The sequence below is a fragment of the Eretmochelys imbricata genome, chromosome 8, assembly GCF_965152235.1.
Source record: "Eretmochelys imbricata isolate rEreImb1 chromosome 8, rEreImb1.hap1, whole genome shotgun sequence".
In the NCBI taxonomy this organism is placed as follows: Eukaryota; Metazoa; Chordata; order Testudines; family Cheloniidae; genus Eretmochelys; species Eretmochelys imbricata.
This window is the reverse complement of record NC_135579.1, coordinates 63,859,720-64,148,077: the sequence shown is the minus strand read 5'-3', so window position 1 is coordinate 64,148,077 and position 288,358 is coordinate 63,859,720. Positions and strand designations below refer to the sequence as shown.

At 43.0% G+C, this 288,358-nt stretch overlaps 5 protein-coding genes across 6 annotated transcripts in view; 4 read left to right on the top strand and 1 right to left on the bottom strand.

Moving 5' to 3' along the window:
• ZBTB41 (zinc finger and BTB domain containing 41) overlaps window positions 1-5,643 on the top strand; it is a 25,200-nt gene extending 19,557 nt beyond the window's left edge. The window contains exon 11 of one of the 2 annotated variants that reach the window (XM_077823781.1): window positions 329-5,643. In XM_077823781.1, coding sequence (XP_077679907.1) covers window positions 329-894 — 566 coding nt within the window. In that variant the 3' untranslated portion in view covers window positions 895-5,643. Of the gene's footprint in view, window positions 1-244 lie in introns of both variants that reach the window. The other variant, XM_077823780.1, reaches the window with a different exon arrangement.
• Window positions 5,644-15,769: 10,126 nt separating this feature from the next.
• On the top strand, window positions 15,770-52,960 carry ASPM (assembly factor for spindle microtubules). The gene is made up of 28 exons (XM_077824918.1): window positions 15,770-16,072; window positions 18,244-18,387; window positions 18,996-20,349; window positions 22,306-22,395; window positions 24,730-24,876; window positions 25,468-25,713; window positions 25,892-25,959; window positions 26,603-26,744; window positions 26,832-26,962; window positions 27,765-27,940; window positions 28,023-28,168; window positions 28,255-28,340; window positions 29,600-29,815; window positions 30,819-31,023; window positions 31,144-31,289; window positions 31,393-31,521; window positions 35,355-35,549; window positions 36,582-41,201; window positions 43,196-43,362; window positions 44,098-44,257; window positions 46,883-47,092; window positions 47,311-47,460; window positions 48,561-48,752; window positions 49,202-49,394; window positions 49,899-50,053; window positions 51,208-51,384; window positions 52,406-52,578; window positions 52,658-52,960. Exons 1-28 carry the CDS (start codon window positions 15,770-15,772, stop codon window positions 52,761-52,763), a joined length of 10,227 nt encoding a protein of 3,408 aa, XP_077681044.1. The 3' UTR covers window positions 52,764-52,960.
• Window positions 52,961-58,596: 5,636 nt separating this feature from the next.
• LOC144269570 (coagulation factor XIII B chain-like) lies at window positions 58,597-99,908 on the top strand. The gene is made up of 12 exons (XM_077825352.1): window positions 58,597-58,660; window positions 68,293-68,493; window positions 70,623-70,808; window positions 80,249-80,425; window positions 80,599-80,775; window positions 85,795-85,974; window positions 86,408-86,593; window positions 95,524-95,706; window positions 97,051-97,257; window positions 97,645-97,827; window positions 98,215-98,422; window positions 99,374-99,908. Exons 1-12 carry the CDS (start codon window positions 58,597-58,599, stop codon window positions 99,906-99,908), a joined length of 2,487 nt encoding a protein of 828 aa, XP_077681478.1.
• A 9,153-nt stretch (window positions 99,909-109,061) lies between these two features.
• Window positions 109,062-122,300, bottom strand: LOC144268960 (complement factor H-related protein 2-like). Its single transcript, XM_077824342.1, has 7 exons — window positions 122,241-122,300; window positions 121,957-122,035; window positions 119,069-119,221; window positions 117,409-117,585; window positions 116,529-116,717; window positions 114,185-114,367; window positions 109,062-109,255 (listed from the first exon to the last, which is right to left on the bottom strand). The coding sequence occupies exons 1-7, from the start codon at window positions 122,298-122,300 to the stop codon at window positions 109,062-109,064; spliced, it is 1,035 nt and encodes a 344-aa protein (XP_077680468.1).
• A 20,573-nt stretch (window positions 122,301-142,873) lies between these two features.
• Window positions 142,874-284,639, top strand: LOC144269569 (complement factor H-like). Its single transcript, XM_077825351.1, has 20 exons — window positions 142,874-143,111; window positions 146,785-146,973; window positions 147,440-147,622; window positions 147,764-147,976; window positions 157,202-157,372; window positions 159,946-160,125; window positions 174,845-175,027; window positions 191,737-191,913; window positions 204,312-204,488; window positions 208,227-208,409; window positions 209,907-210,107; window positions 236,737-236,913; window positions 243,139-243,317; window positions 266,577-266,625; window positions 275,515-275,685; window positions 279,391-279,579; window positions 280,046-280,228; window positions 280,370-280,582; window positions 282,285-282,458; window positions 284,071-284,639. The coding sequence occupies exons 1-20, from the start codon at window positions 142,874-142,876 to the stop codon at window positions 284,637-284,639; spliced, it is 3,999 nt and encodes a 1,332-aa protein (XP_077681477.1).
• The last annotated feature ends 3,719 nt before the right edge of the window (window positions 284,640-288,358 follow it).

Below are 288,358 nucleotides of genomic sequence, written 5' to 3'. Positions count from 1 at the left end.
TTGGCAGAAATCCGAACTAGTTGGATTTGACGAGAATGCTATACTGATATCATTTCAAAATAACTTTTCTGTTTTCACTTAGTGAATTGTTTTCTCAGATGCCAAACATATTTTTCCAGTACAGCTACTTGAGAACCGTGTTTATTATATAATATAGCACCCCCATCCCCAACCATATGATTTCTACACAGTGATACTTGACTTCACATTTTATCTATTAATGCTGACTCCTTTTCTTCTATAGGTGAGAAACCATACAAATGTCAAATTTGTAGCCAATCCTTTAGAATTAAGAAGACATTAACAAAACACATGGTTATTCATTCAGATGCTCGACCTTTTAACTGCCAGCATTGCAATGCAACATTTAAACGAAAAGACAAGTTGAAATACCATATTGACCATGTGCATGGAACCAAGGCTGCAGAAGAAACAGTAACCACTTCTGAAGAAAAAGTAATCTCCTTGCCAGTACAGTACACCCCTGATGACAAAGTTTTCCAAATTGAGTCTAAACCATACATGGATCAGCCTGAAGTTTACGAAACAGAAGTCAAACCTATGCTACAGAATGTACCAGCAGAAGTATGTGTGCCAGTAACACTGGTACCAGTTCAGATGCGGGAACCTCAAGCTGATCTAGTACAACATAACACTACTCTCTCACCCCAGTCTCATGGTATTCTTCCCCCACAGGCACAGCAGCCAGATTATCAACGAACGGATTTGGCATTTCTGGAAAAATATACTCTCACTCCCCAGCCTGCAAATATAGTACATCCTGTCAGACCTGAGCAAATGTTGGATCCTAGAGACCAATCTTACCTTGGAACTTTATTAGGGCTTGATACAGCTCCAACTGTACAGAATATGTCAAATAATGAACATTCATGATTGGACCCCTAACATTCCACCTAACTTACTAAGCCATTAGCCACCAGAAGGCTAATATGGCTATTAAGTTTTGTAGTTCATTTGGACTTCTAGTCTTCTGAACAGTTTTGTTAAGTGCAAGGAAAAAATAGATTTGTTTACATATATGAACATTAAGACACATTTTAATGTATATTTATAGTGTTTCTTGTGGTTTTAAAGGCTTTTAAAAATCTTATAGCAGATCTTTTGAAAATAGGTTCTCAAATATCTTTTAAGAATACTAGCTGCAGCAAACTTTAATCCCATACCTGGCCATTAATAAAAATAATTGTTCATATGTCTGCATCTCACTTTCCAAATAAACCTTTCTGTGGATAATGGAAAATATACTAGAAGGTTTAAGGGTTATGTCGAATTCATTAGGGTCACGATCGGAAAAAACATGAAACTAAACCTCTTAATGATCCCTCACCTTAAAATAAAATGTAACTTAATCCCAGATGAACCTGGTTACATTTTTTTACTGTAATTCATATCCGAAGAGTGGAATTATGAATCTGAGAATATAAAAAGTACTTGTGCTCTCTTAACCTTGGTTCAATCTTCTATAAAGTTTCCAACATTTGGGCCTTGAAAGGTTGAGAGATGTGGTGGTAATATACTGTAACCCTCAGGCAGTAATAAAAGACTGGACTACTTCATCCTTGTTTATGAGCACAGAATCAAACCAAGCTGAAGCCCTTACTGGTATGCCCATTTCTACAATACTGATATGTAAAGTAATTTTAAAAGCTCTTTTCAGAAAAGTAATTTGCTTAAATTTGTTAAAAGATTAATGAAATCAGTAATTATAAAACTTCAGCTGGCTTCTGGAAAAGAAAGTGAAAGGAAGTTATTTGTTTTTTCACCTTATGTGATATACATCATATGTAGGTGACAAATAATTAGGAAGAGGAAGGAAGATTAGAATATGTAATGCCTTTAACTATTCTTTTACTGTTTCCTTACTGTTTTTCTAATGTGGAACCAAATCAAATCCACTATCTAGAATAATTTAAATTATTAAATCCCTCAAATTCTCTTCTAAGTAGAGCCCTGCAAGTCCATGGACATCTGCGGATCATTTTTGTGGATTGCAGATTAGATGCGCATACAGACTTTGTGTTCGCACAGGGCTCTACTTCTAACCTCATTCTCGAAATAATCCTTTCCTTGTTGTAGGCTCAGTCAATCTTGTGCCAAAGGAAATACATAGAATCATACTTGTTTCTCAATTATGTCTCATTAGAGATTACATTTTAGACTAAACTTTCCCTACTTCCCATAAAAACCTGGTTTTCTCACTTATTATTATTGTAAATTTTTTATATCCAATTTCTAAATTATGAAACTGGAAATTCATTTGCCACAGTGAGTTATTAAACTTCTGCATTTGGTAGGAGCATAATAGTCTCTGAAAAAATGTCAGCATCCTACTGCTACAAACTCTTAATGGCCCTGTCTTGTAAAATGCTAATCACTTTCTGTGAGGTGTTTGAGTGCTTTGCAGGATTGGGCCAGACCTGGGTGTTTGGTCATGTGTAGAAGCTTTTCAATCTAACTGATTCTCATCTAAGTGCACCAAAGACTTCTGTTAGCAGTTGAATAGTACTAGCATGCATAGAATTTAAATGTATCATTTAAATAAGGACTTGTCCAAAGAAGCACAATAGAAGTCCTAGACTTACAGATCTTTAAAATTCAGTTCCTATAGTAGGACCAAGTGTATGTTTAACTGTTGTGTTTATATGTACAAAGCAAGATGAGAGAAATACTCTGGGAATGTTCATACTGAGATGCTGTATATATGTCACGTAAAAAGATGAGTACTAATTAAGATTATACAACAATATTCAGCCCATTGAATGCCATCTTCTAAAAGGACACTGTCAAGTACTGCGCTTCCTGCTTGTCCTCTGCAAACAAAATTTTTAAATCACCACCATACTTACGCTCCAGTGCACAAAAGGACTATTTAGTTTGTACCTTTCAAGTTGACAAGCACTGGAGTTTTTACCCCTCTGTATAGCTTTCCAAAGTTTATGTTCATACTGACAGAGATAAACTGACATCAATGCTCTCAGCACAGTTCTGAGACTGACATTCTACCTTTGCCTTCTTTACTGACTTTCTTCCTCTGCAATGAGTGTGGAGAGGATTGCAATTAAACAGTGGCATAAAAATATTGGTGGTTAAGTTCTGTTTTGTTTTTTAAATCCAATCAGTCTGGAACACACTTCACATTATTTAAATGTTGAGATTGAAGTTGGGGCATATATTACTTAATGTTCTTTTTAAGTCTGTCATGATTGTGCCTATTTATACATTGGCTGATCACTCTAGTTGATTAATTATTAAAGACCATATTAAAGCAAATATTTTCAAAAGTGCCTAGTGATTTTTGGGTGCTCAACTGGAGCCACTTTAAAGATGTTTAAGTTGGGTACCCCAAATCACTACACTCTTAAAAATGTTGGCCTAAGAATTCATCAGTGCAGTTTTACAGTTAACCAAACTAGTTTGCATCTTTACCTGCTGGTCAGGCTCAGTCGTTGCCTGAAGGGAAAAATAATTTATGTAGGAAAACTTACATAAAAGTGCTAAATTATTAAATAGTATAGCTTTTGAGGTTTTTTTATGTGCTGGGTTTTGGTTCTTATGCCCTTATGGGTATAGTGAATTTGCATGTGATCTCACCACTTAAAGCTGAAGGAGGAAGTGGGTCTCTCTTTAAAATGTCACATTGTGATCAGTGCCAAATATTTAAAAGTTGTTTGTTTTTCTTCCCACAAAAACAGCTGTGGAAGAAAAATTGAACCTTCGTTTGTGCTCTTCTGTCTAAAAGGTTTCAGAGTAACAGCCATGTTAGTCTGTATTCACAAAAAGAAAAGGAGTACTTGTGGCACCTTAGAGACTAACCAATTTATTTGAGCATAGGCATATGCATCCGATGAAGTGAGCTGTAGCTCACGAAAGCTTATGCTCAAATAAATCGGTTAGTCTCTAAGGTGCCACAAGTACTCCTTGTCTATCTAAAAGGGTTTTTGTGAAATTTTCTTTAAATCTTAAACTCTTGTGTAGCTCTGCAAAAATTACTGCATCTGTGTTCTGTTTACATATTGCATATACCTTTCAAAAAACCTTTTGATATTTTTTTTTGCTTGTATTTATCGGGTCACTGGTTATTCCAGGATATCATATCTTTGAATGGTTTCAGAGTAGCAGCCGTGTTAGTCTGTCTTTGCAAAAAGAAAAGGAGGACTTGTGGCACCTTAGAGACTAACAAATTTATTTGAGCATAAGCTTTCGTGAGCTACAGCTCACTTCATCGGATGCATTCAGTGGAAAACACAGTGGGGAGATTTATATACATACATGAGAACATGAAATAATGGGTGTTTCTGTACACACTGTAACAAGAGTGATCAGGTAGGGTGAGCTATTACCAGCAGGAGAGTGGGGGGGAACCTTTTGTAGTGATAATCAAGGTAGGCCATTTCCAGCAGTTCATAAGTACGTCTGAGGAACCGGGGGGGGAATAGTTTTACTTTGTGTAATGACGCATCCACTCCCAGTCTTTATTCAAGCCTAAGTTAATTGTATCCCGTTTTGCAAATTAATTCCAATTCAGCAGTTTCTCGTTGGAGTCTGGTTTTTTAAGAAATTCTTCCTGAGCGTTACTACTTTTTTTTACAGTAGTATCGTTTTCCAAGGCTGTCCTTATTCTGAACAGCAGCAGTAGTAGTGATAGTGGTATAGCTTGGCTTATATTGTGGTGTACTTTGAAGATAAAATATGATTTTACTTTTAATTTGCATCATTTTATTTTTAAAGATGAATCATGTCTCAGAAACAAAAGACAAAGTGTAAAGAAAACTGATACACTGTAGTGAACAATCCTGGTGAGAAACATATTGGGAACAGAATTTTTCGGACAGGTCACTTGTTCTGAAGCATTATGTTTTGGATATTGGAACAAGTCAATAACTTCTTCATAATATGTTTTGATCAGGTATTAAATTCATTATTATGTAGACAGGGAATGAATTAACCCCCCCCTCTTTTTTTTCCCTCCCCCCCCAAAGGTAGAACTTTCATGTAAAGCAGATGTGAACTGTGAGAATATAGTTGCAAATCAGAGCTTTTTTCCTTCTTGGGTTGGGGATGGGGAATCCATTCATGAATATCTGCATAATAGTAACAAAAGCAATTCAAGATCAATTTCCATAATATATATCCTTATGATTGCGGTCATCTTTGACCTTGTTTATAAGATCAGGAGTATCTAGGTCATGTCATCATGGGCCTCTTCTTTAACAAGCTAACCTGCATAAGTATTATTACTGCTAAAAAAGAAGGGGGGGGAAGACACTTTGATAAAACGCATAACTGTCCTTTCTCTATATTTTGATGATGGTCTGGTGCATTAAAGGTAACGATATTTTAAAATTGTTTGAAGTCTCCCATAACAAAGTATTTCGTTCATTTTAAAATGTTCAACTTTTATATAAAAAAGAGCAAAGTAAAAAAATAATAATTTGGCAATATTTTGCAACTGTTACATGAAATACTGTGTTTTTAGTATGGTCTGTAATAGGTTGCTATTTTAGGTGGAAGTCTTTTAAAGTAAATTTTTTTTAAGGGAAAAATCTCTCTGCTATAAGGCATTGTAAATGTAGAATAACTCAGTCCTGTGTGTAATTCTTTGATATTAAAAATTTAAAGTTCCTTTGTCCTAATGTTGCTTGCATTTCAACATTTCTTGCAGGAGTGGTTGTTGCTCTAGATTTGAACTGATTTTAACAGCATGAAAATGCAGTATTCTGCTTGTCTTTCAGATTCAAAGATAATGGAAGATAAACTATCTGGGTTTTTTTGGAAATTTTGTCAAATTTGTGGCTGTCTCATGATCTTACTTTTTATTTTGTAAACTTAAATTCAGTTTAGGAAAAAACCCTTGGTTTGATCGGATCTTTGAATGTGGGAAGCCTTTTTTTAAAAAAAAAAATCTTAAGGCTTATCAAAGCCATTTGTAGTTGATCTATCAAAGGAACTGCACTTATTGTGCTATTTAACGTAAAATTTCCAAAACTGAAACAGGAATAGATATTCATATACCCAGTTATGCCTGATCTCTTAAACCATGTGCAAGCAATAGACAGGAGTAGAGAAGGATAATGCATTAGCCATTCCAATGGGAAGTTATGGGTGAGACTTTCAAAGACTCAGTGGGAGTTGGATGCCTAACTCCGGTTTGTGCCTTTGAAAATCTCCCCCAGCATGGACAGCTTTCAAAATGCCTGGGTGAACTTAGAGAAGTGAAATTGATTTTATGTGCATAAAAACACATTAGCTGTTTAACTGCCTCAATTGATAAACTAATGAACCTTGGAAGGATCAGAAAGTTTGGATGTTGCAGTTTTTCTAGGCTTTGGACTAGACAGGCTTGATAATGGAACATTTATTCAAATCCTGCCCAGGTTTGCACTAAGCAAAAGTAGTTGCCATTCTTGGAACCATCACAACTGGCCATCCCTTTTATTTTTTGACACTCCCAACATGGGAGAGGGAAACAACTGCTTTCAAACCTCAAAGGTGATCCTTCTCACTCTAGATTCAGCAAACTAGCCATTTTAGATTTCTTTTTGGGGATGTTAAGAGTCAAATACAGGCCTGTGGTTTGCCAGTGACGTAATTTAAAAATGTCTGCCATTGCCTCTATTTTTGTAGTCCCTCTTCCCCAAACACATGTTAATCTGAGTAAGGAATTAAAACTATGCATCCCTATTCATTGAAAGTTACCAGATGAAAGTATTCACACTATTACCTGTGAACATATTCCAATTCTGTGCAACCTTATCACATTACCTTGTGACATGCCTTTCATCAATTATCTGACAATAACATAGTTGGGTAACTAAGTCCAGCAGTGGAAGTGTGAAGAAACTGGCTTGGAGAGGAGGGGAGTCAGTAGCTCAGTGAAAATCTCAGTATGCCTACCTGAAGGTGTCAGCCTTGTGTTTATCTGATGTTGCAAACAACTGTTTTTTCCAAAGCCATTAGCAAAACAGTTTGTGAGATGGTAATCTAATTTTGTTGAAAATCCATTGCAGGGAATGTTTATTAGCATACAGTGTGTGAAGCCAGAATGATTGGCACCAAGGATTTTTAAAATACATTAACTGTAGTTAACATCCCACATTCTTTATGAAAAGTGAGTCAGAGATGGACTTTCCAGCATTCTGTTAACTATCACCATTTGGGAAAGTGACTCCTTTATGGGCATGGTTTCTTGTATTTAAAAAAAAAAAAAATCACTTTCTAGGCTGACTTTAGCTTAAGAAAGATTAGTTGTGTTTTTAACATGTACTGACTGTGGAATGTGAGACCTAAAGGATTGACTGCCCTGAACTTTAAGTGGGGGGAGGGGGTGCATCTGGCTGGCTGAGTGAAGGGAACAGTGCTTTATGGCTAGGGGCAGGTGGATGAAAACATTTGCAAAAGGGGCCCCTGTGGTCGCTGACTCATCCCCTAGGAATGCAGGTTTAAAGGGGGCAGCCCTGGGCCAGAAGCCTCCCCTTTACAGGGAGGAATCTAAAGCAAAATGTCCTACAACAACTGAGCTGTGGTAATTGGGCTAGGGCAGGGGTGGGCAAACTTTTTGGCTGAGGGCCACAGCGGGGTGCGAAACTGTATGGAGGGCCAGGTAGGGAAGTCTGAGCCTCCCCAAGCAGCCTGGTCCCTTCCCCCTCCCACTTCCTGCCCCCTGACTGTCCCCCTCAGAACCCTTGACCCATTCAACCCCCCCTGCTCCTTGTCCCCTGACTGCCCTGACCCCTATCCATACCCCCACCCCATCACAGGTCCCCTGGGACTCCCATGCCCTATCCAACCCCCCCCTCCCCATTCCCTGTCTTCTGATTTCCCCCCTGAACCTCCGTCCATCCAACTGCTCCCTGTCCCCAACTGCCCCCCCCGGACCCGCTACCCCTTATCCAACCCCACCGCCGCCACCACCCCTTACCATGCCACTCAGAGCAACAGGAGCTCGCAGCCCCACCACTCGGATGGAGCCAGCCACACTGCCCACGTGGCAGCATAGCTGCGGAGGAGGAGCCGGGTCTAGCCTCCCCGGCCAGGGGCCAGGCAGGATGGTCTCGCAGCCTGGATGTGGCCCGCAGGCCGTAATTTGCCCGCCTCTGGGTTAGGGGCTGGTTTCAGGGTTTTTGTGTGGGGTGCACCCAGAGAATTTTCACTTCTCCCTTTTCTGTTGGGCTCAGCACTAACAGTGGGAGAAGCGGGTAGGGATTCAAAGGCTGCACAGGGCATATATAGTGAGGTTGTGGGAGTCAGGGGTAATAGCCATGCAACTGGGACATGGGGCTGGTGCTAGGCCAGGGGCAGATGGACCCCGGGGATTTTCTGTTTCATTACCAAAGGCATTCCTCCCCAGGTTCATGGCTTGGGGGACTCCAAGGGAAGCAAAATTCTACCTCAGTCAGCAGGAATTTTCATGCAAGTGGTTAAGACTGTTGTTTCTAAGGTTGTCTTCACAGCATTTGGTGTTTCCAAAGTATATAGGATCACCTGGAGCATTGATGTTCTTTCGTCTCAACTGATTACAAGCTGTGAGGGCAATGCTGAAAGCAGGGGTGTGTCAGGGCAGCAACAAACGCATGTGGCATTTGGTGTTCGCTTCGGAAAGGTGTATACGTCCATCATGGCAGGCGTGTTTATGGATTATATTTTGGGGCACATGCAGTATGTTCTTGCCACAGCAGTAAGGAAAGGGTCCAAGGGGAAACCAGCATAGGGGTTAAATCAAGTGCCACCCAACTCAGCTGCAGATGTTATGGTTGCTAATTTGGAAGTACCTTAATAAAGCAGATGGGGGTACATTTCTGTGGGTTTAAGATTCTGTTGATGGAGACTATAAATAATACGCTTGTGACACCCTGACACCACCCCACTATTCACCATTGTCATGTAATTAGGATATGTTTTGTACAAAGTATGTTTTGTAGGTATCATTTTAAAAGTCTTGATCAGCTAGACGTTAATATCTTGTTGGATTGTATGTGTTATCTTACGTGAAGTTATGAAGTTTGGCTATGTATGTATTACTGGACCATGATGTAAGGTTGAAATCACCCACAAGCAGCCTTTCGGGTATGACAGTAAAACGGCCAAACAATGTTAATGGCTTATTGAGGAAATGCACACAAGCAAAAGGATTACCCCAGGAACTGTGTACAATAGAAAACTCTCACAGATAGCACTACACAATGGGAACTATCTGACTCAGGTCACAACAAAAGAGCTTTCGAGCAAGTGGGAAGAAGCTATAAAAGGAGGACAATGACATCATCAGGGGACCTTAACTCTACCTGCAACAAGACACCTGGAAACACCTGAGGGGCAAGGACTGAAGTTTTTGGGAAGTGATGGTCCCAGACTAAAAGGATCTTTAGCTTTTGTAAAGTCAAGGCAACTTGTGCCTTAAGAATCTGACAGCCTGTTTATCTCTCGGGGTGAGAATTTGCTAATTTCTATCCTACCTATGTAATTTTGTTAAGGTTAGTTTGTGGTTTTTGGTTTTTTTACTAAATTAATCTGCTTTGATCTATTTGCTATCCCTTAAAATCTAACTTTTGTACGTAATAAACTTGTTTTGTTTATTCTAAAACCCAGTTTGTGGAATTCATAAGGGGGGGAGGAAGGCCAAAAAGCTGTGCATATCTTCTTCCACATTAAGGGAAGGAGTGAATTTTATGAGCTTACGCTGTACAGTTTTCTATTCAGTGCAAGACAATACAGTTTTGGATTTGCATCCCAGAAGGGTGTGCACTTGCGTGCTGGGCAATCCTCTAGCTGATTCTTCCCATGCTGAGCTGATTTCAGTGTTTGTGTCTTTCTGCAACTGGGCGTGTCCCTGTGTGTGTGTGTGTGTGTGTGTATGTATATATATATATATATATATAGGCTAGAGAAGGCTTGAGGGACTAGGACAGGGTGATGGAGCCAAGACTGGTGGAATGGGCGGCCTCAGTGAGCATCCAGTACATCAGGTGGCAACCCAGAATGGGTGGCAATCTGTCAGAACACTGTCAAACAAAACCACTATGAGTCATGGATGGGGTACGTAATGTGCTGTCAAACAAAACACATTAAAAGTCAGGGACATGCTTGGTCTACATGATTTAAACAAAAAAAGCAGGGGGAGGGGAGGGATTCCACAGGAATCAGTTGAGGGCACGGTAGCAGGGCCCTTCACACAATGTCCCGCACATAACTTGCAGATCTGTCTCCTGGGCCTTGGGCCACAAATAGACTCCAGGACAATATCCATTACTTTATTACCTTTCCTGGGTTTAGTCGGGCATAGCCGATGCCTTGCCTCGCTTTTACATAACAGGATTTGGAAGCTGGCACCAGGAGCCAGCCAAGAACCTGAGTGAATTCTGCTAGCTACATGGAACCTGGGGGTAGGATTGTTAGCAATGTAGCATGGAGATCCACTGCCTCCTTTCTGATGGCACAGCTATGGGACAAGTCTTAACAAATTCATGTAATTACAGGAGTGGAAAGGCTGATCACCAAATGTCCCATTACAGTGCAGTGGGTGCTGCAGTACATGGGGTCACGGGCAACCTGTCAACTGGAATCCTCAACAATCTTGGAATCGCCTCTCACCTGTTACATTTGTCAGTGGGCTAAATGGTTATTCATATCCACACAACAGTCTTAACTCAAAGATTGCTGGCAGAGTGGCTGTATTCCAATGCCTGGATGCAGCAGTCATGTGGGCATATCACAGTTAACATTCTCAGGGATCTAAATGGCCTTGCTCAAAGCAGCATTCTTAAAGCAGTTTTGGCACTTTCAAAATCAGCAAGCTGATGCCTGGGTTACGTAGGAGCACTGTCTAGGGGGGGCTTGGAACTGGCTGTTGTACACCAGGAGGGGCAAGCAGGGATATTAAACTTGTGATGATCAACGACTGATCAAAGAGACTGGGCAGCATTTGTTATCTTCCGGAAAGACTAGGAGCTTGGTTCTACCCTATGGAATTTGGTTCTTAGTCATTCACAATCAGGGGCCACAACAGCAGTGGTGCAGCGGGGCATAAGGGCACAGGCAATTCTGACAATTGGGTGTTCACATTTGGAAGCATACAATATGGTGTGCAATATCGGGTGGTCAGTCGCAATTAATGTGTTGTGATTCCATTCCATATGTTGGCAGCCAGGCCATGGAGGCAGTGGTGTGGGTCTGTGGGCACAGGATTATTTTTCTTATGCACATAGGCGGACATCCTAGTGGCTTTAAGGATTGGTAATCAGGGTCCAGGGATGGGGAAAGTCTGTGTTGGTATGGAAGGAGAAGCATGTTATTGGACCAGCTCATGCCACTGCTGTGTGCCAAGGGGCTTGTCAGCAGTCACTGACATGATGTGGCACACATTGGAAAACGCTATTTGAGAATGTGTAAAGGAGTTCAATTATTGCTCAGAATAAGAAGGGACTTGATGCAGATCAGTGTTGTCAGACATGTATTCATGCAGGTTCTGGCTGAGAGCTTTGGAGCGCCACCTGGGTGCACAAGACTTGACAGATTCTAAAAGGGGAGGTGGCAAAATTCCTTGGGGTCATAAAAGGCTCAGCAATTTGGGTATCCTGGGGTACCAAATTATTCAGGGAGTACAGGGTTCCCTTGTAAAGCTTTGGAGCCCATTTGTTTTGGCCAATGTAAAAGGGGAGGGAGGGCAGTAAAAGATGTCTTGGAACCCAACTGGATTTGCGGGGTGGGGGAGGCAGCCAGCTAATTGCTGGAGCCTCCTTGTGGCAGATGTCCAGTGCAGGTACTCCATAGGAAAGGTATACAGTGACCGGAAAAAGAAGCGTTCGTTAAAGGAATGAATGGGGGGCGGTTGGGGACTCCTATGATTGGTATGGCAGGGAGCCAACCCTCTAGTCTTATACCCCACCTTAACCCTCATATGAGGGTAAGGTCCTGGCAATGAAGTTGCTTGAGGGACCTGGAAAAATGGGGGAGCTGGTGGGAGCCCTCTGGGTATGGTAAGGACCCAGCAATAACTTTGCTGGAGGAATGTGGATGGAAAAAGGGGAGCTAGTGGAAGCCCCCCAGGTATGGTAAGGTCCCAATGTGATGTTATTGACATGAACTGTGACCATATAGATCATTGGTGCAACCAAGGTCCTATAGTTGCACCAAATCTCATACAAAGGAGGTCAAGTAAGGTGTCTATGGAAAGATTGTAATTTGCTGGTTATGATTATGCTGTCTGTATGTGTGTATCATTTTTGTCTTTGAAGTTATGAATATTGCCTATGTACTTGTATCTCAATGTGTTTGATTCTAAGTAGCATCAGTGAAGCATTTAGTCAGCTTCTTGAGAAAGGACTATTCTGAGTAAGTGCCCAACCAAGAAACACTTAACTGACAATGGACTTTGAGAGACGCCAATCCACATCTGAGCTTTCCTGGGAACATTCAAACGAATATGTAAACAATGGTGTTGGCCTGCAAAAAGCTGAATCATTCATGGATCTATGACTTTCCCAGGTGGCTACAAACTCCATCTTGTTGCTGTGGTTTTGCACAGAAGAACAAAGGGGTTCCCACAAGAGAGAGAATATAAAAGGCCCTGGAAGCCTCTCCATTTTCTCTTCAGCTGGCTCAAGAGATGGCCTCTCCACCACAAAGAAAGAAACTGGAAAGAAAGAAAGAAACTGAAACAAAGGACAGTAACTATGGGTGTGTAAGGGACTGCTGGACCCACACCATAAACTACAACGTTGGTCTGTTTGCTTATTAATTAACCCAACTAAGTAATTAATACCTGGGGGAGCAAACAGCTGTGCATCTCTCTCGATCAGTGTTATAGAGGGCGGACAATGTATAAGCTTTATACAGAGTAAAACGGATTTTTTTGGGGTTTGGATCCCATTGGGAGCTGAGTGTCTGGATGCTAGAGACAGCAGCACTTGCTAAGCAGTTTTTAGTTAAGTCTGCAATTTTGGGGGCATGGGTCAGAACGTGGGTCTGTGTTGCAGCAGATTAGTGTATCTGGCTCAACAGGGCAGGGTTCTGGAGGCCCAAACTGGCACAGAAAACGAGCTCAGAGGTAGTCTCAGCACATCAGGTCACAGTGCCAAGGGGGTCTCTGTGACCGAACTTGTCACATCCAGCAATAAATTTGCTGGAGGGACTTAGATGAAAAAAGAGAGGGAGCTGGTAAAAGCCCCCCTGGTAATCACAGAATAAACATGGGGTTACCTGCACTGTACACTTTTGTCTGCTGGATAGTCCCAGCCATCTAATAATAAAGCTGTGGCCTGATTAAACCCATGTCAAATGTCTCCTGTCCTCCTTTCAGTATAGGCAGACAATACAGTATTCTCCTGCTTTGTGGTTTAACCTTGTCTTATAGTTAGTTAAATTAACCTACCTTTAGGCTCCTTAGAGCAGGGATCTGTATAAAATGGCTTATAAAATGTCATGTGTATCTATGGTACTATAGACTTTAATTATTTTAGCTTCTTAGTGAGAGGATATAAGGAAGATCCTGCTTCCATTGAAGTTAATGGTACTTTGCTATTGTAGGATTGGGCCAATAGTAATTATATGGCAAACGAATGTTGCCTCCTGTTGCATTAAAAACTAGAGGATAGGGTGGATATTTGCTGCTTTAATAGGCACAGGCGAGAATTAGTATGTTAATGTCATGCAGACCATAGCATGGATGAAGTTGACAATTACAAAAATATATCCTCTATCATAGTAAAAACTAGGATGTTCTGATGCATGGGTGTATTTTCAGAATTGATCAGTATTCAGCAGCTCCTAAATCAAGTGGGCAGATGTTTTAAAAAACACTCAGTATTCAACAAGAAAAGGAGTACTTGTGGCACCTTAGAGACTAACCAATTTATTTGAGCATAAGCTTTTGTGAGCTACAGCTTATTATATAATAAGATCTTCAAAACTTTCCACAGTATGCATCCGATGAAGTGAGCTGTAGCTCACGAAAGCTTATGCTCAAATAAATTGGTTAGTCTCTAAGGTGCCACAAGTACTCCTTTTCTTTTTTGCGAATACAGACTAACACGGCTGTTACTCTGAACTCTGAAACCTGTCAGTATTCAACAGCTCCTACTGTTTCCACTAGGAGCTGCTGAGTGCTTTTGGAAAGCTGGCCTCAAGTGTAGGTTCCAAGTATTTCTGAATATCTAGATGGCGTTCTATAAAGAGGACTACACAGTAGATCTGTCTGCAAAAAAACCCCAAACCCTATTGTATTAGCACAGCAGTTTCTTCTGTGGAATGGCTGAATTTCAGTGTATATAACTGTGGCAGGTGCTTAGGTGAGAGATGTAGAGAAGTTTTCTAAGCAACTTGTAGTCACTGCATGCCCATGTGTATGCATGTACAGACTGACAATAGATTTCCTTATGTGTACTTGGAACTCTTGCAAGTGTTAGGGGAGCTATTGTGAGACACAGTCTGACTACAAAATACTTGTATTACATTGCAAACTCTGTATGGCAGAGATTACATTGTGCTCATCGCATTTTACTTGCCCTAAACCAGTTCTCAACCTGTGAGCCACTTGCAGCCCTATCAGTACACAGTTGCAAACCATGTGATAAGGCCATAACTAGAGTGGGGCAGAAGATGCACCTGCCCTAGGATGCAGAGCTGGGCAGGGGTGCAAAATGGGGTGGTGTCAGCCACTCCCACCCCCTGCAGGATCAGGCCCAGCAGCATTGGCAGGAGGGTGCTCAGAGCTCTCCCCTCCTCCCCCATAGGATCATGGGTCCATTGACCCCGGCAGGAGCAGGCTCCCTGGCACTAGGACCACAGTGGCAGGCAGGCTGCACAGCTGAGCTATGTGCAGCCAAGGTAGGAGACCAGCAGGCACAGGGAGGGGGATGCAAGGGGCTAGGACCACAGGGAGGGAGGTGCAGGGGGCTGGGGAGCAAAGTGCAGCCAGTGCGTGGAGGATATACTGTAGGTGGGGGAACTGATGGCTCGGGGTAGTCTCTGGATTGGGGGCTAGATACTGGGAAACTGGCTTGGACAGGAGGGTAGCGTAGAGGTCAGCCATCGCAGTAATTACATAACAACAACATACGTCCCTTACAGGCTGTGGTGTAAACGTGCCCCCAGACCAGCCTGCCCTCCCGAAGAAAGGCCTGGCTCTTGCAGCGACGCGTCCATTACACACGGGAGTGGGCTCAGGCTGGTTGTCAGCCCGTGGGGCGGGGGCAGCTTCTTAGGCAGGCAGGAGTAGGGAGGGGCGAGGCGCCTCATCCCTAACTGCCCCCAAACATGGCGCGCATGGAATTCTCCCCGGGGAATCCTCTTTCCCTTCCCCTCTGTGCTGGGGGCGGTGGCGGCCGAGGGAGGCGGCCGAGGGAGCCAGCCTCCTGCCCGGGCTGCCTGACCCTGCCAAGTCCCGCCCCGTGAGCGAGTGGCTCGCCCGCCAGCAGAAGTTACCCTGGGGCGCTCACCTCCAGCCAACTAACTCTGAGCTGATATTTAAATAAAACGCCGCGTTGTGATTGGCGGAGAGGCTAGAGGGCGGGCACTGTATGGCGATTGGTGGCCGGAAAGAAACGCTGCGCCGCTGGTTGGTGGGCGGGTTGGGCCAGGACTGTGTGGGGATTGGCGGGCCGTGGGGGCGCTTGGGGATTGGCGGTGGCGCTGGGTTTGAATGGTTGGCCGGGTCGGTTAGTACCGCGCTGCCTGTTTGTCCGTCTGGCTCGTGCGGGTCTTCTGGCTGCGCGGGGACTGGGCCGCGCTGAGTCCTGGCAGCAACAAGCCGGCGATGGCTGCAGAGCTGCTGTGCAGGGGAGCCGCCGCTGCCTGGGATCTGAGCCCGGCCGAGAGCCCCGGGCGGCGGAGGCGGCGCTGGGCTGATAGGGAGGAGGAGGAGGACCCCGCCGTGCTGACTCTCACCCACTTCTCCCGGCCGCCCTTCCTCAGCTTCGGCAGCCTCCGGCCCGGCGCCTCCTGCACCCGGCTCCTGGCCGTAGACAACCCCAACCCAGAGGAGGCTGATGTGGCTATCGACCGCTTCCCGGCTCCCTCCACAGGCTTCAGCCTGGAGCGCCGGCGCTTCCTCATCCAGGTAGGGCCGGGCCCGGGGAGAGCCTGAGCTGCTGCCCCGTGCGGCTCCGCGCCCTCTCGCCAGATCTCTGCGGGCAGCCCCCCTGGCTGGAGGGGCTCGTGGGGGCGGTGTTGGAGGCTGGGCAGAGCCGCCCGCTCCGCTGCTGCCCTCCCCGGGCGACGGGTCTCTTCTCCGGGAGCAACGGGCCGCGGGTTACCCGCGTTGTCCGTGCAGCCTCTCGGCATCTGCGTCCTGCGCTGACTGCCCGGTCCCTGGGGCGCCGGGCCTCTCAACCCCTGTGCTGTCAAAGATGCTGGACAGATAGTTAAGGGGGAGAAACTGACCAGTCAACCCTGCAGAGGGTAGGTGTGTCTCGAGGAAGCTTAGCCTCTGTCTGTTTCAGAATGGTTAGGCTTTAGGTAAGATAGACATGTGTCGCCTTTTGTGTGTTTGGAGAATTTCTTATGCTTTGTTGTTCCTACTCTTAAGATAAAACATTCTAGAGTAGGTCTCCTGTATACCAGAACAGCGTCCTGGCTGTGGAGCATTTTGAGGTGGGTCTTTCTCAATCTCTTGTATGTGTTCTTTGGGGTTCCTACTCTTAAGATAAAACATCATACAGTTTAATCATAAGGCTGTTTTGGTCACTGCTAGACACAAACTCCCAATGGGAAGAACCACAGATGAGGTTATGACGTTATCTGATATGCCTAGTAAGGAATCTATTTGTCAAAGAACATTTCCTGAATCTTTTTTGTTGTCTGTATTGTTACAGACATACTTTCTGTCAGGTATCTTGAAATAAATGACCAAAAATAATTGAAACTGGTGTGATTATATTGTGCTATTTTGACAAATATAATATGCAGAATTTTAAAATATTGTGTGTGGAATCTTTAATTTTTTGGTGCAGAATTCCCCCAGGAGTATACAGTACATCTTTGTAACAGCAGGTAGCTAATTTTGACAAGTACCTTCCTGACAGCAATATTTATCTATACGGTACTTAGTATAGGGAACAGAATCTGAGGAACTGATAGCTGCCACAATTTACTACCAGTAGTGCAAGTAAATGTGTTAGATGAGTTAATTGTGTATGGAACCTCTTTCTAATATTAAAGAAGCATAAAAAAGATGTACGGTCAGATTTTTATTTCTTTATTTTTTTTTTTTGCTACAAAGACCAGTAAAGTATAGTGAGATTTTCAGGCATTACATAATGTCAGTCTTTGGTTTTTGCAGTGCTGTCTTGTTTCTCTCCTTCTCCATCATCAGCTGCCTGTTTTGCTGCTATATTGATTCAAATATCCGAGTGAAACGACAGAAATGGTAATGCTAGAAGTGCACAGCTTCAGATACTGGCATTTTTCACTCTACTGGTGTTAGTGTCAGCAGAGCAGCAAAATGTACAGTAGCTCACCTACTGTTTGGCAAGAATCTTCCCTGAGTTCTAGCTGTTCAACAAATTAATTCTAATCCCCTGCAGCATCCCAAAATTGTGCTACTGGCATGTAAGAAGGACACTACCTTCATTATTTTTCAATGACCTTATTGGTCTATCTGCTCTAATCAACACAAAACTTAGAACTTGGGTACTTGAGCTAAATGAGAACAAAATTACTGAGAAAATCTAAATATGCTTATTTAAAATTTTGATTACATTCTGATAATTATTTTGGATATTTAATAATATTATTCTTGCATGTCTGTAATTCACCTTCTTGCTTACAGTACTCTCATATAGCCCTTTTCACAAGCATTCAAATATACGTACTACAAAATATGAATGAAGTACTGATCTTTTTAACAGCTAGTAATGTAATGAAATAATTTTAGCAGGTTTTCCTGTCAATGAAAATCACATCCTTTTCTTTTTTCATATATCCATTCTATCTCCTGACCTCATTGTCTGTTTTGCACTTTCTCACCTGTGCTCCATCATAACTGTAAATTCATCTAATAAGTAAATTTATGCACCCAACTTTAAAAATGGTGAGAGACCAACCCATATTTATGCATTCAGTGGCTGAAAATGTAAGCCATGCTATTTAGCATTTATATAGCACTTTACTTAAAAGCATTCACAGACACTAATACTTTTGTTCACTGCTTCTTTTTTAAATAATCGATTCTCTTAAAAATATTTTCATGTCCTTACAATGTTTTTGTTTTAACACTTCATTCTCTTGTAGTCTGGAGAAAGAATCTTTATTTCTATAACATGGATGCCATTAGAAGAAGGAAAAGTTCGAGAACTGGTAACTTTTATTGTTAATGGAATTGTAAAACATCAGGCTGTGTTGTTGGGTGTTGCTGAGCAGCCTCTGAAGAAAAAGGTAACAAATGTATTTTTAATTGACACTAATTATTTTTGTCTTATTTGTTTCTTGCTTGTGAGTCAAAATTTTGCAATGTAGCAATTGTTTCTACTAGTGTAGGCACGGATGAATTGTTGACTGGGTATCCTCAGTGGGAGCCCCCAATAAACTTGGAATTTGCTCTCCTTTGACCTGAAATAGCCCAAATATGATGAACACTTCAAAGTTGTTCTTTTCCCATTTGAAAATGGTAGAACATCTTAAGGGTGAATTATTGGAGTAGAAAAGTGGCTTTAGCTTATTTTCCTGGTTGGTTTGATTATGGATTATATTGCATTGTGTTGCTGTGCTTCAGCTATGTTGGTGTGTTGTTTCCAATGTGGGCATTTCAAAGTTTATGGTAAGTGCATAGAGCATGTGGCTACATATTACTTTTTAATGTGTATCTATTCAAAATAACTTAAAAAAACCCACCAAAATTAAAAACTTAGTATTTGTATGTGTTAGCTATCAATTCATTATCTGTGTGCATAAATATATGTGTGTATTATATTTTTAAAAAAGCAATTACTTTGGAAACTCTTTAATTTTTTTTTTTTTTTTTTTTGGTGTGTGCGCTTTTTCAGAAGAGTCTTTGGGATGCTATTAAAAAGAAAAATACTTCAGAAGGATCAGTTTTTACAAGAGCTAAGCAAAAACATTCAAATGTTAAAAATGTAAACAAAACGTTTCGTGTTTCCAAAAAAACAGATACAGTTAGAAGCCCGCTCCAGTCCTGTGAAAATTTGGATGTGGTAGGAGGTAGCATGTCCCCCTCAAAAAACTCGCTTATCACTTTAGAAAACAAACTGCCTATATCTCCTATCAGTCCTGTATTGCAAGAACAGCATGATACCATTTGCACACCTCTTTCAATGAGAAGATCTACTACATACTCAGTTCTTGGTACAGTGGTAAATGATGAATTATTGCAAGAAATAGACACATGTAACATCAAGAAACTTCATAATCCTAATGAGCAAATAAAATCCTCAAGTATACACAGTTCTCCTTCTGGATTAGTACAAGCACACAGATCAAATACACATGTTTGTGCTCCGGAATGTACAGCAGCCTTGTACTCTTCTTTGAGTCAAAGGAGAATTTTAAGTCCAGATTCTTTTATAAATGACAGTTATCAACTTAATGTAGAAATTGTAGCAGAGCAAGTTGCTCCCATATTGTCACCCGATCAGTTTGTAAAAGACAACTTAGCTATAGAATCAGTGTCTCAAGTCCACGTATCTGTTTCACCATCCTCTTTATCCTCCAGTGTGGAGACTTGTATCACAAAGAAGTCGTCATCTTCAAAATGGAAAGAAAATGAAAAAATGCAGTACATAAGTGTATCTGTAGAACATAAGTTTCCAAATGATGTCCTTAATGAGACGCCAATAGTGAAATCTCAGTTACTTCATTGTACCAAACCTGAACAAAATCATTTCTGTTTTCCTCTTTGTGATGAGGATCTTCAGATTCGCAGTTGCTCCCAAAGAGAACAACCAAAAAAACGTCCTGTGCTTTCTGCTACTGTCATCAAAAATAAGTTGTCTGCTGCTGAAAGAAAAGGAATGGAGACAACTAAGCCAAAATCTAGAAAATCTCTTAATAATATGATACGGGAAGATGTAAGTATAATTCCTAGACATTCAAAGTTAGAAATACTCCAGAACCTTCCGGTTATAGATCCCATCTCAGGTGAAACCAAATGTCACAAAGATGAAATACATTCCTGTTCCATTGGATCTACTTTACGTAGTCGTAAGAGGAAAAATGAAGTATACTTAGAGGATATTAAGACTACAGCTACAGAATATGTGGAAGAAACAGAAACCAAAAGAATCTTTACATCTTGTGTTGACAGTAAAATAAAAACTACTGTAAGACCACTGGTCTCTAAGCACATAAGCAGAGAGAAACTACACCACAGAAAGAGAGCTGGTGAGCATTTTTTATTTGTGTTCTCTAGTGAAAGAAAATAACTTAAGTGTCTCCATATTTTGCCAAAATGTTGTAAGGGGACCCCTAGAACTCTCAGCATTTCAGTACCTCTTTCTGCAGCAAGTATGATGATACTGTAGCAACTTCTCAAGTTGTCTGGTAGCAATAAAGCGTGGCTATAGAATACACTGTCTGCGTTCATTTAGTAGAAGCCACTTAACTGGTATCGACTAAATAGTCTTGTAGTATGCTAGAAGACTTGCCATATTTAGCAACATTGCTGGGGAAGTACTAGATTTGTCTCCTGTGGCTTTGTGGAGCAATGCCCTGGTCCTGAGCAGCTTATTTCAACAGGCAAGAAATGTGGGTAGAGGTGGTAGATGAAGGGGATTTTAAGATGGGCAGAGGAAGTGCTAGATAAGCTTTGGTGGGGCTGTGGAAAATCTAGCATGGAGTGTGATGTGCTGCCAAAAATGCAAATAATTGGTATTTAATGCATTTCAAAAAGTTTGCTTAAATGTCTCACCTGGTATTCTCTAAAAGACTATTCACAATAGCTCATAGGTGTGAATGCATTTCTGGTGCCATCAATTTCTACACGTGGTTCTCTGCTCACTCTACATCTTACAATTGGCTCATTTAGCAGTCTCACATTAGTATAACTCTCTTTGGTGTGCTAACACGATAATTTTCTTAAAATATACGTCTGCTCTGAAAAGTGACCCTTGTGATGCCATTTCTTAAAAAAGGAGTCCAAGTTTTATCAGTTGTGCAAACTCACCGTGGGAACTGAAAGCTAGGATGCGGTTTTCCTGCCCTTGTATAACTGCCTGTAAAGGTTCTTGCAGGTGGAAATCTGTTCTATTATACCTCTGTAATCTCTTTGTCTTCCAAGTATGTTCACCATTGTCTTCATAGGGTTATACCGATATAACAGCACAGAGGCAGGGTGACGAGATAACAGTACACAGTTTGCCCCAGCCCTAAATATAGCTACATTTCATTATTGAAATGTAATTTTGAAACACTTACACCCAATTTAACTTTTCTGAGGCCTAACATTGTTCTACTTGAGCAATGTGTTCACATATAAATGCTGAATGGTGCCTGGCTGTGGAACAGCACAGGAGATCAGAATGAATTCATATCTTGCCGCCTCCAGTGATGAACACAAGGTAAAATCCTATTTTATAATGGGTAACTGATCCAGAGACTAAATGACTTGCCCAAGATTGCATAGGGAGTCTGTGTCACAACAGGGAGTTGAACCCAGGAGGTCTCATGAATCTCAGGACACTCAGGTCTCGCACGGCCCGGGCTAGGACCCTACTCATTAGACCATCCAGATAGATGTCAGTGGCTTAGAATTTTGAACTTTGGAACTTAATACCTTGTGCTGGTAATAGACTTTAAAGTGGTAGTCCATTAGGATGTGCATCTTCTGAGAATAATTACAGGTAATACTTTTTTCTCAGTGTGGTGAGGAAGCATGGAATGTAGTAGTGTTTTTTAACTGGCAGCTTACACTTCAATTTTTTTCTTCCACTCTTTTTGCAGTTGCCAAGCAAAGCAATTTATCTGCATTCTTTTAACATTCATTAGCCAGAAGATTTATATATAATTATGCTTACATAGCATCTAGAGAATTAATGTTTCTCCATCACAGATGACATTGAAATATTGTTTTTGACTTTTCCTGAAACACACTGAAGGAAGGTAATTTAAAGATAAAAATAAAACCTCTAGTCAACCTATATCAGCTAGATTTAAGGAATTTTCTATAGCGATGATCTTTCTTATCATGTTATACTCCTCCCCATAATTGATAGGGTTGGTAAAGAATGGACTCAAGGCTATAATCCTTAACTATACCTTGCTTGCTTGTTCGTGGTAGTCTCACCTTCAGTGATAAATAGGTTTTTTTGCTGGCATCTGATATTTTGTTAACATTTTTAGGTTCTTTGTCTAAAACTATCATCAAAACTACTAAGCCCATTGATGGTGTGGCACAGTCTCAGCTGACCTTCATAAAACCATTAAAAACAGGTAAACAGAGGTTTTCAGTATCCATGAAGTCAGAATTTTTCTTGAATTGAATGTCAGAATTGAACTGGGAAAATTTTTTGGTTAATAGTTTTTGTTAAAAGTGTAGTTCTCGTTGACCCAAAACTGCTTGCCAATTCATGTAGACTTTGCCAGATAGTTATGACTGAACCAAAAAATCAAAATGTTTTGGTAAGAGGAAAATGAAACAGTTTGTTTTGATAATATGAAACAGTTTTTTGGGGGGTGGAGCCATAAAACGGTGGGGAGGAGGTGGTAGTGTGGTGATGCCCTCCTTATAAATTTTAGCTTAGTGGTTAGGATGCTGTCCTGGGATGTGGGAGACTAAGGGTCAAGTCCACATTCTAGAGTAGGTCTCCCGTATACCAGGACATTGTCCTGGCTATGGGGCATTTTGGGATGGGTCTTTCTCAGTCTCTTGTATTTAGACTGTTTCATATTGTATAAGATATTAATTGGAGCAGGGACTGGAATTTGACTCTCCCACATCCCAATGGAGTATTCTAATCACCAGGCTGCAGAGTCATTCTCACTTTCTGGCCCAATTAATATTTAATTAGTAATGCAAAGTGGAACAGCTTCAGCAGGAGAGATTGAGAATACTCCTTAACGTAGAATACTCCCATACTCAGTAGTTGGGGCGCATACCTGGGATATGGGAGACCTGGGTTCAAGTCCTTGCTCCACAGGGAGATAAAAGGGGTGGGGCTGTCTGAATGGTGCCGAAGCTTTTGTCTACACTACACAGCTTTTAGCAACACAGTTGGTGTTGCTGAAAGTTGGGCAGTGTACCTGCTGGTTGTCAGCACTTTTGCTGACAAAATATTTCCACCCCCAATGAGCAGTGTTCGCGGTGTCTACGGGAGAGTACTTCTGCCAACAGTGCGCTGTTCACACTGACACTTGCCATGGCAAAACTTTTGTCTCTCGAGGGGGGCGGGTTAACACCTCTGAACGACAAAAGTCCTGCCGCTCAATTGCCTGTGTAGACCTAGCCTAAATCCCCTTGACAATGTAGCCCCTTATTCCCAGATTTTTTACTTTTAGTAAAAAAAAGAAGTTGGATGCCTAAAATGTGTTGTTTTGGGATCAACGAAACGTTTAGTTCAACTTGAAACTTTTTTTAACAGCAAACCAAAAAATCAATTATTTGTTCACCTCTACTAATAACTTGTGATTCTGAATACACTCAAGGAGCAGATATGCGGAATCAAATGGTGCTGTATTTATGGAGGTAGAAATGTGACAACAAATCATGCTTCAAAGGTTTTTCAGTATACTTAAAAGCACTAGGCTACTTAACATTACTGTTAATATTGATAAAGCACTAGATAATAGCATGAACTATCATACCAATAACTGTCCTTGTCTTTAGAGTGGTAGTCAAGTTAGTCTGTATTAGCAAAAACAACGAGGAGTCCTTGTGGCACCTTGGAGACTAACAAATTTATTTGGGCATAAGCTTTTGTGGGCTAAAATCCACTTCATCAGATGCATGGAGTGGAAAATACAGAGTTGGGTATAAATACACAGCATGTGAAAAGATGGGAGTTGTCTTACCAAGTGTGTGGGGGGTTGGGGGTCAGTGCTAACGAGCCAATTCCATTAAGGTGGAAGTGGGCTTTTCTCAACAGTTGACAAGACAGTGTGAATACCAAGGGAGGGGGAAAAAATCACTTTCGTAGTGCTAATGAGGCCAGTGTAATAAAGGTAGCCCATTTCAAACAGTTGACAAGAAGGTGTATGAGCAAGGGAAAATTAATTTTTGTAGTGACCCATCCATTCCCAGGCTGTATTCAGGCCTAATTTGATAGTGTCCAGTTGGCAAATTAATTCCACTTCTGCAGTTTCTCTTTGGAGTCTATTTTTGAAGTTTTTTTTGTTGAAGAATTGCCACTTAAGTCTGTTATTGAGTGTCCAGGGAGATTGAAGAGTTCTCCTACTGGTTTTTGAATGTTATAATTCTTGATGACAAATTTTTGTCCAATGTACATGGCAGAGAGGCACTGCTGGCATTGCATCAAATGAAGTGGGTTTTAGCCCACGAAAGCTTATGCCCAAATAAATTTGTTAGTCTCCAAGGTGTCAGAAGGACTCCTCATTGTTAGTCCTTGTCTTGAAGAACTTATTAGTTGAAGACAACAGCAAGTACAATAAAAGTGGCATGTGGTCTATAAATACTTTCCTCATAATTCCATTTTTGTGCAAGTCATTGAAGTTAAAGTGAAGAACTGCATATTTTAAGAAAACATAAATAATTTTAATTTGAACTTTGTCTATTTAGATAATCTTTCTCTTCCCTCCAACCCCTTTAAGTCATTCCTAGGCATCCAATGCCTTTTGCTGCTAAAAACATGTTCTATGATGAGCGCTGGAAGGAAAAGCAGCAGCGAGGCTTTACCTGGTGGCTGAATTTCATACTTACACCTGATGACTTTACTGTAAAAACAGAGAGTTCACAAGGTAAAGTAGGTAACTTTGAAACAGTGCACTCTTGCTAAATCATGGGAACACTGTAATGTCAATATATAAAGCAAAACTTGCTCCAGGAATTTTTTTTAAGTGAACTCATATATGATGAATAAAACCACTAGCTAAAAGCTAGTATCAATTAAGCTTTCATTAATTTATCTGTATGTATGTAACTAACTTTTCAATAAGGGTAATTTTTATATTAAGAAGTGGTTGGTTCCCCTCCCCCATCACCCCCTTCATGAATTTCTGTCCTGAGATTGGAATGAAAGGAAGTTCAATTTGCATCCCTACAGAGCTACTTTGATAATTGTAGAGCTAACGTTTGGGTGTCTGTTTCAGTAGAGGTTGCACTGAAGGAAATTCTGAATGCTATTTTGAAATTTTATATATTTGTGTTTTTTCCATGTTCTTTAACTGAAAGTGTACAGTCTTGAGAATCTGTGTATTAGTATGCATTTAAACTAAAAGTAAAATGATAGCAAAAATAGCAAACTCCTATAAAACAGATGCTAATTTACCTTTATGTCGGATATATAGACCTATTTTTCTTTTTTATTCTCTCTTTTTTTTTTCAATTAGTAAATGCAGCTGCACTTATCTTGGGAGCAGAAAATCATCATAAAGCCAGTGTTCCTAGAGCACCAACAAAAGAAGAAATGTCCATGAGAGCTTATACTGCTCGATGCAGGTTGAATAAACTACGACGTGCAGCTTGCCGTTTGTTTACCTCTGAAACAATGGTTAAAGCTATTAAGAGACTGGAGTTTGAGATTGAAACTAGACGTTTGCTAGTTCGGAAAGACCGGCATCTCTGGAGAGATATTGGTAAGAATGTACAAAGGTTGTTGATATTTAGTATTTTTGGTAAAATAGCATTGAGTCATATTATAAGTGTAGCAAGTAGAGTAGAAAAACTTTTAACCAGATGGCTTTGTAACAATGAAATATGGTTTAAAAGTGTTTGCTGAATTTAACATTTCACCGTACTTTACATTCATTGCAGGAGAAAGACAGAAAGTCCTCAACTGGCTTTTATCTTACAACCCTTTGTGGCTACGCATAGGTCTGGAAGTAAGCAATGCTTCTTATGGATACTCTATTTTTGTAAAGCCTATGCCAAGAGTGGATCTCAAGTTCAACTATAGCTGGCAGGCAGCTCTGGTTTATTATCAGAACAGAACAATTTCCTTTTAATTCATGATTGTCTTGTTACAAAAGAGAATATTTCATCGGACAATTTAAAAGTGCCTTTCTGTGAGGAATACCCTGGAACTGGGCTGATGCTCCTTTGCTGTTGCTCAAGTAACTTTACCTTTCAGTAGTAGCTAGGAAATTGACACTTAGCGCGCTCCCACTACACTGCAGCCAGCTATGTTGGGACTGGTTAGGGAACTCCTAATGGAATCAGAGGACACTTTCCAGACATCAAAGAACCAGTAGATCCCATTGATACAAATTTTAACTTTTTAGATGGACGTTGTATTTGGGATACCTGCTGGAATAAAACTAGGATTGAAACTTTGTTTGCTGTTTTTCAGATGAATCTATTTTCAAAGAAATGGGCTAGGTTACTAATGATTTGGGCAAGTGAGAAACTCTTAAATAGTGTATTGCTATTTATTTTGAATATAGCCTACTGAAATTCTGAAGAAATAAATGATACAATTGTGAGCATTTTTTTAAATTTTAAAAAGGTTTCCTTTTTTCTCATTAGACTATTTATGGAGAACTGATTGCTTTGGAGAGTAATAGTGATATTATGGGTTTGGCAATATTTATTCTCAGTCGCCTACTTTGGAACCCTGATATAGCAGCTGAATACAGACACCCCACTGTACCTCACCTTTATCGGGATGGTAACTACTTTTTTTTTCAAAATAGACTGTTTTTAGCATTTAACTTTGCATTAATAAATAACATCTTTATGAACTTAATATTTTTAGGTCATGAAGAAACTTTGTCTAAATTTACACTGAAAAAATTATTGCTGTTAGTTTGCTTTCTTGATCATGCCAAACAGTCTAGAATCATTGACCACGACCCTTGCCTCTTCTGCAAGGATGCAGAGTTCAAGGTAAAATATGATAGCCATTTCTTTTAATAATGTTTGATTGAACATATGACTTTGTATGCATATAATATAAAGTTGCTTTTTTAATGTTAAGACTTTAGTACTATTCACACTCAGCACATCTTCCAGGAGGTCACTAGCTGTGTAAGACTTACCATCAGGACTTCTGAAGTGCATATAATTGATAGGGAGCGCGCAAAAGCCTTGTATTGTAGAGGTTTCCTTTTCTTTCTAAGACTAAATACTGCTTTGCCACATCATTTATCTGAAGTTAAATCCTCTTGCATTTTGAAAGTTTATCTGGGGGCTGTCCTACAATACTTTGTTCCAGAAAGCTAGGCTGCATGTCCTATCTGTCATGCTATATGTTTGATTAGTAAATAGCCTCATTTGTGTTGAACTAAAAACCATTTTTACTCTAGTCAGTTGAAGTCATGGTATAAATATCGTATGTAGTCTATTAGACTACAACACTGTTTAAGGAGTTAAATGCATGAATAAATAAAAAGAAAAATTATTCATGAACTAGGATGCAGAGCAGGTATGATTAACTAATGTTACGGCAGCTTGATATTTTTTGTTGTACACTAGGGAAGTTATGAAAGCTGTCATTAGGAAACCAGTTAGCTATCTGTGTCAGCATTAGAATATTGTGGACACAATTTAAATGCCATGAAGAGATATTTAAGTACTTGAATTTTTGTATCTTATGAGTAGTACTAAACGACAAATAACAAAGCTAAAGGCATTTGGGGGAAGGGATCAAAATGGTCATTTGGTCTAAGTTTATTTTATTTCCCCTTAGAATAGTAAAGATGTTCTACTGGCATTTTCACGAGACTTCCTGAGTGGTGAAGGTGACCTTTCCCGTCATCTTGGCTTCCTGGGATTACCTGTTAGTCATGTTCAGACACCACTTGATGAATTTGACTTTGCTGTTACAAATCTAGCTGTAGACTTGCAGTGTGGTATTCGTCTTGTGTAAGTTGATACAGAATGGTTTTATGACTATCTATATTTGTCTAATCCTTCTGTAAGATGAACTAAGACACTTTATTGTTAGGAGAACAATGGAACTTCTCACAAAAAACTGGAGTCTCTCAAAGAAGCTAAGAGTTCCTGCAATAAGTCGTCTCCAGAAGATGCATAATGTTGACGTGGCCCTTCATGTTCTTAAAGAGCGGGGAATTCAATTGAAAGACGAATGTGGTAAGAATTGAAAAGTAGCACTAGAATAACTATGCATTTGAAGAACAGGAATACATATTTTAATCGCTGTTGTATTTTATTTATAGGTGCTTCAATTGAGTCTAAGGATATTGTGGACAGGCACAGAGAGCGAACTTTAGCACTGCTGTGGAAAATTGTCTTTGCTTTCCAGGTATTGCATAAAGTTGTGTGTAGTTGTAAAGAATTTTAAGAAATGTTACAAACAAGAGGAGATAATGCATGGCTTGCAACAAAGAATTTGTAGTCTCTGAAATTGTCAAGTCTGGATTGATCTGGCTGGGTGACCCATGAGAATGATCTTTTGTGGATTCTCATGGTTAGACCTCATCGTGTGATGTATGTTCAAAGTGCTTTACAACTATTAGCTACATTGATGAGCTAGGCTCTAAAATGTAATACAATTCAGAACTCCTTTTAATTAGGTTCTGTACACTTGTTCATAGAATTTCTTTTGTACTTGTGCCAGATACTATAACAAAGGTTAAGTATGTGATAACAAGGGTCAGGTAATTTGGCCACAGAAATTAACTTCTTGCTGAGGAATTCTCTTAGCGCTACTAAAAATAGCTCAAATAGATGGATGTATTTAATACCACTTCCAAACACTTGAAGAATGAAATAATCTCCTTTGGACTTAGTATGGAGGCTAATTAGTGTACTTGTAATTGAGTCAAGGAGTATGTATAGCCCTAAATGGAAGAAGGAAGCAGAGAGTAGGAGAAGAGTTTGGCTTAATGGCAAGGTTTAAGAGGTTACTTGAGCCAACTAAATATTCAAAAATCTATATCCAGCTTAAGTGAATCCAATAGGAAGGAGTATACATTATGGAAAGTAAAACCTATTAGGCAGGAATTTGAAAACCAAGTAGCCAGAGACTTTTTTTTTATTATATATAATACCTGATGCAAGAATCCTAAAGAGAATACTGCTGCAGAATTATCAGGAAGCCAAAGGAGCAATTGAATGCTGAAGAATATTGCAGAGAAAATGAATTTATTCATTTGCATCAGTCAACAACAAGATGTTGAGGTAGATCTAGAGTCTCTTTAATTTAGTTATATGGATGACCACTTCCACAATTGCATTAGGTAAGATTAAAAAAAAATACATGTTGTTCAGGGTATAAACCAACCATTGATCCAGGTAGGAACACAGTTTCCCTTTAAGTTTATTTTAAAAGCATCTGGTACTGGCCACTGTCATCTAGGATGCTGGATTGGAGTAACAGCTAGTTTGATCCAGTATGGAAACTGTTATATTAGTAAATAGTGGGAGCAGTCAGTCCCTGGCACTTACTTAAGATGCTTTCTTCCAAACCATCCCCTCTCTGTTTAACCACATCAAGTTTACAAGATCACTGTAATGTCTTTTTATGTATCAGAAAAATTGATTTGTTTGTTTCCATTAAAGGTGGATGTTTCCCTTAATGTGAAGCAGTTAGAAGAAGAAATTTCTTTTTTAAAGAATACACATAATATTAAGACACAAATGGCTACTCTGGTGTCCTGCTCTTATCAAAGTAAAGTGAGAAAAAACAGCAGTACTTACTCATCTGAAAGTTACAGCAAAAATGTGAAGCTGCTGATGGATTGGGTCAATGCTGTTTGTGGGTTTTACAATATTAAGGTAAGTAGTCCTGTTTTTTGTGTATATATTTCCAGATTTTGTACATCTGCAAATACATTGTCTTGTAATGGGAAATCTTTATAATTATAAAGATGAGACTTACTGCTCATCAGAATGGCTGGCACACTTTAGGAAAGCAAAATCTAACTTAATTATTTTAAGCTTAGGAGGCTTCAAATTCATTTCCCAGGCATTGCCATTTCTGAGTCCCTAATCAATGAAGCCACTTTCGTCTCTGAACTTCATGAATTTCACTTTGTGTGTCTTCCTCTGTCTCAAGTGCATCCATGCCTACTTCTCTTTAATACTTATGTATGTGGAATGTCATCCCTGATATTGTGTCTCTCACAATCAGTCTTCATTTAAATGCCTCTCATCACAATCCCTCACACAAACCATTCTTTAACTCCCATAAATAAAAATCAAGGAACTAAAATGATGGATACTGTAACACACAAGCAACTACATAGCATTTTGTGTATTCCGTTCTCTATTTTGCTTGTCTTGCTTTCCATATACTGCTTCTCTACATATTCTTGCTTTCCAAGATAGTAGTCAGTTGGTTAAGTATGTTTAAGATTTATGGGCTACAGGTGCTATCTTATTCTGAAAATATTTAGCACATTTTTTGACAGTGGATTAAAACATCAGTAACATACTATGCTGTAGAAGGTCCTTTCTAGGATCCTTCCATAGAATTCTCCAGGTCTGGTTTCTTTAACTATTGTTGTTCTATGAGGTGCACTTTTACTTTGGGTAGACATCCCTTTATATTTCTGACTTTCAGGAATGGAGAGCCACAGCATGGACTCGGCAAATGAGCATTACTTTCAGATAACTTGAATTTCATATATTTAATTTTCCTTTGTATATATTAAAAGAAATGTGCATAGCCACATTCCTATCCAGTTACAGATATATTATGACAAATGAGACCTATTTTAAACTTGTACTAATTCATGAGTGTGAAAAACTTCAAGGTTTTTTTTTTTTTTTAAACCAGGTGGAAAACTTCACAGTATCTTTCTCAGATGGCAGAGTATTGTGCTATTTGATTCACCACTATCATCCGTGTTATGTGCCTTTGGAAGCTATATCCCAACGTACCACTCAAACAGTAGAATGTACGAAAACTGGTACAGTAGCACTAAATTCTTCCTCTGAATCTGATACATCTCTAAATATGTTGGCTGGAACATTTGACCAAAGTGAGTCATTCTTTAATATAAGGTTTTTTGAAGCAGACTGCATGTTTTTTAAAAAAATAAATAAATAAAACCCTTAATCTGACTGACAAACATGATTATATTTTTCCTTCTGTTATAAAGCTATAACTACCTCAGTCGTCTATAAGGAACTTCTGGACAATGAAAAGAGAAATTTCCAGTTGATTAATACTGCAGTTTCTGACCTGGGTGGAATACCAGCTATGATTCATCATTCAGATATGTCAAATACAATTCCTGATGAGAAGGTGAGAGACGTGTTTTTTTTTATTTTATTTTATTTTATATAACTTCATATAAACTGGACAGTCCTAACTTACCATGGTGTTTTTTTTATGTATATTTCTTTAGGTTGTTATCACCTATCTGTCATTTCTGTGTTCACGGCTTCTAGATCTTCGAAAAGAGACTCGAGCGGCTCGGCTAATTCAGTCAGTTTGGAGGAAATACAGACTGAAAGCAGAGCTGAAACTCCACCAGGTATTTTTATCAAGGACTTTATTCTTTTGTGAAGTAGTACAGTAAAAGCTGTGTTGTCCGGCCCTGTACCAACCAGAAAGCTCTCTAAACCAGCATTTCTAATATTCATAGAAAGTCCAGTTTATAGTCTGGTTGGCGTAGGGCCAGCAGGCTCCCTACATGGCTTCGTGTGGCTCTCCAGAAGTGGCAACATGTCCCTGCTGCTCCTAGGCCAGGGGTGGGCACACTACGGCCCATGGGCCAGATCTGGCCCCTTAGGGCTTTGGATCTGGCCCACGGGATTGCCCCCTGTGGTGCTGCAGGCCCCGCGCCATTCTCGGAAGCGGCTGGCACCACATTCCTGCAGCCCGGGCTGAGGGCTCTGTGCGTTGCCCTTGCCTCCAGGCACTGCCCCGGCAGCTCCCATTGGCTGGGAACGGGGAACCATGGCCAATGGGAGCTTTGGGGGAGGTACCTGGAGGCCTGGCAAGGGCAGTGCACGAAGCCCTGTGTCCCCCTTCTCCCCCAGGGGCTGCGCAGGGACATGGCTCCGGCCACTTCCCAGTGCAGCGTGGAGCCAGGGCATGCAGGCAGGGAGCCTGCCCTGGCCCCAGTGTGCACCTCTGCCACCCTGGAGCCTCTTTAGCTAAGTGAGGCTGGAGCCCGAACCCCTCCTTCACCCCGCTCCCCAACTCCCTGCCTTGAACCCCCTACCTGCACCTCACACCCCTCCTGCACCCCAAACCCCTGCCCTGAGCCCCCTCCTGCAGTCTTCACCCCTCCTCTGCCCCAATCTCTTGCCCTGAGCCCATTCCTGCACACCGCATCCCCTCTCACACCTCGACCCTCTGTCCCGGCCCTGCATACAGTTTGCCCACCCCTGTCCTAAGCAGAAGAATGGCCACGCAAGCACTACCCCTCCCCCAGATCCCATTGGCCGTGGTTCCCAGCCAATGGGAGCTGCAAAGGCAGTGTGCGGGGCAGGGGCAGCGCACAGCCGCCTGCCGCGCCTCTGCCTAAGAGTAGCAAGGACAGGTAACCGGTTGCGGGGAGCTGCCTGAAGTAAGTGCCCCCGAGAGCCTGCACCCTGCAAATGCCCCCCCGCATCCAATGTTTAGTTAACTGGCATTTTTCACTTACCGGCACGCCCCATTTCCCCAACATGCCAGATAAAAAAGCTTTAACTGTAATAATCACTCTTGGTTTGTGGTACAGTGGGGGATACAAAATCAACCAAGTTGTGAATGGATAGTCTTCAGAGAGTAGCATTTGTAACTACTTTTTGAGGACTTCATATGTTACTAAGATGGTGACACAATCTTGATTTAAAGCAAAATGCATCTTTTCATTCTCTTCAGAATGAAAAGTAGTCAATGTAAAGACTAGTGCTCTGCCAGTGTTACATTTAATATTAATAAGAGTATTTCAGTCCTTTTCCCAAGTCAAGGCTGAAGTGGCTTTACTGAACTTTATGAAGAACTCCACACTTATTAATTTTACTTCTTTGCAATTTAAAATAAGATGAAAAGAATACCACGTTTGAGCTAGGTCTTTTGCCGCTGTGCAATGTATAGGATTTGACACACAACTTGACCAAAGCATTTCAACTGCAATTTTCAACTATGTTGGTGTTCCATTTCTGACTTTCTACAGGGAATTATGCTAAATTATATGTTCATTCTGCAATATACAAGACTATACAAATTGCCAAACAACTTGTTGCCCACTTCAAACTTTAATTCAGGTACTTAAAAGTGAAAGGTAGCTGGGGTACGTTCAAGGCTGCAGGATTTCACCATGCTTCTTTACCATGTGTATAGCATTACATTTTTCTTCTTCGAGTAGTGTCACTATGGGTGCTCCACTAAGTGTGCTTGCGTCCCTACACTGCTGCTTGGAGAACTTTGATAGCACTGTCTGTTAGGCCCACTCATGCACTGTCTCTCCTTGTGCTGCCCTTGTGTGGTGCACCAACGGCATGCCTCTTGAGCCTCACCTCCTAGAACACCCCCTTGTCCACAGCATCTAGGGCTTCTTAACTGCCTCAAGAGATCGAGGAACAGGAAGCTGGTACCAAGGAGGAAGTGACACCTAGGTACATATTCTAGTCTCCAGGCGAAGCCGTCATGCCTCCCACACCATCTTTGGCAGATGACTTTCGTGTTTTCCAGGAGCTGGCAAACACCCTCAAGATACAATTGGAGGAAGTCAAGGGCACCCACCATCAGCTCTTTGACATCCTCCACTCTTCATCCTCCTCAAAAATTGCCCTCTCAATTAATTAGGCCATTTTAGTCCCGGCAAACATCTTGTGGCAAACTCTGGCATCAGTGGTGCCAACTTGCAAGTGAGCAGACACAAAAATACTATGTCTCAGCCCAGGAATGTGAATTCCTATTTTCTCACTCCTCACCCAACTCCATTGTGGTGGATGCCATCAACTCTTGCAGCCAATAACACCAATCAAAGGCTACTCGCTATGATAGGGATTGGAAGCATCTTGATCCTTTGGCAGAGAAGTGTACTTCTCAGCCACTTTGCAGTTCTGTATCGCCAACTACAAGCGCTCATGGCGAAATACAACTACATAAATTACTCAAAACTGAATGACTTTATTGAAAAGTTGCCAGAGACACATTACAATTCCTTTAAGGCCATTATCCAGGAGGGCCGATTAGTGGCAAAAACATTGCTGCAATCTGCCCTCGATGCAGCCAGCATGGCAGCTAGGTTCATCTCTACAGCTGTGGTAATGCAATGAGCATCATAGCTTCATTTTGTCAGGATTCCCGAAAGAGGGGTAGTCCACAGGAGGACCTTCCCTTTTGAGGGCACAAAGCTCTTTTCTGGGAAGACTGACACCTCCCTTCATGCTCTGAAGGACTCCAGGTCTACCCACTGGTTATCTGTACACCGGGACAAAAGAGATGATTTAGTCCCCAACCCCAGCATAAATCACACGCCACCCACCCTCCTCCACTTCAGAGTTTTTGTCAATGACTCTGTGGTAGAGAAGGAAATAAGGGAGGTTAGCATGTGCTTGCTGACGAGTGTTGTGGTACAGTACGAGGAGAGACCGCACGTGTGCGGCCCTGGCAGACACTGCTACCAAAGTTCTGATTAGCAGCATAGGGATGCAAGCACACCTACAGTGGAGCACACATATGGACCCACATCTTGAAGAACCATCATTACTGCAAAAGGTGAGTAACTTCGTTTAAGAGTTCCTTAATATTGAAGTTAAAAGCTAGCACTACTGCTAATATCTAAAGTTAAAAATGTTGAAGACCGTGAATAAAGAGGGCACGTTGTCCAAGGGGAAAAGGCAAGAACATAAGATATACCATCTATAATGACTTACCAGCTGAAATCCCTAAGATCTATTTCAGGAAAGTTTGCTTCCGGTAACAGGAGGTGAAGAAATAACATATCTTCTCATCTAAGCTGAAGAGGTGGGGGAAGGATTGAAATATGACACTACATATATTTTAACCAACTTTTGTTATTAGTGGGAAACTCTCTCTTTGACAAATCTCTAAAAATAACTATAATCAACATAGTAGTTTTACTAATTAGCTTTTATGTATTAAAATTAGCGGGATCCTGTTTTGATGCTGAAAAAGCACATGAAACTTATTTGAAAATGTGTGTTTAAGGGAGAAATAAACATTGTTACTCAAACTAAGATACAGTGAAATGTGTATTCGAGTAAATTTTTGCAACTGACACTGCTGTGATCTCCGAGAAACGATGGAGGCATAGCTTTGGGTGTCTACTCTGTTTGTTTGTTTTTTAGTTTAAAAAAACAAAACAAACAAAACCCACAACTTTCAATGGAAATTCACTCCTTGCAGGAAAAAGACAAAGCTGCTCGGATTATTCAATCAGCTGTAATAAATTTTCTGTCTCACCGTCGCATCCAGAAAAAAGTTAATGCAGCAATTTTCATTCAGAAACACTGGAGAAGATATTTAGCTGAGAGGAAAACTTTGAAATTAAAAAAGGCAAAATTGGAGGAAACTAAAAGTGAATCAGCTACAGTCATCCAGGTACGATTTAAGTTAACTGGGGGGGAAAAAAGCAATGAAGCTTTTTAAAAGGAGCTTCTTCTCTACTTAAAAGTTGAAGGAAAAGGCACATTCCCATGTCAGAGGTTTTGCTGGTGGTATCACAAAGGCTTAAAGCAGTATATTCTCTGTCTTCAGTAGCTGCAGACTAAACTACCCAGAACTCTGGACTATTCCTTTTGAAAGTGCCAAATGGGACATAATGCTGGTATTTGCTATTGTTTTTAAAGTTTCCCATTGGTGCACCAAAGGGTTTAAAATAGTGGTTCCTAAATTTCTGATCATGTGGTGCTGTTCTGCTGCTTTTCCAGCTGCTAAATAGCACTGAACCTGAAAATTCATTAATTTCTTAATATTCCTTCCTTCTCTATATAAGCAATTGCTGTAGGTGCCACAGGGATGCTTGCTTTTAGTGGGAGAAGTAGTCATCTACTGCCTCATTCCTGATTTGTGCTAATACATAAGAAATTTTCTCTATTAAGATGTGGTACATACTTTGAATACGTATGAGAACCCCTTATTGTTACTTTTAATTCAGAACTCTTATAAATAAGAATATATAAATAAATATCCAACAGTAACTTGTGGACTTCAACCCAAATGTTACTTAAACTGAGAATTAACACAAAGTCCCAGAGTTTTCTTATAAAAAGTTTATTTCTCAACCGTTTGAAAGGTAATCTTAACTGCTTTAATAGGTTCACCCTTTGGCATAGAATTGGTATGTAAAAAGGAATAGCCTTAATGCATTCTGTATTTGTGATCATGAAAAAAGTTCTGGATCGTTAGTCTGGGGATAGGGTAGGAGTGAATAAATTGGAACCCACAGACCTATAGTCCATAAACTGAGGATTAATGTTGAAAGTGGCAAAATTGGGGGATTTTTTTAATTTTTCTTATTGAAAAAGAAAAAACAAAAAAACCTAGTTCTTGGGGTGAAACTTCTAGGCTAACTTGAATATTAATATAATCTCAGTTTAATTCATAAATGTATCATTCTGTTCTCTCTTGCAGACTTACTGGAGAAGATTCTGTGCTAGAAAAAGATATCTGCAGCTAAGATACTATGTTATCGTTGTGCAAGCTAGGATAAGAATGATGATTGCTGCTTCTGCGTATAAACGACTTCTTTGGGCAACTGTTACAATTCAGAGACATTTGCGTGCTTCCTTGGTGGCAAAACAAGATCAGCAAAGATATGAAACTTTAAAGTCTTCATCACTTGTCATTCAATCTGCATTTAGAAGATGGAGAAAACACAAAATTGAGCAGAAAATTAAAGCTGCGATAGTGTTGCAAACTGCTTTCCGAAAACGGCAAGCCTCAAAATTAGCTAAGAGAGAGCGAGCTGCTGTTGTCATACAGTCTTGGTATAGAATGCATAAAGATTTGAAGCAGTATTTACATGTTAGAAAAAGTGTTATCCAGATTCAAGCCTGGCTTAGATGTGTTCAGGCTAAACATGTTTATGAGGAAAAAAGGGCTTGCATACTGATGATTCAAAAGTATTACAGAGCTTATCGGTTAGGTAAAATTCAAAGAAAAAACTATTTGCAAAAATGTGCAGCAGTTACAGTCCTCCAAGCTGCTTTTAGAGGCAGGAAAGCTCGTCTGTTATATAGACAAATAAAAGCAGTCTGTGTTGTTCAATCACACTGGAGAATGAGGCAAGAGAAGCGAAGATTTTTACTCCTGAAACAGTCTGTTGTTACATTACAGTCGCATGTGAGAAAATATCAACAACTAAAAAGATACAAAGAGACTAAAAATGCTGTTTGCATAATTCAGACTCGATACAGAGCATATGTTGCGTCCAAAAATGCTGTCTCTTCTTTCCAGAAAATACGCCTTGCTGCTATTGTGCTACAATCTGCCTATAGAAGAATGCAAGCTAGGAAAGAGGCCCACGTATTGAGATCTGTGGTGAAAATTCAGTCAAGTTATCGTGCTTATGTTGCCCAGAGAAGATTTGAACATTTAAAAGCTGCTGCAGTGAAGATTCAGGCTTTTATAAAAATGATACAAGCACGTAAACATTATCGTGCTTTAAGGGAGGCAGCACTCTATGTTCAACGAAGATACCGTTCCCAAAAATACATCCTTCAACTTAAAGAATATAGAAAACTGACGATTGCTTGTGTCAGCGTTCAAGCTGCAGTGCGAGGGCATCTGATCAGAAAACGAGTACAAAGATGGAGAGAGGCTGCAACCTTGCTCCAGGCTTACTACAGAATGAAAAGGGATAGGCAACGCTATCTGAGGGTGTACAGCGCTACTGTTATCATTCAGAATCGTTATTGTGCATACCAAGAGCAAGTCCATCAGAGGCAGAAGTTCTTGAAAGTCAAAAAGGCAGTTGTCTGCTTGCAAGCAGCCTACAGAGGTTATAGAGTACGCAAAATGCTTAAACTTCAGTATACGGCCACTGTTAAGATCCAGACAGCTTTTAGAGCTCATGCTGCAAGAATGAAATATCAAGCAATGATTCAGGCCTCTCTTGTGATTCAGAGGTGGTACAGAGCCTACAAAACTGGTTACAAAGTGAGACTGAGCTTCTTAAAAAGAAGAGCAGCTGTGATTTCTCTTCAAGCAGCTCTTCGTGGTTGGCAAGTACGAAAACAGGTTCAAAGGCAACATGGTGCTGCAGTTACAATACAGACTGCCTTTAGAAAGTTCCAGGCTCAAAGACTCAGGCTTGTAAACAATGCTGTGCTAACTATCCAGCAGCATTATAGAGCCAGCATTGTAGGTAGAAAACAGCGGCAAGAATATATGGAACTGCATAACTGTATTGTACAGCTCCAGGCAGTTTGGAGAGGAAGAACTGTGAGAAAACAAATTCAAAGGAAGCATCAATTTGCAGTAATCATACAGTCCTATTACAGAATGCATGTAAATCAATCAAAGTTGAAAACTTTGAGACAAGCTGTCTTAGTGATTCAGAGACACTACAGAGCTTACTGTATGAAAAAGAAACAACGTACACTTTATCTAAAAACAAAAGCAGCTGTCTTAGTCTTGCAAGCTGCTTTCCGTGGGATGAGAGTGAGGAAACAATTATGGGAATTCAACAAAGCTGCTACTACTATACAAGCAACCTACAGATCCTATGTAGTAAAAAAAAAATATGCAGCACTTAAAGCTATGACTATCATGGTTCAAAGGCGGCATCGTGCAGTTGTTCAAGCTAAGTATCAAAAGCAGGAATATCTGTCTTTAAAGAATGCAGTTGTTAAAATTCAAGCTATTTATAGAGGTATAAAAGTAAGACGACAAATTCACTGCATGCATCAGGCGGCTATTTCAATTCAAGCCATGTTTAAGATGCATCGTATAAACATTAGGTATCGGGCAGTGAAACTGGCAGCAATTGTAATTCAAATTAGATATAGAGCATTTCATCAAGGGAGAGTGGAACGTAAAAAATACTTAGAGCTACAGAGATCATCCCTTGTCCTTCAGGCTGCCTATAGAGGCATGAAAGTTCGAAGAAAGGTAAGAATTATGCATCAATCTGCAACAATAATACAGTCATATTATCGAATGCACAGACAACAAAAAGATTTCAAAAAGTTATCCATGGTAACTAAACAGATACAGCAGTGGTATCGTGCTTGCAAAGAACGAAATGTTCAAGTACACAAATACAGGATTATGAAGAGGGCCATACTCTGTATCCAGGCTGCGTTTCGCGGTATGAAAACCAGGAGACATTTGAAAATGATACATGTAGCTGCAGCCCTTCTTCAAAGGAGAGTTAGGTCCTTTCTTAAAAGGAAACAATATATTTCTCTTAAGGCAGCTGCTGTTATGATTCAGAGAAAATATAGAGCAACAGCACATGCAAAGCAACAGCACCAAGAATATCTTCATGTCCGTAAGGCTGTTGTTACCATACAGTCTGCTTATAGAGGCTTTGTGGTAAGGGAAAAGATGCAACAGATGCACAGGGCTGCTACAGTTATCCAAGCAACCTTAAGAATGTATAGAATGCGTGTTTCCTATCAATCTGTCAAATTTGCTTCAATAACTATACAACAACATTACCGAGCTTACAAGGAGGGAAAATGTGTGAGAGAAATGTATTTAAAACAGTACAACTCTGTTTTAGTTCTTCAGGCTGCCTATAGAGGAATGAAAACAAGACAGCTCCTAAAGAAAAAACATAATGCTGCAACCATAATACAAACCAATTATCGAATGTACAAGCAAAGTTTTTACTACAAAAAAGTACAGTGGGCAACCCAAGTAATACAGAAAAGACACAGAGCCAGTAAGCTGAGAGGAATTGCAGTACAGCAGTACTCTTCTATGAAGAAAGCAGCAACTTGCATTCAGAGAGCTTTTCGGGAGATGAGGGCAAGAAAAAAACATAGAGAAATGTGTCAAGCTGCTGTTGTTCTTCAGAGACGTTTTAAAACATTTAAAGAACGACAGAGGTATCTTTCCCTTAAAGCTGCTGCTGTTGTCCTTCAGAGAAGATACAGAGCTTTAATTTTGGTAAGATGGCACACTCAGGAATACCTTTCTTTTCGTAGAGCAGTTATTCGTATACAGTCTCTGTACAGGGGTATTCAAACAAGAAGAAACATTCAACATATGCATTTGGCTGCCAGCACAATCCAGTCAGCATTTAGAATGCATAAGATTAAAATCTCCTACCAGAGAATGAGAATGGCAGCTCTAGTCATACAGAATTATTACCGATTCTATGTTAAAGGAAAAGTTCAACGGAAGATATATCTGACCATTCAGAAATCTGTGCTGATCATTCAGGCTGCTTATAGAGGCATGAAAGCACGACAAGAACTGAAAATCATGCACGCATCAGCAACTGTAATACAGTCTCTTTATCGTATGCACAAATGGCATAATCATTATAAACAGTTACGCTGGGCAGTCAGAGTTGTACAGCAAAGGTTCAGAGCTAACAGGGCAAGAGAAGCTGAAGTAAAAAACTATACCAAAATTAAAAAGGCTGCCCTTTGCCTTCAGTCTGCTTTTCGTGCTAAAAAAGCTAGGCAGTTGGCTACAATCATACAAGCTGCACAGCGTATTCAGTCAGTATTACAGATGTACTTAGACAGGAGACGTTTTCTTAAGAAGAAGACCGCAGCAGTAGTAATTCAGTCTGCATTCCGATGCCATAGAATGAAAACTCGCTACAAAGCAATTCGGGATTCAACAGTTGCGATTCAGCGATGGTACAGAGCCTGTAGAATGGCTCGTCTACAGAAAGCTGAGTACTCTGCCCAAAGGCAAGCCGTAATAATTATTCAGTCTGCCTATCGTGGAACAGTAGTACGAAAAATGGCAAAGCAAAAACGTGCTGCAAGAAAGATTCAGGCTTTTCTTCACATGGCTGTGCATCGTAGAAAATTTGTTAGACTCAGAGCAGCAGCTGTTACATTGCAGTCTTACTACTTGATGAATAAAACCAAATTACAGTATATGACCTACAGAAAGGCAGCATTTGTATTACAGCAGCACTTCAAATCACATTTAGCTATGAAACACCAAAGAGGAGCTTACTTAAGAACCCGGAAGAGCATTATAATTATACAGTCTAGAATCCGGGGATTCATCGAGCAGAGAAAGCTTCAGAAAATTAAACAAAGCACAGTAAAAATTCAGGTATGTGAAAATGCAATGTGTTGTGCTGTATACATCCCTGGTTAATACTGTAACATCCGATGACAAACTGTAATATAAATTGTGTTTAAAAACAAGACCAGAAGTACAATACTGGTTGCCAGTACGTGATAAGTTTCTGAAGCATGATTGATATAACTGCTATAACGATCATCAACAGATGAATCAGTTATACTTTGAAAGGTGACTTTAAAAATGGCATTGTTAGTGACTTCCACATCCAAAATGCTCATTTTACAAGTAATAACTTTTCCTAAATTCTAGTCCTACAAACTCAACTTTCAGGCTGCGAAAGTCAAGTTGGTGTTTTTCCTGCTTGCGCAGGAAACAAAGTTTCTGCAGGTTAAACTATGCCCTCGTATTCAGTTGGTTTGTACAGATGTGACTAATGGTAACTTAATAGTTCTACTGATATGAGAAGGAATGGAAGCCAGCTCATTTACGTAAATGTGTGGGCTCTGGAGTGGTAAATACAGTAAAAGTAGTCACTTATTTTGTCAAAGTGAGAAGCTATGACAACATACACAGAGCAAGGGGTAAGAAGAGGCCATTTTTACATAGTCTCTGTCAGCCCTCTTTAAAAGGCTCTCTTTTAGAGTGAATAAATGGTGATCTTGATCCCTTTTAAAAAACTTGTTAACCTTAGATATTTGAGGCCCCTGACTATTTTTTTTTTTTCCCAAGAGGGGGTGGGAGGCAGCTGAACATCAGAGGGAAAATGGTGTGGTCCACGAATCCAGAGATATGTCTAGAGATGTGAGGAAAAACACTCAAAAACCCAGTCTTCCCTCCTCCGTGACAGGTCAAAAGGCTGCTGGGAGAAAGTAGAGAGCACTGTTCTTGCCTCCACAGACAGCAGTGGGGAACTAACCAGTGTGTTCACAGTAACTGGTCCTCTGAACTTCCTTTTGGTGTTTCCCACTCTTTTTGGCTGAGTGTGTCTCTCGCTACACCCATAGGCTGTTTGTTTGTGGGAAGAGCTGCAAGTGATTTTTTTTCCCTTGTCCATTTAGCTGTCTTGTTTGGGGGACAGGGAGATTGCCCCTTGGACTGCCATAGCTTCCTGGAATAGGGGGTGCCACGATACTCCTTACCTTTTTACATTTCCTTCTCCTGCACGCCCCAAAAAGGGGAGTAGGAGTTTTAGGGTTTCTTATAATGTTCCAGATTTTTTGTTTGGGAGAAGGGAGAAACCCTCCCATTTATTTTTCAGTTGCTGGAGCCCCTGGGAGAGTTTCTGCTGCCTTATCTAACCTCACTTCTTACTAATGTGCAAGTGTACCTAGACAGGGTGATTTCGCTTCTGCCTTCAAAACAGAGAGTGCATAAGGTGGGAGATCCTCAGCATCCCAAATTCCCATAATATAGATGCAGAAATCATTTGATTGACCACTTACAAAAAGTGAAATTGGTGAGTAGAGCCACAGTTTATGGTAAGAGCAGAAAAAAAGGACAGTACAAACTGAAATATGCTAGGATTTACCATGGATTTAGAGACAACAATACCTTCACTACAAGTTTCCAACTCTGTAAATACAGCAGTGCTACTGAGCACGTCACCTTTGAAATATTGAATAACAAAAACAGCTTCAAATCAAAATAGTTGTAGTTAAGTTTCAAGTTGATCCAGGATGATCTTTAAAATCTGTAACTTTTATCTTTTAATTCATTTTGGGATTTTTTTTCTCTTTGTGAAATTGACATAGATGAAAGTGTGTGTGTGTGTGTGTGTAGTATTTCCCAGCTTATACTTGCTGTGTGCAGGAGAAAGTGACTATACACAAAGTGCTATAGTGAAGAAACTGACAAGATTTTTTTTCCCCCTCCTCTCTAGTAATCTTGTGTGTAACTTGTCACAATAAGATTTAAAAAAAGACATTCAGGCAGAAGTGACTAGTTGTGGGGACGGGGAGGGTTATCCTAGTTTGTCCCATTAAATACAAAATTAATTGCTTGTTTGTTTTTATGTTTGATAGGCTTTATTTAGAGGTTTTAAAGCCAGGCAGTTGGCTGGTAAAATGAGAGCTGCACGAACAATTCAAGCCTGGTTCAGAAGATACAGAGCACGAAAAGAATATATAGCTGTGGTAAAAGCTACTTGTATCATTCAAGGTTATTTCAAAACCAAACATCAGAGGACCTGGTAATGTACTATTGTGTGACATACTTCTTTTCGTGGTCCTGAGCTATTATTGTTTCATAACTTAGTATTGCTTTGTACTCTGGCAAAGCTCTGTTATCTCTTTAGGCCCTGATTCTGCAAAGACTCAAGTATGTGAGTAATCCATTGACTCCTTGTGGCTAATGTGCATAAAGTTATTCACATGTTTAAGCCCCAGCCCTCAAAAACCTAATCTTTGTATTTGGTGTGAGTTTTGTTTGTTAATCTTGGAAGGACAGAAGGGGAGAGCCAGCTGCAGGTACTTTCTTTCATTTCATATGTGAAGTTTAGCTTTACTACACTGCTTTCTTCTCGAGAGTTATGTCTGTGTTTTGAAAACTCCAGAATTAAAAACGTGGGTTTTTTTTTGTATTTTAATTAGTCCTAGTTCCTGCTCCAAAGTTAAACTTATTTTTGTTTTCTATTTATTTGTCTTGAGACAAGATCTAAAATTTCTCAAGTCACTTTTTACTAGTTTTACTCTGTTTCATGTTTCCATTGACTTTAACTAGTCTTGAGCCTTAAGAGCTGGGCCAGTGTTCTATTTACATTCTGTGTGTGTAAACCAAAATGTCTATGGATTTGATAACTTTTCAATGAATGCCACTTGTTTTGCTAATCTTCTGCTGATGGCAATAAATAAATGCAAATGAAAACGTCTCATTTTTAAAACTCACGTTTTTGTCTTAGAAAAACTAAAATGTTCATTTGCAACAGGTTTTTGAAAGTGAAGGCCTCTACAGTTACTATTCAGAGGAGATGGAGAGAAACCCTCACTGCAAGAACAATTCTGCTACAATTCCTAGCAACCAAGAAAGCTGCAGTTAAGATTCAATCAGGTTACAGAAGATACAGCACTAGGAAACAGATTAAAAAGGTATTTTCACTCTTAAATTCAGCTAAGACATGAGTGGTGCTGAATGTTAAATATTTTCAGTGTGTGCAGTAAACTTGTATAATGTACTCAGCCAATAATTTAGCTTTCTCTCTAAAAAGTGAGCCTGTTCATTGCCTTTGATATATAACTACTTTTATTCAAGTTAATTTTTCCTAAAGAAAATCTTCTTGGTTGGGCTCTAGTTTAAATCTATACTATATTTATAAAGAAAATTACATTAAAAAAAATGTTAAAGTTGAAAAGAGAAGTACTTGAGTCAGAAAATGCCAAAGTGAAATCCCCTATCAGCAAAGACTTAAGTATGTGCTTAACTTTTGACACTTTGAATAGTCCCATTGAAGTTAACAGTGGAACACAGTAATCCTTCACTGTAGCTGTCGTTGTCTGCTTTACTTATAATTTACGGCTGTCGAGTAATCGCAGTTAACACACGATTAACTCAAAATTAATTGTGATTAAAATAATTAATTGCGACTAATTTTAATCGCACTGTTAATAGAATATCAACTGAAATTTATTAAATATTTTGGATGTTTTTGTACATTTTTCATATAGTATTTGCTGTAATTGAAATCAAAGTGTATATTTTTGATTACAAATATTTGCACTGTAAAAATGATAAACAAAAGAAATAGTATTTTTCAATTCACCTCATACAAGTACTGTAATGCAATCTTTGTTTTAAAAGTGCAACTTACAAATGCAGATTTTTTTGTTACGTAATTGCACTCAAAAACAAAATAATGTAAAACTTCAGAGTCTGCAAGTCCACTCAGTCCTACTTCTTGTTCAGCCAATCTCTAAGACAAACAAGTTTGTTTACATTTACAGAAAATAATGCTGCCCGCTTCTTATTTACGTCATCAGAAAGTGAGAATAGGCATTTGCATGGCACTTTTGTAGCTGTCGTTGCAAGATATGCTGAACATTCATATGCCCCTTCATGCTTCGGCCACCATTCCAGAGGACATGCTTCCATGCTGATGCCGCTTGTTTTTTTTTTGTTTGTTTGTTTTTAAAAAGCATCAATTAAATTTGTGACTGACAATCCTCCCCCAAGGAGTTATGTCCCCTGCTCTTTTACCTGCATTCTGCCATATATTTCATGGTATAGCCGTTTCGGATGATGACCCAGCACATGTTGTTCATTTTAAGAACACTTTGCGTTTTGTCAAATGTGCAGTCAAAGAAGGTACCAATGTGAGATTTCTAAAGTTGGCTACCGCACTCGACCCAAGGTTTTAAGAATCTGAAGTGCCTTCCAAAATCTGAGATGGACAAAGTGTGGAGCATGCTTTCAAAAGTCTTAAAAGAGCAACACTCCAATGCGGAAACTACAGAACCACCAAAAAAGAAAATCCACCTTCTGCTGGTGGATCTGACTCAGATAATGAAAATGAACATACGTCAGTCCGCGCTGCTTTGGATTGTTATTGAGAAGAACCTGTCATCGGCATGGACACACGTCCTCTGGAATGGCAGTTGAAGCATGAAGGGACATATGAATCTTTGGTGCATCTGGCACATAAATATGTTGTGACATGAGCTACAACAGTGCCATGCAAACGCCCGTTTTCATTTTCAGGTGACAGTTTAAGCAAGAAGTGGGCAGCATTATCTCCTGCAAGTGTAAACAAACTTATTTGTCTGAGCAATTGGCTGAACAAGAAGTATGACTGAGTGGACTTGCAGGCTCTAAAATTTTTATTTTTGAATGCAGCTTTTTTGTACATAATTCTGCATTGGTAAGTTCAACTGTCATGATAAAGAGATTGCACTGCAGTACTTGTAGTAGGTGAATTGAAAAATACTATTATTTTTTTTACAGTGCAAATACTTGTAATCAAAAATAAATAAAGTGAGCACTGTACACTTTGTATTCCGTGTTGTAATTGAAATCAATATATTTGAAAATGTAGAAATAATTTAAATAAACGGTATTCTATTTTTTAACAGTGCGATTAATTGAGATTAATTTTTTTAATCGTTTGACAGCCCTACTTACAATACTTTCTGCTATTTAAAAAAAGGTTTGTCACCAAAATATTATGAAGTATGGAAGGGGAAAAGAGAAGTAAAACCAGAACTAAGATTGCATTGATTTGTGAATGACACCTAAGAAATATATCAGAGTTGTTCCCCCCCACCCTCCACTTTTTGAGCTCTTCCATTTCCTTAAAGGTTCAGGTTTCCTTTACTTTGAGAGCAAACAAGATCCCAGTCACTTAAACTTTGCCAAATATTGCATTTGCCTAATCTACACATATGATAATAAGACGTGCACTTTAAATAAATGTAAAAATGGTCTATTGCTGTCATGGCCAACCTGCTTAAAATAAAATCCGTTGCCAACATTTTCAAGTCCTTTCAGGAGGAAAAAAGCCTCTAAGTTGTGAAAACTCCTACTGCTATTAGTGAATGCTGACTGACTTGCTGAGTTGAATTTAAGTGAGAAGTTTAGTGGCACCTTCATTTTATTTTTGATCCTTGGCCACTTCTTTCCATCTTACAATAGAGGGTAATGCGATAAACATGAAAACCTAAGTACTTCCACTATGACAAGAAAAAGCACACTTGACTATCAACACACAATTTATTTTCTAGATGCAGCAGGCTGCATGTTTGATTCAGGCAGCTTATCGAGGCTTCAAAGAAAGACACAAGTTTCATCAACAAAAAGCTGCTGCTTTGGTCATCCAAAAACATATACGAGCTAGGCAAAAAGGAAGACTTGAATGCATAAAATACGTCCAAACTAGAAAAGCTGCTATTAAACTGCAAGCATTTTTACGGGGGTGGTTAGTAAGAAAAAAGGTAAGTGTCTTTTTAAGTGATTATAACTACATAGACATTTAAAATATATGAGATAGGCTACAGTGGAAAAACTCTGGTTTCAGACATTACACTAACCCCAGCTATTTTTTGTGGAACTCCATTTCTGAGTTAGCATAGATTATGATTATGATGTAGCAAAGGCTACCTCTGGATTTGATTATTAATGCTGTTTCCTGACTCTGTTTTTCTTTCTACAGATTTTAGATGAGAAACAGAAGAAGCGGCTGCTTTGTTTTTCAGCTGCTGCATATCATCATCTCTCTGCTATTAAAATTCAGAGAGCATTCAGAATTCACCTTGTATTGAAACATGCACAAATGCAGATCTCTTCTATCATATGTATTCAGGTTAGCATTATTGGGAGGGAGGAGCTGTTGCACACTATTCATTCTCTTCAACTATTTTATTTAACTATTACCTAACTGGAGTAATCACCAAACTACGCAGAAGAGTTGTTGCAGTACTGTCAGCTGTCACCAGTGGCCCCACTGTGGACGTGAAGGCCATGTCCCCTCCACACTCTCAGGCCTGCCAGTGACCCTGACTGGAAACCAGAGTCCTGACCCACTCTCTTCTCTATGCTGGAGGTAGGAGAGACAAGTTCAAGGGGAATCACAAGCTGCATGAGACATGGAGTCATATCCCCTACACATGCAATAGCATGCTCAGAACCAATGTGTAAGCAACCCCAACTAGGTTACAGGGACCTTAATTGGATACTTTCTAACCCAAGGGTAATCCAATTATTTTTTGTTAAGGTCCAAACTTTTTGGTCAAGATCTAGAGAAAATAATACAAAAACAATAACAATAATAATAAGTAAATAAAAAGATTTCATAGTCTGTTCAAAATCATCTGGTGGTCCAGATTTGGTCCGTGGTCTGCCTATTGACTACCTCTGTTCTAACCTAACCAATCACACAGGGACCTGCCTAAGTTGAGACCACTAATTTAATCTCCCCAAAACAAGACTCAGGCTGTGAAATGGAAGGTGGAGAAAAAATCCACATGCCAAAACAGGCAAATTTACTATAAAGGAAAAATTCTTTCCAGACCCCAAAACTGGTGATCAGCCTGGTCCTCAGCATCAAAGGAGACCCTGCAACTGGATTAAGGATGGGGCTAGCAACTTCTCTCCCCATCCACCTCTGCCAAGTGCGAGCTAGTCACCCAGTCCCATTACTACCGTCACAGTCCAGTGGCAAATCTCCCCCTTCACCAAGGGTTTCTTTAGGTGCTCCCAGCCCTTTCAAAGCCACACCTTTGCTATTGTGGTGTTCAGTTCCTGGCTTTGCATCAATTAAATCCATAATAAATTCAGATTTTAGTCCTTACTCTATCAATTTTGAAGTAACGAGAAGTGCGTGCATACATGCATGTGTGGTGGTGTCAGGAAAAGAAAGAAAACTTAATTTGTCTCTTAAAAACTCCCATTTATCTTAAACAGAGGTGGTTTCGAGCAAGACTTCAACAAAAAAAAAGTCTACAAGATCATCAGAAAATCACTAAAATACAGCGAATGGTTCGAAGGTGGCTGAAACAGAGAAATGAGGCTGCAACCACAATCCAAAGAGCTGTACGAAAGTTCCTTTCCTACAAACACAGAAGAAAGCTGAAGAATGGAATAATTAAATTTCAGGTATATGAATTCTAATAAGTGAATTCCATCTTGCTCATGTCTGCTATTTTATAGTTCTTAGAAAAGCCTGCTTCTATTTTATTAACAACCAAAGGTGTTTCTTTAAGGGTACAGATTTTTTTTTATTTTTTTTTTTATTTTTTATTTTTTAGATGAATACTGGATTGGAAAGCTAAATACCAACTAGCCATCAAGTAATAGTAAAAGACACTGTTTCTGATAGATGTATTTTTGAACTGGGAATCTAGTATTCAAAGGACTGAATACACTACATCTGATCATAGGCTTATAACTTAGAGTTCTACAACTGAAGTATTTTGAGACTAAAATTTTATTAAACTCCTATAAGGTTGATTTTTGAGATTCTAATGAATAGTCTTTCCTAGAGCCACTCTTACTTGTAAATCTTTTCCCCATTTGTGAAATCTTTCTGCCATGTTTTCTCTCAGGCATTGTGGAGAGGATATTCTTGGAGGAAGAAAAATGACACAGCAAAAACTAAAGCGTTACGACACAGTTTGGAAATGGCTAACAAAGAGAGCAAAGAAGAAAACAAACTGTGTAACAGAACTGCAGTTGCCATTGATTATCTTCTAAAATACAAACATCTTTCTTACATTCTTGCAGCGTTAAAACATCTGGGTTAGTAGTTTCTTTTCGTAATTAAATATTGGGCACTCTCAAGACAGCAGTGGACTCCCAAACTTCTGAGAAAGGGGAGCACGTGATTATATTCAAGCTTACAGTACAATTGGGAAAAGTGACGAAGTTAGAGGACACAACAGTATGCAAAGCCATTTCCCTCTGAATCGAATACGACACTGATAACAAGCTGTCTTAAAGAACTACATCAGAACGTAGTCATGAATGCATTATTCTAGTTCCTGGCCTTCCCATGCCCAGCAGTACTACTTACTACATGTAAGGCATAAAGGGAGTCCTACTTACTTTTAATTTCACCTTATATGCAGTATCACATACACTGGATACCTTTGACTTGCCAGAATGTTCAAAATCCTAGTTTAGAAACATGGCTTGAAATTGATTTTGTTTTTGTTCTCATGTATTTGCCAAGCCTAATAAAGAAAAATGTTACTGTTTGAAAATAACTTGATTAGCATTCACAAATGAACCCTTTTATTTTAGAGGTTGTTACCAGGCTCTCCCCTCTCTGTTGTGAAAATATGGCCCACAGCGGAGCAATCTTCACTATTTTTATTTTGATCCGGAATTGCAACCGCAGTATCCCCTGTATGGAAGTTATCAAATATTCAGTTCAAGTCCTGCTTAATGTTTCAAAGGTATTTCAGTGTTTTGCTTTTTAAGTTTCATAAGCTGTGGACTGTCTAATTTACAGATACTTACTTACATTTATCCAAAGAGATTAGCATGAATTTATCCAGTGTAATAACTGATAGTGTTGCAAAAAAAAACCCAAACCCTTTTTCCTGACTTTAAAACCAGTTACGCCAAATTATTTTGAACAGATCATCAAATTATTTTTTCTTAATGTGAACAATTATTACATCCTGTAAAGTAGTCTAATTTTAATCATGGCTTTCAATGAATTAATTTTATTCAAACTAAAATCTGAGTGGTGGCAGAGGGTGCATGGTTGAAAAAGTACCAGGCTTTTTACATTATGGAATTGGAAAACCGTTTTGTACAGAAAAGAGAAATAATCATTGGTAGGGTATCACATACTGAAGTTTTCTGTAATATTTTAATTACAAATCATACATAAAACACTGGTATAGGATGCTTTTCCAAATTCTCACCTTTTCATATCTATAGCTGTGATAAACAGTTCTATAAGAAATTATTATTTAAAGCTAACTCAGCATAACTTTGGGTTGGAGATGGATTAGTTCTATTTACAGATTTAATTTTTTAATGGAAATGTTTGCAAAACCAGTGAATTTTAGATGTACCAACTTGAGTGTTGGCTATATAATACAAACATGTATAAATTTATGAAACAGTCATTTATATGTGATGTGCTGAAATCAGTAAAATGTTTAGCATTCAAGTCTAATAAATTTTCCTAAGTGAATATCTTGTATTTCATTACAAAAATAGTATATTTTAATCAGTCAAACTGATTTTTAATATTTTTTGTAGGCTTGCACGATTTTAAAAGTATACATTGCTGAAAAGTTTGAAAGGATAAAATGTTGGTTAGACAATTGAACTGCATTGTAGCTGGCTAAGAAATCTGAGAGCACAATATGTACCTCTGCTGCCCCAGTTTCTAGAAAAAAGTTTTAGAACAATTTATCATAGGGCAATTTGGCACTGTAGCTTAATGCCCAGAAATTTGTTTCATCTGAACTGCAATCCGTATAATAAAAGTATCACCCAGTTGGCCTGAATGAGTGTAGTCTTTATTTTCTTATAGCTTGATAAGGCTATATTTGAGATCTATTTACATCAGCTTTTCTGTCTTCCTTTTAAGTATGAAAGAACTACTCAAGCAGTTTATGAAGTAGAAAATTCTGTAGATACATTACTGGACCTACTGCAGATGTACAGAGAAAAGGCTGGTGACAAAACTTCAGAGAAAGGTGGAAGCATTTTCACAAAAACGTGTTGTTTGTTGGCCATTCTTTTAAAGGATTCAAAGAGAGCTGCTGTAAGTTTTAGTGCTTCATTTTTCGTAGTTTCTTATGGCTTCTTCCAGCTGGTTGCTATTGAATTATTCAGACTGCCTGTTGAAGTATATGCATCTGACTGTAGCAGGTCCACCACAGTTACAATAGTACTTGTTGCTATAATAGTGTAATATGGTGTATATTTCATCTTGAGTGTGATGCATGATCTTTGAGTTGCACAACAGGGTCTTTCCACCCCTCCTTTTTTTATATATTTAAAAACATTGACAATTATCCACTGGTACTTTCTTTTTCTTGATGACACTTTGTAAATATTGTCTTTGCCCTTGCTCTCCATTCCAATCCAGTAAGACTTATCGATGTTCTCAAATTCTACTTACCGTACAGTTGGTTTGTGAGACTTCATGTTGGCATGCACCATTGTTTCCTGGTTCGTGGCAGACAAATAAACTGTGTGTACACTAGCTGTATTTCTAAAATGATGCCCATCAGTGTAGCCCAATTGGTGGTAGCAACACTGCAAGTGTTAGTGTAGGTAAGGCTTCAGATACAAATTGCCACCAGCTGTTTATCCACATGTCATTTTAAATCTCTTCAGACCAGCTCTACGTTACTCAGTGGTAATATTGCTGGTATCCACCTGTGTCCTTGTCCAATCTAGCACTTCCACTGGTGCAGCTGCAAATGAATTAGTTAATGTTTGCTGTATCTTTGGAACCATCATTAGACAAACTGTATTCAAGGCATAAAATTACTTTCTGGAAATAGTTTAGTTGGAAATATCTGGTTATAAAGCTACTTGTGTATCTTCCAGTGTCACTGATCGTTCAAATGTCTAATGCCATCAGGATGTTGAAATGCCTACAGAAATTAACAGTCTGTTGCTTTCAAATTACATTTCAGTGTGTGTTCATGGGGAGAAGTGCTGCATGTTCTATGAAAATGTAGACTATTGAGCAAATTGAGTAGTTTTCTATTATTTATTAACTTCCTATTCAATTGCCTTTTGAGTATTGATTGTGTGAAATTTGTATTTCTTAGGACATCCGAAGCACATCTAGAGCTGCTTCTCGTATTCATAGCTTGTACAAACTTACAGCTCGTAAACACAAAATGGATGCTGAAAGAACTCTTTCCAAACACAAGATGCACACATCCATGAGTGGGAGTTTCTTTGTTCCAGTAACTCCTGTACGAACAAAAGTAGTTTCAAGGTAAGAATTCTAAATTAACCTGCTTTTTTTTTCTTGTGAAAATATACTGTTGTCTAATTTCAAGCAATTCTTTTTTCAGAATTAAACCAGACTGGGTTTTAAGGAAAGATAACATGCAAGAAATTGTAGATCCTCTGCAAGCTATTCGAATGGTAATGGATACACTTGGTACTGCTTACCACTAAAATGTAGATACTATCTTTGAAAGTGTGTGTGTGAATTCAAAATGGTTAAATGCTTTTTAGGGGGAAAACAAATTAGTGTCAAAAGCGATTACTTAAAGATGCAAATTTACTCTCAAATTGGCATTTTATTTTATATTTTGTATTATGTACATTTTTTTTAATGCTACTTTGTACTAATGCCTAAAGCAATTGTACAATAAAATACTGAACTGCTTTGAAGCTCTTGGGTGTTTTCCTTGCTTTACTATTTCAAATATACTGTTTTTATGCAGCTGTAATCTTATTAAAAAAAAAAAAACACCAAAAAACAAGGCAGCAATTTAACATGCAGTTTCTCACAAAGGCTGAATGTGTTTTGGATGTCCATTTGGCAATGAGGACTAAATATTAGTGTGCAAGTCAGCCTGCAGAGATGGTATACATGAGAGGAAGGATGGTCCAGTGATTAGAGGACTACCTTGAGCTGTTGGAGACCCAAATTTCAATTTTCATTCCATTACAGGTACCCTGGGCAAATCACTAAATCTGTGCTTCAGTTCCCTGTCTGTAAAATAAGGATAATAGTACAGGGGAGTGTTATGAGGATAGATACATAAACCTCACAATCCTTATCTCTAATTAGACCCTTTCTTCCTGGGCCATCAGTTACTGACAGGGGCCAGGACTCTTCCTGTTCAACCAGCAGTGAACATGGATACATCCCTCCAGCAGCCCTCCATAGCATCTCCCTTAAATGTTTCTTCTTTCCTGCTTCTTACCCACATCTTTCTGAAACAAGTCTAAGGAACAGCACAGAAAGCATTAAAAAGAAACCAACAAAAACTGCATAGGGAGTCTATTTGGAGGATGGAGAAATTTTCTTTCTCAGAATCATTCCATTGAGGGCTGGCTTTCTGAAACCAATTATTTAGATAGTCTTATTGGCAATGTCCAAAACCGCCTCTCAAGTGATAAAGAGAACCTAGGTGCATCATAAAGTGAAAGCCAAAGGAAGACTGTCTTTCTGGTCACTAAATCATCAGGCAAAGTTGAACTTCAAGTGGCTGTGCTTCAGATACATGCAATACACTGGACAGGTTTTTAAACAAAGTCCTGAAGGTCAAGCACTCAAAGTTTTCCAGTCTCTAAACCCCTAATTACAAACCTTGAGAAAACTTCTAAGGAGTAATCACTTTGAAAATGTGCCCAGTGCTTTCACTACAATTTTTAGTGACCTTTTTAAAAACAATGTCTGCTAGATGATTCCTGTTATGTCAGACTATTGGATGCTAGCAAATAACCCATTCATGTCTTATATGATCTTATATGGGGCTAGTCTTGCCAAAACAAGCAGCTAGCAGTGAAGTTTCTGTGGGCATATGCCCTGAGAGAAGAATGATTTTGTGTTCTGAATGTGGTCTTGATTTGTGAGTGGCTTGCTGCAGGTGTGTGGCATAACTCAGTGCTTTCTGAACATCCTGTAAGAGGAGGGCAGTACTGCCCTAGTTTGGCTAGGTTTAAAAGCCAGTCACTAGCAAATATTGGAGCAGTGAACAGCGAAAGTGGAGTTTCAGTGGTAGTTGCGGGGGCTGGGACCTCCTAGGAATTGGGTCTGGGAAGAGAAGACTGGCTACTGAGTTAGCACAAGAAGTGACCTGAGGAGGAAAGGAGACAAAGAAGATAGTCAGATGCAGAAACTTTAAGATGTATGTTGGGAAGGAATTTTCCCCCAGGTCAAATTTGCTGTAATCTTGGTGGGTTTTTACATTCTGCAGTATGTGCGCGTAGGCCTCTTGCCAGGATTATGTGGGTATATCTGTCATTTCCCTGCCATTGCAGGGGCCTATGGTATTGGTGCATCCTCCTATTCTCTCCCAGTGACAAATGGTCTAGACTTCTGTGGGCTATAATATTTGGATCTAATTTTGGTTGCTAGGTTTAGCGTGCTGGGTGGTGTTGGCGGCCTGTGAAATACAAGAGGTCAGATGGTCTGGCCTTAAACTCTATTACTCTAACTCAGTGATTCTCAAATTTATTTGCTCATTCTCCCCCTTCTTTGTGTCTGTAGTAATTTACACACACACACACCCTGCCACACAAGTACATATACCAATATATGTGGTGGCAGCACTTCACTTGAATCAGTTTCAGCTTCGTTTTTCACTTTTTCTTTTCCTTGTCTCATGAATGAGCCAAGGATCCATTGTGAGAAGAGTAAAAGCAAAATTATGATTGTGGTCCATGCTTGCAATTAAATGTGCACATTGAGTCATAGCAAACGGATTAACATATAGATGGCAATACTTTGTATAATGCTATGCAAAGTTTAACAGAAATCCATCAAAATGCACAGTGCCGTGTAAAGTCAAATGCACAGCGCCATCTGAGGCCCTGAAAGGTCTGGAGGGATCAGCTTTGCTAGGTATTCGTTGCTGTGGTAAAATGTACACAGTACATGGTTCTTTTCCCCCCCTAAAGCTTCTCATGACCCCAGAATGTATTCCATGCCCCTCCCCGGGAGCCAGCCCCCCAGTTTGAGAATCTCTCCTATAACTTGTTAAAAGCCCAAATGTCAATATTTCCCAAAGTTCCCCAGTCTCGACACAACTTTAGCAACTCCAAACCAATATACCTGAAACAACATGCTACATTCTTGAAAGTGTAGGGGAAACCAGAAAGTGTTCAATATAGATCTATCTATATATATCTATCAATATAGTTCAATCTAGCGTTTCTTGTATTTGGCCACGTTTGTTCAATCCTGTTTTCAAAATTGCAGAAGCCTGCTGTAACAAAGGTAAAGAAAATCCCCGTCTATACTTCCTGTTTATAGTTACCCAGAACTCAACTCTTAAGTTGCACCCTCAGGTCATGCACTGTATTTTTTTGTATACTTACATAAGCCATCACAGGTGTATTAAAAACATAAGCTCTGGGCTTTGTGCCCCAAAAGGCTTTCTCAATATGCAATCTGTCCTTGTGTCTGATGCATTTGTATCATTCAGAAACATGTGTAACAATGTCACTATTGAGTGATGGCAAGATCCTTGGGGCAAATTAACACAGTTCTGAGGAGTTAGCCCTTGGTCTGTACCTCATGTGTCCATCAATTGAGATCTTGTTTATATTTCTGCATATACAGAGTCCTAAATAAAACCATGTGATGTCCTTAGCTAAATAAAGGAAATGCCTGGAACTGTGGAGGTTGTAATGTTGGCAATAATGCCTACATTGTTTTGGAATTTACACAACAAAACTCAGAAGAAGTTTGCAAATCATCTAGTGCAGAGATAACTATAGGAACTGATAATTCAATACTGTAACATTTCATATTAAGCTCTTTGGTGAAAGGACTATTACTTATATGTTTAATGGTGCCTAGCACAGTGGGGTCCAACTGGGTTGAGGCCTTCATGTGTTATTGCACTATAAATGCAGAGTAATGTGACATGGTTGTGTCTACTAATAATTTTCAGTTATTTTCAATGTAGCCAATGAACTGTCTTGTGAAACTAAAACATGCTAACCACCGAGAACTTAACGACAAAAGTAACCCTACCAACACCACCATACCTCCAGCACATAGGTGGAGACAGGATTTCTTGATTTTTGGTTTTAATTGTTCTTAATCTTTCTTCAGAGGCACTCATGTAATATAATAAAATTGGTGATATGCAGGAGGGGACTCTTGGGAGCTCCTTGTTTAAAATTTTATAATTTCTTTGAAGGGAAGATTTGGGATGATTTTTCTTGTCTATAAGGGAATTGCTGTCTCTTGGGTACTGCTAACTGATATTTACCAGAAAATATCTCCTGGGGCTCATAATTATTTCTGAAGAGCATTGGAAACTCTCCAATTGCACCAGCTGCCAGGTAAGGGCTCACCATCGATGGGCTACCTGCTTTAGTATCCATATATGGTACTCTGTGTTTTTTTTTCTTTCAGTGAAAAGTATAAACATTTCTAGCAAAGGGCTTTTAATAAAATGTCTAACTGCTGTGGTGTCTCCTTGTTTGATTATAGAAGAGTATTTTTATTTAAATGGGGAAGCTATCTAAACAGATCATCCAGTTTGTTGCCTCTCTTCTACAGGAACCTGAACCCCTGGTTCATGAAGTTCTACAGGCTGAAGAAGAAAATTTTATGGAAGCTGTCAAGGTTCCTCCCCCACTCTGAACTCTAGGGTACAGATGTGGGGACCTGCATGAAAAACCTCCTAAGCTTATCTTTACCAGCTTAGGTCAAAACTTCCCCAAGGTACAAAATATTCCACCCGTTGTCCTTGGACTGGCCGCTACCACCACCAAACTAATACTGGTTACTGGGGAAGAGCTGTTTGGACGCGTCTTTCCCCCCAAAATACTTCCCAAAACCTTGCACCCCACTTCCTGGACAAGGTTTGGTAAAAAGCCTCACCAATTTGCCTAGGTGACTACAGACCCAGACCCTTGGATCTTAAGAACAATGAACAATCCTCCCAACACTTGCACCCCCCCTTTCCTGGGAAATGTTGGATAAAAAGCCTCACCAATTTGCATAGGTGACCACAGACCCAAACCCTTGGATCTGAGAACAATGAAAAAGCATTCAGTTTTTTACAAGAAGACTTAATAAAAAATAGAAGTAAATAGAAATAAAGAAATCCCCCCCTGTAAAATCAGGATGGTAGATATCCTACAGGGTAATTAGATTCAAAAATATAGAGAACCCCTCTAGGCAAAACCTTAAGTTACAAAAAAGATACACAGACAGAAATAGTTATTCTATTCAGCACAATTCTTTTCTCAGCCATTTAAAGAAATCATAATCTAACACATACCTAGCTAGATTACTTACTAAAAGTTCTAAGACTCCATTCCTGGTCTATCCCCGGCAGAAACCAGCATATAGACAGACACACAGACCCTTTGTTTCTCTCCCTCCTCCCAGCTTTTGAAAGTATCTTGTCTCCTCATTGGTCATTTTGGTCAGGTGCCAGCGAGGTTACCTTTAGCTTCTTAACCCTTTACAGGTGAGAGGAGCTTTCCCCTGGCCAGGAGGGATTTCAAAGGGGTTTACCCTTCCCTTTATATTTATGACAGAAGCCCTTGTTAAAATACTTGCAGTATATTATTGAATCAACTGGTAGCAATTGTTCTAGTATCTCAGAAACTATGTCTTTAGCTTAATTTATCAGTTGTGTCTTTGCTTACAACTTCTAAGAGAGTGTGCATGTAGGTCAGAATATGAATATGTCTTCTGCTGGAACTTGTAAAACCAAAAGATGGGATTATCCTGTCCGTTAAAGCCGGGGAATTCATAAAACAGTCTGATCATGCAACAAAGTTTTTGTTTGTCTACTAGACAAAGGGTATGACCGTTCTCCCCCCAACCCCCTCCCCGGGCCTAGCAGCGCAAACAAACTAGTAGAATGTAGCCAGTTAGGGATAGAAATAGAAGAGAAAACTAGACAAGCTATCAACTAAAGTAAATAAATTGATAACAGGAAAATGGCCTTTAAACCAGGGGGCCTGAAAATTCCCAGCATTTATGGCTACTTGTTTCCAATTAATCTATTTTACCATTTGCCAAAGTTCATTTATTTTATAGAGAAAGCAGCTACCATTTTCAGCGTTTTTCTCATTATGCCTCACTGCTGTTGAACTTCTTTATTAAAATAGAGCTACTTCAGGTCTAGTCATTCCATTTAAGGAATAAAAATCAGGCAGTGCTTTGAAATACCTTTTTTGTGTCTTACAAAACTTACTCCAAATACCTTTTTGTAAATAATTAACTGAATTTTCAAAAGAAATACTGAGTTAGCTACTAGTGTTCACAGAATGGTGAAAACTATTGTTAGAGACAACACTGAATATGGCATTTAAAAGCTGGATTTTTCTCATAATTTTGGTTGATTCAGGAGAAACTTCTGCAGAAGGTAAAAGTACTGAGGCATTCATTTATTTATAAAAGAATATGATAATCTAGAATATATAGTTTACATATTGCTCTTAGGAAAGTGCTTTATGTAGTCACTTTAATTTGATAAATGGTTTTATTAATGGGGATATATTTTTGCTAGTGGGGTTTGGATTTCTAATATTCTTGATTGAACACTTGCTATGAAGAGTGAGCTGTTGCTGTGTTGAACCTTGAAATTGACACAGATATAGCACCTCTGGGAAAAGGTTCAGACAGTAACATATGAACATCCCATTTTATTATTTCTGGAACCACTTCCTTTGAGCTCATTCTGCAGCAGTTAAAGAAACAGACTTTAGTTCCATTTTATTTGTAGACCAATCATATAAATTGCAATGGTTGAAGGTATGCAGACTTATAAAAGTAAAAAAGCACTAGGGAATCAAATGCTAGTCTGTAGCGAATATGACCTAAGATAATGCTCTGCATCTCATGTTCCTGGTCCCTCCAGCATGGGATACTGCTTCCTTCACCCTTATTTTCTAGAAGCCAAGATTTCTAACTATTCCCATCACTAGATAATATGACAAGCCACTGATATCCACCTCCCTTACCCTTTTTTTTTTTTTCTGCAGGCTGTGTCACTTCTAACTGGACCAATCTACTCTTGTCTATATTTTTAGTTTTTCCACTGTAAGAAAGTTACATGCGGTCAGTCTATAAATTCCTGCCATGTAGCTTCCAGAGTGCGGATTGGTTTACAGACTGCTCTCTTGGTAGGACCTCTTTGAATTAAAGTGCCCCCTCTTACCGTCTCTTGTTACACCTGTCAAAAGGAATTAGGAATGCAGGTATTTCAAGTTTCTTCTTCAAGTGCTTGTTCACGTCCATTCCACATTAGATGTGCGCATGCCACTTGCATGAGTGTCGGAAACTTTTCCCCTTAGTGGCTCCCGTCGGTGGGGGGCCCCCTGAGTGGCCCCACTGCGCCGTGCATATATACCCCTGCTGGCCCAACCCCCTCCTGTTCCTTCTTGCCATCCATGGTGGAATTGGAACAACCTCTCTCTCGTATGAGAGCAGTCCCTTAGCGTTTCTCAGAGTTAGATAGCTGTTATCAGTTAGTTAGCATACCTTTGTTGTGGACACTTAAGTGATTAGGTGCTTGGAGGCTTCCAGCACCTGCCCCGGGCTGCGGGGCATGCCGCAGGCCCACGGGTTTAAGGCTTGTACCACGTGCCGCAAGCCTATGCCAGTTAGTGACCCCCACGACTCGTGTCTACGTTGCCTGGGGGAAGAGCATCAAACTGAGCAGAGTAAGATTTGCAAGGCGTTCCAGCGAAGAACAAAGAAAGAAAGAGACTTTTGTTTGAAGCAGTTGTTGATGGAGGCCACATTGCAGCCACTGGGCCCAGAGCACCTGACGTCGGCTCCGGCTTCCTCGGTGCATAGTGCTCCAGAGTCGTCGAGAGACCCAGCAGTGGCTAAACACCAAATGCTGTCGGTCCCAGAGCACCAGACTAGGCCCCGGCACTGCTCGTCCTCCCCAGTGCGACCCACGGCGCAGCCGGAAGGAAGGTACGGACATTCCCAGTATAAGAGGCCAGCGCCTTCCAAGGCCCTGAGCACCGATAAGAGTGGGAAGGCCGCTGTCCCGGCCACGGTGGCTCTGGCACCCCAAGTCCCACCGAGTCCAAGCCTAAGTGACCTCAGTGCGGACGGTGGGCTCGAGGACATAATGGATCAGCCCTCCACGCTTGGCACCTTTGAGGCGGTGAAGGACCTCATTGAGCTGTCAGGGGCGAGCCACCTCCCATACAGGGAGAATCCTCTGCCACCCATGCCACGAGTGCTGTCGAGGGGTAAGCCGGCAATGGTGTGCCATTCGAGGACACCGTCCTGGAATCGCTCCTGGAGTTGGTCCCGGTCGAGCTCCGCATCCACGGACTCCCAGTTATCCACGGAAGGGGCACAACGCTCTCCAGCACCACTCAAGAGACCGGCACTGGAGAAGTCAAGACGGCCCTCGCCAGAGGACTCCCTCAGATGCCGATCCCAGTCCCACTAGTGCTGGCGCCGATCCCAGTCCGGATCCCGGTCCCGGTCCTGGGGATATTGGTACCGGTCCCGCTCCCATTGGGTTAGAAGCCGCTCGTCGATCTCCCGCCAGCACAGATCGTCGGCATCGCTGTGGCCTTTGCAGTCGGTGTTGCCACAGTCCGGCACAGACTCCAGCTATTACGGTTGCTTATACCGTGCTCCAGACAGCAGGGACCCTCAGACGAGTTGGCATCCCCAGTGGGGGCCTCCAGGTCATTGGCTCTTCTGGACTCCTTGGGCCTATCAACAGCGCCAAGGGGCCCTGTCCAGGGCAAGCAACTCGGTGCAGCTGTCCCGGTTCCTGCACCGATGCCTGACTGTGCCGGAAGCTACAATATCCAGGCCTCCAGCATCCCCCCAGGATAAACCAGCACCGAGTCCGGTGCCACCCCAAGGTCTCCCGCACCGGCCTGAGCTGGAGGCCCCTCCCATGGGAGAGGGGAAGCAGGAGGACCAGCCAGAGGGCGTTGAGCAGCTGCTAACCTCCTCGTCATCCCCGGATGAGGCGGTGGCGGGTACAGCAGTATCCGGCCCTCCACCGATAGACCACAGAGCCCACCAGGAGCTACTGCGTAGGGTCGCCCAGAACTTGGGGTTGCAGACCGTGGGGATGGTTGAGCAGAAGGACCCCATGGTGGACATTTTGAGCCCCGAAGGTCCATCTAGAATAAGGTTTCTGCTCATTAAGACCATCCAATCGAATTATAAGACTATATGGCAGATCCCGGCCTCTAGTGCTCCAACGGCCAAAGGTGTGGAGCGCAAATACCTTGCCCCGTCAAAGGGCTACAAATTCTTCTTCTGCCATCCAAGTCCATGCTCCCTGGTGGTCTTGGTGGTGAATGAAAGGGAGCACCATGGACAACAGGCCCCGGCCCCTAAGGCTAAGGAGGCAAAATGCCTGGATCTTTTTGGCAGAAAGGTGTACTCCTCACAGGGCCTTCAGTTGAGGATTGCTAACCAGCAGTCCATCCTCAACAGGCATAATTTTAACTACTGGGTGGCAGTGGGGAAGTTTAAGGACAACCTCCTGCAAGGTTCCCAACAGAAGTTTACGGCTCTGGTGGACGAGGACAAGGCAGTAGCCAAGACCTCTCTCCAGGCCTCCCTGGATTTGGCAGATGCGGCGGCTAGAACAATCGTGTCAGGGGTGGTCATGAGGCGCTCGGTGTGGCTTCAGGAGTCAGGCTTGCTGCCTGAGGTCCAGAATATGCTTAAGGACCTCCCTTTTGAAGGGTCCGGGCTCTTTTCAGAACAGACCGAAGCGAGGCTGCATGCCCTCAAGTCCTTGAGGCTTACGCTTAAGTCGCTGGGTATGCACACCCTGGCGGCCCAAAGGAAGTCCTTTAAGCTGCAGCCTCCCCCTCAACGCCAGTACCAGCCTCGCCATAGGCATGAGCCTTACCGTAGGCGAGGCAGGGATAACAGGCGACAGCGCAATGATAACAATAATGCGCCAGGTCAGAACCAAGGTCAGCACAAATCCCAGCCAGGCACTAAGCCAGGCTTTTGAAGGTGTGCTCAGGGACAGCGTACCAGACCAGTCACCGGATCCGTCCCTTTGTTTCCTGAACCGCCTGTCCCGTTTCTCCCGTTCATGTTCCAGCATTATGTCGGACCGTTGGGTCTTACGCACGGTACGGAACGGGTACTCACTGCAATTCTCTTCCTTCCCTCCCTGCCTCCCTCCCAGCCCACTTCCCCGTCCCTCTTCAGGGACCCCTCTCACAAGCATCTCCTAGAGAAGATGGTTCGCTTGCTGCTAGAGGCAGGGGCGATAGAGGCGGTGCCACACGGCCTAAAGGGGAAAGGTTTCTACTCCTGGTACTTCCTCATCCCCAAGGCCAAAGGGAGCCTTCGTCCCATTTTAGACCTGCACGGACTCAATAAGTTCCTGGTCAAGGCCCGGTTCCTCGTGGTGTCTCTGGGCACCATCCTCCCTTCCCTGGATCCGGGGGGGCTGGTATGCTGCCCTCGACATGAAGGACGCATACTTTCATATCGCCATCAACCCAGCACATCGGTGGTTCCTGCGCTTCACCATGGGCCAAGAACATTAGCAGTTTGCGGTTCTCCCGTTTGGTCTAGCCGCGGCCCCACAGGTGTTCACGAAATGCATGGCGGTAGTGGTGGCCTTCTTACGGAGGCAGAGGATCTGGGTTTACCCGTACCTTGATGACCGACTCTTGGTGGGTCGATCTGAAACGGAAGTGCAGGGCCACATGGAGGTGACCCTGAGATTGTTCCACGAGCTGGGGCTCCTGGTCAACATCCCCAAGTCCACTCCCGTGCCCATGCAGAGAGTGGAATTCATAGGGGCGGTCATGGACGCGGTGCAAGCCCGAGTAAGCCTTCCAGTATCCCGATTCTGGGCTATCCAGCAAGCGGTTACCTCCCTGCCTCAGTTTCCAACTACAACGGCCAGGTTGACCAGGGTGCAAGCAACTTCCATGGCTTTCCTGGTGCAGGTCCCGATCCAGGAGATGTGCAGAGCAGCCACCTGGTCCTCAGTGCACACCTTCACGACCCACTACGCGGTCAACCAGCAGGCCAGAGAGGACGCGGCAGTTGGCAGAGCTATTCTCCGATCAGTTGTTCTGTGACTCCTACCCTCCTCCAGAGGTAAGTTTTTGTGATTCACCTAATGTGGAATGGACGTGAACAAGCATTCGAAGAAGAAAAGACGGTTACTTACCTTCTCGTAACTGTTGCTCTTCAAGATGTGTTGTTCGCGTCCATTCCACCACCCACCCTCCTACCCCTCTGTCGGAGTTGCTGAGAATAAGGACCCGGAGGGGGTCGAGCCAGCAGAGGTATCTATGCACTGCACAGTGGCACCACTCGGGGGCCCCCCGCCGACCCGATGGGAGCTGCTAAGGGAAAGTTTCCGACGCTTGTGCACGCAGTGCGCGCACACCTAATGTGGAATGGACGTGAACAACACATCTCGAAGAACAAGAGTTACGAGAAGGTAAGTAACTGTCTTTTGTTTCGTACAGCAATATGTTAATTCAATAAGTATTAATCAAGCCTGATGTCAATAATAGTTACTAGTAAGTAGTAGTTACTTTCCTTTGTTCTAACAAAAAAAAATGCAGGGGTGCCAAACTTGCTTGGGGCAGAAGGCCACATTCCATGTTAAGTGATAGACCGTGGTCTGGAATATAACTTAGGATTCAGTTCTCCAGTCCCCAGAAATTTCCCGCTGATGTCACAGTTAGGGCTTGTTTACACTTGCAAGTTTTGTCAACAAAAACTGCCTTTTTGCAACAAAACAGCAGTGCCATACGCACTGCAAGGTCACTGTTTTAAAAAAACAAAAGAAAAAACCCTAGTTTTTGCAAAAAAAAACGCTGTGAGAGACTTTTCTTTTCCCCTCCCTTTATTGTCGACAAACAGCCAGTGTAGACACCACAGTTTTCCCCCCAATTTTATTGGCCTCCAGAAAGTATCCCACAATTCCCCTGCTGCCGCTCTGGTCAGCGGTTTGAACTCCGCTGCCCTGCAGCCAACCCACTCCCCTTTGCAGGCCCTGGGACTTTTAAAACTCATTTCCTGTTTGCTGGCTTCCCAGAGGAGCTTCCTGGGTGAGCATGGGTGGCTATTACCCCAAACGCGCTCCCTCTTGGACCACCACTGAGTTGTTGGATCTGATCAGTATATGGGGAGAGGAGTCTGTTCAGTCGCAGCTGCGAGTGACCTGTAGGAATCGGGACACGTATGGGCAAATGTCTTGAGGCTTATGCGATAAGGGCTGTGATTGGGACACGCAGCAGTGCAGAGCGAAGATAAAGGAGCTGAGGCAGGCGTACCACAAAGCGCGGGGAGGCAAACCATCGCTTCATGGTGCACCGAAGACCTACTGCCTCTATAAAGAGCTGAATGCTATCCTCGGTGGATAGCCTCCGTTGCCGATTGCCCCGTGGATACTTTGCAGGCAGCAGAAAGAGGGGGTAACCTGGAGGCTGAAATTCAGGATGAAGAAGTTGAGCTAGAAGAGGTTAAGGTGCTCCCAGAGGGGTCGCCTGGTGGGGCAAGGAGCCAGGAACTTTTCTCCACTCCAGAAGTGCTCAATGGTGACCAGGAAGCCGATGAGACTCCAGGTAAGTTGCTGTGGCTTGTGTAGGAAATCGAAAACTTGGAGGCAGGTAGTGGTGTAGCTAATCTGCATGGCCAAGCAGGGTGTCAATGGACATCGAGACCTGCAGGGAATCCTCTAGAGAGAGGTTCTGGAAAGTTTCCAAGAGGTACTTGTTAATCCTCTACCTCAGATTCCAAGGGAATGCAGTCTCGTTAGGTCCCCCATTGTAGGAAACTGTACCATGCCATTTAGCAGTCACTGGAGCTGGGACCAACGTGGCACAAAGCTGAGCTGCATATAGACTGGGATGAAAGCCGCAAGCATTCAGAAACTGAGCCCTGGTTTCCCTAGTCACCCTCATTAGCGAGTTGTCAGCCAGCAGGTGGGCCACCTGTGAAAAATTGTGGGATAATTTTAGAATGAGTTCCCTGCAAGCTGAGACCTTTTTGTCCATATGCACAACTGCCCTCCCCCCCACAACTCCCGAAACTCACCATGATCGGGGTGCTTGTGGAGCTGTGGGCCTGCCTCGAGTCTCAGAGAGAAAGTGATTTCTACTAGCAAAATCCCCTTTTTACTAAAACGTTTCAATCGTTTGTTGGAATATAACAATCCCTCTTCTGTTCAGCACAGCCCTTGAAGAACTCACCACGTACCCCCGCAGACCGGCTGCGACAGATAAGAAAAAATCCTAGGCGCAGCAAAGAAGAGATGTTCTGCTAGGTGCTGCCGCGTGATGAGAGACAGGCCAGGGCACGGAAATAGTGCTGGGAAGCCAAAAGGCAGGACAGAGAAGAGACTGCTGCTTTTGCTCTGCAAGCGACGAAGTGGATGGTAAAAGTTATGGAGGATCAGACGGAGATGCTCAAATCATTGATACAGCTGTAGACTGAGCAGATCCGAGTTCCAGCACCTCTGCAGCAGATGCACAATTCTTTGCCAACCGCACCCCCTTCTATGCCCACACATTCCTTTTCACTCCACAGCACTCCTGAGTTTCCCCATCACTCCACCCCTCTCTTACAGCTTGCACAATGATAGCTGGAGCGACACACAGTTGTGAGGTTTTACACTTTTTAACAATAAATAAAGGCGAAAGTATTTAGTGGTACAGCGTTTTTATTCTGTGTTCTACAAAAGCGTGTACAGCAATCAATTCACTCTCAGGTACAGGCTTCGGAAGCATTGTGTTGCACGGAACTTGGGCCCCAAAATTGTACATGGATGCAACAGGGAAGCAACTTCAAAGCAGATATGTGTTACTGCCCCTCGTTGTCAAAGTGGTTCCTCAAACCCTCTCTGATGTTAATAGCAGTCCTCTGGGCTCCTCTGACAGCCCTAGCATCTGGCTGTTCAAACTGTGCAGCCAAGCGCTCTGCCTCAGTGCTCCACACCTGAGCAAACATTTCACCCTTCGATTCCCACAGATTATGCAAAGTGCAGCAGGTGGCTATGACCAGGAGAATATTCTCCTCGGTAAAGTCTAGCCTGCCATTGAGACACCTCCAGCGAGCTTTCAAATGGGCAAAGGCACATTCAACTACCATGCGGCACCTGCTCAGCTTGTTGTTAAACGCTCCTTGCTGCTGACAGGTGTCCTGTATAAGATTTTATGATCCAGAGCTTGTAAGGGGTAAGCTGGATCTTGGAGAATTACTATGGGTATTTCCACATTCCCCCACTGTGAACTTGTGGCCTGGAAAGAAAGTCCCTACCTGCAGCTTTCTGTACAGGCCACTGTTCCTGAAATGCATGCATCATGCACCTTTCCAGACCAGCCTGCACTGATGTACGTGAAAAGCCCCTGGTGATCCACAAGCTCCTGCAACACCATGGAGAAGTATCACTTTCTATTAATGTATTCAGAGGCAAGGTGGTCTGGCACTAAAATTAGAATGTGCGCGCCATCAATCGCCCCGCAACAGTTAGGGAAACCCATTTCTGCAAAGCCATCCACTATGTCATGCACATTTCCCAGAGTCATGGTCCTATGCAGCAGGATGCAATTTATTGCCCTGTACATTTGGAGTAATAAAGCCCCAACAGTGCACTTTCCTACTCAAAATTGATTTGCGACTGACCGGTAGCAGTCTGGATTCACCAGCTTCCACACAGCGATTGCAACACACTTCTCTACCGAAAGGGCAACTCTCAATCTGGTGTCCTTGTGCCACAGGTCGGGGGCCAGCTCAGCTCATAGCTCCATGAGGTTGCTTTATGCATCCTAAAGTTCTGTACCCACTGGTCGTCATCCCACATCTGCATGACAATGCAATCCCACCAATCAGTGCTTGTTTTCCTAGCCCAAAAGCAATGCTCTGCCATATGCAGCTGCTCTGTGAATGCACAAAGCACTGATAAGTTGCTGCCATCCATATCTCACTTGGGTGCCTGCAATTCATCCTCTGTTAACTTTGCAAGTAACTGTGCTGCCATGTGCGATGTCCTCACGACAGCTAACAGCGCATAGGAGAGAAGTGCAGGATCCATCCTCTCTCATTGCAGATGCTGACACGCACTACAAAAGAATGACAGTTGGAAAAATGGCGTGAAAGAAAGCCAGAGACCTTTGGAGGGGTGGGATACAAAGCGGTGCATGATAGTACATTTTGCACATCTCAGGACACCTAGCGATGGATGGTGTCACTAGGCACTGTGGGGTACATACCCACAGTCCATTGCTCTCACTCTTGACAAAGGTGCCCTTTGAATGTGGACACGATCTGTCGACAGAGGGAACAAATGTAGACATGCTTTGGCGACTTTGCTTTTGTTGATTTCCCCTTGTTGGCATTAGTTTCATCGAAAAAACTTGCCAGTGTAGACAAGCCCTTAGGTCAGGGGTCTCAAACTCCTGGCCCCCAGGCCATCTGTGGCCGGAGAACCTCCCCAATGTGGCCCCTGGGACTCCAGCAATTTTGGTCTCTCCCTTCCAGAGCCTGTATCCCAATCCCCTACCCCAGACCTCCTCCCACACCCAAACTCCCTCCCAGAGCCTTAGGTGGGGAGGAGGAGTTTTGAGGGGGGGCAGGTTCTGGGTGTTAGATTTATTACAACCATAAGACCTAGAACTCTCTTTTTAGATGAAAACTGAGGTTCTAGACCATCTGAATGTGTCTAGCATGCAACATAAATAGATCAAGGGTTGAATCCATCCCTTAGGCCATAAATTTTGACATCCCCTTTCTAAATATATTACCTTTTTAGTTTCACTGAATCTGCCCATTTCTTGTAGTATAGGACAAGATGAAAAGAAATGTCTTTGGTTTTCAGTATAATTACTAACAACTAGGCAAGTCAAGTATAAGTTTAAAGGGTAAACGGTTGCAGAATTGGACCTCATGTATGAACCCTAGGTACCTACAGAGCATTCAGCCAAGCCAATTAATTTCAAATTAATCCAGAAAGCACTGTTATATGCATGGGATAAATTTGTAATGAACAAAACATAATTAAATCTTTTGTAGATAAGCCTTGTGATTTGCCACTCATAGAAAATGGGAAGATAGCTCAGTATTATTATAGTTTCAAAAGTTATTATTTTCCAATGAGTAAAGAGAAAAAGATTTCCTACACCTGCGTGGCTGGCTATACAACTGAATCTGGGAGTCAAGATGCAAGGATAACATGCACAGCAACAGGATGGTCGCCAGCACCAAAGTGTTATCGTAAGTCAATTTCATTGGCCTTTTTTGTTTCCTGTGGACACTAATGGATTTCACCAAGAGGGTGTAGTAATGAAACCATAAATTAGGGAAAAATTAGGAAGTGGAACTGGATATTGACAGTTTTTTTTTTTACCCCTCTCTCTCTCTCTCTCTCTCTCTCTGAAAATTGGTACCAAACCCAGCAATATTGCCTTTTTGTGAAAGCAGATAAATTCATAGAGGATAGGTCCATCAAGGGCTCTTAGCTAGGATGGGCAGGGATGGTGTCTCCAGTCCCAGTTTGCCGGAAACTGGGAATGGGCGACAGGGATGGATCACTTGATGATTACCTGTTCTGATTAACCTTCTGAAGCACCTGGCATTGGCCACTGTCAGAAGACAGGATACTGGGCTAGATGGATCTTTATTCTGACCCACTATGGCTGTTCTTCTGTTCAGAACATCCCTATTTATTTTATATTTTCAGTGTTTGTGTTTTCATTATTATTTTTATTCAAGTGGTACTGGATTCCCCTTCCATCCTCCATGATGAGCAAATGACCAATTTCAGTCAGATTTTAGTTCACATTGCCTCCCCTCATCTTCAGTAATTTTGCCTCTTACAGGTGGAAACCCTCCCCCAATACAGAAATTTCCTGGCTCATCAGCAGGGGTTAAACAAAGTGAAAGCTACACTTTGGCATCAGTAGGAGTTGCCTGCAGGTGACTGGTTGGCTGCTTCCTCAGACAGTAAGAGCATCTCAGAGAGTATTTAGGGTGTTACCCGGGGTTTTCAGAACCCAAAGCAGTGGTAACTTGACTGTTTCTCTTCAGGCAGTGTCAGGAATAAATCAATCGAGACACAGCTCTTCTGTCTGATAAATGATTGGTACAAACAAGAATGCTTTAACCTAAAACTACTTTATTAGCTTTCACGCGCACACAAAAAAGTGCTCTAGCAGTAGGTTCAGAGCATCCTACACATTTATATTTACCCAAAGTCTGAGATGGTTTTGAATAATCAACAACTAGAATTACGTGCGCCCTCCTTCCATCCAGCCATTAGGGAGTTTAGGTGCCAGCTCTTTGCCCAAAGAAAAGCTTCGTTGGATTGCTCCAAAGTGTATCCTTTTGCCTAATCTTTTATAGCTAACTTAAACTAAGCACATAACTCATCGCGACTTGTAGTGGGTCACCACAGTAACCCCAATGGGTCACCAATTCTCCTAATTTAAGCAACATACTCATTTATCTCTTAACAAAGCATTTTGTGTATCTCTAGTCATATCATTAAAATTTATACGTAGGGGCGCTTAAAACCAAGGACTGTTCAAACATTCCTTCCATTCTCATGGTACATTAACTCTGTCCCCTCCTCCCATTCTCATTAGCAGTAACTGCAAACATACAGCTGTTTGGGCTCGCCTCTCAAAGCCCTAAGATTATTTATAGCTATGTGGTATTTGGTTTTCAGCTAGCAGTGGCTGGACATACAAAATGGCTGACTGCAGTAATGTCAGGTTCCAGAGTTACACACAGTAATATCAAGTTCTGAGGTTATGGAGGAGTGGGGAGAACATCTGTGCCTCATAAAATAAATTGTAAAAACACTGAACTCTTTCTTGCTCTCCTTGTGCTCTCATCTGCTTATGATCTGCTGATGGTCATCAGTTCCCTTCCTGGTGACCTTTATTTGCTGCTGGGAGAGAACTCTCACTATGTCTTTGCAAGTGCTCCTATTTTACTCACTGGGAGAGAGTCTTATAGCTTGGAAGGTGAGTAATTTCTCCAATTCTCAGGACTCACTGTGTGCACTGCAGTTTCAGTAGTGATCTGGAACAGAATAAAGAGAATAGTTAAGACTGGCAAGAAAGAAGATTGTGTGAACCCCACCACTGTCTAGCTTCACCAAACTAGGTGACTTTATTATCTTTCTAATTTCAACATTTAAAATACCTATTTGATATTGGGTTTTTTGTTACTATGTCAGGAGAGTAACCAGATAGAAAAATCGTTGGGCTCGTTATCTCCTCACTGTAGGCAAATATAGGAAGCAGACAAATCCCCATGTACATATATACTTAAGTTACAGAGAAGCATAATACTCTGTCAGTTGCCTCCTTCTAATCAACCTACTTATTTTCATGTAGAAAAATGTAGGAAACCTCTCTTGGAAAATGGCATCTTCTCTGATACAAAAGTGTCCTACAAAATATGGGAACAATTGCTGTACAGATGTGCTCCCGGCTATCAAACTCCAGGAGGTAATGCTAAAGAAACAGTGCAATGTCTTCCAGAAGGATGGTCTTCTCACCCAAGCTGTGCTAAAAAGTTTGGTATGAATTTACATTCCTCTTTATAATTGACTTTCTTTGTATCTTTGCTGCTATACAATACCATTACAGCTGGAGTCTCCTTGTGTTAGGGCAGCTTTTAAACTCACTGTGGCAAATTTTCAGCTGGTTGAAATCAATGGGGCAACATCAATTTGCATTAGATGACGATAGTCCCCATTGGGACTACTCACATCACATGCATAAAGTTAAGCCTGCATGTAAAGGTGTATATAGGATCATGGGCCAAATAGGTAGATAATTGCTTAAACGATTGAAACCGTCCACATTTTCTAATGAGGTTAGGGATAGTATAAATACTGTTTTACATTTAATGCTTCTGTGTCCTTCCACTGTTAGGATATTAACTTCAGAAAGGGAGCTACTATACAAACACCATAGCATTGAATGACAGTGCGTGATAATCTCTATTGATGTCACATTAATACTAACTTACAATGTAAAAGTGTGGCAGTGAATAATTAAACTTAAATGTGTAGACTTATCTATAGATTATGTATTAATTATATTAATTACTTAATGTAACAGGGTCCATGACCCGCCCCTCTATCTGGGGCCCGCTTCTGCCTCCAATAAGTCTCAGAGAGGCTTCAGGGTTGTGCAACACCCGTGTCTTTATTTACCTACAGTTATCCCATCACCAGTGTCTATCTGTTTACAAGGCTTGCAGGATTAGTCACCTCCTTTACAGGCAGAGTCAGCCTTCAGCTAGGAGGCCTCCAGTTCCCTCCCTGACTAACTGGCTTCTCCCTGGCTGCCCCCAGCCTTCTGTCTTCCTCCCAGCCCTTATAGCCCTTGGCTTGTCAGGCCAGCAGGTGTTGCCAATCCTCAGGCTGGCATCAGACCTTTTCCATCAGCCCCAATCTGCTTCCCTTGATTGGAGCTGACTGGGCAGGGGCTAATTAGGTGCTTTTGCCATAGCATCCTGCTACACTTAAGCATTCCCAGTTATCACTTAGAGGGTTAACAGGTTCTTCGAGTGCTTGCTCATATCTATTCCAGTTAGGTGTGCGCGCGTGCTGCGTGCATAGATGTCACAAACTTTTTTCCCTAGCAGCTACCCCTCGGGCCGGCTGTGGAGCCCCCTGGAGTGGCGCCGATAAGGTGCTCTATATATGACCCTGCTGGCCTGACCCCCCCTTCAGTTCCTTCTTACTGCCAGTGACAATTGTTGGAACAGTGGTCTCTTGTTCACAAGTGCTCCACTACTCCTTAGCTACTCTACTTATCCCTCTTGTTAGTTAAATGTTAGTTATTTGTTATCTTTAGTGTTATGTATAGTCGTTAACGCTTGAAGGGGTTTCCCTCTTCAACGAGTGCCCTATGGGGCATGCCGTCCCAGGGCTTCAAACCTTGCAGCTCCTGTGGCAAGTCTAAGCCCATGGGCAACTCCCACGACTCCTGCCTTTGGTGTCTGGGAGAGGCCCATCAGGTGGATAAGTGCAGGATTTGCAAAGCATTTAAACTTTGCACTAGAAAGGAGAGGGACATTAGACTCAAACAACTCCTCATGGAGTCTGCTCTCCGTCCACCACAATACTTGGCCCTGAGCCTCCAGCGGTGCTGTCTACAGCGCTGAAAAAGGACTCGGCATGGCCCTCTAGCGCCCGGCGGTCTCCTGGGGCCCAAAAGCGCTCTCCCCGGCACTGTTCTCACTCCCCAGCCACCCGTAAGAAGCAGGCCATGGAGAAACCCCACAAAGGCCCGAGGCGGTAGTCGCACCTCCGGCAGGACACGGTGCGGACCAGGGACATAAGGCCAACAGACCTTCCAGTAGGCCTCGTCCTGCACGAGCCCCTGCCTCTCCGGGAAGCCCTGTACCGCCGGACTTCCTGCAGCTGTAGGTTGAGGAGGTCATGCTGCCTTCCACACCCAACAACTTTGAGGCCTCCAGAAAGCTCATTGATATGACAGCGCCCAAGTCTCTGGTCTCGAGACCTACACCATCTTGAGCCTTGGCACAGTCAAGAAGCAAACTGGCTATCTTTGGGCTGGCTGCCCCCAGACCAGCACTACCGTGCTGCTCTGAGTCCCGGTACCACACCCATGCTCTGCACCGGTCTGTCTCGTGGTGTCGGTCCGACTCGCCGCACTGGTCTCACAGCCTCAATCCTTGGAGCTGCTCCCGCTTGAGGTGGTCATCTGCTGACATGTCGTGGTCCTGCTCGAGGTCTAGGTCAAGGTCTGAGACCTTGTGGCACCGCTTGAACGGACACTGTTCCGTGCAGCGGTACAGCTCCCCATCGCATCACCGCACCTCTCCGTGAGACTGTTCGTGAAACTGCTCTCCCTCGCTGCACCACTCTCCACTGGCACGGCACCATTCCCCGGCACAGCACCAGTTGCAGTGGCACTCCCGTGGCTGCTCTCCACCGAGGCGAAGTCCAACATCTCGGTGCTGGTCGATCTCCCGGTACCACTCTCCACAACGGCACTGCCGATCACTGTCTGGATCTCATCACTCTGCATGGTACCCATTCCACCCATCAGGGGAAGTGGAACCCCCTCAGCACAGCGTACTGCCCCTCTTTGGCCGTCCAGCTCCCAGTCACCCTCTCCCAGGTCGGGTAGGGCATCGGGAGCATCGGAGGCAGCCCGATCACATCTGGGCAGTCTCAGACGGGATGCTTCAGCACCCTGCTGGCAGCCCCAGTGGCAGTTCTGGACTCCTTGGGTGTACCACCAAGCCCAGGGCGCCCCTCCAGGCATCCCTCCACCATCACGTTCTGGGTCCTGTATTCCCAAGGCAGCCGTCAGTCGTCGTCCTGCATAAACCCCAGTGAAGGCTACACCCTGGGCCCAGGAGGAACCTGAACCAGTGGACCAAGGGGCTGTCTCAGACCCAACCCTGCCAGTCACCGCCTCCTCATCCTCTCCTGATGAGGCAGTGGTGGGTACATCCGCATCCATCCCCCCACCCATGGACAATCGGGCCCTACAGGAACTCCCATGGCAAGTGGCCTTAAACATGAATTTCCAGGTGGAGGAGGTCATAGAAGAAGAGGACCCCATGGTGGACATTCTGACACCAGAGGGGCCCTCTAGGGTGGTGCTGCCCGTTATAAAGACCATTCAGTCAAATGCCAAAACAATCCGGCAAACTCCGGCCTCCATTCCCGCCATGGCCAAAGGGTCTGAAAGAAAGTACTTTGTCCCCAACTAGGGGATACTAATACCTTTTTACCCATTTGCCCCCTCCCTCCCCCATGCATAGTCTGAAAGATTCAAGGAACACAATTAAGTCTCTAGGCATGCATACCCTGGCGACTCAAAGAAAGCCGTTTAAGCCCCAGCTCACCCAGCAGTGATCTTTCCCCACTAGACTCAGGCAGGACTTCTCCTGCAGGAGGAGTAGATACACCAGGCTCAGACCATCATGTCCTCCCTCTGAACAGAGCCAGGGACGGTCCAAGCCCGCTCCAGGCCCTAAGCGCCCATTTTGAAGATGCGCATGAGGACGGATTACCAGTCCATAACCTAGCAAGTTATCTCTCTTCCTGAACAGTCTATTCCGCTTCTACTGTGCACGATCCCTTATTACATCAGACCAGTGGGTCCTCCGCATGGTAGAGGCAGGCTATTCTATCCACTTCTGCTCCTTCCAGCCCTCCCACACCCCCTTGCCCATTCCTCTTCAGGTATCCCTCTCACAAGCAACTCCTGATTCAGGAGGTCCAGTCCCTCCTCGCTCTAGGAGCAGTGGAGAAGGTACCTTGGGAGCTCAGAGGCAAGGGTTTCTACTTACGCTACTTCCTCGTTCCCAAGGCAAAGGGGGGGTCTATGGCTCATTCTGGACCTAAGGGAACTCAACAAGCACATCGTCAACTCAAAGTTCTGCATGGTCTCCTTGAGCACGATCATCCCCTCCCTGGATTCAGGAGACTGGTATGCCGCCCTCGATATGAAGGACACTTATTTTCACGTTTCAATCAACCTGTTTCACAGACGTTTTCTCCATTTCATAGTAGAGAAGACACATTATCAGTTCATGGCTCTCCATTTGGCCTGTGTACCAAATGCATGGTAGTAGTGGCAGCCTTTCTTCGCCTCCTTCATGTGCATGTTTGCCTGTACCTAGACGACTGGCTCATACGAGGCCGGTCTCGTCAGCAGGTAGAATCACAGGTACAATTGGTCAGGGACATGTTCGACTGCTTAGCTGTTATTCTGAATGTCAACAAGTCTGTTCTCACCCCAAAACGAACAATAGAGTTAATTTGGGGCAGTCCTGGATGCAAACCAGGCGAGAGCGTTCCTCGCAGAGGCCCATCATCTAGCCCTCACGCATGTGATCATCGGCCTTTGCAACTTTCCCACCACCATGGCGAGACAGTGCCTCGAGCTGCTGGGCCACATGGCATCCTGCACCTACATGGTGCAGCATGCCAGGTTGCAGCTCAGGCCCCTGCAGTCGTGGCTTGTGTCCATGTATTACCCGGGCCACGACAGACTGGACATGATGCTGACCGTTCTGGGACATACCCTTGATTCCCTACAATGGTGGCTGGACCCCCGCATGGTAAGCACCGGAGTACCGTTCCACCTCCCCCAGCCCACTCTGACATTGGTAACGGATGCGTCAGCACTCGGCTGGGGAGCACGTCTTGGGAGTATGACGACTCAGGGCCTATGGCAAGTAGAGGAACTGGCTCTACATATCAACATCAAAGAGCTCAGGGCAATCCACCTCTCATGCCACGCGTTCCTGTCCTGCTTGCAGGGCTACTGTAATACCACTGCCATGTTTTACATAAACAAGCAAGGTGGAGCCTGGTCATCTCCTCTCTGCCAGGAAGCTCTCCTTCTATGGGAATTTTGTTTAGCCCACTCCATCCTTCTTCAAGCCTCATACCTGCCAGATGTTCAAAACGTACTGGTGGACAGCTTGAGCAGGCAGTTCCTCACACACGAATGGTCGATTCGGCCAGACATCATCCACACCATCTTCCGCGGCTGGGGGTTTCCCCAAATTGACCTGTTCACCACACGGGTCAACAGGAAGTGCCCAACCTTTTGCTCTTTCTGGGGTCACAGCCCGGGCTCGATTGCGGATGCCTTCCTGATCCCATGGTCCGGTCAACTACTATATGCCTTTCAGCCATTTCCTCTCGTCCACAAGGTGCTTCTCAAGGTACTCTGGGACAAGATGGATGTCATCCTGGTGGCCCCAGCTTGGCCTCACCAGTGCTGGTACCCCACCCTCATGGACCTATCGATCCGGTCACCGATCCGCCTACCTCTCACTTCCAACCTTATCTCACAGAAACACAGTTGCCTCCTCCACCCGGACCTTCAGTCACTTCACCTCATGGCCTGGAGGATCCATGGTTGAACCAAGTTGAGCTCGCCTATTCGGACCCATGAGGCAGGTGCTCCTGGAAAGCTGCAAGCCTTCTACCAGAACCACTTAGAAAATCGTTTCCACTTTGCTTTGTATCTGGTGTGCCCAATGGCAGGTACTCCCACTCCAGGCTTCAATCCTGTGCATCCTGGACTATTTGGTGCACCTGAAAGATCAGTGCCTGGCATTCAGTTCTCTTAAGGTTCACCTTGCGGCTATTTCGGCATTTCACCCAGGCGTTTCTGGGCGCTCAGGGTTTACACACCCTATTGTGGGATGTTTCCTAAAAGGACTAGAAAAGATCCATCCTCCGATGAAGCCCCCGGTCCTTGCCTGGGACCTCAGTTTAGTCCTGTCTCATCTTATGGGTCCTCCCTTTGAGTTGCTAGCTTCATGCTCGCTCCTCCACCTCTCCTGGAAGGTTGCTTTCCTAGTTGCCATCACTTCGGCATGACACGTTTCTGAACTACAAGCCCTCACATGTGGGCCTCCGTATACCATCTTTCATGAGGATAAGGTGCAGCTTAGGCCTCACCCAGCCTTCCTACCAAAAGTCATGTCCCGCTTCCATGTCAGCCAGGATATTTTCCTGCTGGTTTTCTATCCAAAGCCGCACGCCACCCTCCTTGAGCAGCAGCTGCATTCGCTGGATGTTAGAAGGGCGCTCGCCTTCTATATAGACCGAATGAAGCCGTTCTGCAAAACAACCCAGTTGTTTGTCGCTCTAGCGAATCAGATGAAAGGTTTGCTGGTCTCTTCCCAGCGGATATCCTACTGGATCAGGGCGTGTATTCGTACTTGCTATGACTTAGCAAAGATCTCTTCACCTGTTGTCACGGCTCACTCCACGAGGGCTCAGGCCTCGTCAGCAACCTTCCTGGCACATGTGCCCCTCCAGGAAATCTGCAGGGCTGCCACATGGGCTTTGGTGCACACCTTCATGTCGCACTACACCATCGTCCACCAATCACGTGATGATGGGGCCTTTGGCAGGGGGATTCTCCAGTCTGAAATTCCTTGACTCCGATCCCACCTCCGAGGTAAGGCTTGGGAGTCACCTAACTGGAATTGACATAGAAGAAAAAACGGTTACTCACTTTTTTGTAACTGTTGTTCTACAAGATATGTTGCTCATATCTATTCCATGCCCCCCACCCTCTGTCTGAGTAGCCATCAAGAAGGAATGGAAGGGGGTCGGGCCAGCAGGGTCATATATAGAGCCACTACAGGGGGCTCCACAGCTGGCCCAACGAGCAGCTGCTAGGAAAAAAAGTTTCAGACATCTGTGCACATGGCACACACGCACACCTAACTGGAATAGATATGAGCAATACATCTCGAAGAACAACAGTTACAAAAAGGTGAGTGTCAGGGTTCCCTCCCCACTCTGAACTCTAGAGTTCAGACATGGGCACCCGCATGAGAGACCCCCTAAGCTTATTTCTACCAGCTTAGGTTAAAATCTCCCCCCAAATTCTTCCTTGTATCTTGGATTAGCTAACGCTGCCACCACCAAGTGATTTAGACAAACTCAGGGAAAGGACCACTCGGAGTTCCTACTCCCCCCTAATATCCTCCCCCCATAACTCCTTTCCTGGGGAGGCTTGAGAATAAACAAGATGAGCACAGACCAACCTTGGGTTTTTTTAGTACACTTAAAAAAAAAAAAAAACCAAACCCAATCAGATTCTAAGAGAAACAGAACTTTATTAGAAAGAAAAACAGTAAAAAGAAGCCCCTCTGGAAAATTAGAATGGAATATAATCTTACAGGGAAATCAGATTCAAAAACACAGAGGATTTCCCTCTGGGCCAAACTTTAAAGTTACAAAAAGAAAACCAGGAATACACCTTCCTCTCAGCACAGAGAAAATCACAAGCCAAAACAAAAATAAGCTAACGCATTCCTTTGCTCGTACTTTACTGACTCTAATGGAGTTGGATTGCTTGTGTCCAGCAAGCACACACAACAGACAGACCAAAACCTTCCCTCCCCCTTCCACCAACCAGATTTGAAAGTATCTTGTCCCCTTATTGGTCCTTTTGGTCAGGTGCCAGCCAGGTTACCTTAGCTTCTTAACCCTTTCCAGGTAAAAGGATTTTGTGCCTCTGGCCAGGAGGGATTTTATAGTAGTGTATACAGGACGGTTGTTACCCTTCCCTTTATATTTATGACAGCAAGTAACCATTTTTTCTTGTCCTAAGATCAGGTCCAGTATTATTAAAATTACTATATAACTGGGAACCTTGATGCACACAGTGGCAACACTTATGCTATAAGAACTCTTCTGTGTTTACAAATAATTTATTAGTACATTCAGGATAGTCACACACACACACTGTAACTCAATAAGGTAGACAGAGATAACACAGAAAGTACACCTGAACATCCATACTCACACCATCCCTTGCAGAACAACCTTAAATGTTAGCCATTATCTTCCTCATCACCGTCACCTTCTTCATCTTCACCAGTGGCCCTTATTCTTACATCTCTCTCTCCTATTGCCCACAGGTTGGGATATAACTTTTATAATACGTTACGCTGATGCCAGTATGTCTAATGCATATTCAGTAGGGGTATTTCCCCTCTTCCCTATTTGTGTTTTCTCAATCTACTAATGTTGAGGTGTCCTTCTATAAGTTAGTATATTAATGATTTCAACTCTTTATTATATATGTCAATTTGTTGCCATCGCACTCTTGTGGTTGGAGGTTCCTTCCAAAACTTTCCAATAGCTGGTGTTAGCTAATGCTTCTATGGTTGGCTGATGTCATTATGGACAAAATTCCCCTTTACACTCTTCCAGTTCCCCAAAACTTAGGGGTTTTCTTTGGGCCATTTATCTATGCCAAAGTTCATAGGCCTCAAGCCTCATGATAACTGCTGAAGCCAATGTCTGACAGGATACAAGCCTGTAGGTTCCTTGCATTCTTACTGAATATAAGAACGGCAAGGCAGTGAATATAGTAAAGGCAAGCTAGCCCTATGGGCTAGAAATATTGACAGTTAAGTAAATTTCCATTTTAAAAGTAGAAAATGTGGTAGAATTGCATTGATTTCCATCTTCTGCACGTCCATGCAGACTTTGGCTCACTGTGTCAAATATAAAAACGTCTGGAGTGTGGCCAACCCTTGCTTTCCTGTGGCTTGTAAGATAGTCCCACGGGAAAATACAACAAAGTATGATTAGAAGTAGTACACGCTAAAAGCTAGAGCTGACTGAGTTTTAGAATGTGAGTAGTACATTTTATTCATTTAGGGTTAATTTTTCTTTTGAGTTTAATCTGTTTGCAATTCAGAAATACTCACTGAATGGTGAAAATACAGAGAAGCACTACAGTTATTTGTAAGGTTTATCTATGGAGTCGTATTCGTAGTTCAAAATATATTTTTCTCTGACCCCTGGCTGGCTGCCCTACCCTAGAGAAACAGCAGGCATGCCTGAAGAGAACTCTTTGGGCCTTGATTCTCTCTGGTAAAGGGTGGACTCGGAAGGGAAGGTTCCATTTCTTTTGCTATTTCCATTTTGAAGAGTGCAGAATTTGTATGACCACCCTACTAGTATAATCTAAATCTTGTTGTCACACACGGTACGCTTACTGCTGGGTGGGAATGTTGGTTTATGTCTGTGAGTTGCAGTTAAAATCTCAGCTTCTTCCTATAGCACCCTGCCTAACAGGCAAACTGCTAAAAGCTCCTATGCTCTCCCACGCTACAGTGAGATACTGTGTAAGTATATGTAAAGTTGGGAAGTTGCAGAGTCAGCAATACTGAAACAAACACATGTATGTATCTGAATGTACTTATTTGAATCAGTTTAGTCAAACATGGCCGTGCATCTGGTGCAAATTAATCCATTTCCCTCCAAACTTTGTTAATAAATGTATATCAGAGGACTTGAATAACTGGTGCCCCAGTTATTTACAAATTAAGTGCAATGCTTTGTGTCAGATTTGAATAGTCTACTAAAAACATGAGACTTTAATGAGGATCTAGCGAGAAAAATCCTATGTCATTAACTTTTAATGAAATAAGCCCCAAAAGTTATGTCTTTTTTTTTTTTTTTTTTTTTTAAAAGAGAGCTGCTTAGTACCAGACTTACATCACGGCCACTACTCCACAACCCAGCAGATCCTCAAACTGAATGAAACACTGATGTATGAATGTGATGAGGGATATCACACCAGAGGAGGAAACACTACTGAAAAGGCAGTCTGTGGCACATATGGATGGTCCCTTACTCCGAACTGCACTAGTACGTTGTTGTCTTTAGAATCACTAAACCTGAATCTTCCGAAGTCTGGTATTTTTTAACTCTGCAGCCTTTGGGGTTTTTTTATGGGAGAAAAGCTTCCAAACATTTAATGGATTTATTCTGATAGAGTTGTTTTAAATCTGTTTTACCCAGTGTGTGTGTTTCTTTTCTAGAAGTATTGTGCTCCTTGTTAAGTGAGATAGAACATGGGAATTTCTATCCCAGGAAGAAAAGCTATGAGGAAGGAGATGTGGTTCAGTTTTTGTGTCAGAAAAATTACTCTTTGAATGGATCTGATTTAATTCAGTGTTACGACTTTGGATGGTATCCAGAGCCTCCAATATGTGAAGGTAACTCTCTCTGTGTATCTCTTCCTGCCCCTACACCACCCTTACTATTACATTTAAAAATATACATTAAAATAACATTAACATTTCAAAGTGAAGCCCTCAAAAGTTAGGAAATGTCAGAATTAAGGCTGCCTGTGCAACCTTAATTCAGCCTCCTTATGCATATGCATTGATAGCCTTTAATTACATGATCACATACTATTCCACCTTTTCCCACCAAGCTCCAGCCCCTGTATCTGCCTCCTTCCCTTTCCGCCTCAGCTCCCCGTCCCAGCTCTTTATCCCTTTGTATTTGAATCAGGCTGCACACTGCCTGGGTGTCAGCAGAAGAAGCATTGAAAGCACAGAAAGAGTCTCTTCCTCCTCTTGGTTTTTGTAAACCCTCATGGCCTGTAGCCGCTGGGAGCAGCAATTTCAAGGAAAGTCCTGCTCAGCCCTGGCAGCCTAGGATGGAGCATGTTTAGTTACTGTGTGGGAATGTCACGTGCAGTAGAATATGTGAGGGGATGGAGCATGCTCAGTGCAGATATAATCTTTAGAAAATTTAGCTGCCTAATTCTAAACTTCTACTTACTGTATACTAACTACAATTTTCAGAGACTGACACATTTTCAGAGAAATGGCAAAAATTTCATCACTTACCTCAGTGTTTCCCACAGCCAAATGTAAAGTCCTTTCTCCAAAAAGTGGAGGCTCTAGAGCTTATCAATAAAAGAGTTGTAAAAATAAAATTTTATAATGGTCAAAACAACATATTTTCCCCCTAGTCTTCTTGTGGAAAACTGCTGCACCATTTAGCTGAATCATTTAACAACACCACCACCACAAAAGTCAGCTTGAGGCAGACACCTAAAATGGGTAACTTCACCCTTAACGGTTCAAATTTGACTTTTATAAGCAATTGGAAAACAGCATCTTCTAATGGAAAGTGTCAGGCAATCTTTACTATAAGAATTGTTACCTGCACCACCTGTCGTACAAGTGTGATAATTTAATGTGTCAGGGTTTGACCAAGAGATAATAGTAGCAATGTGACTTTGTATGAGACTCTAAACACTTCTCATGACCGTCTCGTCCTTCTGAAACCTGAAAGTATGTTCTTGGTTAAATGTCATATTATCTATCAGAGGAAAATCCTTGTCCCCTTGAAATCAAGGGCAAAACTCTCACTGACTCCAGTGGGATCAGGATCTTTTCCTTAGCATTTTACATTCACAACATACAATCATTTGGAGCTTAAAACTGGGACCAAATCATGTGTCCCTTGAAGGCCATGGAGTTTATCACTGATGTCAGTGAGAGCAGTTTCAGGTCCCTGATTAATTTCTTAGCTTGCTCAGTTGATTCAAGGGGATCAAATGTGGAAAACATCAACACAAAGGCAAAAAATAGATCTAATTTTGGAGTGCAAGTTACAACTGAAAAGAAATAAGTAATGGTCAGAACATGGTGCAACCAAGTTGCTTGATTTGAATGCACATTAGAAGTGGGCATGGTCTTCCATAAAGAAATTAAGTTCTCTCTCTCTCTCTCTGTTCCTTTTCAAAAGCAGAATAAACACGGAGCAAATTGTACATGTTTACTGCTGCTTTAACTTGAACTTTTTGTCACTGCACATGTGGGCTTATGCCAGTTATTAGTGCTGCTGTTGGAGACTCTGGGAACCTGTGGGTTGTGCCAGAGACTTGTTGCTATTGATTCATTTTTCATCCTGAAATTATGCAACCAACGTGGATATGGTGGGATCTGCACACATCAGGATGCATATTGTTTTGTGCTCAGTTGTATGTAATAGTGTGGATGCCTCTCTCCATTATAGATTTGTCTCTGAATGGGGCAGATGCATGTCTGTGTATGATCCCTGTTCATTCTACGATGTTGCAGATGTTTTTATTATTTTGAATGTAACTATACTCTATTCTTCCAACAACAAGCACCTCAGGGAGGTGAACCCCTTCCAGCATTGACACGCATGCAGAAAGCATATATATGGCATTACTGGGTGTGCTACCTAGTAGCAGTGTTTGCACAAATTTACATTTCAGCCAGCTAACTTCTTTTACAACACCAACAGACCTTTGTTATGGGTTTTCATAGATTCCAAGGCCAGAAGGACCATTGTGATCATCTAGTCTGACCTCTTGAATAACACAGGCTATATAGAACTTGCCCAAAATAACTCCTAGAGCATATTGTTGAGGGGGGAAAAAAAAATCCGATCTTGATTTAAAAATTGACAGTGACAGAAAATCCACTGCAACCACTGGTAAATTGTTCCAGTGGCTAATTACCCTCACTGTCAAAAATGCACGTCTTATTTCCAGTCTGAATTTATCTAGCTTCATGTTATACCTTTTTATGCTTGATTATAGAGCCCATTCTTAATTTTTTTCACCGTGTAGATACTTATAGACTGTAATCAAGTCACTCCTTAACCTTCTCTTTGATAATCTAAATAGATAGACTCAGAGAGATCAATCACTATAAGGCATGTTTTTAATCATTCTCATGGCTTTTCTCTGAGCCCTCTCTAACTAATCAACTTCCTTCTTGAATTGTGGGCACTGCAACTGGACACAGTATTGCAGCAGCAGTTGCACCAGTGCCAAATATAGAGCTGTAAAATAACATCTCTACTCCTAGTTGAGAGTCCCCTGTTTATGCATCCCAAGATCGTATTAGCTCTTTTGGCCACAGCATCACGCTGTGACTCCCAAACCTTTTCCAGAGTCACTGCTTCCCAGGATAGAGTCCTCTACCCTGTAAGTGTGACCTACATTCTTTGTTCTTAGATGTATACATTTAGATTCAGCTGTATTAAAATGCATATTGTTTTGTGCCCTGTTTACCAAGTGATCCAGATCTCTCTGAAACAGTGACCAGTCCTCTTCATTATCTACCACTCCCCCAGTTTGTGTCAGCTGCAAACTTTCTGTGATTTTGTTTTCTTCTAGGTCATTGATAAAAATATTAAATACTGTAGGGCCAAGAACTGATTACTGTAGCATCCCACTGGAAACACACTTGCTCAGTGATGACTCCCTGTTTACAATTATGCTTTGAGACCTATCAGTTAGCCAATCTTTAATCCATTTTATGTGTGCCATGTTAATTTTATATCATCCTAGTTTTTAATCAAAATGTGTGGTAAAAAGTCAAACACCTTACAGAAGGCTAAATGTATATTGTGTCAACACTATATTATCTTTGTCGACCCAACCTGTAATCTTGTCCCCCCTCCCCACCTCAACCCCCGCAAAAAATCAAGTTAGTTTGACAGGATCTGTTTTCCATTAATCCATGTTGATTTGCATTAATTACATTACCCTCCTTTAATTCTTGATTAATCAAGTATTGTATCAACTTCTCCATTTTCTCTCCTATGATCGATGTAAGGCTGACAGTTGTATAATTATCCAGGTCTCCCCGTTTACCCTTTTTAAAAATTGGCACCACATTAGCTTTCTTCCCGCATATAATTGTGATATGCTCTGTAATAGTGTATACTTGAAGTGCCGGGTCCTGGGTCACAGTTTACAGTTCCATCTTATCGTTTTTATTAGGGCTGTCAATTAATCGCAGTTAATGTCTGTGATTGAGTGAAAAGAAAATTAACGTGTTAATCGCATACCTCTGGGCGTGGAAGGAGGCATCAGCGGCAGCCCCAGCATGTAGCTCTGCGTCCTGAGGGAGGCTGAAGCCCAGAGCTACCAGCCTCAAGCCTATATTTGAAAATATAGAAAACCTCCAAAAATATTCAAATAAATGCTATTCTATCATTGTTTAACAGTGGGATTAAAACTGCAATTAATTGCAATTAATTTTAATTGCTTGACAGCTCTAATTTTTGTTGGTTTAAGCCCAATCTGTAACACTCCTTTTACCATAAATTTTTGTAATGATTTCTTGCACTCAGTGTTGTCTAACTTCATCTTCATAAACATTCTTGTTTTCTTATTACTAATAGATAAATGCTTTCACTGAAACTGTCAGATTGAACTTCTGAACTGGTTCACATTCACAACTGATATTTGCAGAATAGTCTAATGCAGCTGAAGACTAAAGTACCTGTGGCTATGGGATGTTGATCTTTTAAAATCTAGGACATGGTCTGAATAAGCAGCATGTGTTTCAAGATTAAGTTCAATACTTTTTAAAATTGACTGTGAGCTTTACCTGTGGGCTCCAAATTTTAGTTTTCAGTGGAAAGAGAAAATTGCATCCAATTTTTAAATGGCATTGGAGTGAGAACTGCATTTCAGTTATCAGTAAACTGGATTGTTAAGATCATTGGGTCAAATCCAATCTCTTTTAAACTCTGTTGAACTACATGGTTGACTGAGTCTGTGGGTGTAATTAATGTCCCTTTTCTGTGGCTACAATAGAGTGACAATACCCAGTGAACCCCTAGAAAGCAGATTGGGACTCTGTAGTCCTTTGTTCATCATGGACCTAAGCTCAGCAGGGGAGGTTTGGTGAACAGTTCAGAAAAGTGAACGTGACCACTGTGTCCATCAACTACAATGATCACTAGCAACCCCCCTCTCCTTCCCTCCCCCCCCCCCCGATCAACAAAAATCGTTTTGGGGTGGATACCGCAGACCACGGCTACTCTTGCAGGACAAGAAGCTGTGGACAAGCTGCACTGATGCCCTATATCTGGATTGTGGAGGAGGATTTCCTTAACCTGTCTGTAAAGGCTTTTTTACTCAGGATTTGTGCAGACATTGAGAGTGTCAACCTATGAAAATAACACCATCTTCCCAAAAATGTCTGTTATAGTGCTGGTTAAGTGTGTCAGGTCTGACTGTGGTGAGCTAGACTCTTAAGGTAAAAATTGGAACAATATGTATCACCCAGAGCTCTCCAGGTTCTGCTTCTATTGTTTCTTCACCAAGTTTGTTTCTCTGGCATGGATGTGCATGTGTGTGTGAACCCTAGGAAACCAGTTTGCTTTCTTGATAGAGATGATCTGATCAAAGCCTCCACCACATGTCCAAATATGTGTTTTCTTTCTAGATAGAAGAAATAAATGCCCTCCTCCACCTGAGCCTCCCAATGCCAATATACTCACAGATTTAAGAACATATCATAATGGAGCCAAAGTACATTTGGCATGTAAGCTTAATTTTACAATGAAAGGATCAGAAGAAATCCAGTGTGAGAATGGAAAATGGACTTCACCCCCAAGTTGCATTGGTTAGTAGTTGCTTTACAACTGTTTGGAGCTGAAGTAAAACCCCAGTTCAAAACATGTCTTAATCTTCATGTCTGTGTCTCAGTTTCCCCATCTTTAAAATTGGGGTGATGATATTTACCTCCTTTGTAAAGTGCTTTGATGCCAATGCATGAGAAGTGTTATGTAAGAACTAGGTATTGATCATTTTGGGACAGGATGAGGGAAGAGCCAGGATCTGAAGATGGATTTAAATCTGAATCCAATTTTTATGTCTGATCCCTACTGGTCCCAACTGCTCCACCAGAACCCTGATTTATTAGCCAGCTGGACAGTTTATAAGACCAATCTTTTTTTTTCTTGTGCATTTGGATGTAGTGTCTCGTGGGGAGGAAATAGTTTGTAAATATGAATAATTTGAGAGTGGTGTTTCCAATTTTTTTGCTGTAGTTTCAGAAGCCAAAGAAAAAATACCATGTGATCAGCCCCCACCTATTGAGAAGGGTACAGCAATAACTGAGGACAAGATGTATTACACAGGAGACACTGTTAGGTACAGTTGTGATCATGGCTACAGTATAAATGGATCAAACGAAAGAACCTGTAAAATGGGCAAATGGACATCACCTCCGAAATGTATTGGTAAGTATTCTGCTTGCAGTGTTATAACTCCTCATCCCTGGGAGGTGCTCCCATACTACAGAGATTGTTGATGGAACAATCTGGATGGATAGATTAATGGTCATTATTGTCATTAATCACAATAAATTGTATACTGTATTTGCAGTTATATTTCAGTTAATTACTGGTGCTGGCACTTGTATTTAAATATTTTATAACTGTTTTCTTGTCCATGCTGCTTTAAATATTTTGAAATATTCAACCTCTGAGGCTTCATGAGTTGCTTTTTTGCTTAATGGCTTCTATATCATAGACTCATAGAAATGTAGGACTGGAAGGAACCTAAATAGGTCATCTAGTCCAGTCCCCTGTACTAGTAGTGTCTAAACCTCCAGTGACTGAGATTGCACAACCTCCATAGGTAATTTGTTTCATTGCTTATAGTTCCTTATAGTTAGGAAGTTTGTTCCCAATGTCTAGTCTAAATATCCTTAGCTGCAATTTAAGACTATTATTACTTGGCCTGTCCTCAGTAGTTAAGGAGAACAGTTCATCGCCCTCATCTTTATAACAATGTTTTTTACATACCTGAACACTGTTACCAGGTGCCCCCTCAATCTTCTCTTCTCCAGACTAAACAAACCCAATATTTTCAATCGTTCCTCAGAGGTCATATTTTCTAGACCTTTAACCATTTTTGTTGCTTTTCTCTGGACATTCTCCAATTTGTTCATCTCTTTGATGAAGTGTGGTGCTCAGAACTGGACACAGTATTCCAGTTGAGATCATATCAGTGCTGAATAGAATGGAAGAATTGTTTCCTATGTCCTGCTTACCACACTCCTGCTAATATATCCCAGAATGATGTTGCTTTATTTGAAACAGTATTACAGTGTTGACTCATAATTATTTTATGATCCACTGTAACCCCCAAATCATTTTGTATTTGTACAATTGATTATTCCTTCCTAAGCGTATACTTTGCATTTGTCCTTCTTGAGTTTCAATCTGTTTATTTCTGATCATTTCTCCAGTTTTCAAGTTCATTTTGAAGTCTAATCTTGCCCTCCAAAGGGCTTGCAAACCCCTCCAGACTGGTATAATCCACAAACTTTATAAGTGTATTCTCTATGCCATTATCCAAATTATTTATGTGGGAAATAAATAGAACTGGACCTTACTCAATACGCCCTTCTAACTTGATTGTGAACCGTTGATAATTACTCTAAATATGGTCTTCCAACCAGTTGTGTATTCTTCTTATAGTAGGATGCACAACCATATTTCTCTAGTTTGTTTATGAGAGAGTCATGTGAGGCAGTATCAAAAGCATTAGTAAAGTCAAGGTATATCACATCTACTGATTTCATCCTATCCACTGGACTCCCCACTGGTTCAAGGGTATGCTGCCACCATGGGTTCTATTACCTTGTCCTCTGTTGTGCCTTGGGCAGCTTCTGGCACCGTCACAGAGCTATCAGGCTTGTTGGCACCACAGCTTGCGCTGCTTGGGCCTTAGACTATGGAGTTGAGGCAGATTCCAGGCCCAGCACCGAAGGTCCCCCTCAACTATGGTGCATCCTTCAGCAGTGTTGTCATTCTGGTGGTAGATTTCTTCAAGTTCGGTCTCACCCTTAGCCTCAGTACCAATGCCTCTCCTGGTACCAGGTGGGATTGTGTATCATTCAGTACTGCCGGTGCTGATCCCCCATTCCTCTACAGCACTGATGCAACCCCCATATTGGGTTTCAGATGACTCTGACCATTTGTTTGCCCTGTTGGGCCTGGCTCCCCTGTTGTCTACTCAAGATCCAAGTCAGGGTTGTCCTCCCACAAGTTGTTGGACAGGCATCAGAGACTCCCCTGGGATCACCATTAGTACTGAGATCAACACCTGTCCTGCAGTTGGGACAGGGGTTCTTGGACCTGGCCTACTGGCAGCCAATGCCTTATCTTTAGGTCCAGTGGCCTCCTTGAGATGCTCCTTGATCCCTGAGGTCCCACTCCTCAACCCACTCCACAGCGAGGTCACTCATTCTGATGGTGGCTCCCACTTCCAAACCACCTCAACTGCAAGCAATCACTGAGTCTATTCCCCCGGGACCTCCAGGACTATTCTGACTGGATCTTGTGGTTCAAGGACAAGACCCTCATTGGCTGAACAAATCACCTCCTCAGACAACTCCACTGTGCTGGAATCATCCTCTCCCTTGATGCCCAAGGACTTTAAAACATATCAGGACCTCCTGAGGTATGTGGTTGCTACCTTGAGTAGAAGGTAGCATTTCCAGGTAGAAGCAGCACTATAGACTGGGATTCTACTCTGGTATTTCCTGATCTCCAAGGGATGAGACCTATCATCGAGCTCCATGAAGTCAACAAATACCTCAGATATATGAGATTCTATATGATCACCTTAGCAACTATCCTCCCTTGTTTCTTAAGTCACAATGGCTGGTTTGCTGCCCTGGACCTTCAGGGTACTTATTTCTATATAGTAATTCTTCTGATCCATAGGAGACTTATCGTAGCTGGTCAGCGCTACCAGTATGTCATGCTGCCTTTTGGCCTGTCTTCTGATTCCTTGCCAAATGCATGATTATGGTAACAGTGTACCTCAGTAAGAAGGGAATTCATATCTTCCCATATCTGGAGGATTGGTTACTGAGGGACAAGTCCAGAGAGGAAGTCCTCTGTCATGTCCACTTCTCCCTATGCCTCCTCAGTCATCTAGGTCTAAACAGAAGGATGTCAACACTGGTTCCAACTCAAAGAATCAAGTTCTTTGGGGCCTTGATACTCTCTACAAGTTTGAGAGCAGTTCAGCCAATGAAGCAATTCCAGGCAATCTGCCACCTTTTGTTTGGAGCTGCAGTCTCAACCCTCAGCCACCGCCCAAGCATGCCTGAGGTTGCTCGGTCATATGGCTGCATCAACACAGGTATTCCAATATGGCAGGCTGTGCCTATGTCCTTTTCAGATGTGGTTGAACTCAGTCTATTATCCAAATCATCATCTCTTGGACAGACTGGTTGGACTTCCTCTGCCAATTCTGGACTCCTTACAGTGGTGGTTGGCTCAGGGAAATGTGTGCCAGGATGTTCCCTTCACTCAGTCCCCTCCAACCATTACTATTGTCACTGATGTCCCTGTAATAGGTTGGGGAGCACATTTGGGGTTGTTGAAAGTTCAAGGCTTGTGGTTGGAACAGGAAGCTTCCCTGCATGTCACTGTCCTGGAGCTTTGTGCCATCTACAATGCCTGTCAGGTCCTTCAAGATTGTATCAGGAACTCGGCAGCTCACCAAAAATACAACTGCAATGTATTATGTGAACAGACGGGGGAAGCACATTCCAACATGTTGTCAGGAAGTGATCAGGCTCTGGCAGTTTTGCATGGAGGAAAACATTACACCTATGGCTAATCACTTACTTGGGATCCAGAATCACCTGCCAGATCATCTCCGCAGAAATTTCTTCCTGAACCATGAATGGTGCCTGAAGTGCAGCATCCTGCAGACCATCTTTACTGTTTGGGGCATCCCAACAATCGATCTGTTGGCTATGAGACACAAAAAGAAATACTGTCTGTTTTGTTTCTGAGGGGATGTCAGTCTGGGTTCCCTGACAAATGTTTTTCACATGAGCTGGGAATCGATACTTTTGTAGACTTTTCCTCCAATTCCAATCATCCCTCAGGTCATTCTCAAGCTGAAATTGGACCACGCTAAGCTCATTCACATTGCTCCAGCGTGGCCAAGGCCTGACTGCCCATTTCTCTTCCTCTTCATCCTGATCTCCTGTCTCAGCATCATGGTGGATGCTGTGTGGTTAGTTGAGGAGAAGAAACGATGTTTAGAGGCAGTCTGGCAAGTCCTTATCAATAGTAGGAAGCCCTCCACCAGAATGATCTATTTGGCTAAGTGGAAGCAGTTCTCAATATGGGCATTTAGCCCAGGGACTTTATCCAAAGCTGGCTTGTATTCAGGACCATCTTGGAGTACATTTTACACCTTCAGTCTTCTTGTCTAGCACTTAGTTCATTGACAGTCCATCTGACAGTGGTTTTAGAGTTTCATCTTCCCATCCATGGGAAGTTGGTGTTTTCAAACCCCATAGCAGTGAGGTTCTTGAAAGGAGTTCCTCATCGCCACCTGCCACTTAAAGAGCCAATTCCTTTGTAAGACCTTAATAGTTTTAGCAGGTCTTCTGGGGCCTCTGTTTGAGACTCGGACTATTTCTTTCTCTCTATTATTTTCTGTGTCAGAAAACTGACTTGTGACAATAATGTCTTCAGGGAGAGTGGGTGAGTTTCAGGGTTTCATAGCAGAAACCTTTTGCATGCAATTTTCTAAAGGCAAAGGCCATATCCTGAGTTTTTATCCAAAGTGTTTCCCAATTTCACTTGAACCAAGTATGTATTTACCAGGCCCTTGAGGAAGTGGACAGCCATGGGGTTGGCCAAGATGGTGCACCCTGCCACTCCCAGATGAAATGCAGATATAGCTTCTAGGTGTACCTTGATGGAAGAAGCAGCCAGACCTTGCTGCTTGAGGTGTAACCGGTATTCTGGGATGAGAGGGATGGGGGCCTGAAATGGTTAAGTGCAGCCCTGGGAGCACCAGATAGCAAATCTCTTCCACTTTGCCAGATAGGTGGCCCTAGTAGAGGGCATCCTGCTACTGAGCAGAACTTCTCTGACCGGCTGTGAACACATGAGCTCCATGGGGCTTAGCCATGAAGCTTCCAGGCCGTGAGGTTGTGTATGAGCAGAAATGGGAACACGTACAGCAGATAGTCCGACTATGAGAGGAGGAAGGCATCCGCGATGGAGCCTTGGCTGTGGTTCTTGAAGGAGCAGAACGAATAGTACTTTCTGTTGTTCTGAGTGGCGAAGAGATCGATGTGGGGAGTTCCCCATCTCTGGAAGATGATTAGGGAAAATCGGGGTCTGTACCTCCGACGTTCAGTGCAAAGGAACTGAAGGGTCAGGCTGGTGCTGTCCTTATGGCATGAGGCGGAGCTAGGGCTGCTGGGCATGAGCTCCGCTCCTATGAGTGCTGCTAGGAAAAGTTCTTTGGCTCCAGTGCGCTGGGGGTGCATGCACCTAAGTTGAAAACACGTCTGTAACACATCTTGAAGAACAACAGTTACAGCTAGGTAACAGTTTTTTGTCTTTCCCTCCTCACTAGTAATGGGCCTACCCTATCCTTGCTCTTCCTCTTTGTTCTCATGTATTCGTTTAATTTTTTTTTATCCTTTATGTCACTTGTTATTTTAATCTTATTTTGTACCATGACCTTTTTAATTTTGTCCCTACATGCTTGTAAGTTTTTTAATATCTATCGTCCTTCGACTGCTTGCTCATATTGATTCCAGTTGGGGGTGCGTGTGCCACGTGCACAGTCGTTGGAAAGATTTTTCCCCTAGTAGCACCCGTCAGGTTGGCTGTGGAGCCCCCTGGAGTGGCGCCTTGATGGCACTCAATATGTGACCCTGCCGACCCGGTGCCTCCTTAGTTCCTTCTTACTGCCAATGCATCCAATGAAGTGAGCTGTAGCTCACGAAAGCTTATGCTCAAATAAATTGGTTAGTCTCTAAGGTGCGACAAGTACTCCCTTTCTTGTTACAGGTAGGTAACCATTTTTTCTTCTTGGAGTAGATGCAGCCGAGTATTCTATTTTGGTGACTCGGAAGCAGTACTCGTAGGAGGTGGGGCTTGTACTCTATTTAAACAAGGAATGTAGGATTGTCTTCTCACAGTTTGTCAGGGACTGCATCTGAATAGTCAGGACTAGAGGTTGGAGCAGAAGTCAATGCCGAACGTAGGATTGGGACTGGGCAAGGATTGCACTAGAACAGAGATCCGGGGACAGGCCAGGGTCAGAATGGCGATCAGAGTCTGTAGACAAGCCAAAATCCGTACCGTAGCTGGAGTCCAGATATAGGCCAAAGGTCAAAGCCAGGTGTGTAGAGTCAGCAGACAGAGGCAAGGCTGGAGCAGATCAGTAACAAGGCTGGAGCCAGATCTGGGTAGGAGAAGGACAAGACTGGAACAGGGCTCAGGTAAGGCTAGGGCAGGAACAGAAACTATCAGGAGCAAGCTGGGAGTCTAGTTCATTGTGATGCTGCACGAGGGTTCCTGGCTGGGTAGTGCTGTTGAACAGACTGATCTGCAGCTCTGATGTGGTTGAGGAAATACTTGAGCCTGGGGATCATCTGAGTCAGGCTCTACTCTGGGACAAGTTGCTGCTGCACACCTGAAGGCTGAGTGACTGCAGGCTCTGTGGGAACAGTAAGTTTAGTGCAGCTGAGTTGTTGCTGCATGCCAGAATGGCCACTCACCACAGATCTGTTGGAGGGGCAGCTGAGCAAGCAGCTCTGGTTTGGCTGCAGGTTTGCCTCACTGTTTGCATCTGATCTGGAAACAGCAGTAGTGGCCTACTGATTTGTAAAAGTACGTCCAATATAGGAATGTCACTTATGAATGCTGTCAACATTGCCTGGGTGCTCATGGAATGACCTTGCACCTTTTCAGAAGGTGTAGCTTGGGCTACATTGCATGCTGCCACCATACAAGAAGTTATCCACCTGGATATCATCTGTGAAGAGACCACTTGACACTTCATTCGGTTTGCATATGTGACAAACAATCGAGGTGAGGAGCAGAAAGGTTTGGTCCTATCTAATAAAAAGCTAGACATCGCTGACATCCAGCATCTGAAGATATTGTTCCTCTGGGGTTGAATGCAGCTTAGGTCAGACCATCTGCTGTACATGTTCCCATTTCTGCTCGTACATAACCTCCTGGCCTGGAAGCTTCATGGCTAAGCCCCATGGAGCTCATGTGCTCATAGCTGGTCAGGGAAGTTCTGCTCAGTAGCAGGATGCCCTCTACTAGGGCCACCTATCTGGCAAAGTGGAAGAGATTTGCTATCTGGTGCTCCCAGGGCTGCACTTAACCATTGCAGGCCCCCATCCCTCTCATCCCAGAATACCTGTTACACCTCAAGCAGCAAGATCTGGCTGCTTCTTCCATCAAGGTACACCTAGAAGCTATATCTGCATGTCATCCGGGAGTGGCAGGGTGTGCCGGCTTTACCAACCCCATGGCTGTCCACTTCCTCAAGGGCCTAGAGTGTTTATACCCACACGTTCGGCAGCTGATCCCTACATGGGACCTCAACCTGGTTCTTTTGAAACTGATGGGATCTCCCTTTGAACCACTGGCAAATTTCTTACTCCTATATCTTTCATGGAAGGTCGCCTTTCTAATTGCGATTACTTTGGCAAGGAGGGTCTTGGAGGTCAAGGTCCTCACTTCTGACCCTCCATACAAGTCTTCTTTAAAGACAAGGTGCAGCTCAGGTCTCACTCAGTTTTCCTTCCAAAGGTCATGTACCAGTTTCACTCCAACCAGGACACTTTCTTGCCTGTGTTTTATCCCAAACATCATGCGAGCAACCAGGAGTAGAGCCTCCACTCTCCAGACATTTGACAGGTGCTCACCTTTTTATATTGAATGCATGAGGCCATTCCAAAAGTCGAACTAGCTATTCATGGTGGTGGCAGACTGTATGAAAGGTCTCCCAGTCTCATTGCAGAGGATTGCATCATGGATTATCTCCTGCATCCCCACCTGCTATGAATTAGCCAACATTCCAGCCCCGGCTCTCAATGCTCACTCCACAAGAGCACAGGCCTCATCAACGGTGTTCCTGGCCCAGGTGCTGATTCAGGAGATCTTCAGGGCAGCGCACACTTTTGCCACTCACTACGCCATCACCCAGTAAGCTAGTGATGATGCAGCCTTTGGCAGAGCAGTGCTCCAGTCTTACCATAGCTCCGACCCCACCGCCTAGGTAGGGCTTGGGAGTCACCTAACTGGAATTGATATGAGCAAGCACTCAAAGAAGAAAAAATGGTAACTGTGGTTCTTCGAGATGTGTTGCTCCTATCCATTCCAGACACGCCTGCCTTCCCCTCTGTTGGAGTAACTGGCAAGAAGGAACTGAGGAGGTGCCTGGTCAGCAGGGTCATGTATTGAGCTCCATCAAGGCACCACTCCAGGGGGCTCCACAGCCAACCCGACGGGTGCTGTTAGGGGAAAAACTTTTTGACAACCGTACATGCGGCGTGCACACACCTAACTGGAATGGAGATGAGCAACGTATCTCGAAGAACAACAGTTACAGGAAAATGAGTAACGGTTTTTTCATAGTTTGACCTAGTTTCCACTTCATATATCACTCTCTTTAGTTTTAGGTCATTGACACTATCTTGGTTCAGTCAGGGTGGTCTCTTACCATACTTCTACCTTTCCTATGCTCTTGTGCGCTTAATAATGTCTCTCTTAAAAACCTGCCAACACTCCTGATCTGTTTTCGCTTAGACTTGCTTCCCACAGCATCTTATCTACAAATTCTCTGTTTGTAAAATCTTTTTGTCTTTATTCTGCAGTTTTTCCTCCTACCATTTCTTAGAATCATAAACTTTAATCGTTTCATGATAGAGTTCATATCTTTTCATCTCTTTATTTTTTCAAGCAACCAGAAATGTGTTAAGCACCTCAGAAAACAAGTAAAGACACTCCCGTCCCAGACAAACATACAATCTAAATTTAGCATGACCCAAAAATTGAGAGTCATAAACAAAGGGGATTTGGATGGGGGAATGGTACAGGTAGGATAAGTATGGCAATGAGACTGCGTGGTGACTCAGTAAGGCATTCACATGTCTTGGTGCTTCTATTCCTTTTTGTAACCCTTTTTAAAAAAAAGAAATAGCAGCTAAATTGTTGGAAGAAGTTGCAATTTTGTTTGTTACCCCAATTTCCATTTATTCTGTAGCTTTAACTTCCTTCCCAGAAATCTAGTTACATTGATTCTGGTACTATCATCTGAGAGAATTGTTGTGTACAGATACAGATTATGGCTACGGTTCTTCTCTTAGAAACGCTGGAAACTTGCTCCTCTCCACCTGCAATTAAAAATGGTGCTAGTTTTGGACCCTTATTGACAAACTACACAACAGGTTCCTCAGTAAAATACAGATGCTATCGGTACCACACATTGGAGGGTCCTGAAATTGTTCATTGTATACAAGGAAAGTGGACAGCTCAGCCAACTTGTTTAGGTGAGTCTTGTAGAAAAACTAAATGTTGTATTCTATTATTTGTGATTGATAAGACCATGAAAAAAACAAACCCATATAGCTCTATGGGAAATGCTGCGGTCTCAGTTAAATTTCAGGTGGATAATGCCTGCCTCACACAAACAGCTACCACGATGATATCTTTCTCTGTAGACTTGCTGAGACAAGTACTTGATGGCTGAAAGAATGAATCCTTGTCTCGTCTCTTGAATTTTTGCCTTGTGGTCAGTTTTGAGGCATAGTTGTGGGGCAGTTTGCATTGTCATTTCCCAGGCTGTAGCTTTTTTTCTGGATAATCAGAGACTTTATTCTCCTGTGCTGTTTCTCAACACCTTTCATGAGAACTAAATTTGCAGGAAAAAATTAGTACATATACAGAGAGGGTAATAATGGTAGAGCAGATCCTTAGTAGTAACCAGTTTTTCTTTAAAATGTCATTATTAGAAAACTCTTTTATAGTAAAGCACAAACAGACAGGGTGCTGGAACAATTTGTATAGTGGGGGTGCTAAGAGCCATTGAACCAAACTGTAAACGCTGTATATAATGGAAACCACTTCAAGTTGGGGGTGCTACAGCACCCCCCGCATCCCTAGTTCCAGCACGCATGCAAATAGAAGACCAATACAATTATATTTATTTATTTAATGTAATAAAATGTGCATATCTATCAATTTAAAAACAACCAAAATAAAACAGACCTTTAACTCAATTTAACTCAAAAGAAAATCAAGAAAAAGCAAACACTCCAAACAATTAAAAAATACCACCCCCTCAAATCAATTCCTCAGTCAGACATCTAAGTAAAAAAGTTAAATTTGCCAGGTGTTGGCTACACTTGTCCTGGAATGGCTGACAAAATCTAGCATCTCTAGTACTGCTGTCAGTTCCGGTAGATGACTCTTTTCCTCTTAAAAAGATTTTCCCAGTTATGGTAACTAAGTAGGATTAATGCTCTTATCTCTGTCATCAGCAGAAGTGAATTATTTATCATCAGTAAACACAGCCTGAGATACCACATGCATCATTGGTACTGATTAGTCTGATTTCCAGGAATTACAGGAATTAGCCTGATTTCCCGTAAAGTTTGTGTCAAAAGGAGTTTGTCCCCTGTGATGGGGCAGTTCACATTCCCCAACTTACCTTTAATTTTACCTATTCTAATTGTGATTTCTGGTGAGTAAAGATCTAAAGAAGTTGTAGCATTTCATATAAAGTTCAAATCAGTTTGCAGGATCATTGAGTTATAAGCCTTTTTTGGCTAAGAACTTTTAAATTTGGGAATTGTTACGAAATATTTGTATAAACGTAGATGTTTGTTTTCCAGAACCATGCACTCTTAATGTGGATGAAGTTAGCAATAACAACATAGAGATGAAATGGAGACTGGAAGGAGAGTTATTTTTCCTGCATGGTGACACTATCGATTTTGTATGTAAACAGGGATACTATTTGTCAGCCTCCAGCAGGCCGTCTCAGCTAACAGTACAGTGTACCCATGGAAAACTCAGATATCCAACATGCATTATGAAAGGTAAAACAAAGCTGTTTTTGCAGTCCTATAGTAACTCACCCAGTTCAGACACACTGAGATAGCTTTGCTTGAACAGTAAAGATATAGACTCTGCTATTAATAACAATAGAAGTTTAGGGTCAAAATTGTCCCTTCCATAGCAAAGATGTATTTTAAAATGATATGAACACAGCAGAAGAACACATTTTCCTGGGGGGTAGGGATGCCTGCAGAAGGGGGGTGAGACTTGTCTTTCTAAACATTTGGAGCCCAAAGATTTGCTGAGAATCCCAGCTCCAGAATTTAAGTGCATACAAAGTAAGAAGTTCTTGTAAGGTGCCAGATTCTCCTCTAAGACACACTGTATGTCTTTTTGTTAAAGTTTTTGACACTATTTATTTTATGTAGATCCCAAAGAAAAATGTGGCTCCCCCCCTATTATTAAGAATGGAGATGTTATTGACCCACGACTGACAGAATATGAGAGTGATTCTTCAGTTGAATATACTTGCTTTGATCATCATTTTTTGCAAGGGTCCAATAGAGTCTATTGTTCCAAAGGTCAATGGACTACCCCACCAGATTGCATAGGTATGTAAGATGTGCTTTTGTTTAAAAAAAAATAAAAAGTGACTCAATGATTCAACTTTTGTTTCAGGTTTTAATTATTAATTTCCAGTATTCAAATTAAGTTCTCAATCTGAGCAATTTTGATAGATATGAAGCCTCTGGGCTTTGGTAGATCTGGGGAAACCTGCAGTTGTTTATCCTGTTTTCCTAAGCCTATAAGAATTGGAGTATGTATGCAACATCCAAAAGTACTATCATCTGATATTTGTCTAATACATAGAAGGGAGGAAGGTGTTTGTGTCTAATTTTAATATACTAGCTATAGCCAAATAATGCAGTCTCATATTAATATTAACCTGTATATTAAGTTATAAAGGAGATTAACTATGCATCTTTTTTGTGTTTAAGAACCATGCACTTTATCGAAGGATGTAATGGACAAAAATAACTTAATACTGAGATGGAGTTTTGATGACAAATCTTATTTTTTCCATGGGGACTACATTGAATTTCTATGTAAAGAGAATCATTATGCACCATCAACCTCAGAGTTTGATTTTAGAGTAGAGTGTAGCAGAGGACAGCTGACATATCCAAGATGTGTTGAGAGAGGAAGGTAAGGCTAAGGCAGTATTTAATTTGAAATTTGTACATGCATATGAATAATATTTTAATTTCCATTTATGGGCTACCATTTCCAAGATGATTAACCAGCACTAATACTGATTCTCAACCAAACTATGGCTCTGATATAGTTACATGTGGCTAATATATTTATGTGCATTTCACGTATGGCTTCTATGAGTCACATAGTTTTGTGGTTGGTCCTTTTTTGTGGGTTGGAGAGGGAGCAACAGAAGTAGTTGTTGTAGAATCTCTGAAAAAAATTAAATATCTTCCTGTGTGACGTGAGTTGAAACTGTTTGGTCTAGTGGTTAGAACCAAAGGCCTAGGAACCAGAAAGATGTTGACTGTAGTTTTCTGATGGCTGAATCAAAAGTTTTAAATGGCAGGAGTTCATATACTAGGAGTTGCAACCTCTAGATGGGTGGCACCAGTCTGGCTCGAAAGTTGTGGTGAAACTATACGATCACAGTTGCCATTGGACACAGGGAGCAAACAAAGGAGAAGTTCTTTGAGTGATTGCTCATGTGCATTCCACACTAGGTGTGCGTGCTTGCCACGTGCACTGGTGCAGGAAGTTTTTCCCCTAGCAGTACCCATAGGGGAGCACCCCTAGCAACCCCTGGAGTGGTGCCTCTAGGGCACAGTGTAAGGGGTGCTGCGTGCTCCCCCCACCCTCAGTTGCTTCTTGCCAGCAGTGAAGGTGCATTGGAACCGCTCTGCTCCAGTTTGGCTGCAGCTTTCCTCTTGAACTCTTGTTCGTTCAGTTAGTAGTACCTGTAGTTAAAGTAGTGTTTAGATTAGTGTGTGTTAGTTTAGTGCACGCAGATCAGGGCATGCCCCATGCCCTGGGCTTTAAGTCATGCAACACTTGCAGGTGGCCGATGCCAGTGAGTTATCCACATGCAGACTGTTTACACTGTCTGGGGGAAACCCATCTCAGCGATCGCGGCAAGATTTGCAGGTCCTTCAAGCCTCAGACCAAGAAAGAAAGGGACATTTGGCTTCAAGCCATTCTGATGGAGTCGGTGTTGACCCCTACTCTGGTGCGCCGCTCCGAGTTGGCACCGAGTACTGCGGTGTCGGTATGTGGCGACCCTTTGGTGCCTTCCACCAGTCGGCACCGCTCCTTGTCCGTGGGGCATGCCAAAAAGGCTAAGAAGAGGTCTTCTCCTCCGAGACACCGGAGCAAGACTCGGGGAGAGATTAGACCCAAGTTGGGCAGTTCTCAATCCCCATCAGCCTCCAGGCCTCCGACTCAGGTTAAGCGGAGCAGCCCGGTCCACTTGGCGCTGACCTCCCCGGACGTCCAGGTGCCCTCCACGCCGGAGACCCTGCAAGTGGCCCGGGACATTATGTCTCTGCCAGTAGCAGGGGCACCACCACCATTGGCTTCCCGGTCCAGAGGCAAGTCGCTGCTTGGATCTCCGCAGTCACCGTCTGGTCGGTACTGTTTGCAGTCTAGGAAATGTTCCTGATGCCTTTGGCCGCTCAGCGACCACCTGTGTGCAGTCTGCGCAGGTCCCCATTCACCCCACCAGGTTGTCTGGCTGGGTTCCAACTGGCAGGAGTTCCAGGCACTGCTCTGACTCGAGGGAACATAGAGGTCCTTGTCTCCGAGAGGCTACCGTAGCCCATTGCACTACGGGCGTCGATGCCGTTCCCGTTCTTTGTCTCACTCTAGGACCCCGCCACAGCACCACTCCTGTAGTCCCAGACGTCGATCACCGGCACCTCACTGTCGCAGATCCTCCCGTCAGAGCCAATAGTGGAGCAGCTGCTACTGGCGGTACTCCTGCTCCTCCACACCATGATCCTGGTACCAATGGGCCCCGTGGCCCATGGTGCAGCCCCCAGTGGTGGCTCGCTTGGTGGCCGGAGCCTTAGAGAGACCATCGGTCTCCCTCTCTCAGCCTCCCAGAAAGGAATCAGTGGGGCTTTCATCTCCGGTTCTGCGCCCAGAGGGCGACCAAGTGGTAGGACCTCCGGTATTGGTGGGTATGCAGAGTACCACACCCCCATTCTCATCCTCCCCTGATGAGGCAATTACGCCCCCTCCTCCACCTGTTCTGCAGGAGGACTATAAGGCCCACCAGGAACTGTTGAAAAGGGTGGCTTCAAGCCTCAACCTTCAAGCCGAGGAGGTGGAGGAACCCTCGGACTCCCTCTTCAACGTCCTCTCAGCCTCGATACTGGGCAGGGTGGCCCTTCACTCCACAAAGGGGTGGCAAAAATTTCAATCGCCTTGTGGCAAACCCCAACTTCCTTGCCCCCAGCTCTAAGAGGGCAGAACGCAAGTACTTTGTGCCTGCCAAGGGGCATGAATGTACACCACAATGACCCCAGCTCTCTGAGTCTGTCAACCACAGGGAGAGGCAGGGTGTCAAGGTTCCTCCCCCACTCTGAACTCTAGGGTACAGATGTGGGGACCTGCATGAAAACCTCCTAAGCTTACTTTTACCAGCTTAGGTTAAAACTTCCCCAAGGTACAAATTAATTTTATCCTTTGTCCTTGGAATATCCACTGCCACCACCAAACTCTAACTGGGTTTACTGGGAAACGTAGCTTTGACACATCTTTCCCCCAAAAATCGTCCCAACCCTTGCACCCCACTTCCTGGGAAAGGTTAGTTAAAAATCGTCACCAATTTGCATAGGTGACCACAGACCCAAACCCTTGGATCTGAGAACAATGAAAAAAGCATTCAGTTTTCTTACAAGAAGACTTTAATAGAAATAGAAGTAAAGGAATCACCCCTGTAAAATCAGGATGGTAGATACCTTACAGGATAATTAGATTAAAAACATAGAGAATCCCTCTAGGCAAAACCTTAAGTTACAAAAAAGACACACAGACAGGAATAGTCATTCTATTCAGCACAGTTCTTTTCTCAGCCATTTAAAGAAATCATAATCTAACGCATACCTAGCTAGATTACTTACTAAAAGTTCTAAGACTCCATTCCTATTCTATCCCCGGCAAAAGCAGCATACCAACAGACACACAAACCCTTGGTTTCTCTCCCTCCTCCCAGCTTTTGAAAGTATCTTGTCTCCTCATTGGTCATTTTGGTCAGGTGCCAGCGAGGTTATCTTTAGCTTCTTAACCCTTTACAGGTGAGAGGATTTTTCCTCTGGCCAGGAGGGATTTTAAAGGGGTTTACCCTTCCCTTTATATTTATGACACAGGGCCAACCAGCCCCTACTCCGAAAAATAAAGACTCAAGGAGGCTGGACTCATCCGGGAGAAAGGTTTATTCGTTCTTGAGTTTCCAGTTAAGGGTGGCAAACCATCAGGCCCTCCTGGGACAGTATGAGTTCAATTTGTGGGGCTCTCTGCCCAAATTCGAGGACTCCCTCCAGGAGCATGACAAGAAAGAGTTCAAGGCTCTGGTGGAGGAGGGTACAGCAGCTGCCAGAGCAATTCTGCAGGCAGCGTCAGATGCCGCAGATACGGCTGCAAGGTCTGTGGGCTCTGCGGTGTCCATGAGGAGGGTATTGTGGCTCCTGCTGTTCGGGGTGTCCAGCGAGGCACAGAACTCCTTGCAGGACCTTCCATTTGATGGCAAGTCCCTGTTTGCGGAATAGACGGACGTGAAATTGTATGACCTGAAAGATTCCCACACAACGCTTAGCACACTTGGCCTCTATGTCCCGGCTCTGGCCAGGACCAAGTTTAAGCCTCAGCAGGCTCCCACGCAGGCAACCCATTCTAAATATGATCCCCCCATAAAAAGTCAGGGGACTATAAGAAATGCCCGCAGAGGCAGTCCCAGTCTGCCCCCTAGCCTGGGCCTTCCAAGGGCAAATAGGCGGGGAAATGTCAGTTTTGACGGGACGCCCGGGGGCGACTTTACCAGTTCATATCAGGGATCCACCCGCAATAAAGCTTCCCTTCTCCAACCAGTTGTGTGCTTTTCTCCCTGAGTGGTCGCGGCTGACCTTGGACCGTTGGGTCCTCAAAACTGTCTCCCGGGGCTACACCCTCCAGTTTACCCCTACCCCACCCAACCATCCTCCATGCCCATCACCCCTGGGGGACCCCTCTCATAAGGCCCTGCTTGAGCCTAGGAGCGGTGGAAGTGGTGCCAGCAGAGTTCAGATGCAAGGGGTAGTACTCCCACTATTTTCTTATCCCAAAGGCGGGCTCAGGCTCAGGCCCATCCTGGACCTGCAAGGCCTGACCAGTACATGGTAAAGCTCAAGTTTCTCATGGTCTCTCTGGCTTCCATCATCCCCTCCCTGGATCCTGGGGACTGGTACACTGCCCTCGATCTGCAGGATGCATACTTCCACATTCATATATTTGAGGGGCACAGGCGTTTCCTCTGCTTCATGGTTGGGCAGGAACACTACTAATTTATGGTCCTCCAATTTGGCCTGTCCACTGCTCCCAGGGTATTCACAAAGTGAATGTCTGTGGTGGCAGCCTACCTCAGACGTCATGGGGTTCAGATCTTCCCCATCTCAACGACTGGCTGGTCAAGGGCAGCTCCAGGTTGCAGGTGCGGGATTATGTGGTATTCCTCCTGTCCACATGCACAACCCTGGGCCTGTTGGTAAACGACACCAAGTCCACGTTAGTCCTGGTGCAGTGCATAAAGTTTATCGGGGCAGTCCTGGATGCGACATCGGCCAGGGCCTCCCTCCCACCAGACAGATTCAAGACCTTGAAAGGGCTCATCAACACAGTCACAAGGTTCCCCGTGACTACTGCCAGAGTGTGCCTCCAGCTCCTGGGTTACATGTCAGCATGCACATATGTGGTTTGCCATGCCAGGCTCAGGATGAGGCCCCTCCAGCTCTGGTTGGCCTTGGTGTTCTCCCAGTCCAGAGACAGGATGGACAAGGTCCTCACTGTGCCTGAACCAGTGATCACCTCCCTATAATGGTGGTCCTCCCCGGGGAACGTGCCCCATGGGGTCCCATTCAGGGGCAGGCCCCCATCGGTGGAGCTGGTGTCCAACGCGTTGGACCTGGGGTGGGGAGCCTATGTGGGGAACGTTCAGACCCAAGGTCTGTGGTCCATGCAGGACTTTGCCCTGCATGTAAACGTTAAGGAGCTCAGGGTGGTCCAGCTGGCATGCGTGGCCTTCTGCTCACACCTGGACAGCAGAGTGGTCAGGGTTCTCACGGACAACATGGCCTTGATGTTTCACATCAACAGGCAAGGCGGGGCCTGCTCCTCTGCTTTCTGCCAGGAAGCCCTCAGGCTGTGGGACTTCCGTATAGCCCACAGTATTTGCCTGCAAGCCCACGACTTATCAGGTGCCTGGAACTCATGGGCGGATCACCTGAGCCAAGACTTCTCCTCTCAGCATGCGTGGTCACTACACCCAAAGGTGGTGAACAGGATTTTCCAAGAGTGGGGAACTTCCCAAGTGGACCTGTTTGTGACTTGGCAGAACTGCCGGTGTCCCCACGTCTGCTCCAGGGACCTGCTCTCCCAGGACCAGGGCCACTTCCTCCACCACAACCTAGCGGCACCACACCTCAAGGCATGGCTGCTCAATGGTTAGGCCAGGAGGAAAGGACATGCTCGGAAGGGGCTCAGTGCGTCCTCCTGGAAAGCAGACGGCCCTCTATGTGCCAGGCCTACCTGGTGAAGTGGTCTCAGTTTTCTTGGTGGGCAGACAACTGGGGTGTTTTGCCTGTGGTTACTCTGACCCAAATCATTTTAGACTACCTCTTTCACCTTAGAGCCCAAGGCCTAGCACCCTCGTCCGTCAAGGTGCACTTGGCAGCCATATTGGCCTTCCACCCACCGGTGCAGGGGCACACAGTATTCTCCCATGCTATGACTGGCCGATTCCTTAAGGGATTGGATCGTCTCTTCCCGTACGTTAGGCCCCCAGTCCCACTGTGGGACCTGAACTTGGTGCTGGCCCAGTTGATGGGTCCCCCGTTTGAGCCTCTAGCTACGTGCTCCTGGTCGCACCTCTCGTGGAAGGTAGCCTTCCTGGTGGCGATCAGTGCGTCCAGGGAGGTGCGCCGCCATGCTGGATGTGAGACGGGCTCTGGCCTTTTACCTGGAGCGGACTAAGCTGTTCAGGAAGTCCTTGCAGCTGTTCATCGCCTCGGCCGAACGCATGAGAGGTCGGCCGATCTCCACTCAACGGCTCTCCAATTGGATCACTTTGTGTATTTGTACCTGTTATGACCTGGCGGGAATTCCCCCGCTGCTGATTTGTGAGGGCACACTTGACTAGGGTGCAAACCTTGTCGGCTTCCTTTTTAGCCCATGTTCCCATTCAGGACATTTGTAGGGCTGCCACATGGTCTTTGGTTCACACGTTCACTAGAATTATGCGATTGTCTCCCAAACCAGGAAGGATTCCGGGTTCAGCAGGGCAGTACTGCGTCCCAAGAGTTGTGAACTCCTATCCACCTCCAACAGATATAGCTTGGAATCTGTTGAATGCAGATTCTGTGGATTCTACTGTGAATGCATTCTACTGTGGAATGCACATGAGCAATCACTTGAAGAAGAAAAGACAGTTACCTTTTCCTTAACTGGTATTCTTTGAGATGTATTGTTCATGTCCATTCCATATCCTGCCCTCCTTCCCCTTTGTTGGAGTTGTCTGGCAAGAAGGAACTGAGGGTGCGGGGAGTGTGCAGCTTCCCTTATACCACGCCATAGAGGTGCCACTAGGGGCGCTCCTCCAGGGTACTGCTGGGGAAAATCTTCCGGCTCCGGTGCACGTGGTGAGCACGCACACCTATTGTGGAATGGACATAAACAACACATCTTGAACACCAGTTACGGAAAAGGTAACGGTCTTTTCTCTTCCCTTCCCTCCTACATGCCTGTGCGATGGTGTGTTCCAGGAAAACTCTGCTCAAGCATAGTTGGGAGTCAGTTGCGTTTTCCCCAACTGAACGTAGCGCAGCAGCAAATTAATGATGCTTTTCTGTAGCAGTGTAGCTGTAGAGAGGAAGAGGCAGCTCCAATCCCAATTCAGTAGTTCCTGCTACCACATCCAACAACCCCCACCCCATAAAACAATCCAACACCATCTCTTGCTGCCAAAACCAGCTTCAATTTCTTACCATGACTCAAAGGATTGTGGAACTGGGACCATGACAAGATGTCCTGCATGGAGAAAATTTGAGAATGCCTGATCTAAATAATGGATGCCTTCAAATGATTGTGTGTTTTTGCTAACCTATTTTTGGATAGCTTCCTGATTCTGATCCCTAGAGAGCCACTGATTCCGTGACCTTGGGCAAGTCAGTTGGTCATCTTTATGTATCAAGACTGGTCACTTCCTCAAAGACTCTGCACTGTGGAGACCTTCTGTCTAGCAGAGGACAGCTACAGGTGCTGCTGTCCACTTCCACTGGAGTGGGAATATCAGGAAGCAAAGTGAAGTGCCTTGTTACCCCACAAACCTTCAATTTTTAGGACTGAATGCATTGCTTTGGCAGCAATGTCAGATTGGGCAGTGAGACTCCCAGTCTAGGACCCATACAATAAACTCCTTGTGTTGCAACAGGTTGTTGTAATACTGGACAAGTGGTCAGGTCAAGCAGATCCTTCATGAAAACTGCATGTAGCATCTGAGTTGAGCTATACTGCTGGTTATAGGTATTCCATATTAGGATTATTTCAGTGATGGATCTCAAATTACTGCTTCTCTCCCTGCCGCATTTTTCATGCACTATGGAGCATTATATATAACTGCCTCAGTTAGAATGGAAATAAAATGATCATATAGGATTTGTGGGAAAACCATTCCTAATAGAATACTAGATAAAGAATAAATAAAACAGTGTGATGTAGCATCATTTTATGTAAAGTTAGATACATAAGAACTGACATTCATGTCAGATGTCATTTTGGTGGACTTTTGCTTTGCCATTGTTGACACTATTCTCTCCACCTTCTACAGAACTGTGCTCAAAGATCTGTGAACTTCATATTGTAAAGAATAACAGCAGCTACGTTTGCTTTTATAGGTAAGACGTCAACAGCACTGATGCTTCAAGGGATGGGAAACAGGCCACATTTTATTTAGAAATCCAATAAAATGTTACTAAACTATTTTTAAAGACAGTGTTTGACCTTGTAGCCCACTTAAAACTTAAGAAACGTATTTACACTGGATATTTTTTGGTTTTATGAACCTTAAATAAAAAAAGTCATGCAAAAAGCTTTATTTTGTCTATTGATCTTCTTTTGGTAATTCAGACCATTTTCAGTTCCCTAAAACTGTCCTTAATATAATGCATAGACCATCTATGCATAGACTTTCTATGCAAGATTTCTCATAACATTTGAGCATTGGACTGTCCCCTAAACTGTTCATGCAGATCATGTAGCTGGGGTTTGAACCCAACACTTAAGATTTGGGGGAAATCTGAAGAAATTAGAATTTTTGCCCCAAATCCATTAAATGTGTTAGAATAAAAATGTTTAAAAATACTTTATAGAAGCTCCCGTGGCCTTCCCTCTGTTATCTTATCCTCCCCCAAATCCTAGCTTTCTGCAATTGTTGCTGAGACTTTTCTGTAAGTGATCTCCTTAATAAGAACTGTCCAGTATTGCAGCACCACTTTTCTGAGTGCTGTATTTATAAAGGAAAGCATAGGTCATCAAAAGAGATTATGGCACCTCAAGTATGGAGTTGATGGGAAAAACAGTGAGCAACAGGTGGGTTCTATGAGAAAATTTCAACATTGTCAAAAACAGGTTTTCAGCCAAAAAATTCAGTTTTTCTAAAGAAAAATCCATTTTGGGGGAGAAGTATATATTTTTTATGAAAAAATTAATGTAAAAAAAAAAAAGCTGATAGACAATATGCCCTATTCTACTAACCTTTTTTCAGATGAGATCAAGGCATTGCTTTGTAAAGTGAGAAATGTTAATGAAGGAAATACAGCAGAGAGAGAAAATCATTTAATTGAATGCAATGTATTTGGAGTTGTCCTCAAACATATGTCATATTCCAGTCTTTCCTCCCCACCATATCGTATAGGTTATTAACAGATATATAAAATGATTACTGTTCATTAATATAATAATGTAGGAAACAATAGTAGGACCTGAATAAAAGAGGTGACAGCCATTTCTAATAATTGAGTTTGTGATTTATCAAGCAGTGTACACTTCACAGTTGTGAATTTGCTGTACATCCTGTAACCGTTCGTTTTCGGTAGAGATTAGCGTAAGCCTAAAACCTCAGATCTAAACTCCAGGGACATTCAGCTTTGGATCTGAAGGTTGAGATTCTCATCTATCATTTGAGCTGGGGCTTTAAGAACGTAAAATGTCATGAGAGTGACAACACAGCTTTAGTAAAGTCTACAAGATGTGTCCTCTAGTTATTGTTCACTCTGTTAAAGCTCTATTCTTAGAGAGAAGAATCATTTTCCTGAGCCACTAGGTACCACAATATAGGTATGATGAGACAATTTTGGTCTATTTGTGCTTCTTGACTGGGAAGGCATAGGTAAGTGTGAATTCAGTGTATATTTGGCAGCTAGGATACTCTGACCATTTGGACAGCTGCTTAATGCATTCTCTCATGTAAGGTTTGTTTGCTTTCTTGCTTGCCAGGTTTGGTGTATGTAGCATATGAAGCCTGAAGTGGATGGGCCAGTGGCAGTATGAATGGGTTTTATATAATTCTGGTGAAGTGAGAATCTGCCTCAAGCAACAGAAGTGGGTAATGTTTGATAAAATTGGGGAGGGGGTCCATTTCAGAATGGTCATCATTCCTCCTGAGGAATATGGGAGATCACTGTTGGAAACTAAGCAGGGTTCAGAAAATACCAGTGAATGTATGAGAGGACAGAAAGCATGTTCTTTAAAGGTGACCTGCAATTTAAAAAAAAATTAGGTTATGCCCCCTTTTGTTTCTTTATAAAGTAGCAAGAAGGCCTGAAAGGACTCTTCTTGTTTACAAAGTTTTTGAATAGCTTTTTTTTCTACTTTAGAAATACCAGGCATATGGACTTCCCTGGTTTAGCCAGAGGACCACTGCAAGGTCTCAGAGCATGTTTATTGTACACTCTAACATACTTAATTGTAGGGGCATGAGATCTTGGTAACTGAAATTAAACTGTAATTCTTTGTGTTTTGTTTTTAACTGTCTGACTAAAAATCACATCCTGTCTTATTTGCTTAATTTTCACTCTTTATTCTTGTGATGTCACAATTACGCTCATTCTCCAGTCATCTTAGTCTTTCATTCTAAACTAGGTCTCAATTTCTAGTGCAATACGCAAGGATGGGGAGAAAAAATCCCACCTTTTAGGCTGCCATTAGCCAACATAAAGAAGCAAGAAAGAGCACAAACCCCAATTTTCATTCTAAAAGGCCTCTGGAATTTTATATTCTTTTGTTTGATCTCTGTGAGGATTGCTTATGTCTTCTACCATCTTGGCTGATTATTTCTGGAGGCATTACTCCTAAAAAGGTGCACACCCAACAGTGTTGCTATAGCATTGGTTAACATGAATTAGTTGTTGCTATTATACAATTCCTGGAGTGACTGCTATCTGGTTGTAGTTCTAGTTTGAATGATAAAACCCTGGGGATCTGTTTCAGAGGGACCACTGATAAGCATAATAATAAAGGGTACTTGCCATTCACATGTGGTGAAGTCTCCTACATTCACTCATCTCTAAGTGCATTGGGGATAAGGTATTTGGCCCACATTGCACTGCACTCTATAATTATTTGAAGAGTTCGGCAATAAACTGGATCTACACTTAAACTCTACAAAATCTCCATGTGACACATAGAGTTTTTGAGCTGAAGCCCACTTCAGATCTATGTTGTGTGATCTCATATCTTCTTGTGTGATAACACATGGCTCTGTAACAACAACAGAAATATTATTAGAATGTTATAGAAATCCAAATGGAAAAATCCTACAGTGAAATTGAAGGAGATCTCATGATAAAATAATTAAGGGCCATTGTGCCCTCTGTGGCTCTCATTGAAGCTCGTTGGCTTCAATATGTGATGTAAATGTGATTCCAAGTAGGGAACTTTAGTCCTAGGAGAAAGCAAACAGTTTTTTCCACTTTCTGAAAGTCACTTACTACAGATGATTAGTGTTACCTGAATCTGAATTTAATGGGTAATGTCACTGTTTTTAGACTATTTGCAAGAAGAGTGCAGCATTCCTTTTAGTGATGAAGCAGTAAGACAATAAAAGCATGAAACTAATGGAATGTTTTCTATCTACAATTAAGTGCCTTTGCCTAGCATAAAATAGAAATGAGGAACTATTCCAAATAAAATGTATTTGAAAAAAGTGAAAAGAAAAGGAGTACTTGTGGCACCTTAGAGACTAACCAATTTATTTGAGCATAAGCTTTCGTGAGCTACAGCTCACTTCATCAGATGCATACTGTGGAAAGTGTAGAAGATCTTTTATACACACAAAGCATGAAAAAATACCTCCCCCCACCCCACTTTCCTGCTGGCAATAGCATATCTAAAGTGATCACTCTCCTTACAATGTGTGAGATAATCAAGTTGGGCCATTACCAGCACAAATCCAGGTTTTCTCACCCCCTGCCCCCCACACAAACCCACTCTCCTGCTGGTAATAGCTTATCTAAAGTGATCACTCTCCTTACAATGTGTATGATAATCAAGGTGGGCCATTTCCAGCACAAATCCAGGGTTTAACAAGAATGTCTGGGGGGGGGGGGGGTGGGTTAGGAAAAAACAAGGGGAAATAGGTTACCTTGCATAATGACTTAGCCACTCCCAGTCTCTATGCAAGCCTAAGTTAATTGTATCCAATTTGCAAATGAATTCCAATTCAACAGTTTCTCGCTGGAGTCTGGATTTGAAGTTTTTTTTGTTGAAGAATTGCAACTTTCATGTCTGTAATCGTGTGACCACAGAGATTGAAGTGTTCTCTGACTGGTTTATGAATGTTATAATTCTTGACATCTGATTTGTGTCCATTTATTCTTTTACGTAGAGACTGTCCAGTTTGACCAATGTACATGGCAGAGGGGCATTGCTGGCACATGGCATATATCACATTGGTGGATGTGCAGGTGAACGAGCCTCTGATAGTGTGGCTGATGTTATTAGGCCCTGTGATGGTGTCCCCTGAATAGATATGTGGGCACAGTTGGCAATGGGCTTTGTTGCAAGGATAGGTTCCTGGGTTAGTGGTTCTGTTGTGTGGTATGTGGTTGCTGGTGAGTATTTGCTTCAAGTTGGGGGCCTGTCTGTAGGCAAGGACTGGCCTGTCTCCCAAGATTTGTGAGAGTGTTGGGTTGTCCTTCAGGATAGGTTGTAGATCCTTAATAATGCGTTGGAGGGGTTTTAGTTGGGGGCTGAAGGTGACTGCTAGTGGCGTTCTGTTATTTTCTTTGTTAGGCCTGTCCTGTAGTAGGTGACTTCTGGGAACTCTTCTGGCTCTATCAATCTGTTTCTTCAGTTCCGCAGGTGAGTATTGTAGTTGTAAGAATTCTTGATAGAGATCTTGTAGGTGTTTGTCTCTGTCTGAGGGGTTGGAGCAAATGCGGTTATATCGATGGATCGTGTAGTGTGGTCAGGGTGAAAGCTGGAGGCATGTAGGTAGGAATAGCGGTCAGTAGGTTTCCAGTATAGGGTGGTGTTTATGTGACCATCGTTTATTAGCACTGTAGTGTCCAGGAAGTGAATCTCTTGTGTGGACTGGACTTGATGGTGGGATGGAAATTATTGAAATCACGGTGGAATTCCTCAAGGGCTTCTTTTCCGTGGGTCCAGATGACGAAGATGTCATCAATATAGTGCAATTAGAGTAGGGGTGTTAGGGGACGAGAGCTGAGGAAGCGTTGTTCTAAGTCAGCCATAAACATGTTGGCATACTGTGGGACCATGCGGGTACCCATAGCAGTGCCGCTGATCTGAAGGTATACATTGTTCCCAAATGTAAAATAGTTATGGGTAAGGACAAAGTCACAAAGTTCAGCCACCAGGTTAGCCGTGACATTATCGGGGATAGTGTTCTTGACGGCTTGTAGTCCATCTTTGTGTGGAATGTTGGTGTAGAGGGCTTCTACATCCATGGTGGCTAGGATGGTGTTATCAGGAAGATCACCGATGGATTGTAGTTTCCTCAGGATGTCAGTGGTGTCTCAAAGGTAGCTGGGAGTGCTGGTAGCGTAGGGCCTGAGGAGGCAGTCTACATTGCCAGACAATCCTGCTGTCAGGGTGCCAATGCCTGAGATGATGGGGCGCCCAGGATTTCCAGGTTTATGGATCTTGGGCAGTAGATAGAATATCCCCGGTCGGGGTTCCAGGGGTGTGTCTGTGCGGATTTGATCTTGTGCTTTTTCAGGGAGTTTTTTGAGCAAATGCTGTAGTTTCTTTTGGTAACTCTCAGTGGGATCAGAGGGTAATGGCTTGTAGAAAGTGGTGTTGGAGAGCTGCCGAGCAGCCTCTTGTTCATATTCTGACCTATTCATGACGACAACAGCACCTCCTTTGTCAGCATTTTTTAATAATAATGTCAGAGTTGTTTCTGAGGCTGTGGCTGGCATTGTGTTCCGCACGGCTGAGGTTATGGGGCAAGTGATGCTGCTTTTCCACAATTTCAGCCCGGGCACGTCGGCGGAAGCACTCTATGTAGAGGTCCAGTCTGCTGTTTCGACCTTCAGGAGGAGTCCACCTAGAATCCTTCTTTTTGTAGTGTTGGTAGGGAGGTCTCTGTGGATTAGTATGTTGTTCAGAGGTATGTTGGAAATATTCCTTGAGTCGGAGACGTTGAAAATAGGATTCTAGGTCACCACAGAACTGTATCATGTTCGTGGGGGTGGAGGGGCAGAAGGAGAGGCCCCGAGATAGGACAGCCGCTTCTTCTTGTTAAACCCTGGATTTGTGCTGGAAATGGCCCACCTTGATTATCATACACATTGTAAGGAGAGTGATCACTTTAGATAATCTATTGCCAGCAGGAGAGTGGGGTGGGGGGAGGTATTTTTTCATACTTTGTGTGTATAAAAGATCTTCTACACTTTCCACAGTATGCATCTGATGAAGTGAGCTGTAGCTCACGAAAGCTTATGCTCAAATAAATTGGTTAGCCTCTAAGGTGCCACAAGTACTCCTTTTCTTTTTGCGAATACAGACTAACACGGCTGTTACTCTGAAACTTGAAAAAGTGTTAACTAAATCAAGCTCTGAGGTAGGTAGAATTTATTCAGGAGCTGTTCAGTGTCCTGTGAGATGTCAAGCCCATTCAACTGGGTTGTGGGCAGGCAGCTACAAGTGCTCTTCCCAGGTAGTGAGTGATGCTGTGATGCCTAATTTGAGGTAATGTTGGTGGCCCCTCTGTTGGACAGAGTCATGTGGAATCCACAGGGAGACGGAGGTGGTGGTGACAGGGAGGGGCAGACGAGGGATGGTTTTGGGAAAGGGGCAAAATGAGGGAAGCTGCCAGTTTTACAAAAATGCAGGTAACCACAAAAAATGTTGTTTTTTTCTTTTTTCCTGTACATGGCAGCCTTGAGAAGTGATAGGGAATTACACTGCTCCAAGGTGACAGGGTTGCTATATTCTAGAGGTTCCTCTATATCCTCAACCACCCTTTTTCCTGTCCCTCTCCCCAGCTCCCACTGATCCACCCTTGCCTTCCTACCCCCGCTGTGCTAGACTTCCACACCCGCACCCCAACCACCATCACTAATCCCTCTTTCAGTCTCCCTTCCATAATACCCCCCCCAACCCCACTGGCCCCTGATTCCCATCAATACCCTTGTCCCTACTGGCTCCGGTAGCATGCCAGCTACCTCGGGTATCCCCAGGCCCTCTTACTTCTCAGATTTGTGGCAAGTAAGTTCTTTCTTCCCCATTCCTACTCCCACTATGAGGGGAAATCAACAGTTTTTTCTCACTGGTGGGAAGTATCACACATGGAGCTGCTGAAAACTTTGTAGCTACAGTTTACTCCATCTGCAGCACTATGATTGTAATACACAACTGGCTATGGAGGCAGCATGTAAACAGAGCAATAGCCCATTCCTTCATGATATCCTGATCCTTACTAACTCTGCTGGTATGAATTTGGCTTCTTATAGGAACTTTTCCCCCCAACGTACTGTTCCGAGGACTAGTCTTTTTCATTTGGCATAACCTAAAGTGGTCATTTTGTAACTGGCTGCTTCTTGCTACATCTTCATTCCTTCCAGTTTGTCAATGTTCTTAACTCCTTTTTCCCACCCTTAGTTATGAGGGGATGGCACATTCTCACAAGTGTATTTAAAAATACATTTTTATTCTTTTAAGCTTGCTTCATCATCCTGCTAGAACCATCACATCAACTACCAGATAGTCAGATGGGAATGTTAGTCTGGTTAGAATGGCAGCTGGACTCCTTCATGCTGGATATTTGGCTATACAATGTTCTGGCTCTTTGCCGTAGGTAGGAGCAAATATGGTTTAATCCAATTAACTTCACTCTGTCCTTTCCTTTTTAGCTGATTTGTTAATCATAAAGCTAGTTTGAAAATTACCATTGAAACATTTTAAATGGAAAAGTGGGGAGATAAATTTGTAAACATTTTCATAGAAATATTTTCCCAGACTTTGACCAACTCTAGTTAGCTATGCTGTTAAATCTACATGTCGCTTAGTTTTTTTTTAAAAAAAGTCAATGCAATGACAGCTTTGAAAATAAATTTCAGCTTCATGAAAAAGAAATGACAAAATAGTAGCCAGGAGATCATGGTTTATAAAATTAAATTAGTTATAAATTAAAAACTTTTTACTCCTGAATATTTTTCTTACCTAAACAAACTGGTTCATTTGTCCAGATTCCATTGTAACAGTATGATTTCCTTTCTCCTTCTATTATATAATAATGCTGGCATCTGTATTCTACAGAAGAGCCAAATGCATACTCATTTAGCGATAAAGTAGTTATGTCTCCGTTCTCAATAGTAGGTGGACGGCCACACTTTTCCCCAGTTCCTAAATGAAAATATCTGTAGTTATGATTTTGTACAGATACAAATGTTTTTGGCTTTGCTATTCTATATGTAGCATGCTGATGGCACCAGTACAGTAACTCCTCACTTAACATTGTAGTTATGTTCCTGAAAAATGCAACTTTAAGTGAAACTATGTTAAATGAATCCAATTTTCCCATAAGATTTAATGTAAATGCGGGGGAGGGTTAGGTTCCAAGGAAATTTTTTTGGGGCGGACAAAAGGCATTATATACTGTACAGTACTGTGCTGTACTGTGGTTGGGAAGTGCCCCTGGCTTACCCCATACAGGCACAGCCCGCTGCAGGCAAGGACACTAGGAAGCACCTTCGCAGGAGCAGTGGCAGCTTACCCGGAGAAGAACAGGCCCTGACTTTGCCGGGGGATGCTCCAGGCTCGCCTCTTCCTGTCCCCGCTCCACTCCAGGCCTGCTCTTCCCACCCCATCTCCTCTCTGGAGTATGCTGCATCCCCGCTTCTCCCCTCTTCCCCCCCTACCCCAAAACCCCCCAAACTCCTAAGCGCTGCCAAGCAACTGTTTGGTGACTATTAGGACTTTCTGGGAGGGAGGAGGAGTGGAGATGCGGCCCTTCCCCGTTCCTCCCCCTCCCTCCCAGCGCTTCTCCTACCGCCAAACAGCTGTTTGGCAGTGGGGGAAGCGCTGGGAAGGAGGTGGAGAAGAGGACCTTGTGCAATTCTCCTTTGTAAAGTCGCTGCTCTTCCACAAAATCTTGCATGCAGTGGACAGAGCAGGCAGCCAAACGACGTTATAAGGGAGCATTGCACAACTTTAAATGAGCATGTTCCCTAATTGAGCAGCGACCTAACTTTGAAACAACGGTAAGTGGAAGGACGTTAGGTGAGGAGTTACTGTATTCATCTGTTACAATGCTCTGAATTTTTTGGCTTTTCAGGCCTAATCCAGCTCTCACTGAAATCAATAGTTTAGTCATGGGGCAAGATCAAACTGGTATACATTTAAGCAAGGTCCTAAATGCTACTCTAACACACATTTATACAACATCTATGGTCATAAGTTCCTTTATTTTGGAAATCATGGAATAAACTGCATTGAATTTGTCATTAATAAACATAATCTGCACTCTTAATCCTTTCAGTTTTGTGCACATAATCTACATGACTGGTCTAGTTCGCTGATCTAATTGAATCCAGGATGATACCAGAAAATTCCTTCCTGCCTTGCTGTTACCTAAACTGCCAGTTTTACAAAAATGCATGTAACCACACAAAAAGTTTTTCTCCAGTATTTGGTGGCCTTGAGCAGGCATGAGAAGTGATTAAGGAATTACACTGTTCCAAGGTGCAAGGTTTGCTATATTCAGTCCTAGACAAGTAGTTCCCAGATCGCTTGGGCTATAATCCCATCTGAGCTCCTACAGGGCCTTGGGTGAATCACATCTTTACACATGGAAACTTTGGATGAAACATCAGGATCTCACAGGAGGTCAAATGTTGCATTTGAGCTAAATTTCCATAGTAAACAAAGTATGTTGTTATGAGTCTGAACCCTGCTTGCCTGACACCGAACTAGTGTGAGGAATGGGACACCATGCACATGAGCCTGGCCTCTGGCAGGTAGCCTAAGATATTCAGGCTCTAGGATACTAAATCCCTGGCTATTTTCAAGTATGGCAAAACCCTCCCACCCTTGAAATGAAAGGATTGTTAGGAAAGTCCAGGTTGAAACTCCGCTTTAAGTAGGTTACTCCCTGGTAGAGAAGACCAAGGCATTTTCTATGGGTTTCAGACCTGGACTGTTGAATTAATGTTGAAACTCTCCCCCTACTTCTGTCTATTAAATAAAGCTTTTTGTCTCTGTAAAAGGAAACATATGTTTTTGAAAGAAGTGGGCTTTCTGCCCACGTTTACCTTTGTCAGTGTTTCACTGGACCAGCTTGGCTGGTGCCAGAGTTTTTAAAGCTATTTGCTTAATTAAATAGAAACATGAAAAGGGTGATTTTTTCAGGAAGTCCTGAATTACCAAGTCCCAAATAAATCTGAAAGGAAGACTGATTTGCTTAACTGTGCCCAGAACCAACATTAACCCACTACACGTATGCTCCCTTCCTTATTGCTCAAATGTATTTGAGGAAAAGAACTGATATAGAACTAAGTACATTTACCAGATATACAAGTTGGTAAATCCATGTGTCCATCTACACACTTGATGAGGTAGGGGATTTTAAGGTCAGAATGTTCACCACAAAGAAATTCCATTGTTTGGTCACTTTGAATCAATACTGTACGTCTTCGGCCATTGGACAGAAGCAATTTTTTTGTTTCCAGTTGTTGCCTTGTGATAATACATGGAGCTTTAAATAGAAAAGAGTTAAACTTTTGATCTACTTTTTGTGTGTTGCTATCTCCTCCCACGTTAACACAGTACTGCAGATTCCATACTTCTAGAGTCATCTTCCCTTTTTGTTTACCACACAGAGAATGAATGATGCTTAACAAAGAAAAAGTGGACTACTTTCAAAAGTTGTTAGAACTGTAAATCACAACTCCCATGTTCTAGTCCCACCTCTACTATTAATTTGCTGTGTGGTCTTGGGAAGTTCCTTAATTTCGTTGCCCCAGTTTCTCCATTCTTGTAATGGGGACAGTAACTTCCCATTGTTAAAGAATGTATGAAAGGTATTCTAATATAAAGTATTGTTAAGCAAAGCCAATAGGATACTGTTATCTACGCTTTCCATACCAGATAATCTGCCATTTACTATCTATCAATTAGATAGTCCTGTTCACTGATCAGTATTCAGCGCTACCTAAAATTAAATAGTGTATGATGCTTCAGCATGATCCTTTGATACCAGTGAAGTCAATGGGAATTTTGCCATTGCATTGTATGGGAGCAGGATCAGAAACTATGGGAGTGCTGGAAACATTAAGTAGCCACTCATAGAATAGTATCCATTATTAAATAATACTATGAGACAAGAGCGGGACATTATTCCCTACCTACTTTAGTCCAATGAATTAAGAACCAAAACATTATCCTACCCAAGCACTTTGGAGGAGGTGTCCATTTTTCTCCACTGCACATTATCCTTTCAGGTCCCGCCAGAGTGTATCCTGGGTAGCACCCGTAGTGAACAACATCACCCTCCTGATATTCTGCTTTCTCCCCACTGACAATTTCTGCCAAATCGATGTCAGGTGGATGTGGACACACTTGAACTGCAACACACACATGTGTTAACCTATTACTGATGGGGGTCGAGGGGGAACCAAATTGAAGAAGCAACAGTGTTACATCAATTTTATGTGGTAAGTTCTTTGGGGTAAAAATTATTTCTTATGTTAGATGCTGTAGAATCACAATGAGGCTCTGATCTTGGCTGGGGTCTTTGTGGCTAGAACAAAACAAATAATAATTAATGGGGGATATTTCCATCATCAAAATTGATGAAAATAAAAGTCTGATGTGAGAACTTCATGAATGTTCGATCGGACTTGCGGAAACACTGCTCCTCTCATTTTCTGTGTTAGAACATTATTTTCACTGACGTACATCCATAGGAAGAAGCTCCAGTTAATTGACATAAGAAAAGAAGTAATATTGTTTGTTTGTAATTAATGTTTTGATCTTAAAGTTGATACATCATTAAGTGATGAGAATAGGTGTAAGGGGATCTAAATACAAGTTTAAGCTAGGCTATGGTGATCTAATTTACACCACTGTACAACATTATCTTTGAATATGGGTCATATTCCTTATAAGCTTTCCACATCACCACATTTTCTTATATTTCTAAGGCCCGGATCTGGCACCATTACAGTTAGTGAGAGCTTTGACACTGACTTCATTGAGAACAGGCTCAAGCTCTGAATGAATAGCAGATATATTTTACGGTATGAAGAATGCCTTCCTGCCTTTCTATGTTTGGGATAATTGCTTAGAGAGGCAAGTCCTCCTCAGCACTCATGTTGATCCAGAACACCATTCTAGCCCTTTCCTTGGAGGAGGCAGAATAGCATTCCGGTATTTCTGATAATTGTAAAGTAAACCAATGATTATTCATGCTAAAATATCGGAATTTTCATTAGTGCGCTTTTTCAAAAATCCTTTATCACAACCCTACTAATTCCAGCTTTTTGCCAGCATCAGTTTATCAAAAAGACAAATGATAAATTGTCTACTTCATAAATATGAAATGCTGTCAGAAAAAGGGTGCCAAAGAGTGCGAAGGCCTGGCTTGTCCATACGTGAAGAAGTGGCTTGCAAAGCATCAATCTGCGGAAGACACAAAATCACTGAAAAAGATACCTGAAGAGGCAGCACAAGCAGCAAACTGATATCGTATTTGGGTAGACAATGAAGAATATGGTGTGCGTACATATAGCATCTTTCAGGTGTGCAATAAAAACGCACATTACTATTATAAGAGATTCTTGCTCTTGAAATTGTGTGTTCTGGCACTTCTTTTTTTTAGGATTCAAGCTCTGGTTCTTCTTCATTTTAGGTACTGTGAGAAATTTTACCTGGTTTTGCATTACCAAACTTGAGAGTTTGGTATCTGTTTTAAGAACACATTACATTCCACATTATTTATACAACTGATTGATTATTGAAACACTTGATGGTTTTTCAAATAAACACAATGTGTCTGAGGGGAAAAAAGAACTAGCAGAAGTTAATCTTAAATGAAAGCTTTCTTACCAGTACATGTAGGTACTGGAGACCAGCCTTCAGAGGTACAGGTAGTTTCATTAATTCCATTTTCAGATTTATATCCATGATTACATTGAAAGGTTGTTTTTTCTTCAACTTTGTCCACTATTTTCCCATTTTCTATCCTTCCACATTGTATTGCTGAACAAAAACAGAGCAACATAACCAAAAAGACTATTGCAGATAATATACAGGAATTAATGGTGTACTGTATACAACATATTGTACTACCATAATAGTTAGCAATGCATTATTAGTAGAGCTAGTCAGTTTAGAAAAAATAAATTTTTGACCTTTGTTTTCTCAAAAAGCACAAAATATTTTGTGAAAAAACTTGATTTTTATGACAAGTTTATTTGAAAATTTTTGAAATGTCAATGAAATTTTTTTTTGAAAACTTTAAGCATTTTTTGAACAGGGTAAAATTGTTTTTAAAGCACCTGGACTTTCTACAGTGACTTACGCACTCAGGACCCAGAGTCCCATTGGCTTTCAGTGGTAGTTAGGAGCCGAGGTGTCGAAGTCACTTTGAAATTGGGACTTAGGCTTTAACTCACGTAGGTGTTTCTGAAAACGTTACCCCAGATTCTCTAGATCTAATTAAGTCACTGACAGAAACTCAAAGTTAATTATAGCTCACATGAAAGTACTGGAAACATGAGCAGACAAAAACTCTGTTGACACTTAAAACACACCTATTTCTCAGGGTCCTTGATTAAAACATGGTCGTTCTCTAAACTGAGTACGAACATGGTTGCAATATACAGCATAAACTGGACATTATCTGTGTTTTGTAACTTTGGCTTGACTAAGTGAAGGCAAATTGAAAATTCTCACTAATGAGCAAATTCCCTTTTAAAACAGGAAGAGCATCCAAATGTAACTACCAAGTACATTAAATTATTAGAGTTTATGCAATGCTCCTGGAGACTATCTTTCTATATGTTTGTACAGTGCCTAGCATAACACAGCTCTGAACCTGAGTGGGGCTATTACAATACAAATAATAAACAATAATACTGATAAAGTGCAGAGAAGGAGCTCTCTTCTCTAAAATAGTTGCTTGATTTACTCAAGTTTTTTGAAGGATTAGGATTGAATCTGTTCAATAATGCTAGACGAGGTAATGCTGCACATTACCTGTAGTACTTAAAGGCAAATACAATGACAATAGTGCTCTGAAGTATGTTGTTTTTTCATTTAAAATCTATGGTTAAGATTTTTCAAATCTAGACAGGATTTTAGCCATAGAAACGTCCCATAAATTAATGGGAATGATGTAGCTAAATCCCCTCACTGGCTTTGAAAAATTTCATTCCATATTTTGTTTTGTTTAATCCCTTCTACAGTATCTTGCTGCCAACCTACTCACCAAAATATAGGTGCTACATTAGTTTTATTTTTATAATAGCACTATTTTGTCTAATTTTGAACATGTTTTTGGCTAATTTTTGTGCAGTCCTAATTTTTCTTTTAGACTGTGTTTGTGATATTATCAGTGTACACATATATTGCATTATCCCTAAAAGGTGACAAAACTAGTTAAGAAACTGTATGGCATAACAGTGTAAATGTAATGGAAAGTCGTACAAAGTGAAGTGTAATGATATTCAAAGAATCATATATGTACTGAGTGTGTATAATTTTCTGCTATCGTTACTGTATCAGTTTTGGTCACTCTGGAGCAGGTGTTGTGACAATTTGGAGAAGTGGGATGGATAATTTGAGTTCTGGTTGACGCTATGAAATTGTTATGAAATTGCTGTATCAGAGAATGCTTCCATATGGATGTGGAATCCACCATTTGCTGACAAGGCTGTAAGCCGGGGCCGGCAAACTTTTTGGCCCGAGGGCCACATCTGGGTGAGGAAATTGCATGCAGGGCCAAGAATGTAGGGCAGGGGGATGGGGTGTGGGAGGGAACATGGGGTGTCAGAGGGGGTGTGGTGTGCAGGAAGAGGCTCAGGGCAAAGGGTTGAGGTAGAGAAGGGGTGCAAGGTGTACAAGGTGGCTCAGGGCAGGGGTGCAGGGAGGAGTGCGGGTGGGGGCCTCAGGGCAGGGGGTTGGGGTCCAGGAAGGGTTCTGGGTGTGGCCTCCGGCCCGGTGCTGCTTACCTTGAGCGGCTCTGGGGTGGCACCAGCGTGCACTGGGGCCAAGGCAGGCTCCCTGCCTGCCCTGGCCCCGCACCGCTCCCAGAAGGGGCGGGCACCACATCCCCGCAGGCTTTGGGGGAGGGGGGTGCAGAGGACTCCGTGCACTGCCCTCGCCTGTGGGTACCTTCCCCAAAGCTCCCATTGGCTGCTGTCCCCCGTTACCAGCCAGTTATTCAAAAAGCAGCTTCCAGGGTGTATCATAGGGCCATTACAGATTCAGCCCAATCTTCTCTACATCTACAATTATAATTGATGTTAATGATGACCCTGAGGCCCTGTAAGATCTTGAAGTGCCTTCTGAATCATCAAAAATTAAATTATGTTCAGTATAGTTTTAGTATTAAGTGTATTTTTAGTGATCTGAGTGTAGGCCATGCGCTGCCCATAGTGATATATAGTGTCGTAAGATAACCTACTGTATAGAAAACGTTACACCTAAATGTATACACCTAAGTGCTTCAAGAAGCCAAGCTCTCTGCAGTGCTGTACTACTACGACTATACTTTATCCATTTTATTGTATTCTAACTCTTTGAAAATTTGGTATTCCATGGGTAACTATAGCTCATAGTTAACTGGAATTTTTGATTAACTTGCACCCCCCATTCTCCCAACATGCCAGATAACAAAACTTTTACTTTTTACATATATTGTTCTTCGTTTTTGTGATGCAGCTCATTTGGTGGGGGAGCTGTGGAAAACAGTAAGAGAGTTTGCCCTCTACCTTCATCTCTGTAGTTACAGCTGACCCGTGTTGCAGAGTTGCTTTCTGGGAACTTGGCATTGGTGTTTTGCTGAGAATTCTGAAAAAGGGGGTTGACTGAGGTGAGTGCCCTTTGTGACTGTTCTGTTCCAAGACTGGTGTATATAATGAAAGTAAATCAGCAGGATACTTACCCATTGTACCTGGGCTGCATTTCAGTACATCTCGAGTACTATAAAAACTGCAATGTATCTCTCTTTGAAGGACAATATAGAAGAAGTTAACCTTATTTAAAGCTCACTTACGAATGCATCTGGGTACAGGAGACCATCCTGAAGAAGTACACTCAATTCTGTTGTTGTCATTTTCTGCTATATACCCGGCATTACATTCAAATGTTCTTTTTCTTCTGTGGAAGAAGGAACCTGGTTTTACCCTCCCATTTTCTATGTTACCACATGAAACAGCTGAAAGCAAAGCAAATGCATAAACTCAGACATTCTGTATGTACTCTGAAATCTCTGGTTGAATATTCTGCTGATATTTTCTAGCACAGCATAATACATTTAAAGAGAATGAAAAAGGAGTTAAACTTGGTTGGAGCCATTTGGAAAAGCTGAGGAACATCTTCTGGGTGAAACAAAATGAAAACTCTCCTAGTAAAGGTTTAAAATGAAAACACTGCCATGGGTAACTAGCAGTGGAATTACTAGTGAAAGTTAATTAAGACACACAAATAGGCAAAGCAATTTATATAACATGACTTTCTTTAAATTGAGCTCTCACCATTGCTAATGAATCTTGCTTGATGCCACGATTTCCCCAAAATGCACTAATGCAAATATGGTTAGGCAGCCTGGAACATATGGACAAGCACACACGGTTGTGGTAGCGGAGAAGTTGCTGTATGAACGCTAGAGCTAAGGCAAAGAATGGATTTTTCATCTTGGTGACAAAAAATGTGTTGGATTGAGCTAAAAATATCCCCCCCCCTCCGAAAAAAAAAAATTTGCAGCCAATAAAAATACCCCCAAAATTGTTTTGGGTTGAACAAAATGTTTCATTTCAATTCTGAGCATAGTGGAACACTTTTTTAATTTTTAAAATAAAATGTAAGAATTTTGAAACCAGGTCTTTTTTTTAGAATCAAAAATTGTAACCCAAAAAAAGTCCCAAGAAATTATTTAATTTTTTTGAGACTTTTTAAAGGTTTTTTTTTTTTTTTTACTGAAACAATTTGGCAAAATCAACACAAATTTGTGAAATGTTGCAGAGTTGCTGAATCTGCATTTTTCACTGAAAGCAGTTTTGGTTGAATGATTTCACCCAGCTCTGAAGACTAGAACTCAACCTGTGGTTGGTGGAAGTGGGTGAGATGAGCATGTCAAGACTATATCACCAATAACTTAGTGATGCTTAATCTCTGTGAAATATTATGGAAAAGGGACAGCAATGATGCAAAGAATTGTGCATTTCTGGCATATTCAGCTGGTATAAACTAGCTAACAGCTAAACTTGGAGAGGAAGAATTTTCTGTATAGCTGTTACACAGACAAAGTGACAGTTACTCCATTAGCATCTTCAAAACAGTCTCTGCCCTTGAAGCAGCGTCACTGCTTTACCTTGCCCCGCAGTCGTACTACCAAGTCACCATCCGCTTTTCCTACCCCAATAGGCCTAGGTGGTGGTATGTGCTAAAAATCTTTTCCTTCTAGTTATCTCTGTACCTTTACGTGGTCTTTTTATGAGTCTATATTTTGTTCGTATCTTAACATCTTACCTAATGCAGTGGAGCACGCCCATAATACCAGAATGGCAATATATCCAAGTTGGGTCATCTCTGTGCCTCAAAAGCTTGGCCCGCAATTTTAAAGTGCTGGTGTAGTGTAGTGCTGTGTCCTGGACTCTGTCCTTACCAGTGTCTTTTAAAAGCTGACCTCTTGTTTATAATCCCTTCACTGCTGGGCCCCACACTCTGTCAATATTGCATCACAAATGTATGTAAATTTTAATTTAAAAAGCTGTCTTAGTTGTTCAAAAAGATCAGTTTCTTCCGGTATTTCCCCTCCCACGTTTCCTTGAACAAGTGAGCCCACTGACTCCCATCCAGCTGTATGGGCTCCAGGTCAGTAAGGTTCTTAGGAGCTAGGACAGGTTTTAAATCTAAGTATTATGGCATCTGAACAAGACTGATCTCAGCTAGGGTGAATACAATGATAGATCCCACTGTCCCGATCTAATGCTTGTTGAAGTCAATGGCAGATTTCCTGTTGATTTTAATGGGTTTTGGATCATGCCAACTAAGTGGAGAGAAATTCAGTGTAATGCAAAAGAAGCACTTACAATAATTTGGACTGTATTCTTCATAAAGCTCAAATAAATTCTCTCTCTCTACCTTGATATTTAAGGTGAGGTGGTGGAGGAGATTAATACTCAGTCTCCAAAAGCATTTGTTGAGAACAATATCCAGAGCCAAGTGCAACAGTACATTAGCCTTCAAAAGTCCTTAGTTTACTTTGTGGAGCACTGAAATGATATTGCTCAGCTTTAGTGTCATTCATGCATCCTAGATTTTCTGTGGTGTGCACTAAAAATGATTAAAATATTAAATGGACTCTAACTATATATAGTGAAACCTGTACTTAGGCAATCTCCTGTCTTAAGACCATCCTGAAGTATCTCCAGACATGAAGAGTGCAATCATCTTGTACCTTCATTAGGAGGTCACCCCCTGTTGAGCAACTAATTTTTTGTCAGTTACTTGAACAGGTTTTTAAAACAGGCTACGCTGCAATTTGATACTGAGATCATAGGTTGGGACTTTCATCCTTTACACAACCAAAAACAGCATGAAGAAACCACGCAAGCACAGCGGGATCCCAAATAGCCATGTTTACAAAAAATATTAAACGCATACAAGGCCTACCTACAAAGATACTGATGTTCTGACTGAATTTTGATAGCTTCTAAAAGATAACACAGTTAAGCACCACTAGAGAGCTCACAAAGTATTCAAATGGATACTACCCTATACACTAGCAGGAGCCTGGGTTCAGTCCAGGCTGGAGGCTCACCTTCCCCTTTCAGACTGATTTTTCCCATGGCCACTGTACTATACATTTTTTACAAATAGTGGGAGAGAGGAGAAGAAGGTTGATAGAGTGGGGAAGGACATGAAAATAGAGTAAAATTCTGCACCCAAGGAGGTTAATGAGAGTTTTTCAACTGATTTTAGTGGAGCCTGGGTTTTACCCTAACAGTCAAGGCTTAGGGCCAGTTGCAAAGGTATTTAGGTGCCTAGTTCTTTTTGGTTTCAATGGAACTTAAGTGCCTATGTGCTTTGGAGTATCCAAGTAGGAATTTATCTGAATCTCTGTGAACCTAAGTCCCTCTGAAACCAAGAGCAGTTCGATGCCTAAATACCTTTAAAAACTGGCTCTTAATCACTCTTTGTGAAATAGTTATACTTATGAAATACTTAGAGCTAGGCAAATTATTTTTGAAAGCTGATTCATTAATACTTTCTCAAATAAAATTGGAGTTCATGTTCGCTGTTGAATGTGTATGGTTACATTTTTGTTAACAAATATTCAGAAAGAAAGTGTCTATTTGTGAAAACATCTTAAAATCCTGCAAGCTTTACAATTTGGAACACAAATTGTGGCGGTTCAATGATGAGACAGAACACAGCTTTATGCAAGCAAGCAGGCTGGTCAGCTGAGATGGGCTGCTCTGCCCCCAGCTTTCCACCTTCCCCTTTTATTATATTTCTCCCTCCTATGCATTACATACTTCTACCGCAAAAAGACACACAAAGGAATGTATGACGTTGATTAATGTACTTGTTTACCATCTTTTTATCTACTACAATCCTGGTTCTCAGGCCTTGAGCCCAGGCTAAGAAAGCTTCCCACAGTCACCGTCTTTTAATCAACTTCTCATGGTTCATATCTAGTCCTTGTCCTTGGATAGAGCAATGTGTGCATTGCTTCTACAAAACAGTCAGGGTGTACCCTGCCTGTTTCCAGGTGGAATAACTAAACATGAACCCTTCAACAAATGGTTATGAAATTCACTTGATATGGTTTTGTTAGTTTTTCCATTTGTTACTCATTAACCTCCTTCTGAAATGTTTCAGTCATTGAATCGGTGAGCAGAAACAACAATGTGGTTTCCAAAAGGAGGTCAGGAGTTGTCATGCATGATCTGACCAATAGTCCAGCTAGCGTAACATACTGTTCCTGGCAGTGCTCAGAACTTCAGGGGAAAGTTTTAAGAAATCCCATAAAGGGCAGGCAATTACAGAATAATTTGCCCACAGAGGAAATTTCTTTCTAACCCCCAAAAGTTGGATTTATGCCCTGAAGCATGTAGGTTTATATGTGCCCAATCTAATGTTCATTGATGGAAAGACTTCTTTTCACTTCAGCGGACACTGGAATAAGTAAAAACAACAAGGAGTCCTTGTGGCACCTTAGAGACTAAGAAATGTATTTGGGCATAAGCTTTTGTGGGCTAAAACCCACTTCATCAGATGCATAGAGTGAAAAAGACAGTAAGCAGAATATATATTCTAGCACATGAAAAGATGGGAGTTGCCTTACCAAGTGGGGGGTCAGTGCTAATGAGCCAATTCAATTAAGGTGGAAGTGGCCTATTCTCAACAGTTGACAAGAAGAGGTGAATACCAAGGGACGGAAAATTACTTTTGTAGTGCTAATGAGGCCAATGCAATCAAGGTGGCCCATTTCCAACAGTTGGCAAGAAGGTGTGAGTATCAGCAGAGGGAAAATTAGTTTTTGTAGTGACCCATCCACTCCCAGTCTTTATTCAGGCCTAATTTGATGGTGTCTGGTTTAGAATAAGTGTTCTAGCTATGTAACTGTGGATGCTCTTGTTATTATGGAGGTGCTTGTCATGGGTCCATAGTTAAGGTGGTGTTGGTAGTTGTACTGAAAGCAGGACTAAACCCCCTTTGTTACATAGTCTAAATAGTAATTTTGCACTAAACTTGGCTCAGTTTTTCTTCATAGGCTAATTGAAATTTCTACATCACTTCCTTGATGACAGATATTTTCAGGTTTATTTTGAAAGGCTTTATATCTGAAAAAAAAAACCTTGCTAATATTTTTAAAGTTTGCATAATGTGTCTGTGCAGATAGAAAGAGACTATTGAGAGTTGCAAGAGGATTAGGGGAAGTGATTACAGAAGTCAGGGAATAAAACTTTTACAAGGACCGTTCCAGGAGGCATTGGTGAGTGAACGTAGCTTACAGCAACAGAAAACACCAGCTATCAATGTAAATGTGTCTGGTCTGTTTCTGAGACGCTGATACTGCAGAGCTATACTGTTCTACTGCTACTATGGATATGTGTTGCACAAAAAGGTAAGTTGTTACAATGAAAGACATGCTCTTAACTGATAGCGAGTGTCTCTTGTAAAACTTATTGTCGTATTTCATTTAAATGAATAAGTCAAAATACAAGAACGTTATTTATTATATTGATTGCAATGGGCATTCCCAAGGTATCTGTATATGATAAAACATCCATCCTTTTAGACAAAACTGTAATAATTAAAATCAACTAGCTCACAAATAATTTCAGGAGTACATTCCTTTGCCCTGTGATGTTACCCTAAACTTTTGGGCTTGGAAAGTTCAGGGAAATATTCAGCCTTTTAACAGGGTTGCTCAATGCTGTTAATGATGGATTGCTGTAGAAAGAAATTTTTTGTATAGATGTAACCACTGAGTAGTCAGTAATTTAACAGAATTGAATGGAAAATATTGTTGCCTGTTTGTTAAATAAATAAATAGATAAATAAACAAACTGAGAAGAAATCTTAAAATCTTATGAAAAGGCTAAACAAAGATAACTCAGATCTGCAGAGAAATGGAGCAGCTGTGAACTGCATATATTTTGTGGCTTGTGAATGCAGTCTCTATTCTTTACTTCCACTTTTGACAGATTAGAAATTAAATCAGTGCCATCACTGAGAGAAATTTGCAACACTCATAACCTCTGCCTTTTCAGTTTGGGTTAACTCTTCACATTCCTCAGTGCTCTCTAATGAGGAATTGTTAGGGCATTCAGCCATCAAATCAATGAGAAGTACAGGTTGAGAATTCTCTGTACAGCATATCATGTTTACAATAGCTTCTCCATTTGTGATCCACTTTTAACATGTTTATGCAAATGGTCCTGTGGTGCAGCCTTGCTGTAGGGCCTTTGTATATTGTAGGAAAGATTGTTAACCTTTGCCACAACCTACAAAGGCCCCTTCCATGAATTCTGCATTTTATACTTTTTTACAAGGGGTAACACCTTACCAAATCACCCACATCAAATGAATGAACACAGGCATTGAGATCATGCCATATTTTCTGAGCTGTTTAATTTTTAATGAGGTTTTGCTGAACAATTTCCATTATAGTCTCTAAATCTTCCCTAAACTTTTGCACATATTCAGCCTCTGGTTCCCCCTTTGCTTGAGTGCCATCCTCCCAGGGGTCTCTGGTACGATCCGGGGGACTTCTGACCTTTCTCCCACACAGGAAGTCAATTAAGACAAACCATGTGGATAAGTGGGGTACCTCGGAGTAAGCAAATAATAGAAAAGGTAACATTACATCCCAGCGGCTTGCCCTCTTTTTTTGTACATATTTCCAGCATAAATTTTAGGGTCCCATTGAACCTCTCCACTAAATAATTAGTTTGAGGGTGTTATGTGGCTGTTTTCCATTGCTTTACCACACACATCTTCCATAACTCACTAACTACCTGGGATGTGAAATTTGATCCATGATCTGGCAGGATCTCCTTTGGAAAACCTAATCAGCTGAATATAGCAAACAGTTGTAGCCACTGTTTTAGCTTCCACATTAGACAAGAACAACTGCCTCTGGGTACCTGGTGGCAAAGTCGGCTGCAACCAATATAATTTTTTCCCCCCTCTGGGTTGGGCAGAGCATAACCTAATGATATCTGTGGCCAGAGGTGCTGGAACAATTTGTATAGAGGGGGTGCTGAGAGCCATTGAATCAAACTGTAAACCCTGTATATAATGGAAACTATTTCAAGCCAGGGGGTTTTGCAGTACCCCCAGCACCACTAGTTCCAGCATCTATGGCTGTGGCCATCCTGAAAAATACTTCCTTGATTACTGGTACTGGGTGCAAGGGAGCCTTGCGTGACATAAGTCATAAGTCCTGCAGTATACCTTTACTTCATTTTGAATAATAGGCCAAAAGAAATTTTTGTTGAATTTTTCAGAAGTCCTCTCTGATCCCAGGTGACCTGCAAAAGGGCAACTGTGGGCTTGTAACATTAATGCACAATGCTTAGTGGGCACAATCAATAGTTTATATGGCTCCCTAGCACTACAGTGCACCAGAGCTTCTCTGTACATCCCTCCCTCTTCTATAAAGAACATCCTCCTGTTTCTCTGGGGCATTACTGAGGACTGTTGGTCTTCTAAGCCTGTTCCACCCTTGGGCTCAGTCCCTTTTGGTGGATCAGTCTAATCTCTTTGCTGTTTATCCTGCTTACTCATCTTATATTTTCTTTTGTTTTATCTCCTTTACCCCAAATCAGCAAACAGAAAATAACAACCCATAACCTCCTCTTTATTTGCATCCAATTTTTCTTTTGAATCTCTCAGAATCTGATTTATAAGTACTTGGAGTGTGATTTTTGGTTAGCTAGAGAACAGTGTACTGATCCTGCCAACTACACCACTGTGACACTTCATGGGCCACTCAAGACTGTGAGGCGCCTTGTTATCACCTGCCACCAGCGTGAGGGAGTCTTGCCTTTACTAGCTGGATGTTAGCTCCCTAACACTCGCCCTTGGGCTACACCAGCCCTGTCTTTGCCTTTCAGGTTGACAAGTGCACCCCAGCCCCTGAGTCCCTTCAAAGTGCTCCCATGTGGTATCCAGCCCCTGATCACTGGATACCCACAGAAATCTTAGCTCCTCTGTTTCCGAAGGAACAGTGTATGTGAGTTTACTAACTTTACCTTAGCCCACTGCTCCTGTATTACTCACAGTGCTTGAGTTCAATTATAAAACAAAAGGAAATTTATTTAAGAAAGAATAAAGATTCAATTAAAAACCAGTGTTAGAGGTTACATAAAAAAGTCGTCAAACATGCTTTCTAGAGAGTAAACCTAACTAACAAGGCATTCTCCTAACTCCTACAAGATAATGTACCCCAAGTTCTTTCCCCAGCGTTTTCAACCAGTTTGGTTCAAACCCTTTGTCATCAGATTAAGCCTGTTGCCAGAATGTCCTCACACATTGAAGGAATGCCATGGTGTCATTGTGCACCCTCCAATATACCAGCACAGACCTTTTATGTTCACCTCAAAATAGGTTTCTCCCCACTGTTTATCTCTTTCTGATAATTTCCTTCTGAAGTCTCCTCCAGCTACTCAGAAGCATTTGACTTCGAATGCTAATAGACTCCTACAGTATGTCATAAAACACACAATGGTTCACCCTGGAGATGAGTGTCTCCCACCTCCTGCCTGGAGGAGTGTGTCGCAAGACACACTACCTTTGAGTGACCTGATTTTAGCTATTGTCCTCGGGAACATACTTTTTAGCCTATATATGTAACTCCTCACATATTTTCCATACATATACCTTGCAATAATGGTGATGACCAGAGTGACACAAGCTCTCATTAGAGACCTTACATGACATTCTTTTGGTGAACTTAGGGGATCCCTATATACTCCAGTGCCCACTACCAGTTGGCATCCAGAGGTTCTTGGGTCACTCCTTCCCCCTTGCTTCAGCTGCTGCCATTCTTCTGCTCTCAAAGCAAATATACAAATAAATTCACTTGCCATCTCAGTAATTCTGCATTCTTTAAATTGTGTGTAATGGAAATTTCATCCTTAATGTTGTATTAGTTTACTTTTTTTGCAGCTATTTTTATTATTTTCTGTTCATTCTATTTATTAAATACATATTTTTGGGGTTGGACTCTTTACTTTACCTAAAAAGTTTCCACATAAATAGTCATGGAGATGTTTCACTGAAGGACAGAGTTACTGAGCGGGACTCTGGCAAACTTTGTGAAGAGGTGTCTGTCAGAAACACCGTTGTCAGCAGTAAGATTCTTAGGTGGAAGTTGGTTGATCCTTTCTTAGGTGGAAGAGTGGCTGACTCTACTCCAAACCCCAGGATAGGTTACCTGAGAGGCCTCCATGATGACAATTTTTGTCTCTCTAGCCTTCAAAACATGATTTAGCACATACAGTGCTGCTTCTCGCCAGAATTCAAAGTTCTGTTTGACCAATGAACTTCTGATCAATGTTTGATAAACACTTATGCTTGCACAATGCTATCCTCCACAGCCAAAATGTATGTCTCAAGACTTGACTTCACTCGAGTTTTTTACTGCTAATTTACTCCAGGGACTTAATGCAAGCTTAAAGCGTGGTTTGGACACTTCCCAAATGTTTGTGATTAACCAGAGGTAATGATGCCTAGACTGATACTTAGGTCAAAGCATGTTAGTATTCTGGGACAGATGTTTGAGAAGAGTTCAGGCTAGCTTTTACAGACTTTTACTAGCTTTAGTTAATTGGTAATCAATTAATTTGAGGTAAAAACTCTAGTATAGATATACCATCACTGTCCTGTCTACTGCACCTGCCAGCCCAGCTATACCTCATCCTGCTACCTTTTGAGGAGGGGAAAGCACTGGGCCTATACAAGTATCCTCAAGATCCTGCCACCTTCAGAAAGAGAGGGACCCAGCAACTTGTTAATCAAAAACTGATGTATGTGCAAGAGAAGGGGGTCTTCATAAAGCAAGAGAGACAGGAACTATATTTTGGAATCCAGGAGATCCTAGGGAATGCCATAGAGAAGAAGGGAGGTGTTTGACATTCAGGGTAATCACCAAAAAGTTCTGATCAGCTTGTGTTTTTGGCTGTTTAGTAAAACAGAACATCTGTGGCTTCTGAACATTGGTTATAGCGCAACTCCTATCTAAGGTTGAATCAGAGTTTCTCTTTATGGGCAATTTTTCAAAGTTCTCTAAAATCAACATGCATAGGGAGTTTGCCTTGAAAATTACTGTGACATTTCAGGTGTAGGACTAGAGCATATAGTGCAAATTTGGGGTAAATTCGTTCAAGGATTTCCAAGATACATTACCTCCCTCAGAAAAAGACTCTGCTTTCTAAAATGGCAGGTTCTTATTATGCTTTTTTGTGCACTGGTTCAGAACAAATGATGGGGAGGGACCACACAAAACTCATATCCCTGAACTCCCCCAGTACGCAGCTTGTTTACTGTACCTGTCTCTGAATATTAGCTGTTTAGTTCAGTTCTGTGGAGCAAGTGGTTTTTGGCCTGACAGTACAATGCTCAGGCTCAGACTCGCACATAGATGTCTCTTTGCTGAACAGTACATGGTTGGGCTAATCCTCAGTGAGTGCTCACACCAAAAAAATCTCCCTGTTCCCTTGTGGAAGAGGCATTGGTCTGAGTAACCTATGTGTTTGTCTTCTCTTGTAGTACACCTGTTTATGTTGCTGTGCATCTCTGCTGCTCTTCTTGTTTGCAGGTAAAGTAAGTGGGAGTTGGTACAAGGTCAAATCTGGCAGTGCTGGGATGATTATCAAGGTTTCTTAAATTGCAAACTGCAAACTTTCAGAGAGTCACATTGCTTTTTTGAAATGCATGTGCCAGATGAAATAGTCTGACACGATTGAATTGGAGCTGGGTGAAGAACGGATTTGGTTGGTTGGCTGGCAGTTCTGAAAAATTGGAAAAAAACATTTCAGTAAGGGCAAATGAAATCCAAGAATTTTGAAAAATTTCAGCAAATTGGAAACATTAACAAAGAGGGCATTTCAAGTCAAATGAAATGTTTTTAGTTTGGAGCAACTTCAGCAACCAAAGTCTTTCACTATGCCACATTTATTTGAAATGCTTGTGCCAAATGGCATGTTGGAATATCAGTTTAGTTATTGTATATAGTGCATGGTTCTGAAGAAAGAAGAAAGATGATTTATAAAATCTGGTAGTCACGTCAATTATTGTTCTAAATGGGAATTTTTGAAAATTCCACCAAACACTTTTTGGACATGTGGTTCTCAATCTTCCCAAAGCCAGGAAATCCCTCTTTTAACATTTGAATAAGTCATGAACTCCCTTTCCAGCCTTTCAAAATGCCTGGTCTTTGGACCCACAGAAACTGTGTGATCCCCGAGGTGAGCAGATTGTAGTCTTTAAACCCTGGTGGTAAAGAATTAATTGTTCATTTTGCATAATTAAGCTTTCTGAAGACCAACAGTGTGTCTTAAGCAACCTGTGTTTATCATGAGGGATGTCTCTGAACCCTGAGTAGTTGATACCTTGTGTTTGTCTCAGCAGAAGTATCTTCCACACCATACTGTGAGGGGAGAAATTCCATGGAATCATAGAGGGCAATGAAAAAACCCAAGTTGGACAGTATTCCCAGGGGAGTTTACACATGTTATCTCTGGTATCTTGATGTTGAAAGAGAGGTGATAGAGAGAGGTATTGAGTGGGAGTAGAAAGCATGATCAGTCTTCAAAAGCAGTTGCTGAGGACAGAATGCAGAGAAGCACAGAACTCAACATCAGCCATTGCAAGTACTGGATTTAATTGGTCAACCCTCAGAATGACTTTGCTGAGCTGTATCATCATTCAGATACTCTGGGCTTTCTCTGCTAAGGGACAAGGTAAGATGCAAAAGGAGCCAAATATTCAACAACACTTTAGCTTAACTCTTCCCTGGTGTGGGTGATATTAAATACACTCAATGCTGCACATTGTCAAGTGCTGTTACAGTGAACTCTCAAATATACAACTTGAGCTCATGTCATTTAATAGTGGAGACATCCCCAACCCCGCTTTACAAGGGCAAAACAATCAAATGTACAGTAAACAGGAGAAAGCCATTAACAACAGAGTGAATGAAAATCTTTGAAGGCAAAAGGTGTGAATTGAGTCTCATTTTTGGGTAGTGCGAGAGAATATTTCCACGTGTCAGAGCTGCTGCCTGTTGAAACAGGGCTGAGTGCATCCCTCAAAATATAGCAGCGTTCAGAGTGCAAAAGCTGGTGAGCCTTCATTGTACCTCTGTATGTGTTACTTCTGTTATCAGAACAGTTGATGAAATTCATTCATATATTCATATGTCTCTTATTTATGTCACACTATGTGAATTGTAATGATATTCATTGTTTTCTGGTTTGTTTAGAAATTGTGTTTTGTACCATTCCCAGATTTAGTGTTATACGGATGGAAGAAAACACTCTGGCATGTGGGCCTGATTTATAGATACAATGGAGACAGGAACCTCACATATGCTTATAGCGCAATAGGTCCTATAGAGCGAGTGGGCATTTTAATTTCTGACACCAGACCTGCTTTGTCCCTGCCCACGATGTCATATAGTAAAATATGTTTTGGAGTGATGACTTTCCAGGACACTGTCGGGTTCCTGAGTAGATAAGGGCTATTTATGTTTAGTGGTGGGAAAGGAGGATCCATCTGAAACCTAATTATTACAGTGGACCTGGTCTGTGGTAAATCAGGGTAGAGCAGTGAAGGAGTCTTGTTTGTAAGACCCTTGTTTCTTTGAATACTAAGGATTATGTTCAGCATTTCTGACCTCAGGGTTAATCCTGCCAGGGTCTACTCTCAATTAAATCAGCTTATCTGTTTAGAGGAAGGGGTAGACTTTCCACCTGAAATGAGCAGGGAGGGTTCTGCCCGGTCTCCTGATCTTGATCACAAAACCAGTAGAGCAGGTCCCAATTACACTGGAAATCACATCTGCATTTATGACATGGCAAGACTGTTGCACTCCTCTGGGACAATGCCATTACCAGCCTAGGAGTGTGTGTGAGCTATTAAGGCACTTTTGGTGAAAGGGTTTCAGCTGTGGGATGAACTTCCAGAAGAGATTAGACAAATCATATCTGTCCAACTTTTGGTCTCACTGCAAGACTCTCCTTTTTTGATAAAGCTTTTCCATCCTAATCAGAATGACACTTATAATAACAACTACCTGTGCCCCACCTAAACAATAAAATAAATTTATCCTAAGCAGATCTGCCCAGCAGCAAAAGTAGGAGAAGAGCTACCGACTTCATCAAGTCCACACGGATCTCACTTTGACAATCTTATGCAGAAAATGCTTCTCCAATGCAATCATAGAATCATAGAATATCAGGGTTGGAAGGGACCTCAGGAGGTCATGTAGTCCAACCTCCTGCTCAAAGCAGGACCAATCCCCAATTAAATCATCCCAGCCAGGGCTTTGTCAAGCCTGACCTTAAAAACTTCTAAGGAAGGAGATTCTACCACCTCCCTAGGTAACGCATTCCAGTGTTTCACCACCCTCCTAGTGAAAAAGTTTTTCCTAATATCCAACCTAAACCTCCCCCTCTGCAACTTGAGACCATTACTCCTTGTCCTGTCCTCTTCTACCACTGAGAATAGTCTAGAACCATCCTCTCTGGAACCACCTCTCAGGTAGTTGAAAGCAGCTATCAAATCCCCCCTCATTCTTCTCTTCTGCAAACTAAACAATCCCAGTTCCCTCAGCCTCTCCTCACTGGTCATGTGTTCCAGACTCCTAATCATTTTTGTTGCCCTTCGTTGGACTCTCTCCAATTTATCCACATTCTTCTTGTAGTGTGGGGCCCAAAACTGGACACAGTACTCCACATGAGGCCTCACCAATGTCGAACAGAGGGGAACGATCACGTCCCTCGATCTGCTCGCTATGCCCCTACTTATACATCCCAAAATGCCATTGGCCTTCTTGGCAACAAGGGCACACTGCTGACTCATATCCAGCTTCTCGTCCACTGTCACCCCTAGGTTCTTTTCCGCAGAACTGCTGCCTAGCCATTCGATCCCTAGTCTGTAGCTGTGCATTGGGTTCTTCCATCCTCAGTGCAGGATCCTGCACTTATCCTTATTGAACCTCATCAGATTTCTTTTGGCCCAATCCTCCAATTTGTGTAGGTCCCTCTGTATCCTATCCCTGCCCTCCAGCGTATCTACCACTCCTCCCAGTTTAGTATCATCTGCAAATTTGCTGAGAGTGCAATCCACACCATCCTCCAGATCATTTATGAAGATATTGAACAAAACCGGCCCCAGGACCGACCCCTGGGGCTCTCCACTTGACACTGGCTGCCAACTAGACATGGAGCCATTGATCACTACCCGTTGAGCTCGACAATCTAGCCAACTTTCTACCCACCTTATAGTGCTTTCATCCAGCCCATACTTCTTTAACTTGCTGACAAGAATACTGTGGGAGACCGAATCCTTGGAGTTAGAAAAAAAAAAGATGGATATAAATAATGTTAATTGAAGGGGATTTACAATCCAATGTCCTGTTTCCAGTTAAACTTTTTTGTCTGTTTCTCTTTAGTAATTGCATGTGATCCTCCAGCAGTGAATAATGGAAACTACCGCCCTCAAAAGAGTGTTCAGAAAAGCGGATATAATCAGAGCAGACTGTAATTGTAGATTTCACTTTGATTTGGACAACAGGGAAAAGACAGCAGAATACACAAAAAATGGCTGGTTACCTATTCTAAGATGTGTCACAAGAAGCCTCCTATAGCATCCTACCAGACAGGAGAAGTGTGTGCCTTATACTATCTGTTCGCATGGTTGTAGCATGTTCCCCTGGGTGTTGTGAAGTGTGTTGAAGTGGTGGCTCCGCATTCCAATTGCTGTTATGCAATAATTTCGAAAGCTGTCACTTCCTGATTGGTAGGAAAAGCTTATAGGGGTGAGAAATAAAATAAGTCAGATCATCAGATTGTATATGTTCTGGACACGGGCTACTCACTAAATGTCACAACTTGGCTGGATTATAGACGGCTCAAGTAGTGACACCTGTTAATAGGATGCCCAACACTTTCCATTATAAGACCTAGTTTTCAGTTGCTTATAACTTTTTGTCAAACTTTAATCATTCTGGCTGAAATTGTCTATGCTGAGTGTCTTCCTCAGTTTGAATTTTGTTGGAAAGTTTCTGTTAAAATAGACATTTCAGCCATTTACAAGAATGAAATGAGGAAGACGTATTTTGTTTTGCGTGTGTTAAAATATTCTTACAAGAGTTTTTTGTTAAGGAGCTCTAGCACCCACATTCTGTGGAGTAAGACATTGAAATCTGGTTGGGGTTTCCACCTGGTGTAAGGGATGTGACTTTTTCTGTGCTCCCAAAATCTGGCCAAGTTATAAGCATAGGAAAATCTCAGTTTGCACAGTAGAGACTTGTTAGAGTTTGACAGATACATTCTCTCAAGATTCTGTCTGCACTGCACATGCTCCAGGGCTGCGGGTGTTGTGCAGGACTTCCCTGCTAATTGCTCCTCCTGACTTTGAAGGGCCACTGTGGTGCAGCAGCCAAAACGGAGAGCAGGGAGACTCTCTCCTGCACTCTCGTTGTTCACATCGCTGGTTCTCAATCAAGCTGGAGGAGGAAGTAGCTTGACTGAACTGCTGTGGGGTGAGGAGCCTGGGGAGCAGAGGCAGGCTATGGGGTGGGGATAAGGAGAAACAGCTGCAGGCTGAGCATTATTACTGTTATTTATTGCACCCAAAAGTACAACTGGCTCTTCACAGAAGATGAGGAAATACCTGGTACCTGTTCCAAGGAGTTTACAATCTAACTACTAGATATGACACAATAAGTGGGGGTGACAAACAGCAGGGACAGGCTGGGTGAGGAAGGGCGAATATCACAGCAATATGGTCGCACAGTTGCTCACGTCAGAAATGTACATTACCATGACGAGTCACCTGCTAGAATTGGTATTTTGGTGTTTATTTTAGGCAGACCAAGATAGTAACATGTCTCGAGTTTTTAAACAGGAACACAATAGAACATAAATGCTGCTTACTGTTATGGATGCATCTTGGAGAAGGTGACCAGTCATTCTTTGTGCATATAACTTTGGTGTGCAGATTTTCAGGACTATATCCATGAGCGCGCACACGTGAAATGTTTCAGAGTAACAGCCGTGTTAGTCTGTATTCGCAAAAAGAAAAGGAGTACTTGTGGCACCTTAGAGACTAACCAATTTATTTGAGCATAAGCTCTCGTGAGCTACAGCTCACTTCATCGGATGCATACTGTGGAAAGTGTAGAAGATCTTTTTATATACACGCAAAGCATGAAAAAATACTTCCTCCCACCCCACTCTCCTGCTGGTAATAGCTTATCTAAAGTGATCACTCTCCTTACAATGTGTATGATAATCAAGTTGGGCCATTTCCAGCACAAATCCAGGGTTTAACAAGAACGTCTGGGGGTGGGGCTGGTTAGGAAAAAACAAGGGGAAATAGGTTACCTTGCATAATGACTTAGCCAGTCCCGGTCTCTATTCAAGCCTAAGTTAATTATATCCAATTTGCAAACTAATTCCAATGCAACAGTTTCTCGCTGGAGTCTGGATTTGAAGTTTTTTTGTTGTAATATAGCAACTTTCATGTCTGTAATCGTGTGACCAGAGAGATTGAAGTGTTCTCCGACTGGTTTATGAATGTTATAATTCTTGACATCTGATTTGTGTCCATTTATTCTTTTACGTAGAGACTGTCCAGTTTGACCAATGTACATGGCAGGGGGCATTGCTGGCACATGATGGCATATATCACATTGGTGGATGTGCAGGTGAACGAGCCTCTGATAATGTGGCTGATGTTATTAGGCTCTGTGATGGTGTCCCCTGGTCCAGTCCACACAAGAGATCCACTTCCTGGACACTACAGTGCTAATAAATGATGGTCACATAAACACCACCCTATACCAGAAACCTACTGACCGCTATTCCTACCTACATGCCTCCAGCTTTCACCCTGACCACACCACACGATCCATCGTCTACAGCCAAGCTCTGTGACACAACCGCATTTGCTCCAACCCCTCAGACAGAGACAAACACCTACAAGGTCTCTATCAAGCATTCTTACAACTACAATACTCACCTGCGGAAGTGAAGAAACAGATTGATAGAGCCAGAAGAGTTCCCAGAAGTCACCTACTACAGGACAGGCCTAACAAAGAAAATAACAGAACGCCACTAGCCGTCACCTTCAGCCCCCAACTAAAACCCCTCCAACGCATTGTTAAGGATCTACAACCTATCCTGAAGGATGACCCAAAACTCTCACAAATCTTGGGAGACAGGCCAGTCCTTGCCTACAGACAGCCCCCCAACTTGAAGCAAATACTCACCAGCAACCACATACCACACTACAGAACCACTAACCCAGGAACCTATCCTTGCAACAAAGCCCGTTGCCAACTGTGCCCACATATCTATTCAGGGGACACCATCACAGGGTCTAATAACATCAGCCACACTCTCAGAGGCTCATTCACCTACACATCCACCAATGTGATAATGTGAAAAACCTCATGATATTTCTGCCATTTCTAGCTGTAAGACAGAATAGTTCATATGCTCAAAAATCCATACAGTGCCAATTACAGTCCCATGCCTAGTATAACCAATTAGAATTTCATTTTTTAAGCTAAAAAGTTATGATTGTGTGACGATTAGCCAAGCCACCCTAAATGATTAAGCGCTCACTGGTTAAACTGTTAAACACTGAGGGCACAAAGCTGTAAGTGCGAAACTCTTAGCATTTATCATTTTAACTACTGCAGGATTGAACTGCATTCCAAACCGCGAAGAGTGTGGGGAGGCAGCGAGGTGGGGCGTTGAATCAGGGGAGTCTGGAACAGGACAGGAAGAGGGAGAGGCTTTAATCTCAGGATGTGTGCTCAGTGCAGCTCCCAGGTCCAGTGTGAAGATACATTTTGGGGGCTGGTGGACCTGGTAAAGTCTCATGGAGGAAAGCAGGACCCCTCTTCCCTCAGAGTTTCAGCACCGTCAGAGGAGGTGATTTGTGCCCTCAGTGAATAACAGTGGAAAAGCTAGTGTAGATTTGGCAAGAAGGTATCCCAGGAGAAGGGCTGACTTGGGACTGGACTCAGAATTGGGCTATATGCTGAGGTGGCTGGGGTCTGGAGCTGAGGTGCAAGGCTGCAGAAGGGAAGCAAGAACTGGCTCATGTCTGGGATCAGGCTGTGATGAGTGGTGGCAGAAACAGGGCTGGAAACTCTCTGAAGGGCCAGGGAACAGGGTGGCAAGACTGTAATACGTTTATAGGTGCTACATGAAACACTCTGAGGAGCAGACCAAGAAAACTTGGGTGTAGGTTACAGGTTTCTCCAACTGGAAATCAAAGCTTTCCACTACATGTAGTAAGGCCCTAGCTTTGAGAAAACTAGCCTGAGAAAGCTGTTCTTTGGCCAAAAAAACTTTATGGAGATGGCTTTTTGCCTCCCCAGCCCTGCAATTAGTATTCATCCCAGCAGCAAGCTTCCAAGTACCCAGCCTATATACATTGTGTGTGTGTGCGTTTCAAGATGTTGACAGAGAATACTTGACCTTGAAGGTGAGGGTGTGCGGGAAATGTGGGAACAAGACTTCCTTTGTTTTAGATGATAACATTTTCAACACCTCACAACCCCTCTGATGGTCTTTTGTGACCTCCCTTGGAGGTCACAACCATCTGGCTGAGAAACACTGGTCTAGTGGATAGGACGCAGGCACAGGAATCAGGAGACCTGGGTTTTACTCCCAACTCTGCCACTGACTTGTTGTGTGAACTTTGGAAGTCATTTCACCTTTCTGTGAGACTTTCTCTTCCACCCTTACAACTGAATATCCCCAAGTACTAAAGAGTCTCTGCTCCTGTTAAGAAGATTTCTCAGCCTACCATATCCCCTCCCAGGGGTCTCTACCACAACAGGTGATAATTGATCATTCTAAACCTACCAGACCTGAGCTCCTCTCTGCAACTCTTACTCTCAGAGAGATCCCAAGACCAAGCTGATCCCCATCCCTTTGCTTCAAGGATGGAAATGCTGATTGAGGGTCCAGCACTGGGGAGGAAGGAAAAGGAGAGAAAAGAACAACCCCTCTCCAAATCCCTCAACCTGTCTTCGTAAGGTCTGTTCCCAGCCCTGGCTCCTTCTAATGCTGCTGCTGCTGCCGCCAGATATGAGGAGGAGTCTTTTTAAAGAGACGCTCATGTACCTAGATGACAATTTTGGCAGGGAGGTGTAGGTACCAGAATGGAGCAGTGTTGTGACACCCTGCCCTCCCCCCTGCCAGCCCACCCCACCCCAGTCCTTGTTCCATGCTGGAAAGGTTCGTTCTTTGTAGTATTCATAATAGTCATCTAGAAGGCGGAGCATTAACTGTGGGTAGCCACAGGGTCTCACTTCAAAAGAAAAGTTTAAAACATATAATATTACAAGGTACATGCAAGAAAAATTCAATTTGATAAGTTCTGAATACTACTCACTCATCAGTTCTCCCCTCAGCTTTAGTACTTTATTCTTTGAATGTTACATTAACAGGAGTTGTGAGTTCACCTTCTCCCTGTACCTTCCTTTCTTCTGTAGGGTGGAGAAAAGGGACCACAGGAAGAAACCCAAGATACCTAAGGCAACAACAGTCAGTAGAAAGAGTTCTGAAACCTTTCTGCTCTAGTGCTTTACATAAAATGTATGTCCTTATGATTTAAATACAATCAGACGCTGGCAGTAAGTTCTTTTATTTATGACACTGACACCTTCTGAAACAATAGATTGTGACTCGTCAAAGTAAGAAAAAATAATTAAAGAAAGATCCAGACATAATCCTAGGTTCCCTCAGTCTTGTAAATTTCCCCATATGAACCACAAATCTTTGCCCCATACATGAGCACAATGCTCATTTGATGGCCAGGAAGAAAGGACCAAAGTGACAAAGGTAGAGAGTTCTTGAACCATTAAATTACTCATGGAAACACTTTGGTAAAGGACCCATCCCTCTTTAAGACATTGTGCAATCCACCCTACAGAAGGAAGGACAGCATGTATCAATTTAGTTGGTAAACGAGGACCAGACCATCAAATGGGATAAAAGAGGGGTCAATATTGGAGCCCACATTATATAATGCAGTGAGACCTCCATATTTATTGTTGTATGCTGCTTTCCACCCCAACCCTGTTATACATATGAGACCCAATTCATCTCCTGCTCGTCTGCTTTTTGACTGTATCCCGACATTAACTCCATTGGTTATATTCATAATCCACGATCCCATTTTTTCTTCTAAATTACCAGGATGTTTATGGAAGAATTGCAAAGGGGCTTTTACCCATTTCAGAGAATACTGTTGTGGATCTGAACAAAGATTTTCTTTGGAGCAGGACCATGTAGCATATTAATAAATTTCTCATTGTCTCAGGTTTCTGGCTCTTTCCATGCTCCTCATCATGGTTGCCCGTCTCTAGACCTCCTCTTTCTGCTATGTGTATTTTTGCTGTGTAGTGAGCAGTTCCAGGTGTTGGTTTTAGACAATAAAACCGTACATGGTATAGCACATTGGAGGCTCCTTCCCACCTTATGCACCATTGTGTCAGTTCAGATCAGCTGAGGCACAGCTGCACACAGTTCCTTGAAGGAACTGTGTGCAGCTGTGCCTCAGCTGATCTGAACTGACACAATTGGGGGGACTGGAGGCACTCTTGGGGACTGGAGGCAGGATATTCTTGCATGTGGAGGGTCCACAACTGTGGTGCTCATGCCCTGTGGTGATGGGTCAGTTCTGTGTTGCTGATGTTCAGTGCATGGTGCAAGGCTCATCAGTGCAGCCAAACCTTAGCCTAATGTAAAGCATTTCTCTCCTCTTCTGTTCTCCCTTTTCTGTCAGGTTATTGCAGTGACTGAGTGCGTGTTTGTGCAGTAAAGTTCCTAGGTACCATGTTGATAGATGAATTATAAATGATTAAATTAAATGAATTGTGAAAAGCCACCAGTAAGGTGTTCATTAGTAAGCCAAATGATCTTAGAACATGTCCCTACATCAAACAGCAACAATTATGTCTGTGCATCTATTGCAGCTCCAGCATGTGAAGAGCCACCTGCTATTGATTTTGGGGAGATTGTTAGTGATGACAAGTTGGAGTACAGAGAAGGTGACAAAGTGCAGTACAAATGCAATCCTGGATACAGCCTGATGGGAACTGAATGGATCACATGCAGTGGGAAAACCTGGAAACCTGCACCACAGTGTTTGGGTAAGGGGAACTGCTTTTTTGCTTTTTCCCACAGGTTGGTTGTTTAGTAGAGATGGACCCAAATCAAACCCATGAATTCAAACGCTCCTCAACTATGGGGGACAGGGGAAGTGGTATCAGAATTCAGAGCAGATTCCTGTGTCCGATGGACCACACTTGATCCTAGGATTCAACTATCTGGTTTATGGCTCAAGCCATATCTGGTCCCTAGGAGTTTCTATTAATGAGACCTCTGCAGATCACCAAATAGTTTCAAATATGAAATTTAAATTAGGTGGGTCTCTTTTATAACAAGACAACAGAATATCTAAATTTATTTATTTATATTACAGAAGAGAGAGAATTTCTCCATTTTATCAAATTCCAAGATTTTTGTTGTTAATAACCCTAAATGCGAGCAACAACACAGGATCTGAATACTGGAGGCAAGGTTTAAAAATATCCATAACAAAGAATATGGCGATGAAACACCATTGTATCATCATAACAAAGAGAAGAGGGCTGCAGCATTAGGAGAAATTGGCAAATAATATTTATCAAGATCCTCATTTCAGTGACATCATAGGAGTTGATGGGCCCCCTAAAGCTGTACCTTGGAAAGGGGTACAGAGGGGTGCATCTCTCCATTTATCATGGCCTGCTTCACTGCTAAAAGTCCTCCCCTGAAAGCAGGGAAAAAGCTACTGAGTGAGGGGGATGTGCTAACCGGATATGCCCAGATAAACCTGGGGATGTGCACTATATACATACTACAGCTGTGGTGTGTAAAGAAGTGAGATATTCAACATCCCTGCAAAGGTCCAACTAACTAATGTTTATTTTTTACATATGCATTACTGTCATAGGCATGGAAGCGATTAAAATTCCAAAATTCTATTAGAAAGTTCATGAATTCTATATTAGTGTTGCATCTGAAGAAGTGGTGTTTTATCCATGAAAGCTTATGCCCAAATAAATCTGTTAGTCGTTAAGGGGCCACCAGACTCCTTTTTGTTTATATTAGTTTTTCTTATTAGAGAGGGGCTGTGAGTTGATTTTCTTTTTATATAGTTTACTAAACAAATTAGCTGATACCCTGCTAGTTTAGCACTGTAACGTTCAGGACACTGAACATATGTGATATTTTTACTTACACTGTATAAGAGGGAGTCTTATTAAAAGCAAAGTATCCTAGAACTACTTGGTATTCTACAGGAGCTTCTCATCTTTTTAGGGGATACTGTAAGATTATGGTACTTGTTAGGACCTCGGATAATTGAAATCCTGGCTACTTGACTTAGACAAAGTAATATACAAACCAGACGGATGTGTATATTGGTTATTGCATAAATCTGCACATAATGGTATGTTGCTTAGAGACCCATGTAAGCTATTGTGTCACATCCATGTGACCGCCCAAACACAGTACACGGCCTAATGGCTTTGATTGTCTCCTATGTAGAAACTGTGTGCAGGTGAGTGATTTGATTTTACACACGTACTCTGGCACGAGGCGATGTCTGTGCTCACTCATACTGAAGTGAGGTTTGGAAATGTAAGAGAGTGATTCTAATGAGAAATCATTTATTCTTAATGCAGCATTGGGGATTTTGGGGCTCGGCCTACTGCTGATTTTGACAACCCCTTGAATTTAGTTGATGAGATGAAATGCTTGTTAAGTTGCAAAGACCTGAATTCAGTGATCTGTGTATCTTCTCCTATAACTGTTGTCATCTCTTGACACTATTAACACCTAAAACACCTATATTAGGTGTTTGTGATGTTACCACCTGTGAGGGGAAATTACTGAACCCCAAACTTCAGTCCTGGTAGGTAAGTATAGCAGGAATTAATTTTATTGATTTATTACTGTTCCTTTTACCCTGCCCTTTTCATGTCTAAGTCTTCATGTAAATTGTGTGCATGATGTAGGATTTTAGAACTTCTATTTCTATCTGATGACTTTTTAGTGCCTCTTTTCATTTCACATGATTGATGCACCTTTGAGTAGTGTAAGAAGGGGACGGCTGAGGCCTTTCCATCAAGAAATGGCTAATTTCAGCAAGTCCCGGAAAATACCAGCTACAGTATGGGGGAACAAATGGGCTTGCTTACAAAGTCTATACCAATCTTGTTCCCACTGACTTCACCAGCAGCAAGAACAGGCCCTAGATGCACTCCTGCAATTCTTATTCACAAAAGTGCTCCGAATGTAAGTAGTCTCATTGGCCTCATTGGAATCTCATGCATGCGTCCGGTTTGCAGGAACAGGCCCTTGCTTGCCATTTGCCTATAAACATACATCATCAGTTTCTCCTCTTTAGGGATTTCTCTGTTTTAGGGCTTATTTCCTTGGCATTTGTAAAAAATTAAGGTTATAATTTCTGTTTTATTGAGTGAATAATTAATTTTATATGACTGGTTGCAGAGTAGCAGCCGTGTCAGTCTGTATCTGCAAAAAGAACAGGAGTACTTGTGGCACCTTAGACACTAACAAATTTATTAGAGCATAAGCTTTCGTGGGCTACAGCCCACTTCATCGGATGCATAGAATGGAGCATATAGTAAGATATATATTCCTTTTATTCCTTAAGTTAAGTATTCCCACACCTTCTTGTTAACTGTCTAAATGGGCCATCTTGATTATCACTATAAAAGTTTTTTCTCCTGCTGATAATAGCTCATCTTAACTAATTAGCCTCTCACAGTTTGTATGGTAACTTCCAATTTATCTGTATATGTGTGTGTGTGTGTATATATATATATATCTTACTATATGTTCCATTCTATGCATCTGATAAAGTGGGCTGTAGCTCACAAAAGCTTATGCTCTAATAAATTGGTTAGTCTCTAAGGTGCCACAAGTATTCCTGTTAATTTTGTATGGGAGTTTGGGCTACTAGATTTGGACGAGGGTACATTCCCAGATATACATAGTATTTTGAAATTTTCTTTTGTATATGTGGATAAATATATTTGTTCGTGCCCTATCACTGAATATAGTATCAAACTAGTGACCCATGTGTTGAGATAATACTTTCTTGGTAAAATCCTATTTTCCTGCTATCTATTCAGTATTGCTAACCCCAAGATTCCAGAATTCATGAGACTAGTTTAAAAATAATGAAATTCATTAAAAAAAATACTAACTTTTGGGTATTTTTATTTACCTTCTGCTTTTTGAGCCTTAAGGTACACTAGGATCGTGTTTTCGAGCTTTTCTAAATAATCGAATTGACTAGAAACTTACTTTATTAAACAAAAGATGGGATTCCTCTGTATTCACTTGACTCCTGGAACTGGGGATTTAAAAATGCCCCAGATATCACTACAGATCTATCATGAGAGTTGGCAGCACTGCATTATGTGTTTGTGTGTGTATGTATGTATGTATATACATATACACACACATCTAAATTAACATTTAGAAATACCTCTTTTTTCCTTCTCAGCAATGTGAATTTTTTTGTTGTTGTTAGAAATACATTTTAATCTATATCTTGACGAAGATAATGGGTCTGATTCCCCACTGCCTTGCATCTTACAAACAATTTACACCCTGCAGAGAAAGAGTACAAAGCAGAATGGGCATGTTTTGCAGTGACTCACTACAGAGCAGGTAAATGGCTGTGCAAGATGAAGGACACTGAAAAATCAGGCTCTATCATTTTCATTTTTTCTGGTTTTTCTTTAGCACCGTGTAGCCTCACAAAACAGCAACTGGAGACCAAAAATCTGCTTCTGTCCAGTGGCCGAAGACATGCACAGCTGATTCAGAGTGACCACACACTGGAATTTATGTGCAGTGAAGGATATACCCTCACAACCCCTTCAGTCAGGAAGTGTGTTAATGGGCAAATGGATTTGCCTTCATGTATCTCTGGTAAATCTACACTGTATTCTGATAATTCAGTTTCTCAGTTTTATTTGATTTCTTGTGTACAGTCAAGTAGGTGCATGTAGTGTTCTGGATTGTGACACCTGCCCCTTCCATTAGCGATAATCACTCATGAGGCACTGCATCACCCTCTGTAGGCATCACTTACATGATGGTATACTGTATTTTCCACAGGGCTCCTGCCTCATTCAGGGTGAATTCATTGCTGTTCAGAGGGCCAGCACAAGGTAGGGCATAAATGGTACAAAGACCTTGTGCTGCTCTACACCAGCTGAGGATAAGGCCCTTAGTATTTTGGTCATTGTGCCTAGCTCAGCCACATGAGATTTTTACAAGTGGTTTCCCTAACCTTGGACAAGGAGCCATTTTCCACGTGCAGTACCAAAGCCAAAAAATTACATCATAACCATTTTTGCATAAGATGATTATAATTGTCATTTTTTCCTTTTAGAAAGAGGAAAAAACTGTAGCCGTCCACCTACTATTGAGAATGGAGACATAACTACTTTCTTGGAAAAAGGATACACATCTGGCTCCTTTGTAGAATTCAAATGCCAAAAATTTTATGCAATGGAAGGACAGAACAGATCGTTTTGTGACAATGGGAATTGGACAAAAGCACCACTTTGTTTAGGTAAAAAAAGATACTGCTTTCTTAGAATTTGAGGTTTATGGAGAGATTCACTGAATCAGACTCATCACTTGTGTAAACACATTACTTCAATGTGCTTACTTGGGGCATTACCAAGACAACCACACCTTTTTCTTCTTTTAGAGCCATGTGCTATCTCAGTGGAAGAAATGGAAAACCAGATGGTAGAGTTGAATGGGAGAGCAAATGAGACCATATTGCAATGGATGTACCTAAAACGTGGTGATTTTCTTGAGCTTCGCTGCAAACCAGGATATGCACTTGCAACTAATTTATCTCAATCTACTTTTATGGTGCAGTGCCGTGGAAATCCAATTGTCTATCCGGAATGCAAAGGTAGGTGGAGATGGGCCGTAGTGGATATCTCAAATATCCTGCTTTCAATAGAGGGCACTCTGCAATGATAGGAATATGTGAAAGTGAAAGAGCTGCTTCTTTGCTCTCATCCCTACAATGCAGCGGGGAAAGCCTTCCAGACTGGACCTGTGTTAAGCTAATTACATTTTAGGGGCTAATAGACACTGTGAGGCAGATTCTCCCTGCTCCACTCTGGCCCCTCAAATTAATTTAATAACCAAGTGGCATTAATTTGTTGTACAACAATTTTAAAAGTGTAAATGAGTTACTGTCTGTAACCAGGCGTATCTAAGGCTATTTCAGATGTTACTGAATCTGTACATGGAGTATTTAATGGCACTACTCAGAGGCTTTCTCAGCAACAGTGTTCGGAGCAGCTCAACCCTCTTTTGATAACAGAACTTGGGTCTATAATGGGAAAACCGAGTTTGTGCCTGGAGCTTGGTTTGTCGCTATTGGTTATGAAAGTGCTGGGAGTGGGAGCAGTGTACAGATGGCATGCAGTGATGGATTAGTCACTGGGCCAATGGGGCCCATGCCCAGGGGCCCTGGCTAATTGGGGGGGCCCTGGAAAAATGGGTGCCCCTGTACCTCGTCTCGCTCCGCCCGCCCAGAGCTCCTGCCAGGGGTCAGGAAAAGCACCCGTGCCCCGCCCCCGCTCCCTGGTAGGAGCACTGGGTAGGCAGAGCTGGGCAAGCCTCTGCGCCCTGACCTTGCTCCCCGGCAGGAGTGCCCGGTTGGGTGGGGGAGACTGCAGGTGGAAGGGGTGGGACCCACTTGCTCTGGCCCAGGGCCCCACAAAACAGTAATCTGCCTCTGATGGCATGGTCAACTGCTGGGTGTAACAGTTTGTAACTACAGCATAACACAATGTTCTTTACATTTCTATGCTACCAGCCCTGACACAGCATATTTACCAGAGCTGGGTGAAAAATGGAGAAGCCATTTTGTGAAAAGTGTTGACAGCTGATGCTTTTACCATTTTGCAGGGTTTGAAATAGAGCAATTTTCATTTTTACTTTTTTCTATAAAATATATACATTTTAATTTCAATATTTTGAATGTTATTTTTTCCCATCAATCCTCCTTTTTTCTTTTTTTTAAATCTTAATGCATAATGTCCAGGGTTTCATCTCACTTTTTCCGCTCTGGAAATTCTGAAAAGTTCTCCAACTTTGATTTTTCTACTCTGTAACTATACAAAGATGAAAAAAAGAAAAAGCGGAGGAAAAAGCCCTCAACACCATTCAATCTATTGTATTTAGTAAAAAGGGGAAAATGGGAGTAGAAAGGAGAAAAAAACCCTAAATTTAAAATATTCAATTTTTATGAAAAACTGGAAAAATTCAAACCAAAAAAACACAACCAAACCTTATTTGTGAAAGTAATTGGTTTAGAAAAAGACCATTTCTCATTTAAAAGCAATAGTTTTGAATGAAAATTAATAATGACCAAGATACAGCTGAATGCACAAAGAATGGCTGGTTGCCTCCTCCAGGGTGTAGCAGTAAGTTGCATTTATGTCTTATCTTGCTGAACAAATGTAAAACCCAACTCCATATACTAAACATATCAGATCGAGAATGCACTTGCTAACCTAGTATTTTTTTAAAATGTCAATTGTGGGTACTTGGTCAGGTGTTTGCCCCTTTTCTTTGACAGTACATAGAACTGACAGGTACATTTGTATTATTTTGTCACTTACGAAATGGATTGGGTCTGTATTCAAGGCCATTTATTTTGTGAAATAACTTATTCTTGCCTTTAAAATAAGGGATGTGATAAAAGCTATGGATGAAACTGGCAAGTGTATAAGCAAATGTAGATGTCTCCGATCACCATATATAGTAGGCTGCTGACTTGGTAAAATGCATTGGGATCAGTCAGATGTCAGGCAAGATACAGCAACTTCCAAAACTGGAGGATGACCTTTCCTCTCCATAGCCTCCCCCCACACCCTTCCACAACAACTGCTCCTTTTTCTTTGAATGATGATCCCTATAGTATTCCACTGAGGGTTTATTCATGTACCATGTGTCCGGAGCAAGAGAATTTGAAAGCAGTAGTTCTTCTTCGAGTGCTTGTTCACGTCCATTCCACATTAGATGTGCGCGTGCTGCGTGCACGAGCGTTGGAAACTGTTCCCCTTAGTGGCTCCCGTCAGGCCAGCGGAGCCCCCCGAGTGGCGCCACTGGGCGGTGCATATATACCCCCGCCGGCCCGACCCCCTCCAGTTCCTTCTTACCGTCCGTGGCAGCGTTGGAACAATCTCTCTCTCTCTCTCTCTCTCTCTCTCTCTCTCGTAGAAGAGCAGTCCCTTAGCCTTTAGAGTAGCTGTTAGCAGTTCGTTAACATACCTATTATGGACACTTAAATCATTAAGTGCTTGGAGGCTTCCAGCACCCATGCCGCAGGCCCACGGCTTCAAGGCTTGTGCCATGTGCCGCAAACCTATGCCAGTTAGTGACCCCCACGACTCCTGTGTATGTTGCCTGAGGGACGGACATCAAACTGAACGGTGTAGGATTTACAAGGCGTTTAAGCCAAGAACAAGGAAAGAAAGAGACTTTCGTTTAAAGCAGCTGTTGATGGAGGCCGCATTGCAGCCGCCAGGCCTGGAGCACCTGAAGCCAGCTCAGGCTTCCTCGGTTGTAGTGCCCCGGAGCTGTTGAAAGACCCGGCACCTGCTAAGCACCGTAAACTGTCAGCCCCAGAGCGCCAGGCTAGGCCTCAGCACTGCTTGTCCTCCACGGTGCAGCCCCCGGCGCAGCCAAAAGGAAGGCACGGTCGTTCCCCACACAGGAGGCCGGTACCTCCCAAGGTACTGAGCGCCAATAAGAGCGGTAAACAAATGAGAGCACCATGGACAGCAGTCCCCGGCCCCTAAGGCCAAGGAGGCGAAACGCCAGGACCTGTTTGGCAGAAAGGTGTACTCGTCTGGGGTCCTTCAGTTGAGGATTGCGAACCAGCAGGCCATCCTCAACAGGCACAATTTCAACTCCTGGGCCGCGGTGGGGAAGTTTAAGGACAACCTTCCACAAGGTTCCCAACAGGAGTTCATGGCCCTGGTGGACGAGGGCAAGGCAATAGCCAAGACCTCTCTCCAGGCCTCCCTGGATTTGGCAGATCCGGCAGCGAGAACAATCGTGTCAGGGGTGGTCATGAGGTGCTTGGCATGGCTTCAGGAGTCAGGCCTGCCGCCCGAGGTCCAGAATACACTCCAGGACCACCCCTTCGAAGGGTCTGGGCTCTTCTTGAACCAGACAGACACGAGGCTGCACAGCCTCAAGGACTCGCAAGCTATGCTTAAGTCGCTGGGTATGCACATCCCGGCCACTCAGAGGAAGCCCTTTAAGCCGCAGCCTCCCCCTCAATGCCAGTACCAACCTTGCCATAGGCATGAGCCTTTCCGTAAGCGAGGCAGGGATAACAGGTGACGGCGCAACAACAATAGTAACAATAATGCACCGGGCCAGAACCAAGGCCAGCACAAACCCCAGCCGGGCACTAGGCCAGGCTTTTGAAGGTGCGCTCGAGGACAGTGTACCAGACCAGTCACCGGATCCATCCCTTTGTTTCCTGAACCACCTGTCCCGTTTCTCCCATGCGTGGTCCACCATTACGTCAGACCACTGGGTCTTACGCACGGTGCGGAACGGGTACTCGCTGCAATTCTCTTCCCTCCCTCCCTCCCTGCCTCACTCCCACCCCCTTTCCCCCTCCCTCTTCAGGGACCCCTCTCACGAGCACCATCATCCCTTGCCTGGATCTGGGGAACTGGTATGCTGCCCTCGACATGAAGGACGCGTACTTTCATATCGCCATCCACCCAGCACATTGGTGGTTCCTACGTTTCACCGTGGGCCAAGAACATTACCAGTTTGCGGTTCTCCCATTCGGTCTAGCCACGGCCCCAAGGGTGTTCACGAAGTGCATGGCGGTGGTGGCGGCCTTCTTACGGAGGCAGAGAATCCGGGTGTACCCGTACCTTGATGACTGGCTCCTGGCGGGCTGATCCGAGGCGGAAGTGCGGGGCCATGTGGAGGTGGCCCTGAGATTGTTCCACAAGCTAGGGCTCCTGGTCAACATCCCCAAGTCCACGCTCGTGCCCACGCAGAGAGTGGAATTCATAGGGGCGGTCCTGGATGTGGTGCAGGCCAGGGCAAGCCTTCCAGTATCCCGATTCCGGGCTATCCAACAAGCGGTGGCCTCCCTGTGCCAGTTTCCAATGACAATGGCCAGGTGCTGTCTGTGGCTTCTGGGCCACATGGCAGCATGAACGCACGTGGTCAGGCATGCCAGACTGAGACTCAGGACTCTGCAGGCGTGGCTCGCTCGGGTGTACTGCCCAGGCAGGGACCCCCTGGACTTGGTAGTGACAACCCCAAGGGATGTGCTGGACTCCTTGCTGTGGTGGCAGTCCCACCCTGTGATTTGCGAAGGCATCCCCTTTGCCGCCCCACAACCGGACCTGACACTGGTGATGGACGTGTCAGACCATGGATGGGGGGCTCACCTGGGGGACCTCATGATGCAGGGATTGTGGTCCAGAGCAGAGCGGTCGCTCTATATCAATGTGAAGGAGTTCAGGGCGGTTTGTCTCGCCTGCCAGACCTTTCACGCCACTCTGAGTGGTCACAGCGTGACAGTTCTGGCGGATAACACTACTGCCATGTTTTATATAAACAAGCAGGGCGGGGCTCGTTCCTCGAGGCATCCTATCTCCTGGGGATACGAAACGAGCTGGCAGACTCCCTCAGCAGGTCGTACCACATGCACGAGTGGATGCTCAGGGCGGACATCGTGCTTTCGCTCTTCCGCTGGTGAGGGTTTCCCCGGCTAGACCTGTTTGCCACCAGGGCCCACGCCCAGTGCCCGCGGTTCTGCTTATCCCAAGGCCGCAGCCCGGGCTCGCTCGTGGATGCATTTGCAATCCCATGGAGAGGGGGCTTGATGTATGCTTTCCCCCCACTCCCCTTGGTGCACAAGGTCCTGCTCAAGGTGCGCAGGGACAGGATGGTGGTGATCCTCATCGCCCCAGCCTGGGCCCGGCAGCACTGGTATGCATCGCTCCTAGAGCTGTCGGTGGAGGCCCCAGTAGCTCTGCTCCTACACTGGGATCTCATTACGCAGGACGGTGGGCGGCTTCTCCACCCCGACCTACACTCACTGCACCTGACAGCATGGAGGCTCTGTGGCTAAACGCCCTGGAGAGCCAGTGCTCCCTTCCCGTGCAGCAGATTCTGTTTGGCAGTAGAAAGCCCTCTACCAGGGTGGCCTATATGTCCAAGTGGAAAAGGTTCTCGTCTTGGTGTGAACCCCAACAGATGTGGCCGGGCCAGGCCCCAGTGGAGGCCATCCTGGAGTACCTTCTGCACCTCAAGCAGCAAGGGCTAACCCCGTCCTCACTTAGAATGCACCTGGTGGCCATCTCTGCCTTCCATCCGGGGTTCTCGGGGGGCTCGGTGTTTTCTCACCCAATAGTGGGACGGTTCCTTAAAGGGTTGGAGAGGGTGTTCCCGTACTCCCGCCCGCCCAGTCCCTCTGTCCAACCTTAACATGGTCCTTTCTAAACTCATTGGACCCCCTTTTGAGCCCCTTGCTACCTGTTCTCTCCTCCACCTTTCCTGGAAGGTGGCATTTCTGTTTGCCGTTACCTCGGCCAGAAGGGTGTCCGAACTGAGGGCCCTCACCTCTGAGCCACCGTATACAGTATTTCACAAGGACAAGGTGTAGCGCTGGCCACAGCTCAAGTTCCTCCCTAAGGTGGTCTCTCAATTCCATTTGGGCCAGGACATTTGTCTGCCGGTGTTCTTCCCAAAACCCCATACGGTCAAGCCGAGTCACCGCAGCTTGCACACCATGGATGTGCATCGAGCGCTGGTGTTCTATTTGGAGAGCACCAAGCCCTTTCACAAATCCACGCAGCTGTTCGTGGCCGTAGCCGAGAGGATGAAAGGCCTCCCGGTGTCAGCGCAGCAGATCTCATCTTGGATTACGAGCTGCATCCGGGAGTGCTATGAGCTCGCAGGTGTTCCGGCCCCGGCGGTCATGGCCCACTAGACCAGGGCACAAGTGATTTCCATGGCGTTCTTGTCACAGGTCCCGATCCAGGAGATGTGCAGAGCAGTCACCTGGTCCTCGGTGCACACCTTCACGACCCACTATGTGGTCAACCAGCAGGCCAGAGAGGACGTGGCAGTTGGCAGAGCTGTCCTTTGAGCAGTTGTTCCGTAACTCCTACCCTCCTCCAGAGGAAAGCTTGTAATTCACCTGCTTGTGGAATGGACGTGAACAAGCAGTTGAAGAAGAAAAAATGGTTACTTACTTTCTCATAATGGTTGTTCTTTGAGATGTGTTGTTCATGTCCCTTCCACCACCCACCCTCCTACCCCTCTGTCGGAGTCGCCGGCAAGAAGGAACTGGAGTGGGTCGGGCCGGCAGGGGTATAATTGCACGGCACAGTGGCGCCACTCGGGGGGGTCCCGGAAAAAGTTTCCGACACTTGTGAACACAGTGCGCACACACCTAATGTGGAATGGATGTGAACAACACATCTCGAAGAACAACAGTTACAAGAAAGTAAGTAACCATTTTTTATTTACTCCTTATTTACTTTGATGTACTTGGATAAAGCACCTGTGAAAATAAGATGATACAGTATAAGTTAATGGCGCTGTAAATAACAATACAACCAACATATACACCATGATTTATTTGACAAAATGTGCTAGACTCAACCCTTCTGCAGGGAAGATTTGTAGCTGTGTATTTTATCCATCCAAATGATAGCATGCCAAGCATGATACCATTACTGTATGAATGGTATAAAAGAAAATGAAAACCTATTATGATAACTGGATTCTGAGTCACTTACATATACCACAGCCGTAGATCTGTACCATCCTGTAACCGGGCAAGGACTCACCGGCGGTGCTGCCTGTTGGATGTCCTTGGAAATTAGCGTTCCAGCCTCCAGAGCGCCCTCTTTAAGCTGGTGTCTCACCTTGCTGCTGGCTCCCGTGTCCCTCCCAGGACCCCGGTATCTCTTTCACTAGGTATTGCCTCCTGGCTGTACCCCACAGTTCTGGATCTCCCCCTCCAAGGGGAACCCCTCATCCACTATCCCTACCTTGCCTCAGTCATAGGCTTCTGCCAGTCACCAGCTAGTCCCCGCCCTGGGCAGACTGCAGTATGAGCCACTCATCACAGGCAAGGTTGGGTTTGGACCTGCTGCATCTGTCTAACCTTGGGCTGTCCCCTGCAACCCCAGTAACTGTTGGGCCTAATGCTAGGCCGCAGCCTGGGGCTTTCCTGCCTGGAGTGCCCCAGCTCCTCAGCCCTTCCCCAGCCCTGCTCCAATCTAAGTACTCTGCTTAGATCCCTGCAGCCAGGTCCGTCCCTCTGAGAAGCTAGAGAGAGTCTCCTGGGCCTCTGGCTCACAGCCTTTACAGAGCTAGCTGGGCCCTGATTGGGGTGTAGCCCCCCCAGCTGAGGCTGCTTCCCCAATGAGCCCTGCTGCCTTTCTTCTGCAGTAGCCCTCTCTCAGGGCTGTTTTAACCCCTCTGGGCTCGAGCTGGTGTCCACCCCGCTACCCATCCATTTTTGTTTCCTCATTTATTCTGAATTGTCACAGTCTCTTCCTGAAGAAGAGCTCTGTGTAAGCTTGAAAGCTTGTCTCTCTCAAAAACAGAAACTGGCCCAATAAAAGATATTACCACACCCACTTTGTCTCTCTAATACCCTGGGACCGACATGGCTACACCAACAATGTATACAACAGATTCTTCTCCCTATGCTGCCACCACCAAGCGTGTTAAACAAAGAACAGGGAAAGAGCCCACTTGGAGACATCTTTCCCCAAAAATATCCCCCCAAGCACTACACCCCCTTTCCTGGGGAAGGCTTGATAAAAATCCTCACCAATTTGCATAGGTGAACACAGACCCAAACCCTTGGATCTTAAGACCAATGACAAAAACAATCAGGTTCTTAAAAGAAGAATTTTAATTAAAGAAAAAGTAAAAGAATCACCTCTGTAAAATCAGGATGGTAAATACCTTAGAGTAGTCAGATTCAAAACACAGAGAATCCCTCTAGGCAAAACCTTAAGTTACAAAAAGACACAAAAACAGGAATATACATCCCATTCAGCACAACTTATTTTATCAGCCATTTAAACAAAACAGAATCTAATGCATATCTAACTAGATTGCTTACTAATTCTTTACAGGAGTTCTGACCTGCATTCCTGCTCTGGTCCCAGCAAAAGCATCACACAGACAGAACCTTTTGTTTCCCACCCCCCACTCCAGCTTTGAAAGTATCTTGTCTCCTCATTGGTCATTTTGGTCAGGTGCCAGCGAGGTTATCTTAGCTTCTTAACCCTTTACAGGTGAAAGGGTGTTTCCTCTGGCCAGGAGGGATCTAAAGGCGGTTAGCCTTCCCTTTATATTTATGGCACCAAGTATGCTTCCACTTTATTGGTATTCTTAAAGTATTTAAAACTGAAACAATCATGGTGGATCTTGCTTTATTCAAATTGGCATGGCCAGATATATTCCTTATTTGATTCTTAATTTGTTTTGTAAATAGAGATCATAGTATGGGATTGATTTTACCAATGTACTTGCACCAGACATGCTTGCTTCTGAAAAGATTTCTTAACATAATATTTCCATTTAATATTGAACCCAGTGAGTTTTCAGAGTCATGAATTTGTTTATATGTTAACTGATTATGAAGTGTTATTTAGGAGATGTGTGACAGATGACAAGCACATTAATCGCTTATTCACACTGTTGGGCTAACTTCTGCAGCTCTGGCATCCCCCTACTTCTTATAATTCAAATGTGGAAGATTGATACTAAATATGTTGGTTGTTTAAAGCTGCTGTTAGAGTGCTGCTGCTTTTATGCCATTGAGCTGACTTTGTCTTCTGTATATTTACCCCAAATTGCAAATATGTCTTGAAGTTCCAAAGAAAGATTCATGAAATCTATCCCTGGGTCTAGATGGGATTTTATATTTTACACACAGACTTAAATTCTATGCTGAAACACAGATTTACTATTTCCTGATTAACATAATTTTAAAACAGCCATGTCAAAATGAAATTTTGAATTTATTTTCTAGTGGGTGTTTTCTTCGTCAGGCATCACAACTGTTTTCTTTTTTTTTAAATTTTGTTTCTTTTGTCCTTAGAGGTAACCTGCGAACCACCAAGAATTAATAATGGAAATATAATGACTCCAAAGAGTGTTTATAGGAAGAATGAACAATTGCAGTTTACTTGTAATCCAGGATATACATTAGGTGAAAGATCTGATGCAGATTGTACAGAATATGGATGGAATCCAAAACCATTTTGTAAAGGTCAGCTTTTGCTCATTTTATACTGTGTGTTCTGTTACTTTTATCTAGCTAGATAGCTATGGTCTTGGTACACAACTAATGCTTCAGTGTACTACAATAATACAAATACATCATTATGTATCCTGGAAAGCAGTGACTCTGAAAAGGATTTAGGAATCGTAGTGGAAAAACAACTGAACTGTGATGCTATCGTAAAAAGGGCTAATGCAATCCTTGTGTAATGTATAAATAGGAGAGTAGTGAGTAGAAGTATGGAGGTGTTTTTTACCTCTGCAAAAGGCATTGGTGAGACCACTACTGAGACACTGCATCCAGTTCTGGTGTCAACATTTTAAAAAGGATGTTGAAAAAATGGAAAGGAAGCAGAAAGGAGACACACAAATTATCTGAGATCTTGAAAAAATGCCTTACAGTGAGAGACTGAAGGCGCTTATTCGGCTTAGTTTATTTTTAGAGCATGGTATCTTGCCCTCAATCTGTTTGGCATTCTTACTCCATTGTAAAACAATGAAGTGCCTACCTGCCAACCAATGTAGCCTGCTGGGAACAGAGTGGACACGGACATCTGACCTAACCAGCTCCAGTCTAAGAACAACTCTTCAAAAAGGGTCCACTCCCCAACAACACAGTACTACAGAAACACTCAGTACAGAAAGAAAAATGCAAAAATAGCCACTAAAACCACATGAGATTCCTGATTGCTCTTGGGTTCAAAAATGAATAGCCTGTCACATTACAGGCATCAACATCTCCTGACTTCAGTGGCTACTGTTATAGACTCTAATGTCCTACATTAACATTTTATACACATAAAATAATACACATTTTCCATTGCAGCTTGTCAACACCTTGTTTGGTTTAGCCAGTGGGATCATTTAAGAGGATGATGTGAGGATCTCTGGATTTGCTAATAATTAATCAATGAGAAGATTATAGGATTGGGGGGATTGTTGACACTGGGGGCAGGGTTTGGGATAATGGTAATTAGCTCAGTAAAGGGAAGATATGTAATTGGAAGGAGCTTTCCGACACATGCCTGTGCTATGTTCGGCAGTGCTTGGAATCTAAAGATTAAAAGTACACATGGGGAAAGAAATGGACTGTGTGCATGAATACGCAAATGGGCCAGACGGTGCGGAACATTAGGTAGCTGAACCCTTTGAGAGGGGCCTTAAAAAAAATCTTCAGAAAGAGTAGAAGGCTGAGTGGGAGATGGGTGGACTGGAAGGAGTGAGATTCCACCATCAGGGTTGCAACCCTCACCATCTCCTGGGATACTATGACACCATTGGGCCTTCATCTTGACCCTGAAAGATGCCCTGATGAGACTGGAACAGAGAAATGGACACAGAAGATATCGCCACCTTCACCATCTCCAACTAGATCCTGAATACCACCTGGGACGTGCAACTTTGGTTCCTGCTGTCCTTCCCTCCCTCATGTCATCTTCCACCCCCACCTTATTCTCTTTTCTATCTTTCTCTTTACCTTCTGTTTAGTAAAAGTCTGGTCTACCTGTCTGGGACTGTATATTTTGCAGCACTACTGTGAGCCTGTGTCAGAAAGGCAGCTGAAAACAATGTCCTAAACAGCCTGATGCTGGTTCAAGTTTTCCAGGTCTCTAAGTGCCTGATAAGGGGGTTTACTGTGCTTGTTTTTCTCCAACAATGCAGTTGCAAGTAAGAGTCAGCACCAGAGACCAGAAGCTGCGTTGTCTATTTTTGCTATTCCTTTCTCTTCTCTTTTGTGTGTGTTTGTCTTGTTTTGTCTTAAAGGAAGCAGGATCAGACTTTAACAGTAGCAGCAGGAAGCTCCAGCCGATCTCAACTAACTTTTTTTCCCCATAAAGACCAGTTATTATCGTCATTAATACTGTTGGAAAGATGGTCAAACAGAGGGGTTTCCTTCTAAAATCTCTCTATAGCTAAAGGGAAAGGGAATAAGGAATATTGTTAAAATAAAAGCCTTACTTGCAACTTTACATTTCAAATGCTTTAACTGTTTTTCCTTCTTTTACTATGTCTTTAAAAGGTTAACATGATTTTAATGGTGTGTTTGCCATGGGACTAAGCAGGCCCAGGGCACTATACTCAACCTCTGAACCATGTTTGTGTTGTACCATGACAGTGTCATGTTAACACCTTGGACTCTTATTCCATCCAACCAAACATGACAGGAAGGTAGTGTGGAATGAACTGCCAGAAGAGATTAGACAAATCCAGTGTGATCACCTATAGATCTCATTGCAAGGCTTCATTTTTTGGTAAAGTTTTTCCACAATAGTCAGAATGACACTTATAACAGCAACTGATTCCTTCTCACCCCCAAAATAAAATAAACTACCCCAAGCAAATACTCTCATTTCTGAAGATGGGTAAAGAGTTATAGACTTCATCAAATTCATAGGAATCTCACCATGCCATTGTTATGCAGATGATGATCAAATATGACAGTGATAGTAAAGCTAGTAAAAAGAAAAAAAAGCGAGTTACAAATAATTTTAATTGAAGGGGGTACTTACAGCCTAAAGACATTTTTACAGCTGTTAAGCTTGTCCATCTGTTTCTGTTTAGAAATTAGATGTGATCCTCCAACAGTGACTAATGGAACCTACTACCCCAAAAAGAAAGTGTTCAGAGAATTGGAAGTAATCAGAGTAGACTGTAATAAAGGATTTCACTTTGAAACGGACAATAGGGAGAGGAGAGCAGAATGCACAAAGAACGGCTGGTTACCTATTCCAAGATGTATCTGTAAGTTACTTTTATTTTAACATGTTTTTAAAATATCAAAGTCCAAACTATTAAACAATGATTATACAATTTCTGCAGTTGAGAATGTAAACAGAAATGAAACAGATATATTTGCAGGGTTTTTCCTTTTACAAAGTTTAAGAACATAAGAATGGCCATACTGGGTCAGACCAAAGGTCCATCCAGCCCAGTATCCTGTCTACCGACAGTGGCCAATGCCAGGTGCCCCAGAGGGAATGAACAGAACAAGTAATCGTCAAGTGATCCATACCCTGTCACCCAGCTTCTGGCAAACAGAGGCTAGGGACACCATCCCTGCCCATCCTAGCTAAAAGCCATTGATGGACCTATCTTCCATGAACTTATATAGTTCCTTTTTGAACCCTGTTATAATCTTGGCCTTCACTACATCCTCTGGCAAAGAGTTCCACAGGTTGATTGTGTGTTGTGTGAAGAAATACTTCTTTTTGTTCGTTTTAAACCTGCTGCCTTTTAATTTCATTTGGTAACCCTTAGTTCTTGTGTTATGAGAAGGAGTAAATAACACTTATTTATTTACTTTCCTTATTTACTTTGATGGACTTGGATGAAGCACCTGTGAAAATAAGATGATATGGTATAAGTGAATGGAGCTGTAAATAACTATACAACTAACATATACATCATGATTTATTTGACAAAATGTGCTAGAGTCAACCCTTCTACAGGGAAGATTTGTAGCTGTGTTTTATCCATCCAAATAATAGCATCCAAGCATGATGCCATGAGTGTATGAATGGTATAAAAGAAAATAAAAACCTATTATCATAATTGGATTCTGAGTCACTTACATATACCACAGCCCTAGATTTGTACCATCCATTTTTGTTTCCTCATTTATTCTGAACTGTCAGTCTCTACCTGAAGAAGAGCTCTGTGTAAGCTTGAAAGCTTGTCTCTCTCACAAACAGAAACTGATCCAATAAAATATATTACCACACCCACTTTCACTTTCTAATATCCTGGGAGTGACATGGCAACACCAACAATGCGTACAACAGATTCTTCCAGGCAGTTCTTTTCCCTGTGCAAAATCAAGAAGTTCTTTCTCAAATTTTACTCAATCTTTCTTCAGATAAAATCCCAGTGGCTGTAATAAGAGTTTTGTTGAGTAGGGACTGAGTAAAAACTTATCAAGGACTTCAGAATTTGGCTTTGATAATTACAAACAAATGACAGCTGTTTAAAACAGGAAGAGGTGTAAGTGGATTTGGAGCCCAGCAATGGTGTTATAAATTAATTCTCTGATAATGTGACTACAGATGTCTTGGAAAACATGGAGTTAATCCAAAGATCTGGATCTGCACATAAAGAGAACCTTTAGTATGTGGATCATGTCCTGTCTTGTGTGGAGGAAATTCAGTCACCTCCATGACAGTCTCTTGCCAACTGGTGGATAGCCTTGTATCATGCGGAGATCCCACACAACATGTGGGTTCTGGGGGCTGGAAACCCTGCCTACCAGGTGAAAGCTCTATCTCCTGCTCCAGTGGAACAATTTGGGTAAACTGCGGCTGTAACCTGGAAGAGTTCTTCTCTCCTTCCACCTCTTTGAATTAGTGTCCACGTGCACCTTCTAATATTATACATTTTAAACTTTTTTTAAAGTGAGACCCTGTGACTACCCACATATAGAAAATGGAGCATTAACTGACTATTATGAAAATTACAAAGAACGAGCCTTTCCAGCACAGTTGGGCGTGTCAATTTACTACAGATGTCTTGATGGTTACGTATCCGAAAGAGAGGAGAGGTGGCCTCTGATCAGATGTACTAAAGCAGGCTGGTCTCCTGCGCCAAAATGCCTTAGTAAGTAAACATATGTTTGTATTATTTTCTTAAAAATTCTATTGTACTATAACTAATAATTATATCCAGCAATGGACAGAACCAGGACTGCGAGGGAGGGTGGGTGTTACTGCAATGCTGCTCCATTGTGGCCCCTTGACTCCCCCAGCAAAGACTGTCACCCAAGGACATGAGTATCTCTTTAGAAGGATTCAAAAGCATTAGAAGGAGCCAGTACTTGGAACAGGCCATCAATAAACCAGTCGTAGGATTTGCAGAGGGGTTGTTTGTATTTTGTTCTTTTTTTCCCTCCTTTTTTGCTTTCTCCTTATTGCTGATCCCTCAACCAGCATTTCTGTTTCTCTTACAAGGGAATAGGGTAGGAATTGGTATCCCTCTGAGAGCGAGAGTGTTTGCGGAAGGTACTGGGATCTTGTGGATTTAGAAAGGGTGAGCAAAGATCAATAATAACCTGTGTGGAGAGAGACCTATGAGGAGGGGTAGGTTGTGTTGTGAAATTTTCTTCACGAGGAAGGGCTTAGTTGGTTCTTTTGTCTTTGGGATATTCAGTTGTAAAAAAACTGCCTGTAAGAGTGACAGAACTATAGGGATTCTTTTCTCTTTTGTGCCATTGCCCCTGTGTGCACATGCGTATATGCACACTTCTCATGCTGTATGGGAATATATTGTTTCTTAGAAGACTTTTGCAGCTTGCCCTGGAGATTACTTTTTAGGCTGCATATGTTATCCCTTTTTCAGGGCTGCTCTTTGGGTGCAAAGAGGGTGGAGTGCCACTGCCAGATGCTCTGAATATGGAGGCCTACAGTTAGTGATCCTGACATATGCTAAGTCTGCTTTGCAACCCTCTAGCCATATAAAGCAGATTTAAAGCTAACTAGCCAGCTGAAGACTCTTCTATATCATTCCACTTTGCAGTCTCAGGCCATCCATCAAATAACTTAATCTAATAACTGTCTATACAACCTTCCCTCTTATTTGTACAAAGACTAGCCAAATTCTGGTCATTTTCAAAATCATACAAAACTACAAATGAAAGAAACTTTAACAAGTCAGTTGTGACAATGGGATGTAGGCTCTTGTGAAAATTGTATGGTACATCAATATCATATAAATAATAATCTGTATACCCCTAACTAGGCAAATATTAGTTATACAGCTTGTGTATAAACATAGCCTAATTCTCAGTCTTACATAAGGTCATAAAATTATGTTCTTCAAATAAAACCATCAACCATTACTATCATAATGAACAATTGTGTGTAGTACTTCATATACACACACAAAAATTTCTACAGAAATCATTTTTACTTTTCCTGGAAATTAATAATAATAATAATAATAACAATAATGATGTTTGGTTGTATTCCAGTAGTGAGTTGAGGCATAACCAAGATTGGATCCCCATCACTTTGTACTGACACAATAAGAAACAGTCCCTCCCTCAAACAGCTTGCAATCTAAATAAACAAAACAGGAAAAAGGTGGAAGAGAAAGACACAGAAAGGTGTTATAACTTGCCAACATTCACACAAGTTAGTGTCAGAGCCAGGAATAAAACCCAACTCTCCTATTGGTCAGATTAATAAGTGGAGGCCCCCTTTTCATGAACACACTATTAATAAAAGCAAAAAAAGTACCCTGCTTTTGACAACCAACAAATCATGTATATTACTGAATAATCATGAAAAGAAAATCAAAGACAATGAACAGAATAAACTACCTGGATAAACATAAAAATATGGAAAATTAAGAGTCAAATGAAATGCTGTGTATTTAGACAGGCATCTTGCAAATTTTAAGTGCTGCAAATTCAGTTATTGCATCTTGAAATGACAGTGTTTGAAATAAATCTTATTCAATTGACATAGTAGCCAGAGCATTAAACTTTGTTTCTGCCATAGTTGACTGAAGACAACATTTTTAAAGGCAAGCTTAGATAATGATCACTGTGCTTCACAGCTGACAATAGGTATAGTCAAATACAGTCTCAATGCAATGTAAATATTCATGAAAACATTGCTCAAATATTTGTCATTTGGTGAAAAGCTCAGGTTCTAGATCATTCAGGTAAGCACTGAGAAATGTGTGAGTGCATGTTTTCATCTCCCCTGTAGTTCGCGTCACTTTATTTGATCAAGAAATGTAAGCAAACCAAACCTTGTGGATAATTAGTATACCATTAACTTCTTCTTTTTAGTTCTGAACGTAGCTTATGGAGGATAACACAAAAGCAGTCAACCTTGAATTTCCCTTTCCCTCAAAGCAGTGTCACTTCTGCCATCAGGAAATTTTTGCTTTAGAGTATGTTTGTGTACTTCGTGGTTGGACTTATCAGCATAACCTCCTAATTGTTTTGCTTGCTCCTCAAAATCATCAAAGTGAGACTTGTAAGCTTGTGACAAATGTTTGCAAAGAAAGTCAGAAAATTGACAGGAACAAGAAGATTCAGACCTGGCTTTTGAAGCTGTACACTAGTTTTGTTAAACCTTTCTTGTATAACATTCCATAAAATACTAATAAAAGCAGTCTCCATGCTGCACGCTTTCTTGTACAATTGTGCTTTCCTCTGAGTTTCACCATTTTTCCTTGATATTGTCCATCATTTCTTTCAAACAACTTTGAATGCCTTCATATTTCACTACAATTGTTTTACAACATTCAGCATGACAGAACCATCTCATACCTGACAGGATTTTTAGGACAAGGGGAGAGGTCTTTGTTTCCTTTTGATAAGATTGTTTCGTAGAAGCTTCCATCGCCTGGGCAATGCCACAAAAAAGATACTTTCTGAACAAAACTGAAATGTTTATGGCTTCCATGCAACAATCAATACTGCAAGTTCCAGCTAAGTTCAGAGAAGAGCTGTGCATGGCATGTACACAGCTAGTGGGTTTACTCTTTTTTGATATAAGCTTGAAAATCTTCATACTTTTCAGACATGTTACTTAGAATCATAGAATAACAGAGTTGGAAGGGACCTCAGGAGGCCATCTAGTCCAACCCCCTGCCCAGAGGAGGACCAATCCCAACTAAATCATCCCAGCCAGGGCTTTGTCAAGCCTGACCTTAAAAACTTCTAAGGAAGGGGATTCCACCACCTCCCTAGGTAATGCATTCCAGTGTTTCACCACCCTCCTAGTGAAAAAGTTTTTCCTAATATCCAACCTAAACCTCCCCCTCTGCAACTTGAGACCATTACTCCTCGTCCTGTCATCTGCTATCACTGAGAATAGTCTAGATCCATCCTGTTTGGATCCACCATTCAGGTAGTTAAAAGCAGCTATCAAATCCCCCCTCATTCTTCTCTTCTGCAGACTAAACAATCCCAGTTCCCTCAGCCTCTCCTCATAACTCATGTGTTCCAGTCCCCTAATAATTTTGTTGCCCTTCGCTGGACTCTCTCCAATTTTTCCACATCCTTCTTGTAGTGTGGGGCCCAAAACTGGACACAGTACTCCACATGAGGCCTCACCAATGTCGAATAGAGGGGAACGATCACGTCCCTCGATCTGCTGGCAATGCCCCTACTTATACACCCCAAAATGCCATTGGCCTTCTTGGCAACAAGGGCACACTGTTGACTCATATCCACCTTCTTGTCCACTGTCACCCCTAGGTCCTTCTCTGCAGAACTGCTGCCTAGCCATTAGGTCCCTAGTCTGTAGCGGTGCATTGGATTCTTCCGTCCTAAGTGCAGGACTCTGCACTTGTCCTTGTTGAACCTCATCAGATTTCTTTTGGCCCAATCCTCCAATTTGTCTAGGTCCCTCTGTATCCTATCCCTACCCTCCAGCGTATCTACCACTCCTCCCAGTTTAGTGTCATCCGCAAACTTGCTGAGGGTGCAATCCACACCATCCTCCAGATCATTAATGAAGATATTGAACAAAACCGGCCCCAGGACTGACCCTTGGGGCACTCCGCTAGATACCGGCTGCCAACTAGACATGGAGCCATTGATCACTACCCGTTGAGCCCGACAATCTAGCCAACTTTCTACCCACCTTGTAGTGCATCCATCCAGCCCATACTTCTTTAACTTGCTGACAAGAATACGGTGGGAGACAGTGTCAAAAGCTTGGCTAAAGTCGAGGAATAACACGTCCACTGCTTTCCCTTCATCCACAGGACCAGTTATCTCATCATAGAAGGCAATTAGATAAGTCAGGCATGACTTGCCCTTGGTGAATCCATGCTGACTGTTCCTGATCACTTTCCTCTCCTCTAAGTGCTTCAGAATTGATTCCTTGAGGACATGCTCCATGATTTTTCCGGGGACTGAGGTGAGGCTGACCGGCCTGTAGTTCCCAGGATCATCCTTCTTCCCTTTTTTAAAGATGGGCACTACATTAGCCTTTTTCCAATCTTCCGGGACTTCCCCCAATCACCATGAGTTTTCAAAGATAATGGTCAATGGCTCTGCAATCACATCTGCCAATTCCTTTAGCACTCTCGAATGCAACGCATCCAGCCCCATGGACTTGTGCACGTCCAGTTTTTTCTAAATAGTCCCGAACCACTTCTTCCTTCACAGAGGGCTGGCCACCTCCTGCCCATGCTGTGCTGCCCAGTGCAGTAGTCTGGGAGCTGACCTTGTTAGTGAAGACAGAGGCAAAAAAAGCATTGAGTACATTAGCTTTTTCCACATCCTCTGTCACTCGGTTGCCTCCCTCATTTAGTAAGGGGCCCACACTTTCCTTGGCTTTCTTCTTATTGCCAACATAACTGAAGAAACCCTTCTTGTTACTCTTAACATCCCTCGCTAGCTGCAACTCCAGGTGTGATTTAGCCTTCCTAATTCCATTCCTACATGCCCGAGCAATATTTATATACTCATCCCTGGTCATTTGTCCAATCATCCACTTCTTGTAAGCTTCTTTTTTGTGTTTAAGATCAGCAAGGATTTCACTGTTAAGCCAAGCTGGTCGCCTGCCATATTTACTATTCTTTCTACACATCAGGATGGTTTGTCCGTGTAACCTCAATAAGGATTCTTTAAAATACAGCCAATAAATAACTTTAAAATAACTTGTGTTATTGTATGACTGATCTCTGGAGTTTTCAATAGCATTGTCCTTTGCATCCAATAAACTGTTCATGATCTGGAAGAGCAACTTGCCCATCTGGCTTTCAGCTGGTATATACCTAATTAAATCCTCTCTTATGGTGCCATGTAAGTAGTAGCATAAAATGACAGAGAACTGATTTTCATGGGCAATATCAGGAGTTGAATCTACTATCAAAGAGTAGTATTTTGCCCGTTTGACTTCAGTTACAATGAATTCCAAAACCTTTTGTCCCAATAGCTCAATGAACTCATCACAGTTTGTTTTCGACAAGTAGGATGGGTGACCTTTCTTTGTTTCCACAGTGTTTAATATGCTGTCTTACAAACTGGTCAAATTTTATGATGGCTTCAAGAATATCTAGATAATTTCCATTCTGAGGAAAGCCAATAACCTCCTCCGTTCCTCTAACTGCTAAACCACATTCAGCAAGAAGCTTAATAACTGTCACAATATGCCTTAAAATGTCTTCCTAGTAAGCAGTTTGTGTTAGACACAGCTGTACCATCTCCTTATCAATGTGATTCTTGCCTTGTGAACATGCTAGCCATGCAGCTATGGCGTTGCAATGTTCCACACTGTTTTCATGAAAGCAAGTCTTCTCTGCTTTTTTCCAGTTGGAAAAGTCTGGGGTTATGAAGTTGCTAAGATTATTAGGCAATGAAGAGTTTTCACATAAAACAGAATACTGCTCCTGTGGATTTAGAATGCTTCGACCAATGCCTCTGATGATGCTCTCCATTTGGTAGTTTTCATTAAAAAGAAGAGGTGAAAGTTACCATCTCTGACATTTGTACTGACACTCAGAAACTATAACTTTGTCATTGCGATTCTGAAAATAGAACAGTCCTTTCTCAATACCTGTAGTACAAAACTGTTCCATTATCAAAGTAGGCTATTTAGCCAGATCTTGTTCAATGCTAACAGCAACATCATCCTCTTTATCACTACTATTCATTCTACCTTCTGTATGGACAGGTGTTAGAAAAAGTGGGTCATCTCTTTCATCATTAGTTGTGTCCTTGATTTCAGGAATGCTTGCCTTTTCTTCTGAAGTCTCCTGAGGGAACAAGTTCATACTCATATCTTTGCTTTGATTATCATTTTCTAAGAGAGATGATCCACCATCATGGAAGATAATTCTGAAGCAGTACTAACAGAAAATAGTTAGCAAGTTTGGGTAACTTGCTTACAATATTCTCTTTCTAACTTAGCTTTCCCTTTTGCTGCTCTGCTTTGAAATGGTCAACTGGACATCTTGTTTATGCAAGGTTAAAACAATACTGCAGTTCTGTCATTAGCACCCAGCAATGGCAATGAACACCGCTAATTCGCACCCTCATTACCAACAATTCAAAGTCTAAAAACATTAATTAAACTTTTAATTAAATTAAAAAGCAAATGTGCTTTTATACTGGAGCTGCACTGAATAGACATCATATGACCTAAGCCTCTCCCTGACCTGCTCCAGACTCCACTAGTTCAATGCACCTATATGACTCACCTCCTTCTCCCCACATTCCTAGTAGTTTAGAATGCAGTTCAGTAGTAGTTAAAACTATAAGTGCTAAGAAGCTAGAAAGTGCAATTATATGCCCCCCCGATCATACTTTTACAGGGTGGTTTGGCTGGTGTGAACACAATCAATGACATTTTAGTATGAAAACTGAAATTCTAACAAGTAGGCATGAAGATGTATAAATATCTGCCTATGTATGAATTTTTCAGTTTGTAGCTTGTTTTATTTTCAAGTTAGAAGTGGCAGGAATATTGTGAATGGGTTTTGTATGTTTTTGATCTGATTTAATTTATTTATGTATTTATTTATTTTTACTTTTAACAAAGGGCTCACTTTTTAGATCTAGGTGTTTGAAAATGTTTATCCCCTCTTGGAGAGTGGGAGGAGGACAGGGAACTCACCTTATATTAGTTATAAAATTTCTCCTTGAAAAAGCTACTTCCCATGAAAAGTTGAGAGGAGTGGGTCCAAACAATGCTTGTAATGGAAATATTTTCATCACAACCTTAAGTGTGGAGTTGTGAATAAAACAGTGCATAGGACTTCACAAAGCACAAAAAAGAACAGTTACTTTTCCAAACATCTTGCAGTTGAATTCAGACCAACATATTACACAGGATGACAATTCTAGTACAAGATCACAAGACTCAGAGACTCTTGTGGCAAGTTATTTTTAATGAGGGATCTGAAGCAGAAGGACAGTTGGTACACACAGTGGGAGGCTTTCTGAGTATAGGCAGTGTCCTGACAGAAAATGCAAAGTCACAAGTACTCCACAACTTCAGTAGCACTGTAATTGCCAGTCACACTTTCCTGGCATTCATAGCTCATGGAAGTGAGTGGGGAAAAAAAGGTTAACAAATATTCAGGGAATCAGAATTTTGAAAGCGAACCTTGTTCTTTGCTCCTAGGCTGTCAGTGGCTTAGTGAGCTGTGAAGGCAGCATCTTTAGCCCTTGGCAGGAGGGAGCAACTTGTGTTGCTCTGTAGCAAATCTCCTGGCTTAGTCTGGGTTAGTGGTAATGGGATCCACAGTAATTTACCATGAGGCCTTAAGGCCTTGGGGGAAAATCCTGCTTCCACTGAGATCAATGACAAAACTGCCATTGAGGTCACCAGGTTCAGGGTTTCATCCTTAGGTGATAACTAATGAGTGGGAAATGGTAGATCTCCCTGAGAGCTCAGAGGAAAGGGAAAAATGCCCCTAGCCAAGAGCACCGTGTTATGCTGCTAGATAATATTGGGAAGGGGAAAAAATCAGGTTTCACAATGTGGCAGGGAATAAGAGCCAGGGTTGCCAACCCTCCAGATTGCCCTGGAGTCTACAGGAATTAAAGATTAATCTTTAATTGAAGAGTATGTCATCGGATGAAACTTCCAGACATACGTCCAACCAAAATTGGCAACCCTAACAAGAGCCCAAACCCAAACCTGTCTGAATAATACATTTCAATCTGCTGCATGAAACAAACATGAATTTAGTTTGGAGGGCTTAACACAGTTACCTTTACACTTCATCAGGGTACTCCAGTGACTGAGCATGGGTAGAAGGAAAGTAAGAGAGACTTCCTTTGGCTGTCGGCCTTCTCCTGTCACCTTGTTTATCCAGGGCTGATGATGTGATTTCCATCACAATAGCATGATTTAAACCATCCCATTGTGCCTGACTTTGGTTTTTATTTTGGATTAATGGAACTTTTCAGCTAGTGCCTGAGCCTGAACACAAACCCAATCCACAGCAATGGTCTCTATTTCCCTACATGGTGTTTCAGCACCTGTATCGTTTGGATTCTGTAAAGATGCTTTTTGTTTTAATAAACCGATTCCATGAGCATCATAGTGATACCTGTCAATAAAATACCTTGAGGGAATAATATGATTGATAACATCATCTGGAGGCTAATGCTACAAATGAATCTGTGCAGACACCACTACTTAAGAAGTATATTAGGCAAGATTTTTTGGCTGGTGTAAATCAGTGTAGTTCCATTGAGGTTGATGGAGCTTGCTGTTTTGCACCAATTGAGAATCTGGCCTGGGTGACCCAATTCTTCATTGCCTTGCATCTTGTGCAATTGTTTACACCTGTGCACACTTGATATCACAAGTTTCAGGCTGGTGGAAAAATCAAGCTCTTTGATTCACATTTGAAAATAAAGGTCTTTTCAGTATAAAGTACGAGAGTACTATGCAACAAGAAGGTCTTCTTTGAAAGATTTTTTTTTCAGATAAATAGCTAGTTTTGAAGAGGGGGGTTTGTTTTGTTTTGTTTTTTATTTGTTAAATGCCTGACTTCCATTTGCTAACCGAATTTAATCTTTTTTTTCTTTAGAAAAGTGTTCTCCTGGTCATTTGGAAAATGGTAAATTTATATTTAACTCTTTGACCACCTACAAAGAAGGTGATGAAATTTCATATGTGTGTTTTCCTGAAAATCTGCAAGCCAAAGTTACATGCACAAAGAATGGCTGGTCACCTACTCCAAGATGTACCTCTAACAGTAAGCAACAGTCATGTTCTATTGAGCAGATCATTAAAAACCTGTAGACATATTACTATTATCATCTGCCTGAAATACATGCAAAATTACCAATCCTAGCAGGTGACTTGTCATGACAATGCACATTTTTGATCTGAGTAACTGTGCAATCATATTGCAGTGACCTTCAAAGTTCTTCACCGAGCCCCTGACTGCTGTTTATCACCTCTGTTTGTTGTATGTACAGTGACCAGGTGTCTCTTTTTTTTATCAGAATACCAAGGGATCAAAAATGGATCCTGGGGGCTTTGGTCAGCACTGCTGACCAGACTGTTGACTGTCCAGTTGGCGGTGCTGCACAGCGGGACTGGCAGGCTCCCTGTTAGCCTCAGTGCCACTCCTGGGAAGCAGACGGCATGTCCCCCCTCAGGTTCCTATGTGTAGGGGCAGCCAGGGGGCTCTGCACGCTGTCCCCACCCCAAGTGCCGCCCCCACAGTACTCCTATTTTTAATGTGCTAGTTTGATTGGAGCTAAAGCTAAAGTATGTCTCTTCATCCTTGAATTTACAAGTTTCCAACTCTTATGTAGGCATACCCACAGTCACAGTGCTTGGCATGAGTGTGGCCCCTTAGAGCCAAGAAACGCAATTGCAAGGAAAGTTCTGCTCAGCCCCTGCCAACTTGTGCTTGAGCATGTTCAGTACAGATGGAATCTTCAGAGAATAATCAAGCTCTAAACCTGTACAAACTGTGACTTTCTGCCTTTCATAGGTTTATAACATGGCCAAATTTGGGTGCATTTTTTTTAGGACAGCAAAAGGTATATCTTTGACACCAGGTGGACCCCACAGCCAAATTTTGAGTCCCTGCTCCAAACCATGGAAGTGCTAGAGGTTCTCAACAAAACAGCTCTAACAATAACTTACCATGGATAAAACAGAATATTTTACTCAAACATGAGTCTCTGAAACAGCAAAACCATTCCAGCCTAAACTTTTCAAAACAAAACAAAAAATGATGCTGGGGCAGACACCAGACATGGACAATTTCAATCCAAATGGTTAAAGTCTAACAAAGTTACAAGCAATTATAAATGGGATTTTATCATCCAGGGTATCGGGTAAATTTAATAAAATATGTTATTCTTAGCTCCACCTGATATGGATAAATTGTGACATTTAGCCACTTGGTCTGGTCTGTGTTGGGGATAGTGTGGATGCCAAGTAATCCAGCAGCAGTTGTGCTCCAGGAAATCCTATCTTTCCTCCAGTTCTCTACCAGGCATGAGTTGTGTGTGCATTACACCATCTTTTGGGAAAATGAAGCATGTTCCTCTGTCTATACCTAGTCAGCACTTCTGGGTGTTGCAAAGTGGGTTAAAGCCATGGCTCCACCTTGCCCCTCTGCCACCCCTTCCTCCATGGAGTGGCTTGCACAGTTTGTCTGGTAGCTCCGGGTGCTTGAACATCAATTAAGATAGCATGTGTAAAATTGAGTCATCAACGTCCATAACAAAATTCAGCCATACAAACACATCCTGCCTCAAAGCCTCATTCCCTCCCTATCTCTACTCCCTCTATCTCTACTACATCCGGCTCACAGATGATTCCTCCTATTCACAGTGGGACACGACCACTGTCAATACAGCGTGCTCCCATTTGGACTCTCCACTGTACCAAGAGTGTTCTCCAAAACCCTTTCAGTAGTCACACCTCACCTGTGAAAACAAGGGATCATAATTTCCCCTTACATAGACAATTGCCTTATCAAGGGATACTCATACATAGAGACAGAGACAATAACATGACTGACCATCATCCTCTTCCAAAAACTTGGGTTGCAAATAAACTTTCATGAGTCCACACTGACACTCTCACAACAACTAGAATTCATCAGGGCACACCTGGACTCAACTCAAGCCAGAGCCTCGCTACCTCATGCCAGATTCTTAACCATCAAACATCTCATAGACACCATATCCATCTGTCCAGGAATTGGGGCACGGATATGCCTACAATTACTAGGACACATGGCTGCCACCACATTCGTGGTAAAACACGCAAGATTCCACATGCGGTGTCTTCAGAGGTGGCTGCATTCAGTATAAACCCACCAAACACAGCCTCAACATGATGTTAACACCATCGACCAAGGTTTTAGCATCCCTACAATGGTGGACAAGACCGGAAAACGTCTGCATAGGTGTTTCCTTTCATCACAGACCTTCTTCAATCTTGATCACAACAGATGTCTGCCTACTGGGCTTGGGGGCAGGGCACACCTGGACCACCACACGATATAAGGCAGGTGGTCAATACTGGAAACATGCCTTCACATAAACTTGCTAGAACTCAGAGCAGTAAGATACACTGTCTTCACTTTCTACCACTCATAAGAAACAAATCAATTCAAGTGATGACAGACAATGTTGCATGCATGTTCTACATCAACAGACAAGAGGGGTGGGGTGCGATCCCTCTCCCTATGCACCAAAGCCATGAAACTATGGAACTGGTGTATTGAGCACCACATCGACATCTCAGCTTCTTGCCTACCAGGATGCCAAAACACCACCGCCGACACATTAAGTAGACGGTTCTTACAAGAGCACGAATGGGAACTGAAGCCTACGGTCTTACAACAGATATTCTATCAATGGGAGTTCCCATCGACTGACTGATTTGCTACAGCACAGAACCACAAATGCCCACTATTTTGTTTCAGGGTGGGACTTGGTCCCCGGGGGGATGCTATCTTAATCCGGTGGGACAAGACACTTATGTATGCATTCCCACCGATCCCACTAATACACAGACTCCTATGCAAGACCAGGAAAGACAAAGCCAAGATCATCTTGATTGCCCCAGCATAGCCCAAACAGACTTGGTACCCTTACCTGCTGGTTATGTCAATTCATCCTCCACAAACTCTTCCAATGAGGCCAGACCTCCTGTCAGAGGCTGACAGTCAGATGTTCCACCCACAACTGGAGAAGCTCCATCTGAAAGCGTGGCTCCCCCAAGCATGGTTCTAATCACACGAGTTAACCTGTTCAGAGCAGGTCGAACACGTGTTGTTGAACAGCAGACATGATTCCATGCGAAAAACTTATCTACAAAAGTGGAAATGTTTTTCCGCATGGTGCCTACATAAATGACTTACTCCCTACACTACACCACTTCCAGTGGTGCTAGACTACCTTGTAGAGCTAAAGAATTCAGGGTTATCACTGAGCTCTATCAAAGTACATCTCGCGGCGATTAACACCTTCCATGACAAAATCGACAGATTCTTGACGTTTACACATCCAACTACGAAACGCTTCCTTGCGGGACTCCAGAACCTTTACCCTGAAGTACACCCTCCCATGTCCACATGGGATCTGAACTTAGTCCTCAGGGAACTCATGAGACCCCCCACCCTTCAAACCCCTAACTATCTGCCCCTTACTATATCCAATCTGACCTGGGCTAAAATTCCTTCCCTACCCCACATATGGTAATCAGCAAGACCCTGAGCATGTGAGCAAGAACCAGCCAGCAAAGAGAGAATGCTTGGTGCCACCTCAGAGTGGCATTAGAAAATTTTGTAATTACATTGTAATTACAAAAAAGGCAGGCATTCAACTTGCAAATACAATACATTTGCATTACAATTGCATTACAATGTAATTTTCTAATTACATTGTCATGCAATTGTAATGCAAATGTATTGTATTTGCAAATTGAATGCCTGCCTTTAAATGGATATTTACCTGACACAGCATTTGATTTATAGAACATTTTAATTTGTGTTGGATTTAATTTAGATGATTTTGCTGAATGTGAACTTCCAGAGAAGTTGAAGATTATAATCCTTCCACAAACTATCAGAGAGAGAAGGATCTATAAGCACAACACACTTATAAGGTACACGTGTAAAACAGATGCCACAAAGAGGATGCAAGCAACTTGTAACAATGGGGAATGGACACCCAAACTTGACTGCATAGGTAAGCTTGTGTATTTATATACAAATTGTTCTTTTCTAATTATTATAATTACCAAGTATTGCATCTACCTTTAGTCTGAGTGAAGATCAGTAGTTTGAAAAAAACAACTGGTTTAATCATTAAAACCTATATCTGTTTATATGCCTAAGCATAGGAAAAATAACTTGCTGCTTTTAAATTACTGGAATAATCTGAAATTCTCTAAACCGGAGGTGAGCAAACTTTTTGGCATGAGGGCCACATCGGGGAATAGAAATTGTATGGCGGGCCATGAATGCTCACAAAACTCCCTGTCTCCAATAGAGAGGGGGTACAAGCTGGACTAGGGAAGGGGAAGAAGTATATTGGGACATGGTGCTGAGGGGAGGAGAGACTGGAGGCTGGCAAGAAGGGGAGATGGAAGGGAGAAACTGGTACTTGGAACTAGGATGGGGGGAGATTGGGACTTGGGATCTAAATGGGAAGAATGAGGGACTAGGAGCAGATGAGGAGGTGGAGGAAGGGAAAGAGAGATTGGGGCCAGGAGCTAATCTGTGGGTGCTGGTGGGGAGCTTGGGGGAGACACAAGGGGGAGCCAGATCAGACAGGGAACAGGGAGAGGGGAACCGGGGCTGGGTGGGCACTATTCCTAAAGTAAGTCCTAAGACTAAAATATAATCTTATAAGCAAATATCTGTGAAACACATTGGGAAAGATTTTGTCTCATCCCCACCTAGCGCTGGTTCATATAGATGATAACCTGCCGTTGCTACCAGTTACTCCATTAACTCAAATGGCAGAGGTCTGTGCAGCTGATCTAACGGTCCCAACTCTATTCATGATTGATGTGGGTGTCAATAAGATGCCACATGATGGACTTTCTATTTTTATGTACTTTTTTAAAAAAACAAACTACACCACACACACAAAGCCATGTTAAAAGAACATTAAGGTTTCAGGTCAAGCACTCAAAAGTTAAGAAATGCCAGGTACTTTTATAGCCCCATCTCTGTTGTATCTCACAATCTTTAATGGAGTCATAGTGTTTAAGGGCAGAAGGGACCACTAGATCATCTAGTCTGACCTCCTGTATAGCACAGGCCTCCAACACCACCCACACACTAAACCTATCAATTGCAATGACACCCAAGTATTACTGCCCACGGGAGACCAGACTATTATGTGCTAAAGGCAGAGAATAGGAGGGACAGAGGTGCGCCAGTGTCCAAGGATCCCACAATGGCAGAGAAATTAAGTGAGATGTATCCAGATAATTCTGGCAAAAAAGCTGGAGAGGAAGGCAAAAGAACCCTAAGGTAACATACAATCTGACCTGGGCTAAAATTCCTTCTTCTTCGAGTGCTGTCCCTATGGGTGCTCCACTTCAGGTGATGGTGTGTCCCGGAGCCGTTGATGGAGATTTATAGTCTGGTATGGCTGCGCATGCTCAGTAGCTGTCTCACAGCGCTGTTGGAGTCTCTTCAGCGTGTGCACAGCCCGACCCCCTCAGTTCCTTCTCAACTGCCCTCGGCTGAAGATGGAGCTCGGGGCATTGCAACAGCTTCTTCCCCTCAAGATAGAAAAAATAGATAATTGTTAGCTCAGTTTAAATTTTTTCCATAGATAAGTTAGTTAGTTGTTAGTTGAGAAAAAAATGTTAGTTTTCTTCGTTTCCAGGTTCACGGTTCTCTGTGGAGCACAAACCATGTTAAAAAAAAATGTTGGTCCACTTGGGACTTTACTTTAGCCATGCCAGGCTCCCCTGGCTTCAAAAGATGTGGCTTTTGCAAGGAGGCTATGTTGCGCTCCGACAGGCACTCCCTCTGCGTGAGGTGCCTCGGGGAGACGCATATACCATCCAAGTGCATCCACTGCAACAATTTGAAGGTGAGAGCTAGGCATGCCTCAGAATGATCCTAATGGAGAAATTACTCCAACCTGAATATGGGAAGGGCACCCCAAAGCCTTCCCCTAAGTGCTCCCCAACTCAGTCTGAACTGACTAAGAGCGCTGTTCCATCCTCTCAAGAAAAGAGGAAGCGAGCCTTGAGCTCTCCCAGGCGGGAACCTTACAGAAAGAAAAGGTCATTACCAGCAGTGCCGATGGCCCCGAGAGTCAGTACCTACGACTTCCCTGGCACCTCCAGTACCTGACACACTGGTCATCAGAACAAGGAGTTGAGACCGCAAACATGCCACGTCTCTTCCTCGGCACCGACAGTACCGACACCCGCGTCGGAGATGGTGCCAACCATACAATCACTCTTGCCGACATGAGTCTCGGCGCAGCAACCTTCCTCGGCACTGCAGCCACTGGCCCCAACAAAGGTGAAACAGAAGACTCCTAGACACCCAATACCTACTACTAAGACATCGGTACTGCACCCATTGGCACCACAACAATTCCTGATGCAGAAGGACATCACTGTTGCTTTGGTGCCAGGATCACCTCTCCTTGGCACCAAGGGATCACCTATCACACAACCAACCTTGCCTATGGCACCATCAATGTTTAGTGACAGTGACAACGAGGACCAAGAGGAGCAAGTGTTTTCACCACAGGGCTTGCCCACACCTCAATGGAAACCTACTGGAGGCACACCATGGCATAAAATCCACCAGTCACAACCTCGCTTTCCATGGTATGTACCCCCATAGATGGGTCCCCAAATGGCATTCATGATGCAGTGGCCACCAGGGGCAGCATACAAAGCCCAATATGCTCGGACCTCCTTGCCGCCTATGGCACAGCTCCGGTCCCCTCCTGTATCCCCAGGGCTGGCAACAACAGGAGCCACGGAGGAGATGGCCGACAAACCAGAGGAAGAGACTGCCCCCGAAACAGTGTCACCTGAACATAACTCTTCCTCTTTTCCAGATGTAACCGTTATGCTACCTCCACCTACCATGGCTGACAACTTTAAACAATTTCACGAGCTATTCAAATGCATAGCGGTCATCCAGGACATTCCCTCTAGAGGAAGTCCAAGAGTAACAACACAAACTATTAAAAATTCTACGTCCATCTTCTGCGACAAAAATTGCCCTGCCCATAAACAATGCCATCCTCAAGCCTGCAGAGACAATATGGCAGACCCCGGACACACAAAAGGGTGGACAATGAATATTATGTCCCAGCAAGGGCATGGACTTCCTGTTTGCTCACCCACAGCCCAATTCTTTAGTGGTGGAAGCGGCAAACCACCGGGCTAAACAATCCCAAAACTGTTCTATGCCACAGGATCAAGACCACAAGCATCTAGACCTTTTAGGTCACAAGGTCTACACCTCCTAGATGCTACAATTCCACATTGCCAACTACAGTGCCCTCTTGGCTAAATATGACTTTGACAATTATAGGAAACTCTTTGAGTTTACCATGGACATACCAGAAGACAGGAGAGCACAATTCAAATCAGTCCTGGTCGAGGGACAGTTGGTCACCAGGACGGCCCTACAGGCTTCCCTGGACATCGCCGATACTGCAGCCCATGCCATGGCTATAGTGAGAGTGATGTGCAGAGCCTCATGGCTGCTATCATCTGGTATACAAAAAGATCACCAACTAAAGGTTGAGGGCCTACCTTTCGATAAGGACAAACTCTTTTTGGCAAAAAATGATGAAGTCCTACACACCGTGAAGGACTATGTAATGACCCCTGCATACACTTGACATATCTACACCACTCCCCAAAAGGAAGTGGTACCAAACATACCAATGAAACAGGATACTCAATACACCCGTCCTCAATCCAGGCCTTACGGGGTGGGCAGACACAGAAATAGATCACCTTGACACCAGCAGACTCTACCACAACAAGCAACATCCCAGCCATCAGGGAACAAACCACAGTCTGAAAGTTTGGTCAAGTGTCTGAACGACCTCCCCTGAACACCAGTGCTTACCTGCCCATTTCGTCACCGCCTACAGCATTTTTACCAAGCTTGGGAGCATATTACACAAGACCGTTGGGTCTCAGAAATAGTTCAGACGGGCTACTTCATCCCTTTTACTTTCCCCCCCAATCCTCCCCCTTTCCCATCCCTCTTCAGGGACCTTTCTCACAAACAGCTTCTAAGACTGGAAGTATATCGTCTACTACAGCTAGGGCCATGGAACCAGTACCAACACAATACAGAGGAAAGTGTTTTTATTCCACTATTTTCTGACCCAGAAGAAAAGTGGTGGATGGCAACCGATACTAGACCTATGAAAACTCAACAAATTCATACTGTCCCAGCACTGGAAGAGGGAGACTGGTTTTCAGCCCTCGACCTACAAGATGCATATTTTCACATCTCACTACATCCGGCTCACAGATGGTTCCTCCTATTCACAGTGGGACACGACCACTGTCAATACAGAGTGCTCCCATTTGGACTCTCCACTGCGCCAAGAGTGTTCTCCAAAACCCTTGCAGTAGTCACACCTCACCTGTGAAAACAAGGGATCATAATTTCCCCTTACATAGACAATTGCGTTATCAAGGGATACTCATACATAGAGACAGAGACAATAACATGACTGACCATCATCCTCTTCCAAAACTTGGGTTGCAAATAAACTTTCATGAGTCCACACTGATACTCACACAACAACTAGAATTCATCAGGGCACACCTGGACTCAACTCAAGCCAGAGCCTCGCTACCTCATTCCAGATTCTTAACCATCAAACATCTCATAGACACCATATCCATCTGTCCAGGAATTGGGGCACGGACATGCCTACAATTACTAAGACACATGGCTGCCACCACATTCGTGGTAAAACACGCAAGATTCCACATGCGGTGTCTTCAGAGGTGGCTGCATTCAGTATAAACCCACCAAACACAGCCTCAACATGATGTTAACACCATCGACCAAGGTTTTAGCATCCCTACAATGGTGGACAAGACCAGAAAACGTCTGCATAGGTGTTTCCTTTCATCACAGACCTTCTTCAATCTTGATCACAACAGATGTCTGCCTACTGGGCTTGGGGGCAGGGCACACCTGGACCACCACACGATATAAGGCAGGTGGTCAATACTGGAAACATGCCTTCACATAAACTTGCTAGAACTCAGAGCAGTAAGATACACTGTCTTCACTTTCTACCACTCATAAGAAACAAATCAATTCAAGTGATGACAGACAATGTTGCATGCATGTTCTACATCAACAGACAAGAGGGGTGGGGTGCGATCCCTCTCCCTATGCACCAAAGCCATGAAACTATGGAACTGGTGTATTGAGCACCACATCGACATCTCAGCTTCTTGCCTACCAGGATGCCAAAACACCACCGCCGACACATTAAGTAGACGGTTCTTACAAGAGCACGAATGGGAACTGAAGCCTACGGTCTTACAACAGATATTCTATCAATGGGAGTTCCCATCGACTGACTGATTTGCTACAGCACAGAACCACAAATGCCCACTATTTTGTTTCAGGGTGGGACTTGGTCCCCGGGGGGATGCTATCTTAATCCGGTGGGACAAGACACTTATGTATGCATTCCCACCGATCCCACTAATACACAGACTCCTATGCAAGACCAGGAAAGACAAAGCCAAGATCATCTTGATTGCCCCAGCATAGCCCAAACAGACTTGGTACCCTTACCTGCTGGTTATGTCAATTCATCCTCCACAAACTCTTCCAATGAGGCCAGACCTCCTGTCAGAGGCTGACAGTCAGATGTTCCACCCACAACTGGAGAAGCTCCATCTGAAAGCGTGGCTCCCCCATGGTTCTAATCACACGAGTTAACCTGTTCAGAGCAGGTCGAACATGTGTTGTTGAACAGCAGACATGATTCCATGCGAAAAACTTATCTACAAAAGTGGAAATGTTTTTCCGCATGGTGCCTACATAAATGACTTACTCCCTACACTACACCACTTCCAGTGGTGCTAGACTACCTTGTAGAGCTAAAGAATTCAGGGTTATCACTGAGCTCTATCAAAGTACATCTCGCGGCGATTAACACCTTCCATGACAAAATCGACAGATTCTTGACGTTTACACATCCAACTACGAAACGCTTCCTTGCGGGACTCCAGAACCTTTACCCTGAAGTACACCCTCCCATGTCCACATGGGATCTGAACTTAGTCCTCAGGGAACTCATGAGACCCCCCACCCTTCAAACCCCTAACTATCTGCCCCTTACTATATCCAATCTGACCTGGGCTAAAATTCCTTCCCTACCCCACATATGGTAATCAGCAAGACCCTGAGCATGTGAGCAAGAACCAGCCAGCAAAGAGAGAATGCTTGGTGCCACCTCAGAGCCATGGCCCCACTCCCACCAATTTCCAATCTCCAGCCAGCCATCACCTGATGCTTCAGCGGAAAGTGAAAAAAACGTCCCAGAATATGTTGGGGGGAAAGGGGCAAAAATCCCTTCCTGACCCCTGCTAGTGGCTGGCCAAACCCTTGAAGCATGAGCTTTTGGAACTTTCAATTTAAACCAGAAGTGAGCTCGAGGATTGTTGAGACCTGCCCCCTACCATCACAAGCAACCCAGTTATAAAATTGCACTGAAAAGTTTGTCCAGATCTCTGTTAAAACTAAAGAAGTTGTTTGCCCACACAACTTCCATTGGGAAGCTGTTTCAGAACCTCATCCCTCAGATGCTAGAAACTTTCCTCTAATGTTCAGCCTGAATTTGTTCATGGCCAGGTTTACATCCACTACCTCTTGTCCCATCATTGTCACATAGCTTAAATAGTTCTTCACCATCACTGGTAATTACCCCCCTAATGAATTGATAGAGAACAACCGTATTCCCCTCGGACCTCTTTTTGTGAAACTAAACAAACCAGACTCTTCCAGTCTTTTCTCATAGATATGCTCTCCATTCCCCTCATCATCTGAGTAGCTTTTCTCTACACCTGTTTAATGTGCCTTGTGAGGTCGCAGCGCAGTGCTGGGAGAGAGCTCTCCCGACACTCTAAAAAAACCACCTCAATGAGAGGCACAGCTCCCAGCGCTGGGGCACTGTTTACACTGGTGCTTTACAGTGCTGCAACTTGCTGTGCTCAGGGGAGTGTTTTTTCACACCCCTGAGCGAGAAAGTTTCAGCGCTGTTAATTGCCAGTGTAGACAAGCCCCAAGTCTCCCAAGACCTAGGCTAGCACACTAAGCACTGGACCATCCTTCCTCTGTGGAATCTTAATTCAGCCCCCTTGGGGTAGTCGTCAGTAATATGATCACATACCATTTATTCTGTGTACTGAATGAGGTAGGGGTCATATGAAAAAAAACAGGGGTGTCAATTAATCAGTTAACTCATGCGATTAACTAAAAAAAATTAATTGTGATTAAAAAAATGTATCTTGATTAATCGCACTGTTAAACAATAGAATACCAATTCATCATCATCGCTGTTTCCACAACATATTTTGTTTTTTACGGGACAGGGTTGTTAGCCCTGGCCCCTCCCCCACAGACCAATCCGGCATGGTTGAACCTACCAGGAGCAAAAAGCCACCGCTGACAGAGACTCTGGGGATTGCTAGAGCACGCAAGCTGTACCGCCACAAGAAGGCACAGATACCAGGGGACAGAGAACACTAATTGAGATGTATTAAATATTTTTGGATGTTTTTCTCCATTTTCAGATACATTGATTTCAATTACACCACAGTATACAAAGTCGACAGTGCTCACTTTATATTATCTTTATTATATTACAAATATTTTCACTGTATGAAATGGCAAACAAATAGTATTTTTCAATATGCACTTCTCATACAAGTACTGTAGTGCAATCTCTTTATCGTGTACATGCCACTTACAAATATAGATGTTTTTTGTTACATAACTGCACTCAAAAACAAAACAATGTAAAACTTTAGCACTTACAAGTCCACTCAGTCCTATTTCTTGTTCAGCCAATCGCTAAGACAAACAAGTTTGTTTACATTTACAGGAGATAATGCTGCCCGCTTCTTATTTATAATGTCACCTGAAAATAAGACTAGGCATTTGCATGGCACTTTTGTAGCTGGCATTGCAAGGTATTTATGTGCCAGTTATGCTAAAAGTTCATCTGCCTCTTCATGCTTCCGCCACCATTCCAGGGGACATGCTTCCATGCTTCCTTGCTGATGATGCTTGTTAAAAAAATAATGCATTAATTAAATTTGTGACTGAACTCCTTGGGGGAGAATTGCATGTCTCCTACTCTGTTTTACCCTCATTCTGCCATATATTTCATGTCATAGCACTCTCGGATGATGTCCCAGGACATGTTGTTTCTTTTAAGAACTTTCACTGCAAATCTGATAAAATACAAAGAAGGTACCAATGTGAGATTTTTAAAGATAGCTAGATCACTCAACCCAAGGTTTAAGAATCTGAAGAGTCTTCCAAAATCTGCGAGGGACTAGGTGTAGAGCATGTTTTTAGAAGTCTTAAAAGAACATTCCGATGCAGAAATTACAGAACCCAACCTACCAAAAAAGATAATCAACCTTCTGCTGGTGGCATCTGACTCAGATGATTAAAATGAACTTGTTTCAGTTTGCACTGCTTTGGATGGTTATCGAGCAGAACCTGTTATCATCATTCGTTCTGTTGAACGAAGCAGACACACCATGCATGAGGTGTCCAGAAGAAAAGGAGCAGCTACAATTACTGGTTTCAGACATAGGCACAAACTAAATTTCATTAGTAACTGAACTCCTAGTGTATTTAGGGCTGGTGTTTGTTTAACTTTCTGACAGATTTTTAACAGTGCTCATGTTGTAAGTTTCATTGCCCACCAACAACTTAGTGCATGTGTTTAGGTTCTGGTTGCAACCTTTATTTAAAATTAGGTATCCATATAAAGAGTTACAAAGGGCTTAACTAAAAAAAAGTGGCTTGTGGGAGGGTTAAACTCATTTTACTCTTGTGTGTGTGTCTTTTCAGAAATACCATGTACCGATGTTCCAAATGTAAGCAGAGTCAGGATGGGCTCCACCCTGACATCTGGTGGTGAGGTGTGGCAAGTTGTGGAAAAGAACTTCAGGGGCTGATCTCATTTGCATAGGCATACCCACCCCACCTAGAATGAGTCCATAACTGCCCAAATGGTCACTTTGGCTGTTGTGGGATCCCCAGTGTCTCTGTTATTGGGGCGGGAAGAATAAATTGTTATTACCCTGATTATGGGAACTGTGCTTGGAACTGTACTTGGCCTTTTGTTATGATGGAGGGACTCACCATCAACTGAGTAGCACTCGCTAGGCAAGGGACGTGGGTTCCAAAACTCTGTGAATTGAGAGAGACTTGAGACAGGTATTAGTACCTGGTGGTGTGGGCCCCTTTTTGAGGGCCTGAAGCACCAATTGCACCTCTGTCTCTCTCCACTGTGGAATGTCAGAGCTAATTTTGGGTCTATTAAGAATCTTGCTACAGGTACTGTGCTGCATTCGCTTTGGCCTTATGGTGCACCAGCACTAAGGCTCCCACTACTATGAGCTGAAATCACTGAGCACTGTGTCAAGTAGTGGGGAGCCGGAAGATCTAGAGTGCAGCGGTGCTGTTCGTGGATAGGCTGGCGGAGTGTTTGTGAGACGGCGAGGTGAGCAGAGCTGTTTGTGAGACAGCGAGCTGTGCAGAATGGAGCCGGTCGTGGTGGAGCGGAGCTGTTCGTGAGACAGCGGTTTGTTCGTGAGACGGCGAGCTGAACAGAGCTGTTCGTGAGACGGTGAGCTGAGCGGAGCCGGTCGTGGTAGAGCAGAGCTGTTCGTGAGACAGCGGTGTGTTCATGAGACGGCGAGCTGAGCAGAGCTGTTCGTGAGACGGCGAGCTGTGCAGAGCGGAGCCAGTCGTGGTGGAGCAGAGCCGTTCGTGAGACAGCGTAGCAGAGCAGAGCCCTGTGGGGCAGTTAGCTTCAGGACACGTAAGGTGCCCCTTACCTCTTTCCCCCACACACAGGCACATTTTAGCCAGACTGGGGAGTAACACTCTGCAGATGAACTTTTGAACTCTGGGGCTGGACTTTTTGGACTTTGGGTGATTTGTGGATTGCTGGACTCAAGAGACATTTGGGTTCTGGGACTCAAGAACCCGAGGGAAAGGATGTGGCCCAATTTTCTGGGGTGGGTCTTTGCTCATGGTTTGGTTAATGAACACTAGTTGTGGTGTTTCCCCAATTTAATGCTGATGTTGTTTACCTCATGTTATTAAAGATTCTCTACTACACCAAGACTCTGTGCTTGCGAGAGGGGAAGTATTGCCTCTTTGAGGCGCCCAGGGGGTGTGTAAGATTTTCCCAGGTCCCTGGGTGGGGGCTCGAGCCAGTTTTGCATTTGCTTTGATGAGAGGGAACCCCTGTGTACTGAACCCGGCCCTTGCTGCTATCAACTTGGCCTGGCAGAAGGGTTACACAAATATTATCAATGCTCAGACTGAAGGAAGAGTGAAGCAAAGTTATAAGCCTGGTGAAACAGTACGTTATCAATGCCATCCTGGTTTTATCATCCATGGATCACCAGATGTTATGTGTAAAGCAGGGAATTGGTCCACACAACCTGTGTGTAAAGGTACAGTGAGCAATTTGATCTAACTTTAAAGAATCTAGTTACTCATTTCTTCTTATTATTATAGACACTCAGAGACCACCTGGATAGGTCAGACAGATAGAATAGATTACAGAATGCTGATGCAGAAACAATAAGTAGCTAACTTATGCACTGATCATTTCAAATACAGAGGGGATTGGGAGGAATCAGTGTTTGCCAAAAGGAAAAAAAAAAGGTAGAACAATAAATCTTTTTTGCAAGCTGCTAAGAATATTAATTAATTTAAAAAATATAAAATGGGTGCTCACCCTCTTCCTTTTTAGCATATTACAATTCTCAAGATGTACTTGTCAGTATACAGAGCTCAGTTCAGCAGTCTTTTCTCTCCTTTAGGTCATTAAGTCAATGGGTGTTTTGTCTGGAAATCAGAGCCTTCTTTGGGTCCAACTCTGGGTCCTGCTACTCAAGCAGTCAGGGATTTAAAGGCATTGTTGATGGAGAAAGCAGGCTGCTTATTACAGCTTCAAGAGCCACGTTATCAGCCCTGACTGTCAATTCTGAAGAAGCTGGTAAGGGAGAAGTTGGCCACTGTTAACAGTGCCAGATCCCACTGATGAAAGTTTTCAGATCTGTCTGACTCTGACAGGGCTGCTCTGGCTCTGAAATCCAGGCCAGTTCTGATTTCAGCTTCAAGGACCAAGTGGGTGGATCTGAATATTTCACCAGATCATGTGTCATCCAGGTCTTCCACTCTGGCTTCGACATCTGCTCCAGTTTCAGGTCCATCTTTGGATCCAAAGAGGACTTTTACTTCAGTGGCTGATGTACAATCATTCAGTTATAAATGCTCTTCAGATCTAAGTGAGAAACAAAGGAAGGCAGTCTTCACCAGTTCCAAGGTCTGGGTCATCTTCACCTGAGAAAAGAAGGGCAGAGATTATTAGTTTCTCTCTTGATCCATCTCTACCTCTTTCTCCTCCTCAGCCTCCTACATGGTATCCACAAACAGCTTTCTCTCCATTTATTTCTCTCCACCCTCCAGGTCCATTGCTGTCTCCATTACACTCCATCACACATCCAGAATCAATTCCATTATTTAATCGAAGATAGAGGAAGAATAAAGAGAACTGTTTCTTCCCAGTTTGTGCCTCCTCCTGTGGATATGTTCTGAATACAAGTTGCTGTGGAGATTGGCAGCCCTAGGCTCCATGGCCTTATTGAGTGCTGATGCAGTAACTTTATAGTTGTTTTCCATATGGATGGAGATATGATGATTCATCTATAAAGGATCTGGCTGTGGAGAATCCTTGCCTCTAGTTACTGTCTGCATCTAGTTACAGATATTCTGTCTGCTGCCTGATACTCTGTCTGAAGAAGATGAGGAGATAGCTCCTCTTTTAAAATAAAAACATGCTGACACAGATTACTCTTCTGATTTGTCACTGGATGAGAATGTGGGGGAGAATTCTGCCTCTTCCCCTTCTCATGGCAGCAGAGTTTCATGACCTGATGGATCACATGGTGTCCATGTTGAATTTATAATCCATAGCCATGGAAGAAACCTCCCCTCTAGTGTTTGGAGGAAGCTCTTGGTGCTACCTCCAAGAGTAGGATGTCACTACTAATTCTGCTGCAGCCTGCTAAGATTGTTTGTTCCACTTCTGCCTCTTGCCAGCTTATCTCTAAGAAGGCAGTCAAATTATATAAGATAATCAGGATGAAGTGTTTTCATATTTTCACACACATCCTGTAACTAATTCAGTGGTGGTGGCTATTGCCATTAGCAGTTTGAGATCTGGACAAGCATATTTCACTCCTACTGATAGGGGGAAAATATTGCTTCCTTGGGGAGAAGGTGTTTTCTTCTTCCTTTCTTAGTATTAGGGTGGAAAGTTATCAAGCAGTTATGGCCTGCTATCAATTCCACCTATGGAAAAAGATAGCATTGTTTCTGCAGGATTTGCCAGATGGCATACAGAATTTGGCAAATGAAATCCTAATGGAGGGTCAAAATGTAGCAAAGCACACACTCAGGGCCTTCCTTAATACTTCAGACTCTTCTGCCAGAGCATTGGCTTCTGAAGTTACTCTCAGGACACATGCTTGGGTTTGCTTTCTTACTCTGGCTCTGAATACTAGAATGAAGATAGAGGATCTCCCCTTCGAAAGGGATGGTCCTTTAAGTAAAAAGACAGATGAGTTGTTGGGAAAACTGAAGGAGAAAAGAATGACAGCCTGCTCTTTGTGTTTGATTTCTTCTATTAAGAGGATACTTTCTATACCTTCTTTCCATAATCAGAGACATTATTATCCACAATCTTCTTTGGCTTATTTCTTGTCAAATCAAAGATGTCAGCAACGACACCAGTGGGCTACATTTTTCCAGAGGTAACACAAGAAGAGGTCTTTCAAATTGAGGCCTAAATCAAAATAATCCGCATCCTCCCTGTCATCTTCGTTGAACACCAGGCTTCAGCTTTGATGTGATATCAAGAGTAGAAAATGAAACTGCAATGACTTGTCCCTTCCTCTTATGGAGACAGGCTAGCCAATTTTATCAGCAAATGAAGGTTTATTACATCAGATAAATGGGTCATAGAAATTAGAGACAAAGGCTATGCCATTCAGTTAGAGAAACTAACCCCTTCAATTCCCCCTATCATCCCTTTCCAGTGAACCTTTTCACAAGGCCTTGCTACTTTCAGAAGTGTAGAAATTACTGCTTATATGTGCTGCAATGAGGTATCTGAACAGGGATTTTATTAAAGATACTTTCAGGTGCAGAAAAAACACTGGCTAGTTTCATCCAATTTTAGATTTCAGAAATCTGAGCAAGTACATTTGGATGTTTTGGTTCCATATGTTAACTTTGGCCTCCATAATGCTTTCACTTTCAGCTATGGATTGGTTTGCGACTCTCAATTTAAAGGACAAATATTTTCATATTTCTATCTGACACAGTCATTGAAAGTATTTTCACTTATTGGTAGCCGGACGCCATTTCCCATACAAGGTCTTCGCATTTGGCCTGTCCACGGTACCAAGAGTGTTTATGAAATGTCTCTCTGTTGTAGCATCACATTTGAGAAAACAGGATATTTTTGTTTACATATTTGGATGATCGGCTGTTGAAACGTGGAGCTAAATCTGAATGTCAAAAGGTCAAATCTCTACCCAAATCACATAATTTTATTCATGTGCTCCTTAGTGCACACAGCAGCAGCGAAAAATCTTACCAGAGAACAGATTTTTTTAAAAAAATAGCGCAATGTTTTAAACATTAAAATATATCAAACTCAGAAAATAATTTTCTTCCTGGGTCTCATGGTGGTGACTACTTGTAAGACTCCATTTGTGCATCTCAAAATAAGACCAATGCAGCATTGGATGTCCCAGGTCTACAGGCCAAATCTGAACAATGTTCTAACACTAGTCAGCCTGCCTTCTGGACTGGTGGTGGTGGTCAGTCAGAGCAGTTATCCTTTGAGGAGTCCAGTTCAATTCCCCCTTCACCATCAATGAGGGGAAATTCAAATGTGTCAAATAATGGAGGATGAGGAGGAGGAGGGAGTCTCATTTGAGTCAGTTTACAGTTTGAAGTCATTGGTCTTATTTGAAATAGTCCAGATTTGTGGCTTGGATGCAGGAAAAAATCTGATTCTCCTGTCTCAGCTTCCATACCTTGTGTCATAAATATAAAGGGAAGGGTAAACCCCTTTGAAATCCCTCCTGGCCAGGGGAAAGCTCCTCTCACCTGTAAAGGGTTAAGAAGCTAAAGGTAACCTCGCTGGCACCTGACCAAAATGACCAATAAGGAGACAAGATACTTTCAAAAGCTGCGAGGAGGGAGAGAAACAAAGGGTCTGTGTGTCTGTCTATATGTTGTTTCTGCCGGGGATAGACCAGGAATGGAGTCTTAGAACTTTTAGTAAGTAATCTAGCTAGGTACGTGTTAGATTATGATTTCTTTAAATGGCTGAGAAAAGAATTGTGCTGAATAGAATAACTATTTCTGTCTGTGTATCTTTTCTGTAACTTAAGGTTTTGCCTAGAGGGGTTCTCTACGTTTTGAATCTAATTACCCTGTAAGGTACCTACCATCCTGATTTTACAGGGGTGATTTCTTTATTTCTATTTACTTCTATTTCTATTAAAAGTCTTCTTGTAAGAAAACTGAACGCTTTTTCATTGTTCTCAGATCCAAGGGTTTGGGTCTGTGGTCACCTATGCAAATTGGTGAGGCTTTTTATCCAACATTTTCCTGGAAAGGGGGGGTGCAAGTGTTGGGAGGATTGTTCATTGTTCTTAAGATCCAAGGGTCTGGGTCTGTAGTCACCTAGGCAAATTGGTGAGGCTTTTTACCAAACCTTGTCCAGGAAGTGGGGTGCAAGGTTTTGGGAAGTATTTTGGGGGGAAAGACGTTTCCAAACAGCTCTTCCCCAGTAACCAGTATCTGTTTGGTGGTGGTAGCGGCCAATCCAAGGACAAAGGGTGGAATATTTTGTACCTTGGGGAAGTTTTGACCTAAGCTGGTAAAGATAAGCTTAGGAGGTTTTTCATGCAGGTCCCCACATCTGTACCCTAGAGTTCAGAGTGGGGGAGGAACCTTGACACCTTGTGTTGTGGATGATTTAATATACTTAAAAACTGAAGGGTTATCTAACTCATCTTTGAAAGTTCATTTTTCAGCTATTATAGCTTACCATATTTTGGTTGATAGTAGATTGCAGTTGGTGCATAATATGGATAATAAATTTGAGAAGGAAGGTATCTAATATGTATGCTCTTTGAGGGATCCTGTCCCTTCTTGGAGTCTTAAGCTGGTTTTATCTACATTGATGAAACCACCTTTTGAACCCTTGGCTGAGTGTTTTTTATTTTTAATATTTAAGGCAGCAATCATTATTACCATGGCATCAGCCAGAAGGCTGAGTGAATTCAATGCCTTGATGGTGATTCCTACTTTAAGTCTTTTCATAATGATAAGATGGTTCTTAGCCTTGATCCCAGACTTTTGCCAAAATGACTTTCTGAATTTCACATAAGACAGATAATTAATTTCCTGACATTTTTTTCCAAGGCCACATGCTAAGAAGGGAAAATCTGTTTTATGTACTTTGGATTTAAGAAGAGCTCTTGCATATTATTTAAATAAAGCAAAAAGGTTTTGAAAATAATCTATGTTATTCATGTTTTATGCTAAAAGTCTCAGGGGTCAGACTGTGTCTCTCCAAACTATTTCTAGATGGATTAAATAGAATCATAGAATCATAGAGTATCAGGGTTGGAAGGGACCCCTGAAGGTCATCTAGTCCAACCCCCTGCTCGAAGCAGGACCAATTCCCAGTTAAATCATCCCAGCCAGGGCTTTGTCAAGCCTGACCTTAAAAACTTCTAAGGAAGGAGATTCCACCACCTCCCTAGGTAACACATTCCAGTGTTTCACCACCCTCTTAGTGAAAAAGTTTTTCCTAATATGAATAATGAATTGTTGAATGTTACATGTTAACAAATTCTTGTATCTAGGATACTTTTATCTCATTCCACTAGAGCTGTGGTAGTGTCTTTTGCTTGCCTTAAGCAAGTCCCTTTTCTTGTAATTGGTAGGGTTGCAACGTGGACTTCTGTGCACACTTTACTAATCATTATATTCTCAATTTGGCTTCTAGGACAGATACTAGATTTGGTAGAGCAGTGCTCTGTGATGTCCTCCAGTTTATTTTCCTCATTGCTTTTCAAACTATCCATAAGTGGGAATATGGAGAGCCACTGGAAGAAGAAATGAAGGTTACTTGTAAAACAGAGTTTTTTTTTAAATGGCTATTCATATTCACATTTCACACCCACTTTCCCCTCTTCCTCAGAGTCCTTTTGCGCTGTACCTCTGGGTTGGCAGTGAAAGGAACTGAGGTGATAGAGTGTGCCATGACCCGTTATGTATCTTCATCCTCAGAATGTTCAGAGACAGAGAGGGAAGGGATAGAAGGAGTGTGCATAAGCACTTTAACAGATGCTGCTTGGAGAAGGTTCAACCATTAAGCATAATTAGGCAGCACAATACCCCACATGTGTGAATATGCAGAGAACTTCCAATATCTCAAAGAACTTTGATTAGAAGCAAATAACCTTCATTTATTGGAACATAACATATTTCATGAAAATAAGATATTACATTAATAGAGTTTCACTACTAGTATGTTTATTTGTCTCTCTCCCTTTTCAGATGCAAGATGTAGCACTCCACCTGCAGTTGCCAAAGCTGATATTATAAATAATGAGGAGAGAAGGTATCTGCCTGGTGCTAGAGTGCAATATAAATGTCAGGAAGGATTTGAAAGTATGGGATTGAATTATGTAACTTGTGAAGATGGAGAATGGTCACAACCACCAATTTGCAAAGGTAGGAGTTTGTATTTTAATTAAAACAAGTAAGACCAGGTACACTTTAGTCAGCTGGGAGCATACAATCATAGGGCTGGAAGGGAACTTGAGAAGTCGACTAGTCCATCCCCCTGCATTGAGGTAGGATTAAGTATACCTAGATAATTCCTGAAAGGTAACCTGTTCTTAAAACCTCCAATGATGGGGATTCCACAACCTCGAAAAAAAGTAACCTGATTCGGGACTTAACTTTCTAGCTATGTAGACAATAGTTAGGATGGAACATTTTCCTTTCTTGTTTTACATATGACATTCCTGTTAATACTTCCCAGAATGACATTTGCCATTTCCACAACAGCATCACACTTTTTACTCATTCAATTTGTGATCCACTATAGTCCCTGTGTCTTGAAGTGCTTGCACCTGTCCATTCCACCTTGGTTGTGTGTGCACTAGTTCATCAAAGCCAGAGAACATATTCCCATAGCGGTACCTGTCAAGGTGGTACATGTACTTTTGCTGCACACTCATGATTGTAGCTAAGGGCATAAATGGGCAGAGCTGCCCTCGCCCTCTCAATTTCTCTTGCCACACCTAGATGAACAGTGTTAGCTTCTCTCACACTTTCCCATTAGAAATCTTTTTAGCATTCTTTCACTGTAAATGGTTTAGTATAGCTGTAGTTCAGATAGTGGCACTAATTTTCAAATATTTTCTTGTTTTTCTTCGAGTTTTATTTTCAGTACCAGGGCATGTCTTAAACCTTGGGATTTAAGTGCTGTTGACTGTAGCAAATCTATGACAGACACTGATTCTCACGCCCACTGCTTGAAGTGGGAAGGATACATTAGGCATAAGTACCCTATTTGTAGGGGATTTAAAACCAGGTCAAAGAAGTTGAGGGCAGTTTTACTTTGAGATGTCCTGGTGGAAGCAGCATTGTGTCCCCATTTGGAACTCAGCCACTTGACCATACAGGGATTCAGATTCGACTCTCTAAGCACACCGCCAGAATTGGTGGCCTCCGCATGTCAAAAAGAGCCAGGGAGAAGACATCATTCTCTATCGCCAGTACCATGCAAGCAGCAGAAGTCATCCAGCACCTCAGCCTCTTCATCCAGAAAAAGTTGTCATCGTCTTCATTGTCGTCTTCTTCAAAAGACCACTAGTGAGGTTAGAGCTAAGACAGCACCTGTGAGGCTCTTCCCAGTATTTCCACATTCGAGCAACGCAGAGTTGTCGACTCCAACACCTCATGGTCAGTCAAGACATTCAACAGCATTGACTTCTTGGCTGAGATGTTCAACAGCATAGACTTCTGCTGCGATGCATGTTACTGTTTTGGTATCTACAACACCTGAGGTGTACGCATCAGCCAGTGATATTTTTTGCCTGTTGCTGCTGGATTACCATTCGTGCAGGACAGTGTCCAGGCTCTGCCTATACCTCTAACCATGGTACTGGCATCCTCCTTGGCACTGACATATTCAGTGCCATTGGGAACTGAGCCTTTGTAAGTAGTGCCAGAGTCTTGAAGCTCTATTGTCCAGCAGGTCCCTTCATCAAGAAAGCCCCAGATGCTTCCTCTGGTACTCTCCATCTTATGTTGGTTAAGGTCTCACAACCCATCTGCTGCACACAGTACCTTGCCAGCTTGGCATTCCAATGCTGGATCTTCTTGAAACTAGAAGTGGGATCCTAAATATTGGAATCTCATTACAGAAGATCTTAAGCATCTCCTTATTCCTCATTGTGCAGGTCAAGGCCCTGGCACCATGACTTTTACAGGAGCAGACTGAGGCATAGCTTCCTTTGGAGTTGGGCATGGTTCTGCATGAAGTACAGGAGTGGACTTTCTGGAATCTGAGTGGTTTCTCCAGGCTCCAGGTCATCTTCTGATAGTCAGCATTCTGCTGGGTCTCAATCAAAGTGCCATTCTCTACCTATTACCATTCTGTGTACCAGCACTGGTACCCAGCAGCTGAAAGAGAATATCCCTCCAGTTTCTGACCGTCCTGATGTTCAGCAGACAGTAGACCAGATTGACACTAATCCTTTCACTCAGTACTTCCTCATTATTTACAGATGAGGCTCCTGTTTCAGAATCCTCTTCCCCTGACCTTGATAATTATAAAATGTACCAGAAATTTATGAAAAGGGTAACCACCTCTCTCGGAATACAAACCGAGTTGGTTCAGGATAATCTATAAGGTGGATAGAAAGTTGGCTAGATTGTCGGGCTCAACGGGTAGTGATCAATGGCTCCATGTCTAGTTGGCAGCCGGTATCAAGTGGAGTGCCCCAAGGGTCGGTCCTCAGGCCGGTTTTGTTCCATATCTTCATAAATGATCTGGAGGATGGTGTGGATTGTACCCTCAGCAAGTTTGCAGATGACACTAAACTGGGAGGAGAGGTAGATACGCTGGAGGGTAGGGATAGGATACAGAGGGACCTAGACAAATTGGAGGATTGGGCCAAAAGAAATCTGATGAGGTTCAACAAGGACAAGTGCAGAGTCCCACACTTAGGACGGAAGAATCCCATGCACAGCTACAGACTAGGGACTGAATGGCTCACTAGCAGTTCTGGAGAAAAGGACCTAGGGGTTACGGTGTATGAGAAGCTGGATATGAGTCAACAGTGTGCCCTTGTTGCCAAGAAGGTCAATGGCATTTTGGGATGTATATGTAGGGGCATTGCCAGCAGATCGAGGGACGTGATCATTCCCCTCTATTCGACATTGATGAGGCCTCATCTGGAGTACTGTGTCCAGTTTTGGGCCGCACACTACAAGAAGGATGTGGAAAAATTGGAAAATGTCCAGCGGAGGGCAACAAAAATGATTAGGGGACTGGAACACATGAGTTATGAGGAGAGGCTGAGGGAACTGGGATTGTTTAGTCTGCGGAAAAGAATGAGGGGGGATTTGATAGCTGCTTTCAACTACCTGAAAGGGGGTTCCAAAGAGGATGGATCTAGAGTGTTCTCAGTGGTAGCTGATGACAGAACGAGGAGTAATGGTCTCAAGTTGCAGTGGGGGAGGTTTAGGTTGGATATTAGGAAAAACTTTTTCACTAGGAGGGTGGTGAAACACTGGAATGCGTTACCTAGGGAGGTGGCGGAATCTCCTTCCTTAGAAGTTTTTAAGGTCAGGCTTGACAAAGCCCTGGCTGGGATGATTTAGTTGGGGATTGGTCTTGCTTTGAGCAGGGGGTTGGACTAGATGACCTCCTGAGGTCCCTTCCAATCCTGATATTCTATGATTCTCTATAATCCACACAGACTGGTGCTGGTTCTTCATATAGTGTCCCTATAGGTGCTCCACTGTAGGTGTAGCTGTGCCCTTAATAGGAGATTTTTGGTAGCAGTGTCTGTTGAGCCCACACATAGGCTCTTCCTCCCTCATGGTCTGCCTCAAGGCTATCTAGCACTGCAGGAGTGAAGCCCCCTCAGTTCCTTCTCAACTGCCTTTGTCCTCAAATGGAGAAAGCAGTTGTCCCTTCCTTATCTGCATCATAAGCATAAATAGTACTGTTTTTGTTTCTTTTCTTCTCCTTAATAGTTAGCATTTCCCTTTTACCCCATTGGGATTAAAAAAGAAAAAGAATTTGTTTACTGCCCTGTCTAGGGTGATTCTCCCCTCCCCCAGAGCATTTAGAAGACATTCTTTTTAAAAAAAAAATCACTTAAAAAAGAAAAGAGAGAGAGGAAAAGAAGAAGAGGAAGAAAGAAGACAATTTCTTCAGCATCCCTCACTGCTAGAGGGTGATAGGCCCCCTGCAGGGGCATGCCTGGCTCTTCCAGCTTCAAGAGATGCCTCTCCTGCAAGGAATTGATTCCTTTAATAGCCAAACAGTCTCACTGTGTCTGGTGCCACGGAGAGTCCCATATCCCTCGGAAATGATCCCTCTGCCACCAGCTAGAGCTGCGGTATTGCAGGAACTGGAAACTGAAGTTAAAACTCCTCCTTATGGAGAAGACACTTCAGTCTCCAGGGGACTCTGGTGCCAACTCTGGATCATCCCCAGAGCCTTTAACTTCAAAGGGGATAGAGTTGCGAAAAAAAACAGCAGACTCCCCCTCTAAAGGCTCATAAAAAGGGCTCCGAGTGGTTGGCCAGCCCGAGTTCCCCAGTGCAACCACCTTGATACCCACGGCACCAGCAGCGCTGAAGCACGGTACCCAGAAGGGGGCCTCCACTATGATGCCAGGGGCTAGGCTTCTAAGTCAGCAATACCGCCCCCCCCACCCCCACGGAGAAAGACAATTACCATACCATCTCTAAAACAGCAGCACTGAGAAAACCTTTGGTACCGGGTGCAACAAAACTCGCATCTAGGGAGTGCTCTGCACCTTCTCAACCATTGGTACTGATAACATACCACTGACAATCCTCTGCAGTGCCAAGCGAGCCCATGATATTGCATGAGCTCCGGTACCCTGACAATTGAGGAAGAACAGCAATCCCCATTACTTGATACTGGGGCTCTGATACCAAGCACATCCTAGTGCCGGAATCACTCTCGGCACCAGGCCATGTATCACCAATACCCCAGTCACCGCTCTTATCCAGTGATGAGTCTGACAGTGACAAGGAGGAGGTCATTTCTCTGGACCCTCATCGTGACCCACTGCCACAATACAAGGGGACTTCTCAACTCCATCGAGCTGACCCACAATTGTGGTATAGGCCCCTGGGGTAACGCCACTGCCCATGCCCTTCCCCCATCTCCATGGCCATATTGGGATCTTTAGGTGACGTAGACATCACAGCTGTTCAGTGTCTCTCGGAGAGAGTCCACCAGATGGTCTCCTACAGCCCTGCTGTCCAGAGCTCCTGAGCCAGGAGAGGAGGAAGCTTTTGCAGAACAGGAAGAAGGGTTCAAAGGGGAAGCTACTTCTCCAGCAAACTTCTCATCTCCACCAGATGAGGGTGTAATGACCCCTCCATCAATAGGTGATAATTTTAAAAACTTTCAGGATCATACCAAGAGGGTGGCTGAGATACACATTCCCCTACAGGAGGTGGCAGATACACATCACAAGCTGGTGCATATTCTGTACACCTTCTCTTCATCCAGATTGCCCTCCCAATTAATGAGCCGATTCTAGATCTGCCAAATTTGTCTGGCAGACACCAGCCTCCATCGCAACAACCAGCGAGAGAGCTGACAAAAAATACTACATCTCTACCAAAGAGGCATACTCCCTGTTTCAAAATCCGCAACCCAACTCTATATAATGGATGCAGTTAAGGCATGAGGCAAGCAACATCATGCCAAGTCAACCCCATCCGATCGGGATTGGAAGGATTGCGTATTTGTTGGTAACGTAACAGTTTAGAGTCATAAATTACCAAGCTGTCCTGGTAATTATATGATTAATTATTAATAAATGTGATTTTATTAATTATGGGAAACTCAATGCGTTTCTGGAAAGTTTACTGGAGATGCAAAAGGAGCAGTTTCAGGCCATTGTCAGAGAGGGTCAGTTAATGGCCATAATGGTGCTACAGATGGCACTGCACGTAGCTAATATAGTGGCTCGTTTGGTCTCCATGACAGTGGTAATGAGGCAGGCTTCTTAGTTACAACTTTCTGGGTTGTCCAAAGAAGATCTCCAGTTTGAAGGGCCCAAGCTCTTCATGGAGAAAACAGATTCTTCTCTCCACACCTTGAAGGATTCTGGGCCACATTACACTCCCCGGGAATCTACATTGCAGAACAGAAGAGAAGATATAGCTCTCAGCCACAGCACAGGTCACAACCTCCTCAAAACCCACCATCTCAGCATGGTTACGAGCCACAGCATAAGAGGACCAGAGCTCAAAAAGGGAATCAGTCAGCACCCCAATCCGCAACCTCTCAGACTGCCTCTTCTAAGCACTTTTGATGGGTTAGTCGAGGTCCTGAACAATTACACCTTGCAACATCAGCAGCCATATACACATCTGTTACTCCCCTTCAGAAGTCACCCTGGCCCTCTTTCACAGCTGTTGGGAGAATATCACCTCTGACAGATGGGTCCTGAAGATTATTTCGAAGGGTTACGCAATTCAATTCACATCCTTCCCCCAACTTTCCTTCCCCATCCTCCTTCAGGCACCCTTTTCAACAGAACCTACTTCATCAGGAAATAGATCATTTGTTATGCCCAGGGGCCATAGAACCAGTCCTGGCACAACTCAGGAGCAAGTGGTTTTACTCCCACTATTTCCTGATCCCCAAGGAGAAGGGAGTTGGAGGCCCATTCTAGATCTAAGGGCATTAAACAAATATGGGAAGGCACAGAAGTTCAAGATGGTCATGTTCACAGCCATTATTCCAGCTCTAGAGCAAAGAGATTGATTTCTGGCCCTTGATCTACACAATGCCTACTTCCATATCTCGATATAACTGTCATACAGGAGATTCCTATGGTTTACCTTTAGGTAGGACCTTTATCAGTACAGACTGCTCCACTCAGGGTATTCTCCAGCCTTCTCTCCATCATAGCAGCACACTAAACCCAGTACAGCGACTGGAGTTTATCAGCGCCAACCTCAATGCAGTACAAGTGAGAGCATTCCTCCCACTACACAGACTTACCACCCTTACAAGTCTCATAGAGACAGTCCAGACTAGCCCCAAACATCAGCTAGGAACTGCCTGCAGCTGCTAGGTCATATGACAGCAAACACCTTTGTCATTCCAAATGCCCAGATGTTCATGAAGTGTCTTTAGATGCAGCTCACATCTGTCTAGTCCCCTAACAGGGACAGATTAACCAAACTGTTATCACTGCCCTTCACAGTAAAGCACTCCCTGGATTGGAGGAAAGACCCATCCAATATCCGAGCAGGCATTCCATTCGTGCAACCGCCACTGACGCTGACTCTAACGGTGGATGCCTTTCACTTGAAATGGGATGGATGTCTCCCTAGTTGGCTGGGGAGCTCACCTATACAGCCACAAGGTTCAGTGCACAAGTGGCCTTTCACAGAAGTGATCCTCCATATCAATCTTTGGAGCTAAGAGCTGTCAGGAATGCCTGTGCACACTTTCTGCCTTCCATCAAGAACACTCACACTAAGGTCATGATGGACAATATGACCTGTATGTTTTACATAAATCACCAGGGGAGTGCCAGATGTCCCTCCCTCTGCACTGAAGCACTCAAACTTTGGAATTGATGCATCCATCACAATGTGCTTATCTCAGCTGTCTATGTACCAGGGATACAGAACTTGACAGCTGACAGTCTCAGTTGGAATTTTTCTCACGACCATGAATGGCAACTGAACTCAGAGGTGCTTCAAAATATATTTGCCCTTTGGGGAACCCCGACTATGGATCTCTTCGCTACTTACCGAAACAAGAAATGTCCTTGTTATTGCTCCAGGGCCAGTCTGGAGAAACATTCACTGGGAGATGCCTTCTTCCTCCCATAGGATGGGAACCTCTTGTATGCCTTTCCCCGGTTTCCTCTTCTATCCAAGGTACTGTTGAAAATTCAATGAGACAAAGGGACAGTTATCCTGATTGCCCCCTCCTGGCCAAGACAAGTCTGGTTCCCTTACCTGACACAGATGGTAATATGTTCTCCAGTTCCTCTTTGACCCATTCCTTACCTGCTCTCTCAAAACAATGGGCTGATCCTTCACCCCAACCTGCAGGTCATCTGTCTCCAGGCTTGGCTCCTTCTTGGATCCAAGGCTCAGAGGCAGAATACTCTGACAAGGTGAAAGACGTGTTTCTACACAGCTGAAAGTTGACCACTCGATGTACGTACCTACAAAATGGAAATGATTCCAAGTGTGTTGTCATTATAAGCACATAGACCCAACTTCATCTTCCCTCTCTCTTATTTTACACAACATTTTAGATCTCAAGAGGTCAAAACTTTCACTCAGCTCCCTTAAGGTACATCTCACGTCGAAAATGGGTTTCCACCACCATGTAGATGGATACTCAGTGTTCGATCACCCGCTGATACATGGATTCCCTAAGGGCATTGGGAATCTCTTCCCACATGTGAGACCACCTACTTCAGCCTGGGATCTTAATCTAGTTCTCAGGGCTTTGATTAGACCTCCCTTTGAGCCCATGGCAACTTGCTCTCTCTTACACCTGTCCATGTAGGGGCGACAGGTTTGTATAATTTTTGATGGTGCCCAGAATGGGTCCAAGTCCCAACCCACCACACCTGCCTAAGGCTCTGGGAGGGAGTTTGGGTGCGGGAGGGGGTTTGGGGTGCAGGCTTTGTGAGAAAGTTTGGGTGCGGGAGGGGTGTGGGCTCTGGGATGGAGTTTGGGTGCAGGCTCTGGGCTGGGACAGGGGGTTTGGGGTGCTGGGTGCGGGAGCAGGTTTGGGTGCTGGGTGCGGGCTCTGGGCTGGGACAGAGGGAGGTGGGTGCGGGGCATGGGGCTGGGGATAAGGAGTTTGTGGTGCAGCAAGCAGGCAGCCTCAGAGCTGGGGACCAAAGAGGACTCCCCCTAGCCCTCTCCCCACTGGCAGGTTGCTGCTTAGGAGGTCCAGCCAGGATAAGCCCCCCTTTCCCCCCCGAGTCAACTCGGAGTCGCCTGCTGAGGTGTGTGTGTGTAGGAGGGGATGCCATGCACCTCCTCCCTTCCTCTGGCGCAGCAGCTGCCTCAGCCTGCCCCTCGTGCCGCTCCCTTGTAGCTGGCAGCAGCCGGTGAGGGAGCGCAGCGCAGAGCTCCAGGGGGCAGTCCCCTGATCCCCAGGGCAGGCAGGGACGCTCCGAGCAGGAGGCACGTGGGGGCAGCAGGCAGGGCTGGGGGAGAGACCTGGCCCCGATCATTGGCGGAGGCAGGCCTCCTGGGCCCTGAATTTGCTGGAGCCCGGGCACCACAGGCCCATACAACTCGCCACCCCTGTATGAAGACGGCATTTCTAATTGTATCACCTCAGCTAGGCACACAGGAGAAATAGCAGCCCTGATGGCACACTCACTATACATGGTCTTTTTTAAAGTCAAAGTAACTCTGAGGCCACATGCCAAATTTCTCCCTAAAGCTGCCTTTGCTTTCCATATATGAATACGAATCAACAGATCCATTTTCCTGTTTTTTTCCCAAAACTACATTGTGACATCAGGGAGGCGATTCTGCATATGCTAGATGTTAAAAGAGCACTACCCCTCTACTGGGACAAAGCTAAGGACTTCAGGAAGTCTCCATAACTCTTCCTTTCACTCACGGAAAGATCCAAACACTCAGCAATATCGGTTCAAAGACTATCCAAATGGGTCTCTGGTTTCATTAATCGCTGTTATCAGGGGAGCAACCTGCTGCCTCCATCCGGAGTCTGTATGCACTCCATGAGGTCAATTTCTACCTTGGTCACAAATCTTGGAAATCTGCAGAGCAGCAACTTGGGCCTCTGCCAACACTTCCACAGAACATTATGTGATCACTGGAAATGCAGTCTCTGATGCCATCTTTGGCTCCACAGTACTCTTTGTAGTAATAGACTCCACTCCAAAGTCCCAACCTCCAGTCGTGGTGGGTACTGCTTGGGAGTCACCTACATGGAGCATCCATAGAGACACTACTCAAAGAAGAAGTTACTCATCTTGTGGAGTAATGATGGTTCTTCGAGATGTGTCCCCCTATGGGTGCTCCCTCCCCTCTACTTCAGAGTTCTCCATAAAAGGTCTGCAGCAGAGAAGAAACTGAGGGGGGTTTGCCTGCTAGATAGCCTCAAGGCAGATCATGAGGGAGGGAAAGCGCATGTGCTGGCTCAATGGACACTGCTACCAAAAATCTCTGATTAGAGGCGCAAGGGCGCAGATACACCTACAGTGGAGCACCCACAGGGACACACATCTTCAATTACCATCTTTACTGCACAAGGTGAGTAACTGCCTCCTATTTTGCATTCTGCAGGACCTGAGTGAACACTCATAAACTAATGCTACATATACTTAGTGAGTTGTGTCTTGCAGTTCCTTATGCTGCACTGCCTGGAAACTTTGGACCTATTGAGTGGTCAGCCACAGGTCTTCATGCTGTCTCTTTCCTTCTGGGAGTGTTGGCCTCTCTGGAACTGTTGAGGAACAGTTGAATACAAACAGTTGTTTGATATTTGGCTGACCCAACCAAAGTAGATTTATCACATCCCTACTGTCTAACTTTATCTTTCTAAGAAGCATTTGCTTTTGTCTGCCAACTTGTGGCCAGAACTGAGAGCAGACTTCACCAAATAGTGTAGACCCTATCTGGTGTCTGGACTCCCTGAGTATGCTTCTTGCACATTATCATTGCTGGAACTCATACCATAGTATATTGCTAGTATGTTGGCAGCCATTTTACGAGCTGAGCCAAGCCATTAGTAGCTGTGGTGAGTTGATTCAGATAAATGTTGCTCTTTGTATTTTACATTTTTATCCCCTTCTTGGAGTTTTATGCAGGAGCGAATCCCACCCTTTCACCAGGGTTCAAGCTGGGGTTTGGGGAGTTGGCGGTACTCTCAATCTCTACTCTCTTGGTACACCAAGGTGAGATGTTACTCAGGAGATTCTGCAGATGCTCAAAACATGATTGCCTCACAGTGTGGTTTTCATATACCTTTGGGTAGGGCTGGGTTAAGGCACAAGCACAAATAGGAACCTACTCTCTGGCTCTCAGGGTCTTATGTTGACATCAGAATCTCAACCTTCCTTAAATATATAGGTATATATATAAATATATATATATATATATATATATATTGGTTCTAGTCTGTATGGTTTTGACAACATTCAACTGAGCATAACTGGTTTTGTGAGGTCTGCAGTAAGAGCCATTAAAGGCAGGGAAGAATTCTCCTGACCCCACAATTAGAGGTTGGAGGTTGAGGGGGGAGAAAGCGTGGCTATCTCCCAAATGCCATCCATTCTCTGTCAACTGAAGAGTTCTGTGATACTCTTTTGGTTATTTTACCTGCATTGATCACCAGTGAAATAGTTGGGCATCTGAGCCAACCCCATTTAGATTCATAAGGTATTCACCCCACTTAGAAATATTGTTTCAAGCTAAGTGCAGAACCAGGCAGGTATCTCGGCATCAGTTACACTCATTCAGTTATTTTTATGGTTTTCCTCATTATCTTTAGTTTAGTTTTCAACATGAAAGCTCAGAGTGTGAAGCATATAAAATAACCCTCCCCCGCCCAAAAGTGCTGAATCTGTGACACAACCCAATTTGAGCCCTGCTTCCCATCAGTTGTTTTCTGCCAGCTCGCCAGATGATAAAGTGCATTTAACGAAATGGTAATATTCCTCCCATCCAGTTGCTGGAATTGCTGTCTGTACCTTCTTCCCGTTATTGCAACCCAGATTGAAACAGGAACTAAACTGCAGCTCCAAAAGAAAGACTCTTCCCACCTATTCAAATAGAGTCGTGCTGTACCCTTAGCTGCTTATCCTTTCAGGGAAGGTGCAGCATATGCTTACACACCTCTCCACGAAGTTGCATTGGCCCACCTCTGCCCAGGTTGGACTGCCTAGCTTTTGGAGAGCTGCCAATTTTGTGAAGCCCTTGCACTAAGTGCAGCCAGAGCTCCAGGGCCTTCACTGGTTCCAATGCCAATATCTCTTGGGAAAGGAGGTGGTCTGTCAAGCAAGTAGGTCATTCGCTGATCCTTAGGCTGTATATATATATATAAATAGTATCTCATTCTAGTAGCTAACAGTGCTACTGACACAGAACAGTCAAAAGAGGAGGATGATTTGATGCTCCAAGGGAGAAACCCAGCTCCCCTCTGCTCTTTTTTCAATGATTATTTAATCAGAGCTGACACTGGCAACTAACACTCTGCAAAGTCTCCTCATGGATTTGAGAACCATTAGTCAGACACAAGTTGGAGCTGTGTTGTCAGGGTCCAGAATGAAAACTGGAAAGACAAGTGGCTCCTGCAAAGACATTCCTTTCCTCTGGCTAGCTACCTGAGAGCCACAGATTTGGAGTCCTGAAGGCCCTACCACGTTTGCATGGAAGGGAAACAGAAGAAGTTATTGTAGAAGCTTACATGTCTTTGTCCTTGTTATTTCTGGGGAAGAACTTGGCAGAGTCTAGTTGACATAGCCACCTTAGCCACAGAGCATAAACTCCAAGTGGGTTAGGGAGAAAGAGCACAATATGGTGTGTAGAGAGCTGATCAGAAAGTTTCCAACAGAATAAAGATTGATTTGTCGAGCATGAAATGTTTTCCAGGAACTTGATAATTTTGTTTGACTTGCATCTTAACCCAAAACAATTCACTGTCGGATAGCCTTTTTGTCACCTCCCTGTAATTTAAAGTGTTCTGTTAAACAGGACCGGTTAATCACTAGAGGATTGCAATAGAATTTGTACACAACTAATGGAATATCATAAGTGCTAACCTGATGTCCTTCATGGGAATGTGTCAGTGATTGTGTTTTCATATGTCTTTTCAGATATAAGATGTGCACCTGCACCGGAGATTTCCTATGGTAAGATTCTAAGTGCTAAGCAGCGAAGGTATTTCCCTGGCGAAAGGGTGCGTTATCGATGTACACAAGGTCTGAGCCTTATTGGGTCTCCGACGGTAACATGTAAGCAAGGGAAGTGGTCCCAACCACCAGAATGCAGAGGTATTTTACTTTCCTATTTCTAAAATAGCCCACTAGTGATGATATTGTTAGAATCAAAAACTTCACTCTCATTCAGAAGCGTTTGCTTCCCTGTATCTCTTTTTTTAATGCACAACTTTATGCTCACTTAAAAGCCAGAAAGCAAATCTATTTCTAGTCTGTGATGTTCTTGGCAATGGTCATGTGGAGCGTTAATGAGAAAATTCTCATACCGGGCTTGACCCTAAACTCCTTCTTCAAGCAAACCCTCAGTGGATTTCAATGGGAGTTTGGCCTGAGTAACTTCTGAGTAAAGGCTGAGGGCCAAATTTTGCCACCCCGCTCATCTTGAGTAGTTAACATTGACTTCAGTGTACCTAGTGTAACCCACACACCTCCTGGGTGTGGTGCTCTGTCCCCTCTAGTGGCACAGAGACCACTTAGAGGTTAATGAGTCTGCTACAGCCTTAGCTAAGGGCCATATGGCTTTTAGCTCATGCCATAGAGGCTTGTGCATTTAGCTCCAGAGGTCCCAGGTTTGATCCTGCCCACCAATGACCGGGGTCTGTCGGCGTTTCACTAGTCTCGTATTAGGACTTCAGGATTTGACCTACAACATAATGTGAATAAAGTTGCATGATGGTGCTCTTTTTTTGTATTTTTTAGAACCACAGTTTCACTACCAATTCCAGATGAGCTAGACAGTACACAAGAGACAATGAGTCAAATGCCCACTCCATTGAAGTCAGCGGAAGAAACTTCGTTTGACTTCAATATGGAGCAGGATTTCACCATGTATTGTTAAGCTTCCAGAAAAAAGTGATGTCACTATACCAGTTCATTTTTTTTGTTTTTTTGACATACCAGGATTTCATTGGCTGTCTGGGTGAATATGAATATGAAAAAAAAAAATCTGTTGAGTAACAGCACTTTTTTCTGAAAGCCAAAATTGTGATTCTAAAAATTAACTAGATAGTAATCTGCAACTCTTTTTTACATTGAGTGGTACCATGGCTAAAGCTAAGATTATGTCACGGAGGTCACAGAAGTCATGGAATCCGTGACTTTCAGAAACTTCTGTAACATTTTCTGCTTCAGCCTCTGGGCAATGTAATGTAGTAATGGCAGAACAAATTGTTAAATACGAATATGTTAACATGCATTATTTTCAAACAATTAAAAAATCAATCACGATTAATCATGAAATTAAAAACATCACGATTAATCCCAGTTTTAAGAGCAGCCCTCTAGATTGGTTGTTGAGGCATGAAGGAGCATATGAATGTTTAGCATTTCTGGCACATAAATGTCTTGCAATGCCAGCTACAACAGTGCCATGAGAATGCCTTTTCTCACTTTCAGGTGGCATTGTAAATAAGAAGCAGGCAGCATTATCTCTTGTAAATGTAAACAAACTTGTTTGTCTTAGCGATTGGCTGAACAAGAAGTCGGACTGAGCAGACTTGTAGGCACTAAAGTTTTACATTGTTTTGGTTTTCAGTGCAGTTATGTAACCAAAAAAATCTACATTTGTGAGTTGCACTTTCATGATCGAGACTGCATTACAGTACTTGTATGAGGTGAATTGAAAAATAGTATTTCTTTTATCTTTTTTACAGTGCAAATATTTGAAATAAAAATAATTTAAAGTGAGCATGGTACACTTAGTATTCTGTGTTGTAATTGAAATCAATATATTTGAAAATGTAGAAAAAACATCCAAAATATTTATAATAAATTTAAATTGGTATTCTATTATTGTGTAACAGGGCAATTGAAACTGTGATTAATCACGATTAATTTTTTTAATTGAGTTAATCTGTTTTGAGTTAGTTGTGCGAGTTAACTTTGATTAATTGACAGCCCTAATTATTTCATTTAAAAACATTTTTTTTTTATGCAGCTAGTACATTTCTAAATAAAGCCTTAAGGTCAGAGAAATAAGGGAGAAATGTTAATATATATAAAATCAGAGTTTTAGCTGAAAATATTCTTATGCATTTACTGTATTTTTAAATAGTCATTAAATAATTATACAAAGTCTTAATGGTAGAGGCATAAAGGAGAAGTGTTAATACATATATATAGAATGCTGTACTTTTAGTAGAATATATGCTTTTTATGCAGTTAGTGCATTTCTAAATAGTCATTACATAATTTAATCATTCATCAATAATTCTTTGTGGACTTGTATAATCAACTTTATTTAGAATTGTGCTAACTGCATACATTTTTTTGGTAAAAATAATTCTCTATATCTTCTCTTACAGAAATGTACTATTAAAAATATTTTCCTCTAAAAATGAGGAAAATGCATGTTCACCGATGTCTTAACACTTCTTTATTTGGCCATTACTAAGATTTCTGTAAACTATTAATGTACTAACTGTCATTTTTCTCTCGAGATGCAAGTTAGCCTCTCTTTATTTTTCTGTTAAAACTTGGCATACTTTACTAGACTTTATTTAGAATTGAACTAAATATATAAAATATTTTCTTGCTAAAATGAGGAAAGGGCAAGAAACATATTTCTTTAATTCTAATGCATCTAATAAGAATAAATTAAATAGAAAGGCAAAACTTTTTTTTCAAAATGGCCACCAGTGCCAGAAATGCACAATTCTAAAAATGAGATCTAGGGATGAGACATAAGGCAAAAGAAGCGGGTCATAAAGCAAAAAGGGGCTCAGGGAAACCTGTCAAATTATATGATTAGTACAAGTAAAGCTTTTTTACTACCCATATTAATTTGTAGCCTTAGCGTTTTCAAAATTTTACCTCCTTTACCCTAATCCCACATCCCTTTCTATGAGAAGAGAAGCAGAGAGAGGAAATGGCAGCTGGCATTTGGAAGTACATTTCAAATTATGAGTTTGGCTTCTCTATTAATTACTTTTAAAATCCACCTCACTGAGGGACCTTTCCAAAGGGCAAAGCTTAGCTACATTTATGAGTTCATCAATTATAGGGACATCAAGAGGCTTTCCTGTCCTCAGATTCATTCTTTCCTTTCTCCCCTCATTTTTGTATTATTCATGCCCATTTATCTCTCTTGTGTTACTCTGAGTTTCATATTTCACTCCTTTGGCCAGTATTATCCCACCTTCTATTTAGCCTGTGTCCTCTTATCATTATTTGACCCTCAGTCTCGCTCTTCTCTCAATATTCAGATACTATGGTAATGTCATAATTCACAATAGTCTGAGACAAGTGCTGGGTGCATCCAACACTCTACATGGTAATATGGTCATGGAGAGAGTAGGTACTGTACATGGATGCACTCCTCAGTGATAAAAAGCAGGTTGATTGGTCCACATGAGCCTGAGGAGGGGAGGAGTTGGGCCAAAGCCTCACTTTCCATTTCCCTGCTAGTCAGTGTTTAAGGCAGAATGGTGGGATTAGTAGGGCAGAGATGATTGACGCAAAAGATCTCAAACTAACCTACATTTTCTGCTTGAAAAGCAACCTGGAATCGGGCCTTCACAAAGCTGGAGTAGCTAGTTACCTATTTTGTCATCAGTTCCATAGTGTTGGTTGTTAATAAACAAATACCATGCTGCTTCAACTATAAAGATAAAACTTTCAGTCTTTTGTGTTCAGTTCCAATATCAGGCTCATTCTTTTTCACAATTCCCTTGGGATTTTTCCGGTTCTGTCAGAGTATATTGGTAGCAGTGTTGTGTAATGTTTGTGATCTTACAGCATTTACTGTAAATAATCGCTGATGCAAATATTCTCTATTTCTATACTTACTTTTAGAGGCTGCTGGAAAGTGTGGGCCCCCACCTGTTATTGATAATGGAGACACCATTGCCTTTGCACAGCCAGTATATGAATCAGGTTCAACCGTGGAATATAGATGCAGCAGTTTACACAGAATGAGGGGATCTCAGTTTGTTCGCTGTGAGTTTGGCGAATGGACAGAGCCACCAGTTTGCTTAGGTCGGTACAGAAATCTAATATATGAAAAAGAACTGTGATGAGTATATATTTTTCATATTATGAGCCCAATTCTGATGTCACATGTACTGGCGTAACACCACATTAATTCCATCAGTCTGAATGGAGTTACTCCTGGTTTAGACAGGAATATGTTAGGGGAAGACTCTCCTTCTTTTTAGGGATATCACTGCAGATTTTTTTTAAAAGATCTGGAAATGGCAAACAGCCATGCCATTATAAGTATTTAGAATGTACCCCCAAAATAATATCTCAGTTAAAACCTGTAAAAACCCACTACAATTAAACCAATGTTTACTGTAAATGAAAAGATGTATTCAAATATATTTTTAGTTGAAAAGCTTTCAATTAAAGTAGATGCTATGAACTGCAATTCAGTAATTTACAGAATGACATGAGGAATATTGGTCATTGCTCTTTAGTGCCAGGAGTAGACATGATGATGGCATGAGCAGCAGTGGATTCCGCTTTTGCCTAGGGGTGCTCTAAGAGCATAAAGCTAATGTAGTCTGCTCTACACCCGTGTCTTTCTAACCTCCATATGCTCAGAATGAGCCTGGTCTACACTATCACGGTAAATTGATCTAACTTACACAACTTCAGTTACATGAATAACGTAACTAAAGTTGATGTAGTTAGATCCACTTACAGTGGTGGCTACACTGCGTTGTGTTGACGGGAGAGCATCTCCCGTCGACTTCCCTTATGCTTCTCAGGGAGGTGGAGTACACAAAATGATGGGAGTGCGCTCTCCCATCGATTTAGCATGTTTTCATCAGACCCACTAAATCTACACTCGTTGCATTGATTGCAGCAGTGTCGATCTACTGGTAAGTGTAGACATGCCCTCATGAGGGAATGGCTGGAGTATATTGTGGTGCAGTGTTCCAAAGCTGTTCAACTGCTTCTGTGTAGTTCCTAAATTATGGTGAACTTATCTTGTGGGCTGGTTTGTCCTGGACCTGACTTCACATATCAGGAATCACCTGACATGTCCCCTTTCTCTCCTGCCATGTCACCTATACAAAAGGGATGGGGGATGACAATGGGGAGCCTGATTTGCTAGCTTTATGCCAGCAAAGAGCATCCTTCCTCATGAAGAGTATTCTGTTGGCTAGGTATGGTTAGGTTATGGCCCATTTGCATTAGCTGAGTGGCACAAAGGGGCCACATTGTAAAAAGGAATCAAATCTTCTCTCTCTCTCTCTCTCTCTGTTCATCTAGCCCTTGTCTCCTCTCTGTCCCTTCCCACAATATCACACTGTTTGGTGTGAAAGCCTCCTTCTCTAGAGTTCCTTTGTGTTCTCTCAGCCGTACCATCTCTCCCTTACTTTTCAAATCTTGTCTGAAAATATTTCCCTGTTTTATTTAACTATGTAAAGCTTTTGGGGACAGGGTCAGTGTCAATACAGTTAGTGAATCAAATTTCCAATAATAGACCCACATGTACATAATGACATTACATTTTTATTTTTCCAGAGCCATGTACAGCATCCCCAGAAGAGATGGAAAAAAACAATCTTGAGCTGAAATGGTGGGAGACCACTAAATTGTATTCAGAAAGTGGAGATTTTATTGAATTTGTCTGTAAAAGGGAATATATGAGGGATCCAACATCTTCTGCATTTAGAGTAGAGTGTATGGAGGGGAAATTAGCATATCCTAAATGTAAGAAAAGAGGTAAGTAATCTCCAATTAAACTACAGTACTGGTGAATCATCTGACTAAAAGATTTCTTAATTTTTACTGAGGAATTCTAGGGTTTAAAAGTACAAAAATGCATGGCAGAGTGGCACTATTGTGATGGTACCATATAAACTCATGGGAAAGCATGGATCCTGACCCAGACCTCTTCCAATCTAAATAGACATGACAAATGGAGGTAAAGAGATGCAGCTTGCAAGCAAAGTGACAACACTACTACTTGAGTTGGGACAATCACCCTCTGCCATCTGGGCTTCTGTGGGTTACAGACAAGACAGAAGAACTTTGCAAGTGTCTAGTCTTACCCAACTTCTCTGGCTGGCCCAGTTCCTCACCCAGGCAGCTGACTTTCATTGTGGTCTGCACTCTTTTGACATCCCTCTGAGCTGATTTTTAGCTCCTAAATCCTTGCTTCAGCAAGCACTGAACAGGTTACATGTTAGGCAAAGCTCCCCTAATCTCCTCTACTTCCTAGGAAACCTTCTGATCCATGGCAGTCAGTTTGCTTGTCACCTCATTTATCTGCCTTGTCGTTCAAGAGTGGGAGTGTTGCAGCTGGGCTTCTTAGTCTTGTTGCTGCTGCCCTAAGATAGATTTAGGCCATGTCTATACTTACAAGCTGACAGCGGCACAGTTGTACCAACACAGCTGTGCTGGTGTCAGAGGGCTCGCGTAGCCTCGTTATGCTGATGGAAGAGAGCTCTCCTGTCAACATAATAAAACCAGCTCAATGAGATCTTTCACTGACATCGCGCTGTGCATGTGTGCGCTTATGATGGCAAAAGTTATGTTGCTCAGCGGGTATTTTTTCACACCCCTGAGCGACAAAATTTTACCAACATAACTACTAGTGTAGGCCTGGCCTTAGACTGCATGTCATCTCTCAGTCCTTTCCGGTAAGCCTCCCACTGTTGATTCAATACCTTTTGCAAAGTCTCCAGCTCCTGTTTTAGGTGCTGTTTTAATTCCTTTTGACCATCTTTGACTTTGCACTTTTTAGCCTAAGCCTTTCACCAGTATTCAGGGTCTTCCACCTTTTTTTATGTTGGGAGGAAAAAACTGGTGTTGTGTCAAGTAGTTCCATGACACAGCCCTTGTTATTTACAAAGAATGGACACAAAGTCCTGTTTCTCTGAATGGTTGGATCAGACAACAGGAGGTAGTTTCCTTGCTCACAATTCCAAGTCTACTTTTATATTCACCCGTCTGACCAAAAAGATCTTTTCTGTCAGGGCCATGCTACCAGTACTTCTATTGCTGTCTCTCCATAGCTTTCTGGCACACTCACACATGCACACGTGCGCGCAAACTCCCTTTCTCCATCCCTCATTTAATCCCCAGCCCTCCTATTGTCAATCCCTAGAGAAACCACTCAACCAGAATTGCTCTAGCCTTTTCTCAGGCCTTGCATATGGTCTCGTCCATGGGCAGTGGTTTCCATTGTGTCAGCTATCACTAGACAAAGGGGCATGTAACTGCTTCCTTGTTTAGCCTGAATGAAAGATGAGTATCATGCCCCTCAGTTTCACTAAGGTCTGTGACTCCCCATCAATCAGACCTGCTTACTGCAAGCTACTCTATCTCCAGTACAATACCATCAAATTTATTGATAGGGAAAAAATCTATTGTCTTACATTGTTCTAGTTCTCCTGTCTTCTGATAAAGAAGAATCATAATTGCTGATCTTCTTCCCATATTAGGATGACTATATCATTATGGCAATTTCCCACATCACCTCTTTAAACTGGTGTGAGAAATGACACCTCTTTACAGCATTATGGGAACAGAAGCAAATAATTCCTGCATACATATGAAGAAGGCTGGCTGGAAGCAGCTGATAAGAAGCAATGGAATGAAACAGGTTCAAGATCCCTGTTCCAAAAATCCTATCACTTTCAAATGCTAATAACTATACCATGGATACTGATAAAATACAGTAATATGTAGTAAATCAATGTATGGTTTTCTGTGCTACTTTTAAGTTCCACTTTAAAATAAGTCATAGTTTTTAATATGAAAAGTTGTTGAACCACTGCTGTTCAGGTGTAACTGCAATAATATGTGATGGAGTTTGTTCCCATTTCCTTTCCAAAAAGGGTTAAAGCCATCCAGTATGAGTTTTATGCCATTCTGTTGAAATCAATAGTCTGTTCCTGTGCAATCCGTAGGGGATTTGTACGTAATATTTGTTTAAAAAAAATTGACATCTACTAAACTGATTTTCTGCTGTTTATTCTCTCTCTGACAGGTACTTCAGGATGAATAAAATGAAGCACCAAGCAGATAATTTTTACTCAGATCTGAGGCTCAAAATCCATTGACCGGTTATTTGTAATGTTCACACATTATGTCCTTTGTCAGTATTTTAGCTTAAATTGATTACATGTATCAGTTCAGTCCCTTTTTTATCGTTGGTCACAATGGTTTAAAATATACAATCATAAAATAATAACAACAGATGGGAATATAAGTTCAAACTCAGATCAAACTACAGCTTTTTATGCTATTTGGAAAAGGAAACTTGAGGGAAATTGTACACATCTGCACATCCTGAATTACACACTTCCTGCTTGCTGAAACAGAAAGCACCGGTATTTCCCTCTGGCCCAAATAAGGAACTCCAGAAAGTCTCGTTAGAAACCTTAATCTTGAGAGATTTTTAGCCCAATCACCACACCAGAAAGTTTGGGATATGCATGGAGGCTTTTTTGAGTTCTGCCCATCGCTATTAGCTGTTGGTGATCATTTTTCCAAATGTTTCAGTCCATGCAACCAAAAAATGATCCTGTCATCAAGCACAGTTGTACAGAAAACATTGACTTCTCTGGTTAAAGTTTAAATTCATAGTGTCTTAATAATTTTTCCTTTATAAAATTAAAGATTTGTATGTTTCATTTACCACTCTTAAAAAGTCTGTTTTGTTTGTACTTTTCTGGTTTTTTTTTATTAACACCATAATCTGAAGTAAAGAGGGAAGGAATCTTAGGATTTGTAGAAAAATGGAGACAAAGATGAAAGCCTGCAGCTAATTTAAATAGCAACATGATACATGCATTTGGCAGTGTGTGAATAAATTGTTTGTTGCTATTTTCCACTGTATGCAAAAATCTGGAAATTAGACTAGTGCTGTGACAGAGATGAATCATTATCAGAATCCACATAGACAAATAAATGAAGATAAAGTGAATATTGAGGGGATGCTATATGTAGGGAATGGATCAAGTTCTGGACCTGTGGCATACACAAATAAGCACACGTACACTATAAAAGCTGAAAAAAAACCTGGTCATGTATTTTCCCCAAAATTATGTGAATGTTGAAGTTTTTCACATTATTGCAAGACTGCCTGTAGCACTTACGTTACTGATTCTCCTAGTGGAATCCACAGTCCAAATTTAGTCACCCAGGCTCCCTATTCAATGCACGGGGAGAGTCAGTCACCCTAGGGTACCTCTATGTTTGAGCTTGGCGGTGGGATTCCCCGCTTCTATAGACATACCTGCCCTGCACAGGCACCAGCACCAGCTCGGCCTAGCTTCCGTGCGTACAACCCCACCAGACTCTCCGCTACCTACCTGGGGGGGCGAGCCCAAGCTATTGCCCGTGCTGCAGCACCACCGGCTACCTTTAGGTGCTAGGTTGGACTGAGTTAGGGTGGGTACATACATAGGAGCTGGGCGCCACACCTCAAATGTAGATGTATCTTTAGACTGGGATTCACAAAAGCCAGGAGGTTGAGCAAGAGGGCACCTAAGCTAGATAGTAGGGAATGCCAAGGACAAGGCTGTGGCCTAAGCCTTAACCCTCAGTGGCAGTTGAGAGCACTTTTCTCCCCTCAGGATACACAGTTGTGAACGCTTTCCTGGAGTTAAGCACCTAAGTCAGGTCAGCTCTTTCTCATAAAATACACACCACTAGGTGGTGGTGCCATTGTACCCTCTGGTGTGTGTGCATACACACGCGCACACACAGGTAGAGACCTAAGTCCAAAGCTTGGTGCGGAGCAGGGACTTGAAGTCAGGTCATGCAGGTGATTCACTAACTACTAGGCAATCGGTTATTCTGGTATATGTCTTTCTCAAGTCTCCAATTGTAGCTGTTCCACTTTGTCTGCCTAACTAACTAAAAAATTCATTAGAACGGGGACTTCAGCTTGGGACTCCCACATCTGAGAGAGTCTCAGAAAGCTGGGTGACTGGGCAACAAAATGGCAGATGGAACTGAATGTTGATAAATGCAAAGTAATGCACATTGGAAAACATAATCCCACCTACACATAAAATGATGGGGTCTAAATTAGCTGTTACCACTCAAGAAAGATCTTGGAGTCATTGTGGATAGTTCTCAACATCCACTCAATGTGCAGCGGCAGTCAATAAAGATAATGGAATGTGGGGAATCATAAGAAAAGGGATAGATAAGACAGAAAATACCACATTGCCTCTATTTAAATCTATGGTACACCCACATCTAAAAAAATATATATATTAGAATTGGAAAAGGTACAGAAACGGGTAACAAAAATGATTCAGGATATGGAACAGCTTCCATATGAGGAGAGATTTGTAAAACCAGGACTTTTCAGCTTGGAAAAGAAACAACTAAGAGGGGGATATGATTGAGATCTACACAATAATGACTGGTGTGGAGTATTCTTTATTCCTCCTCATAACACAAGAACTAGGGGTCACCAAATGAAATTAATAGGAAGCAGGTTTAGAACAAACAAGAAAAAAGGAAGTATTTCTTCATACAACACGCACACAGACACACACGGGGTCAACCTGTGGAACCGTTTGCCAGAGGATGTTGTAAAGACTAAGATTATAACAGGGTTCAAAAAGGAACTTGATAAATTCATGGAGGATAAGGCCACCAATTGCTATTAGCCAGGATGGGCACAGATGCAAAACCATGCTCTGAAGTGTGCCTAGCCTCTCTTTGCCAGAAGCTGGGAACAGGCTGCAAGGGTTGGGTTACTAGATGATTACCTGTTCTGTTCATTCCCTCTGAAGAACCTGGTATTGGCCACTGTTGGAAGACCGGATACTGGACTAGATGGACCCTTGGTCTGGATCTCCGCAAGATGAGGTGCGTGAGGTAATATCTTTTATTAGACCAACTTCTAGTGGAGGGGGAGAGAGAGAGGGAAGCTTTTGAGCCACAATGAGCTCTTCCTCAGTTCTGGGGAAGGTACTCAGTGTCACAGCTAAATACAAGGTTGAACAGATTCTGGTCCTGTCAGTGACAGGCATACTAGCTTCAGTTTGGCATTGTCTATTCCCTGACAATAGTGTCAGATATCATTAAGCAGTGGAATTGCTTTGAGAAGAGCTTCAAGCAGGCAGGTGGAAAATGGTGTGACACTGGGTTCAATGACAGTCTGCAATATAAGACCTATACAAGATTCTCCTGGAAGGAATCAACCAGTTAGGGATCATGCAAAATACACTGTGCAAAGCAGGGAAAGGGGAAAGCATAAGGGGAAGATTAGTTATCAAATAAACAATAATGAAGTCAAGAAGCTGCTAACAACTTTGCATACATTTGGTGAGCTTTCCCTGTCTCTGAAGTACAGATATGAATGTATTGGTCAGTCCCGTCAGGGCATGTGCACAGTCATTACACGTCCATGACCCTCTGGTGGCAGGACACATGAATGGCTATAAACAGGTACACAAAAGTTTTTGCATTAATTGTCCTTAACAAAACAGAAAAATAAATCTCCATAAAACGTGAGCGCCTCTCTCTCTCACACACACACCCTCTGTAGTAGGGAGGTTGCCCATGCCCTGGACAATTTGAAAAATGGGTGCCCCAGGCCTGGCAGGAGCCACAGGGTGGAAGCTCTGAGCTCCAGCAGGAGCTGGTGGGGCGGCAGAAGCCCTGAGCCTGGGTGCCCTGGTGCCCAGCAGGAGTTATCAGGGACAGCAGCCCAGAGCCCGGCTGCCCCAAGCCCCAGCTGGAGCCAGGGGGAGGTGGTGGTGGGGGCCAGCAATCCTGAGCCCGGGCAGGAGCTGCAGGGACTGGAGCTACGAGAGATGGCAGCCCCCAGCCCAGGTCCCTGAGCCCAGGCAGGAGTTCCAGGGGGTGAAAGCCCCAAGTCCCGTCTGGAGCCCGGGAGCCCTGAGCCCCAGCAGGAGCCATGTGGGGTGGCAGTCTGGAGCTCAGCTCTGGGGCTGCTGCAGCGCAGAAGTGAGGGTGTATCACCCTCACTTCTGCGCTGCCTGTGGAGGTGGGTCTGATCTCTCCCCTTAACAGCCATGCAGGGGAAGGAGAAGTCCTGTCCCTCCCCAGCCCGGCTGATTTCAGGAGATCATGTTTCATGGGGCAGGGCATATTGTTTGGACTACATTAGTCTTTCTGGTTCCCTTTTGTATTTTTTCCTATCAGCATTTGTTATCTTGGTCAGGGGTTCTCAACCAGGAGTCTGGGTCCCCCTGCGGGGCGGGGGGGGCGGGGGCGGGGTGGTGGTGCTGCAAGCACGTTTCAGGGGGTCCTTCAAGCAGGGCTAGTGTTAGACTTGCTGGAGTCTGGGGCACAAAGCCAAAGACCCACTGCATGGAGCTGAAGCCTGGGGCCCTGAGCCCTGTCATCCAGGGTTGAAGCCACAGCCTGAGCAGCTTAGCTTCATGAGGGACCCTGTGGCATGGGGCCCCAGGCGATTGCCCTGCTTGCTCCCCCCCAATGCCAGCTCTGGCTTTTATATGCAGAAAACGAGTAGTTTTGGCACAGCTGGGTGTGATGGTTAGACCCCCCCTTTCTGCGGTACCACCTGATATACTTGGGTCCCACTGAGCCCACCCGTTCAACCAGTCTGGGCTTCCTAACGCTGTCCTTGCTGTTCCAGACCCTCAAGCCTTCTCTAGCACACACAAGTGTGGCCACACCCCACTGCAGACACAGCCTGAAATCAGCTCTGTGAGGGCGGATTCAGCTCGGGGATCTACCCAGCACTCACGTGCAAACCTCCTTTGTGGTGTAAGCCCAAAATAATATTGTCTTGTGCTATATAGAGAGATCTGTACAGCACACACTCATAAAAATCACACCCCACATCCCCTACTCAACGCACAGCTTTTTGCCCCTCCCTCATGAATTGCACAAACTGGGTTTTGAAATAAACAAAAAAGAAGTTTATTTACTAAAAAGGTAAATTTAAAGTGATTATAAGGGATAGCATCCCCTGTTAATGGAAAAACACTGAAAGCCCAAGATGGGAGTCTAGTATCAGGTAACACGACAACCTGACCCTGTAGTGTCCAAGCAGCAACTCAGGAAGCTTCTCAGGAAGGTGGGAGATTAGTATCTTCAAAGTCTTATTGTTCTTCCTAATGGCCCATTCAGGCTGATTGCCTTGTGTCTGATGGGCATTTCCCAGATGCAAACAATTTTGCAATTGATACAGAGTTTATATTCCTAATTTCAGATACAGCAATGATACATGCATACAAATAAGATAATCATATTTGGTTAAATCAGAACCTTTCCAAGGATATCTCACAAGACCCATCTTGCATCAAATACAACTTAGTTATGCCATATTCATGTCATAAGCATATGTCTATGAAGACCATGGGGTGTAGCGTCACAGTGGGTCATGGAGTTTTTATAGCCTATTGGAGTGGGCCTCAGAATGAAAAAGGTTGAGAACCCCTATCTAGGTTATTGTGACATTTTATGATTTTTTTTACTCGCTTTTTATACTTAATTTGTGAGCTCAATTAGCACAAGAGGTCCTATCTAGTTGCAGGCATCAGCCATCTGGGATGCTCACAAGCACAGCAATTAGGAAGCAGAATGTGTCCCATTCTCTCTCTGGGACGTTAAGCAGGGTTTTTGAATTAGAACAGATTAGAACTCGAAGTTGTAGCTGAGACTTTGAGTGATGGACAACCTTGCACCCAAACTGCTTCTATGGCCTCTCCTGGGAGTGAGGTCAACAGTGCAGTGTGGAGCAGTCACTCCCTAGACTAGGGAAAGCCCTATCTCCACAAGGTCTGATTGATCAGGGGAGGAGCCAACCCAGATCATCAGCTGGGTAGAGTACTGGAAAGAAATCCTACAGCTGACTTCCTGCTGCTGATTTTCCTGTCACTGGAAGAGGGGAATGTCACTGCAAGTCCTGAGCTCTAGCCAAGCAGAGAAAGAGGGAAGACCAGTCTTGAAGCTCTATTTTCCAGCAAGTCCCTTCATCAGGAAAGCCTCAGTGCTTTCTCTGGTACTGTCCATCTTACGTGGGTCCAGGTCCTGCAGTTCATCTTCTCCACTCAGTACCATGCCACCTTGGCATTCCAGTGCTGACTCTTCTTCAGACTAGAAGTGAGATCCTACATATTGAGATCTCCTTACAGGAGATCTGAAGCATCTCAGGATTCCTTATTGTGCAAGTTAACGTGCTGGCACCAGGACTCTTACATGAGCAGATCTCGACATAGCTTCCTTTGGAGTTGGGCCATGGTACTACATCCAGTACAGCGGTGGACTTTCTTGAATCTAGGAAGTGTTTCTCCAGGCTCCATGTGATATTCACATAGTCAGCACTCTGCTAGGTCTCTATCAGGGTGCCATTCTCTAGCTGGCACTGTTCTGTGTACCAGAACCATTACACAGCAGCTGAAAGAATTTCTCTCTCCAGTTTCTGGTCCTCCAGCTATGGATGCTCAGCAGACAGTGGAGCAGATGGAATATTTAATGCTTTCACTCAACGCTTCATTATTGCCAGATGAGGCTGCTGTTTCAGAATTATCTTTCCCTGTTCTAGACGATTACAAAAAGTATGAGGAATTTATGAAAAAGGTAATTACCTCTGGGAATACAAACTGAGTTGGTCCAGGATAATCCACACCAACTGGTGGCTATTTTGCCTTCTTCAGGACCTGAGTGAGCACTCAGGAAGTAAATGCTACTTTTACTTAGTGAGGATGTGTTTTGCAGTTCCTTATTCTTCACTCCCTGGAATCTCTGGACCTATTGAGGCTAATTATTTTCTAATGTGTGGTGTTCCTCCAGCATGACAAATAAGGAACCGAGCAATTAATTGCTGCTCTCTACCCTGATCTATTAAATAGTTGTTTTCTGAGAACTAAAATAATGAAGCCCTGCTAAAAAAAATACAAGGTAATTCATTTCAAAGGTGTTGCACAATGCACACTTTTGATAGTTTTTTTCTCTGTATTTACCAAATACAATAACTCCTCGCTTAATGTTGTAGCTATGTTCCTGAAAAATGCGACTTTAAGCGAAACGATGTTAAACAAATCCAATTTCCCCATAAGAATTAATGTAAATGGGGGGGTGGGTTGAGTTCCTCACACTCTACAAGGCAGCATGAATGAAGGGAGGGGAGACAGCATGGCAGACAGAGACAGAGACATACACCCTGTGTGTGAGAGAGAGATTGCCCACTCTAAGTACACTGCCTTTTTAAGTAGATCAGCAAGTTGATACAGCAGCTAGTCCCAGGAAGCTCCCTCAGTCCTGAGCCCTGTCGTGTCACCTCCCCCGCCATGGAGATGGGGTAAGTGGGGTGCAGGAGCAGAGGGGAAGGGGACACCCTGACATTAGCCCCCCGTCTTCCCCCTCCTGTACAGCAAGCAGGAGGCTCCGGGGAGCAGCTCCAAGGCAGAGGGCAGGAGCCGCACATGGCAATGGGGGGAGGGACAGCTGAACTGCAGGCAGGTGATAGCCTGCTGGGCGGCTGCCGCACAGGGAACTTAGAGGAGCGGCGAGCTGATATGGAGGCTGCCAGTCCACCCTGGTTCCAATCCCCCACCAGATCGCTCCAACAGGCTGCTCTTCCTGCAAGCAGTGAACAAAGCAGGCGGCTGCCAAACAACGTTATAAGGGAGCATTGTGCAACTTTAAATGAACATGTTCTCTAATTGATCAGCAACGTAACAACAAAACAACGTTAACTGGGATGACTTTAGGTGAGGAGTTACTGTACTTAAAAAGGCAGTGTACTTAGAGTGGGGTCAGCCTACTTAAAGGGGCAATCTCTCTCTCTCACACAGGGTGTCTGTCTCTGTCTGTTATGCTGTTTCCCCTTCCTCCATTCGTGCTGCCTTGTAGAGTGTGAGGAACCTAACCCCACACTATGTACATTACTTCTTATGGGGAAATTGGATTCACTTAACATTGTTTCACTTAAAGTCACTGTCAAGGTTCCCTCCCCACTCTGAACTCGAGGGTACAGATGTGGGGACCCACATGAAAGACCCCCAAGCATATTTCTACCAGCTTAGGTTAAAAACTTCCCCAAGGCACAAATCCTTCCTTGTCTTTGGATGGGTACTTCTGCCACCACCAAGTGAGTTAGACAAAGATTCAGGAAAAGGACCACTTGGAGTTCCTGTTCCCTAAAATATCCCTCCAAGCCCCTTCACTCCCTCTCCTGGGGTGGCTTGAGAATAATATACCAACCAAATAGGTAAATCGGATTCTTAAAAAACCAGAACATTATTATAAAGGAAAAAAAAGTAAAAGAAGCACCTCTGTAAAATCAGGATGGAAGGTAAATTCACAGGGTAATCAGATTCAAAACACAGAGGATTCCCTCGAGGCAAAACTTTAAAGTTACCAAAAAAAAAAAAAAAAAAAAAGAAGAACAGGGATAAACCTCCCTCTTAGCACAGGGAAAATTCACAAGCTAAAAACAAAAGGTAAGGTAACGCGCCTTGCATTATTTACTTACTCTTTTTGCAATATTGAGACTCATGTTAAGATGATTTTAGGAGAAGGAGTTTTCTGACCTGATGCTTCTCTGCTTCCCCCAGAGAACTCACAAACAAAGAGCACAAACAAAGCCTCCCCCCCCTTCCCAAATTTGAAAGTATCTTCTTTCCCCATTGGTCCTTTTGGTCAGGTGCCAACCAGGTTATTTGAGCTTCTTAATCCCTTACAGGTAAGGAGGAATTCTAGGCTACCCTTAGCTGTATGTTTATGACAGTCGCATTTTTCAGGAACATAACTACAATGTTAAGCGAGGAGTTACTGTATTAGATACAACACAATGAGGGGGGATGACAAACAGCAGGGACGGACTGGGTGAGGAAGGGTGAATATCACAGCAATATGATCGCACAGTTGCTCACGTCAGAAATGTACATTGCCATGACGAGTCACCTGCTAGAATTGGTATTTTGGTGTTTATCTTAGGCAGACCAAGATAGTAACATGTCTCGAGTTTTTAAACAGGAACACAATAGAACATAAATGCTGCTTACTGTTATGGATACATCTTGGAGAAGGCGTCCAGTCATTCTTTGTGCATATAACTTTGGTGTGCAGATTTTCAGGACTATATTCATGAGTGCACACACATGAAATGTCCTCACCTTCTTGGTAGGTTTTCCCGTAGTTACATATAAATTTACCATCTTCCAAATGACTGACAGAACACTTTCCTAAAGGCAAAAAGGTTAAGTGCATCTAGCAACTGGGCATTTTTTTCGTTAAAGTATCCTCTCACTGCTCTTGAAGCAATTCCATTCCCAACTCATCAGCTGCTACCCAAGGGTGAAAACCTGGCCCCATAGAAGTCAATAGGAGTTTTGCCATTGACTTTCATGGCACCAGGGTTTCATTCCAAGCCCCTAAGGCTTCATGCTAAGTCATTATTCACCCACTTATCACTGACTCAGACTCAGAGTCTGAAGATTTGCTACAGAGAAACACAAGTTGCTCCCTCCTGCCAAGATCCTAACCAAGAGCTAAGCATGCTGACTCCACAGCCCACCATGCCCCTTAGAGCCTGGGAGCAAAGAACGAGGCTCAAGACCAAAATTCTAACCCCCTGAATATTTTTTTAACCCTTTCTCACCCACCTGCATGAGTCATGAGTGCCCGGAAGGTGTGATTGGCAATTATATTGTGATTGAAGTGTGAGCTTCTTGTGGCTTTGCGCCTCCTATCAATATACTCCCTACAGTGGGAAAGCCGCCCACTCTGTGCAAAAAGGATCCTCTACTTCAGACCTCCTCTTTAGAATTCACCTCTTCCACTGTTACTTTCTACATCATTTTAACGACCAATGTCTCTGAGCCTACTGCCTTGGTACCAGAAGTGCTATCCTCTGCATTGTGATGGTCTGAATTTGACTGTAAGCTCGTTGGAGAAGGGACCTTGTCCTTGTTTGAGCTCTGTAAAGTACTGTGCATACTTATGACACTGTTTCATTCAGACAGAATTCAATTATAAGTATTGTTTTGACCCACTCCTCTCTTCTAAGTTTCCATGGGCAGTAGTTATTCCTGACAGCAACTTTGTAATTAATCGAAGGGGGATTTTCAGGTAGTTTTTCAAATGTAAAATAAAAACTTTTCAAGCATCCAGGCCTCAGAAAAAGAGTCTTTTTCTAAAAGCAAAAGTAAGAAAAGCCACATGATATTTCTGCCATTTCTAGCTGTAAGACAGAATCGTTCAGGTGTCACAGTCCAGAACACTAAGCACACTACATGCACCTAATTGACTGTACACAAGAGATCAAATAAAACTGAAAAACTGAATTATCAAAATACAGTGCAGATTTACCACAGATACATGAAGGCAAGTCCATGTGCCCATTAACACACTTCCTGACTGAAGGGGTGGTGAGGGTATATCCTTCGCTGCACATAAATTCCAGTGTGTGGTCACTCTGAATCAGCTGTGCATGTCTTCGGCCACTGGACAGAAGCAGATTTTTGGTCTCCAGTTGCTGTTTTGTGAGGCTACACGGTGCTAAAGAAAAACCAGAAAAAATGAAAATGATAGAGCCTGATTTTTCAGTGTCCTTCATCTTGCGCAGCCATTTACCTGCTCTGCAGTGAGTCACTGCAAAACATGCCCTTTGTACTCTCTCTCTCTACAGGGTAGAAAGTGTTTTGTAAGATGCAAGAGAGTGGAGTATCAGACCCATTATCTTCATCAAGATATGGATTAAAAGCATTTCTCACTACAACTATAAAATTGACATTGCTGACAAGGAAAATAAAAGAGGTATTTCTAAATGTTAATATACATGAGTGTGTGTATATATATATATATATACACACACAGGTTAGTATAGATAGAACTCCCACCTATAGGTGGTGCTGTATCTTTATTTTAGTGCAAAGTTGTTGCTTTTTTGTTTTTGTTTCTAATATGTTGTTATGTCTGATCAGGGCATTAGTAAGGAGTTTTAGCTCTGCCTGTTTGTGCTGGAGTTAATACTTGCAGTGTCCCAATAAATCCTTTGATTTCTATAAGCTAGTGTTATAATACCAATTCTAGCAGATGACTTATCATGAGAATGTTTATTCTTGACCTGAGTAACTGTAAGATCATGTTGTTGTGACCCTCAGCCTTCCTCATCCAGACCCTCTCTGCTGTTTGTCATGCCCCTCCCCTTGTTGTGTCATGTCTAATATTTCGATTGTAAATTTCCTGGGACAGGTACCAAGTATTTCTTTGTCTTCTGTGAACAGCCAAATATATTTGTGGGCATAATACAAATTATCATTAATATCAATGCTCTTCCTGCAACCCATATTTATTACTCCTTATCCCCACCCGATTCTTCTTATCTCCATCCTTACAGGTTGGCTCTGCTCATCAATGCTCTTCACCCCACTGCATTTCAGTCATTCTATTTGCTTCTCCTTCTCCAGGTTGACTGGGCACCATCACTTGGGGGAATGAGCGTGCAGGAGAGACAATTTCAGTGGTCTCAGTTTTGATGTCCAGAACCATTATGGCCCCTAGAAGCTAGGAAAAACAAAAGCAGTGAAGTCCTGCTCAGACCCTGCAACCCTAGAAAATGCTCAGTGTGGACAGGATCTTCAAAGAATTTAGCTCTCAAACTGTAACAGATCTGTACTGGGCCTTTGAAATTTCAGAGATTTACGTAAACTTATAACTTGCCAAATTTTAGTGAATATTCTGGACAAGAAGTAAAAGATACATTCTTGATACCAGGTGGACATTCCAGTCAAGTTTCAAGTCTTTTCCCCAAAGCACCCAATTGCCTTAGTTTCTTAACAAAACAGCCGTAAGATTACTTTAACATTTGCAAAACATTTTTTTTCCTCATCTCATTCTTATAAATGGCTGAACCATGTTAGCAGATATTTTCAAAAAGAATTCATACCAGCATAGAAAATTTTATCTGCAACAATTAATGTTTGACAAAGTCGTAAGCACCTGAAAACAGGGTCTTATAATGGAGTGTGTCCAGCAACCTTAATAACAGGCAACGTTACCTGAGCCAAATTATGGCATTTAGTGACTAGCCTGTGTTGGGGATGATGTGGAGGAAAACTGGCCCAGGGAGGTATTGTACTGTAGGAAGCCCAATCCCTTCCCCAGCCCTCTATCGGTCAGGAGGAGTGTGTGTGTATAGGATCCTGGAGGGGCAGGCCAAAACCAAACTAACAAAAATGTGTGTCCCCTTTAAAAAAACCAACCCTCCAAACTGACCCCTTCTGGCAGAATTCCTAGTGCTTCCTTATTGTTCTAGGAGGCAGGCTGGCTTATTCTCCCTTTCCCTTAGGTGTCAGCTTGGGGAGGAACCGCTTAACCCATTCTTACGGCCCTTGAGATCTCTGAGCCTTGAGTCAGAGCAACAAAACTTATAGTCAGATATGCAAAGTCTCTAGGGCCCTAGTCAGGCTAGTGACCTAAAGACAAATAGGCCTGCAATCTGTAGCAGCCCGTGTTTACACCCAGGTTGTCTTGGCTGTAAGCGCCAGACTGTCCCGTAAAGGGGTAGTACACCCCATCACATATCTCCCCGCTCTGACTAGATCCATTGGTGCACTCAATAATTGTGCCTACATCTTCCTCAGTCATTGAACAGAAATCAGTGTTATGATGTTCCTTTCCTGGACAGTGTTCTACTGCTCAGAACTGACATGGGCATTTCATCATATGGAGCTAGTGCAGAGCTATAGGATCAGTGATCAAGATAAACAGGGTACCAAACAGGTAGTGTACTAGCACCCTCATGGCCCAGTGGATGGGCAGGAATCTACCACATCTCTTTGTCTAGGGACTTCCTATTCATGTAGACGATGGTGTATTAGGGACTTTGGAACAGTTGGGAAAGGACCACAGCCAGTGTTCACTTTGAGGCATTGGTCTGTAAAATCAACTCCCGTGTGAAGTCGGGGCTTTGCAGAAAGCATTTACTGCAAAGAATTCTCTTCATCTCCTGAGACACCTGGTCTCACTGAGGTGACTCCAATCTGTCTTGAGGCTGACTTTTTGATAAGGTCTATGAGAAGTGCTGCCAGTGAGGCAAAAATTAGCACAAACTGTCCATAATATCTGACTGGGCCCAGGAAGGACATACCTGTTTTTTGATGCTTGGAACAGGTATGTTGGCCGATAAACATGGCCATATTGCATCAAACTAATGGTCCATCTATCCCCATATCCTGTCTTCTGTCAGTGGACAGTGCCAGATGGTTCAAAGGGAATGAACAGAACAGGGCAATTACCAAATGATCCATCTCCTGTTGTCCTGTGCCAGCTTCTGGCAGTCAGAGGTGTAGGGACAACCAGAGCATGGGGTAACTTGAACTAGGGATGCTAAGGTTGCAGCAGCACCCCCTGTCTTTAAGTGGTTTCCATTATGCACAGGGTTTACAGTTTTGTTCAATGGCTTTTGGCACCCCACTATAAAAATTGTTCCAACCCCAATGGGGTTGCATCCCTGACCATCTTGGGTAATAGCCATTGATGGACCTACCCTCTAATTCTCTTATAAACCCTGTTTTACTTTCACAATAACCTCCAGCAACGAGTTCCGTGGGTTGACTGTGCATTGTGTGAAGAAGTACTTCCTTATGTTTATTTTAAGCTTACTGCCTATTAATGTAATTGGGTGACCCCTGGTTTTTGTGTTAGGGAAGGGGTAAATAAAACTTACCTATTCACTTTCTCTACCCCATTTGTGATTTTATAGACCTCTATTATATTCCCCCCTCAGTCATTCTTTTCCAAGATGAACAGTCCCAGTCTTTTTAATCTTTCCTCATGTGGAAGCTGTTCCATATCCCTAATCATTTTTGTTGCCCTTCTCTGTACCTTTTCCAGTTCTCATATATCTTTTTTGAGATGGGGCAACCATAACTGCATGCAGCATTCAAGATGTGCGGGTATCATGGGTTTATATTGTGGCATTATGATATTTTCTATCTTATTATCTATCCCTTTCCTAATGGTTCCAATAATTCAGTTAGCTTTTTTGGCTGCCACTGCACATTGAGCAGACGTTTTCAGAGAACTATCTATGGTGACTCCAAGACCTCTTTCTTGAGTAGTAACAGCTAATTTAGAACCCATCATTTTCTATGAATAGTTGGGATTATGTTTTCCAATGTGCTTTACTATGCACTTCTCAACTTTGAAATTCATCTGTCATTTTGTTGCTCATTCACCCAGTTTTGTGAGACCCCTTTGTAACTCTTTGCTGCCAGCTTTGGGCTTAACTACCTTGAGTCATTTAGTATCATCTACAAACTTTGCCACCTCACTGTTTACCCCATTTTCCAGATCATTTATGAATAGGTTGAACAGCACAGGTCCTTGAGAGACCCTGCTTTTTTCCTCTTTAAATAGTGAAATCTGACCATTTATTCCTACCCTTTATTTCATATGTTTTAACCAGTTACTGATCCAGAAAAGGACCTTTCCTTTTATCCCATGACTGTTTATTTTGCTTGAGAGCCTTTGGTGTGGGACCTTGTCAAAAGACTTTCTGAAAGTCCAAGTACACTATATTCACTGAATCACCCTGTCCACATGCTTGTTGGTACCCTCAAAGAAATCTAATACATTGGTAAGGAATGATTTCCCTTTACAAAATCTGTGTTCAGTCTTCCCCTACATATGTTCATCTATGTGTCTGACAATTCAGTTCTTGACTATGGTTTCAACCAATTTTTCTGGTCCTGAAGTTAGGCTTACCAGCCTGTAATTAACAGGATTCCCTCTAGAGCCTTTTTAAAATATATATATATATATAATCAGTGTTTCATTAGCTATCTTCCAGTCATCTGGTATAGAGGCTGATTTAAGTGATAGGTTACATACCACAGTTAGTAGTTCGGCAATGTAATATTCCTTAATTTATGCTCCTTTCTATTTTCCTCAATAGGATTTGATTTTCAGTTTTAAAGTATGACTTTTTGCCTCTAGTTGCCTCTTTTACTCTGTTTAGCCTTGGTGACACTTTTTTTTTTATCTTCTTACTGCTTTTTTTTTTTAATTTGGGTGTATACCTTTAGTATGTGCCTTTATTATGGTGTTTAAAAGGAGTTTCCATGTGGTTTGCAGGCTTTTCACTCTTTTCACTGTTACTTTTAATTTCTGCCTAACTAACTTCCTCATTTTTATGTAGTTCCCCTTTTTGAAGTTAAATGCTGGTATGATAGGTGTCTTTGGTATTTCCCCCCCTACAAGAATGGTAAATTTAATTACATTATTGTCGCTATTACCGAGTGCTTAGCTAAATTCACCTCTTGGACCAGATCCTGTGCCCCACCTAGGACTCAGCCAAGAATTGCCTCTCCCCTTGTGGGTTTGAAGGAGCCTTCATTAATGGTATCCACTTTATCAACTAGCTGTTCTATTTAATCTTTTGCCTTCCCATTTTGCGGTTTCTTGGGTTCACCATCAGACTAGCATCTCGCAGTAACTGTAGGACTATGGCCAAGTCCCAGAGATGGGTGGACCAGTCCTAACTGTAGATTATGACATTGTGTAAATATGGTGCCACATGGCAATGGTGAAGGCATAACCCCTGCTGCATACCAAATGGCTAGTGTCTGGCAGTCAGGACAGGAGGCAGATATTTGCTACCTATTTGTACAGTCTGGCCAAGAAACAAATCAACACCCCTAGACAGTTGGTCCTCGTGTTAGGCCACCTCAGTGTCAAAGATGTTACTCAGCACACTGTAATCTAGAGTGGAAGATTGTTCTGCTGGGCCCCTCTCCTGGTCATAAAGGGGTTTGTGGTGTTAGGAGGTTCACTCTCTAATGTCTGCCCCCATGGTCACCTTTAGGTTCTGGAGTCACTTCTGGGACAGACCCAAACCTTTCCAGCCCTCCACCATTGGTTCCGTGGCTTTCAGGTCTTCTGAGGAATTTCAAAGGTCTGACTGGGCAACAGGGCTAGATCCAAGGTATCTGCTGAGTGCATTCCTCCTTGCCACTTCAGGGTTTCAGGGAAAGATGGGATGGAGTCTCCTCCCAAAAGAGCCAGAAGATGTTTTCAGTCTTGTCCCAGGATCACTGACCAGGATAGATGATCAGTCACTTCTATCTGGAGCTGGTCCACCTGGTTCGCCACACGCAGGATCATTAAGGCTGTCAGGTATGTTTGCACATCACCATGGCTACATGACACCTGGATGGGATGTCTCTGATTTAAGGCCTACAATGAAACTAGGTAGTGTTGGAGCTGCTCTGCCCACAGTCTGAATCTACCAAACACTCCACGGTGTTTGGCTCTATTTTTGTTTGTGTTACATAAGGTACCGTGATGGCCTATGGATTCGTTGTTCGCTTCTCTAGACTAATCAAAGTAGCATCCCAGATAGTCACACTTCATAAGGGAGCATTCATGCCAAATGTATCCCAGGTCCCCACAGTGATAACACACCACCCAACCTCCCTAGACAAAAAGTGGTGTGCTCCAGACAACTTGAGATTTGTGAGGGCTGATCCTTTCTGTCTGTGCTGCTGTTGTGGGTGGGCCTCAGTCCAGAATTTCAGTGGCTCTGAGCTGACCCTTGGTGTGGGCATTTGTGCCATTTCCTGCTGCTGTTCCTGACCACACCTGCCCATTTGTGGGTGATTTGGCCTTCTGGACCCTCTCAGTCATTTCCATGGCCACTGCTAAACATGTCAGACAGAAATGCTGGATCCAGGCTTGTATTGCAGCTGGATCATCTACAGATATTGTTCCAGAACTATACTGTCCATTAGTTCCCCCATAGTCTCGGTCTCTGGAATCAGCCACTAGGCAACCATATCCTGGAGTCATTGGGCCACACCACATGGGTGCACTCTGGCAGAAAATGGTTCATCCCCCAAACTCTGATGATATATTTCCAAGTAGATGCCAAACCAGTCCCTTATGCTCATCTTTAGTGTGGTATATGACTATGCCCTATCCTCACTCAGTCACTTGTGTCACTCACAGGCCATTTGTGTCTTGCTGGTGAGGTAGAAGCAAGTCACACTATCCAGTATTCCTTTCCCAAACCTTCTCCAAAGTGATCAAATAGGCCTCTGGGTCATCACCACCACTCAGCTTGGTCAGGGTGAAGCTCGGGAGATTTACTACGGCTGGTATCTTCTCCCTGCAGTTTGCTGGGTGAGCAGTCTGGCCATGTCTGTCTGAAGCTGGTGGTTCTGCTCCTGCTCTGCACATAGCACCTCTTGTTGTGGGGTGACTATTTGCATCTCTTCTTAAGGCTGTTGGAACACCAGCTGTGATTCTTGATATGGGCAATTCCTCTCATGCTCCACCAGCTGTGTATATGGCTGGGCTGCATGCTGCGCCTCCAGAAACCAGCAGCTCCAATCCCCCACTGTCTGTTATGTTGAAGGAATAATCAGAGTATTCCATCCATGACCCTTCTTGAGGGTAGGGGGCTCACATGGAACCCTGCTGACTACACCATTTGTACAGGGTCCATCAAGAGGGAGGCCAAAACTTAACCAAAAAAAAAAAAAAGTGTCCTCTTTAAGAAGGCCTCCAAACTGACCCTGGCTATCAGACTTCCTACTGCTTCTTGGTGTTCTAGGAGGCAGGCAGGCTGGCTTTCTCCTATTCCTTAGTAGTCATGTCAGGTCAGGTCAGGGGAGGAATCACTTCATCTAGTTCATAAGGCCCTTGAGACTTCAGAGCAACCAAATGTATAGTCCAATAAACAGTCTCTAGGGCTCTGGTCAGGGTAGTGATCTGCCACCTACAGTAGCCAGCGTGGTTTCAGGTCCCCTTTCCATTGTTTAGCTTCCTTTCCCTAATTATATAGCCCAGCTCCAGGGGCAGGGCAGGGTGCTTCTGGATTGAACCCAGCTGTAAGCTCCAGACTGTCCCCCAGATGCTCTGCCACAGTGTAGTATATACATGTTAGCATGGTGCAGCATGTTCCTCTGACTATGCCTGACTAACGCTTCTGGGTGTTTCAAAGTGGGTTAAAGCCATGGCCCTACCTTCTCTTTCTGCCTCCCCTTCTTCTGTCGGGCAATTTGCACAATTTGTCCAGTGCCCCTGGGGCCTGGAAATCAATAAAGATATCACGTATACAATTTCAAATACAGGTTGTAATTCCAGTCAGCAATACCATAAGAAAATTGAGCCATACAAACTCATCGTCCATTCTGTTTCAAAGCAGTCTTTCCTTCATATCTCTATTTTTGTCAGTTGCCTGGGAAAACTGATGAGCTTTGTAGTGTATCCTGAAGGTCAGAAAATTCAGGCAGAGAGTTAATTCCAAAGCTGAGTAAGTGCCTTTAAGGGATAATACCCTGCTAACAGCACTGTTCCTTTGAATTGCATTGAATTAAATGTACAAGCCCCTTCTGATTTGTCAAGTACATTAACAATACGAAGTTTCTTTACTGAATTACTTGTCCACAAACAAACAAAAGAATTGCCATAAAATAAGAGCTATTAGTGTCAAAATCAAAATGTTCATTTCCTTCCAGCCAACTTAAGACACTATCAGAAATTGAGAGAGCTGTGAAGCAATATGGTGTGATGACCTTTATCCTTCCCTATGGAGACCAGGTGGGATGTCAGTAAAGTCAGAACGATATGAAGGAATGAAGTGAATTGTTTAAGGAGTTTTTAAATGGCATTACTCCATTTACTTTCATGTGCATCTCTCCTCATGGTCACCTTACATTTATAAAACACGTGTTAACAGTATTTTTTTCTTGAAGTAATGTCATTTTCTCCCTGCTTTAGAAATATGTGGAAGGACAGAGGTACCTCATGGTTATTTCTATGAAACAAAGAACAGGTTTGATTTAAATGAAAAAGCAACATATAGGTGTCAGATTGGTTACATGACTCCAGAAGGAAATGAGACGGGGAGATACAATGTCTTGAAGAAGGATGGAGTCCTTTCCCAGAATGCATCAGTGAGTAGTTTAATGATTGAATCTCTCTATTTTTGTCACATGGCTCCTTACTGGATTTTCCCTTAATTGTAACTGTTTTTCCTTATTTTAACTAATCTATTGTTTGGGGAGGTGTTACCATCATAAACAAAATAACTTACTGCCATTGTCTGATCTATATTTAAATCATAAGGAGATGTATTTTATGTAAAACACCAGAGTAGAAAGGTTTCAACACTTTCTTCTGATTGTTATCACCTTAGGTATCTTAAATGTCCCTTTTCTCCAGGCCAGGGGAAGTATGGTTTTAATGGTGGAGAACTAAATCTCCCACTTTCATGAAATAATGACTTACAGTATTAGCCCAGCCCAAGTGAAGTTTAGGGCATTCCTTTTATTCCAGGATACCTTATCTCCTGCTTATTCCGTCTATTAGTATCACCTTTGTGACTGAAAGAACTCACTTATAATTAGTTTTCAAGATGAGGTCCATTCTGTTTCACAGAGCAAGGGTACAATCATAACAATCAGCATAGCTACCATGACTATGAGAATCCCCTCTATGGTGGCTGCCTGTGGAAATACATGAACTTGAAGCTGCTGACAGTTCTGGCTCTACAAAGCGGTGTCCCTTGTGATAGCACCTACCGGAGCATTAGCAAACTGGGAAGCTTCAAAACAAATCAGGATACAAAATTCGTACAATGAAGGAATAGACCGTTTTTCGGATGCGTGCCTCATTTTCCCATATTTCCAGCCAAGAATAATCCCCCCATTTCTATAGGAGCTTTCTGCACCATATGACTCATATGGAATTCAGTGGGGAAATGTTTCTGGCTTTTGTGGTGTTCATGCATGTCGTGATGTTGGAAATACAGACAGTGAGCATGACCGTGCCACAGCATGGATTAATTTGGTTAGTAAACAAGGACTAGATCTTCAAATGGGATAAAATGGGTCAATATAAGGGCCAGTATTGTTAAATGCAGTTAGAACGTCGTATGTAAGGCTGTACGTGTCTTTCCATCCCTAACCCTTTTATACATACAAAGCCAAATTTGCCTCTTGCTCCATCCACTTGGCATTGCTCTGGCTGCACAAAACAGCCAGAAATCAATTTAACTAGCTAGTGAGAGTTCCCCCCAGGCATGGAGGAGTTGGCTAGGGAAAAGGGACATTACTGGGGTGTCCTTGCACTGCAGAGGTCACTGGCTGCTGGAGTGAGCCCTTGGGGCCATAAGTAGCCAGCACAAGGTAGCTTGAAGAGGGTGGATCAGTCTGAGGATCTGGAAGGCAGAAGATTGGCTTAAAATCACCTTTGCTCCCTCCCCTACTCTGGTTCCCTGTTGTGCCTAACTGCTAAGATCAGAAAATCTGTGCCCTGGCTTCCCTATCCTGGAGAGTTTAGCTCTTAGTGTAACTCTTGCAGCCTGAAGCCTAGGGGGTGGGTAGGCTTAAGAGCCTGAGCTCCAGCACAAGCCCCAATGTCCACAGTGGTATTTTTAGTACTCTAGCTCAAGCCCCGCTAGTGTGAGTCTGTCGACCTGGGCTGGGAGGCTCACTCCGAGCTGCAATGCAGACATCCCCATAGATGGCTGAGGGAAGCATGACTACAACGGGAACAGCCACAGTAACAATATCCAGTACAGCAACTGAAGGAAGGGAATTATTCAGTGTCAGAAGGTAAGAAAAAAACCCAGTGGCCTCACTATAAGTAAGGAAAAGTTAGGATAGATGTTAGGAAGATATTCTTTATAGTAAGAGCATTAGAGTTGACTCTCAAGGGGAAAACCTGAGTCACTATCACAATAGATTGTCAAGAACAAACAGGTCTGAGAAGACATTTGTGGGACTAGCATAGAGGGAAGCCTACAAAATCAGGTCTCAAATTAAATGCTCAAAATGATCTCTTCTGTACCTTACTTTTGAGTCTAAGAATCCTCTTCTTTTATCGCCACATATTTCTAAAGACAAATGCAACAGATGCAATGTGCAACACTTTGTGTAGACTACTCTGTTTTGGTGTGGCATTGAAGCATTGTACATTTTTAAGTTTTTAAAAATATGCAATTAATAAGGTTGACATACACAAAGTACATATAATGAGGATACTTTAGGCTGTCAGAGTATCTTTCTCTAATTCTGTAGAGACATGTAGAATGCCTGCTTTTGAGCATATTTATTTCAACACCAGCAAAATGGTGTTTTTGCCTAAAGACATACTGGAATATGAATGTGCAGATGGATACCAAACATTAAATAAAATCTCAAGGAGTCACACAATATGTAGCATAAATGGATGGACTCCAGAGCCCCAATGTTTTGGTAAGCTATTTTTTTTGTACTAATGAAACGTCTACACTGCAGAATGTGTTTCTTTGAATGGGTTTTGTAGCGGTTTCATTTAATAATTTAAATAAATATGATTTAGGTGCAGGTTACATTGTGAATAATGATTGGGTGGAAAAAATTGATGGCTCCCAGGGTAGTCAAGAATCATTAATCCCATTTAGTCAGCAGTCCCAAGGAAACAGTGTTCTTCATAGATTAAGATTAAAATATCAACCTCATTTCCCATTTCCTGGCTTTCTTTGAAAATTTGGAATAAACTATGTGGGTGACGTTATTGATGGTGCACAGTGTGACATCTGTTTGTCGTATCCCTCCAACTTCATTTCACAGACTGTTTTTACAGATGATATAGGTAGTGTGGGAAGTGGTAGAGATGTACCAAGACCACAGCAAGAGAAAATTCTCTTTAGGCTATTGGAAGCATCAAGTACTGTGTCTCTTGAACCCTAATGGTTGTGGTCAGTCCCCATCTGGGATCATAAGGTGTTCCTGAGCAGGCTGCAGGAAGCCCAGTCCCTTTTATGGAGCTGAAGTATCTGTACAGAAACACCAGGGCCTGGAGTGGGGGCTGAGGGTGTATGGCTGTTTTAGACTGGGGGACGTGTTATGGTTTTACTTGCCATAGTCAGTGGATTTTTCGAGAATTAGTAACTCGTATGTTAGCTAGTTAGAGTGCTTGAATCAACTCATGCAAACAGAATTTTTACTAAAATAAGAAATACTTATTTTAATATCTGCATTAAGATTTTATTGTAACAGGAAACCTAAAGGCCTGATGGAAAATAGTGAAGTTTGAAAGGTTAACTTTATCAGCTTATTATTTACAGTTCGCCAAATATAATTTTGCTGAGTGAAGCCCCAGGTCAGTGAAAATGGTCTGTTTTTAAAGTTTCCTGCAAAGTTATTTATAATTAGAAGATGATGAAAATTCAAACTCATTTATTAAGGTTCATCATTTGCCTTCTGACAAATATCATCTTATGCCCTGCAGCTTGTTTTTATTCATTTTGTTTTGCCTCCTTGTCTTCTTTTCTTCCCCATCTGAGATGGGAATCTTATACTTTTAGAGAGATTCCCAGTCTATCCTCACCAGGACTTTTCTTCTTGCTGATAATCAAAGCCTTGGTCCACACAATGGGAGCCTTTCCATTGATTTCAACAGGCTCTTAATCAGACCCTAAATTATTTTGTTCCTATAAGCAAAATTATTGAATCCTTTTCCATAGGTGTAATTGCTACAATGTGATATTTTCTTTCCTTCCCTCACTGCCATCTTTGGCAATAGAATGTGAAATGGTGATGCTGGCCCATGGAGAGGCTTTTCCCAAGAAGGACAAATATCTTAATGGAGACGTGATGACATTTTCCTGTGCAAAACGTTACACCAGAGTAGGACCGGACTCTGCTCAGCACCTCCAACATGTCAAGGTAAATATTTACTCTCAGGTTATTGAAAAGGGAGAATAGTAATTCATCTGACTCTTGAATACTCTTAATCTTGTGGTGGGCTTCTTCTGTATTGTAACCTCTCCTCCAAGTCGAATCATTCCTCTGTCCCCCTGCTAATGCAGGGACTGTTGCCTTCAGTACATTTTCATTGTCTAGTTCTAAATGCCATGACTGAGTTTTCACCATTTACAGTGGGAAACTATTCCTGAACCTCATATCTCACAGTTAGGATGAAATTAAGAAAGGGAAGAAACATCCTATTATTCTTAGCTATGCATAGTGGAGAGGCCTGTTGTCTGAAAATGGACAGGTAAAATTTACACATATAAAAGTCCACTCAGACTTTTCATAACAATGGTTAAAAATTACAATATATCTGATCCAGAAAAGGATAGGCTGTGCCTACCTAGTCCCTCTGTGTTGTAGGCGAGGGGCATAAGATAACCTTAGTGCATACCCCTATTTCCTTTCTAAATTATCCAGATCATGCCTCATTGTCAGGGTATACCCCCCAAATCTGAACTCTAGGGTACAGATGTGGGGACCTGCATGAAAGACCCCCTAAACTTATCTTCTACCAGTTTAGGTTAAAACTCTTCCAAGGCACAGTCTTCTGCCTTGGACAGATGTTGCTGCCATCACCAAGTGATTTTCACAAATATTCAGGGAAGCGTCACTTGGAAACCCTGTCCCCCCAAAAATATCCCCCCAAGCCTCTTCACCTCCTTTCTTGGGGAGGCTGGAGAATAAAATACTAATCAGACATGAGCACGGACCAACCCCTTGTCCAAGGACTTTAGAATCAAAGGATTATTTTAAAAAAAGTAAATTTTATTAAAAAAGAAAGAAACATCTAAAAACTCAGGCTTTCGGGATTAAACACCAAAAATAACTTTCTTGGAGTTCAGTTTAAAGGTTACAAGCAAAACAAAAGCACCTGGGGTTAGCACAGAGGAATCCACAAACCAAAACAATCAAAGGCTCCTAATCACATCTGTCTTAACTTTTTCTGTGCTACTTACATATCTGGGGTTCCAAATGAGGCATTTCTAGGTATGATGCTGATGATTTTCCATACCTGGCTTAAAGTTTATAGCATGTTGCTGCCTTCCCCTCTCTCCAGCCTGAAAGACAAAGAACCCCCACTCATTTTTCCAATTTGAAAGGGTACAGCCTCCCTATTGGTTCCCCTGATCAGGTGCCAACTCAGGTTAAGCTTCTCTTAACCCTTTCCAGTTAAGGCAATTAGGGTTCAGCTGCTCAGGAGGATCCTATAGCTACTGACTGGCTGGGTGTCCATTAAAGGGAGTTACCCCCACCTCATTTATCACAGGTACTAACAATGCAAGCTAATTATTCATAGTACGGGGAGGTGTTATGTAAACTTCTATCACATACCTATACTGGTGTTTTTCTACCCAGTCCAAAAACCATCTCACTCCTTGCTGTTCTATCCTGGAGTAGAACCTACTAATTGTGTGGAGTGAGACTAGGATGAGCCCTGCAAAATCATTTCCACTTGTGACCTAATCAGCATTTGAATCCAAATCTCCAGAGATGTGTGGTCACTCACTAAGACATTTGTGTCACATTTCCCCACTTGCAGGAGTGAATTTGTTTTCATCCATGTTGATTATAGAGTATTTCTAGTTGTGCCTAATATTATACTAAATATTCAGATATTCTTTTTGTTCTAGTGGAAATCAAAGATTGTGGGCCACCACCCTACATTACCAATGGGGATATTATCAGTGAACTTCATGAGAAATATCAGCATGGTGACTCAGTGGAATATGACTGCAACCTCAGATTTAAAATGATCGGATCAAAGAATATAGAATGTGTTGATGGAGAATGGTCATCTTCACCCGTTTGCATTGCTAAACTATAGATTTTTCACTCTTAAGACTAGAAAACTATACACAATGAGGTGTAACATGCTGGCTGGTGTGCAAAGTTTCCGTACCATAGCCCTCTGTGGGATGGAATCAGACCTGTGAAAGTTTGTGACAGGTGCATTCTTTAGTGAGGTAGCACTGGAAAGACTCCAGCCTTAATTGAAGTCAATTAAGTAGTTTCTCTTAGGGATTACTTGGGTGGCAATTGTTGGGCTAATGAGGCAATTTATTCAGTAAATGGGAAGATATATCTGGAAGGAACTAGAAAGTGAAGGGAGAGGAGAGAAAGCTGTGTGGAATACTTTTCCTGTTGTATACTGAAAACTAAAAGCACATGTGGTGAGAGAGAAACAGGCTGTATGTTTGTAGCTAGGTAGCAGTATTCACACAGTAAGTGAAGGGATACCCTGTGACAAAGTATGTTTATTCCCTTGATGCCTAATATGCTACCCAGGGACCAACTGTAATTTGCAGGATCTGGAACGAAGGTTGATTAGGAAAATTGCAAGCTCTTTGGTTCTGTGTTTGTACCATGCTAGCAAAATGGGGTCCTGGTCCATAACTGGGGCTCCTTGATACTACAGTAATATTATTTATGAGTGCTATATGGCTAGTTTACTACTCGTACCCTGAGGGAGGCATTTGATATGCATATTAATTCTTATAATTTTAAGGATTAAAAATAAATGCACAAAACTATAGTATTTTCTTGCTCTTGCAGTTTATTGGGAAATCAAATAGAGTTTTTTGTTTGGATTCAGCAGCAGTAAAGACCTGCAGCTCCAGGAAATAATTACAGATCTTTTCATAAAATAAAGAGATACTATGAATGTTACCTATTTCTAGAGAATCTTAGGTGCACGTACAAAAACAGCTGAAAGGCAAAGAGGTGTGGAAAAGGATATTTGTGCAGATCAGTAATGGAATGCTTCCTGGGGGAGTGTGTTGTAAGGAGCAATTTAATAGAGGGAGGGGAGGTTGGGTAGCGCATAATAAGCGACAAGGAATCCTAGGTGTAGGGGTGGGCATGAAATTAAGCACAAACTAAAAGTGAAATGAGAGGGAAAAAAAACAGCTAGCCAGGAGATTTTGTGATGAATGTAGGTAGGTGGGGGTAGGCAATATGGGGCAAAAAGACAGGTAGTAATGAGATTGTGCTGAGCCTTGGAAGTGAGAGTAAGGAACCTGAATTTGTTGCAGTCAAAGAGAGCCAGCAAAGGAAAGAATCCAGAGAGCAGTGATGTGGTCACAGCAGGAAGGGAGGGAAATTATTTTAGCGCTGGTTTTGCTGCAGATTGGAAGATGAGAAGCTGAACTTGAGGGAAGCCAGGAAATATGACTGCAACCTGAGATTTAAAATGATTGGATCAAAGAATATAGAATGGGAACAAGATCAGGTCCTAAAATAGTGATTTTAATATTTGCATTAAATTTCTTTTATGATATATCTGTAAATGTGACAAAACTATAATATGGATCATTTATGTGCTTTACCCTACAGAAGAGGAAAAAATGTGTGTACCACCCCCCAGTATTGTCAGAGGGAGTGCTATCAATGTAAACCAGAACCAATATTTTCATGGTGATTCAGTGGAGTATGGCTGTGAAGGAAACCTTGAAATTGTTGGGACAAATATCATAAAATGTCTTAGTGGAGAATGGACATCTTTACATTCATGTGCTGGTAAACTGTTGTTAGATAACACTTTAAACATCAATGTAACTTAATTTTATTTAAAGATGTATAGAGTTTAATAGTATTGTCATAAATATAGATGAATAATGTGGATATTGTATCCAAAACCAATTATATTAAAATAACATCAAGGTTGCAAAGTCAAGCACTCAAAAGTTAGGAAATACACAACTGAAGGTTGTTCATGCATCTTTAATTCTGCCTTCTTGGACATGTGTTATGTTATAGTCTTTAATCAGATGAACAATATACTATATTTTCCACAAAACCCCAGCCTCATTCAGTGAATGAGAAGTTATTCAATATTCCTTTTTATCCTCTACATTCATTATGTGGCCACGGCCTTATTTACTGCACACCATTCAAACCCTGCACTGAATAGAAAACTACTAATTTCCTGCTGGATGTTTTTGTGTTTCTCATCATAGTATTTGAGCACTCCACAAACATTAATACATGTGTTCTCACAACAATCCTGTGAGATAACGGGGAATTATTTCCATTTCACAGGTAGGAAACTGAAATACAGACATTAGGGCTAAAATTGTCAAAAGCATCCACTAATACCAAATGAGACACCTAGGCTCTAACTTTCCACACTACTTCTAGCAGTTTTATAGCACATTGTATGTTAAAAGCACAGCTCCCATTGACTTCAGTTACAGGCATGAGTGCTCAGCAGTTCTACAAATTTGGCCCTAGATGTCTTGTGGTCAACTGTGAACATTTAATTGACTTGGCTAGCACCATATAATATTTCTTTTACAGAGTCAGGGATACAGTCCAATTCTCTTGGTCAGCATTCAACTTCTTGAACAATGAGACAATCCCTCCTCTTCAGGAAATTTCCTACCTCATTCTTTACCAGCCTTCTAGTGTGAAGAGTTGAAACAAGGTTCCTAAGACCACAGTCTCTTTTACTATACAACCCTAATTCATCCTCTGACCAGGTCCGTCCTTTGGACTGAAGTGGGATGAAAAAAGTATGTGATCATGTAATCAAAGACTGTAATTTAATGCATAATCACAAGGGAGCCAAATTAAGATTGAATAGGTAACCTTCATTCTGGCACTTCCTAACATAAGATTGATTTTTTGGATGCCATTTCAAAATTAAATAACAAGAAAACTGTAAAAACAGAAATTCCATTATGTGGAACCATTCTGACATTCAATTTGTATCATCCACAAGGTTTGGCTCTTTGGATCCACTGCACAGACTTCTGAGTTAAAGGAGGCTGTCCTTCTTTGTGGATCAGGTACTACAGAAGACATATGCTCTCCCAGTGAGTTTCACAGATATTTGAGAGCAAAGAAATATAGAAACTCAGGACTGCTGGATTTAATGCCAGGTTCTGGATAGGAGTGTATACTAGTGATTATAGACCCTTCCACTGTCCCGCCCCCTGCTCCTATCCTTCTCCTGACCCCCATCCATCAGGCCGCTCCTGCTCTTCCTCTATACTCCAACCTTCCTCTCTGTCTCTACCTTTTTGCTGGCTCCTGCCCTTTGCTCCTATATTCCCCTACATCCTCCAGCTCCTGCCCCATCCCCTTCTGTTCCTATCCAACACCATCTGTTCCTATACCTTGCCAAAACACTTCCTCTCCCTCTACTCCCATCCTCCCAGATGTTGTCCCCCCTTCCACCACTGTCTCCCACCCCCAGTGCATTTCCTCACACTCTGACTCTGCAAACCCCTCTCTCTGTACCCCACCAACCCACCGTTTCTCACCCCCTGCATACTAAATCAGGCTGCTTCCTTATTCTCCTCACTACTTGAGCACTGTAAGTTAACATTAAGAGTGCAAGGGAAGACAATCTTCCTGAATCATAGAATCATAGAATATCAGGGTTGGAAGGGACCCCTGAAGGTCATCTAGTCCAACCCCCTGCTCGAAGCAGGACCAATTCCCAGTTAAATCATCCCAGCCAGGGCTTTGTCAAGCCTGACCTTAAAAACTTCCAAGGAAGGAGATTCCACCACCTCCCTAGGCAACGCATTCCAGTGTTTCACCACCCTCTTAGTGAAAAAGTTTTTCCTAATATCTAATCTAAACCTCCCCCACTGCAACTTGAGGCCATTACTCCTCGTTCTGTCATCTGCTACCATTGAGAACAGTCTAGAGCCATCCTCTTTGGAACCCCCTTTCAGGTAGTTGAAAGCAGCTATCAAATCCCCCCTCATTCTTCTCTTCTGCAGGCTAAACAATCCCAGCTCCCTCAGCCTCTCCTCATAAGTCATGTGTTCCAGACCCCTAATCATTTTTGTTGCCCTTCGCTGGACTCTCTCCAATTTATCCACATCCTTCTTGTAGTGTGGGGCCCAAAACTGGACACAGTACTCCAGATGAGGCCTCACCAATGTCGAATAGAGGGGGACGATCACGTCCCTCGATCTGCTCGCTATGCCCCTACGTATACATCCCAAAATGCCATTGGCCTTCTTGGCAACAAGGGCACACTGCTGACTCATATCCAGCTTCTCGTCCACTGTCACCCCTAGGTCCTTTTCCGCAGAACTGCTGCCTAGCCATTCGGTCCCTAGTCTGTAGCGGTGCATTGGATTCTTCCGTCCTAAGTGCAGGACCCTGCACTTATTCTTATTGAACCTGTTCTCAGTTCTGGAGCCCCACAGGACTACAGAAAACTGGAGCAGTAATTGTATGGAAAGTCCTGCTTAGCTCCTATCGCTGCCAAATGCAGTGTGTTCACTCACTTTGTGGAGATGGCACATGCGCAGTCTGGTCACCCATAGGAGCTCTAAGGACATGGAGCATGTTCAGTGCTGACAGAATCTTCAGAAATTTCAGTTGTCTTTTGAGCTTGTGTGAGCTGAAATTATTCAAAGGTTCATACATTGGCCATATTTAGGCAGTATTTCCCAGGAACAGCAAAAGGCACATCTCTGATGCCAGGATGTCCCCTCTTGCCAAATTTGAGATCCATGCCTCAGTATGGAGGAGCTAAAGCTTCTAAAAAATTCTTACAACCAACTCATTAACATGGGCAAAAGAATGTGTTTTTCATTTACTTCATTCTTAGAAAAGGCAGAACCATTTTACTAACACTTTTCATACTAATAACTTCATAATGACATCATCATATCAATCAGAATTCATAAGTTGTACAGAATCATCACGCCTAGCATAACAAATTTCAGCCTGAAGAGTTTAAGTTTAACAAAGTTCTAGTGTGAAGAGTTGGACAATCTTAATTTAGGCAGCTCTACCTGCACCGTTTCTAATTATTTGGAGAACCGTTCTCCATCTGGCATAGCTCCCGTATTGGTTTCATGCTGGGTTTTCTCTACTATGGCTCCTAGTTTGCAAAGACTTAGGCATTAGTTTAGCTTGACGCACCATGAATAGTCCTACTGAACTCAAAGGGGTACTCAGTGTGTAAATGTAGCACATAAGTAAGTCTTCACAGCCCTGGGGTCTAAATTTGTTCTGGAGTTTCAAAACAGTTTGACCCCTTGTTTCAATGTATCTTTCCAATAACAGGCAACTTTGTAGCATCCCTGGGACTTTTAGGATGTAAGGGGCTATACAGTGGGTTTGTTTGTTTATTTGTTTGCTTTATGGAATTTTCCAATAACCTCAAAAACATTTCCAGGATGTGAGAGATTAATCCCACCCTCTGACCTCCTGTACGTCTGAAGCCGGTCTTTTCATACTGGAACTACTTTTGTGGCCTTTTCTTCTCATTCTTTCTTTCAGTTTCACAGGCTACTATAAGATAGTATATGGACTATGAAAATCAGGTAATTGCAGTAAAATAAGATTTGCATATTTACAAAACCAAGAAAGTAAGTAAGTCACTAAGGAGCTTTGGAAAATTGTATCCTGTATTCAACCCAGTGGTCAGTTTGCTTAGCTTGCACAATTATCTGACAGGTTTCAGAGCGGTAGCCATGTTAGACTGTATCAGCAAAAAGAACGAGGAGTACTTGTGGCACCTTAGAAACTAAAAACTTTATTTGAGCATAAGCTTTCATGGGCTAAAACCCACTTCATCAGAGAAGCCTTCATTATAACTCCCAGAAACTCCTAATTAAAGACACAAGGCCTGGTTCAGCACATCAACTTTAAGACACGTACTCCTTTCTTGGGTACTGATTGTTTTAAATAATGGCTGATGGTGGTACATTTCTCTACACAGTGGTGGGGTTTGAAAAATAGCAGAAGAAAAAATCAAATTAAAATTTGGTTGTTCTTTCACACATTTAAAGGGACACTGTTAACTTAAAAAAATCACCTTCTGTTAGAAAATATCTTGCCTGCTATTGTTAAAAGCACACAAACTATAAACACTAGAGAAAACATGCTTTTCCTTTGATCTCCTTCTGCTAATAATCTTGGACATTACTTGTAACAATAGTAGGTACAAAATTTTCACGTAGACACATCTTCAAGTTGATGGAATCTCTTTAAATGCATATTTACTTGACAGGTTCTTTGATCTATAACATATTTTAATTTTTGTGTTGGGTTTTATTTAGATCCACCTGTCAAATGTGCACTTCCAAGGAATCTTGAGAATATCGGATTTTTATCAGTTTACAATTTTCAAAAGAGTTTCTATCACAAAGATGTTGTAAAATACAGATGTAATTCAGATGTCAAGAAACTTAAACAGTCTGTGAATATGGGAAATGGTCACCCAAGCCAGAATGCATTGGTAAGTATTTGCATTTATATAAAATTGTTGCTTTGTAATCCAGCTAAAGAATGCTAATTTTATTAAAGCTACTATTAATCTAAATGAAGTTCACTAGTTTGAAAAATAGGACTGACTTAATAATTAAACCATAAATCTGTTTATATGCTAATAGGAAGAAAACACTGACCAAATACTTTTTAAATTGCAGAAATAATTTGACATCCTAAACAAATGACTTTTGGCTATTTACTATGAATTACTTTTTCAGAACAATTAAGGGTCTGGAATAAAGTACATATTGCAATGAGAGTTGGTTTGGTCTATAGAGATGTCTTCTTGATCTGCAGTGCCATAGGTGAATGCAGATGACCTAGACCTGACTTTTGTGTTGTGCTCAGAAAGAAACTTTAAACAAACTGTAGAATTTTGGGGTCAGTGGGAGACTGCTAAAGAAAATGTCAGACCAGTGTGCTGAGCTTGTGCTAGTGAGTTTCTCTCTAATTAACTTAATCCTGTAGCAGAAGGAAAGGGGACTCCAAAGGAAATGATTTTTGCCCTACATGTTTAACTCAATGGTTTACAAAATTTGTGTCCTCTGTGGAAGAAAAGATGGACTCAGTATCGTGAGTGGTTTTATCCTCAAGTTACTAGGGTTGAACCACATTTGAGGTACATGGAGACTGTGATTAAGGCCGATAAATATCTGTGGAAATGAAACCTCAACAAATGCAAAAACCTCTCAATAAGAGGAGGAGGGGGGAAGACTAGAAACTCTGGAAAACCCAGTGAGTGCTAGATGTGTTTGGATTCTGTGTTTGTAATATCATTTTGAGCCTTCGTGCAATACAATCCCCATGCATAAATCTGGAAAAATGGATAATCTAGGAAATGCTGCCAGTTTGTCTGATGTTGGACAAAAATAGAATCCTGGAGGCTGCTAGGGCTGCCAGAGACTTAATTTTGTAGTGTAGACAAGCCCTAAGTCGACTTCATCTAATTTGACCTCGAGCCCCCGAATTAAGTCGATTGTGCTTGGCCACACCATGCTCATTGTCTCTCTGGAGTGCGTCCTGACTAGTAGCGCCTTGACCGATGCACAAAGCAGTGCATCGTGGGTGGCTATCCCAAAGTGCAGCTTGCCGCAGTGTGTTTCAGGAAGTTTGTGCATGCCTCATGGGACCAAAACATTGTCTCAGGGAAGAATGGGACCATTCTGTTTGTTTCAGGGAAGCCTGGCTGTTTAAAAATAGCCAGAGCTTCGCGAACCAGCTGAGCAGCGGGGGACAGCAGAGCAGCACACAGCAGGAGTTTGCCTGGGAGTTCGCCTGGAGTGAGCCCAGTGAGGCTTACATCTTGCCAACTTCTCTGAGGAAGCTCATAGTAAGAAGGTGATATGGAAGGGGGGGGTTCAGCTGTTGTGACCTGCACTGGATGTGCCATGTTTGTCTTTCTTCCACAGGACAGAGCGACTTTGTCTGTACAAAGTGCAAGCTGGTCTCCATTTTGGAAGAGAAGATTGAAGGTCTGGAGCAACAGATAACGACCCTGCGTTGCATACGAGAAATGGAGGATTTTCTGGACAAAAGTCAGGATATGCTTCTACGGGCACAAAGCTCTAAAGATTTAGAGCAGGTTGCACAGCGGAGCCAAGAGGCCAGTGAAGAAGCTTGGCAACATGTGACCTCCGGAAGAAGAAGGGGGAATGTCCGGGTTCCAGCAACGCGGACACAGGTAACTAACCGCTTTCATGTTCTCTCCGCAGGTACCATTGTGGAGAGTGGACCAGATGATATGTCTGGGGGGAGAAAGCAGAAGGAGACTCCGTTGGTTGGAAGGCATGAGATGCACTGTCCTGAGATGGGGGGGTTCCACCACCACCACTCCCAAGAGAAGGTGGTGGTGGTCGGGGACTCTCTACTCCGGAGGACTGAGTCATCTATCTGCTGCCCTGACCGGGAAAACCGAGAAGTCTGCTGCTTGCCGGGGGCTAAGATTCGCGATGTGACAGAGAGACTGCCGAGACTCATCAAGCCCTCGGATCGCTACCCCTTCCTGCTTCTCCACGTGGGCACCAATGATACTGCCAAGAATGACCTTGAGCGGATCACTGCGGACTACGTGGCTCTGGGAAGAAGGATAAAGGAGTTTGAGGCACAAGTGGTGTTCTCATCCATCCTCCCCGTGGAAGGAAAAGGCCTGGGTAGGGACCATCGAATCGTGGAAGTCAACGAATGGCTACGCAGGTGGTGTCGGAGAGAAGGCTTTATATTCTTTGACCATGGGATGGTGTTCCATGAAGGAGGAGTGCTAGGCAGAGACGGGCTCCACCTTACGAAGAGAGGGAAGAGCATCTTTGCGAGCAGGCTGGCTAACCTAGTGAGGAGGGCTTTAAACTAGGTTCACCGGGAGAAGGATACCAAAGCCCTGAGGTAAGTGGGAAAGCGGGATACCGGGAGGAAGCACAGGCAGGAATGTCGGTGAGGGGAGGGCTCCTGCCTCATACTGAGAGTGAGGGGCGATCATCAGGTTATCTCAAGTGCTTTTTATATACGAATGCACAAAGCCTTGGAAACAAGCAGGGAGAACTGGAGGTCCTGGTGATGTCAAGGGATTATGATGTGATTGGAATAACAGAGACTTGGTGGGATAACTCACATGACTGGAGTACTGTCATGGATGGTTATAAACTGTTCAGGAAGGACAGGCAGGGCAGAAAAGGTGGGGGAGTAGCACTGTATGTAAGGGAGCAGTATGACTGCTCAGAGCTCCGGTACGAAACTGCAGAAAAACCTGAGTGTCTCTGGATTAAGTTTAGAAGTGTGAGCAACAAGAGTGATGTAGTGGTGGGAGTCTGCTATAGACCACCGGACCAGGGGATGAGGTGGATGAGGCTTTCTTCCGGCAGCTCGCGGAAGCTACTAGATCGCACGCCCTGGTTCTCATGGGTGGCTTTAATTTTCCTGATATCTGCTGGGAGAGCAATACAGCAGTGCATAGACAATCCAGGAAGTTTTTGGAAAGCGTAGGGGACAATTTCCTGGTGCAAGTGCTAGAGGAGTCAACGAGGGGGGGAGCTTTTCTTGACCTGCTGCTCACAAACCGGGAAGAATTAGTAGGGGAAGCAAAAGTGGATGGGAATCTGGGAGGCAGTGACCATGAGTTGGTTGAGTTCAGGATCCTGACAAAGGGAAGAAAGGTAAACAGCAGGATACAGACCCTGGACTTCAGGAAAGCAGACTTCGACTCCCTCAGGGAACAGATGGGTAGGATCCCCTGGGGGACTAACATGAAGGGGAAAGGAGTCCAGGAGAGCTGGCTGTATTTCAAGGAATCCCTATTGAGGTTGCAGGGACAAACCATCCCGATGTGTCGAAAGAATAGTAAATATGGCAGGCGACCAGCTTGGCTTAACGGTGAAATCCTAGCGGATCTTAAACCTAAAAAAGCTTACAAGAAGTGGAAGGTTGGACATATGACCAGGGAAGAGTATAAAAATATTGCTCAGGCATGTAGGAATGAAATCAGGAGGGCCAAATAGCACCTGGAGCTGCAGCTAGCGAGAGATGTTAAGAGTAACAAGAAAGGTTTCTTCAGGTATGTTGGCATCAAGAAGAATGCCAAGGAAAGTGTGGGCCCCTTAATGAATGAGGGAGGCAACCTAGTGACAGAGGATGTGGAAAAAGCTAATGTACTCAATGCTTTTTTTGCCTCTGTCTTCACTAACAAGGTCAGCTCCCAGACTGCTGCGCTGGGCATCACAACATGGGGAATAGATGGCCAGCCCTCTGTGGAGAAAGAGGTGGTTAGGGACTATTTAGAAAAGCTGGACGTGCACAAGTCCATGGGGCCAGACGAGTTGCATCCGAGAGTGCTAAAGGAACTGGCGGCTGTGATTGCAGAGCCATTGGCCATTATCTTTGAAAACTCGTGGCGAACGGGGGAAGTCCCGGATGACTGGAAAAAGGCTAATGTAGTGCCAATCTTTAAAAAAGGGAAGAAGGAGGATCCTGGGAGCTACAGGCCAGTCAGCCTCACTTCAGTCCCCGGAAAAATCATGGAGCAGGTCTTCAAAGAATCAATCCTGAAGCACTTACATGAGAGGAAAGTGATCAGGAACAGTCAGCATGGATTCACCAAGGGAAGGTCATGCCTGACTAATCTAATCGCCTTCTATGATGAGATTACTGGTTCTGTGGATGAAGGGAAAGCAGTGGATGTATTGTTTCTTGACTTTAGCAAAGCTTTTCACACGGTCTCCCACAGTATTCTTGTCAGCAAGTTAAAGAAGTACGGGCTGGATGAATGCATTATAAGGTGGGTAGAAAGTTGGCTAGATTGTCGGGCTCAACGGGTAGTGATCAATGGCTCCATGTCTAGTTGGCAGCCGGTGTCAAGTGGAGTGCCCCAGGGGTCGGTCCTGGGGCCGGTTTTGTTCAATATCTTCATAAATGATCTGGAGGATGGTGTGGATTGCACTCTCAGCAAATTTGCAGATGATACTAAACTGGGAGGAGTGGTAGATACGCTGGAGGGCAGGGATAGGATACAGAGGGACCTAGACAAATTGGAGGATTGGGCCAAAAGAAATCTGATGAGGTTCAATAAGGATAAGCGCAGGGTCCTGCACTTAGGACGGAAGAACCCAATGCACAGCTACAGACTAGGGACCGAATGGCTAGGCAGCAGTTCTGCGGAAAAGGACCTAGGGGTGACAGTGGACGAAAAGCTGGATATGAGTCAGCAGTGTGCCCTTGTTGCCAAGAAGGCCAATGGCATTTTGGGATGTATAAGTAGGGGCATAGCGAGTAGATCGAGGGACGTGATCGTCCCCCTCTATTCGACATTGGTGAGGCCTCATCTGGAGTACTGTGTCCAGTTTTGGGCCCCACGCTACAAGAAGGATGTGGATAAATTGGAAAGAGTCCAGCGAAGGGCAACAAAAATGATTAGGGGTCTGGAACACATGACTTATGAGGAGAGGCTGAGGGAACTGGGATTGTTTAGTCTGCAGAAGAGAAGAATGAGGGGGGATTTGATAGCTACTTTCAACTACCTGAGAGGTGGTTCCAGAGAGGATGGTTCTAGACTATTCTCAGTGGTAGAAGAGGACAGGACAAGGAGTAATGGTCTCAAGTTGCAGTGGGGGAGGTTTAGGTTGGATATTAGGAAAAACTTTTTCACTAGGAGGGTGGTGAAACACTGGAATGCGTTGCCTAGGGAGGTGGTGGAATCTCCTTCCTTAGAAGTTTTTAAGGTCAGGCTTGACAAAGCCCCGGCTGGGATGATTTAATTGGGGATTGGTCCTGGTTTTGAGCAGGGGGTTGGACTAGATGACCTCCTGAGGTCCCTTCCAACCCTGATATTCTATGATTCTATGATTCATTACGTCATTATCCCATGATGCACTGTACTTCCTCGTTTTTGTGCCTTAAAACTGCCACACGCATGCCATAACCCCAGAAGCGTGGAGCCCGCTCACCTGTGCATTCTTGCTGTGAGCATCTCAAACACCTTGCGCCTTCTCCTGCAGTATTTCCAGAGCCAAGGTAGGGTCCGCCGCACGGAACATAGCAATGTTCTGCAAGCAGCCCGGCTGCAAGCCATTAAAAAAAACAATTCACAGTTGCTGCTGGCAGTCAGAGCAGCTGCACTATGTTGACTGCTGTTACTGGTCCTGTGAAACAAGTACTGACTGGTCGGACCGGATCATTTGGCAGGTATGGGATGATGAGCAGCGGCTGCAGAACTTTTGAATGTGGAAGACCAACTTCCAGGAACTATGTGCAGAGCTCTCCCCTGCCTTGCAGTTCAGCAACACAAAAATAAGAGCTGCTCTGACTGTGGAGAAGTGAGTGGCAATCGCTATTTGGAAGCTTCCAATGCTAGACAGTTACCGGTCAGCAGGGAATCAGTTTGGAGTAGGTAAATCAACCAATGGAGCTGCTGTGCTCCAAATGTGCAGGGCCATTAATCAACTTCTGTTATGAAGGGTAGTGAGGCTGGGAAATGTGCAGAACATAGGGGATAGTTTTGCCGCGATGGGGTTCCCTAATTGTGGTAGGGTGATAGATCGTACGCATATCCCCATCTTGGCACCAGACCACCTTTCCAAAGGGTACATAAACCGAAAGGGATACTTTTCAATGGTGTTGCAAGTGCTGGTGGATCATGGGGAGTTTCACTGATATCAACTAGGATGGTCGGGAAAAGCTCATGACGCACGCTTCCTTGAACTCAGGTCTGTTCAAAAAGCTGCACTCTGGGACTTTCTTTCCAGACCACAAAATTAACATTGACGATGTTGAGATTCCTATAGATATCCTGGGGGATCCAGCCTACCCCAGGGCTCATGAAGCCATAGACTGGACGTCTGGACAGCAGTAAGGGACCATTCAACTATAGGCTCAGCAAGTGCAGAATGGTGGTTGAATGTGCCTTTGGTTGTTTAAAAGGGCACCGGAGAAATCTACTAACAAGGTTGAACCATAGGGAAGAGAACATCTCCATGGTTATAGCTGCCTGCTGTGTGCTCCATAATATTTGTGGAAAAATAGGGGGAAATTTTCTGCAGGGATGGGCAGTTAAGACAGGTCACGTGGAAGCCATTTTTGAGCAGTCAGACACCATGGCACCAAGAAGAGTACAGCGAGGCTTTGAAAAGCCTTTTTAGTAATGAGTCACAGTAATGTGAACTGCTTGTCTGCATTGTGCTTTCCCAAACCTTCACCTGGCTTGTATCACTGTCCCTGTAAAGCCAACCCCCCGCCCAAGCTCGCTGCTTCCACTCAATAAAGAACATTTATTTCTCAAATTCATTTACTTTATTTAACAAACATAAGTAAAGAAGGAGAGCACAAAGAAAAGGTAACCTTGGGGAAAAGGGGTTGGAAAGTGAAAAACATTTTCAGCTGTGTAACATAACACCTCATTCCAGACTATCAAAGGTGGGTGAATATGCGCCTTCTGTTCCTTGTACCCTCTCCCCCTGAGTTAAGCGAAAGGGATAATGGACTTTTTGCCCATGCCTCATGGAATGCTTGCGGGAGGGTGATTCTGGCCCAGGTGATGCTGGCTGGCTGTCCACCAGGGTCTGCAGAGGGACTCAACCCTCCTGCTTCTGTTCCTGCAGTTCAACCAGATGCCTCAACATGTCTGCTTGGTCCCTCATAATCCAAAGCATCTCATCCTGCACCACACGCTCTTGCTCATTGTAAGCTTTCCTGCTTTCCATGTCCATTTTCTAACTTTTTGGACACTGAAATCCTCCATACTCTCAGCTCTGCGTCAGTTGTCCTAGAGGCGTTCGTTATCTCGGTAAACATGTCCTTCCACGTTCTCTTTCTCCTCCATTCTAATCACTGAAAGTCTGCTTTCAGGTGTTGATGACCCACCGAAGGACACATCTCCAGCTTTCAGAAAGGGGAAAAAATAAAGGAGCCATTGTACATGAATAAAATGTTTCCCTAGCGAGGCCGTTTTCTTGAAAAGAAAACCCTTATTACACTGGGTGCAAGCCATAACATAATCAGAATCCATAACCGTTCACTGTGCTGTTTGCTGCTCCAGTGAGTAGCGCCCCCTTCCCCCCCGCCCCTCACCTGCGAGTCATGGGTGACTGCACTTTTAATGAAGTTATGGCAGGCTCATGTGAGGAGCAGAAGTAGCTAATCGAACAATGGCCCTTCCCCATAGCACCATGGGAAGCTGTTTACAAACGGGGAGGGGAGAGTGGGGGAATGTTTTTCACTCCGAAATTGTGGACTCTCTCACGTGGAGCCCCAGCCCCCTATCAGCCACTTTACGGTGCTTGGCATAGGTCGGCAAGTAGTTTAAAGGCACATTTGTGGCCACGTGGTTTGGCGATCCAGAATGTGTGTGTGAAAGGTGGGTCTACATGCCCCCCCCCCTTTTTTTTTTTCCCCATGTAAGAGGATTTTTAATGAGAACTTCCCCTGTTTCCCCTAGGCAACCCTATGTGATATCAGTCTCCTGCAGGTAACAGAGGTGGAAAGGAAGGAGATGCTGCAAGTGTCTGTCCTTATGCTGTGTACTGCAATGATGCCAGCATTAATTCAGGAGTTGCATGGGAAAGTGTCCTACCATGGTGGAAGAAATAAGACTGCCCTGCCCAGAAATCTTCTGCAAAGGATTGCAGAGTACCTCCATGAAAGTTTCCTAGAGATATCCATGGAGGATTCCCAGGCTATCCCAGTCCACATAAACAGTCTTTTCCAGGGGCCACCCTCTGTATAGCTGGAGCTGCCTCTTGTAAGCAAAGAACCGCAGAACCTCGCTTTTTCTTCACAGTAAACATGCAATACCACTGAGCGTGTGTGCCCACTAAAGTTTAACTGGACTTTCCTTTTAAATGTATACCCATCAGAGGTGCCTTCCCTGGCATCACAGTGGACCACCATGCTGTCCTGTGACCCACAGAGCTCCAGGGTTAAAAATATTTCCTGGATCTCAGGGAGAATTGATCCACTGCTCACCTGTCTCTCATTCTCCTCCTCTTCCTCTTCCTCATCCACCATATAATCCTACTTGTTGTCCCTAGACTCACACACCTGTGAGATGTCCATGTTGCTTGTGGTGTCACCCCGAGAACTATTGCAGATAATATACAGGAATTCATGGTGTACTGTATACAACATATTGTACTACCATAATAGTTAGCAATGCATTATTAGTAGAGCTAGTCAATTTAGAAAAATAAATTTTTTGACATTTGTTTTCTCAAAAAGCATAAAATATTTTGTGAAAAACCTTGTGATTTTTATGACAAGTTTATTTGAAAATTTTTGAAATGTCGATGAATTTTTTTTGTTGAAAACTTTAAGCATTTTTTGAACAGGGTAAAATTGTTTTTAAAGCACCTGGACTTTCTACAGTGACTTATGCACTCAGGACTCAGAGTCCCATTGGCTTTCAGTGGTAGTTAGGAGCCGAGGTGCCTAAGTCACTTTGTAATTGGGACTTAGGCTTTAACTCACATAGGTGTTTCTGAAAACATAACCCCAGATTCTCTAGATCTAATTAAGTCACTGACAGAAACTCAAAGTTAATTATAGCTCATATGAAAGTACTGGAAACATGAACAGACAAAAATTCTGTTGACTCTTAAAATACACCTATTCTCAGGGTCCTTGATTAAAACATGGTCGTTCTCTAAACTGAGTATGAACATGGTTGCAATATACAGCGTAAACTGGACATTATCTGTGTTTTGTAACTTTGGCTTGACTAAGTGAAGGCAAATTGAAAATTCTCATTAATGAGCAAATTCCCTTTTAAAACAGGAAGAGCATCCAAATGTAACTACCAAGTACATTAAATTATTAGAGTTTATGCAATGCTCCTGGAGACTATCTTTCTATATGTTTGTACAGTGCCTAGCATAACACAGCTCTGAACCTGAGTGGGGCTATTATAATACAAATAATAAACAATAATACTGATAAAGTGCAGAGAAGGAGCTCTCTTCTCTAAAATAGTTGCTTGATTTACTCAAGTTTTTTGAAAGATTAGGACTGAGTCTGTTCAATAATGCTAGACGAGGTAATGCTGCACATTACCTGTAGTACTTAAAGGCAAATACAATGACAATAGTGCTCTGAAGTATGTTGTTTTTTCATTTAAAATCTATGGTTAAGATTTTTCAAATCTAGACAGGATTTTAGCCATAGAAACGTCCCATAAATTAATGGGAATGATGTAGCTAAATCCCCTCACTGGCTTTGAAAAATTTCATTCCATATTTTGTTTTGTTTAATCCCTTCTACAGTATCTTGCTGCCAACCTACTCACCAAAATATAGGTGCTACATTAGTTTTATTTTTATAATAGCACTATTTTGTCTAATTTTGTACATGTTTTTGGCTAATTTTTGTGCAGTCCTAATTTTTCTGGTTTCTGGTTGACGCTATGAAATTGTTACGAAATTGCTGTATCAGAGAATGCTTCCATATGGATGTGGAATCCACCATTTGCTGACAAGGCTGTAAGCCGGGGCCGGCAAACTTTTTGGCCCGAGGGCCACATCTGGGTGAGGAAATTGCATGCAGGGCCAAGAATGTAGGGCAGGGGGATGGGGTGCGGGAGGGAGCATGGGGTGTCGGAGAGGGTGTGGTGTGCAGGAAGAGGCTCAGGGCAAAGGGTTGAGGTAGAGAAGGGGTGCAAGATGTACAAGGTGGCTCAGGGCAGGGGTGCAGGGAGGAGTGCGGGTGGGGGCCTCAGGGCAGGGGGTTGGGGTCCAGGAAGGGTTCTGGGTGCGGGCTCTGGCCCGGTGCTGCTTACCTTGAGTGGCTCTGGGGTGGCACCAGCGTGCACTGGGGCCAGGGCAGGCAGGGGCTCCCTGCCTGCCCTGGCCCCGCACCGCTCCCAGAAGGGGCGGGCACCACATCCCCGCAGGCCTTGGGGGAGTGGGGTGCAGAGGACTCCGTGCACTGCCCTCGCCTGCGGGTACCTTCCCCGAAGCTCCCATTGGCTGCTGTCCCCCGTTACCAGCCAGTTATTCAAAAAGCAGCTTCCAGGGTGTATCATAGGGCCATTACAGATTCAGCCCAATCTTCTCTACATCTACAATTATAATTGATGTTAATGATGACCCTGAGGCCCTGCAAGATCTTGAAGTGCCTTCTGAATCATCAAAAATTAAATTATGTTCAGTATAGTTTTAGTATTAAGTGTCTTTTTAGTGATCTGAGTGTAGGCCATGCGCTGCCCATAGTTATATATAGTGTCGTAAGATAACCTACTGTATAGAAAACGTTACACCTAAATGTATACACCTAAGTGCTTCAAGAAGCCAAGCTCTCTGCAGTGCTGTACTACTACGACTATACTTTATCCATTTTATTGTATTCTAACTCTTTGAAAATTTGGTATTCCATGGGTAACTATAGCTCATAGTTAACTGGAATTTTTGATTAACTTGCGCCCCCCATTCTCCCAACATGCCAGATAACAAAACTTTTACTTTTTACATATATTGTTCTTCGTTTTTGTGATGCAGCTCATTTGGTGGGGGAGCTGTGGAAAACAGTAAGAGAGTTTGCCCTCTACCTTCATCTCTGTAATTACAGCTGATCCGTGTTGCAGAGTTGCTTCCTGGGAACTTGGCATTGGTGTTTTGCTGAGAATTCTGAAAAAGGGGGTTGACTGAGGTGAGTGCCCTTTGTGACTGTTCTGTTCCAAGACTGGTGTATATAATGAAAGTAAATCAGCAGGATACTTACCCATTGTACCTGGGCTGTATTTCAGTACATCTCGAGTACTATAAAAACTGCAATGTATCTCTCTTTGAAGGACAATATAGAAGAAGTTAACCTTATTTAAAGCTCACTTACGAATGCATCTGGGTACAGGAGACCATCCTGAAGAAGTACACTCAATTCTGTTGTTGTCATTTTCTGCTATATACCCGGCATTACATTCAAATGTTCTTTTTCTTCTGTGGAAGAAGAAACCTGGTTTTACCCTCCCATTTTCTATGTTACCACATGAAACAGCTGAAAGCAAAGCAAATGCATAAACTCAGACATTCTGTATGTACTCTGAAATCTCTGGTTGAATATTCTGCTGATATTTTCTAGCACAGCATAATACATTTAAAGAGAATGAAAAAGGAGTTAAACTTGGTTGGAGCCATTTGGAAAAGCTGAGGAACATCTTCTGGGTGAAACAAAATGAAAACTCTCCTAGTAAAGGTTTAAAATGAAAACACTGCCATGGGTAACTAGCAGTGGAATTACTAGTGAAAGTTAATTAAGACACACAAATAGGCAAAGCAATTTATATAACATGACTTTCTTTAAATTGAGCTCTCACCATTGCTAATGAATCTTGCTTGCTGCCACGATTTCCCCAAAATGCACTAATGCAAATATGGTTAGGCAGCCTGGAACATATAGACAAGCACACACGGTTGTGGTAGCGGAGAAGTTGCTGTATGAACGCTAGAGCTAAGGCAAAGAATGGATTTTTCATCTTGGTGACAAAAAATGTGTTGGATTGAGCTAAAAATGTCCCCCCCCCCAAAAAAAAAAAAAAAAATTTGCAGCCAATAAAAATACCCCCAAAATTGTTTTGGGTTGAACAAAATGTTTCATTTCAATTCTGAGCATAGTGGAACACTTCTTTAATTTTTAAAATAAAATGTAAGTATTTTGAAACAAGGTCTTTTTTTTTTAGAATCAAAAATTGTAACCCAAAAAAAGTCCCAAAAAATTATTTAATTTTTTTGAGACTTTTTAAAGGTTTTTTATTTTTTTTTTTACTGAAACAATTTGGCAAAATCAACACAAATTTGTGAAATGTTGCAGAGTTGCTGAATCTGCATTTTTCACTGAAAGCAGTTTTGGTTGAATGATTTCACCCAGCTCTGAAGACTAGAACTCAACCTGTGGTTGGTGGAAGTGGGTGAGATGAGCATGTCAAGACTATATCACCAATAACTTAGTGATGCTTAATCTCTGTGAAATATTATGGAAAAGGGACAGCAATGATGCAAAGAATAGTGCATTTCTGGCATATTCAGCTGGTATAAACTAGCTAACAGCTAAATTTGGAGAGGAAGAATTTTCTGTATAGCTGTTACACAGACAAAGTGACAGTTACTCCGTTAGCATCTTCAAAACGGGCTCTGCCCTTGAAGCAGCGTCACTGCTTTACCTTGCCCCGCAGTCGTACTACCAAGTCACCATCCGCTTTTCCTACCCCAATAGGCCTAGGTGGTGGTATGTGCTAAAAATCTTTTCCTTCTAGTTATCTCTGTAACTTTACGTGGTCTTTTTATGAGTCTATATTTTGTTCGTATCTTAACATCTTACCTAATGCAATGGAGCACGCCCATAATACCAGAATGGCAATATATCCAAGTTGGGTCATCTCTGTGCCTCAAAAGCTTGGCCCGCAATTTTAAAGTGCTGGTGTAGTGTAGTGCTGTGTCCTGGACTCTGTCCTTACCAGTGTCTTTTAAAAGCTGACCTCTTGTTTATAATCCCTTCACTGCTGGGCCCCACACTCTGTCAATATTGCATCACAAATGTATGCAAATTTTAATTTAAAAAGCAGTCTTAGTTGTTCAAAAAGATCAATTTCTTCCGGTAATTCCCCTCCCACGTTTCCTTGAGCAAGTGAGCCAACTGACTCCCATCCAGCTGTATGGGCTCCAGGTCAGTAAGGTGCTTAGGAGCTAGGACAGGTTTTAAATCTAAGTATTATGGTATCTGAACAAGACTGATCTCAGCTAGGGTGAATACAGTGATAGATCCCACTGTCCCGATCTAATGCCTGTTGAAGTCAATGGCAGATTTCCTGTTGATTTTAATGAGTTTTGGATCATGCCAACTAAGTGGAGAGAAATTCAGTGTAATGCAAAAGAAGCACTTACAATAATTTGGACTGTATTCTTCATAAAGCTCAAATAAATTCTCTCTCTCTCTACCTTGATATTTAAGGTGAGGTGGTGGAGGAGATTAATACTCAGTCTCCAAAAGCATTTGTTGAGAGCAATATCCAGAGCCAAGTGCAACAGTACATTAGCCTTCAAAAGTCCTTAGTTTACTTTGTGGAGCACTGAAATAATATTGCTCAGCTTTAGTGTCATTCATGCATCCTAGATTTTCTGTGCTGTGCACTAAAAATGATTAAAATATTAAATTGGCTCTAACTATATATAGTGAAACCTGTACTTATTAGGCAATCTCCTGTCTTAAGACCATCCTGAAGTATCTCCAGACATGAAGAGTGCAATCATCTTGTACCTTCATTAGGAGGTCACCCCCTGTTGAGCAACTAATTTTTTGTCAGTTACTTGAACAGGTTTTTAAAACAGGCTACGCTGCAATTTGATACTGAGATCATAGGTTGGGACTTTCATCCTTTACACAACCAAAAACAGCATGAAGAAACCACGCAAGCACAGCGGGATCCCAAATAGCCATGTTTACGAAAAATATTAAAAGCATACAGGGCCTACCGACAAAGATACTGATGTTCTGACTGAATTTTGATAGCTTCTAAAAGATAACACAGTTAAGCACCACTAGAGAGCTCACAAAGTATTCAAATGGATACTACCCTATACACTAGCAGGAGCCTGGGTTCAGTCCAGGCTGGAGGCTCACCTTCCCCTTTCAGACTGAGTTTTCCCATGGCCACTGGTACTATACATTTTTTACAAATAGTGGGAGAGAGGAGAAGAAGGTTGATAGAGTGGGGAAGGACATGAAAATAGAGTAAAATTCGGCACCCAAGGAGGTTAATGAGAGTTTTTCAACTGATTTTAGTGGAGCCTGGATTTTACCCTAACAGTCAAGGCTTAGGGCCAGATTGCAAATGTATTTAGGTGCCTTGTTCTTTTTGGTTTCAATGGAACTTAAGTACCTATGTGCTTTGGAGTATCCAAGTAGGAATTTATCTGAATCTCTGTGAACCTAAGTCCCTCTGAAACCAAAAGCAGTTTGATGCCTAAATACCTTTAAAAACTGGCTCTTAATTGCTCTTTGTGAAATAGTCATACTTAAGAAATACTTAGAGCTAGGCAAATATTTTTGAAAGCTGATTAATACTTTCTCAAATAAAATTGGAGTTCATGTTCGCTGTTGAATGTGTATTGTTACATTTTTGTTAGCAAATATTCAGAAAGTGTCTATTTGTGAAAACATCTTAAAATCCTGCAAGCTTTACAAATTGTAACACAAATGGTTATGAAATTCACTTGATATGTGTTTTGTTAGTTTTTGCTATTTGTTACTCATTAACCTCCTTCTGAAATGTTTCAGTCATTGAATCGGTGAGCAGAAACAACAATGTGGTTTCCAAAAGGAGGTCAGGAGTTGTCATGCATGATCTGACCAATAGTCCAGCTAGCGTAACATACTGTTCCTGGCAGTGCTCAGAACTTCAGGGGAAAGTTTTAAGAAATCCCATAAAGGGCAGGCAATTACAGAATAATTTGCCCACAGAGGAAATTTCTTTCTAACCCCCAATAGTTGGATTTATGCCCTGAAGCATGTAGGTTTATATGTGCCCAATCTAATGTTCATTGATGGAAAGACTTCTTTTCACTTCAGCGGACACTGGAATAAGTAAAAACAACAAGGAGTCCTTGTGGCACCTTAGAGACTAAGAAATGTATTTGGGCATAAGCTTTTGTGGGCTAAAACCCACTTCATCAGATGCATAGAGTGAAAAAGACAGTAAGCAGAATATATATTCTAGCACATGAAAAGATGGGAGTTGCCTTACCAAGTGGGGGGTCAGTGCTAATGAGCCAATTCAATTAAGGTGGAAGTGGCCTATTCTCAACAGTTGACAAGAAGAGGTGAATACCAAGGGACGGAAAACTACTTTTGTAGTGCTAATGAGGCCAATGCAATCAAGGTGGCCCTTTTCCAACAGTTGACAAGAAGGTGTGAGTATCAGCAGAGGGAAAATTAGTTTTTGGAGTGACCCATCCACTCCCAGTCTTTATTCAGGCCTAATTTGATGGTGTCTGGCTTAGAATAAGTGTTCTAGCTATGTAACTGTGGATGCTTTCGTTATTATGGAGGTGCTTGTCATGGGTCCATAGTTAAGATGGTGTTGGTATTTGTACTGAAAGCAGGACTAAACCCCCTTTGTTACATAGTCTAAATAGTAATTTTGCATTAAACTTGGCTCAGTTTTTCTTCATAGGCTAATTGAAATTTCTACATCACTTCCTTGATGACAGATATTTTCAGGTTTATTTTGAAAGGCTTTATATCTGAAAAAAAATACCTAGCTAATATTTTTAAAGTTCGCATAATGTGTCCGTGCAGATAGAAAGAGACTATTGAGAGTTGCAAGAGGATTAGGGGAAGTGATTACAGAAGTCAGGGAATAAAACTTTTACAAGGACCGTTCCAGGAGGCATTGGTGAGTGAACGTAGCTTACAGCAACAGAAGACACCAGCTATCAATGTAAATGTGTCTGGTCTGTTTCTGAGACACTGATACTGCAGAGCTATACTGTTCTACTGCTACTATGGATATGTGTTGCACAAAAAGGTAAGTTGTTACAATGAAAGACATGCTCTTAACTGATAGCGAGTGTCTCTTGTAAAACTTATTGTCGTATTTCATTCAAATGAATAAGTCAAAATACAAGAACATTATTTATTATATTGATTGCAATGGGCATTCCCAAGGTATCTGTATATGATAAAACATCCATCCTTTTAGACGGATGTAATAATTAAAATCAACTAGCTCACAAATCATTTCAGGAGTACATTCCTTTGCCCTGTGATGTTACCCTAAACTTTTGGGCTTGGAAAGTTCAGGGAAATATTCAGCCTGTTAGCAGGGTTGCTCAATGCTGTTAATGATGGATTGCTGTAGAAAGAAATTTTTTGTATAGATGTAACCACTGAGTAGTCAGTAATTTAACAGAATTGAATGGAAAATATTGTTGCCTGTTTGTTAAATAAATAGATAAATAAACAAACTGAGAAGAAATCTTAAAATCTTATGAAAAGGCTAAACAAAGATAACTCAGATCTGCAGAGAAATGGAGCAGCTGTGAACTGCATATATTTTGTGGCTTGTGAATGCAGTCTCTATTCTTTACTTCCACTTTTGACAGATTAGAAATTAAATCAGTGCCATCACTGAGAGAAATTTGCAACACTCATAACCTCTGCCTTTTCAGATCGGGTTAACTCTTCACATTCCTCAGTGCTCTCTAGTGAGGAATTGTTAGGGCATTCAGCCATCAAATCAATGAGAAGTACAGGTTGAGAATTCTCTGTACAGCATATCATGTTTACAGTAGCTTCTCCATTTGTGATCCACTTTTAACATGTTTATGAAAATGGTCCTGTGGTGCAGGCTTGCTGTAGGGCCTTTGTATATTGTAGGTAAGATTGTTAAACTTTGCCACAACCTCCAAAGGCCCCTTCCATGAATTCTGCATTTTATACTTTTTTACAAGGGGTAACACCTTACCAAATCACCCACATCAAATGAATGAACACAGGCATTGAGATCATGATATATTTTCTGAGCTGCTTAATTTTTAATGAGGTTTTGCTGAACAATTTCCATCATAGTCTCTAAATCTTCCCTAAACTTTTGCACATATTCAGCCTCTGGTTCCCCCTTTGCTAGAGTGCCATCCTCCCAGGGGTCTCTGATGCGATCCGGGGGACCTCTGACCTTTCTCCCATACAGGAAATCAAATAAGACAAACCATGTGGATAAGTGGGGTACCTCGGAGTAAGCAAATAATAGAAAAGGTAACATTACATCCCAGCGGCTTGCCCTCTTTTTTTGTACATATTTCCAGAATACATTTTAGGGTCCCATTGAACCTCTCCACTAAATAATTAGTTTGAGGATGTTATGTGGCTGTTTTCCATTGCTTTACCACACACATCTTCCATAACTCACTAACTACCTGGGATGTGAAATTTGATCCGTGATCTGGCAGGATCTCCTTTGGAAAACCTAATCAGCTGAATATAGCAAACAGTTGTAGCCACTGTTTTAGCTTCCACATTAGACAAGAACAACTGCCTCTGGGTACCTGGTGGCAAAGTCGGCTGCAACCAATATAATTTTTTCCCCCCTCTGGGTTGGGCAGAGCATAACCTAATGATATCTGTGGCCAGAGGTGCTGGAACAATTTGTATAGAGGCGGTGCTGAGAGCCATTGAACCAAACTGTAAACCCTGTATATAATGGAAACTATTTCAAGCCAGGGGGTTTTGCAGCATCCCCAGCACCACTAGTTCCAGCACCTATGGCTGTGGCCATCCTGAAAAATACTTCCTTGATTACTGGTACTGGGGCAAGGGAGCCTTGCGTGACATAAGTCATAAGTCCTGCAGTATACCTTTACTTCATTTTGAATAATAGGCCAAAAGAAATTTTTGTTGAATTTTTCAGAAGTCCTCTCTGATCCCAAGTGACCTGCAAAAGGGCAACTGTGAGCTCGTAACATTAATGCACAATGCTTAGTGGGCACAATCAATAGTTTATATGGCTCCCTAGCACTACAGTGCACCAGAGCTTCTCTGTACATCCTTCCCTCTTCTATAAAGAACATCCTCCTGTTTCTCTGGGGCATTACTGAGGACTGTGACTTTCATGCTTTCTGGGGGTAGAGGGGCGGTTGGCATCCTGCTCTGCAGTAAAATCCATTTGGCTTGCAAGGAGAGCTGTCACAAGTAGGGGGAAGACTCTCCCTCCCCTGCCTTTGCTATTCTCTGCTGCTAAGGGGACAGAGGTTTCCCCTTCCCCTCACTTGCCTTGACCTCCTCAGAGTTTACTCCTGGTAACTCAGGCTACATCTACACATCTTCAGCGTCATGGATGGTACATGTAGCTACAAGCCACAGTGAAAAACAGGTTGTGTCCACATCGCAGTGTGTAGCTACACATGTCAGTGAAAGGCTGTGGTGGGGGGAAAGGCTTCAGCAGCTTCCTGCTGCTGGAGCCTTTCATTGTGGTGAGGAAAGGAACTGGCAGGGAGAGCCCTGCCAGAGCCTTTCCTGGCTGCTTCCTCTCTGCTGGAGCCTTTCCCCACTGCCAGAGTCCTTAGCTGGGACACAGCTGATACATACCCATCTCCTTCAGGTGTGTCTGTATTCTTCTTTCCTAAGCCATGCCTCTCCATCTACGCTGTTACGTAAACCCGTGCTAAGGGGGCTACCCGAGTATGTACTCTACATGTTGCAGAAAGAAGCATGCATTGTAGATGTAGCTTCAGAGATGCATTCCCCTTTAGTACAGGTCACAATATTAACAGCATTGGGAAGTGATATCATATCATTCCCAACGAACACATCAAATTCTTAAAAATTCTTTACTTTCAAAGTACACTTTAAACCTTCCCTTTCCAATCTGATGCAGGCTAAAGGCACCATGGTTTTCAACTGTCCTAAAACATGTAGTAGCTTTATTTCCTCTCCTGGAAGCATGTCGCTCTCCTGAATCATATCTCTCCTGGCCAGGGAAATCTGAGCACCAGTATTTTATCAGCCTTGCACACTTTACCATTTATTTTGGCCTTTTTAATGAACTCTTTGTCTACTTCCAGGAGGTCAGACCTGACAAAGTTAACCAGAACTCTCTCTGCCACCACTGAAGTCTCTGAACAGGGGAAGCTGCATTAACCGGAACAGATCAGGGACTGAACTGGGACCCCCGTGTACTTAGTGCATTCCCTTCTCATGTGATCAAGGGACCAACATGAGTGATACTTTCTTGGTCCCTCTTTTTGAACCGGGGTCTGACAATTAGGGCTACTAAAAGGAGGCAGTTACTGGGGTGGTGTGGACTTCACTCTCACCCCAGGGACAAATCAGGAACATCCTTTTACTCCAGGTTTTTGCCCTTCCTTTTGGGGCTTGTGCTCACTATATAGTCTCACTTGTATGTACCACAGCAGCTATTTCAGTGACTGCTTCCACCGATGCTGGAGGCTTCTCCTACACAGTGGTTCGCACTTCCTCGGAGCGAACTTCAAAGAGCTGCCCCTGAGCAATCAGATCTACAGGTTTTCCAAGGAATCTGCCCCTTTACTCTTTATCCATTTTCTCAAATAATCCACCATCTTATGCTCACATTCCCTGTGATGTAATTTATCAGTCTTTTTGAGATTTCTGAATTTGAGGCAATATGATGCTGGTGTAATTTGAAACTGTTTTTATAATACCATGCCTCATAGCTGCATTTACATCCATATCATTAAACACTTGCAAAGCTTTGCCAGTCATTTTGGAAAGCATTTATCTCAAGTCATCAGGGTACACTGCAGATCCGTTTGAAGGTGGTTAAATAGTCTCCAGTATATCCCTGTAGCTAGGGGGCACAGTTTGTCCCACCCGTGGGATCTCTGGAGAGAATGAGCACCCGGGGGCTGAGGCCACCTGGCCTTGTTTTTCCAGTATGCTCAGGGCATACAGCCTCTCCTCTCTTTCTTGCCTCTTCTTGTTTGTTTTTTTTTTCCCACCTTGGGCTTCTGCTTCCTGGGCTTCACACCTTTTGTCTTCTAGCTCCAATGCTCACTGGTGGGCTACTCTGTCCACTGCCTGTTTCTGCTTCTCTGCTTCCAGGTTTTGATTTTTAGCTTCCATTTCCAGCCTTTTGGTCCACTCCACTATCTCTGTTTTCTGGACCTCTATCTCAGCCAGTTTGCTTCACATGGCTACGGCACCAAGAACTGTGTCATGTTGGTCTTCTAAGCCTGTTCCACCCTTGGGCTCAGTCCCTTTTGGTGGATCAGTCTAATCTCTTTGCTGTTTATCCTGCTTACTCATCTTATATTTTCTTTTGTTTTATCTCCTTTACCCCAAATCAGCAAACAGAAAATAACACCCCATAACCTCCTCTTTATTTGCATCCAATTTTTCTTTTGAATCTCTCAGAATCTGATTTATAAGTACTTGGAGTGTGATTTTTGGTTAGCTAGAGAACAGTGTACTGATCCTGCCAACTACACCACTGTGACACTTCATGGGCCACTCAAGACTGTGAGGCGCCTTGTTATCACCTGCCACCAGCGTGAGGGAGTCTTGCCTTTACTAGCTGGATGTTAGCTCCCTAACACTCGCCCTTGGGCTACACCAGCCCTGTCTTTGCCTTTCAGGTTGACAAGTGCACCCCAGCCCCTGAGTCCCTTCAAAGTGCTCCCATGTGGTATCCAGCCCCTGATCACTGGATACCCACAGAAATCTTAGCTCCTCTGTTTCCGAAGGAACAGTGTATGTGAGTTTACTAATTTTACCTTAGCCCACTGCTCCTGTATTACTCACAGTGCTTGAGTTCAATTATAAAACAAAAGGAAATTTATTTAAGAAAGAATAAAGATTCAATTAAAAACCAGTGTTAGAGGTTACATAAAAAAGTCGTCAAACATGCTTTCTAGAGAGTAAACCTAACTAACAAGGCATTCTCCTAACTCCTACAAGATAATGTACCCCAAGTTCTTTCCCCAGCATTTTCAACCAGTTTGGTTCAAACTCTTTGTCATCAGATTAAGCCTGTTGCCAGAATATCCTCACACATTGAAGGAATGCCATGGTGTCATTGTGCACCCTCCAATATACCAGCACAGACCTTTTATGTTCACCTCAAAATAGGTTTCTCCCCACTGTTTATCTCTTTCTGATAATTTCCTTCTGAAGTCTCCTCCAGCTACTCAGAAGCATTTGACTTCGAATGCTAATAGACTCCTACAGTATGTCATAAAACACACAATGGTTCACCCTGGAGATGAGTGTCTCCCACCTCCTGCCTGGAAGAGTGTGTCGCAAGACACACTACCTTTGAGTGACCTAATTTTAGCTACTGTCCTCGGGAACATACTTTTTACCGTATATATGTAACTCCTCACATATTTTCCATACATATACCTTGCAATAGTTGTGATGACCAGAGTGACACAGGCTCTCATTAGAGACCTTACATGACATTCTTTTGGTGAACTTAAGGGATCCCTATATACTCCAGTGCCCACTACCAGTTGGCATCCAGAGGTTCTTGGGTCACTCCTTCCCCCTTGCTTCAGCTGCTGCCATCCTTCTGCTCTCAAAGCAAACATACAAATAAATTAACTAGCCATCTCAGTAATTCTGCATTCTTTAAATTGTGTGTAATGGAAATTTCATCCTTAATGTTGTATTAGTTTACTTTTTTTGCAGCTATTTTTATTATTTTCTGTTCATTCTATTTATTAAATACATATTTTTGGGGTTGGACTCTTTGTTTTACCTAAAAAGTTTCCACATAAATAGTCATGGAGATGTTTCACTGAAGGACAGAGTTACTGAGCGGGACTCTGGCAAACTTTGTGAAGAGGTGTCTGTCAGAAACACCGTGGTCAGCAGTAAGATTCTTAGGTGGAAGTTGGTTGATCCTTTCTTAGGTAGAAGAGTGGCTGACTCTACTCCAAACCCCAGGATAAGTTACCTGAGAGGCCTCCATGATGACAATTTTTGTCTCTCTAGCCTTCAAAACATGATTTAGCACATACAGTGCTGCTTCTCGCCAGAATTCAAAGTTCTGTTTGACCAATGAACTTCTGATCAATGTTTGATAAACACTTATGCTTGCACAATGCTATCCTCCACAGCCAAAATGTATGTCTCAAGACTTGGCTTCACTCGAGTTTTTTACTGCTAATTTACTCCAGGGACTTAATGCAAGCGTAAAGGGTGGTTTGGACACTTCCCAAATGTTTGTGATTAACCAGAGGTAATGATGCCTAGACTGATGCTTAGGTCAAAGCATGTTAGTATTCTGGGACAGATGTTTGAGAATAGTTCAGGCTAGCTTTTACAGACTTTTACTAGCTTTAGTTAATTGGTAATCAATTAATTTGAGGTAAAAACTCTAGTATAGATATACCATCACTGTCCTGTCTACTGCACCTGCCAGCCCAGCTATACCTCATCCTGCTACCTTTTGAAGAGGGGAAAGCACTGGGCCTATACAAGTATCCTCAAGATCCTGCCACCTTCAGAAAGAGAGGGACCCAGCAACTTGTTAATCAAAAACTGATGTATGTGCAAGAGAAGGGGGCCTTCATAAAGCAAGAGAGACAGGAACTATATTTTGGAATCTAGGAGATCCTAGGGAATGCCATAGAGAAGAAGGGAGGGTGTTTGACATTCAGGGTAATCACCAAAAAGTTCTGATCAGCTTGTGTTTTTGGCTGTTTAGTAAAACAGAACATCTGTGGCTTCTGAACATTGGTTATAGGGCAACTCCTATCTAAGGCTGAATCAGAGTTTCTCTTTATGGGCAATTTTTCAAAGTTCTCTAAAATCAACACGCATAGGGAGTTTGCCTTGAAAATTGCTGTGACATTTCAGGTGTAGGACTAGAGCATATGGTGCAAATTTGGAGTAAATTCATTCAAGGATTTCCAAGATACATTACCTCCCTCAGAAAAAGACTCTGCTTTCTAAAATGGCAGGTTCTTATTATGCTTTTTTGTGCACTGGTTCAGAACAAATGATGGGGAGGGACCACACAAAACTCATATCCCTGAACTCCCCCAGTACGCAGCTTGTTTACTGTACCTGTCTCTGAATATTAGCTGTTTAGTTCAGTTCTGTGGAGCGAGTGGTTTTTGGCCTGACAGTACAATGCTCAGGCTCAGACTCGCACATAGATGTCTCTTTGCTGAACAGTACATGGTTGGGCTAGTCCTCAGTGAGTGCTCACACCAAAAAAATCCCCCTGTTCCCTTGTGGAAGAGCCATTGGTCTGAGTAACCTATGTGTTTGTCTCCTCTTGTAGTACACCCGTTTACGTTGCTGTGCATCTCTGCTGCTCTTCTTGTTGGCAGGTAAAGTAAGTGGGAGTTGGTACAAGGTCAAATCTGGCAGTGCTGGGATGATTATCAAGGTTTCTTAAATTGCAAACTGGAATCTTTCAGAGAGTCACATTGCTTTTTTGAAATGCATGTGCCAGATGAAATAGTCCGACACGATTGAATTGGAGCTGGGTGAAGAACGGATTTGGTTGGTTGGCTGGCAGTTCTGAAAAATTGGAAAAAAACATTTCAGTAAGGGCAAATGGAATCCAAGAATTTTGAAAAATTTCAGCAAATTGGAAACATTAACAAAGAGGGCATTTCAAGTCAAATGAAATGTTTTTAATTTGGAGCAACTTCAGCAACCAAAGTCTTTCGCTATGCCACATTTATTTGAAATGCTTATGCCAAATGGAATAGTCAGGCATGTTGGAATATCAGTTTAGTTATTGTATATAGTGCATGGTTCTGAAGAAAGAAGAAAGATGATTTATAAAATCTGGTAGTCACGTCAATTATTGTTCTAAATGGGAATTTTTGAAAATTCCACCAAACACTTTTTGGACATGTGGTTCTCAATCTTCCCAAAGCCCGGAAATCCCTCTTTTAACATTTGAATAAGTCATGAACTCCCTTTCCAGCCTTTCAAAATGCCTGGTCTTTGGACCCACAGAAACTGTGTGATCCCCGAGGTGAGCAGATTGTAGTCTTTAAACCCTGGTGGTAAAGAATTAATTGTTCATTTTGCATAATTAAGCTTTCTGAAGACCAACAGTGTGTCTTAAGCAACCTGTGTTTATCATGAGGGATGTCTCTGAACCCTGAGTAGTTGATACCTTGTGTTTGTCTCAGCAGAAGTATCTTCCACACCATACTGTGAGGGGAGAAATTCCATGGAATCATAGAGGGCAATGAAAAAACCCAAGTTGGACAGTATTCCCAGGGGAGTTTACACATGTTATCTCTGGTATCTTGATGTTGAAAGAGAGGTGATAGAGAGAGGTATTGAGTGGGAGTAGAAAGCATGATCAGTCTTCAAAAGCAGTTGCTGAGGACAGAATGCAGAGAAGCACAGAACTCAACATCAGCCATTGCAAGTACTGGATTTAATTGGTCAACCCTCAGAATGACTTTGCTGAGCTGTATCATCATTCAGATACTCTGGGCTTTCTCTGCTAAGGGACAAGGTAAGATGCAAAAGGAGCCAAATATTCAACAACACTTTAGCTTAACTCTTCCCTGGTGTGGGTGATATTAAATACACTCAATGCTGCACATAGTCAAGTGCTGTTACAGTGAACTCTCAAATATACAACTTGAGCTCACGTCATTTAATAGTGGAGACATCCCCAACCCCGCTTTACAAGGGCAAAACAATCAAATGTACAGTAAACAGGAGAAAGCCATTAACAACAGAGTGAATGAAAATCTTTGAAGGCAAAAGGTGTGAATTGAGTCTCATTTTTGGGTAGTGCTAGAGAATATTTCCACGTGTCAGAGCTACTGCCTGTTGAAACAGGGCTGAGTGCATCCCTCAAAATATAGCAGCGTTCAGAGTGCAAAAGCTGGTGAGCCTTCATTGTACCTCTGTATGTGTTACTTCTGTTATCAGAACAGTTGATGAAATTCATTCATATATTCATATGTCTCTTATTTATGTCACGCTATGTGAATTGTAATGATATTCATTGTTTTCTGGTTTGTTTAGAAATTGTGTTTTGTACCATTCCCAGATTTAGTGTTATATGGATGGAAGAAAACACTCTGGCATGTGGGCCTGATTTATAGATACAATGGAGACAGGAACCTTACATATGCTTATAGATAGTGCAATAGGTCCTATAGAGCGAGTGGGCATTTTAATTTCTGACACCAGACCTGCTTTGTCCCTGCCCACGATGTCATATAGTAAAATATGTTTTGGAGTGATGACTTTCCAGGACACTGTCGGATTCCTGAGTAGATAAGGGCTATTTATGTTTAGTGGTGGGAAAGGAGGATCCATCTGAAACCTAATTATTACAGTGGACCTGGTCTGTGGTAAATCAGGGTAGAGCAGTGAAGGAGTCTTGTTTGTAAGACCCTTGTTTCTTTGAATACTAAGGATTATGTTCAGCATTTCTGACCTCAGGGTTAATCCTGCCAGGGTCTACTCTCAATTAAATCAGCTTATCTGTTTAGAGGAAGGGGTAGACTTTCCACCTGAAATGAGCAGGGAGGGTTCTGCCCGGTCTCCTGATCTTGATCACAAAACCAGTAGAGCAGGTCCCAGTTACACTGGAAATCACATCTGCATTTATGACATGGCAAGACTGTTGCACTCCTCTGGGACAATGCCATTACCAGCCTAGGAGTGTGTGTGAGCTATTAAGGCACTTTTGGTGAAAGGGTTTCAGCTGTGGGATGCTTCCAGAAGAGATTAGACAAATCATATCTGTCCAACTTTTGGTCTCACTGCAAGACTCTCCTTTTTTGATAAAGCTTTTCCATCCTAATCAGAATGACACTTATAATAACAACTACCTGCGCCCCACCTAAACAATAAAATAAATTTATCCTAAGCAGATCCGCCCAGCAGCAAAAGTAGGAGAAGAGCTACCGACTTCATCAAGTCCACACGGATCTCACTTTGACAATCTTATGCAGAAAATGCTTCTGCAATGCAATCCTTGGAGTTAGAAAAAAAAAAGAAGATGGATATAAATAATGTTAATTGAAGGGGATTTACAATCCAATGTCCTGTTTCCAGTTAAACTTGTTTGTCTGTTTCTCTTTAGTAATTGCATGTGATCCTCCAGCAGTGAATAATGGAAACTACCGCCCTCAAAAGAGTGTTCAGAAAAGCGGATATAATCAGAGCAGACTGTAATTGTAGATTTCACTTTGATTTGGACAACAGGGAAAAGACAGCAGAATACACAAAAAATGGCTGGTTACCTATTCCAAGATGTGTCACAAGAAGCCTCCTATAGCATCCTACCAGACAGGAGAAGTGTGTGCCTTATACTATCTGTTCACATGGTTGTAGCACGTTCCCCTGGGTGTTGTGAAGTGTGTTGAAGTGGTGGCTCCGCCTTCCAATTGCTGTTATGCAATAATTTCGAAAGCTGTCACTTCCTGATTGGTAGGAAAAGCTTATAGGGGTGAGAAATAAAATAAGTCAGATCATCAGATTGTATATGTCCTGGACACGGGCTACTCACTAAATGTCACAACTTGGCTGGTTTATAGACGGCTCAAGTAGTGACACCTGTTAATAGGATGCCCAACACTTTCCATTATAAGACCTAGTTTTCAGTTGCTTATAACTTTTTGTCAAACTTTAATCATTCTGGCTGAAATTGTCCATGCTGAGTGTCTTCCTCAGTTTGAATTTTGTTGGAAAGTTTCTGTTAAAATAGACATTTCAGCCATTTACAAGAATGAAATGAGGAAGAAATATTTTGTTTTGCGTGTGTTAAAATATTCTTACAAGAGTTTTTTGTTAAGGAGCTCTAGCACCCACATTCTGTGGAGTAGGACATTGAAATCCGGTTGGGGTTTTCACCTGGTGTCAGGGATGTGACTTTTTCTGTGCTCCCAAAATCTGGCCAAGTTATAAGCATAGGAAAATCTCAGTTTGCACAGTAGAGACTTGTTAGAGTTTGACAGATACATTCTCTCAAGATTCTCTCTGCACTGCACATGGTCCAGGGCTGCAGGTGTTGTGCAGGACTTCCCTGCTAATTGCTCCTCCTGACTTTGAAGGGCCACTGTGGTGCAACAGCCAAAACTGAGAGCAGGGAGACTCTCTCCTGCACTCTCATTGTTCCCATCGCTGGTTCTCAGTCAGGCTGGAGGAGGAAGTAGCTTGACTGAACTGCTGTGGGGTGAGGAGCCTGGGGAGCAGAGGCAGGCTATGGGGTGGGGATAAGGAGAAACAGCTGCAGGCTGAGCATTATTACTGTTATTTATTGCGCCCAAAAGTACAACTGCCTCTTCACAGAAGATGAGGAAATACCTGGTACCTGTTCCAAGGAGTTTACAATCTAACTACTAGATATGACACAATAAGTGGGGGTGACAAACAGCAGGGACGGACTGGGTGAGGAAGGGTGAATATCACAGCAATATGGTCGCACAGTTGCTCACGTCAGAAATGTACATTACCATGACGAGTCACCTGCTAGAATTGGTATTTTGGTGTTTATTTTAGGCAGACCAAGATAGTAACATGTCTCGAGTTTTTAAACAGGAACACAATAGAACATAAATGCTGCTTACTGTTATGGATGCATCTTGGAGAAGGTGACCAGTCGTTCTTTGTGCACATAAGTTCGGTGTGCAGATTTTCAGGACTATAACCATGAGCGCACACTCATGAAATGTCATCGCCTTCTTGGTAGGTTTTCCCATAGTGACATATAAATTTACCATCTTCCAAATGACTGACAGAACACTTTCCTAAAGGCAAAAAGGTTAAGTGCACCTAGCAACTGGGCATCTTTTCTAGCAACTGGGCATTTTTTTCTTTAAAGTATCCTCTGACTGCTCTTGAAGCAATTCCATTCCCAACTCATCAGCTGCTACCCAAGGGTGAAAACCCGACCCCACAGAAGTCAATAGGAGTTTTGCCATTGACTTCCATGGCACCAGGATTTCATCCCAAGCCCCTAAGGCTTCATGCTAAGTCATTATTCACCCACTTATCACTGACTTGGCCTCAGAGTCTGAAGATTTGTTACAGAGAAAAACAAGTTGCTCCCTCCTGCCGAGATCCTAACCAAGAGCTAAGCATGCTGACTCCACAACCCACCATGCCCCTTAAAGCCTGGGAGCAAAGAACGAGGCTCGAGACCAAAATTCTGACCTCCTGAATATTTTTTTTAACCCTTTCTCACCCACCTGCATGAGTCATGAGTGCCAGGAAGGTGTGATTGGCAACTATATTGTGATTGAAGTGTGAGCTTCTTGTGGCTTTGCGCCTCTTATCAAGACACTCCCTTCAGTGGGAAAGCCGCTCACTCTGTGCAAAAAGGGTCCTCTACTTCAGACCCCCTCTTTGGAATTCACCTCTTCCATTGTCACTTTCTACTTCATTGTAACCACCAATGTCTCTGAGCCTACTGTCCTGGTACCAGAAGTGCTATCCTGTGCATTGTGATGGTCTGAATTTGACTGTAAGCTCTTTGGAGAAGGGACCTTGTCCTTGTTTGAGCTCTGTAAAGTACGGTGTATACTTATGACACTATTTAATTCAGACAGCATTCAATTATAAATATTGTTTTGACACACTCCTCTCTTCTAAGTTTTCACTGGCAGTAGTTATTCCTGACAGCAACTTTGTAATTAATCAAAGGGGAATTTTCAGGTAGTTTTTCAAATGTAGAATAAAAACTTTTCAAGCATCCAGGCCTCAAAAAAAAAAGTCTTTTTCTAGAAGCAAAAGTAGGAAAAACCACATGATATTTCTGCCATTTCTAGCTGTAAGACAGAATAGTTCATATGCTCAAAAATCCATACAGTGCCAATTACAGTCCCAGGCCTAGTATAACCAATTAGAATTTCATTTTTTAAGCTAAAAAGTTATGATTGTGTGACGATTAGCCAAGCTACCCTAAATGATTAAGCGCTCACTGGTTAAACTGTTAATCACTGAGGGCACAAAGCTGTAAGTGCGAAACTCTTAGCATTTATCATTTTAACTACTGCAGGATTGAACTGCATTCCAAACCGCGAAGAGTGTGGGGAGGCAGCGAGGTGGGGCGTTGAATCAGGGGAGTCTGGAACAGGACAGGAAGAGGGAGAGGCTTTAATCTCAGGATGTGTGCTCAGTGCAGCTCCCAGGTCCAGTGTGGAGATACATTTTGGGGGCTGGTAAAGTCTCATGGAGGAAAGCAGGACCCCTCTTCCCTCAGAGTTTCAGCACCGTCAGAGGAGGTGATTTGTGCCCTCAGTGAATAACAGTGGAAAAGCTAGTGTAGATCTGGCAAGAAGGTATCCCAGGAGAAGGGCTGACTTGGGACTGGACTCAAAATTGGGCCATATGCTGAGGTGGCTGGGGTCTGGAGCTGAGGTGCAAGGCTGCAGAAGGGAAGCAAGAACTGGCTCATGTCTGGGATCAGGCTGTGATGAGTGGTGGCAGAAACAGGTCTGGAGACTCTCTGAAGGGCCAGGGAACAGGGTGGCAAGACTGTAATACGTTTATAGGTGCTACATGAAACACTCTGAGTAGCAGACCGAGAAAACTTGGGTGTAGGTTACAGGTTTCTCCAACTGGAAATCAAAGCTTTCCACTACATGTAGCAAGGCTCTAGCTTTGAGAAAACTAGCCTGAGAAAGCTGTTCTTTGGCCAAAAAAACTTTATGGAGATGGCTTTTTGCCTCCCCAGCCTGCAATTAGTATTCATCCCAGCAGCAATCTTCCAAGTACCCAGCCTATATACATTGTGTGTGTGTGCGTTTCAAGATGTTGACAGAGAATACTTGACCTTGAAGATGAGGGTGTGCGGGAAATGTGGGAACAAGACTTCCTTTGTTTTAGATGATAACATTTTCAACACCTCACAACCCCTCTGATGGTCTTTTGTGACCTCCCTTGGAGGTCACAACCATCTGGCTGAGAAACACAGGTCTAGTGGATAGGACGCAGGCACAGGAATCAGGAGACCTGGGTTTTACTCCCAACTCTGCCACTGACTTGTTGTGTGAACTTTGGAAGTCATTTCACCTTTCTGTGAGACTTTCTCTTCCACCCTTACAACTGAATATCCCCAAGTACTAAAGAGTCTCTGCTCCTGTTAAGAAGATTTCTCAGCCTACCATACCCCCTCCCAGGGGTCTCTACCACAACAGGTGATAATTGATCATTCTAAACCTACCAGACCTGAGCTCCTCTCTGCAACTCTTACTCTCAGAGAGATCCCAAGACCAAGCTGATCCCCATCCCTTTGCTTCAAGGATGGAAATGCTGATTGAGGGTCCAGCACTGGGGAGGAAGGAAAAGGAGAGAAAAGAACAACCCCTCTCCAAATCCCTCAACCTGTCTACGTAAGATCTGTTCCCAGCCCTGGCTCCTTCTAATGCTGCTGCTGCTGCCAGATATGAGGAGGAGTCTTTTTAAAGAGACGCTCATGTACCTAGATGACAATTTTGGCAGGGAGGTGTAGGTACCAGAATGGAGCAGTGTTGTGACACCCTGCCCTTCCCCCTGCCAGCCCACCCCACCCCAGTCCTTGTTCCGTGCTGGAAAGGTTCGTTCTTTGTAGTATTCATAATAGTCATCTAGAAGACAGAGCATTAACTGTGGGTAGCCACAGCATCTCACTTCAAAAGAAAAGTTTAAAACACATAATATTACAAGGTACATGCAAGAAAAATTCAATTTGATAAGTTCTGAATACTCACTCATCAGTTCTCCCCTCAGCTTTAGTACTTTATTCTTTGAATGTTACATTAACAGGAGTTGTGAGTTCACCTTCTCCCTGTACCTTCCTTTCTTCTGTAGGGTGGAGAAAAGGGACCACAGGAAGAAACCCAAGATACCTAAGGCAACAACAGTCAGTAGAAAGAGTTCTGAAACCTTTCTGCTCTAGTGCTTTACATACAATGTATGTCCTTATGATTTAAATACAATCAGACGCTGGCAGTAAGTTCTTTTATTTATGACACTGACACCTTCCGAAACAATAGATTGTGACTCGTCAAAGTAAGAAGAAACGATTAAAGAAAGATCCAGACATAATCCTAGGATCCCTCAGTCTTGTAAATTTCCCCATATGAACCACAAATCTTTGCCGCATACATGAGCACAATGCTCATTTGATGGCCAGGAAGAACGGACCAATGTGACAAAGGTAGAGAGTTCTTGAACCATTAAATTACTCATGGAAACACTTTGGTAAAGGACCCATCCCTCTTTAAGACATTGTGCAATCCACCCTACAGAAGAAAGGACAGCATGTATCAATTTAGTTGGTAAAGGAGGACCAGACCATCAAATGGGATAAAAGAGGGGTCAATATTGGAGCCCACATTATATAATGCAGTGAGACCTCCATATTTATTGTTGTATGCTGCTTTCCACCCCAACCCTGTTATACATATGAGACCCAATTCATCTCCTGCTCGTCTACTTTTTGACTGTATCCCGACATTAACTCCATTGGTTATATTCATAATCCACGATCCCATTTTTTCTTCTAAATTACAAGGATGTTTATGGAAGAATTGCAAAGGGGCTTTTACCCATTTCAGAGAATACTGTTGTGGATCTGAACAAAGATTTTCTTTGGAGCAGGACCATGTAGCATATTAATAAATTTCTCATTGTCTCAGGTTTCTGGCTCTTTCCATGCTCCTCATCATAGTTGCCCGTCTCTAGACCTACTCTTTCTGCTATGTGTATTTTTGCTGCGTAGTGAGCAGTTCCAGGTGTTGGTTTTAGACAATAAAACCGTACATGGTATAGCACATTGGAGGCTCCTTCCCACCTTATGCACCATTGTGTCAGTTCAGATCAGCTGAGGCACAGCTGCACACAGTTCCTTGAAGTGCACTCTTGGGGACTGGAGGCAGGATATTCTTGCATGTGGAGGGTCCACAACTGTGGTGCTCATGCCCTGTGGTGATGGGTCAGTTCTGTGTTGCTGATGTTCAGTGCATGGTGCAAGGCTCATCAGTGCAGCCAAACCTTAGCCTAATGTAAAGCATTTCTCTCCTCTTCTGTTCTCCCTTTTCTGTCAGGTTATTGCAGTGACTGAGTGCGTGTTTGTGCAGTAAAGTTCCTAGGTACCATGTTGACAGATGAATTATAAATGATTAAATTAAATGAATTGTGAAAAGCCACCAGTAAGGTGTTCATTAGTAAGCCAAATGATCTTAGAACATGTCCCTACATCAAACAACAACAACAATTATGTCTGTGCATCTACTGAACTCCAGCATGTGAGGAGCCACCTGCTATTGATTTTGGGGAGATTGTTAGTGATGACAAGTTGGAGTACAGAGAAGGTGACAAAGTGCAGTACAAGTGCAATCCTGGATACAGCCTGATGGGAACTGAATGGATCACATGCAGTGGGAAAACCTGGAAACCTGCACCACAGTGTTTGGGTAAGGGGAACTGCTTTTTTGCTTTTTCCCACAGGTTGGTTCTTTTGTACAGATGGACCCAAATCAAACCCATGCATTCAAATGCTCCTCAACTATGGGGGACCGGGGTAGTAGTACCAGAATTCAGGGCAGATTCCTGTGTCCGATGGACCACACTTGATCCTAGGATCCAACTATCTGGTTTATGGCTCAAGCCATATCTGGTCCCTAGGAGTTTCTATTAATGAGATCTCTGCAGATCACCAAATAGTTTCAAATATGAAATTTAAATTAGGTGGGTCTCTTTTATAACAAGACAAAAGAACATCTAAATTTATTTATTTATATTACTCCATTTCTCCATTTTATCAAATTCCAAGATTTCTGTTGTTAATAACCCTAAATGCGAGCAACAACACAGGATCTGAATACTGGAGGCAAGGTTTAAAAATATCCATAACAAAGAATATGGCGATGAAACACCATTGTATCATCATAACAAAGAGAAGAGGGCTGCAGCATTAGGAGAAATTGGCAAATAATATTTATCAAGATCCTCATTTCAGTGACATCATAGGAGTTGATGGGCCCCCTAAGGCTGTACCTTGGAAAGGGGTACAGAGGGGTGCATCTCTCCATTTATCATTGCCTGCTTCACTGCTAAAAGTCCTCCCCTGAAAGCAGGGAAAAAGCCACTGAGTGAGAGGGATGTGCTAACTGGATATGCCTAGATAAACCTGGGGATGTGCACTATATACATACTACAGCTGTGGTGTGTAAAGAAGTGAGATATTCAACATCCCTGCAAAGGTCCAACTAACTAATGTTTATTTTTTACATATGCATTACTGTCATAGGCATGGAAGCGATTAAAATTCCAAAATTCTATTAGAAAGTCCATGAATTCTATATTAGTGTTGCATCTGAAGAAGTGGTGTTTTACCCACGAAAGCTTATGCCCAAATAAATCTGTTAGTCGTTAAGATGCCACCAGACTCCTTGTTGTTTATATTAGTTTTTGTTATTAGAGAGGGGCTGTGAGTTGATTTTCTTTTAATATAGTTTACTAAACAAATTAGCTGATACCCTGCTAGTTTAGCACTGTAATGTTCAGGAAACTGAACATATGTGATATTTTTATTTACACTGTATAAGAGGGAGTCTTATTAAAAGCAAAGTATCCTAGAACTACTTGGTATTGTACAGGGGCGTCTCATCTTTTTAGGGGATACTGTAAGATTATGCTACTTGTTAGGACCTCGGATAATTGAAATCCTGGCTACTTGACTTAGACAAAGTTATATACAAACCAGACGGATGTGTATATTGGTTATTGCATAAATCTGCACATAATGGTATGTTGCTTAGAGACCCATGTAAGCTATTGTGTCACATCCATGTGACCGCCCAAACACTGTACACCGCCTAATATGGCTTTGATTGTCTCCTGACTACGTAGAAACTGCGTGCAGGTGAGTGATTTGATTTTACACACGTACTCTGGCACGAGGCAATGTCTGTGCTCACTTGTACTGAAGTGAGGTTTGGAAATGTAAGAGACTGATTCTAATGAGAAATCATTTATTCTTAATGCAGCATTGGAGATTTTGGAGCTCAGCCTACTGCTGATTTTGACAACCCCTTGAATTTAATTGATGAGATGAAATGCTTGTTAAGTTGCAAAGACCTGAATTCAGTGATCTGTGTATCTTCTCCTATAACTGTTGCCATCTCTTGACACCATTAACACCTAAAACACCTATATTAGGTATTTGTGATGTTATCATCTGTGAGGGGAAATTACTGAATACCAAACTTCAGTCCTGGCAGGTAAGTATAGCAGGAATTAATTTTATTGATTTATTACTGTTCCTTTTACCCTGCCCTTTCCATGTCTAAGTCTTCATGTATATTGTGTGCATGATGTAGGATTTTAGAACTTCTATTTCTATCTGATGACTTTTTAGTGCCTCTTTTCATTTCATATGATTGACGCACCTTTGAATAGTGTAGGAATGGGACGGCTGAGGCCTTTCCATCAAGAAATGGCTAATTTCAGCAAGTCCTGGAAAATACCAGCTACAGTATGGAGGAACAAATGGGCTTGCTTACAAAGTCTATACCAATCTTGTTCCCACTGACTTCACCAGCAGCAAGAGCAGGCCCTAGATGCACTCCTGCAATTCCTATTCACAATAGGATGTAAGTAATGTAAGTAGTCTTCGAATGTAAGTAGTCTCACTGGCCTCATTGGAATCTCGTGCATGCGTCCGGTTTGCAGGAGCAGGCCCTTGCTTGCCATTTGCCAATAAACATACATCATCAGTTTCTCCCCTTCAGGGATTTCTCTGTTTTAGGGCTTATTTTCTTGGCATTTGTAATAAATTAAGGTTATGATTTCTGTTTTATTGAGTGAATAATTAATTTTATATGACCGGTTTCAGAGTAGCAGCCATGTTAGTATGTATCCACAAAAAGAACAGGAGTACTTGTGGCACCTTAGAGACTAACAAATTTATTAGAGCATAAGCTTTCTTGGGCTACAGCCCACTTCATCAGATGCATAGAATGGAACTTATAGTATATATATATTCCTTTTATTCCTTAAGTATCCCCACACCTTCTTGTTAACTGTCTAAATGGGCCATCTTGATTATCACTATAAAAGTTTTTTCTCCTGCTGATGATAGCTCATCTTAACTAATTAGTCTCTCACAGTTTGTATGGTAACTTCCAATTTATCTGTATATGTGTGTGTGTGTGTGTGTATATATATATATATATATATATCTTACTATATGTTCCATTCTATGCATTTTATAAAGTGGGCTGTAGCTCACAAAAGCTTATGCTCTAATAAATTGGTTAGTCTCTAAGGTGCCACAAGTATTCCTGTTAATTTTGTATGGGAGTTTGGGCTACTAGATTTGGACGAGGGTACATTCCCAGATATACATAGTATTTTGAAATTTTCTTTTGTATATGTGGATAAATATATTTGTTAGTGCCCTATCACTGAATATAATATCAAACTAGTGACCCATGTGTTAGTTATGGTTGAGATAATACTTTCTTGGTAAAATCCTATTTTCCTGCTATCTATTCAGTATTGCTAACCCCAAGATTCCAGAATTCATGAGACTAGTTTAAAAATAATGAAATTCATTAAAAAAAATACTACCTTTTGGGTATTTTTATTTACCTTCTGCTTTTTGAGCCTTAAGGTACACTGGGATCGTGTTTTCGAGCTTTTCTAAATAATCGAATTGACTAGAAACTTACTTTATTAAACAAAAGATGGGATTCCTCTGTATTCACTTGACTCCTGGAACTGGGGATTTAAAAATGCCCCAGATATCACTACAGATCTATCATGAGAGTTGGCAGCACTGCATTATGTGTTTGTGTGTGTATGTATGTATGTATATACATATACACACACATCTAAATTAACATTTAGAAATACCTCTTTTTTCCTTCTCAGCAATGTGAATTTTTTTGTTGTTGTTAGAAATACATTTTAATCTATATCTTGACGAAGATAATGGGTCTGATTCCCCACTGCCTTGCATCTTACAAACAATTTACACCCTGCAGAGAAAGAGTACAAAGCAGAATGGGCATGTTTTGCAGTGACTCACTACAGAGCAGGTAAATGGCTGCGCAAGATGAAGGACACTGAAAAATCAGGCTCTATCATTTTCATTTTTTCTGGTTTTTCTTTAGCACCATGTAGCCTCACAAAACAGCAACTGGAGAACAAAAATCTGCTTCTGTCCAATGGCCAAAGACATGCACAGCTGATTCAGAGTGACCACACACTGGAATTTATGTGCAGTGAAGGATATACCCTCACCACCTCTTCAGTCAGGAAGTGTGTTAATGGGCACATGGATTTACCTTTATGTATCTCTGGTAAATCTGCACTGTATTTTGATAATTCAGTTTCTCAGTTTTATTTGATTTCTTGTGTACAGTCAAGTAGGTGCATGTAGTGTTCTGGATTGTGACACCTGCCCCTTCCATTAGCGATAATCACTCATGAGGCACTGCATCACCCTCTGTAGGCATCACTTACATGATGGTATACTGTATTTTCCACAGGGCTCCTGCCTCATTCAGGGTGAATTCATTGCTGTTCAGAGGACCAGCACAAGGTAGGGCATAAATGGTACAAAGACCTTGTGCTGCTCTACACCAGCTGAGGATAAGGCCCTTAGTATTTTGGTCATTGTGCCTAGCTCAGCCACATGAGATTTTTACAAGTGGTTTCCCTAACCTTGGACAAGGAGCCATTTTCCACGTGCAGTACCAAAGCCAAAAAATTACATCATAACCATTTTTGCATAAGATGATTATAATTGTCATTTTTTCCTTTTAGAAAGAGGAAAAAACTGTAGCCGTCCACCTACTATTGAGAATGGAGACATAACTACTTTCTTGGAAAAAGGATACACATCTGGCTCCTTTGTAGAATTCAAATGCCAAAAATTTTATGCAATGGAAGGACAGAACAGATCGTTTTGTAACAATGGGAACTGGACAAAAGCACCACTTTGTTTAGGTAAAAAAAGATACTGCTTTCTTAGAATTTGAAGTTTATGGAGAGATTCACTGAATCAGACTCATCACTTGTGTAAACACATTACTTCAATGTGCTTACTTGGGGCATTACCAAGACAACCACACCTTTTTCTTCTTTTAGAGCCATGTGCTATCTCAGTGGAAGAAATGGAAAACCAGATGATAGAGTTGAATGGGAGAGCAAATGAGACCATATTGCAATGGATGTACCTAAAACGTGGTGATTTTCTTGAGCTTCGGTGCAAACCAGGATATGCACTTGCAACTAATTTATCTCAATCTACTTTTATGGTGCAGTGCCGTGGAAATCCAATTGTCTATCCGGAATGCAAAGGTAGGTGGAGATGGGCCGTAGTGGATATCTCAAATATCCTGCTTTCAATAGAGGGCACTCTGCAATGATAGGAATATGTGAAAGTGAAAGAGCTGCTTCTTTGCTCTCATCCCTACAATGCAGCGGGGAAAGCCTTCCAGACTGGACCTGTGTTAAGCTAATTAGATTTTAGGGGCTAATAGACACTGTGAGGCAGAGTCTCCCTGCTCCACTCTGGCCCCTCAAATTAATTTAATAACCAAGTGGCATTAATTTGTTGTACAACAATTTAAAAAGTGTAAACGAGTTACTGTCTGTAACTAGGCAAATCTAAGGCTATTTCAGATGTTACTGAATCTGTACATGGAGTATTTAATGGCACTACTCAGAGGCTTTCTCAGCAACAGTGTTCGGAGCAGCTCAGCCCTCTTTTGATAACAGAACTTGGGTCTATAATGGGAAAACCGAGTTTGTGCCTGGAGCTTGGTTTGTCGCTATTGGTTATGAAAGTGCTGGGAGTGGGAGCAGTGTACAGATGGCATGCAGTGATGGATTAGTCACTGGGCCAACGGGGCCCATGCCCAGAGGCCCTGGCTTCTTCGGGGGGCCCTGGAAAAATGGGCAGCCCTGTGCTCCGTTCCGCTCCGTCCTCCCAGAGCTCCTGCTGGGGATCAGGGAAAGCTCCCGTGCCCTGTCCCCTCTCCCTGGCAGGGGCACTGGGTAGGCAGAGCTGGGCAAGCCCCTGCGCCCTGACCTTGCTCCCCGGCAGGAGCGCCCGGTTGGGTGGGGGGGACTGCAGGTGGAAGGGGTGGGGCCCACTTGCTCTGGCCCAGGGCCCCACAAAACAGTAATCTGCCTCTGATAGTATGGTCAAGTGCTGGATGTAACAGTTTGTAACTACAGATAACACAATGTCCTTTCAATTTCTATGCTACCAGCCCTGACACAGCATATTTACCAGAGCTGGGTGAAAAATGCAGAAGCAATTTTGTGAAAAGTGTTGACAGCTGATGCTTTTACCATTTTGCAGTGTTTGAAATAGAGCAATTTTCATTTTTATTTTTTTCTATAAAATATATACATTTTAATTTCAATATTTTGAATGTTATTTTTTCCCATCAATCCTCCTTCTTCTTCTTTTTTTTTTTTTTTTTAAATCTTAATGCATAATCTCCAGGGTTTCATCTCACTTTTTCCACTCTGGAAATTTTGAAAACTCCTCCAACTTTGATTTTTCTACTCTGTAACTATACAAAGATGAAAAAAAGAAAAAGCGGAAGAAAAAGCCCTCAACACCATTCAATCTATTGTATTTAGTAAAAAGGGGAAAATGGGAGTAGAAAGGAGAAAAAAACCCAAAATTTAAAATATTCAATTTTCATGAGTAACTGGAAAAATTCAAACCAAAAAAACACAACCAAACCTTATTTGTGAAAGTAATTGGTTTAGAAAAAAGACAATTTCTCATTTAAAAGCAATAGTTTTGAATGAAAATTTTTGAACAGCTGTGGCATGTGTATTGCTCAATTAAAAATCAGTACGTCCACATTCTATTTGGCAACTTCTTAAACAGCATTACAGTGAAGGTAGGGAACATTGTATCTTCCCTCCTGTGCAATTTCCATATGTTTTATTCAGAGATAAATCACAATAATTGCTGATGGACTGTACAGCCTACTGGCCTATTTTCATTTGTAAAATGTATTTGTCTCATTCTCGTTAGAAATGGTATGTGATCCTCCAGAAGTTGTTAATGGTAGATTCAGACCTCAAAGGAATGTATATAGGGATGGTGATGTCCTTATAATTACGTGTAATCGTGGATTTCACACTAATAATGACCAAGATACAACTGAATGCACAAAGAATGGCTGGTTGCCTCCTCCACGGTGTAGCAGTAAGTTGCATTTATGTCTTATCTTGCTGAACAAATGTAAAACCCAACTCCATATACTAAACATATCAGATCGAGAATGCACTTGCTAACCTAGTATTTTTTTAAAATGTCAATTGTGGGTACTTGGTCAGGTGTTTGCCCCTTTCCTTTGACAGTACATAGAACTGACAGGTACATTTTGTATTATTTTGTCATTTACAAAATGGATTGGGTCTGTATTCAAGGCCATTTATTTTGTGAAATAACTTATTTTTCTTGTCTTTAAAGCTATGGATGAAACTGGCAAGTTTATAAGCAAATGTAGATGTCTCCAATCACCATATATAGTAGTCTGCTGACTTGGTAAAATGCATTGGGATCAGTCAGATGTCAGGCAAGATACAGCAACTTCCAAAACTGGAGGATGACCTTTCCTCTCCATAGCCTCCCCCCACACCCTTCCACAACAACTGCTCCTTTTTCTTTGAATTATGATCCCTATAGTATTCCACGGAGGGTTTACTCATGTACCATGTGTCCGGAGCAAGAGAATTTGAAAGCAGTAGTTCTTCTTCGAGTGCTTGTTCACGTCCATTTCACATTAGATGTGCGCGTGCTGCGTGCACGAGCGTTGGAAACTGTTCCCCTTAGCGGCTCCCGTCAGGCCAGCGGGGCCCCCCGAGTGACGCCACTGCGCCGTGCATATATACCCCCGCCGGCCCGACCCCCTCCGGCCCGACCCCCTCCAGTTCCTTCTTACCGTCTGCGTTGAAACAACCTCTCTCTCTCTCTCTCTCTCTCTCTCTCTCTCTCGTAGAAGAGCAGTCCCTTAGCCTTTAGAGTAGCTGTTATCAGTTCGTTAACATACCTATTATGGACACTTAAATCATTAAGTGCTTGGAGGCTTCCAGCACCCATGCCGCAGGCCCACGGCTTCAAGGCTTGTGCCATGTGCTGCAAACCTATGCCAGTTAGTGACCCCCACGACTCCTGTGTATGTTGCCTGAGGGATGGACATCAAACTGAACGGCGTAGGATTTGCAAGGCGTTTAAGCCAAGAACAAGGAAAGAAAGACTTTCGTTTAAAGCAGCTGTTGATGGAGGCTGCATTGCAGCCGCCAGGCCTGGAGCACCTGACTCTGGCTCAGGCTTCCTCAGTGTGTAGGGCCCCAGAGCTGTCGAAAGACCCGGCACCGGCTAAGCACTGTAAACTGTCGGCCCCAGAGCGCCAGGCTAGGCCCCAGCACCGCTTGTCCTCCGCAGTGCAGCCCCCGGCGCAGCCAAAAGGAAGGCACGTTCGTTCCCCACACAGGAGGCCGGTACCTCCCAAGGTACTGAGCGCCAATAAGAGCAGGAAGGCCCGGTACCGGTGCTGACACAGGTGGACCTGGCAGCACAAGCCCCACCGGGCCCAGACCTAAGTGAGCTCAGTGCGGACAAAGGGCTCGAGGGCATAACGGATCAGCCCTCTATGTCTGGCACCCTTGAGGCTGCAAAGGACCTAAATGAACTGTCGGTGGAGAGCCCCCTCCCATATGGGGAGAACCCTCTGGCACCCATGCCTCGGGTGCCGTCGAGGGGTGAGCTGACAATGGTGTGCCACTCAAGTATACCATCCCGGCACTGCTCCCAGAGTTGGTCCCGGTGGAGCTCCGACTCCGCGGACTCACAGTTGCCAGCGGCCCAGAAGGAGGTTCCAGCATCGGCAATGGGTCGGTGCGAGGAAGCACCAGAAAGTGCATGCTGCTCTCCGGCACCACCCAGAGACTGGCACCGGGAGGAGTTGAGACTGCCCTCACCAGAGGACTCCCACAGACGGTCCCGGTCCAGGAAATGCCAGCACCAGTCCTGGTCCTGATAGCAGTACTGCTCCCGCTCAGCCAGGAGCTGCTCGTTCTCCCGCCGACACAGACCATTGGCACTGCCATGGCCTTCGCGATCAGCATCACCGCAGTCCAGCTCCGACTCTGGCTGCTACAGCTACCCACACCGGGCCCCAGACAGCAGGGACCCTCAGGTGGGCTGGCAACCCCAATGGGGGCTGCCAGTCCATTGGCCCTTCTGGACCTCCTGGGCCTATCAGGAGCACCAAGGGGCCCCGTCCAGGGCAAGTTACTCGGTGCAGCGGTCCCGGTCCCCACACCGATGCCAGATGGTGACAGAGGCTATAGTATCCAGGCCTCCAGCATCCCCCCAGGGTAAATGGGAGAGACTGGCACCGAGTCCAGTGCCATCCCATGGACTCCCACCCCGGCCTGAGCTGGAGAACCATCCAAAGAAGAAGGGAAGCAGGAGGATCAACCGGAGTGGGTCAAGCAGCAGGTAACCTCCTCGTCTTCCTGGGATGAGGCGGTGGCGGGTACAGAGGTGTCCGGCCCTCCACCGATAGACGCACCAGGAATTGCTGCGCAGGGTCGCCCAGAACTTGGGGTTGCAGGCCTAGGAGACAGTTGATTAGGAAGACTCCATGGTAGACATTTTGAGCCCTGAAGGTCCATCCAGAATAGCGCTCCTGCTCATTAAGACCATTCAGTCCAACTATAAGACTATATGGCAGACCCCGGCCTCCAGCGTAAATACTTTGCCCCTTCTAAGGGCTATGAGTTCCTGTTCTGCCACCCAAGTCCATGCTCCTTAGTAGTCTCAGCGGTAAACAAATGAGAGCACCATGGACAGCAGTCCCTGGCCCCTAAGGCCAAGGAGGCGAAACGCCAGGACCTGTTTGGCAGAAAGGTGTACTCATTTGGGGGCCTTCAGTTGAGGATTGCGAACCAACAGGCCATCCTCAACAGGCACAATTTCAACTCCTGGGCCGCGGTGGGGAAGTTTAAGGACAACCTTCCGCAAGGTTCCCAACAGGAGTTCATGGCCCTGGTGGACGAGGGCAAGGCAGTAGCCAAGACCTCTCTCCAGGCCTCCCTGGATTTGGCAGATGCGGCAGCGAGAACAATCGTGTCAGGGGTGGTCATGAGGTGCTTGGCATGGCTTCAGGAGTCAGGCCTGCCGCCCGAGGTCCAGAATACACTCCAGGACCACCCCTTCGAAGGGTCTGGGCTCTTCTTGAACCAGACAGACACGAGGCTGCACAGCCTCAAGGACTCGCAAGCTATGCTTAAGTCGCTGGGTATGCACATCCCGGCCACTCAGAGGAAGCCCTTTAAGCCGCAGCCTCCCCCTCAACGCCAGTACCAACCTTGCCATAGGCATGAGCCTTTCCGTAAGCGAGGCAGGGATAACAGGTGATGGCGCAACAACAATAGTAACAATAATGTGCCGGGCCAGAACCAAGGCCAGCACAAACCCCAGCCGGGCACTAAGCCGGCTTTTGAAGGTGCGCTCGAGGACAGTGTACCAGACCAGTCACCGGATCCGTCCCTTTGTTTCCTGAACCACCTGTCCCGTTTCTCCCATGCGTGGTCCACCATTACGTCAGACCATTGGGTCTTATGCACGGTGTGGAACGGGTACTCGCTGCAATTCTCTTCCCTCCCTCCCTCCATCCCTCCCACCCCCTTTCCCCCTCCCTCTTCAGGGACCCCTCTCACGAGCACCATCATCCCTTCCCTGGATCCGGGGAACTGGTATGCTGCCCTCGACATGAAGGACGCGTACTTTCATATCGCCATCCACCCAGCACATTGGTGGTTCCTACGTTTCACCGTGGGCCAAGAACATTACCAGTTTGCGGTTCTCCCATTCGATCTAGCCACGGCCCCAAGGGTGTTCACGAAGCGCATGGCGGTGGTGGCGGCCTTCTTACGGAGGCAGAGAATCCGGGTGTACCCGTACCTCGATGACTGGCTCCTGGCGGGCTGATCCGAGGCAGAAGTGCGGGGCCATGTGGAGGTGGCCCTGAGATTGTTCCGCAAGCTAGGGCTCCTGGTCAACATCCCCAAGTCCACGCTCGTGCCCACGCAGAGAGTGGAATTCATAGGGGCAGTCCTGGATGTCGTGCAGGCCAGGGCAAGCCTTCCAGTATCCCGATTCTGGGCTATCCAACAAGTGGTGGCCTCCCTGTGCCAGTTTCCAATGACAATGGCCAGGTGCTGTCTGTGGCTTCTGGGCCACATGGCAGCATGAACGCACGTGGTCATGCATGCCAGACTGAGACTCAGGACTCTGCAGGCGTGGCTCGCTCGGGTGTACTGCCCAGGCAGGGACCCCCTGGACTTGGTAGTGACAGCCCCAAGGGATGTGCTGGACTCCTTGCTGTGGTGGCAGTCCCACCCTGTGATTTGTGAAGGCATCCCCTTTGCCGCCCCACAACCGGACCTGACACTGGTGATGGACGTGTCAGACCATGGATGGGGGACTCACCTGGGGGACCTCATGATACAGGGGTTGTGGTCCAGAGCAGAGCGGTCGCTCTATATCAATGTGAAGGAGTTCAGGGCGGTTTGTCTCGCCTGCCAGACCTTTCACGCCACTCTGAGTGGTCACAGCTTGACAGTTCTGGCGGATAACACTACTGCCATGTTTTATATAAACAAGCAGGGCGGGGCTCGTTCCTCGAGGCATCCTATCTCCTGGGGGTACGAAACGAGCTGGCAGACTCCCTCAGCAGGTCGTACCACATGCACGAGTGGATGCTCAGGGCGGACATCGTGCTTTCGCTCTTCCGCTGGTGAGGGTTTCCCCGGCTAGACCTGTTTGCCACCAGGGCCCACGCCCAGTGCCCGCAGTTCTGCTCATCCCAGGGCCGCAGCCTGGGCTCGCTCGCGGATGCATTTGCAATCTCATGGAGAGGGGGCTTGATGTATGCTTTCCCCCCACTCCCCTTGGTGCACAAGGTCCTGCTCAAGGTGTGCAGGGACAGGACGGCGGTGATCCTCATCGCCCCAGCCTGGGCCCGGCAGCACTGGTATGCATCGCTCCTAGAGCTGTCGGTTGAGGCCCCAGTAGTTCTGCCCCTACACTGGGATCTCATTATGCAGGATGGTGGGCGGCTTCTCCACCCCGACCTACACTCACTGCACCTGACAACATGGAGGCTCTGTGGCTAAACGCCCTGGAGAGCCAGTGCTCCCTTCCCGTGTAGCAGATTCTGTTTGGCAGTAGAAAGCCCTCTACCAGGGTGGCCTATATGTCCAAGTGGAAAAGGTTCTTGTCTTGGTGTGAACCCCAACAGATGTGGCCGGACCAGGCCCCAGTGGAGGCCGTCCTGGAGTACCTCCTGCACCTCAAGCAGCAAGGGCTAACCCCGTCCTCACTTAGAGCGCACCTGGTGGCCATCTCTGCCTTCCATCTGGGGTTCTCGGGGGGCTCGGTGTTTTCTCACCCAATAGTGGGACGGTTCCTTAAAGGGTTGGAGAGGGTGTTCCCATACTCCCGCCCCCCCCAGTCCCTCCATCCAACCTTAACATGGTCCTTTCTAAACTCATGGGACCCCCTTTCGAGCCCCTCGCTATCTGTTCTCTCCTCCACCTTACCTGGAAGGTGGCATTTCTGGTTGCCATTACCTCAGCCAGAAGGGTGTCAGAACTGAGGGCCCTCACCTCTGAGCCACCGTATACAGTATTTCACAAGGACAAGGTGCAGCGCCGGCCACAGCCCAAGTTCCTCCCTAAGGTGGTCTCTCAATTCCATTTGTCTGCCGGTGTTCTTCCCAAAACCCCATACGGACCCGAGTCACCGTAGCTTGCACACCATGGATGTGCGTTGAGTGCTGGTGTTCTATTTGGAGAGCACCAAGCCCTTTCACAAATCCACACAGCTGTTTGTGGCCGTAGCCGAGAGGATGAAAGGCCTCCCGGTGTCAGCGCAGCAGATCTCATCTTGGATTACAAGCTGCATCCGGGCATGCTATGAGCTCGCAGGTGTTCCAGCCCCGGCGGTCATGGCCCACTAGACCAGGGCACAAGCGACTTCCATGGCGTTCCTGTCACAGGTCCCGATCCAGGAAATGTGCAGAGCAGCCACCT

Coding starts and splice junctions, on each gene's coding strand:
- LOC144269570 (XM_077825352.1), top strand. CDS start 58,597: ATGGCATTTAAAAGCTGGATTTTTCTCATAATTTTGGTTGATTCAGGA. Junction 95,707..97,050: donor AGCTCAGCCAACTTGTTTAG/GTGAGTCTTGTA, acceptor TTTGTTTTCCAG/AACCATGCACTCTTAATGTG. Junction 98,423..99,373: donor AGATGTGTTGAGAGAGGAAG/GTAAGGCTAAGG, acceptor AACCCATCTCAG/CGATCGCGGCAAGATTTGCA.
- ASPM (XM_077824918.1), top strand. CDS start 15,770: ATGGCTGCAGAGCTGCTGTGCAGGGGAGCCGCCGCTGCCTGGGATCTG. Junction 16,073..18,243: donor GCCGGCGCTTCCTCATCCAG/GTAGGGCCGGGC, acceptor ATTCTCTTGTAG/TCTGGAGAAAGAATCTTTAT. Junction 44,258..46,882: donor CTAGGAAACAGATTAAAAAG/GTATTTTCACTC, acceptor TTTATTTTCTAG/ATGCAGCAGGCTGCATGTTT.
- LOC144269569 (XM_077825351.1), top strand. CDS start 142,874: ATGATCTTAGAACATGTCCCTACATCAAACAGCAACAATTATGTCTGT. Junction 204,489..208,226: donor CCAACCACCAGAATGCAGAG/GTATTTTACTTT, acceptor ACTTACTTTTAG/AGGCTGCTGGAAAGTGTGGG. Junction 236,914..243,138: donor ATGGTCATCTTCACCCGTTT/GCATTGCTAAAC, acceptor GGTTTTATTTAG/ATCCACCTGTCAAATGTGCA.
- LOC144268960 (XM_077824342.1), bottom strand. CDS start 122,300: ATGACAACAACAGAATTGAGTGTACTTCTTCAGGATGGTCTCCTGTAC. Junction 119,222..121,956: donor CTGTAACTACAGAGATGAAG/GTAGAGGGCAAA, acceptor GTTTTTGTTCAG/CAATACAATGTGGAAGGATA. Junction 117,586..119,068: donor TCCAGTACCTACATGTACTG/GTAAGAAAGCTT, acceptor TGTGTGTTGCAG/TTCAAGTGTGTCCACATCCA.